This window comes from Vicugna pacos, chromosome 1 (genome assembly GCF_048564905.1).
Source record: "Vicugna pacos chromosome 1, VicPac4, whole genome shotgun sequence".
Classification (NCBI taxonomy): domain Eukaryota; kingdom Metazoa; phylum Chordata; class Mammalia; order Artiodactyla; family Camelidae; genus Vicugna; species Vicugna pacos.
Genome location: NC_132987.1, coordinates 39554171 through 39811286, shown reverse-complemented (window position 1 = coordinate 39811286; position 257116 = coordinate 39554171). Strand labels below are relative to the sequence as shown.

The 257116-nt window shown below is 37.0% G+C and overlaps 1 protein-coding gene, 1 long non-coding RNA gene and 1 other non-coding gene across 14 annotated transcripts; 2 read left to right on the top strand and 1 right to left on the bottom strand.

Annotated features, from left to right (window-relative positions):
* Positions 1-10409: 10409 nt before the first annotated feature.
* Positions 10410-11939, bottom strand: LOC140696205 (uncharacterized). The gene is made up of 3 exons (XR_012072378.1): positions 11885-11939; positions 11624-11802; positions 10410-10453 (listed from the first exon to the last, which is right to left on the bottom strand). It is a non-coding gene; the product is annotated as an uncharacterized lncRNA (long non-coding RNA).
* Positions 11940-14277: 2338 nt separating this feature from the next.
* On the top strand, positions 14278-135469 carry ZBBX (zinc finger B-box domain containing). 12 transcript variants are annotated; one of them, XR_012072338.1, is made up of 22 exons: positions 14278-14344; positions 20746-20862; positions 24773-24886; positions 27266-27356; positions 33514-33562; positions 34484-34593; positions 41848-41943; positions 66674-66832; positions 71301-71466; positions 79314-79434; positions 82910-83019; positions 83374-83474; positions 84606-84685; positions 86337-86476; positions 91384-91691; positions 95094-95247; positions 96003-96119; positions 100960-101214; positions 110366-110504; positions 112270-112519; positions 132133-132262; positions 135101-135469. XR_012072338.1 is itself a non-coding variant. In XM_031679641.2 (20 exons), the coding sequence occupies exons 2-20, from the start codon at positions 20795-20797 to the stop codon at positions 112394-112396; spliced, it is 2505 nt and encodes an 834-aa protein (XP_031535501.2). In that variant the 5' UTR covers positions 16368-16466; positions 20746-20794; the 3' UTR covers positions 112397-112554. The 12 variants fall into 12 exon arrangements, 1 of the variants encoding a protein (XP_031535501.2); XR_012072337.1 differs by lacking the exon at positions 14278-14344 and adding an exon at positions 14399-14483; XR_012072341.1 differs by lacking the exon at positions 14278-14344 and adding an exon at positions 16368-16466 and having other exon boundaries at positions 91387-91691.
* TRNAV-AAC (transfer RNA valine (anticodon AAC)) lies at positions 18759-18830 on the top strand. Its single transcript has one exon. It is a non-coding gene; the product is annotated as a tRNA-Val (tRNA).
* Positions 135470-257116: the final 121647 nt, after the last annotated feature.

The following is a 257116-nucleotide window of genomic DNA, read 5'->3' as shown; positions in this document are numbered from 1 at the left end:
TAATATTGCTTGCTGCTTTTTCATGGACACAATCTTGTCTTCCCAACTTTTTGTTGACTGAAATGCCAATAATAGAATATAGTACCCTTTGAAATGTTAAAGGGGATTGTCTCAGTGAGACTTAACATTATATAGACATTTAGGAAAACGTAGCTTAGGAAAAGTTTCCTGGTTTTTTTTTTTCCCCTGATCATATCAATATCCTTGCATTTATTACAGAATGCAGATTCTCAGGCCTCTTGGACATTCTGATTCAATAGATCTGATGTAGGGCCAGGAAACTGGAGTTTTTAACAAATACCCCAAGAGAGTCTTATGATCAAGAAACACACCTGTAAGGTGTCTCTCACTCTAATATTCTGTAATTCTGCAGTAGTTACCTGGACCACAAGGAACATATCTTTACTGGCCATATTGGAGCTAACATTGTACTGAGAACAGAAAGGGTGTTCAGTATGGATTTAACTGCTCATTGATGCATTCTGATGGAGCCCCAGCTTTCACTTGATATGGACATTTCACAGCCAGTGGTATTTTGGACAGTGACTTGGAAATGAGACTGTATCATTAGAAACAAGGTTATTGTGATTTTCAAAACATTTCACAGTTTACAAAGTATTTTTATTATGTGTTCTCTTAAGAACTTCATCAAAACCTGATAAAGTTATCAAAGCAAAAACTATTATTGATATTTTACAAATGTGAAACTCATGGATGTGAAGAACTGGCTCTTTTTTTTTTACTTAGCTACTAGGTATGGAATTAAGATTAAAATTCAGATTTCTGTATTCTTTGCTTTATGATCTTTTCACGGTGCAAGGATTTTTTTTTTAACACTAGCAATCCTGCCTGTATTTATTGTACATCCAGCAAAAGAAAATTCATGACTTTATTCCTGCATGAAAAGACCAGTATTGTGGGTGAAACCAGCTAGAACCAAACTTGATAACTACATATACAAAATGTGAGAACAAAAGTGGAATATTCAAGAACATCATCTTCTCCTCAGAAAGAATTTTAGCAGTTCCTAATGAGCCAAAGACAATCTAGAATAATCTCTCAATCCCCATATCTCATCATTTTCCCACCACAGTCTTGGCCTTCATTCTCCTAAATGGCATAGTAACTGGTGCATTTTTGAGAGGGCTGGGAAATGAACTGTAGGGAGTAAGAAAATTCTAGGTCTTCCTTCACAGGATGAATGAATTGGAATAATTGGAATAAGAGGGGAAATTGAGCCAGAGGCTAGTTTAATATACCCCTATTTCCTCCCATGGCTCAAGACTGAGGACTAACTGATGGCGAGGTCCCCACCTTCTCTGTCCTTCCCTCAGGGTGATGCCTTCACATATGATCCTTGGACCGTTGCAGGTGCTTGTAAAATTCTTGAGGACCACCTCATAGCAACTAAGTCAGAATTTCCAGGATTGGGTCCTTCGTATTTATGTACAGACCTTTTCTGAGGACTTAGTTCCCCAAGAATACGTCAGACTTTTGGCAACTGTCTGAAGCACCTGTTAGAATGGATGGATGTTAATGAAGACTTGCTTACTTGGGGCGTGCAGCGTTTTGTCGCAAGACCTGGAATGTCAGGTGTTTACTTCTCTTTTTGCTGGCAGAAAAAAACATGAGTCTGAGAGGTGAAAAGATAGAGCAGCATTTTTGTTTTCTACCAAACATTATTTCTTATTTAATCTCATTAATCTGCATATTTTTTGGAAAACAAGCAACTATATCCTTTGACAGGATTATTAAATTCTAAATTGCATGTCATTTGCATTTGCCACAATCCGACAAGAGAATAATGCCTAAACCAATAATACCTGAACAATTGCCAGAGGGAATAAAATACTTTTTAAGTCTTCAGATAGCAAATACTGCTTAGCCATAGCTACACAGAGACTGGAGAAAAACTTACAAAGTTGAGGAGCAGTTTGAAATGTTAAGTTATAGTACAACTCCACCCGATGGATTTCTGTTGAATTTCACTTGAGCTGAGAAACACTATTTATATTAGATGCCAAATGAATTTGTATTTGATCACAATTATGTGAAAATTAAATGATTAGTGACATGGACAGAGAAAGAAAGGGCATGGAGAAAATACATCCAGATATATACAGCTTTTGGTAAGTGTGAAGAATTTGGAGTGAATATATTTTCTATTTTTAAAATATTTTCTACATTTTCAGTTGTCTATGCCTGTGTATCTATATGTGAACTTAATAATGAAAACGGTCAGTAAAATTAATTAAAAGAAGCATTTTCAAAGTGCTGATGGGCTGTTTTGGGGGACCTGCCGTCTACACGATAAACAGGTTATACTACTTAGCTCTTATATCATGTTTTTAATTGGTAGTGACTTGCAACCCAATAGTTCAATAAAAACAGAAGTGAGATAATTGCATTTTACTTCCACCTTTTCCATTAATTCGGTGTGCTCTTATAGGCACATAATTTAATATCTCTACTTTGGTTTCCTCTTCAGTGAAATGAGGACAACCACATTAGCTTTTTTTTTTTTTTTTAACTTTAGCATCAAGAATTAATTGAGGCAATGACTAGAAAGAATTGCAAGCATATGAAGAAAATGTTCATTAATATTCTGCAAGATGGTATCTTTTGGAGCAGTTTAGAAATACTAGCAACCTAATACTTTTTGAAAACTAAACCTAAATAAATAATGCTAAAAAATAAGCAAGATTTTGATACAATCAATAGAAATGAGTAATATAATTGGCAGTAGAGACTTGTTTAGTTGAGCATAAGAAATAATTGGATATACTTCACTAATCAATTAAGGTAAGACTTAAGCTGCTAAAAATAAATTAAAATATAATGGTTTAAATAAGATAGAAGTTAATTTTTCCTTTTCTGTAAGAGTCTGTTAGGAAATGGGTATCCGGACTGGAGACTCATTCATAGTAGTTTACTGTGTTACCAGGTTGAAAAGGGGTAAAAGGACTTTTGTTTTGTTTTGTTTTAGACTAGCTAGCACTCTGCTAGGTATAGTTATATTTAGCTTGGCTCTGAAAGCAGTTTGTGAAATCACTGCATCATCAGATAGAAACTATATCTTACACTTACTCCCTAGCAAATCTTATCTTATCCAATGCTTTAAATTTCATCCATATGTTGATGATTCCCAAATGTATAGTTCCAGCTTTGATCACTGCTAGAAATATACCAGAGTGTCATGGTGAACAGTCTTCTTCTTCATCCACTTGAATGTCAAATCAGGTAATGGCACCAATATCCATCCAAAATCTAGAAGCCAGACTAGATTTTTCCACTTCACATGAAGACAATACTTGGCATTTCTGTCTTGACTTTCTTCCATTTGTAATAGAAACCCTGAGTTTTAGATAGGTACCTGGTTTCCCAGCTACAGACTATCCAGCTTCCCTTGCAGTCAGGTGTGGTCACATGACCAAGCCCTGGTTAATGGGATGTAGACTGAAGTCATACAAGAAATTTCCAGGTTGTGTCCACAAAAGAAGCAGTGGTGAATGGAACCCTCATACTTGCATGTAAATGTATATAGCAACTGTGTTTGTGAGAGACAAAAACTACACACAATCAAAAGTCCATTAAAAAGTGAATGTATAAACAAATTGTGGTTTATCTGGTCAATGAAATAATTCTCAGTAACAAAAGGGAACAAACCGCTGATACACACATCAATATGGAAAAATTTCAAAAATATGCTGAGTGAAAGAAGCGTCACATAGAAGAGTACAAACTGCATGTTTACATTTATAATTAATTCAAGAATAAGAAAAATTATTCTATAGTGGGAGAAAGCAGATCAGTGGTTGGGGGTATTAACTGCAAAAAGGCAAGTAGGAACTTTTACGGGATGATACATATTTTCTTTATCTCAATTTTAGTGGTTGTTACGTATATACATTTGTCAAAACTCATTGGCTGTAAACTTAAAATGTGTCTAATTTATTGTATGTACATTATATATATCTCAATAAAGTTGTGTTAAAGAGATGACATTATTTACAGTACAGACCAAATGGTAACAGTTAAAAATCAATCATGTTGATGACAAGCACTGCACAGAAATAGAAATACAAACAGCTACTAGAAAATGTTTAAACTCACTACGAAGTAAATGCGAATTTAAGATATGATTTTCACGTATCAATTATTAAAAAAGCAAACAAAGAGAACATTCCAGTTTCTGGTCTGGCAAGAAGCTTAGAAGTCACCATTCAGTCCTAACAACAAGTAAAAAGCTGAGCTGAAAAATCAACAATGCTTCTTAATCCTCAAGAGAAGTGAGGTCACAGGGAAACCACTGTCCCCAAATTATAGAGACCTATAGACAAATGCAGAGAGTCAGAACTTTCTGGAACAGAAACTTCCTGGTTAACAAGTGCCACGGTTGGGAAACCTGAACCATAACTGAAGAATTGCTGGAAGGGCAGTGTAGACAACTCAGAAAGCTAGAAACTCCAGGGCGACCGAGTCATTGGACCACACTTACTTGTGAGTTTTGCCTCCTGAAATTCTATCAGCTTCTTACAGTGAATACTGGAGGGAAATCCCCCATGCTTTTGGAAAAGGAAGTGAAAAAGTTTTTTTTTTTTAAATTTTTTAAACTATACCTGAGCTCTCTGTTCTTCTTAAGAAGATCTACCCTTAGGAAAAATTATTTAATCAGAATCTAACCTTCCAGGGGTTTATCAGAGCCTAACTGACCTGGGGGAAGAGAGATACCCAACTCCAGCTGGCTTCAGTCTCTCTGTCCCACCTGGAGGGGAGGTGGAACAACTGAGAGGCATATGTGAAGTTCACAGTCCAGAGGAAGGGCTCACTAAAGGACTGAGACCCAGTCATGGTACCTGAGTACTTCCCCTGCTCCCACACCTTGCACCACATTACTAAAGACCTACTTACAGCAGTTCCTTTTACCCAGTACATCATTTCCAGCTATCAAGGAAAACATTACTAGACATACTAAAAGGCAAAAAATCATAGTTCAAAGGGATAAAGCAAGCATCAGAATATGGCAGGGGTGTTGGAATTATCAGGTTGGGGATTTAAAACATGATTAATATGCTAAGGGATTTAATGGATAAAGTAGACATCATGCAAAAACAGGCAATAAGTAGAGGGAAAGACATTCTAAGAAAGAACCAAGAAAATGCTAGAAATCAAAACACTGTGACAGAAATGAAGGATACCTTTGGTGAGCTTATTGGCTGACTGAGGAAGAAATCTCTGAGAAAGAAGATATCTCAATAAGAACCTCCAAAACTGAAAAACAAATGGATGAAAGCCTGAAAAAAAAACCAGAACAGAATATCCTAGTGCTCTGGGACAACTACAGAAGGTGTAACATATGTGTGCTGGGAATACCAAAGGAGAAGAAAGAGAGAACAGAAGAGAGGAAATATTTGAAACAATAATGTCTGAGAATTTGCCCAAATAAATGTCAGACACCAAACTACAGATCTAGGAAGTTCAGAGAAGACTAAATGGAACAAATGCCAAAAACTATACCTAGGCATATCATTCTCAAATTGTAGAAAAATCAAAGATAAAAAAAACTTAAAGGAAGCCAGAGAGAGAAGCACCTTACATAGAGATGAGCAAAGATTGATTTCTGCTTAGAAACCATGTAAGCTGGAAGAGAGTGGAGCGAAATATTTCGTGTTGAGAAAAAAAAAAATCCCACAAAACTGGAATTCTGTACCTTCAAGAGTTAATGTAGAATTATCCCTCAGGAGGAAGGAGAAATTAAGAATATTTCAGACAAACAAAATTTGAGTTTCTAAAGTAGACTTGCCTTTAAAGAAATGCTTAAAAAAATTCTTTAGAGAGAAGGAAAACAATATAGGTCACAAACAGATCTACACAAAGAAAGGAAAGAGCGCTGGAGAAGGAATAAGTGAAGATAAAAGAAAAACTTTTATGTTTCTTATTCTCAATTGATCTAACATATTTTTCGATTGAAAAATCAATTGTTCAAAATGGTAATAGTAACGATGTATTCAATTTTGTATATGTAGGTACGTATATTATATATATGAAGTGATGTAATGGAGGTGAGGGAGGAATTAGGATTATTTTGTTATTATAAGGTACTCACACTGTCTGTGAAGCTATGTTATTTGAAAGTGGACTTGGATTAGTTGTAAACATGTATTATAAGCACGAGGACAATCACTCAAAAACATTTTTAAGAAGGTTAACCAACATACTAAGAGAAGAGGGAAAATGAAATATAAAGTGCTCAGTTAGAACCACAAAGAGCAGAAAAAAGAGTGGAAGACAAAAATAAGAACAGAACAGGAGCAACAAGAAGAAAAAAGTAATAAATGTTATAGATATTAACTATCAATTATTACTTTGAATACCAATGGTCTAAATATACTAATTAAAAGACAGAATGTCAGAGTGGATCAAAAATCAAAATCCAACTATATGTTGTTTAAAAGGAAGCCACTTTAAAGTAAAGACACATAGATTAAAAGTAAAAGGGTACAGAAATATTAGCCATGATAACACTCATCAAAGGAAAGCAGAAGTAGTTATAAATTCAGACAGCAGATTTCAGAGCAAGGAAAGTTATCAGGAATAAAGAGGGGCATTGCCTTATAATAAAGGATCCGCTCTCCAGGAAGATATAACAATTCTTAATACTTATATACCTAACAATTTGTCTTTAAGGAAATAATGTCTCAAATATCTTTCAATTTATCTACCGTTTCCTCAAAATGTGGTGAAAGTGTTATCGATAAAAGGCTTTCAGTTAAAAAAATATTTATATGCCTAACAACAGAGTAAAATATGTGAGGCAAAAACTGGCAGAACTTCAAGCAGAAGTATATAAACCCACCATTATAGCTGGAGACTTCAATATTCCTCCCTCAGAAATGGACCAGTCCAGCAGGTAGGAAATCAGTAAAGATGGAGTTGAACTCATCAACACCATCAGTCAGCTGGATATAAAGGGCATCTATAGACTGCTTTATCCAAGCCTCCCCAATTCCTTCCATGAGGCCAGTATTCCCCTAACAACACTAGAAAAAGACGTTGCAAGAAAAGAAAACCACAGACCCAAATTCCTCATGAACATAGATGCAAATCCTGTCTTCAGATCTGCAAATACTGGGGGTCATCCTTTCTTCCTCCACCTCTCATCTAATCAACTCCAAGTCTACTGATGACTTTTTCAGTATGAACATTGGATCCTTTCACTTGCCTTTAAGCGTGCTGTCTTGGCCGAGGGCACTAGTATCTGCTGGACTGTAGCAATGGCTTCTTAATTAGTTTCCCCTTTGCTAGAGTTGTATGACTTTCACTTCTTTTCTCCCTCTTCCTCACTCCTCCTAAGTCTCTTTCAAGTTTCAGTAATGCTGGACCATTTTTAGATCCTCTAAACTTACCGTATACTAACTCAATGTTAGGGAGTTTGCATGTGCTTCTTTTCTACCTGGGACACTCCCTAATTCCACCCACACCCCCAAACCATTCTGGGGCTCCTACTCCACATCTGGGCCAAATTAGATAGTGCATCACTTATGCTAAGAAGACTTTCTTGAGCCTTGGCTGTTGGGTTAGTGTCCTCCCTCTGTGCTTCTAGAATATTATGTTCTCACACACTGTTAGCAGTTAATATTCTCAGTTTCTTGTTCGTATCTCCCATCTAGACAATTTTCTTTTTCCTGCAAGGACAGAAGACACATTTGTCTTGCTCATCATTGTAGCCATTATTTATCCAAGTATCTGGGACATAATAGATTCTCAATAAGTATTTGGTGTATGTCTACACTTTCACGAAAGCTAGCTACCAGCTAGCTACATTAGTGCGTATGGTTTTCTGAATTAATGTGAAGATGGATACGGAGGTCATATTAAGTCACGGTGGGCATAAGAATGTTAAATTCAGTTTATTTTATGGTGGAGAGAGTTGTGGCAGCTCTTTTGGAATGTTTTGGGAGCAAGTTTTGCAAAAGATAAGGCTGCTATAAAATGTTTCACAAAATCTGATGAGAAATCTGCCCCTGGGGATCAGAGCTGTAGAATAAAGTTGATGAAAGAAAATTACTGTTAGACGTCTCATGTCAAACAAACCTTGTAACTCTTGTTTTGTGCCTTCCAGCTTGAGTGCATAAGAGAAAAATGCAAATTTCCCCAATGAAGTACAGCTAGCAGTGCATAAATCTCAACAAGACAGTAGGATACACTTATTAAAGCTTGGCAAGGATCAAAATGAATGTCTTTTTCTCTGAAATACCAGCTTTTTTCTTTTTAAGATTAGCTTTTCCCTAAATGTACATCAATTACAAATAATTGTCTGTTAGCAAAACCAGCTCAGCTAAATGTAAAGCAAATAAACTACGAAATTAAACTGATTGAAAAATAAACAAGAGATTTTACCTTTATTTTGGATGGAATGGCTTCAGAAGAATGTCAGATGACCTTACTATCTTTGTATATGTAGGAATATTAACTCAAAATTATGAGAGACATAGATGAATGTTCCACCATTGTTTAAAAGAATTCTTTGGGAGTCTAACTTTGGGCTTGCCTTATAAAGGAAGTTACTTTATGCTACAATTCTTCTGATAGTCATCATAGGCAAGATTCTTTTTTCTTCACAACTGAAATCAAGACATGCTGGTTTAAGTACCAAAAGGGAGTTTGTTTTAAGGATACAAGGGTGTATCATGCAACCCAAGGGCTAGGATGGAGCTAGTTTTCAGAAAAGGGAAAGCTTTATCTGTATAATTTCCTCCCTTTAAAAATTTCTTTTGTCCTTTCTTTTTTTTTTTGGTCCTTTCTGTAGTCCACAGGGCAGAATACTACTAATCCAAGAATCACTCAGTCTCAAATCTACCTTCTCACATGGAAGAATCTTGTTGTATTTATGGACTCCTGTCCAATAAATCATTACAAAGGTGGGCTAGGTTGTGCAGGAAAACATGGCTGCCAAGGCTCACGGATTGTTGCCAGGCAAAGGGAGGGGGAATAAGGAACTTACTGGTGCCCACTGTATTTGCTTATCAATCTCTGGATAAGCAAATACTACCCTTATATTAAATTAGAAGATGTAGAAAAAAATGAAAGAAGATGTTATGTTCAAATAAAATGTCTTTCTAAAGAGCTCACCACCTGAGTTCTTATCTTCACCTACTTTGGATCTGTTTAGGAAGTTGTGTGTTGGTATATTGGTATTATCAACAGATGTTTCAGGGACCAATGCCAATTCTTTTTTTAAAATCAGTGGGTGTAGTGCATGCTTCTCAGCAGTAAATATATGAATGGCACTGAGAATAACTGAAGGTCACATTAATAAATTCATTCAGGTTACGCTCATTTGTGAAGACCTTGCAATAAATACTGCTGACTAAAAAAGGCCAAGTATGACTTTCATATCCATCTATTTTAAGAATGTTGGATGAATGTCTCTCTCAAAACCATCCTCTCCCAAGTTTTCTGAAGGCTCCTGGGATATTTTCAACTCTTTCTTTGGCTTTGGTTACTCTCTGTATGCTGATGACACCCTAATATGTATGGCCAGTCCCCATCTCTTTCCCAACAACTAGATCTATATTTTATTTTTTTATGACTTCTGATTGCTATCTCAAAATTAAAACTTCAAAACGGAACTCATTTCTATGCCATCTCTTTGGTCCCTACTCTGTGAACTGTTCCCTATTCTTCGACATCCACATTTCTTCAGTCTTCAGATCCTGTTGGAGTTTATGCAGTCCCCTTGAATCTATTTCCTGTGGCCTGTGCCCTCTGCAGTGATTTATTCCAGACTCATCATTTCTATCTAATACAATTGTATTTTAAATGTGTCTCTTTGTCTCCATTTTCTCCTTTGGCTCTATTTTCACGTTATCATCAGAATTGCCTTTGAAAGATGCTCTTTTAAGCATACTGAGATGATTATTTCCTGTTTTAAAAACACTTTTGCAGTTTCCATTGTAAACAGTGTAATGTCCAAGGTGCTTTTAAATTTGACCCCAGCATGGCTTTTTATCCTGCCTCCCTGCTACATATGCTATGTTTGAACCACCCAGAACTTCTGGCCATGCACACACATGTCTTGCTCTAACACTTGGTAAATACAGTACTTGCTACATTACACATTAATTATTTGTAAACTCTCACTTCCCTCAGTAGACAGTGGGTTCCTCAAGGGCAGAGATACAGTCTTTGTTCCTCTTTGTATCTGTCTTAGAGCAGTTTCTGCAATAGAGCAGGTGTTGAATAAGTGCTGATTAAAAATGCTATGCTCATCCAAAAGTGTATACATTTATTTTTCAACTGGAAGAGGACTGCACACTGCAGGGAGCAGGAATTTATCATATGCCCTGATAATTTTCCTCCATTTGTGAAACATCAGTAATAATTGCCTTGTGTTATGGAAATTTATTTATGAAGGATTCTGTGTCATGGGTGACAGCCACAAATTACAATGCTGAAAAAATTATAAAAGGACAATGACATCTCCTAAATACGTGTTTCTTCTTTTTCCTACTTTAAATTTACCCTTCAGATATATTTAAATATATTTATATTGTACTAATTTGGGGTTTTGAGAGGTTTTTTTTTTTTTGGTAATTTCATGTCACCTCTAAAGCTCAGCTCTCCTTGACAATTTGAAAAATTCCATACATATGTAATAGGATGTTACAGTCAGTGTCCAGCAGGGCGTGAAGAAAGTAGATGCCCCATTTCAAAGTAAGGATCAATTTCAGGACTTGTAAAAAGGAGATGGTGGAAAACTTGTTTTACAATCTTGAACTCACCACCAACTTCTGCCTATAAAAGAGTTTGAGGAGCCAAACGTGGAGTGGAGAGTTTCTGAAAGAGCACTTTTGGAAAGTTGCTGGTATGCAATCTCCCTCAGTACTTGCTATGAAAATGTAACTCCAGTAATTAAGAACATGATGACCTATAGAATATACATGTTCTACAGTTTTATTTTTTTTAATTCATTAAGGAAGGACCCACCAGAATGGTAAGCTGGTTCAAAAATCTATATGCAAATGATATGAAAATTATAGATTAAAAAAAACCTACCAATTAACATCACAGAGTCAGGGCCTTATGAATAATAAATGATAACCACATAGAGGTACGTTTTCCTAGAGAATAAGATAAACTTTGAGTGGGCTCATCAAGTGGGCATTGAAATGACATGTAGTTATTCCCTTGAATTATTTTCAGGGTTTTAACAGTATCTGTTTACAGCCTGGGAAGACATACATCACTGGGGCCCTGTTGTTGGGGACATAGTGGGCTGGTTTTTTACTCCATCCAAAGAGTCAGCAGTGCAATTGTTAGGCTGGCTGGTTTCTGGTGTTTGAGCCAAAGGGAGGTGACCATACTGGTTACCCTGCATTCCCACAGCATGGTCGGGTGAAGTATGAGAGAACATACAAGAATGTGGGTCATTTAAATTTCTGTCCAGGAGGACCATGGAGACACTGCAGAGAGAAGTGAGAATGATCCCTTGATGGCTAGGAGCTCAATGAGCAAAGGTCTGAGGAGAATGTGTCATCTGTATCTGCAGGAATGCAGGTAACAGGTCCCCAATGGATGGGGTGCGGTGGTCTCTGGAGAATGGACTGCTTTAAATCCCTACCTGGGAGGCTCGTATCAGTCAAGTTAGGACTTTTCTGCTTTGATCCTTATCCTTTCCTGTGATATTAACACTGACAGTCAGTAAGACGGAAACGTGAATGGATGATGAGGAATAGAAACGCAAGCTTTTCTTAACAGTCCCTTGACTTCAGCCTTCCCCGAATTCAGGAGAACCAAGCCCTGCAAAAGACAAAAGCCTTAAGCGTCTTGACAGTTATGTGGGACTGGACATTTTTACTACTCATCTAAGCACTTTTATTACCCGTGAGTGACTAGAAAGTCCGGAGGCCAGGCACAGTCTTCCTCCAGGCAGTGCCTACCAAGTACAAAGTGAGGTTACTTAACGAGTTGGGCTTGCTTAATGGAAGCCTGTGTGTGGGTGTGGGTGTATAAGAGAGAATGTGTTTTTTTAAGCATGACCTTAAAATGACCTTAGGAGGTCTGTGCTCTCAATTTCTTCATGGGTGATTTTTATCTCTTTAAATTGAATATTTCTGGTTCAGAAAACTTGTGTTCAGAGCTTGTCTTCAGCCTGGCGCGATGAGGTATGTATCTGCCAAAATCCTTAGGAATACTGTGCTCCTGACATAGATGTGATAAACTCCTTGCAGAATTGTTGGTGTGTCAGTTAAATGCGCTCTACTTCAGCAGGGAGGATATTCCATTTCTTGAAGTGTTATTGTTTTCACATGTTTCATTTCATTTCATCACTAATCATTGTTTTGAAAGACAAGCACTTCATATTTTTCACTTTACTGTGTAACCTTGCTTGGGCTTCTGTTTTTGGCTCTGTGTTGTTTTGTATCAGTGTGCATAAGCTAAGATATTGTCCTAAATATAAGTTTGATAATGTCCTTTTAGGGCTTCTGAAAAGTTCCAGAATAACTTACATAATATTTTTTATGAGTTTAACTTTCTATTGTACCAGTAAATGCATTGTTGATGTAAAAAAAGTGCTCTACAGGAGTGATCAGAGATTTTATGCAAAATGCTCGACTGGGTCAGAACTGAAGCTTGTTTACTGTCCCCTCTGTCTGGATTGTCTCCTGCCCTGACTGCCCCATGTCTTCCTCTATCCTTGCATTCAGAGCCTTCTAACCTAAATTTGAACTCTTAATTATTTTCTATTTCTTGATTCTGCTTATTCTTCAAAGTCCCTGACCTATATTTATATGTTTGTTTATTGTCTTTCTTCCCCCATTAAAATATACATTTGACACCAGGAGGGGCTATATTTTCTTCATGCAGTATTTTCAGAACCTGAAACAGTGGGCTATCAATAAATATTTGCTGAATAAATGAATGAATGAATGGATGAAGGGATGCATGCTGGAAATACTGTTCCTGGTAATTCAAAGAGGACAGCTGTCTGGGAAACACAGTCCTACACAAGAAACTTCTAGTAGTATTATAAAACCATTTGAGACTTGTCATTGCATTAGATTTAAAGGAAGGGCTTGTGAACTTACACCATGAACACTAAGATAACCATCATCGCCACAATACCACCACCATTTTTCAACCATTTAGCACCTACTATGGGCCTGGCTAAGTGCTAAAGACTTAACATACATTGTTCCAAATACTCCTCCACGTATGGACTAAATGTATTGTTATCTTATTTAACCAATTCATTTGAGTCTTACAACTAGCTCAAGGTCACACACCAGGTGAGTTGTGGCAGGACCAGGACTCAAACTCAGATCTGCCTTCATTTCAAAGCCTAGTCATAGCCACAGGACTATCATTGTCTTTTCTTATCTATACTGTTTATAATCTTATACAGCTGAATCTGCAAAGGGAAAACATTCGATGTGTTCTTAAATGAGTATTGGCAGGCATGTTAATGCGGAAAGCAGCAGTGCGAGTTAGTATCTTAATTATAATAGTTTAGTCCAGTAACAAGAGAGATGCAGTGTGGATAAGCATATTACTTTTTTTGACTGACTGCAGAACCAACCAGACATCCTACTTGCAGCATATGTACAATGAGATTAAAAACTACAGCTTATTTATGAAGGCCCAAATAAGTTCACTACAGGTGACTCTTTGGAAGAGAAAAGCTTGAGAAGTATGAGTTGATTTCTCTCTCTCTCTCTCTCTCTCTCTCTCTCTCTCAGCTCTTACACTCACACACCCCCATGGGTCATATACTTGGCATAAAGGAAAGAGAGTTCTAAGCTTGTTAACGACTTGGATTCTAGTTCTGACTTTGCCTATTGTGACCTCTGATAAGCGATTGAATAGCACATACATGGGAGTTCTGAACTGCTCAGGTTAATTCTTCTTGGCTCTGCCATTTGCTCACTTTGTAATTTTGGGGTGTCATTCAAACTTTCAGTGCCTTAATTTTCTTAGATATAAATTAAGCTGTTATGAGGATGAATTAAATACTACAAATAAAACTCCTAGAATAGTGCTTGGAATATGGTAGGGGCTCAGGAAGGGTTAGACAAGTGTTACCCTCTCCAGCACAAAGCTACCAGCACCTGCCGTTTCCCAGCCCTTTCCCCTCCTCCTCCCCCCTCCCTCTCCCTCTCCCCCTCCCTCTCCCCCATCTCTGCAGGTCTCCCTTGCTCCCTCTGCGGGCCGACAGCCGCAGTACCAGGCCTTCCGGTTGCTATGGGTACGGAGGTAACGCGGTAACCAAGGAGACCAGGGCGGAAGCTCTGGGCAGCTCGCGGCGGCCGGCGACAGTGACGCAGACGGCTAGGGGCTCCAGGTGGGTCGGCTGGTTGTGGTGGCGGCGGGCGGCGGGCCCCGCAGTCGGCGTAGCTTCCAAAGCACCCGGTCCGGGTGGTGCCGGGCGCGGGGCAGGACAGCGAGGGAGGAAGCTGGGCTCTGGGTCGCCGGACCCCCAGGTGTGTGCTGAGCCCCTGCTGTGTGCCGGACACAGTGCCAGGCCCGCCGGTTGCAGGCGGCGGCCTTGACTTCCGGAGTTGGAAGCCTTCTCCTTAAACAAAAGACTTCCCAGACCGCGATGCTAATGGAAACATGGACGAGGGCGTACCTGAGTGAAACAGGGCCTTCGTCACACCCTTACACCCCTTCTACAACCCGACCTTTTCGAATGAAGTCTTTTGAGTCTTACTTGAAATACTTAGTTCCCTGGCAAACCAGTATCACACCCCCTTTGTAGCCGCCTTTCTGCCTGGGCGGCCCCACGCACCCACTTCGTTCCAGAAGTCCTCTCCTCCCAAGGGGAAGTCACGGTAAGGGGTGAGGGTGCCAGTTTCGGAAATCTGAAGCTGTGGAATTTTTTTCTTCCCCTAGTCATCATTAGAGGAGCTCAGACTTATAAGTTCAGTTATGTATTTTTTTTTTTTTAGCCTGGCTTTTTAAATGCACAATTAACAAGACTCATTTAAAAAAAAGTCATGAAGTTACAGAGGATTAAAAGTATGCAAACTGTATGCTTATGGAAAATGAGAAAAAAAAAAACCCCAAAAAACCTCCACTTCCCTCTAGCACCTTATAGGCTACTGGAGGTCTGCCCTGACCTCCTGTAATATCGCCAGTTGTATCACAAATTATTTGAAAGAATCTCAGTTCTTTATTTCCTTCAAAACACTTAATACTTCCCACAATTAATTTACTTGCTTTTAAATTTTTTCCTACTTCCTTCACCAGAGTGTAAGTTGAGTGAGGGTTGGTACTAAACCTGTGTTCACTTTCTTCCTCAGTGCTTAGCCTGATACTTGGCACGTGGAAAAGTAAAACAAAAATATTTGTTGAAATGGGAAAGAGGGTGTGTTTGTTTTAATTATTTCCCCAGTTGGGTTGATAATACAGTAAATTCAAAGCAGTAGAAAAAATTAAATACTAAAACTTAGCACATTATTATTGACAGTACACTATGTGGCGGCACGCTAACTGGACTGCCCTCAAATATTTGGGATACTTGAGGAAACAACACCTATATAAGCAAAGCAGCAAAAATAACACAAGGTAGCATGTAACAGCAAATGAGTGTGATACATGTGATGTCCTTATGGGTGGAGGAGCTCACTTCTGATGGAAGAAGCCTTCATGATACAGGTGGCCTTCGAACTCGGCACTGAATAGAATAAAACTTGGTGAGCAGAGAAGTGGAAAATAAAGCGTACAGCTTAGAGAGATTCGAATGCGTAATGGAGGATCTTAAGTACCAAGCAGAGAAGCTGGGTATTTTTTTTCCCTATGTGTATGGGGAATTATTTAGAGATGAAAATTTGTGACCTTATATTATGTGGCAGCAATTTGACACCCAAAGGGTTTCAATGGGGTTTAAATAAGTTGCTGTAAAACTTAGAAAATAATTGAGGTTAAACAGTTCTTTCTCTAAATTTCCTTTTTATCACAGGTTAAGAGAATTGAAAAGGGGAAGAATCTGAATGTTATGGATTAATCATTTTAAGTATGTAGAACAATTTGGATTTCAAATCCTTAAGATGGTCTAACAGGACTGAGAATAAAATTGTAATTTCTGGCTTTGCCATCAATCTTGGATGGATGCCTTAATTTTCCCCATGCCTAAGATATTCATAAGAGAGCACCTATGGTAACAGATTGTATGACAATGGATGGGATAAATAAAATATAAAAATGTTAAAGAGCTTAGGTTTCTAAAAGGTATGACTCATAAATTTAAGACTTGCATTATTATTTGTAATCGTAAGAAATTTGTAACTGATACAGAATTAATAATAATTGTGTATTACTGTTGTGCCTTTCAAACTTTTTTTAAGCTATAGAAGGATTTCTTCGCATTAAGTCTGTCCCAGAGGCTCATCATGTAAGAGAGATGAAATCAGAGCAGCTGGGTGTAAAGCAGAGCCTTGATGCTCCCCAGTCCACTTCTCAAGGTAGTTTCTAAGGCTTCCTCCTTCCCTGACCCCTGAGCTCTCTGGGGCCCCTTAGGAACCCACAGCTTGACTTGTCATAGATCAGAGATCTTTTGTTCAATGTTCTGCAAATTAGGGGAGGATCCTTACCATTTTCTACTGGATAAACAAACTGAAGCTCAGAGACTCCTCTCATACAATGGTCTTCTGAATTTAAACCCAGTATCTTTTAATATTATTTATCGTTTTTAGTTGGAAAGTATTTTAAAAGGATATCTTGCCCTTTGATATTTAAAGGCAAACTTTTCAGTTCTCAAGGGAACCTACACGTATTAAGTAAAAACAAAAACAAAAAACAAAAAACAGATGGCTTGGATACCATTTAGTGCCCTGATGCTGTGTTTAATTATTGAGTATCTTGGTTGCTTGAAAGATTGATTGCAGCCTGAAAGTCAATACCTGATTTACTTTCAGGGCCTATGGGAGGAGAAAATGGCATATATTTATTCGATATTATTTTAGTAGACTATTCAGGCACGAGGTATTATTCTAGGGATCATGTGTTTTCAGTCCTTTACTTAGATTTCAAAAAACAAACAAATAAATATATATATAAATACATATGTAATATAAATATATATATAAGGATTATATCAGATAGAAAAATATCAAGAGTAAAATTCTTTTAAGAGTTTAAAATTATTATTTTTAATTAAATTCATTTTCATTTAACATTTCTTATTTGGGTCTCTGATTTTTAAGTAGTATGGTAAGCATTTTAATCCATCCAAAAGAGCTTGCTTATTAGACCCCTTTAAAGTGTGTACTACAGTAAGGAAAAATCCTTATTTATTGGCTTTTAAGCTTTCGGGTCTAAGATGATCTAGGTCATTAGGAGAATCAACTAGCCTTAGATAAGTTTACAATTACATGAAAACAGTGGTTTCCCAAATATGCCATTTTGCCAATGGTGTGATAATAAGTTCTCTGAGCCTAGGGCAACGCTTGAATATTCTGAGTTTCTAGATTTATAGATCATTTTCAATTCCTTGTCTCCATATGTGGTAGCAGGCCTTGATGCTTGGGTTGCTTTCCCAAAATGGGAACTTATGTGGAAGGATCATTCAAACCATGATGGACAGTTTGGGTCGTATTGTGTGTATATGTCTGGGGAGGATCAAGTTTGGGAACAAAAAATGATGCAATCTAAAAAATCAGGTAACTAGAACATTTTCCAAATAACTGCTGAATTTTTGATATTTAATTATAAGAAAAAAAATTACTTGACCGAGGAACACATGGAATTATGAGGTTTGTGTAATAGTTTATCTGTATTTCCCTGGTTCCATTAGGTGACTAAAGTTTTGTGCTTTACTTTTCTTCCTGCTGACATTGTTATATCCTTGCTGTCTCAAGAAAGGTGACTAATTCTCTATTGGTTTTAAGAAAGGAAACAAGGAAACAGGCAGAACAGCATGACTCACAATTATAATCTTCCTTCTTTTCTTCGTACAAGAAAATTGGCTTATGCGTGAGTTGATAAAACATTCAATTGAGAAGAAGCCTTACTAACTGCATTCAGTGAAGTGAAATGCCCCCTGATTAAGGCCATTTACTGGTTAGATCACGTTATCAGCAGAGCTATAAATCTGAATCATCTCATCCTAGTGAAATTTACAGATTTTTTTTTCATTTCAGTCTTTGTGTATCAGTTCAGCTTTATGCTTCTGTACATGCACATGTACAGTTGTATATCTCAATGCCTAAATCAAATTAAGGCAATTGAAATTATTTTGATTAATCAGACATATTAACTTTGGAGATTCTTTTGTTTTCTTTTTTAAATGATAATAGTAATAATAACATTTTGGAATTTTTCATGAAAAACCTGTTGACAGTAGATGAGGGTCCAGCAGTTAGATTTCCTGATTAAGATCAAAAGGGATATCGAGTTTATATTACTATAGGTGCTGGAGGTTTTAAAAAGGTACTTTTGCAGCCTCTGTTTGATAAAAATGAGACAGATTCTTTCTAGAAAGGAGGGGTAGAAGCAAACCCAATCTTAGTTTTTCATTCCTGTAATCTCTTTAGTTCTTTTTGACACTGACTGTAGCTTTGAGAGACAGGACTTGGTGGTTGAGAAGAGTCTGAGTTAGCTATCTCTCCTGAGTACTTCCTTCTGTCAGAATGTATTGTTGATGTTTGTATGGTTTTCCTTTTGATTGTGGGTTCTCTGAGGGGAGATGCCGCGTCTTATTTACCATTTGACTTCAGTATCTATAATAGGGGTCTCAAAAGAGCAGCTGTTGGAGGGGAGATGTAGCTCAGTGGTAGGGTGCATGCTTAACATGCATGAGGTCCTGGGTTCGATCCCCAGTACCTCTATTAAATAAATAATAAAAATAAACCTCCCCAAAAGAGCAGCTGTATAACTGCTTGTTGATTGAAGGCACAAATATACTTAGTCCTATGATACAACCATTACATTGCTTACAATATAACATTATTTTGTGTAATTCCATTTTAGGATTCTCTTCAGAGAATAAATTCCTTGAGAATTTCCTCCAAGATAGTAAAATATCTACGCTTTCAGGCTAGATTTGTTTTTTGGAGGTAGAGTAATTTGAAACTAGATGTGAGTGAACAGACTAGTTGCTCCTGCTGGACAATAGCACTTTTAGTTTTGAATGAAACACAACAGAGTAGATTTGTGTGTTTGTTGGCTATCTGATGGACTCGCAGACAGTTTCAAAAGAGGCATTCCAAAAATGTTTTGATCTGTGGTTGCATTACTGAAATTATAAAATAATCTCCCAGAGATTGGATTGATTTGATTGTATCCACTTTAATGTCACGACAGACTTACATTTGTTTACTTCTATTCTGATGCCTTCTTTCCTTAAGTCTTTAAGCAAAGCTTCTAGACTTATTTCCTGTTCTTCCCTCTGAAATTTTCAGTGACTCTCATTAGCTATGGAATAAATTCCAAATTCTTTAACGTGGCATTTAAAGTCACCTATTATTGGGTCTCAACCTACATTTCCAGATTTATACCTACTGTTTTCCTTCTACTCAAGAGCTACTCTCTCCCACAGGGCGGAGAAGTTCATCCAATCCATATCTTCATATATCAGCCCCCCTTCTCCTTAAAGCCCCACTTCAAATGCTAGCCAGCTTGAACGCTCTTTTTTCTCTCCCTTCTTCTATTTATAAATTTTATAACCCTTATAATTCCTACCTTGTTTTATGGCTTTTATATATTTAGATCTTACATGCCCTATTTGATTCCACACTATTCCAGCCCAGAAAACAAATCTCCTTTAGCCTTGACTCCTTCATGTCTTGCAGTACAGTGTTGTGCATATAGCAGAGCCTAAATAAATATGTATGGGGTTACGAGGGCATAGGAGCACATGTATAGAAGGCCAGTATCAAATGGTTTGGGCATTTAAGACTGTGGACTCTATGATATTGCCTCATGTTTCTTTATGAGTGTTTGCAGTTTGGGAATTTTTCTTCGTGTAAAAATCTAATACTTGTACATGTGATTCAGTAATTCAGCATTACAGAGTAAATTATTATGGAACTATGAGTAATTGGGATACTTGGGAAATAGGGTGTTCTGAATAATTTAATTTTCTGATTAACTTGGAGTTAGGCAAAAAACTTTTTTGTTTCATTTCTTGTTGAAAAATTATTTCTAAATATGCTAATTTCTAATCTTAGGCAAAGAGCATCATTAAAATTTTCTCTGATAAATGAGGATATTAAGATGCCTCTGGGTAATTATTACATACTTTAATTCTCATTTTACATTACCGTATATGAAAAAACAGATTTTGAGTTTGGATTATATCTCTTTGTTTTTTTTCTTACTATATTTAGCCTTGGATATTATTTTTGGATGGGAACAAATACCTAATACACATTTTTATAATCTTAACCATAGAAAGAACCAAAATGTGTGCTCTATTTGTCTCAATGAATTCATTCTTCACTTTCAGTTGAATGTTTCCACAGTCTCTTGCTATATAATTATTGGTAAAATTTTAATTCCATCAGATATGTTATAGTTGTATTAAGTATATACATGTACATGTAAGTTGTATATTAGCATATAAATATTTGTATAACTTACTGAGCATATACAGTAATTTTTTGTTGCTTAACCTTTGATTTGGCCTTTTTCCCTCATAATGACTTCTGGTTTTAAAATTTTCCTAAGTTATACGTAGTTTCAAATTTGTAACTTAACTACTTTACCTCTGACATAATTCTTTTGTCTTTGTTATTTTTTCAGAAGTTTTCACAAGTCACAGTAATTTTTAGACAATACTAGGACAGTAATCATGAACACCAAAGATTTTGTGGTTCTTCCATGGGGGAAACCTGGAAATTCTGTAAAACTAAAATATAAGTAAGTACATGAATGTTTATTACTTAAAAGAAATAATTCCTAAAGTTTCTGAATATTATAAAATTTATTTTCCACATAAGGCTGTTTAGAATTGATATCAAATTTTGTGAATTCTCATTTCCATTTTCTTCAAATTGCTGTATTTTATGAGAGTAGGTTTGAAATGTTATAAATCTATCATAGTTTAAAAATGAGGACTAAAAATATTTATGCCACACGAATTGACGTGAATTGGGCTTATCAACCATTGAAGCGATATAACAGAAAGTTACAAATATTTTTGTAGTACTTATTCAAAATAAAAAAGCATCCCCCTGAAGAAACTGAAAGAAACGAAATTTAGGGAGATTATTTAGACTGAGAGATCTTTAAACAGGGAATAGAAATCACTAAGTACCCTTGCACTTTGCATAGTTAAAGGATGCTATGTGGAATTCGCCTTTCCCAGGAAGGATGTCTTCTGTTCTAGATTACCGAGGAGATGCATTTGGCCTGAGTCAAGCAATGCTGGGTATCCCGGGAATTTCATGACGTGGTAGGGATACAAGAGGCTCAATATACTGTTTCCCCTTGAGATCATCCAGAGTCACTGGAGAGTCCTAAGGCCTTTCTCTCAAATATTATTCAGCGCCAGCCAGCATGGGTTGGGGGTAGACTGTTGATTTTTAATTTTAGCTTCAGAGTTCCCTGACCCAGATCAATAGTGCTGTGGTTATTTGGTGTCTTCAGAGCTTTCCTAATTCTCCCTTCACGTTTAAGATATCGTGTGTAAAAGCACTGGGTCGACTGGAAAATGTTACATGGCATTATCATAATCAGGTTTACTAGTTTTTGGTGGGGAAGGGAGCTATCCAATTGCTAGTATTACCAATTTTCCTTTTCTGTGCAAAAAGAGAAGGGCGCCATGCATTATTTGATTTTGATGATCTGTTTTAAGTCTGTGTGTATATACTATAAACATTCATCCAACAAACGTTTAACGTTTATTAAGTATACATACACCATGCTAAGGAACGAGGGATACAAAAGCAGGAAGTCGCAGTCTTTGCCCTCAGGGTGGCTTGTGGAGAATGTGAATGAGTAAAATTACATTTACAAAATAGTGTGAAACACGGTGTGATTTTAAAGTACAGGCAGCCCTGAGAGCACGGCCCAAAGTGCTGGCGCAGGGGTGAGGAGGTCTTCAAGCTTTGCCCGAAAGATGAAGTTAGTTGAGTAGTTACCAGGTGACACTTGTGCAAAGGCACACGAGACACATCATTTGGGGACTTCCAGACATACCTAGTTGGCTAAGATTTATGGAATGAAATTGGAGAGGACGGCAAGGTTGTATAGATTGCCAGTTGCCTCGTATGCTGCACTAAGGAGTTTGGGATTTACCTTGGAGATGAGGTCTGTTCCCTGGCCTGCGTGTCTCCATGATCCACCCATGATCCACACGCACAGAAACTAGGAGGGGGACACCCACTCTATGGTAATTGCTCTGGAGTTTCCTTTCTTGCCCTTTCCTTGTTCCAAGTCTTGTTTATTTGACATTGTTGTAACAATTGTCTTAACATTGTCTGACATTTTGGTGTTCTCCAACTCCTCTCTATCTCTTTCCCCCAGGCTGTTTCAATGGGTTGTTTCTGGCTCTTGGATTTGTAGTGTTGACATGGGCTCTGTATCTAAGGCTGTCTCCAGGTGGACTCTTTTGTCTTATTCCAGACCCAAGGAATGGCACCATCAACTTGACCACATGGTCTGTAGGTCAGTTCTTTTTTTTTCAGGCTCGCCCCTTACCCCTACCACAATGGGGACTTCTAAAACAGTAAACATTTTCTAAGTAAACAAGTAACATGAGCACATTTGTGCTTTTGAACTCTTCACTTGGAGGCCACGTGGAAAGTGTCTCGTGGGCCGTTGAGACATTGAGTAGGGAGACCAGCTCGGGGGCTAATCACGCGCTATGTCCCCAGCCCACCTCAGAGCGAACTAGTTTAGGAAATGGCATCACTGTCCTCCTGGAGGCTCCTGGGATTATATCAGGTTCCTTCCCTGTCCCTTCCCTGGTCAGTCTCGAAGTCCAGATAATTCTGTTTCCTTTTATTTCTCAAATGTTCCCTGTTTTCTCTCAGACCAGCAGAGTCTCTCTGTCACTAGAATGATGGGAACAGTCCCCTACCTGGCCGCCTTGCTCTCAGCCTTGAACCCTCTCATTAATAGGCCATCATACAGCCAGGTGGATCTTTCTAAACTGCAAGCTTGATCAGTTCCCAATTCTCTTAAAACTTTTTAAAGATTCTCATTGCTCATGGAATACAAATCCCAATTTCTCATCATGGCCTGCATGGCCCTTTGTGATCTGGCCACTGTCCACCAGAGCAGTTCCATTTCTTGCCACCTTTCCTGTCCTGCACTTAATGCCTGGGCATGTGAGCCTCTAGTTCCTTGATCCACATGTAGCTCTTTCCTACCTGTGCCCACACTTTTCTTTCTTCCTGGAACACTTCTCTCACAACCTCCCTTCGACTGGCTAAGTCCTTTCATCTCTTAGGACTCAGCTTAGTCTTCACCTTCTCCGGGGGCTGTTCCTGCAGCCCGAGGGCTGAGTATGTGCCCTTTCTGTGTGCTCAGGTATCTCTCTGTACGTCTCAATGCGAACATCATTATATTATATTTCAGTTACCTTCATGCTCGTCTGTGTTGCTTCCCATAACGGAAACTCCACCGGGTCTCACTGCAGTGCTTGTTAGTAGTAGGGGCTGAATTACTCCTCGTGGAGCAGATATAATGAAAATAATGCCTCTCTCTCTCAGTATCTTCACCAGCCTCTCTGAACCCTCTGGACAGCTTTTGCCTCTTATCACTTTCCACTTATTTCCCTGGATTGTGTCCACTTGGGGATGCATCTTTTGCCCCCTTGCTCTTTGATGACTACTCACCACCTATATGAATTATTTCCCTTTCTCATCTTTGTTATTCTTAATTTTGGTTCTTTCCTGTAGCATGCATGGGTGCCCACACTGCTTGATTATAGTAAAACACTAATGTAATAATGCAGGAAGAGATTTAAACTCCTGATAGATAATGAAAGCTAGAGAACTAGGTTGGCTCACTTCTATGAAAGAGTCAGTGACTAATGCTGACAAGGGACAATTGTAAAATGAAGAAAATGGCTTGTGTCAAAAGCTCGATGAGCTTCAGATATCATTACAAAATCTCTCTTGCACAAGAAGGGGGCTCTGCTCTGTCCTCAAAACGTGTTCTTGTTGCTTTCCTTCTGAGGAAACAGTACTTGGTGCTTGGCCCACTTCCCATTTAATCCCTCTGATGCTCCTGGACCAAAACCCTTAATAGGGGCTTTCTTCCTAGTAGCCCCAAGCAGGCTCAGCTCTCTCTCTCTCTCTTTTTTCCCTCTGTGTTTTACATACATGACCTAAAGGCAGAAATTTATTGAAGGTTTCCAAGATGATTAGCAAAAATGTGTGTTCTGCCCATTAAAAAAAAAGTTATTGTAAACACTATTCCTCAAAACACTATGCCTCAAACTACTTAAATCCTTTAAAGACAGTATGAAAATCAGAAAATATTTTTACTTTATTTTCTCTGTGTGTGTTATGGATATTCGTACATATATAACATCATAGCTCATGTGTAAAGTCAATTATGATGAAACCATTAGCAATGTAATAGGAAAAACAGATTTGAAGAGATACCTGGCTTCAGAAGAATGTTAATGGAAGGCGCATGCTAACTTTAGAAACCATATTTCAAAGAATACAAAGGAAGTAGTTAAAATACTTTATCATGTATTTATTATTCACAGTTTTAATTAAGGACAAACAATCATATAAGATTATGTTTCCTTTTTAAAATTTGTTTGTTTGTTTACCCCCAAGTGATCATTCTGCATTTAAATCTTGTTCAGAAATGCTCGGGAACTGAGGATGGAGAAAGTACAGTTAGAGTTGGAGAACCAAGAAATGGAGAAGAAACTGCAAGAGTTCCAGGCAGCAAGGAGCAAAGAAAAGGAAGAAAGAAAGTGGGTAACATTTTTAGAGAATTTTAGAAGAAGAAACTGAATTATGCCAAGAACCATTTTATATATTATTGTCATTCCAAAGACGATCTGTCCTGAATGAATCATTTCTGGCTTTTCCTGATGAACAAACAATATTACATTTCCCTTACTTTTTCTATTTGTGTCCCTTTCCTGTGAACCTTATTTGGTCTTACTCTTTGTTATTTCTCTTATGTTACTCTTCTGAACTATAGCCTGGAATGTTTAGGACAGCAATGCAGAATTTGCCCTTTGCTCCCACACCCTGGCCATCATCAGGAGATTGTGTTTATGCTCAGGGCATTTTTATTTATTAAAAGATTTTTTGGTGGGTAGGGGTTTACATGCACATAGATAAGAAACATTCAGACCCTCAGGTATGTTTGAAATATTTTTAGCAAACATGCTTTAGCTGAAATTTTATTAATGAGAACTCTGTAATACTATCTTTGCATATCTGTATTAATTTTACTGAGAATTTCTCTCTGTTGTAATAATAATAAATAAATATGAGAAAGGTCAAGTAGAACTGATAGTTATATAACAGAAATTGTCTCTTTTTACTCTAGGCTGACTCCCAGCCCAGTCTGTAGAACCACTTTTAACAATTAAAATGTTTCTCCCCACACATGTCTTATCTTCGTACAAGCCTATATATATATGTGTGTATGAATGTGTGTATGTGTGTGTGTGTGTGTGTGTGTGTATCTGACATGTCTTTTACATTTTTATAAGAGAGGTCATCTATAAAAATGTGTGAATTGATTCATACCCTACTTTTCTTAGTGCCCTTGCTGTGTCAGCTACCATTGATCTCATTTTTTTTAATGGCTACATCTTGTTTCTTTGTGTGGATACTTATTTTTCAGATCTTTATTAAGTTTTCAGTGTTTTGTGGCTATCTATGCTGCCATGAATATTCTTCTACATCTATTTCTGCTCACATATGTAAGAGTGGCGGTGGGATACATTCCTGCCTGTGTCATTTTAGGTCCAAGTACGTGGCAGTTTACATTTTTGTAGACATTGGAGAAACTGTCTTTCACATAGACGTCGAAAGTGTATAACTTTCTCTTACAGAGGACGAGTGCATGTTTTGTGTGCTTTTGGTGGTACTAAATATTACCAGACTCTCTGTGTATCAATTTTGCTTCTGTTTGCTGCTCAAAATGATGATCATCAAATAACTATGAAGCACCGTCTGAACTATTAAAGAAAATGCAAGTGTTCATTACAGTTTCAGTAGTGTTTATCTTCAGAGACTAACTCTCTGAAAAAATATTCATGACACATACGCACATCCCCTCTAATCACCAGAGCATTGGTTTGTTCAAGGCATCTCAATGTTGTACACCATCCCAGGTAACCAAGTCTATTGTGTATCTTGCTGCTTTTCTCCTAAGGATCCAATGGTCAGTTCCCCACCCCACCCCCTTTTGTTATTCTTTTTCCTCTTCCTCTTTTTTTAAACCTTCACTGCTGTGGACTTAGTTTGGGCTTCTTAGTAGATCCTGAATATATCTGTGAATCAGAGTTTCTGAAATCAGCCCCCAAGTGTAAGTTTTCATTAGCTGAGGAACCTTGTTTAGATGTCTTCAAAAAGGTGCTAAAGCTTGACTGGGTTTTCAGAATAGTTAAATGCTTTTCTAAGGTCATGTAGATAGTTAAATGTCATAGCTAGAATGAGAACCTGCCCCTCACTGGTCAGAAAGATATGAGTCTGGTGTTCCAATCTTGGCTTTATTAGTTATTATCTCTGTGACCTTTGGCAATTTTTTCTTTCATTATTTTTTCAAATGGGAATTGGACACCCTGCTCTGTTGACTTCAAACAATTTTGTGAGGCTCAAATAAAATTGCTTTGAAAACTGTGAAACGAAACAGTTTGCCTTCTTCGCAATCTCTGTTACCTTTCACTGTGGGAGCTAATTTGAAGTCTTAAGAAGGAATTCATCATTTCGTAGATCTGCTGAATATTTTGGGGTATTGTTTTGCTTCCTTTTTCTCTTTACATTTGCGAATGATTTGCTTATAAGACTGCTCAACAATCTGTAAAATCTATAAATCAGGAAAGCTGTCTTAAGTCATTATAAATGTCTAAAAAATGAAATTCTTCATCTATATTTTGGACATTTCACTTTTATTTATTTCTTCTCAAAAGTTCCAAACACAGTAGAGCTATATTTTAGAATTACTGAGGATATTGTGACATTATTGATATTTCATTTTCATTTTGTGGTGGTCTGTTACATGTTAACAACTGGATTTCCATTTCCTGAAACACAGAAAATATATTTATCTTCATTAAAGGGAGAAATGTATTTAGTAATTACATTTTGTCTTTTGTTTATATATATTGAAGGTCAAGTGGATATCATTGGAAATCTGGACATGTGGGCAAATTGGGTAATCAGTCATACATGATGTCACAAAATAAAGGAAATTTTATTAAGGTAAGAAAATACCATTTGATTCTCAGGCAATTTGCTAAGAAGATCTAAATTACTTTTTCAGATCTTTCTTTCCCTTCCATGCTTAAGAAACTACTATTCTTGTTTTAACAACTTTGTATTATTATTGGATTTCAATTAAATTTCACGGGTTAATATGTAACTTTCATTATTCAGATATATTTTTGTTTTTCCTGTGCAAGTTGATTTTTTTAAATTTACCTTGAGTTGAATTTTTCTAAACTGAATTTTTCCATTCAACTCCGTTCTGGTTTTAAGTATGTCAAATAGAACTATGTAGTTCTATATGAGGTGAAAACGAAGTTATCTGATATAACAAAGGACAGACTTTTTTTAATGCCTTATTATTTCACATTTGTTTAATGTGTTTGTGTTCTGCTTGAATAATAATTATTCATAAACTCTTGATTACATGTGTGAAGATACCCAAGGAAAAACACTTTAAAATTTCCCAGCTATAGAATTACTTTACCTTTACTATCTATTGTAAAATATAACATTCCATTATATTTAAGGTCAAAACCAGATGAGTGTCTTTATGTAAAGAAAACTGTTTTCTTTCTGGATTCTTTAGTATGAGATCCGTGGCTTTGTAAGTTTTAACTTACATAGCTTTTTCTTTTTTATATACCTATCATTAAACTTTCATTGGGCCAGTTAGCATCTACAAACATCTTACTCAGCACTTCTAACTTTTTTGGCTTCGGAAAGGCATTTTATTCTTTAGTGTGATTCTCCTACTGAGATAGTTTCTTTACTTTTGGATTAGAAGTTTTATAATCCATTTTCTAGTTTTCATTATCTTTCTGAGACAGTGTTCTATGCTTTAGATGTTGTAAATATCATATTTTAAAAGTGCTCTTTGTGATTATTGATTTATTTATTCAGTGGTATTTATTAACTGCTTTCTTTGCCTTTTAGTGAATTATCCTTGTTCTAAAGGAGATCCTTACCTAATGTGAAAGATGATGCATATATGAACATATTTATAGGAAAAGTCACTGTAATTTTTGCCATTTAGTGTATGAATCATTTGTGCTTGGGAGATTGTAATTTAGTTCTACAAATATTTGAAAGTCTACTATATATATATTTGTAAGGAAGAAGTGATGAATAAATAAGTCATAATGCCAGTTCCCATAAACCTCATAATTGAGTAGCAAGGTGAATGCGTAGGGGGCTGGGGGCTCCAGAAGGTGGCAGTAGAAAGTAAGATTGGGCAGGAGAAGGGGAGGCCTGAATACCAGACTCAGGAGTCTTGAATTTTTCATTGGGTGAGTGGAACTCCCTGACAGCTTTGGAGCATGAGGGTAGCAAGATCCAGGTAATGATGTGCGATGGTTGATCTTGTTAATGTCCAGTTCATTTACAGTTTATAGGTAGAGTATAGAGCAAATGCTATTCAAACTGTTTGGATCATGTACCACATCAATAAAGGATATATTTTAAGAATGATCTTTCTACCCATGAACTTTGTATACATACTGATTTACTAATATATCATGTACATTGTAAAACAAAATACGGAAATTAATCAAGGATGATATAAACATGAATAAATGTTTCATTTCTTCTCTTTGATCTTTTCCCGAGTCCCCTCAGGCATGCATACATGCTACTTTGGAGGCCACTGGTACAGAGGCAGAGAGACTATTTAGAAGACTATTAAAAGAATCTAGAGGTCAGATGAGAAGAGTCTGAATTAGAATGTAGCAAACGAAATATAAAGGAAATAAGGAACCAAAACACAGTGAGAAGGGAAAAGAGGAAGTTAAATATATAACTGATATTCCAGGATGAATTGTCTAGGAGATAGAATAAATAAAAGAGCTGGGAAAAAAGTTCAGGGGTATAGATTTAGAGCTGGCTAGTTGGTTTCCTCCTTTTCTCCCTCTGTTCCTCCCTCCCTCTCTTTCTTTCCCCAGCTTTACTGAGGTATAATTGGCAAATAAATGTGTAAGATATTTAAAGTGTACAACATGATGATTTGTTATCCATACACATCGTGAGTGGATTTCCACCATCAAGTTAAATAACACATCCGTATTTACCTTTTATAAAAAAAAATTAGAACATTTAAGTTCTCCTCTTAAGCAAATTTCAAAGATTTAGGGTTTCGTTTGAATTCACATGAGTTAGTTGAGGCTGAGTGAGTAAATGTTCTCCCTAAGATTTTATACAAAGGAGAGAAAAAGTGTAGGGGATAAAGGGCAGGTATGATGGATAGAGCTCAGAAAATATGGAGGCGAAGAGAACTTTAATGCTGACTCACTCTCTGTTTTATGCCAGTCAACAGTGTGTGTGTCCTGTTTTGTCTCATTAAGTGCTTGTATCTCTCCTAAGGGGCAGTTGTTATTTTTCCAGTTCCACAGGTGAAGTAATTTAACATCCAAAAAGTTAAATAACTTGCTCTTGTCAAGGGTCAGGGCCAAGATTTGGAATGCAGGCTTTCAGGCTAGTTCTAAGATAATTTGCCAGCTCTCCATAAATGGGAGCCTGAGAAGAGAAAGAACTGGAGAAGTGGAGTGAAGGTAATGTAATTTCATGGAAGAAAGAAGTAAAATATAATGTTTTTAGAGAAAAAGTGGAAGACTCAACCTTGACTGATATGTTGTATAGTGGAAAAAAATTGACTATAGTTTTATACCAGTGTCTCTCAACAGGGGGCAATTTTGTCCCCCAGGAGACATCTGGCAGTGTCTGGACACATTCTTAGTTATCACCACTGAGAGGGATGTTTTTGCTAATGGTGTGTGGTGGCTACAAGCCAGGGGTGCTGCTGTACATCCCACAGTGCACTGGGCAGCTCCCACAACAATTATTTGGCCTAGAATGTCAATGGTACCACAGTCAAGAGCCCTGTGCTAGTCTGTATGGATTAAAATCCTGCTTCATTTGATTAGCTTTGTGATTTTAGGCAAGTGACATAACCTTTCTTGGGCTTCTGTTACCATATTTGTAAACAGGCATACCAATATTTGCTGACTACCTCCTGGAGTTTTGAACAATGTGAGATAATCTGTGTGCAACCAATTGTAACATTAACAGACAATCACATTAAAATGTTTATTTACAGAGAATGAGAATTTTTAAAAACACTAAATTTGATTTGATGGTTGGGTCGTTATAAGATGTAAAAATGTATGTACAGATGTAAAAATAAATTTCAAGTGGTTGAAAAAGAAAGGCAGCTGGCAATGAGTAAAGACTGAAGTTTCAATGAGCATGAGAACAAAGGATGCCTCTTAAGGGTTTAAGAGGATCAAGGAAATATTTTATTGCATTGTTTTTTAGAATCAAAGGAAGATATGGGCCAGTTTGTAGCTGAGGGGTAGACTCACTACTGGAGGAAAGATGGAAGGTTCAGATGAGAGAGGTGCTGGTTGCTAGGGGTGTAGTCTTTGAGGAGGTGGCTCCTTGAGGAGAACTTGGCCAAGGGAAGGAAGGCACATTTTCTCTGAGACAAGAAAGATGGGAGAGAAACCAGGGGGCAGTAAAGGTACAGTTTTAGAGGCTGCTTTTGACAGGCGGAGAGGCAGGAAGCTGTGGGAAACTCTTAATGGACGACCTCAACATTCTTAGTAAATTTGAAGGCAAGATAATCTGTTCAGATTAAGGAAGGGAAATAGGTGGATTTGAGTTTTTAGCAGTGAATGAGTAAGTGGGTTGCTAAAGAGCCACAGGAGCCCACTGGGCTTGTTCAGCATGGGTCTGTAGGGGACGCAGTGGGCATTGTTTCATCACAATGGTAGGTGGATATGGGAGGTCCAAGAGGAAGGAGATAAGGTGATTGTGGTTAGCACTGAAAAACTCTTGAGTTGGGGCTTTTGAAGGTGTGGCCATTCAGATTACTGCTTACATTCAAGGTTTGGTCATAACGGTCAGGTGGTCGAAGAGGCACTTGGATGTTCACAGTAGTCAGCGTGTTGGAGAGTTTTCAGCATCAGTATGTCGTGTGAACACGGACAGTGACATCTCCACGATCAAAACCCAGAAACATGATGGAGAGAAACACTGAGCAGACTGCTAAGGTTCACGTGGAAGAGGATCCTGGGTATTGATAAAGGCAGTGAGTGGATGGTGAGGACCTTCAGTGGAGACCACTTTGCCGACTGATGAGAGAGGAGCAATATTCTGGAAGCAGCACCGAGGAGCAAACAGGGAGGCCGTTTCCCTTCTCTCCCAGTGAGTGAAAGGCGGTAAGAGTAGAACTCGTTCCTCTGGAGAGTTCTGTGGAGAAGGTTGTCTGGGAGGAAATGTGGGTCCACTTAATGTGAGCTTTTGGAAGAGAGATCTTTAGGAAAGGTTTCAGGCGTGTGATAGTTGAATGACTGGTTAATAAGGGCTTCAGAGAAGGGCAGGGCAACCTGGACAGAAGGACTAGTAAGTAGAAAATGGCAAAGGTTAGGTAGCTGATTGGACTGAGAAGGAGACTATTAGAAAAGGTGGGTTGTGAAGGAGTGTGGGCCCAGTGCAGCACACTAGGGCATTAGTGGGAGGTTGGAGGCATCTGTGAATGCCAGGGAGGCTGATGAAAACGGCACGGTCTGACCCCAATGGTCCGGATGATTTGTCTGTGTGGTAGAACCACTAAGCTGCTCTGGCCCCTGATGGCACCTTTTGGCATCTCCTGGTGGAGGCATAAGTGGGTTAATAAGGTATAGGCTTCAGTATATTGAGTTCCTTATGTTTTATATATACATGCATATGAACATCCATATATCTATATCTATATGTGTATATACATAGGTATGTGTGTGTTTGTTGTGTGTATCCCTGGTCCAGACCTACTCTACCCTCATCTCTTCCCCAACAGATAAAAATCGGACTTAGTAGGAAATTGTATTTGCCTAAAAATAGCAGCTAGCAGTCTTCATTGAAATATTTTTATGCAGTTTGATTCATCTGAAGTAAATATGGCTATATTCATAGAACAGAAAAATCTTATTCACAGTAACAAGAACAAACTATAAAATTTCCCTAATAATGGGTTTAGTTTGCTTTGATGTCTCCATCCTGCCCAGGTAGCCTGTAACCACATGGATCATGTTGCAATTCAGATGTATCATTAAGGTAATAATGTTGGATAATTTGGTTATGAAAAATGAGATTAAATTATCTGTAACTTGTATAACACTGCCAGTTTAAAAATAAAAGTGTGATCCACATAAACATTGATTATTTCAATCCTATTTGCCTGTCTGCTGTGTTTGGTACACAGCATCTGAACAGCTCTTTAAAGAATGTGAACAAACAAATGCCCCTTTGAAGGAAAACCACTAGACTCACTGAGAATAATTAGGCCTAAATTTCCAAAGATAACTGCAGTTGGTACAGCCATAGACATAGAGGCAGCCATTGTTCTCATTGTCTCCTGTACAAATTGGGCAATTGAGCATGCAAATTGAAAACGAGGCATGCATTGACAGTGTGTGTGTGTGTGAATGTGCACAATGCACCATGAACGTCTGTGTACTTCAGATGTTTTAACAAGACCAAGACATCTATGTGCAGTTGGGGAATCGGTTTCATTGCTTAAGATCCAAGGATTTTAAGTGATTATTTATTTGAAATATCTAGCCGTGATTCTTACTTGCTCAATTTTTTGTCTACAACTTGGGAAAGTCAGGGATCACAATATATTTGAAGGTTATGTCTATGATGCTTAAACATGTCGTTCTCTAAGTTGATAATGATAATGATACTAGCTTCTGCAGTTATGCAAGTGGAATAGCCCAGACAGAATTCAGCTTAGATTCAGTCCACACAAATAGTAGACTTCGTATGTTTCAGAAAGATTAGCGATAGGAAAGGCTTACTAAGCCTTTATAGTGTTTGAATGTCAGTGCTTTCATCATTTCATGATGATGTGTAATTTTTGTTTAAAAATAATTTGACGTTTTAAAAAATCTGGCATATGTATATTTCCAAAATTTATTTTCCTTTTATGAATTTTCTCTTGATTTAATTAAACATCCTATATATGCATTATTGATGACCTCCCATTATGTTACTCTTTCAAAATGTTTGTTTTGTTCAAGATACACCAAAATGGTATGGCTTCCTGATATTTTTGTGAGTAACTTAACTTCATTTGAATTTGTGTACCTGACAAATAGTATCTATTTTATTAATACAGTTTTCTGCCGGGAAAGTGAAATTAAAATTACTGAAGGAGCAGCTTCAAGGTAAACAGTTTATCACTGTATTATTAGATGCTGCAGATATAATTTATTTTCTTTTACATTTGAATTACATAGAAAATTAAAGTATTAGAATTGTTTATGCAATATAAATATTCTAAACTCCAAAATGGTGACTCTTTATCTTTGATATTCAAAATATATTTTATCTATATATTTTGGGTTGGGTGCTTATTTTATGTCAAAAAATCAGCTTAAGGTATGATTATAATAATACATTTTTGAAAAGTGAGGACTTTCATAGCGTTGTCCTTAAACTTTTATATAATCTTTTGTAAAACTTTTTTATAATCTTTTAACCAGGAAGATAATTTTAACAGTATAAAATTGTAAGTTGAAGTTTTATTCTGGGAAATTTAGAGAATATTGAAAATTGCTTTATATTTTAATAAATTATTTGAAAATAGCAAAAAAACCAAAAATAAATTTTGAATTTAGAATAATTCTAAAATAAATAAGATTTTTAAAATAGAAAGGAAACACATTTAATTTGAATAGTGAAGATAATTTGATAGAACAAGTTCTAGAAATATATGTCACATTTATTATAGAAGTTGTTCTGCGTGGGCTTCAGTTTCATCCAGAGATGGGACCAAATGTCATAGGAATGCTATCAAAAGCATAGTTTTTAACATTCTGTAGTTTTACATGTCCAGTTCAATTGGGTTTACAGCTAAATGGATGTGGGTGGCTATGTGTGGCCCTGCAGTCAGAGCGGGCGGGAGGGAGACTGTGGGCTCCTCAGCCCACTGGGGAGATTAGACTTGGCTCATGGCATTCTTACTGGGCAACTAATATTTAAATACTGTTTTGAGAATTTAGAAATGTGCATAATTTCATTACTTTATCAAGCAGAAAACTGAACATTGTTTTTTAATGTGATTGGTTTGACTTTTTTCCTTTCAGAGCCAGTGAAACAACCATTTAATTATAAAATGGAAAATTCTTCTGAAAGTGAAAAACCCAAGATAAAAGGGAAGGTTTGCGGGCAGTGTGAGAACAAAGCCGCTCTGCTGGTACGTACGCTGTGATAAGATATGGAACAGAACTTTCATGTGGTCTCACACACCTCTCGCTGCATAGCCGGCTTCAGTACCTTGTCCTCTTCCTTCCTGCCGTTCCTAAGGGGGAGGTGTGCGTGCTGCCAGGAGAGGCCCCATAATACAGGAAACCCCATCCTCTTGTTCCTGTGTGAGGACATCACCTCACTCTTGTCCTCTCTCCCTTGGATCACGCCTGTCATCGCACAAACACACTGCAGTATTTCCCAGACCAAAACTACAGCAGAAGTTGTCTTTGGTCCCCACATCTCCCTCTGTACCCCTTTTGGCAGCACTTCTAAAGAGCTTTCTACACTCGCTGTCATCGTGTTCTCTACTCCTGTTCCCTCTTTTTCAAATTGAAGTACCCTTTATTACTGTGAAATGGACCCATCTTATGTGTATACACCCCCATTAAGGTAATAGAGCACCTCAGAAGATTCCCTTGGGCCTTTTCCAATTAACCTCCATTACAAAGCTAACTGCTGTTCTGATTTTTAGCAGCATACCTTTAGTGGTGCTAAACCTAGTCCTGAACTTTATATAAATGCAATGATGTGGTATATTTATATATTGTATGTGCGTGTGAGGCTTCTTTTGTGCCACATGGAGAGTCTTCCGTGTTGTTTCATTTATCAGTAGTTTACTCACTTCTATTACTGAGTAGTGTTCCATTGTATAGCTATACCAAGATTTGTTTATTCCTTGACACGTTGAAAGACGTTTGAGTCATTTCTGTTTTTTACTATTATGTTTAAGGCTGCTGTGGACATTTATGTGCAAGTCTCTTTTTTTTTTTCTCAAATGACATTTATTCTTTTTTCTTTGAAAGTTATGAAGTAAGGTTTTTAAAAAAGCTGAAAAATAATGCTCTCCAACAGCTCTCCAACTTTTCATTCGTGCTAATTTCCTGAACTTTTAAAAAGTTTTGTGGTAGAATACATTGTAATTTTAACATTGCCATCATAGCCATCTCAGGAGCACAGTTCAGTGGCATTAAGTACATTCACATCGCTGTGCTGCCGCCACCACCATCCATCCCCAGAACTCTTCCCACCCACAGAACTGAAACTCTGTACTCGTTAAACAATAACCCCCCTCTCCCTCAGCCCCTGGCCACCACCATTCTATTTCCTGTCTCTATGAATTTGACTGTGCCAGGTCCCTCTTGTAAGTGGGACCAGACAGTATTTATCCTTTTGTCACTGGCTTGTTTCACATAGCATGTCTTCAAGGTTCTTCCATGCTGTAGCATGTATCCGAATTTCCTTCCTTTATAAGGCTGAATGATATTTCATTGTATGTGTATTCCACATTTTGTCTATCTGCTCATCCACTGATGGACACTTAGGTTATTTCCACCCTTTGGCTATTGTGAATGATGCTGCTGTGTACGTGGTTGTACAAATATCTGTCCAAGTTCTTACTTCAAATTGTTTTGAGTGTATATCCAGAGGTGGAATTGCTAAATTCTTGTTCTCTCTGGAACCTTGTCCATCCTAGTGGATCTCCACTACTGTCTGGCAACTGCTGCCATCAATGTCACCAGTGACTTTCATGTTTTTAAATACAGTGGCCAGTTTACAGTTCTTACCTTAACACGTCAGTAATATTTGGCCCAGAAGCAATCCCTCTCCTCTTCCAGGACTCTCTACCTGGCTTCCTCTGGAACACCACTCTTTCTTGGTTTCATCCTAATTTGCTAGCTGTCCCTTCTCGGTTTTCTTTGTTGGTTTTCCGACCCCTTAATGTTGGAGTGTCTCAGGACTTAGTCCTTAGGCCTCTCCTCTGGTCTGTTTGTACTTACCCTCCAGGAAGTTTTATCTACACTCTTGGCTCTAAAGACCATGTCGACTTTGACGGTGCCCAAATTTACATCTCTAATTCATACCTCCCCCCGACTCTAACTCATACCTCTCCCCTTGAACTTTCAACTCAAGCGCCTAATCAACACGTCTCCTTGGATGTCTAACGAAAATCACTAATTTAACGTGTTCAGAATTCAGCTCTTAATATCTCCCCAACAAATTTTCTCCCTCCAAGGTCTCCTCATGTCAGTATCCTGACTGCCCTTTATAAAATAGCAACAGCTGAACTGTACTCTCTAGTTTCATGAAGCTGCATCATTCATCTATGTATCCTTTTTTACCTTTCAGTGTGTGTGTATATATATGTATGTTTATTTATTTTCCACTTTCACACGATGTAAACTTCATGAGTAGGGATTTAGTTTTGTTCACTGTCCTGTGCCCACCACCTGGAATGATGCCTGCAATTTAATAAGTACTCAAAAATTTGTTGAATGAGTCATTTCTTTAAAATTTTTTCTATAATTGAAAAGCATTGTTAACATTGAAACTAACTGAAAGGAACATATCCAATATCTTGCAATTAAAATATTGCACACCCTTAGGAAGCAGTTCCCCCTCAAAGAATTGAATGATTATAAGTAATACTTATGGATTACTATCACTAATATTTATTATAATTTCAGAGAATTTAGCTATAATCACTTCTGATTTAAGATTGTATTACTAGCTTTATTTCATGACAGTTTTAACTGGGCTCTAAGAGTTAGAACACTAAGTCTAACAAAGCACTAATAATATTAAATGTAAAACCCTGGCTCTGATATAATGTTCTTACTATTACATCATACTATTTTTTTTCTTACTTGATGTAATAGTGGACAATAATTTAAGGAATTTTAGCAAATTGTACCTATCCAGAAATGTTTAGAAAATATAAACAAAATACAAACAAATTCATGAAGCTGGAAGTATGATAGCTGAAAGGAACTTATTGGTAGAATTGAATTGCTGAAGACTACCGTTCGTGATCTGAAAAAGTATTTGCATAAGAGCTCATAGTTAGTATTTCTTGTGAATCCTGTTCAATGTTGAGTGCTGTTTAAAGGCCATGGAATTTGAACAATATGGCATGTGTAGATAAGACTTGACCTGGAAATAGAGGATCTATTTTTCCAGAGAAGGAAAAGCAAGCAAAGGACATCTCAGACAGGATAAATAGCATGTGCCTTGGCTGGAAAGCAGATGAGAGTGATGAAGTGTGTGCAGTGATTACAAAACTGACTTGCCTGAAAACTGTTATAAATAGAAGCCAGGATTGAGGCCCTAACTGTTCTTAGGAATTTCACTAAGATTTTAAGAAAGGGTGTTCTTCAGTTTGAAATGAAAATAACATTCCATGATACTTGTCAAAGCACAAAAAGTAAGTTACTTAAAAATTCAAGCTTGGCGGATGTAATGAGGTTGACTGTGCCATGTGGTGTTGAACTCTGAGATTACCTTGTGTTCTTAGCTTCCATCACTCTGGATGATCGTGCCGACTGGATCATCAGAGTCAACCTTCCTATATCTTATGGTAGGGCTTTCATGAGGGAAAACTGTGTGTGGGAGGTAGGGATTGAGAACTTGCATTTTGGGTTTTTGAATGTCAACTTTACCTGGTTTACCAACTTTACCTTTAGCTATGTGACCTTCAGCAAATGACCTAATTCCTTTGTAGTTCTGTGTTCTCATTTGTAAAATGGGATAACACGGATAACAGTAGTGTAAACCTCAAGGTTATTGCAGATAATTGTTAATGCATATGGAGTATTTAGCATTGTCCCCAGCATGTGGAGAGGAGACAGTAAGTTGTATGCCTTTTTTAAATTGAAGTATAGTTGATTTACAATGTTGTGTTAGGTTCAGATATATAGCACAGTGATTCAGTTACACATACATACATATATATATTCTTTTTCAGATTCTTTTCCATCATAGGTTATTACAAGATATTGAATATAGTTCCCCAATTGTTTGGTTTTTGATGGCATACAATTTTCTTTTGTCCTGCTGCATTCACATATATTGATAAAACCCTTAATTTCTAGATTTCTTCTTTTTAAAAGAAATTCCAGTAGCTTTAGGCTGTTTCTGCATGGCAAAAATGAAATGGATATTTCAAAATTATATATTAATTTGGCAAATGTGGATAATTTAATTAAACTCAAATGGATTCTGAAGGCTTAGCATAACTGATCTAGCCTTGATTAAATTAAAAAAGATATTTGCTAAAACTGCACTTGGATATTCCATCATCGAAGAAGCATCTGCTGTAAACTGGTGTGTCCTTATCTACGTTTTTGGTATGTTCCTGCCAGACATACAAACTGCCTAAAAAGATTTTCCAGTTGGCGGTCATTTTAACCCAATTTAAATCCAAATATGCTTGTATAACAAAATATATAAGCTTACTCTGCAACTCCAGCTTTGATCTTCCAGTACAACATCTGTTTGGCTACTTGGATGAAAAGTCTGTTGTTAGAAAATACTTGACTTAGAATTATATGCTGAAGCTGACTCTCAGTCCTCTCTATTTATGAGAAATTCATTAGAATGTTAGCAGATATATTGCAGAGTACATTTTGAAATCTACACTAATACGACAATACTACCATATGTGTATGTGAACTTATAGCTTTAATTAAGCACTTAAAAATTATGGATGTAAATAACGTTTTATCATCATTTCTTTTTTAAAATTTTTGCCATCTTTTTTTTGGGTGGGTAATTAGGTTTATTTATTTATTTATTCTTAGAGGAGGCAGTGGGGTTTGAACCCAGAACCTCATACATACCAGACATGTGCTTTATCACTTGAGCTACATCCTCCCCCCATTATCATCATTTCTTTAAGAGACTATAGCTCTTGAAACAAGAGTTGAAAGGGTAGGAGTAGTTCCCATAGTAGGGATAGTATTTATTTTTCTTCTACTTAAATAAAAAATCCAGTTCTGTGTAGCTAATCACATTTGAAAAATACATTTCGATTTTGATAAATACCAGACCATACAATCATTTAACATATTGGATCTTATTTTATTGAAGACTTTATCAAGAGTTTTTCAATAAATGATTAGTCCTGAAATTAATGGCCACTGATTAATTATTAGTAATGTAGGTCATGGGTAAGAGCTTGAACTTTGAGCCAGACTCTGGGGTTGAAATCCTGGCTCCATTAGCTGTGTAGCTGGACAGATTCTCCGTCATTATGTTCTTTTATTGGCTCATCTTCGCAATGGAGATACAATGACGATGCTAACCTTGTAGGGCTGTTCAAAGGATTAAATGAGATGACACATTTGAAGCCCTTAGAAGTGAGTGAGTGCTCACTAAATGTTGTGGGTATGGTTGTTATTTGGTTCTACCCTTCCCTTTTAGTTTTATTTTAGTTATATAAAATTTCTTACTCTTTCAATCTTTTTCTTAGTATTGCCCTAAACCTTTTTTATTTAATAAACATAGCTACATTATTGTAGGTAACTACATCATTATATGGAGATTTGCAATACCGTTTAAAAAAATTAATGGACTCCTATTGGGTTTTTTTTTTTTTAGTGCCGTTTGTTTTTTTCTGAGCATTAGCTTTTTTTGTATATATATTTTTATTGAAGTATAGTCAGTTTACAATGTGTCAATTTCTGGTGTGCAGTATAATGCTTCAGTCATGCATGAACATACATATATTCATTTTCATGTTTTGTTTCACCATAATTTACTACAAGATATTGAATATAGTTCCCTGTGCTATACAGTATGAACTTGTTGTTTATGTATTTTATATATAGTAGTATCTGCAAATCTCAAACTCCCAATTTATCCCTTTCCACCTCCTTCCCACGCCCCTGCCCCCTGGGGTAACCATAATTTTGTTTTCTAATGTCTGTGAGTCTGTTTCTGTTTTGTAAATAAGTTCGTCTTTTTTTTTTTCAGATTCCCCATATAAGTGGTATACGGTATTTTTCTTTCTCTTTGTAGCTCATTTCACTTAGAATAACAATCTCCAGGTCCATCCATGTTGCTTCAAATGGCATTATTTCATTATTTTTTATGGCTTATTGAGTTTTTAATGAGTTTAGTCTGCTTTTTTTCATCCTGTACATTCTAATGCCTTGTTACTCTGTGTGAGGTCTGCACCCAGCAGCCACATGAACATTACCTGGGAGCTTGTTAGAATGAAGGGTCTCAGGTCCCATTCCAGAGTTACCAAACCAGAGTCTACCCTGTAACAAAGGCCCAGGAGTTTCATATGCACTGTACAGTTTGAGAAGTTTCACTCAATTACCCATTTCAGTAGGCGGAAGTCTGGTCTACCTCTCCCCAGTCTGCTCCAGCTGCTGCATGCTTATTATTCCCTGATACCAGCAGAGAGGAAGGAGGAGGGCAAAAGGTGATGGGCACTCTGAGGGGAGAGCTCACACAGGGAACGCGAGCTCCTTGGTACAGACTTTCTGACATCCTCTCTCCAAGCCCTCATGCTCTTATTTGTGCTACTGGTTGTTCTCAAGCTAAGCCAAACTCAAGAAAATGAGGGCTATTAGCCATTTGCACTATTTTTGTCATACTGTGGAGGGTGTTGGAGTAGCTGTACAGCTGCACAGTAATAGTTACACTTGCAGTAAAAATTCCATTTTTCTTTTCTTACTTTCACTCTTGCACAGGTATATCACAGGTACATGTATATCACATTTTTCAACTTCTCCACAAATTAAAAAAATTACATTTTAACACCACAAAGAATTTGCAAGATAAATATAAACTTGTCCATACTCATTTTGCCAGTCATAAACACTGCTGACATGCTGATGCAGTTCCATCTAATTTTTTTCTTATACTCTTTTTCCTTTGAGGAGTCTTCTAAGAATGCTTTTAAAACCACCTTTTGAGACTCTCCAGTGAAGTGGCATTCAAAGAAGTCTGTGGGGATTTTTGGAGACATAGTGTATGCATCTTTTCAAACTAACTGTGCCATGTAAATCCATACAGAAAGATAAAAAAAACTTGTAAAAATGAAGTAGTTTTGACCCAGAGATACCGCTGTTTAGTTTTTATCCATTCAAGAAGTTTGATTTGAGGTGGCTGGTTTCTTAAATAATTTATTCAGAAATTATACATACATACATGCAGCTAGCATATATATCTAATAGCTACTTGCAGCTGTTGTATTTATTTTGGTATGAGAGTAATTAGAGTTTACAAGTTAATTTTGGTCAGTTATCCCTTAACTGGGACAAATGGTTGTCCCATTTCCTTGAATTTCTCAATTATGATGACATCTAGGTGTGTAATTGGATAAATAAAGTGAGAGCAATGAGTTTTTTATGCGAATATTTTCTCAAAGTTATATGTCATAAGACAGTATGATTTTTCAATATCTTTTAAGGTATGCCTTGAATGTGGAGAGGATTATTGTTCGGGATGCTTTGCTAAAATTCACCAGAAGGGGGCACTGAAACTTCATAGAACAACTCTTTTGCAGGTATGACTTTAAAATGCTTTACTTGTAGAGTATTTGTAAAATGTTTCAACACAAAGACATTTCAAACATGTTTAATTGTCTAGAATTTGGGATGGTTTACATTAATTTCTAAAATTCTGTTACTTACAGTGTTTACATATAACTTAACATTATTTTACTGAACTAATCGGGATATTATTTTGCTGTTTAAACTGTCTTAATACAGTTCCTGAAACACTTAGCTTGATTAGAGTTTTTACATTATGCATTCTATCTGCGAACCTGACATTTAACAATTAGACAATATTTTCATCTATTGTGGTTTCAAATGAACACATGATTTGTTTAAAGTGTTATTTCTATCTAGTTTATAAATAGAAGTCTCATGTTTTCTTCCCATGTTTATTTGAAAAAGTTAGTCTTTTACTTGTCCTCCCCAATTATCATTTAAATAAGCTCATCTCTTGGGTTTCTATTTTTCCTCCTACATATCAAAAGCTTTTATTTGTCCTCATATAGTCATTGTTTTTTGAAATGCCTAAACTCAAATCCTGTCAGATGGCTCTAAAATTCTAATTCTTAAGCAATAAATATAGCTAAATATAGATAGGACATTATATCTGTTACATTTAATGATGCATTGATTTGTCATAGATTTCATTCATTATACAGACTTTTACTCAGCAAATATTTATTGAATACCTTTTAAAAAGCAAGATCAGTACTAGGCAGTGACCTTACACAGATAAGTAACACTAGGATCCTGCTCTTAAGGACCCAGACATAAAAGTGACAGCTGAGGACCTTGTGTAATGGGCTAAAGATCTTAATATTATCTTGCAGGTTTTATCATTATCTGTATTTAGAAAGATCACTGATAGATTTCAATCTTTACATGTTGCTTCAACGTATATGAACATTGGTGGCTCTCAGATACCGATGACCCCATTCACGATAACCACGAAACATAAAACTGACCTTTCTCATATCAATATTTACCAAAGTCAGTTACTTTTGAGTGGCTACTCAAAGTTTTGAGTCTCCCAACATAAATGATGGAGGGGAAACAAACGAAAAAACGCAGTCACCTGCCTCAGGAAGTATCACACCATGAAAATGAATGTATTTAAAAGTGAGTATAATTGTTAATATATAAATAGTATAGAATTTAAAAGCACTCCACTTTAAGGGTAAGGAGTGTAATTACCCCATGAGTTCTCATTAGGATTTTCTATTCAGTGATTTATTTAGCACGTTTTCTGAGTTATCGCTCAGTGAATTTAGGCACTGTGCTAGCTGGTATGGAAGATACAGAGAAGAATGAGACACAGCTCCTTCCCTCAACTTCAGAATTTGACCTTCAAGATTTATCCTAATCTGAATCTCTTTTCTCTCTCCCTTTCTTCCTCTCTCTCTTCCTGTCTTCTGTCCCTTTCCGACTCTCTTTCTCTCTCTCTCTCTCATACACACACACATTCAATTTCAAAAGACAGTCAGACTTTGCTGTAACATGGTTTATTGCTATCCAGAGGCAGGTATGGTATGGGTCAAATCATGCTTACTAGAAACAACACGACATAGCTTACATATTCTAGACATTGAACGTTTTTCTATTGCATGTTAATGTCATTAAAAATGCATATATTCTCTATCTTAACATAGAAGAACGTGATCTTTGTAAATTAGATTCTTATAAAATTCTAAATGTGGAGTTGTTAGGGAGGTGAAAGGATTAATATTTACTGAGTAGAAACTTCATCTCATCCCAGCATCACGTTTTCTAGTTTTGGTCACAGGGGAGGAAAGTTTGGTAAGCCAGAAATAGTAGAGTGGTATTTAAGTTCCTAGTGAATTTCAAATTGTGGAAAATGCATTTATTTCTAAAAGTTAGCATAAATGAATTTCATAATGTGTATACAAATCAAAGAGCATAGCAAATAGCAATGAATCTTGAGAGGTTTCTTCCAAACACAAGGGTTCTTTTATGTATATATTTTAAAGTTAAATAACGATAAATAACTACGTATCTTCTGTATTCACGTTACTCCTCTGGACTGCCTTCTAGTTTGTGGAGACCGAAGTTGCTACTTGGTGCTATCCTGAGGATGGTCCTGGGTCACTCACTGTCTGACAGGGAAATCGAATTGTGAGGCTGACCCTCAGAAAGGAGCAAACAGAGATCATTGTACTGGGAAAGAAACATGCATTGTTGTTACCCTCTTTTTATATAATATGATTTTATGTATTCAGATTGCTAAGTAATGAAATATTTTGAAGAAGGTATCTTTTCTTCAGATAATTCAAGTAAATTTGACCATTTATTTATGCAGCAAAAATTTTTAATTAAAAAAATTTTTTTAAAGGATACCAGAAATGTATAAGCTACTCCTTCCCATTTTAGTAAAGTGTACAGTGAATGGAGTCTCACTAATGTAATGTGCTGGTGACTCCTGCTCCTTATGTTGAGCGTGGCTATTGCAACGGTTCATAAGAGGCCTTGAGTAGCTGATGTGATTTGCATAGCTACACATTCCCCCTAAGAGATTTGCTTTTCAGGTTAGCACTTTATTTTGCTCCTCTGTCATGGCCTTACCCATTCTTTGCCATCACTTCTTGACTTTAATCGATTGTCCCATTCACTCTCTGCCGTCTTCTTACTATTTCTCTCTTTCTGCTTAGCCTTCGTTGACTGGCCATAGTATTTTTTATTTTTCTACCATTTTGGTAACTATCAAAGTCATTAGTTTTTTTTTTTTGTTTTTGTTTTTCTTTGTATAACTGTAATATATAATATTGTACATCAATTACATCTCAACTAAAAAAAAACACATTGTGGAAGTCATGAGTTTTTTTAACTGCTGAATTGATACCTTAATCTGAGAAGTTAAAGCAGACATCTTATATTTAAATATTAAACATTACTGTATAAAAAGCAAGCACTCTAGGCTAATCACTGCTGTACTTTATATTATTTAACCTATGCTAGGGTTTCCAGTTATTTTAAAGCACAGTCTAATTTGAGTATGGCAAACCCTTTCAGCCCCCAGTCTACAGACCAGTGAGTTTTTACAAAGTTCACGCTCAGTAGGGACCGTTATCCTGGCATATCTTGTTTCACTTAAAGGATAAATCCCTGAAAAACTGAAGGCAAATTGTGACCAATTCCATGTTGACTAACATAGTTTTAAAGGGTCTTTCTTTTGATTTATGATTGATTTATTATTGGGAATGATTCCAGCACAGTTTTTTTTTTATTTTAACCTTCTCAAACCTCTGTTAAATAGTTAATTATCTGCAAAACAATGTGTAAATGCATGAGGGGAATTATTAAGGATGAAAATTCTACTACATTTAGAACGATTTTCAACACTAAGGGTTGAAACAAAAGATTTTTTTCACTGGGTAAGCCTCACATTGATGAAAAATAAGGTCTTAATATAGTAGGCATTCCTATTTCCTTTTAACGTCAAAAGATCAAACAGAAGAGACAAGGTTAATCAGAGATAATGGAAAATAGGGGGAGAAACAAACAGAAGACATTCTGTTGTGAAGTATGACATGCACAAAGGGAGGCAGGATTAAGTAAATCATTAATAGATTCTGGTAGGTATATTTCCTTAATTGGAATGGAGATTTTCTTAACTGGAAAAGAGACCTTGGGAAAGGGGGGTGGTGGTTAGTAATGAGAGAAGAGATAATTGAGGTAGAATTTCCATGTTTTTTAGTATGAGGCATTTATATACAGCTTCTTTACTTTTTTATCTACAAAGTAAGGTATGCCTATATAAATATGGATTATAAGTGGAAATATTTGTCTGCTTGCTTACAGGAAAATAATTACCAGGCAGAACCTCAGTTATCACCAGAATACTATTTATGCTTTCTGACTTTATGGTAGATTTTGTTTGCTTTCATTTGACAATGACCAATATCAGCTTTTAGGCTCACACTTTTGTTATTCTGTTAATGTTCAGTGTACTACAGTATTTTTAGGCCATAGCTAGCCATTCTGGATAATATCATGGTTACTTTCGTGGTTGCTTGTAATGTACACATTTTAAATGCTATGTATAAACATACAGACACTATGTTGTGCCTCCCAGATCCTCCTCTTTAGAACTGAGACATCCATTTCCCTAGCTGCCTGGCGTGTTGCCTGCAGATGGATCATAGTTGAATCTGTCCCCAGGAACTGCCCTTGTTCAAGGAGAACTGCCACCTCCAAGCCTACACTCCACCCCTGGAGACAGCCCATACTCTGGTCCAATACCTGGTCTATGTTAGGGTATGAATTCCTGGCAACCGCTGTCTCAACTGGGGACAACTGTGATGGCCATCACAGCTCCTCCCTTGGGATTGGCAGCTGCTTCAAATTCATCTGCTTCCCTCACTGGCCTACAAGGTGTTCCTCTCAGAGCACTCCCCAGAAAAAGCCAAGCAGGCGAATCTCAGAATTTGTTTCCTGGCAAACCTGACCTGTGACAACATGTAATTCAGAGTGAAATGATCGATCATTGTTGGCCTAATTTTAGAGTGTACTGCAATTTTTCAAGGTCAATATATAGCAGATCTTTCTTCACTTTCCAGATTCTTAACCTGTTGAGAAACAGATATTAGAGTCAGAAGGTAGAAATAAAAAAATCAGTTGTATTATTGATACAGTCAGAATTGGTGACTGTCACATGTATGTTCAGACAAATTCAGCTTCCTGATACTTCCTGAAATTGAACATTTTTGTCCCCTGCACCCCCAAATTGTAGATATTTCCCTTTGGCAGGGCAGGACCTACCCAGAAAAACTCCTTACTGGATATCTCGGTTGGAATGCGTCCCTCTCTGGGCAGCCCTCAGAGAGAGAACCCTGAAGGAGCAGAGATGAGCATGCTCAGTTTCTTCTCCCAAAGGTTCACAGATAAGATAGAAATACAAGGATGGGAAGTAAATGTTCCCCTAAAAAGGAATTATGATAAATTCACATGATTTTAGAGTCCAGGTGATGGTCCAGCATCCTAAAAAAATGCATGAATTCACTATTTATAAATACTAATATTATATATATGACAAGACAAAATATTTTAAAAAATTTATAAACAGTCTAATATCAATGTGTTTTCCCTCTGTTTCTTATATATGCACAATGATACGGATGAGTATTTCTTGCACTGCAAGCCTGTGTTCATAGTCATTCAGTAGGATTATCACTTTGCACTTCCTCTGTCAAACAATATTGTTATTGACTGTCCACTCTTTTATATCTTCTGTTAAGTCTCAAATCCTGTGAGGAGAGAAGCTGTTTCTGTCTTGCCCATCACTGTACTCTTGGTGCTGGACATCATACCTGACATGCAAAAATCACATTTTGAATGAATGAGAACATAAATGAATCCCTAATGATAATGATCAAGCTCCTGAAATAATTTCAAAATACATTTTAAGTAGCAAAGTTTATTTTTCTTTGAATTTTGAAAACCAAATGTTGGATAATTTAAAAAAGTATGGTGTGTTAATATGTCATGTTGGTGAAGGATTAACAAAAGCCTTTCCTCTTGTGTCTTAGCATTTGACCTTTAGTTAACTTTCTAGCTCTTTCCCTGGGAAACAGATAAAAGTCCTAATGTCAACTATGTTCCTAGACAACACACTTATGGTAAATGTGGCTCCTGATTGGTAAATTACATCTAAACAGGGGGACTATAAATACCTGGGGTAAACCTCAGCTCCCTAAGTGCTGTGAGCTTTGTAACTGGCACATGTACTGGGGGACTCTGGAAACCTGCAGATGGGGACTGACTCTGAAGGGATGTAAGGCTTCTAAACCAGGTATATCCTTCATCTGTCTGAGCCGTACTTCTGCGTGAACTGCTGCAAGACTCCCACCAGAGAACAACAACTGATGCTGTCCCATTAGCAAACTGTTGCTCCTGTCCTTATCCTTCTGAGCAGACTGTTGCCAAGAGTGGTTTGATGACAGCCTGGTGTGTCTGAAAGTTTAGTTTACCCCGGCAGACTCCTTGGAGGGCATTACAGTGAAGTCTTTGATTAACCAAAATTTTAAAAAACAGAATGGTGGGATACCCAGAAGATAGATGAAGAACACTTGTATAGGTATTGACAAGAATTTTTTAAAAACGCGTTTATTAAGTTATAACTCACATACTCTATAGTTCATCCACTTAAGTTATGCAGGTCATGGATTTTAGTATATTCACAGATATATGCAACTATTACCACAGTTAATTTTAGAATATCACTTGGAAAGAAACCTCGTACCATTTTGTTACGACTCCCATCCCCCTCTTCTGTCCTCCCCCTAGTCCCCTGGCAACCAATAATCTACTTTCTGTGTCTATAGATTAGTTTATTCTAGACATTTAATGCAAATTGAGTCACACAATATGTGGTCTTTTACGACTAGCTGCTTTTACTTAGTATAATGTTTTCAAAGTTCGTCCATGTGTTGGCATGTATCAGTGCTTCATTTATTTATGGCCAAATATCATTCCATTGTATGGATATACCATATGTTGTTTATTCATTCATTGTTTGATGGGCATTTGGCTCTTTCTACCTTTTGGCTACTATAAATAATGCTGCTGTGAACATTAAGGTACAGGTTTTGTGTTGGCATATATGTTTTGATTTCTCTTTGCTATATCTCTAGTAATGGAATTGCTGAGTCATACGGGAACTCTAATTTCTAATTGAGGAACTGCCAAACTGTTTCTCCAAAGCAGTTGCTCTATTTCACACTCCTATCAATGGAGTCTGAGACTTCTGATTTCTCTGTGACTTAGCCAACACTTACTATCTCACTTTGTGATTCTTGTACCCTCATGGGCATGAAGTGGCATCTCGCTGTGATTTTGATTTGCATTTTCCTGATTACTAATTATGCTAGACATCTTTTCATGTGCTTAATGGCCATTTTATATATTTCTTGGAGGAATGTTGATAAGGATTTTTGAGGAGACAGTTTCAAATTATGGGTCACATTTTAAATATGGGACATTTTAATAGCCTTCACCAGTGAAACTACATCTGTGATGATATTTTTAGATACCAGAACTAAGAAAAGCTAGGGAAAGCAAAAAGACTACATCTGAAAGGGGCATGGAAAAGAGAGAGTAGGGCTTCTATTACCACCAGTGAAGGGTTGGAAGAACATTAGTGGTTTAGAAGGTATATTACAGAATCAAGTGACAAGGTAACAGATACACTGGAGAAAGGCAGATCCAGTGCAAAGGTTTAATGCAGAGGTGGCCCGAATCCATCTGACAGGGAAAGAAGGATGTGTCTGTTAAGGAAATCTTTAAGATAAAACTAATATATGCAAGCTCAGAAACTTGCAGAGATGTCGTGAGGATCAGATTAAATGACAACAAATATAAAAGTATTCTGCTTACAGCAGGTACTCCATACGTTAGGTTTTATTAGTCAAGATATAATATTTGTAGAAATTCAACACAGTTCCTACACCATCTAAATTTAGAACGTTGAAACCAAAGTATGTTAATGATGATGAGTCTAAAGAATTAATGAAATGGTTACTTTTGGTTTTAGTGATGTTTCTAAAAATGTTATAGTAATATATATTTTGGAAGGCTTTTGTGAAAATAGAGTGAGGTAAAAGTTTAGAGAAATACAGACTTCCTCCTTATCCAAATGGAGAATAATAGAATCTCAATATTAGAGGGGAACATAAAGATTGGTCTAAAAACCTGTGACTTGTTTCTAGCCGGTAGAACACGACAAAGGTGAAGGGATTTTGCAGATGTAATTAAGGTTCCAAATCAGCTGATTTCGAGTTATCCCAAGAGAGCTGATTTGGGGTGGGCCTGGCCCAATCAGATGACAGCTCTTAAGAGGGAACCTGAGACCCTCCCTGAGGCCAGAGAGATCCTCTTACTGGCCTTGCAGAAGTAACCTGTCCTGTAGTGAGAGGACCAGGGAGAAGACCACATGGCAAGAAAGTGTGGGCAGCCACTAGGAGCTGAAAGCAGCCCTGGGGCTGGCAGCCAGCAAGAAAACTGGAACCTCAGTCCTTTAGCTTCAGGAACTGAATTCTGCCAGCAACCTTGTGAGCTTGGAAGAAAACACTTAATTCAGGAAGAAATGCAGCCTAGCCAGCACTTTGACTGCAGCCTTCTGAGACCCTGAGCAGAGCATCCAGTTAAGCTGGACCTAGACTCTGACCCATGGAGACCATGAGATAATAAATGTGTATTGTTTGAAAAAAAAGATCATTAGTCTAACCACATGGCTGAACCTTTAATCAATCACACTGATGCTGGTTATTTGAGGAGTCTTTATAATTCGCAGGTGCTACTTATGTTATAGATTTTTTGTGGAGTCTAATAAATTTTACAGTAGTTTTTTGGTTTGTGTTTTTTATTATATTTTAGGTTCCTTGGTCTTTATGGGATAAAAATTGTCTGACTGTGATGTAACAGCATTACTATATATAAAAAACAAATATGCCAGGTTATTGATTGTTATTTATTAGTGAGTTTATTCTGTTATGCCTAAAAATCTGTTTTTCAAAGCATCACATATAAAATCACTTGTTCCTCATGTAACTCAAGTATGAATAATTGCTGAAAGCAGCTAACTCATCTGGATGCATTATACATGTAATATTAGTTGAAAACAATAGTAAGTACTTGCTAAAATAATTAATATAGTGTATAATTATATGGCATCAAAACTAGAAATAGAAAGCAGACTGCAGGTGTGAATTTCCTATGTGGTTTTCTTGCTGCTATTCTGGCACACTTTTAAGATTGCTCTCTGAATAGAATTTTTAATGTAATGAAATTTGAAAGGCACAATTATTTAGACCGAGATCACATTTTGTTATTTTTCTTAATACCAAGTGATTTAAAGTTTTTTGACAGTATCTTACCTTCTGTGCTGTTACATTTATATGCTATATTATCTTATTTTTAGTTTAACTGCATTAGGTATGTTTATTTCATTATTCTCACATGTCACTTTATGATAGTACTACATATTGAGTCCAGATTAGTTTTATTTGACACTTACTGTCTATTGAATAGTAAACTGAATTTCTAATCAGGGGCATGTGTCCAGGTCCTTGTTTATTTTTATTATCTCTTTCTGTGTCAAGGAGGAATAATAATACATAAATCTTTGATTAATAAAAACCCGTGGCTTCCATTAGGCCTTTAGAGGAAAGGTAAATCTAAGCGTCCTTTAAGTTCTACTTGAAGTTATACTGAAGTAGTGCTGGAATAAGCAATAAACTTCAATCAAGAATTTCACACTTCCAGGATTTGCTTGCAATAAGTAGGTTTTTTTGGTATATATTTTTATCCTACTCATGCAGATTTCATATCTGTTTTTAGAAACATGATGAGAACTGGATTTAAAACATGATTCTGTTGTGAGCGCCCCTGTTGCAGTTTTCTTTCACCCTGTAAATATTTAGTTTTCTCCTGTTTCTTCATGTATTTGTATGGGGACTTATACTCAAATTCTGTTCTTCATTCTGGTGTCTGCTATACAGAAATTCCTGCCCTTTGTTTCTCTACCTTTCAGCTGGCCTGAAGGTTAACTTTTTTCTTTCTTCTGTTTGATCCTCCTGGTGATAAAAGCTTTGGTTAAGTCATTTATGGATATCGTTTATTTCAGCTTTCATAGAAAACTCAGAGTTGACCCTATGGTAAAGCCTTCTTAAGAGAACAAATTTGTACTAAGACTATCTGTCCGGATGGATTCATCAGAAAAGTAAAATAACAATTTGCTCTGAGAGTAGACAGTATCTTTTAATAGTGTGAAAAAATTGAGAGATGAAGCTTCTCTTTTTCATTCTTACTTAATGGGTTAGGATGTTCAAAATTATGTACTTTTATAAATAAATCCTTTTTACTTTGCAAAGATATTTTTACTAGGTGGAAATTTAACGGGCTCATTGCACCTTGTCACAGATACGTGATAATTTGCGAAATGTATCTGCTTGGTGTCGTGTTAGTATTCTTTCTTTTCTGTGTCGCTCCACACGAGATTCAAATGACTTGTTATTGTCAGCTTTAGATAACAGGATCCTTGTACTATCATCGTGCACCGTGTTTAATGCAACTATAAATAGAAATATGCTAGCAAAATCATCTGTGGAGGCTTCTTCGGATAAATAAATCTAGAGCGAATATTTTGATGATTTTTAATAAAAAGTTTACTTTACTATAAATTAAAGCATAATTTTTCAGTGTACATGTGTTACTGTCATAACACAGTGTATGATTTTTGAAAAACTTCCCATTCTGGACAATCCCATACTTAACTAACAGGGCTTCAGGAAAAATTAGGGTTAGACGAAGGCCACTCAGATCCTATGGCATCTTGTAATCAGAGCCCTAACAAGAGCAGTTACCCATCCTTACAAAACTGCTAACACATGTACCTTGAGGACCTGGGCTTCCTTCTCTGTGATGTAGGTCCTGGAAGCAATTCGCTTTTAATGAGATCACTTTTGTCAAAATGAAAACTCTGAATCAAACTGTTGCTTCTTTTATTAATCCACTGTTTTAAATCAGAGAAAGCTTCTTTATAACTTCTTTACCTGCGTTCACATTTTTTCCAGGTAGCTTAACTTAGTGAAATGCATGGTTGTTAAGGCTGTTAAAATAGTCTTATTTGCACTGTGGGGAGGCTTTTTTTTTTTTTTAATAGATTTTCAGCTTTTTTCCTAAGGTTTTCATATATTACTAAGATTTTGGCTTTAATGTGAGATAGTTTGCCCTCGATTGCCTCAAAACAGTAATGTGCTGGAAAAGAAAAACTTAAGAATCAATAAAACTCCACAGTTATACTGACATCATTCCTCTGTTTACCAATTGCGTATGAGGTAATTCACGTCAAAGAAATCAGAACAAACTGTACTTGGGAAAATATTCTCAATATGGAAGTGTTTTCTCAAAAACCACGCCAAAAAACCCTATGTATATATGTATATATTCATTTTCAAAAAGTTCCGTTAGGGCATAATTTGACCTTCCTGAAATGAGTTTTATAATTAAGTGCTATATGAGCCCAGCAGAGTTCAACAATCAGTTCTGTGTATAAGTAACAATTTTTTCTGTGTATATGTACATCCTTACCTCAGTTGTCTCTTTGCCAAGCAAAAACAAATGAAATAACAGAACTCTTCTTCAGAAATTAGAATTTTCACTTTTTAATACAAGGCTGTGGGTTGCCATAAATCTCTTCTAAAATTTTGCAACTGGAAAATCAATGAAAATTAGCACCATGAAAAGAGACGTTCAGCATTTCCCCCCACCAAACTTAGGAAGTAACAGAGGTCTAAGTTATGTGTGAACTTCTTTGAGCTGGAACTTCTGGCATAAAGAGGCATGGCTATATCAACATGATCATTAATATGTATTGCTGGATACCGGGGTTTGGGGTGATGATGGCAGTTAGAGTTTTGAAGCACTGACACTACCATAAAGTGTATCATTTTTCTAACTAAACTAAAACTTTTACTCTTGGACCTTAACTTCTATAAGATGCCATCCGTTCCAAAATGCTATAAAATATCAACCCTCTTTATTTTGATTAATGATACATTGTCAGAGTGATGAATTCTTCCAGAGTGTAATTTGAAAGATAATATCATTCTAGGGAGAAAAAAAAAGTTCAGGTGAGAATTTAGAACAGTAACCAGATGAAGTCCTACCATCGTGCAGTGAAGTGAAGGATGTGGGGAATCTAGAAATGCTGGCAGTAAATCACGGTCTTTGGCTTTAGTTTAAGCTTCTATCCTGCAGTGAGATATATGATTTACTCTGTGCCCTGAAGGCTGTTTTGGTTTGATTTTTTAAACATTTTCAGCATGTGGAGAAGTTGTACAGGTAATTTTATTCAATTTCAGTCCCCTCCGCCTCCTGTTACTACCCATTTGTGCTCCTATATGTCAATTTTCATGTTTAGAAGATATTTGAGTTTTGAAATTTGAAAATATCTTAATAGATTCCATATCATGTTATGATACTGTTAACTATTATTCGTAGTTATCTATTTTAAATGTTTTATAAAAACAAAACCTTTACATTCTTGTTCATTGGCTACTTATTTCTTAAAGTGACAGTTGTTTTATTATTTAGTTCATATATTTTGTGTTGCAGATCTAGATGTGTCCTTCTAAGCAGAGACAAAAAGCTGCAGGGATATATGCCAAAGTGTTGATGGTGGTCACCCCTGTAAAGGGTACAATTCATAAATTGCAAGGAGCCTCTATTTCTTACTTTTTAGTGTGGTGGCATTATGATTTATTTTTACTAGGTTTCTGTAAGTTTTAAAAATGTTGTTAATGTTGTTAATTTAAGGCTAGGTCTATGTTACTGTTCCTCAGTGGGTATCTCTTGAGTGTGAGAAGGACCTTTTATTCTTGAGCTGTACCATTCATCCCATTTTGGAATATTCGTTAAGCCTGGTTATCACCCATTAAATGTCAATAATGCTGTCCAGTGATTGTGAAGACCCAAAACACTTCCCCTATTTTCAAATCTCCTTGCCCTAGATGGGAAGCACTGATCTTTGTATAAGTTGGGTTTCTTTACACTAGCTTGAGCAAAAAGAATTTTTTCTTGTTTTTGAAGACCATGCAGATGTCTCATTGTATGGCAGTAGGGCTGTTGTAGCTGAGTCTTGGTAAGAACCCAGGAACAGAAATTAGAAATTATTGAGAGCCCAGGAAGACTCCTTATTCTACTTTTATTATTTTTTTCTATGTATCTACTTTATTTTTTTTTCTTGTAATTGGCAAATTTTGAAGATACATAACAGAGGATCAGTGACAGACCAAATGTTGCTTTCTTGATTCCAAATTAAATCCTCGTGAGCTCACTTGTCCTATGACCTGTGGCCCAGAGGGTAGAGGTATATTGAGAAATTATGTCTTCCATGGTGGGGCTGGTGAGGATGAGCTCTGTTCTGGGTCAGGGAGAAATTACGTTGGAAGGGGACATTACTAGAAACTGAACATTCCCCCTAATACAAGTCTCTGCTGCAGTCAGCCAAGTGATGCAGGAAGCTACTTGCCTACTGACTTATTTTTCAGTCCAAATTTCTTTTATTGAGGTTTCATTTACATACTCTGAAATTCACATTGTAACTGTACAATTCAATTAAATTTACAAACCTGTGCAATAGTCACCACAACTGAGTTTTAGAACCAAAAATTTCCTGGTGCTTTTTTGCAGTCAACCCTTGCTCCCACTTCTAGCCCTGGGCAACCACTGGTCTGTTTTCTGTTGCTATAGATTTCTTTTCTAGAAATTTCATAAAAATGGAATCATTCATATGCAGTCTTTTGTGTCCGAGTTCTTTTCACTTAAGGTTTCTGAGGTCCTTCCAGTGTTTCATGTTCTTTTCCTTTTTAATGCTGAATAATATTCTGTTGTATGAATATGTCATATTTTGTTTATCTAGTCATCAATTGATGGACATAATGATTGTTTAGACTTTTGGCTGTTAGAATAATGATACTATGAATGTTCATGTACAGGTGTTTTTTTGCAGGCTTATAATTTTATTGCTCTCCTGTACATATCTTGTAGTGGAATTGTTGAGTCCCAAGTTTTGTTAACTATTCAAGAAACTATTCAAGACACTTCCAAAGTGTCTGTATCATTTTACGTTTCTCACCAGCAACATAAGAGGGTTTCATCTTCTCCACATTTTTGCCCAAGCTTGGTACTGTCATTCCTTTGCATTAGAGCTGTTTTGCTATGTGTGTAATGCTATGTCAGTGTGGTTCCAATTTGCATTTCTCTAGTTGAATGATGTTGCACACCTTTTCATTTGCTTGTTAACCTTTTATATATTTTTGGTGAAATATTTATTCATATCTTTTGACCATTTTAAAACTGGGTTATTTGTCTTTGTGTTATTGATGTTTAAGAGTTCTTTATGTATGCTGGATGTGTCTTTTTATCAGATATATGATTTGCAGATATTTTGAAAAAAGACTTTTTAGTGCAAATTTTAATGTTCAAATTCTAGGTCTTTTCCATTTGCATATACGTTTTAGAATAAGATGATCAATTTTAGGATAAGATTGTCAATGACTACCGAAAACCTCCTAAACAAACACAAAACTTGATGGGATTTTGATAAAGAATGCATCACATTCTCAGAACAATTTTGTTCTGACAAAGCCTTGATGTATCACTTTTTTCTTCTATGGATCATGTTTTAATTGTCATCTTTAAAAATTTGCCTGATCCAAAGTCCTAAAGATTTCCCCTATATTTTCTTTTAGAAAATGTATAGTTTTAGCCCTTGAATTTAGGTCTGTGATACATTTTATTTTGTATATGGTGTGAGGTATGTGTTTGTAAGTTCATATTTATGCAGGTGGCCATCTAATTGTCCCAGCGCTATTTGTTAAAACCATTATTTCCCACTGAATTGCTTTGACATCTTTGTTAAAAATCATTTGAACATAAGGTCTTATTCCCGGTCTCCACATTCCATTCTTTTGCTCTATGTACCTAGCTTTATGCCAGTACTACATTGTCTTGATTACTGTAGCTTTGTAAGAAATTTTGAGATCAGTTGGTATAGGTTCTCTAATTTTGTTCTTCTGTTAAAAATTATTTTGGCTATTTTAGTTCCTCTACATTCCATATACATTAAATTTTTTTTTAATTGTGGTAAAATATACATAACATAAATTCTACCATCTGAGTCATTGTTAAGTGTGTGGTTGGTATGTTCACATTATTGTACAGTCTATCTCCAGAACTTTTTTATCTTGCAAAACTGAAGCTTCATACCATTGAACAACAGTGTACTTTGTTTCTGTGAATCTGAGTACTGTAGGTACCTAATGTAAGTGTGGCCATACAGCATTTGTCTTTTGGTAACTGGCTTATTCCATTTAGCATACTTTTCTCAGGGTTAATCTATGTTGTAGCATGTCAGTTTCCTTCTTTTTTAAGGTTAAAGAATATTTCACTGTATGCATATACCACATTTTGTTTATCCAGTCATCCACTGATGGACATTTGCATTGTTTCTACCTCTTGGCCATTGTGAAAAATGCTGCTATGAACATGGGTATGAAAATATCTCTTTGAGACCCTGCTTTCAATTATTTTGGGTATACACCCAGAAATGGAACTACTGGATTATTTTTTTTCAGATGTAAAATCAGCTTGTTATTCATCCTGATGCACACTTATGTGTGATGAGTCCTTTTTCTCTTGTTCTTTTCATGTTTTTCTGCTTGTCTTTGGCTTTTTGTAGATTGATTATGATATGTCTTGGTATGGATCTCCTTATGTTTATCTTCCTTGGGGCTTGTTGAGCTTCTTGGACATTTGAAGTAATAGTTTTCATCAAATATGAGAAGTTTGGGGCCATTATTTCTTCATATTTCTATGCCCATTTCTTTCCCTCTGATACTTCCACTAAATGTATATTGGATGCTGATGCCATCCCATAAGTCTCTAAGGCTTTGTTCATATTTTAAAAAACTTTTACATTTTGCTTTTCAAATTAGATGATTTATCTTGGTCTGCCTTCAAGTTCTTGGAATCTTCTTTCCTTCATTTCAAATCTATTATTAGCTTATATATGTCATACTCAAGAATTTCTATTTGTTTTGTGTGTGTGTGTGATTTTCATTTTTTAATCAGCTCTTATATAGCCCTCATTTTCAGGATCATCCCTTTAGGTGTTTGGGTGGTCCACTACTCATCCCCACTGGGGCCAAAACCTCAGTCTGTCAGAGCTGCAGTTTTTCCTCATTCATTTATAACCAAATTTTCTACTTCATTGATAATGCCAGTGCAACTTCAAGATTTTGCTCTCCACTGGGAATCAAACATACTCCCTGTTCAACAAGGCCAGTCACTTTAGTAATATTGACAAACTTGGGAAGGGACATTTAAGAAAGGAGCAGCCCTATGCAAGGAAGCCATACTCTCTTGTTGTTCTTCACTAATTTCAGAGTAGTTCTTCTTGAATAAATGTTTCTTGTTTGCTTTTGGTTGATTTCCAGAGCCCTGACATAGTTTTTATCAGTTTATTATTTGACATTGTTTTATGGCAATAGAGTTTTTTACTGACCTCTTCATTGTACCACAGTCAGAAGTCCATTGAATTTGGTAGGAATTCTGTTTTCCAGATATTTAGACTATTTCTCTTATTTGCATAGAAATAGTATACTATTGTGATCTAGATAAAATGATAGCAATCATTTGAATGCACTATTTTCTGTCATCACTCTGCTAGGTGTTTTTCATAAAGGATATGTATTCTTCACAATAGCCCTGCAAGGTAGAGATTATCTTTATTTTACAGGTACAAACATTTAGCCTTAGAGAAAGGTCAATTATTTGCCCTTTTGTGCTATTATTAATAGTGCCATTGATTTTGCCTGTGTTGACATTGACTCAAATAGCTTGGGTATAAAGAAGGGATGTTCAAATGGAAATTTTACTCATTTTTATCTCAGTTAAATAAATTAAATTCAGCTGACATTTCTTAAGTACTTGATCAGCATTAAACAATGTTCTAGCTGCAAAATGTGAAGGATGGGGCTGCAGGGAGGATAATTGAAAGAAGATGATATTATATGTATATGTAGATATAGAAAGTTTACTTGGTATACAGGGCAGAATAAGATGTGGTCCCCTCTCTCAAGGAATCAAGGAATTCATCATCACAAGAGAGAAGACAGATACATTCAAACAACTGTAATACAACTGACTGATAAGTGTTCTGACACAGTGGTTCTCAAACCTTAATATGCATTCAGATTATATCTAAAACTGCAAATTTTGATTCAGTGAGTCTGAGTGGGACCTAAGATTTTGTATTTTTAGCACATTTTCAGATGATAGTGATACTGCTGATATGTGGATCATACATGAAGAGCAAAATTCTAGCATCGATATAAGTTGGAAGTCATACAAGCACACAGAAAAATATCTATATCTCTATCTGTGTATATCTATATCTATATCTATATCTATATCTATCTATCTATCTATCTATCTATATCTGCTGTGGTTAGATGAGGAAGAAAACTTCCTCTCAGAAGGATTAAACAATTTGCTCTTGGGGTGATGTCAGCATCGTGGTAGGACCAGATGCTCCCTTTGTCTCTCTCCCTCAGTCTACAACTAGTAAAACATCCATAACAAACATCCATAACAAACATCTGTAACAAAGCTTCCCCTACCCAACACACCAGGATGCCAGAGAGTTCCACACATCTATACATCTGAAGGTGAATGGACTGGGACACAAAGAGAAGGTGGAACTGATGGAACAGTGGAGGTGGTGCCCATGACCCCAGCCCTCTGGCCATAGTGGGTGAGCCCACAGCCCTGGAGAACCCAGTAGCAGTCAGGGAGGCAGAGCACATAACTCCAGACACCCAACTGCAGTGGCACCCATGGCCACAGGAAACCAGACAGCAGTGGTGGCAAGGACCCACAGTCCTGGTCCTTCCAGCCATGATGAGTGCCTGTGATTCTGGCCCCTGAACCCATGGCAGTGGCACCCTTGAATGTGACAACCCCAGATGCAGCAATGTGCTCATGACTCCTGCTACCCTGGCGCCCCTAGTGGCGATGCTAGTGATAGCAGTGACACTGGCAGCAGCAAGGCAGCAGCAAAACCGGAGTTACAAACACGGACAACTTAGGTGCTGAGGACACCCATTCTCAAATATAGCCAGAGGCAGTTCAGGTATGAGAAACCAGAAGCTTGTGCTATAGTACCACCTACTGAAAAACAAAAGAAAGGCCTTGAATAACGAGGCCTTTAATTATTAGAATCTAAATTTAAAAACAACTTTGTATAAATAAGAAAGTTGTTTATTACTTCAAATGCACTGACAAAGGAGCAGCTCATCAAACATCATGAAAAACCATGATAACACAGTATCACAAAAAGAAACTGACAATTATCTAGAAATCAGACTTAAAGTTATTGAATAATGCAATCTAACGGATAGAGAATTCAAAATAGTTGTCGTGAGGAAACTCAGTGAGTTTCAAGGAAATTCAGAAAAGGAGTTCAATGAACTCAAGAATAAAATTAATGAACAGATGAAGTATTTTAACAAAACTAAAACTCTGAAAACAGAACAAACAAATTCTAGAGCCAAAGAACTCAATGAGATGAAGAATGCATTAGAAAGCACTGGAGGTAGAGACCATATAGGAAATAGAATCAGTGAGCTCAAAGATATAAATAAAGAAATATTTCAGGTAGAAGAGGAGAGAGAACTAAGTTTTTTTTTTAAAGGAAGAAATTCTATGAGTACTGTCCGACTCCATTACGAAGGACAGCATAAGGATAATGGGTATCTCAGCAGGAGAAGAGAGGGAGAAGGGAGCACAGAGTTTATTTTAAGAAAAAATAGCTGAAAACTTCCCAAATCTGGAGAATGATCTGGAGATACAAGTCCATGAAGCAAAGAGAACACCTAATTACCTCAGTCCAAAAGACCTTTTCCAAGGCACATTGTATTAGAATCATCAAGAGTCAATGATAAAGAATTTTTAAGGCTACCAGGGGAAAAGATGATGATAACCTGCATCAGAATATCAGCATATTTCTCAGCAGATATAGGCCAGGACAGAGTAGAATAACATACTCAAAATATTGAAAGAAAAATACTGTCAGCCAAGAATACTTTTTCCAGAAAAGTTACTTTTCACATATGAAGGAGAAATAAAAGCTTTCCCAGACAAACAAAGCTGAGGAAATTCATCACCATTAGACCTGCCTTACAAAAAATGTTAAAGGAATTCTACCTGAAATGAGAAGGCAAAGGTATACAAAACTTTGAGTAAAATAATAATCAGGATCAGAAAATTGCAACTGGCACTTATTATAGCATAGAGATTAAAGGGGAAAAAGCAGTAAAAATAACTGTAGAAGCTTCAGTTTGGTTACAAACTCACAGCATAAAAATGGATATTTTGAGACAACAAAAACATAAAGGGGAAGAGGAAAAGAATGGAATCTGAATAGGCAAATGAAGATAATATGCTATTAGCAGAGAAAGGACAATTTTATCTGAGACTTTTATATAAACTTCATGGTAACCACAACAATAAATCTAGAGCAGAGTCATAAAACATAAAACAAGAGGAAACCGTGAAAAACACCATAGAAAACTACCAAAGTAAAATGGCAGACAGAAACACAAGGAAAAAGAAACAGTGGAGATGTAGAGCAACCAGAAAACAAAAGATAAAACGTCTGTACTAAGTCCTCATCTCTCAGTAATGGCCCTAATGTAAATGGATTGAATTCACCAATCAAAAGAGACAGAGTGGCTAGATGGATTAAAAGACAAGGACAAATTATTTGCTGTCTCCAGGAGACTTATCTCAGTGCTAAAAACAAACACAGGCTTAAAATGAAGGGATGGAAGATGATACTCCAAGCAAATGGCAGCCAAAAGAAAGTGATTGTAAGCAAACACATACAAGGACAAAATCAACTTCAAGCCAAAAAAAGGTAACAAGAGACCAATATGGACATTATATAAATGATAAAGGGGACAATTCATTAAGAAGATACATTTACTAATATATGTACACCTAACGTAGAAGCACCAAAATATATAAAACAATTATTAACAGACCCAAAGGGAGAAATTGACAACAATTCAATACTAGTTACAAGAAGGAAACTTTAACACCCTGCTTACATCAATGGAAAGTCAACCAGATAGAAAGTCAAGAAAACAGCAACCTTAAATGAAACATTAGACCAGACAGATTGGATGGATTTGTACAGAACATTTCATCCAAATGCAGCAGAGTGCACATTCTTCTCAAATGCACATGGAGCTTTCTCAGGGATAGATCATATGTTTGGGCACAAAACAAATCTGAATACATTTAAGAAGACTGAAATCATATCAAGCATCTTTTCTGATGACAGTAGTATGAAACTAGAAATCAACTACAAGAAGAAAACTGGAAAAATCACAAATGGATGGAGAGTAAACAACTTGCTACTGAACAACTATTAGGTCAGTGAAGAAATCAAAGGAGAAAGTTTTAAAAACCTGAAGACAAATAAAAATGAAAGTATGACCTACCAAAATCTATAGGATGCAGCAAGAGTGGTCCTGTAAGACACGTTTGCAGCACTACAAGCCTACCTGAAGAAACAAAACAATTCTCAAATAAACGTTCTAGCCTTACACCTAAAGGAACTAGGAAAAATAAAGAACAAATGAAGCCCGAAATCAGTAAAAATTAGGAAATAATAAAAATCAGGATGAAAATAGAGACTTTAGGCAATAGGAAAGGTCAATGAAACTTGGAGCTTGCTCTTTGAAAAGATAAAAACTTGACACATGTTTATCTAGATTCACTAAGAAAAAAGAGAAGGCTCAGATGAATAAAATCAGAAACAAAAGACTAGAAATTACAATGGATAGTACAGAAATGCAAAGGATTATGAGAAAATAGTATGAACAGCTATCCTCCAACAATAGGACAACCTAGAAGAAATGGACAAATTCTTAGAATCAAACAACCTTCCAAGACTGAATCATGAAGAAATTGAAAATTTGAATAGACCAATCCCTAGTAAGAATATTGGAACAGTAATCAAAAACCTTCCAAAAATCAGAAGTCCAGGCCTGGACAGCTTCACAAGTGAATTCTACCAAACATTCAAAGAAGATTTTATACCTGTCCTCAAACTCTTCCAAAAAATTGAAGAGGAGTGAATACTTATTTTACAATGCCAACACTACCTTGGTACCAAAAACCAGACAAGGGCAACACAAAAAAGTAAAATTACAGGCCAATATCTCTGATGAACATAGATGCAGAAATCCTTGACAAAGTATTAACAAACCAAATACAATGATACATTAAAAGGGTCATACACAATGATCAAGTGGGATTTATTCCATGGATGCAAAAATGATTCAACACTGACAAATCAATCAACATGATGTATTACATTAACAAAAGAAGGATAAAAATCAAATAATCATCTCAATAGATGCAGAAAAAGCATTTGATAATATTCTACATCATTTGTGATAAAAACTCTCAATAAAATGTGTATACAAGTAATATACTTGAACATAATAAAGGCCATATGTGACAGACTCACAGCTAACATCATGCTCAATGATGGAAACCTGAAAGCTTATCCCTCTAAGATGAGGCACAAGATAAGGATGCCCCCTCATACTACTCTTACTTAAGGTAGTATTGAAAGTCCTAGTCGGAGCAATTAGATAAGAAAAAGAAATAAAAGACACCTAAAGTGGAAAGGAAGAAGTAAAAATGTCACTATTTGTGGATAGTTTTATTTATAGAAAACCCTAAAGACTTCACTGAAAGACTATCAGAAATAATAAATGAATACTGTAAATCTGCAAGCAATATTGAAAAAAAGGTTGTGTTTCTGTACACTAACAACAAACCAAAAGAGAGAAATTAAGGAAACAATTCTTTTACCCTTGCAACAAAAAGAGTGAAATAACTAGGGATAAATTTAACCAAGGAGGTAAAAGACCTATGCATTGAAAAACTAGTAAGATATTTTTGAAAAAAACTGAAGAAGACACACAAAAACTGGAAAGATATTCCATACTCATTGGAAGAATTAAAGTTGTTAAAAATAACATATGTGTGATGTATTTTTCACATAGCTAGGGACTTCTAAGTATTATAAAAACCATTTATATAGTACTTTGATGAATTTCTAATATTAATGATTCTGTTAAACCTTACACCTCTTAGGAGATAGATAGCTTGAGTTTGTTCTGTAATTCTACTCTTACAGAATATTTTATTTTTTTTTATTTATTTATTTTTTTACATTTTTATTGATTCATAATCATTTTACAGTGTTGTGTCAAATTCCAGTGTTCAGTACAATTTTTCAGTCATACATGGACATATACACACTCATTGTCACATTTTTTTCTCTGTGATTTATCATAACATTTTGTGTATATTTCCCTGTGCTATACAGTGTAATCTTGTTTAACTTACAGAATATTTTAAACTTTGTTGTTCAAAAGTTTTGTTTTTTCAAAGTTCATGTTGCCATCTAACTCACCTCTCCCCTGTAATATGTAAATGAGATAAGTGAAAGGAGAATCTCTGTTCCTCCCTTTAATTTTCTTGTGTTTGATCCAACATGAAAATAAATAAGCACAATGAATTAAGAACAAAACTCAGCAGTCTGATCTCTGTACAAGCAATTGTATGTATAATTAGCACTGTTGTATGTTATATATAAAAGAGAGTCAGTCCTAAGAGTTCTCATAAGGAGAAATGTTTTTTCTATTTCTTTCCTCATATCTATATGAGATGATGGATGTTCGTTAAACTTATTGTGGTAATCATTTCATGATGTATGTAGTTTTCTTTTTCTTTTAAATGGAAGGGACATTTAGAGAGAAATTAATAATTTTAAGTTTCAAAAAATCAAAAGTAAGACCCATTTTCTATGTTAACGTAATTCAGTAGGGAAGGAGATTAGCCTGGAAAAGGAAGACCTTGATTCTAACTCAAGCGCCAACATTTTGTATCCACTTGGCTTTGACCAAAGCTTTATGAACTTGGATGTTCTTGGCTAAATAGTGGAGCTCATAATATCTGTTCTCTGTCCTTGCATGATTGTTTTAAGAATGAGAAAAATAGAGTATACATATATACTCTTAGAACCAAGAACAGTAATATTTAAATGTAAGATGTGGTGGGAAAGAAAATTCACATGTATTGGCATTTTACTTATATTGAGTTAACAGAATTTTAAGACATTTAGGTATAGGATTTCAATTTATAAGTCATATCATGGTATTTATCTTATTTTTTAGCAGTAAATTTAACTTGAGAATAAAATCATTTTTATTGACCATTTCAGTCTTTTAATATGCTACCTAAAAATGTTACAAAAATTGAAACATTGATAGCAAGATTCATATTAGGACAGGAATACTCTTTGTTTTGTGTTATTTGAATATATATATTTGAATGATAACCCCCTTTGATAATTTTATATAAAATTAATATTTTTTGATATTTAAAAAATACAAAGTATAAACTAGAAACTTTAACCACTTTTGAAATCTACAGTACTTCATTCTAGGTAATTTAAACTCAGGCTTAGATTGGATTACTAAGACTAAAAAAATTTTGTTAAAATGCATTTTTCTGGGAAAAAATGAAGCATTACCATTGGCCTAATTTCCTTTTCATTTTCTTGATAAATCAGCTTTATTCAGGTTTAATTTGTGAACAATGAAATGCACCCATTTTTCCTGCATCAGACCTCTGGAGTTTGGCTCAAGCTCAGATGGGATCCAGAATCCTACAGACCTTGGGCAAACCAGGGCTACTGCTGATAGGAGATCCCTCAGAAAACAGGGCCTTCCTGAGATTTGCCTGCTCTTTTCCAGCCACTTGAAGGCACTTAATAAGGTTTTAAAAATCTTTTTTCCACTTAATTTTATTTCTGCCATTCTTTCTCTCCCTGCCCCAGCACCTTCTTATCTGCAACTTAGACCTTCATTTCAAGTCTTTACCAGCTCCTCAGTGCGCATACAACAGGGGGGAGACGAGGAGTGGTGATAACTCCTGCCTGGTTTGCTTCTTTCACGTCAGGCCTCCATGATTAAGCTTTTTTCTGTTTTTTTAAACAAAGAAGATGGAAACAGCTGTTTCGAAACATTTAAAAACTGCATCCACCCTCGACAAACAAAACAGATTTCCAAGGCGTTTTTTTATGCCAAGTAAAAAGGTCTTTTGAAATCAGAAAAGAGAAGTTAGTTTTACTCAATTTCCCAGCACCATATTTTTACGTTATTTTGCCATGTGCTATTTGCCAGGCACTGTGGTAGCCATCAAAGATTTAAGACATGATTGTTTCCTTCTGTGAGATTTCATGGTATGGTGGGGTAGATGGACATCAAAAGATGATGTAAAATCAATATTGTGTGGGCTGATAGCGATCCCCTTGGGGTAAGAAGAGGGTACAGAGGTTGGGCACCTCGCTCAGTTTGGGGAGGAGCGCAGGAAAAGGTGGGAGTAATTTGCGGTCAATCCAGAAGGCGAGGTCAGTCGCCAGGCAAAGGTCACAGAGGAGGGAGGACCTTCCTGGTAAGTGAAGCTCACGAGCAAAGGCATGACAATAGGGAACCGCAGGCAGGGGCACTTCCTGACGTGCACTTTTGAATAGTTAATACTTTGTAAAGATGCTTTATCACCAAGAAAATACTCATTACTGCTTATTCAGGCTCCCACTAGATTAGCTATATTTAGTTCTTTATCCATGATGTGCACAAAATAGCACATCTATCTATTTGGGGTCGATATAGTGGAAAGGCTATGAGTCATTAGAATTATACACACCTGGGGTCACTTCCCAGCTCTGCCACCCACTCACCATATGACCAAGGACAAGTTATTTAAACCCTCACAGCTTTGGTTTCTGTATCCCTAAAACAGAGATAAAAATATGCTTTAGAGTTGACTTGAGGATTAAATGCCATGTTTTTAAGATACTTAGGATAGTCTGAACTCAAACTAGCCCCTCAGTAGATGGTAGCTTTCACTATTCTATTGTTTGATTTAAACAGCAATTTGTAGTTTTAAATATTAAATAAAGTGCGTTGAATTTTACCAGTCATAGGATAACGCAAATATGTTTTGATGTATCTAAATTGCTTAGGCTGACAATATAAGGCTTTTTATTCCTGGGTTTTTTTTCTGTAATAGGCAAAGTCTCAAATATTATCCAATGTATTGGATGTTGCCCATCGGTTTATAAAGGAAGTTAATCCAGATGAACCCAAAGGAGAGACTCGTTCTACAAAAGAGATTAGTAAAAGTAAGAATAAACCCAAATCTCCTCTTCTGCAGTGGAGCAGCTCTGAGGTAAGCTGAGGAAAATATGGGAGACATTTTCTGTCATACATGAGCATGGAGACTGTCATTCATGTACTTAACTAGAGCTGCAGAGTTTTGAAGATTATTTAATCACTTTGTTGTTTAATAGGATTTTTAAAATTAATCTAACACTGTAAAAATCCTTTTAAAGAGATTGCTTTGATTTCACTGGTTACTGGTTTTTTGATGAATGATCCTTTGACCATATTGCTTTTCAGGCATTTTCACCACATCAGGGAATGAATATTTGGGAGAAACGGAAAAAAAAAAAAACAACACAATGAAATATAATAACTTTATATTGATCAGGTTCTCCGTGAGGCTAAAAATATAAAACTTTGCCAAGTGTTTTAGGTGGCAGGTGATTCAATTATCTAAAATCAGATTTATACCACAATGTGGTGGTCGGTCAGCTTGGTTACTGATCCTGCGGCGTGCCAGATAAGCTTTCATCAGCTCACGTCTGTATTTTAATTGTTGATTAAATTGTGTTGATTCTTTAGCAAGAAACAAAATTCCTCAAATTTTGATCCTTGTAATAGTCCTTATTCTTTTAGATGCTGCTCACCTTTCCGTGGTCTTTCAGAAATCGTAGCTTGGCCAGAGTTACAGGGCTTGTTGCTTTGTGACAGAGTCAAACTTGAAATTCAGTCTGTTGAGTTTGAAACCCATGCTCGTGGGATGTACAAGAAGGTGTGCTCTGTGTCAGCAGGACCGCTTTACAGCAGAGGAACTGTGCTTGAGCTGTCCAGGGGGGTTAGCCTGCTGGCATGAATTTTGCTGGTAGACCTGCCAACGATGCTTGTGAAGAATCAACTGGGTGAATTACAGCCTTATTGTTAGACTAATACCGTACTAAGGACCAGCTATGTGCCAGATACCATCTTACATATTTCATGTGTATTTTCTCTTTTTTAGCCTTTTGAAAATTACTTCTTTTTTTTCAGAGGAGAAGATAGTGGCAGAGTGCAGTTTGTTCAGATTGCCCAAGGTGTCATTGCTAGTGGGGCTTAGATTTGAACACAGACCATGTGACTCCAAATTACCTGCTTTTAATCACTCCCCAGATGCGGTGGTTTTAAGGGTTTCTCCTTCATACTTGCCAATTTATCTAATTTATCTTAGCAGCAGAAATAGTGATAAATCAGCAGCTAACATTTATTAAACACCTTATGCTAGGCATTGTGCTTTGTCCTTTAATTGCTTTATCTTATCCAGTAATCACAGCAACCATACAAGTTCTGCATTATCAATACCTCATTTAACAGGTGAGGAAGGCAGAGGGGAGTTAAGTAATTGGCTGCACTGGAAAGCTCTAGAGTGCGCTCCTTTGCCTGTGCTTTCAATCCCGACAATAAACGCTGCCTCTTGTCCCCATTGGTAACTGTGTATGCTGTACAGACCCTCCAGTTCTTGTCTTAACTTAAAAACCGTTAATTCAGCGGTTTCATCCAGGAGAGGACGTTAGAATCAGCTGGAGAAACATTAGAGATGCACACATAACTGGGTGGGTCCCAATGTGTGTGGCTTTAACAACGGCTCAGTTCCGGTGAGCATTCCTGGCTGGGCGTCACTGCTGCCCACGCTGAGGAGTGCCCCCAACTGTGCACAGTGCACACGCTGAAGAGAGACCCTCTCAGCTGCCTGGGAGTCGTCTATGCTGAAGGGCAGTGGTTCTCCAACTGCAATAGGCATGCATTTGTTAAAAATCTGTATTCCTGCTCTGCCATTCAAATTTTGATTTTTTTACATCTAGGTTAGGGCCAAAGAATCTGATTTTTAATTGAATCACCAAGCAATTAGAGTGCCCAGAAGAGTCAAAAATGATGCTAAAGCCTGATATTTGTCTCAGGACTTTTCTTATGGATTCAAGACAATGGATATCCTTGGAAAGGGCTGCAGTTCACAGAAGAGCTTCCACTTTAGAGACTGAAACCTGGTTTTGAAATACCAACTCTGGTTTTCTTACCGTTTTGTAACATCAGGCAATTTACTTAGCCTTTCAGTCCTCTGTTTCCTCCTCTGGAAAGTGTGGGTATTAAAACATACCTTGCAGGGTTATCATGTGGCCTAGAGGGTTAATGGATATACAACATTGGATTCCATGTGCTCTTCAAATTTCCTAGGCCTTGTAGAATCAGACAGGATCATGTGGGGCTCTGAGTGGAAGTGACATATGACAGTTCTGGGCTGAAACATTTAAGAGCCAATGTACAGTTCTCTGGCGTTTTCCTATCCAATCACCACTGTGTGGAAGCCAAGTATCCTAAAGGCATAGCTGTAAAATGCAAACAACTTATATCTTTGATTCATTGCTTGGAAGGGAGCTGCCCTGAAGAGCTGCTGAAATCACCAGAATACTTAACCCATTTTGTATGAAGCACTGAGTTTTCAGTTCTTCTTCATTAGTACAGCATACACACACACACACACTCACATATTTGCTTACTGAATATCTGTAAGTACCTTTTCACATGCTTCTGAGACTCAGTATTTCCAAACTAAATGCATTACCCTTTTTCCAAAAGCTATAGATGTTACTGTTGGTGGCAGCCTCCCCTCTAGCTTCCCAGGCCAGCAAGAACAGACACTTTCTGTGGTCCTTCCCCTGCCTCTAACTATAGTATAAAGGATTATTTTGAAAAGTATTATTTCATATTTATGTATAAGTATATACATACGATAAAGTCCTGAAATTCCTAGGTGAAGAGGATCATGCATTTGTAATGTGGACAGATATTGACAAATGGATGCAAATTTTAATTGGTTTCCTTACATCCGAATTCACTATTCCCTAATTTCTTTCTTAGAGTCCCACACTTCTGTATGGGACTCTAAAGTAGCTTTACGTTTCCAGTATGTTTATGTGTAATATCCTCTGGATAGCAGGCAAGATCCTTTATGATCTGCCCTTGTCTTTCCACTCTTTATTTTTTCTAATATCCTAATTTTTGCTATAGTGACATGAACTATGTACAGTTCCATGCCTCTGTGCTCCACATCTTAACACATGTTCCCTTCCCTCTCTCTAAAATGTTCCTCCTGCTTTTTGCCCATAGGATTCTTGTTTATCTAAGTTAAATATCTGCTTCTTACATCTGTTTCTATTGTGGACTCACTGTATTTCTGTGGTCAAGGGCTAGCATAGTCTCTGCCGGTCCCCGGATGCTTTCTGTTTATATTGAAATGTGTGACCTTCTCTCAATTGTTCTCTAACAATCTGCCTGTTTAGTTTGCAATTAAAGGCTGAACATCGACTCTTGTGTTTAGAAGATACACAATGGAGATTTAGCAGTTCGATCAGTGTAGGTAGCCACATTTGATAATTCAGCATTGGTGTGGAACTTATTTTGCTTTAGTTTCCTGATTTGGCTATTTTCTCTGATTCACTGAATAACTAACTGCCACATCCTACCTTTATTTTATTCTGTGTGTTCACAGTGTATCTATATTTTGTACTGAATTTATCCTTTCCCCCATCATTACACTGAGAAGCATGCAATATTTCATATGCATTAATTAGTTTGTCATTCATTCACTTGACTTTTAATGAGCACCTGCTTTGTGCCAGGCACTGCTCTTGGCACTGAGGGCACACAAAATTCCTGATCTCATTACATTTTAATGGGGAGAGACAGGCAATAAATAAACATATAGAGTAAATTCACATGGAGATAAGTTGTTGGGAGAAAAATAAAGCAGATAAGGGTTTGGAAAGTGGGGGATGCTGGGGCTGTATTCTTAGGGTCACCAGTAAGGTATAATCAATCACCTACTCTCTGAGTAGGTGACATTTGAGCCGAGACCTAATGAAATGAGTGGAATGGCTGTGTGAAGAAGATACGGCAAAGTATCATTCCAGGCAGCGGGTATAGTTAATGCAAGGTCCTCGAGTAGCATGTGCTCGGCAGGTTCCCAGAACTACCAGACTATAAGTTTGGCTGGAGCAGGTGGATGAAGGGGGGAATTGAAGGAAGTGAAGTAAAAGACAGGGGAATACAAGGCTGTGTACGGCCTTGCAAGTCCTTGAAGGAACTGAGGGTTTCACAGAGAATCTTTGGAGGGTTTTGAGCAGAGGAGTGACATGATCAGATTTACATTTTAAGAAACTGCTCTTTCTGCTGTGGGGCGGCTTCAGGGAGCACAAGGTTAGAGAAATAGGAGGATTAGATACAAGGCTATCACTGCTTTCCAGGGAAAAGACTGAGGGAATAACATAATGATAAATCTTCAGTCCTCCAGGCTCTAGTTTTAATAATTTCTGAAGAGACCATTTAGAACTGCCTGTAGAGTTTTAAAGAAATCAGTAAAGCACATAAATAGAACTTAAAAACATTCTATTCTAAGTAAAAAAAAATGATGTGTGGTTCACACTGCTCAATAATGAATGCTATTTGTGTTTTAAGATACAGGAAATCTAGCGAAGTACACTTAGATACATTTGTGATTGGTTTAGGTAGATGTTTCAACAACAAAAAAAGAACAATATACAAACCCAAGAGATTGGCTCTTGCGTGAGGAGCTCTCCGATGAGGAAACTTCTGCCCAATCCTTTCAGGAAGCTTTAAATCAACGGAGAACCGGACATCAGGATGACGATGAGAAGCATGAAGCAAAACCAGGTACAGCTTTTTTTTTTTTTTTAAATAATGCTTTAAAATAAAGCTGCATTTTTTTCTCCATTCTCTATATTCTGTGAGTATAAGTGCAGTGTTCAAAAACTATTAACATTGTGATAGCAGTTTGATATAACTCTTCAAAAGAGTAGTCACTATCTGACCATTGGTTAGTGGTTAAATAATCATGGAACCCTACATTGGGCATTGGGGATATTTTGCCTTTGTTTCCTATGTAAATTCAGGCAGTCAGATGAAGGGAGAAATGCTTTCATCTTCTCCTTTCCTAGCAGAAAATTTTTGCTAGAACAACTATTCCTTCACTGAACTATAATTACAACACATAAAACAGGAGGATCTATGAGAGGGAAGTAAAAATATATTAATACGTCTTGAGAAATCTATTTCAAGGACTGCTGTGAAGCTCAGGGGAATAATTATTTGTCTTTTGTTTCTCTTTCTTTTTGAAGAAATATTTCTTTTTATTTTTCCTTGATGATTTTCACACCTGTGCTTTAGACATTGAAGATCCAGATGACTGAAGTGTACAGTATCTTTGCCTTAAGTTTCCCAGTATCTTTTGAGGAAAATCATACTTTCAAAAGTATTCAATTTATTAATTTTATTACTCAGGATCTTGTTGAGATTTCCAGTTGCTTTTCATTTAAAATAAAACTTTAGTTAAAAATAAAATGTTAGATAATAAATTTAAATCATATAACTTAGTTGACAACATCTAATTTTATGATTTTTATTTCATTTTTTTCCAACGAAGGAACTCTCCTGATTATTCCTCTTTTGTAACATAGTATAATTTTAAATGTCAAGATATCACACACCTTCTTCCCAATTAGAATTTGATTCTTTTACTAAATAATGTTCTCTTTCAAATATTTTTCCTACATTTGTTCATGATACATCAATTTTGTTAGTATTTTCAAGACTTATTTGCATACCCTTTTTAGTATGTATCTCAATTTAATTATCATTGACTGTGTTATTTTATGTGCTCTTTTGTTTGTGCTATCATATTTTGATGTATTACTTTACTTTTCTACTCTGAAAAAGACTAAGTCTTCTATAGAAATGCCCTTTTGATTGTTCACTTTGAAGACACAGTACTTAAAAATAACAGAAGAAATGATGTGTTGTAGCTTTCCCCCATAGGCTAAAGATGATTGTGGCTGGAGATGCTTAAATGGAATTAACTGCCTGATTCCACAGAAATTCATGGCACTGTGGAATGGTAGAGGCCAGATGTTGGCATGTAGTGATCAAAGTCATAGTAAAAAAAAAATACCAAAATAAGGGGCAGGGAAGACAAGTAATCAGGATGTTTCTGTTCACAGAAACCTGTGATATTAACTGGAGTACGTAAGAATGAAGAAGTTGTACAATCTCCTGTTTTTCCTATCTGAGCAGAAAATTTCTACCTAATGGACAGAGACTCAACCTGAGCCACCATACAGGGGATGCAGAGTTTTAATAAAGATCCCAGCACTAAGCCAGTTCACAGATCTGGAGCCTTTTAGTAGAGATAAAGATCAAATTCTTTTGCAGGATTTTGTAGTTTGGCTACAAGAGTACACTATGAATCGTCCTCTAAGCCTTAACTGCAGAACTGGTTATTTACCAGGATAAACATGCAATGAGGAAAGGCAATACCCAGACGTTCATAGGGGTTATTAGATTCTGGGTCTGAACCTACACTTATCCCTGAAGACCCGAAGTACCACCATAGTCTGCCAGTCAGTCTTAGGGATTTATGGAGATGAAGAAATAGATAGAGTCTTGTCTTTACTCTGTCTCATAGTGCATTGAAACTGTGGGACTGTGGTTTTTCCTCAGTCCTGAATATATATTGGGAATGGATATACTTAGTAACAGGCAGAATCCCTATGTTGGTAGTCTGACCTGTGGCATGAAGGTCGTTATGGTAGTAAATAAATAGAAGACCCTAGAACTGTCTCTCTCCCTTGCCAGCGTCCACGCTAAAATACCATCCCTGAAGCAATACCACATTTCTGGAGATTTTAGAAATTAATGCCAACATCAGAGACTTGAAAGATGCAGGAATGTTGCTTATTATTATATCTCCATTTAACTGACCTATTTGGTGTAAAAGCCAGTGATCTTGGAGAATGACCTCAAGTTAGAGTAAACGATCAGATGATGACGATACAGATCACAGTCGCCTTTCTGGATGTAGGGTCTTTGCTGGAGAAAACTAACATGTTCTCTGTGGCAGGGAGAGGGAGACAGCTATTGGTCTAGCACAGGGGGTGATTTTTCTGTAGAGTGACAGTAAATATTTTAGGCTTTGAGGGCAATTGAAAAGTGCTCAACTTTGCCATTGTATCATGAAAGCACTCGTAGATAAAATTCAAACAAATGAGTGTGGCCGTTTTCCCATTTAACCTTGTTTGTGGACATAAATTTGAATTTTATATCATTGTCACATGTCACAATATGTTATCCTTCTTTTGATTTTTTTCAACCATTAAAATATGTAGAAACCACTCTTAACTTGAAGGCCACATAAAAACAATTAGTGTGCCAGATTTGGCCCAAGGGCTATAGTTTGCTGCTCCTTGATAGAGCAAATGTATTCTTTTCTATTTCTATCAGTAAGTATAATCAGAAATAGTTTGATATCATATGACAGAGATAATAGTATACTTTGCAGCCTCACTCCAGACCTACATTAACTCTCCAGCTTTCTAGCATTATGAAGCCCCAAAGGACCTTGATTGTTTTGATAGTGCACAGAAGATAATGCTTGCCCATTGGATTGGTGGCATAATGCTAAGTGGATTTGGTGAACAGGGAGTATCTGTTACGTAATTATTATATTGGACCCCTTCCATCATGGATAGGACAGTAATTTGTCTTCATGGGAAAAGCTCCGTATTTCAGAAGAGGATCTGCGTTCCCTGCCTGTAGTGTGTCTGCCAGCAGAAGCTTTATTTATCAGAATGGTACCGCACACAACATTGTCTAAGAGTAAGACACTCATTTTATTATGAAAGAGGTATAAGAATAGGCTAACACCTGTGTAAACCACTCGTTGTGCCGTGTGCAGCCCTACCCAGCTGGCTTGATAGTTTTGTGGAATGGCCTGCTGAAGGTTCAGTTCAGTATGAGTTCGAGCTGAGAAATGTCTTATGGGTTTGGGGTGCTTTTCCTACAGGGTTCTCTATATTGCATGAAATTCCAGCAGAACTTCCATTAAACAGGAAGCTGAGACTACCCACTGCCATTTTGGGGCTCATCAGCACTGAATGAATAGTCAGTCAGGGTCACTGTACTGACCATGTTGTTTGAGGACGATTACTGGAGAACAATTGGATTGTTATCACACAATAAAGATAAGATGGACTTCATCTGCCAGCCATTCAGTGGTGTACTTACCAATATTTCTGTGTCCAGTAATAATGTTCATTGAAGAAAAGGTGGCAACCCAACTTTGGTGGGAATCCAAAAGAGGACTTCTATTGTCTTGAATCCTTTGAGATTTGAGTCACCCCACTAGGTCAAAGGTGTTGGCAGACAGTAAGGTGAGCATAGAATGGGGGGTGGGGGAGACGGAAGCTAGGGTAATCAAATCAATGTAGGCTTCAAAACCGGCTACAAAATGGAGACCCACAGCAGCTACGTTTTATGTTGAGTAATTGGTTTTCTCCTCTCTTTTTCCTGTTACCTAATATAAAGTGTACTACTGGCATCTAACATTTCAATTTAGGTTTCAGTTGGGCGTATCACCAAGTTGAGGTCTCCCTATGATACAGAGTGGCTGTAGAACTTTGTGTATCCTTATGCTTCAGATATGAGTTTGTTTTTTTGTTTTGTTTGTTTTCAGAGAAAGAGACAGGCAGGCGGACAGACAGACAGACAGAGACAAATGGAGGCTTGGATGCAAACTGAGTAGACTGTCTGTCCAGGTCCATCCTCTTCCATTTCTGCCCTACTCTGTGCCCCTAGGGACTGATCTCTAGAGACTGCGTCAGCTGAGCTCCCTTGTTCTCTGACTTCTGTTTGGGTTTGGCCAACTGTAGACACTAACAGAACATTGAAGGGTGAGAAGAAAGAGGCAGAGGTGTTAACTCTCTCTCTTTCCTTCTGGATGTGCTGAGATTTGGAGTGTGTATTAGCACCACTCAGGTGACCTTTCAACCACAGCCATTGCTTTCAGTGACTACTTACACCAGTTCTCTTCCTTTGTCTTCTCAGGCCTAAGGTTGGTAACAGCTTCCCACTATTTTTAGTCTCTGAGTGTTTCAGCATCACTTGTTCCCTTAACCCTGCGACATGATTATAAGTTTTCCCTTCATTTGACCATCTTCAAATTACCCCTTTGAGTTTTCTCTTTCCTGTCAGGACCCTGACTGATGCAGATGATCAAAAGAAGGATTTCTAAGAAGCCAAGATTTGAGTTGAGGTTTAGAAAATGATTCGGAGAGTGAAGACAAATTAACTTGCGCAAAGGCTTCATGATGGAGAGAGCATATTGTGTTAATGAACTGAAGATAGATGTGTGTGCCTGGACCTTAGAGAGCGAGGGGCAGGATTGTAGCATGACAGGCTAGAGAGGAATCACATTTAGTGACCTGGAAAGACAAGCCTGCAAAGAAGACAAAGACTGACATAGATACAGGAGGAGTGTTATAAAGTGTATTATCATAAAACCCCATGGAGGATAGTGTTTTTAAATACAGAAATGAGTCAACAATGTTGTTGCCATGCAGAAATATTATGATGAGAACTTTTGTTGGTATAATATGTGATTTTTTTTGCCCCAGAGTATCATAAATATGATTGGTTTTGTGTATGTATATTATATGTATATGTTTGTAAATATTTTCCTTTCCCTAAGATATTAAGTAGATACAGAAGAACAGTTGTAAAATTTATATAGCTTATGGAGAAAAACAAAACAATAAGTGCCTGTTCTCTCCCTCTTCCCTTCCCTAGAAGAGATTATTACTAGCCTGGATTTGTGTTTTTCATTCCTTTGATTTCCTTGCAGCTTACTGCGTATGTGCATGTCTCAACAGTGTGTAGTTAAGTTTGCATGTATTTGCATAATATGTAAGTAGAAAGCTAGTGTATGTATTCTTTCACAACTTTTTAATTTATTCAATACTATTTACTGAGATTTACCCTTAAAGTTGTGCATGGTTGTATTTTACTCATTTTCACTGCTGAACTGTCTTCTGTTATATGAATATACCACTGTTTACCTGTTTAAATATTGATGGTTGTTGGGTTGATTCCCATTTTGGGGAAGAAAGAGGGATAAGTAATTACTCTCCCTCTCCTTGATGTGCTGAGATTTTGCAGTGACTACATTCTCTACTTACATTACAAAGCAACACTCAGATGACCTTTTATCCACAGGCATTGCTTTCAATGACTTTTCGTAGTTTTTCCTCTCAAGCCTAGGGTTGGTAACAGCTTCCCATTATTTTGTGTTTCTGACTGCTTCAACATTACTTGTTCCCTTAACCCTACCAGGAAACCCCACCATTGCTCTTAAGAATATTCTTACACAGATCTCCTGGCGCACATGTGCATCCATTTCTAGGTGTCTATTCCTGGGAGTAGAAGAGTGGGTCACAGGTGGTACATGTCTTCAGCTATACAGACACAGCTGAGTTATTTACCAAAGTATTTGTGTCTGTTCTTGCTCCCACCTGCAGTGTTTCAGAGGTTTGGCTGCTTTCCATTATCACCAACACTTAAATTGTCAGATTTAAATTTTTACTGGTCTGATAGAGGTAAAATTGTGTGTTTAATTTGCGTGTCTCATTACGAATGACTGAGTACATTTTCTGTGTTTCTTGGCCATTTAACTTAATAACATTGAATAACTTTGAATTTTCAAGTTTTCTAATTATTTCTGTTACCGATTTCTAACTTGACTTTATTTTAGTGTACTCTAAAGTCTGCCTTCCTTCGGCGTGAAAGGCAAGTACTTACACTGGTGTAGAAGGTTCAATGTAACTTGAAGTTCCTGGCAGGGAGAGAAATAGCTCAATGATGGTGTGCATGCTTAGCATGCACGAGGTCCTGGGTTTAATCCCCAGTGCCTCCATCGAAAATAAATAAATAAAATTTTAAAAATACCTCTTCTTCTGAAGTTCCTACCTCTGTGATCTCATCTTCTGCTACTCTCCCCTTGGCTTGTTCCGTTTCAGCCACACCAGCTTCCTGGCTGTTCCTCAGACATCTCAGGCAAATTTTTACCTAAGGACTTTTGCACTGTCTATTAAGGAAAATACCCACAACCCCATCAATCTGAATGATGGGGCATCTCACAGAAATTCTCAGTAGTTTCATTGGTGTATACATCTATCAAAATCCATCAAATTGTACATTTGAAATATGTGTAGTTTACTGTACAGGAACCATACCACAATAAAGGTGTTTAAAAAATTCTCACACACACCCAAAAGAACGTGTAGCCAGGGAGCCATTACACAAGGGAGAAAAACCAAAACCTAAGAGATACAGATCATGTGTCATTTTCCAGGGAGACATGCCTCATAAATCAGTGTGTTCTAGATTTGTCTTCTATAAGCACTTTGAAGCAAAGGTTATCCTGCTAAATACGTTACATAGCTAAAGACCCTTTTTCTAGAAAATATCATTCATCAGTTTGCCAGGGAAGTCTAGTTGTTAACAGATTCACAGGCAAGTTAATGCAAGCCACCTGCCATCTTTATTTCCAGGAGTGGTGCCACTGGTGATGGGGGAAGAGTGGCCCGCAGGCCAGCCGCTTCATCTCCTCCCTCCTGCTCATCCTTTTAGGTGTGGGGGTTATCACTCAAACCAAGTGGCTCTTCTCAAAGACCTAGGCAGAAAAAAAGCGAGTCCCCATTTTCTTCTTCCTTTCCTCCTAAGAAGTGTTTCATTTTCTTGTGAAAAGGGGGCCTCACAGTGGAGGGCTCTCCTTTCCCCTAGGACTTGCTCTTGGCCTTAACACCTGCTCTTTCAGGTAATGCATTCCGGCAGTGTTTCTCAGAACATCCTCCAGCTGCTTTCTTCAGCACTGCTCTACACTTCAGGGGAAACAGGCGTCGGGTGACTTACATTCTTTTGGTTTATTTCTATTGCTGGCATGTGGCTGCTCCTGAAAGCTGTTCATTAAAGCCCACAGTACGAACTCGGGATTATTCTCTAGCCTTAGTCTATAAAAATACTTTTTTCCCCTCTTTACTACTTCCCTATTTTCTCCAACACTTTTCTTCCTGTGATGATCAGTTTGGAGAGAGGGGTCATATCTAGGAGGTTGGAGGGACTAGTAATTCTGGATTTATACCGCTTTCTTTCCCAGAAGTCTCCATCAGTTTAAAATATCTCTGAGTAGTGATTTTAATTTAGTAGTACTTCAGAAACATCTTAAGCATCTGGAAGTAAATTGCCATGTAGATATAAATTCATGAGAACAGTTGTCTCCTCCAGGTGCCATTCTGAGTTATTTATTTTCTGTTTCCCATAATGTGTAAATATTATTGTCAGTGGCTATAGTACATACCTTTATGTGTGTGTGTTTATAGAATATATAATGAATCTATTTGTATTTATCATTTAAAGTGATTAGTCCCTTTAAAAACCTTGTGAATCATAAGATTTTTTTCATTTCAAAGGATTATTGAAAGGAACTGTCTATACAGTCATATAATAAATCACCAATATTTAACACTTTTGCATCATTTAAGCCTAGAACTATTGATTATATAGATAAAAATCAAGGCACATTTGCCTCAAAAAAATGATGAGTTCTATATCTTGAGAGATGTGGTAATTTATAGACTAGGTTACATTAATTATGATAATGTTTATTTTTATAGACTCGTTGGGAGAATGTGAAGTACAAACTAATCTGAAAATTTGGACAGAACCACTTACAATTGAATTTAAAGAAGACAGCCTATCCTATATGGAAAAATTATGGCTTAAAAAACACAGAAGGTATGTTCAGAATTTTTCCATTATTAGTAAGATATGTAAAAGCTATGAATGTTCCTTGCTTGTGTGACATGCTTTTTGGTAGCAATTTTATAAATGTGCTTCACATTTGCCTAAATAATTTTAAAGCAATATTAAATCCCTTCTGTTCTAATAAGAACTTTAATTCTGTTTATGAATATAATGCATTTTTATACATGTGCTTTTTTTCTGAATGTCATGTATATGAAATCACATAATGTGTAGCCCTTCATGTCCTTAATTTGGCAAAATGTATTAAGATTCATTTATCTTCTTTAGTAAATCAGAGCCCTTTCCTTTTTATTGTAGAGCAGTATTTCGTCATCGTGATGTTAAACAACGTCCTGCTGGTTTCTAGTTTTTGACAATTATGACTAAGCCTGTTACAAACATTGGCATTTAGGTTTTTGTTTGAATGTAAGTTTTTAATTCCTTGGGTAAATACTTGGACCAGGATGGCTGGGTTGTGTGGTATTTATGTGTTTATCTTGACGAGAAACTGGCAAACTGTTTTCCACTGTGACTGCACAGTTTTGCATTTCTTCCTGCAACGTGTGAGAGTTCTAGCTGCTCTCCATCTTTGCCAGTACCTGGTGTTTTCAGGTTTTTTTTTTTTTTTCTTTTGGCAGTGACATTAATAGATGGGTAGTTGTATCTCATGGTGGTTTATGTGGCAGAACTTTAAGTTCATTCATACACTATCCTGGGTATTCCCATGTAACTACTATCCAAGTTGTCTGTATCTCTTTCAAAGTATGATGCCCATAACAGTCTTCCAGGTGTGAAACTTAGTAGTGTATATCGGTAGTTGCCTCTTTCTAGCTTAGGAATTGGTACATAAAGTAACCCGAAGGTCACTTGTCTTTTTTAGTGGCTGCCTTTCAAGGCCTTTCATATGGAGTTTCTTATACAATAAAAGAAGCACCATTTTGTTATTCAGTGACCACCATCATTTGTGCTTAGACATATCCAAGAAGCTTTAAATGTGGGTACATGAATATTGAGCTCGCTGAATACTGAATGCTGGCAAATTTCCTTAGCAAGGAAGACTGGTTAGTGAATGTATTCACCAGGGTCGTATTTCCACAGCTACTTTTTAATGGTAATCATTTTTTAAGTTAATGCTTTATTTCTTAATTACAGATGCTACTGTAGAGCAATTCATTTGCAATTCACAAATTTGTGATGGCTTTCTGATCCTGTGCTTCAGAAAAGTTTCCTATATTGATAACCTTAATCATAGTTTAGATTTCACTTGTGCCTATAATTGTCGTTTATGAAAAGCTCAACAGGCTTATAAATACATGTTCTATCGCATGTTGTTTTTGTATTTCTTTTCCGATTTGGATAGTAACTTTTTTGTATCTTACCTGCCAATACATAAGTGTTGATAGATTTTGATAGTGATCTTAATATGAGGTTGTGCCTTTAAAAAGATCTTCCTTGGTGATTCTGATGCTAGCAGCCTAATACCGATTCACAGAATAAATTTACCACTCATTGCAAGAATTACTTGGTCAGTCTGGTTTTCCCCAACGAATTGATCAGTGGTCAATAAATACTTGTTTAAATTTTAAAAGAGGAAACTCTGGTGAGGTGATCCTATTCTAAAATGTATTTCATTCTTTATTTATGTGGCATGATCTTTTAACAAAACAGTGGTGCCAGGGTCCCAATATCGAGAATGTAGATTTAGTTTGTTGACTAACTAGTTATTCATAGGCAAATCACTTAAATTCTCTTGATTCATGCAAAATATTCAGTTTGGAATAAATAATCTGTAGGCTCCCTTCAACTCTAATACTCTAGTATCTAGACTCTATATGTCTTTGGTTCAGGGCTTTCCTCCTAAAATTAGAAAAGTCTTCACTTAATGAAGAAGGAATATCTGGATATTAGTACATTTCTGTGTACTTGTGATTGAATTTTTTGAATGTGTACATCATAAATTTATTTAAGAAACATTTTTTGAATACCTGTGATGTGCAAGGTAAATTCTAGGCTCTTAGATATGGCTATGTTCACGACAGATACATTTAATGCTTACTTTTTTTTTTTTTATGATTTCTGGTGTATAGTGTAACGTTTCAGTCATACATATATTCATTTTCATATTCTTTTTCATTATGTATTACCACAAGATATTGAATATAGTTCCTTGTGCTATACAGAAGAAACTTGTTTATCATTTTATATATAGTAGTTAGTATCTGGAAATCTTACGCTCCTAATTTATCCCTTCTGATTGAATTTTTAGTACACGTCAAACTGGAAAGAGGTTTCTGGTGGCCCGATGCCAGTTTGTCTTTGGCCTTTACTCTTTAATATTTTCCATCACTTGATTAAATTGTGGATGCAAGATGACATGCTATTCAAAGCTGAATAATATATAAATATTTTGGAGTGTTCTGATATATACACTGCATATATTGGGAAAATGCACACAGTTATAGTTTGCCAGAAGATTATTAAATTTTTAGGGCCTTTGCTAGTTGGGAGAGAGGTGATATAGGGTAATGATTAAGAATATGGGCTTGGGGAGGCAAACTGCTTGGGTTCAAATTCTCTTTGCTGTATTTACTACTTGAATAACTTTGAACAAATTGGTTTACTTCTTTGTGCTTCAGTTTTTCTCACCAATTTAAGATAACACTAGTGCCTGTTTAATACTCCTATTAAGATTCAGTACCCAAATCGGTTAGAACAGAGCCTGGTACATTTTAAGTTTTATATTGACGTCGCTGCTAATATTGTTAAGAAGGCCCTGACTGATGTGGGGACTTCATGAGCATGCATAATCTTGAAGGGCTGTGCAGCTACTTACATTCTTAGTTCAAAAGTGACCCTCTTCCCCATAATTTGAGATATCCTCTGGAACCAAATGCTCATGACCTCTAAGAATTCCTGTACTTCATTGCCTTGTATGTGAGATGGTCCACATCAGACCTCATTGTTAGTTAGGTCATAGATGCTACAGCCAGAATACCTCATGTTCATTTCATGGGAGACTATTTTGTTGCCATACTGGCTTAGTGGAGGTTTAGAAAAATGTCTTCAATTCTCTTAGAATTCTTCAGCATAATGCCAAGACAGTGAGATACAGCAAACATTTGTAAATTAGCTTTTTAAACAGTGAGATATGTTTCACAGACTCCATGTATATTTTGCAAGAGCATTAAATTCTGTCATAACTTTGATTTTTATCCTAAACTTTGAAACAGTAGGATATAAGTGAAGTTAAAAATCTTGTGTGATATTAATTTGACTTACAAAATGCTTTTAGTAGGTTAAGATGCTGTTATACAATTGTACTTTTCTTCTGTGAATTAGAGGCACAGCTACGGTTTCATCGTTAATTTTGTAGACACACTCTTCTATGAAATAAATCAAGATCTTGTCTGGGGAAGTTTTAGGTAATGCACTTTAGGCTTTTAATTGCTTCTTTCTTGTTTTGTAGAACTCCACAGGAGCAACTTCAAAACATGCTACCGGATACATTCAAACCTCAGGATAAAACCACGAGTGAGGCACAGTGTTCTCAGAATGAAAATGATGAAGATAGTGATGGTTAGTTCAGCCTTGATTAGATATTTTCAAATTCACTGAGCATCAATCAGTAGCTGCTCTTGGTTTTCTTGACTGTATCATTCTCAACTGCACTGTGCACACTTCATTTCCAGATTAGAATCATGCACACTCTTCTCCCCACCCTCTAGGTTTACTTAGCCTCAGTTTAAATAGTTTCATTTAAAAATAGAACTTTAAGTAAATGTGTATTTTACCTAAGCTGGGAAAATTAAAATTGACAGTATTTATACCTTTGGAGAATATTCTTCTTCTATGGTTGCCTGTATTATTAGAAGATGAATTATCAGGTAAAGAATATTCTTTGATGAGATGACTTTTAATCTTATTTTCTAGTTGAGGAGCTCAAAATACAACCCTCCGCTCTTTTTCTGCCAGTAGAAGAATTGAACAGAGAGAGACCTGAACCATCTCTAAAAATAGTCGAACTGGATGATGTAAGTGCATAATGACCACTCATATTACTTAACAAACAGGAAATTCATAATATGCAGTTACAAGTACATATTATTTTCAACAAGATTTCTTTCATAATACCACATAATTTAATAGTTTAAATTTACAAGTGTTTGAATTTAAACATGCCGAAAGGAATAAAGCAGACTATAGTTTTAATGTAGACAGTAAATTTGTGAGCTGAATTGATATTGTGTCATAATATGGGAGATGAGAAGACATTTCACTCTTTTAACTTGTAGAAATGTGGTTTAGCATTTGTTTCATTTAGTTCTGTATGTTGTCAGGCATTTTAACAAAGATTAGTCTCATTATATGGTATCTTTTTAATATAATTTGTATACATTGAGTTTGTTGAATGTCATTTCACATTATTTTAAAGGAAAAACAGTATTAAGATGTAAGGGATTTAGTACAGTAATAACTTGAATATAAACCTCTAGCAGACACCAAGTAGAATCAGCTGGAGCTAGAGCCAGTCAGAGCTAGAGCTTCAGGCTGAAGAGTTAAGTTGTGTCAAATTCAGTCCATTTCTGACTTTCTGGTCCTCTAGTAGCTGGATGCTCCACCACCACATTGTGCTTCCTGTGGTTATCACAGAGAAAGACTAGAATGGAGGAAGTACCTTTTTATGTACTACTTTCTTCTTTTGATTAATAGCTTCTGCTCTGTGTGTATGTGTATATGTGTGTGTGTATGCTTAGCAACATTTTTGTTTCTCCTCTGTATAAATTTAAGATTGAACAAATAAATACATACACAATGCATATATATATGTATGTGTATATATTTATGTGTGCTCTTCATTAAATTGTGGGTGCAAGGAGTAAGTTTATGGCATGCCGGCCAAAGAATTAAAAACACCTTAGTCACTAATCTACTTGGCACTTAGTCATTGCATGATAAAACATAAGCTGCAAGTTTTGGTTCTGGGTGTGATAGTAGTGATAAAGTGAACTGACGCCGCCAGATGTCGAATGTTCTGTGGCACATAGTCAGAGAGCTCATGACATTCCTTGTAAGAAGAAAATGTCTAGTACATACATGTTAACTGGTTAGTGTATAATAAATGTATTGAACATACTAATATTATACAACATGCATTTAATAAGACTTATGAAGAGGAATTTGAAGAATCAGGAAACGCCGTGCCTTATAAAGTTGAGTTAGCAGATGCAGACAGTCAACAAAGGTAAGATCTTTCGATGCTTGTTAAAAACTCACAAAAAATCAACTATCTCATGAGAAATTCATGACATAAAAAACAAGTGACTTTAATGTTAGACTATATTTTACTCAAGATGTGTTTAAATTTGGGTACAATATTGCTAATATGGATCAACAATCAATAATTACAAAATTACCTATAATGGTATGTTTATGCTCTACCTAGTATCTGGATTATTTAATAGATGCTTCTGAATTTAGGAATTGTTATTATTTGAAATGGCTGACCAAGGCTGATATATTTCATATGAACTTTCTCATTTTCTCCAAAGATAATTTTTGAATTTTCCTTACTTCAGTTTGTTATGAGCCCTAAATAAAAACAGGTATATTAACGATTAGGTTGAGAGACAAAAAGAGCTCCTAAACTACAGATTACTTCCCAGGTAGATTTTACTGTGTGATAAATCAAATAAACGAATTATAATGGTTCACGTTGTAACTTTTTTTTTAGAATTTTGTTATTTCCAAATGAATATTAATATATAGCTGTATCTGTTAGTCACGTTAAAAATTACTCCAAGTCCTCTTTGCTGTTGAAGCTTTAGCTGGGATTTCAGGTGTCGTGACTGCAAAGTATTAAGTTGGGCAAAGAGCAGAATGACGTTCCTCTTAAGTAGCCCCTACACCGATTCTTTGTTTATATGTTCAGATCAACTTAGGCCCCTGTCAGCATTGTGGAACAGCAGTGGGCCTAAGTGATGCCCTTGGACCTGAAAAGCCCCACGTTTGGACATAGATCCAGATATCTAGCAGCTAATGTGCTTTTGGCAGGAGACAACCTTCTGGTCAGTAGATAAGAAGTTTATATGCACTACTGTTTCCCTAAGGAAATGGATGGTATTTCTACTCTCCAATTTGGTCCTTTTATATACCCTATCACAAGTCATTGCTTTGACTTCCATGTTCGACAAGGCAGAGAAAATTTCTGATTACAGTTTGGCAGTAGTTTTGCATCTTGGATTGAAGGTGTCCATAGAGCTGCTTCTTTTTTAAGAAGAGTCATAAAAGATCATAAATGACACCAGAGGACCTTTTTGGTTAAGCTTAATCCATGAGTTTTTATGGTGGTACCATGTACAGCTTACCTAAATATCAAGTATTATTAAATATATTATTCAGGTCTCAGAAAATGTTATTCAGTTGTAACTATGCTTACCTATATTAATCTTCATTAAAATTGAAACATAAATACCACATATGGCTTTTGAACTTATATACTTCTTGATAAACAAATAAAAATTTTATTTAAGCAATAAAACCTTGATTTCATCAGCTTGATAAGATTGAAAGCTAACTCTCCACTTTTAGAAGAAAGAACATAAGAAACCAAACTTATTTCAAAATATTTTAAAAAAGAAATGTCAGATTGAAAATTCGTAGTTAAATTAGGTTTGTCCCCAGTGCCTATTTCTTTTAAATTCATAATACTATTTAGTTACTTGTAGTTTAGAGTGTGTCCACGGTACATTAAAACAACATTAAACATTAAACATTAAAACAAATGAATAACCTTATTTTCTTAAGGTTTTGCTATATTTATTTTAATAAGCTGGATTTTTAAAATATATAATTTCTTTCAACTGTATTCTTTTGCTTGTACCTAAACATGAAAGTTGCACATTTCATGATTATCAGAATACTTTTCTGTATGAAAATGACATCCATCAACATCATGTTTTCACCAAGGGAAAAAGAGACCTCTTACATCTTCATCTGAGCAACAACTCTTCTTATTGTAAAGATAATTCAAAAGGTAACCTTTTTTTGTTGCTTAATATTATTGACAATGAATGTTAGTAACTTAATAAAACCTATTGGTATTACAGTATATTAAAGCTCTGCCTATTTTGGGTTCATTTTAAACCCAGAAAATTTAGTACTCAGAAGAAAATCAGTTGAAAATACATAATTTTCTATCAAATGCTATTTTTAATCAATGGGTAATAGTATTTGTATTTAGAGGTAAAAGCAGACAATATAAGATTCTAAAAGTTATGGACTGAGCCAGCTTTTAAAAGATTACTGGGCTTTTAGTGATAAGATTCTGATTGGCACCCTTTTGCCCTTCCTTGCGTTAAATCTTTTCCTAAAATATTTAAATTTGATGTAAAGTTTCACATGAGTGATAAAACCAAACCAAAAACAAATCATCTACGTTGCTATCACCGGCAGTTCCCTTGGGATCTGTAGATTAGAATGTTTTGTGTGCTAATGTCTGGTTTCAGTTTCCAGATGGTGAGATCATCGTTTAAAGACAGTCATAGCAAAGTTTCCTGGCCTTGGAGTCAGACTTTGTTTCCATTTCTGCCTTAATCACTGTGTGACCTTGAACATGTCACTTCCTTCCTTAGACCTCATTTCCCTAAACTGAAATAGAGCAACTAGATTATTTTCACTGCTTTTAAAATATATTTTATCTACTTAGGATTTTCAGAAAAGCCAATAAATATATCTTATGTGAGGAATTTAAGGGATACTAGAGATCCTTATTTGAAGTCACTAGCTGTAAAACTGATGATTACCTTTTGAATGGGTAGCAGATGGTAGAGAACAGTGATCTGTGCTAATCCTGCTGGTTTGAACATCTTCACCTACTAAGCCTCCAAATCATACAAGCATGAACTATAGCCACATGGGACTTTAGGATTTTTAGGGCTCCAGATCTAGTCCAGAAGATATTTTTTGACATACCTGGAGCCTGATGTTCAGTTGCCTTTGGGAAAATACTGAACACAAATGCCCATTAAGTGTTACTTTGAAGATAATTTATTTAAATAGATCTTGTTTTTTAGAGCAGTTTCAAAATTGATCAGGAAGTACCAGAGTTCCCATATGCCCTCAGCCTCTACCAACTAACAGCTTCTCCCACTGTTAGCATCCCAAATCAGAACATTACATTTGTTACAATCAGTGAATATGTCTTGACACATCATTGTCACTCAGAGTCCATAGTTTACATTAGGTTTCATTCTTGGTGATGTACATTCTATAGGTTTGGACAAATATGTAATGACTTTTATCTACCATTATAGTATAATACAATAGTGTTACTGCCCTAAAAATCCTTTGTGCTCTGCCTTTTGACACAACCCCCCAGAAACCACTGACCTTTTTACTGTCTCCAGTTTTGCCTTTTCCAGAAGGTAATATAGCTGAAATCATACAATGTGTAGTATTTTCTGATTGGCTTATTTTACTCAGTAATATCCACTTAAAGGTACCTCCTTATATTTTAATGGCTTGATAACTCACTTCCTTTTGGTGCTGAATAATGTTCCATTGTCTGGATGTATCACAATTTATTTATAAATTTACTTATTGAAGGACATCTTGGTTGCTTTCAAGTATTGGCAATCATGAATAAAGCTGCTATAAAAATCCACGTGTGAGATTTTGTTTGGTCATACGTTGCTCAATCATTTGGGTAAATATCAAGGAGCACAATTGTTGGATCATGTGGTAAGAATACATTTAATTTTGTGAGAAACCAGCAAACTTTCTTCCAAATTGACTCTGCCGTTTTTCATTCCCACCAGCAATGAATGAGTGTTCCTGTTCTTCAGATCTTTGCCAGCATTTGGTATTGTCAGTGTTTTGGATTTTTGCCATTATAATAATTGTATAGCGGTATCCCATTGTTTTAATTTGAAATTCTCTAATGAAATATGATGCTGAGTACCTTTTCATATGCATATTTTCCATATATATATTTTCTTTTATGAGGTGTCTGTTAAAGTCTTTGGCCCATTTTTTAATTGAGTTGTCCATTTTCTTACTGTTGAAATTTTAGAATTCTTTTATATATTTTGGATAACAGTACTTTATGTATGTATTTTACAAATATTTTCTCCAAGTATGTGGCTCATCATCTCATTCTCTTAGCAGTATCTTTCACAGAACAGAATATTTTAATTTTAATGAAGTCCAGCTTATCAATTATTTCTTTCATGGATCCTGCCTTTTGTGTTGTGTCTTAAAATGTCATTACCGTAATCAAGATCATTTGGATTTTCTCCTATGTTCTAGGAGTTTCATAGTTTTGCATTTTACATTTAAGTTTATCATTCATTTTAAGTTAATTTTTGTGAGGAGTATAAGGTCTGTGTCCAGATTTATTTTGGGGCGTGTGAATTCCACTTGTTCCAACACCATTTGTTGAAGACTGTCTTTTCTCCATTGTACCAACTTTACTCTTTTGTCAAAAATCAGTTGAATATATTTATGTGGGTCTATTATGGATTCTTCATTCTGTTCCACTGATCTATTTTTATACTTTTGCTAATACCACATTGTCTTGATTACAATAGGTGTATGGTAATTCTCAAAGTTGTATAGTGTCGGTTCTCTGACTTTGTCCTTTTCCTTCAATATTGTGTTGCTTCTCTATATAAACTTTAAAGTCAGTTTGTCAATATGTACAAAATAATTTGCTGGGATTTTGCCTGGGATTGCATTGAATCAGTAGACCAAATTGGGGAAGAACTGACATCTTGACAATATTGAGTCTTCTTATCTGTGAATGTGAACTATCTCTTAGTTCTTTGATTTCTTTTATCAGAGATTTTATAGTTTTCCTCATATAGATCTTATACATACTTTGTTAGATTTATACCTAACTAGTTCATTTTTTGTGGTTAATGTAAATGATATTGTTATTAATTTTAAATTCCACTTATTCTTGTTGGTGTATAGGAAAGCAGTTGACTTTTGTATGTTGAGATTGTATCCTGCAACCTTTCAATAATCACTTATCAATTCCATCGTGTAATTTGTAATTTGTAAAATCTGCTGTATTTCTTCCTTGCCAATCTGTATACCTTTTATTTCCTTTTTCTTGTCTGATTTCATTAGCTAGGACTTCCAAATGCTGAAAAAGAGTGGTAAGGGTTGACATCTTTGTCTGGTTCCTGATCTTAGAGGTAAAATTTCTTATCATTAAGTGTGAATGTTAACTGTAATTTTCTGTAGGTACTCTATCAAGTTGAGGAAGTTCCACTTTATTTCTGGTCTACTAAGAGTTTTTAACATGAATGTGTGTTGGATTTTATTGACTGATTTTTCTGCATCTATTGATATGATCCTGTGATTTTTCTTATTTAGCCTGTTGCTGTGACAGATTAGAATAATTGACGTTTTAATGTTGAACCAAGACATCTAATTTTTATTACTTAACAGGGCTTCCAGTGAATAGACTAAATTAAATTATATCTGTACTCTCTGCATCACATTTTAAACCTTATTAAAAGGCTGTGTTGTCACCTTTTCAGCAGCAATAAATTCTGATAATGGAATTTTACCATCTTGCAAAAATATTGTAGAGGTTAGTTGTAGACATTTACATATAGGAAATAGCATCTCTTTCTACAAAAAAGTCAGATTCAGATCATTTCTATTCAATTTAGGAGGAAAGTACAGCATTATCATAAAAATTTCATTTAATTGAATAGCTTTTATAAAGTTTTTCTATAAAAGTATTTCTCTGACGTACAACTTACTGCAGTTCTCATAGTATTTGTACAGTTTAAGAGGTGATATTGGAAGTTCTAAGCACTGTGTGTAATGGCTGAGTTATATAAACATCTGACTGCAGCAGGTCAGTCCTCTGAGCAATGAGGCAGAGCTTCTGTCACTGGAGACTATTTCAGTTATAGCCTCTGTGATTTTACAGTCTGTTGAGATAAGACGTATAAATTGGAAAGAGAATAGAGAATAAGGGATAATCAGGTAAAGCTGTATTCAGTCTGTATAAATATGTGTATGAGTGTACGTGTATATATGTGTGTATGTGTATATATATAATATACATGCATGAAAGCAATGTGGTGCCAAAATGTTTAAAGAGTTTTCATTCTTAAGAAAATCTAGACCAATGTTTCATAACTCTATAGTTACACATTACACATTATTAATCACTTGGAGAACTTGACAGAAGGGGGAAAATAACAAAAACACATAAAAACCAGTGCTTAGTCCCACTCTCAGTGTCTGGTTTAATTGGTTTGGGGTTGGGCCCATACACTGACAATTGTAAAGAGTACCTTCAGATGATTCCATTGTGCAGCCAGGTTGAAAACCAATGATCTAGGCGAAGTGATATATTTAAAACAGACATAATGCGATGAGTGACTGATATAATCTTGCTCTTTTTGTAGTTTTCCAGAGGCAGGTGTCCCAGCTTAAACATTTTCTGTGCGCCTAACTGCTGCTGTTTTTTCATCTGGCAGATTTCCCTCTGCCCTCTCCTCATCACTAGTCATGCTAAGCGAAAGAGGAAAAATGTGGAAATAAGATTCCCTATGCAGTATTTCTCACAAGTTGCTGATACAAAACTTGAGTGGGAGAGGGGGTAGGAAAGTGGGAAGTGAACCACAGACTGGAATGAAAATTTGCATCAGTTTCAAGTTTGCATTACAAAACAAAATCTTGCCTCCTTCCATTAGTCTAAATCATTTAAGTTTGAATGTATAAGTAAATTAGGATTACCATTTATGAACATAAGCAGAGAAGTATTTTAACCCTGAGAACTCAGTAAAGAAACGTTGATTTAAAAATAGTGTTTATTGATAAAGGTTTATACTGCAGAACTTCTGGTTTGTGAACAGTTTAATCAATCTATTTGTTTAACTTTATTTAACTGTTGTAAATGCGTGTTTTCAACAGCAGGAACTTCAGGTACAGATTCTGATGACATTGTGGATCCTGATGCTTACTCTCTTGCTGTTGAAAAATTAGAAGAAAACAGCTTTATGGAGAGAAATTTCAAAGAGAAAAGCACAGATATAGAAAGTTATCAAAAGTATGATGATTCCTGTATATCACATGAGAGCAAGGATCCTTTGCCAAGTACAGATTTAGAAAAACCCTCCATTAAGGAGAAATTATCTCAAGAGGACAAGGAATCCTTGGAATTAAGCGACCTGCAAGAGAGGCCAAACTATGAACATTCTGAAACTACAGAGTCACCACTGGTAAATATCTATTATGTTTATTGTATTAACATTTTTATAATAAACATCATAAGAAAATTTCATATTGACACAACATATTCTTAAATGTTACTTCCTACTGAAGTTAAAATGTGGGACCTTATAGTTAGAGTGACTCAATGGGAAAGAATGTTAATGATTTACAGAGTAAATTCTAATATGGCAAATGCCATTGTAACAAATGGTTTTCTATGACAAATCCTTTAAGGCCCACTTCATGCACATAGTAAAAGTGCTATTACTTTTCTAAATAAAATTCATTATTATAAATAATTTAGTATAATAAATCCTTTCCAGCTTTTTGCTCTATAGTTACTGGTTAAAATGAAACAAATGCAGTTCTATGGATAAAACCAGTTTTTGAGGTTTAGTATAAGGTTTAAAAGGTAATTCTTCAGGAATTTGGTTAGTAACGAAATGAGGATATAGTTTTTGTTTCTTCTTAGAGAAAACAAGATAGAGTAGCTCATTATTGCATTCTTGCCAAATTCAAAAACTATTTGAATCTCTGTTCTGTCATAAAAATATTAAGTAATTGTGATTCTTAATAATAAGTTATTTTAGAAATTGGACAAATAAAATGTTAAATTCTTTGGAAACTGGGCAAGTCAAACATTTTAACAAGACTTTAAATTCATTTGCAAAGAATCTCCACGGCGCCTAAACTGCAGGTGGGATGAAAAAAGTAGGAGAATGAACATTGAGCTGCTGCTACGTCTGCTTAGGGGATTAGATTTCTATACCCACTTCGTGACAGGTCTTGTTCCTTCTCAAAGTGGGAAATTGGAATTGAGACCTCTGCAAAACCTTAGGTCCCTAAAAGTCTGCTCAGTCACTGAAGGAACAAGTAGACATCCTCACAGGTGCAACAACATGAAAGGAAGCTGATTTCTGCAGGGGATCTGGCCTAAGCCAACAAACACCTTCTCTGAAAAATGGAAATCGCAAGCTTCCATCTAGCATCAGTTTAGAGTGATATACATTTCTTGCTTGGACTCTCCAAGCCAATAAAATTAAGACAAATGTTAATCCCTATCTACTGGTACCCTGATGTATCTGGCAAAAGTAAATCCCAATCTTTTGTAGAAAGACATTCCCACAATTTAGCAAATAATTGATTCCCCAAAATAATGCCCCACTGCAGCTGAGCATCCCCCTTCCCCTGATGAAGAAAACAATGGATCATAGAATGAATTTCTGAAAACAGAACAAACAAACAAACAAACAAGAACTCTGACTTCCCAGTTTCCACAGGACATCATGCAGAGGGCTGGGTGACACTCTCACATGCTTTGTGCTGTGTTATAGGAGAGGACACCTGAGCATGTGGACCCAGTCCTTCTATACCAGGTGTCAGCCTGCCTGACCTCTGCCATGATTGGGTTTTCTGTAACCTAATAAAAGATATCTGGCAAAAACTCATAGATAAATAATCTGTGGTAATTCATATAATGGAAAGCAATGTAGCAATTAAAAGTAATGAAATAGAACTACTTTTATTAACACGGGTACATCCCCCAAATGTGATGTTAAAATGTAATATAAAAGAATGCATAGAGTATATGTCTGACAGCAATTTTGGAAACATTTAAGATAATTTAAAGTTTTCATGGATACACTCAGATAAAATAATTGTCAAAAACCTGCATTGGAGTAGTGTATGTCAACTTCAATGCAATACTACAACTAGTTCTATTCCTCATATAGATATCTGAAGCAGTTCTTTAAAATTACTGATATTGTGTGGTAATTATATTATGCATTGCACATGTCTACATATTTAAAGTATTTCATAATTAAAATGGGAATGTTAAAAAAAACTACTAATCATTTTGATCCCTTATACTATTGTTTAAAAAAAAAAAGGTAAATGATTATATCATAGAACACAGTGCTTTACACTTAGTGTTAAAATCTACTTTCTTTTCATCCCTAATTACTGGACATGAACTTCTGCTGTTCTCCTGCCCTAGTAGAGGCCATTCTCTGAGCAAAAACTACTTAGAAGTCTATTGTTCTCCAGTAGAAAATTCAAGAGCGGACAGGCAGTAGAGGCATTTTTTAGCAGTGGTATTACCTGACTTCCAAATGGAGTATAGGTTCATTTTCTACTTCAGTTTCCAGAAACTGAGTCCTTCCTAAAGCTGGAGCCCCCGATTGAACTGAGCGCTAAGTTGTAGAGCAGCAGCAATGAGGTAGGGTTACGTGCTGGGAAGCACATGAACTAGTCAGGGGCTCTTGGCTTTGGTTCTGAAACTACCAAGTTTAACTTTGTGAGTTTAGGGAAAAAACAAACAAACAAATTCACTCTCATTGTTCTTCTCTGTCAACCTACGCTTTAAAACACCCTTCCATTTTTTCAATTGTCTGATCCAAATATGATCCCCACTGAAGCTGAAGGTGTCCTGTGAATTGACAGTCAGTGTCTGAGAGAGCCAGTGACGGTGTCCTGAGTAGAGTGGACTTGGACTTGTCTTTGAAGGAAGTGCTTTCTTGGGCACTTGCTTGGTTTTGTAATACTTATCATTTACATGATTTATAAATTTGAACAGAATTATAACAATTTTCTTTGAGTTGATTTCCCTCTTAAAACAGGCTTCATCTGGGCATTAATTAGCTCCATTAGGGAGCAGCTAAATCCTGAGAGCCACCCTGATTATATTTGAAGCCCATTAGAGTTCTCACTGCTGAATCTCCAATCTATTTCTGACTAGACTCATGTATTTTTTAATCCCATTTATATTCTTCCCTAAGATGAAAACAGATCAAAATGTGAATTCATAGGGCGGTGGAATAAGCTGAGACTTCAAATGAGCCATATCTATATTCAAAATTTAGATCTGCTAGTTTCTAGCTATATATAAGCTTCACTTGGCTCACTCTTAACTCAGTTTCCTACTTGTTTATTTTCTTTACGATGAGTAGTTTGTTAACATGAGTTTTCTCTATGAGCACCATCAGATCAGATTTGTTTCCATCGTACTGATTTTCCATCTCTGAATTGATTTTATGGATAGACAAAAACACTAGTTCAGAAACACAGCATATGAGAGACACTCCATTTTCCAGAGTAATTTATGTGCAAAGACATGGAGGGAAGAAAATAAGAAAGGAGAAAGAAAACTTTCATTTGCTTCAAGAATTTCTGTCCTCCTTAGATTTGATGTCAAATTTCAGATAACTACTATAATTGTGGTTTACATATTTTTCAGAACTTACTCTATATAAATGTTGTGTTATTGTTTATGTCTCCACAACTGGAGTCTAAACTTGATGTGGGCTGAATCCATGCCAAGAACATAGTAGGTGCTCAATGAATGAATGTGCTGCTTTGTATTGATGAGATAAAATAAATTCAATTTTGTTGAATATTTTGTTTTCTAGTTGTTACAAGAAATAGCCCTCAGAAATAAGCCTATAACTGAGCAATATCAAGGACTTGAAAAATTCTTTGTTTTTGATAGAAGTGAAAGACTCAACTTACCTCCTTCTCAAAGCTTAGAATGCAGCTACTCCAGTACTAGGATTTCTGTTGCAGGTAAATTCAGACATGAAATCCGATGGCCTGTAGACCAAGCTAACAATTTTCTGACCCCTTTTTTTAAACAGTCTGTCAACATCTTAGGAAATACTGGGCAATTCTGTTCAACAAATAAAATCATTCTCTTCTAGTCGAAATTGTTAACCCTGTGTGAGTTGACATATGTTTATATTTAAAGCTACTAACAGAAAACATGGCTATAATGAGACTGAGAGATTATTCCTAGATTTTAAAAGTGTGGTCCTTAATAAATTAATAAAAATTTAATCTTCAAATCACTTAATCAGCACATTTATATGCTAATCCTTAAATACCATCTTGAAAGAGAATCTTAAAATCTTAGGAACTGTGAGATTTCTGAGACTAGCCATAATTTCTTTTTAAAGCCAGGTCTTGGCAGCCCCTATATTCTTAGATTTCCTATGTATTCAAATGTATTTATCCACATTCAAACCATTATATTTTGTTATATTGCTATATACTTTTAAAAATGTTTGTTTCTATTGAAGCTTGTGTGTGTGTGCAGTATCTTTGCAATTTAGAATTTTTTCCCTTTTTTTAAGTTATGAGATTTTGCATAATTATGAGATTTTTGTATGAGATTCTCGCTTTCCTAATATATACCTCACCGTTATAAATGTTTTTTATTTTAACTAAATATTATCCAGTAAGACAATATATATAATAAAGCAACAATATGGATTTCTTCTCTTTTTAAACTTTATATTATTTTGCTATTTTTTCCATCTCAGGAGACAGAGAATGGATCCCAGACTATAGCATAAGTGCACATGCTGACGATGAAGTTGCCTTGGGTGTTCCGAGGAGTGCCTGGAACCTGGCGCCAAGTGGAGCACAGCAGAGGATGGGTAAGATTGGCTATTAGGCTGCAGTGGCATATTGTGGGCTCCCCTTGTCTATTAGTTTGTCTCTCAGCAGTTTACTAGGCACCTGACAATTATTTTTTGCTGTTACATAATTTAAACTTACTCATTTAAACTGTCCGGGACTTTTCTTCCAAAAGCAAAAAACAAGAGTAGTCATTATTCTTCTCAAAAACATGAATTACAGTCTGAGTTATTTTCTCTAACAATGTGTTAGAGAACAATATTTTTAAAATGTAGCTCAGGATATGGCATATATTTTAAACAATCCTTATAAAGTCATACTCAGTTTCATTACACCTTCAGGAAACAGTGTGTTTACACCAGGCTTGGCATGCTCCTCTACCTGATTTGTATTCTGCTAGAATACAGCCATATGATTGCTACTTGCTGCTATGGTTAAGACACACCTGCTCTAAACCTAACGCTTAGTGTGTTGACCCTGGGATCTTGATTTCAGTTCGTTAACTCTATTCTTTAACCAGAATAATTGCAGGATTTTCTATAGGATAGCTTGTTTGACTGTTGAATGTTCATTGCAATATTATCCTAGTGAGTGTGTGCAGAAAACTGTGACATCGTTAATATCAGTAGTATTGTCAGATCATTATTGTTATCCTAAAATACCTGCTCAAGTAGGCTTGCTTTGTGCTGAATCCCATACGAAGTTGCAGTAGGTGACTGATGAATTAAGGCAATTCAACACAAATGTGTTGAGTACGTTGACCCCATGCTGGGCCCTGGGCCATACGTCATGTCCTCTGATCTTCAGGAACTCACTGTTTAGGAGAAACTCTTGACAAAGGGGACTATTTGCCTTTGTCTGAAAGCCATCTTCAAGCCAGAAATTTAATTACATATGATTTGTCCAAATATGTAAGGTTTACATGTCTCTCTTGCCCTAAATCCTATGATTAAAACTACTTTGCTAGCTTCTATTAGATTCTGTGTATATGCATTTATGTTGAGAATCTGTCAGATGTAAAACTTTGTTTTTTTTTTTTAGTAGAAAATGCATTCATTTATGATGAATGTTTTTTGGCTCTGTAATTAGATACTTAGTCTCACATCAAAGTCTAGGACAGCTTTAAAAATTCTGGTTGCTTTTCTTCTGAGGCAGTTAGAGGAACTGTTTTAAGTCACTGTGTATTGACAAAAAATTCACATGCATGCTATGAGAAATTTGTTACCAAAACAAATCTTTATAGGTAAGTAGTCAAATGCCTACAAGTATCGATTTGGAGTGATCAGTTAAAATCAATACTTTATTATAAAAAAAAAAACTATAAAAAACATTTGAAGGAGCACCTACTAGAGGCCAGGGACTGGTGATATAAAATAAGCCATCTTCCCTGAAGCCCGGGAACTTAAGAGTCTAGTTCAGAGGCTTCTGGAATGTCTGTGTGAGTATAATCAACTGGGAAGCCTGTTGCAATGTGGATTTCTCAGCCTCACTCTTAGAGATTCTGACTCATTAAGGCTGAGATAAGGTCCAGGAATTTGCATTTATTTTATCAACAATTCCACATTATGCTCGTGTAGATAGTTCAAAAATCATCCTTTGAGAAAACTGCTGTATAGACATGTAGATACATAAATTACACCATATGTAATACAAATCTTACGAAAGGACTGTGAGTAACAAACTGGAACCTGATAGATAATAATAGTACACATGATCAGTTGTAACACAGGGAGTTGCATGTGCAGTCTTTTAGGAATGGAGATGATAAAATAATTGCTTTGCCGTTGAAACGTGTAGATATTCAAGCTGTTAAAGACTAGGTGACATTTCAACCAGATCTTAAAGAATTATTAAGACCAATCGGAGGTGGAGGAAGATGATTTTCTGGACAGAGGTAGTAGCCCGAAATAAAAATTAAATTTTCCTGGTTATGCCACAAGTTAATAGAAATCTTATATTCTGAACTAATGCCAGGATGTATTTCTATAAGATTTTTAAGTTTGTGAGTGGAAAACATGATAGCTATGAAATACATGTGCGTTTAGCAGCAAGTCTGTTGATTCTCCCCTCGCTGCAAAATCTACTGCTCCTCCACCCCAATTTCTTGTCTCTGTAATCTGAGAAAATTATAGATTAACACTGATAACAATTACACTGTAAATATAAGAAAAGGAATTTCCTTGGTATTAGCTCAAGAATACGTGCTCTGATTACTTGTAAGGCCAGCCAAATATTGGGGATATAGCGTAAAAGAGTGCTTTGGGTTATATTAATGGGCATAAGAATGCAGATAAAGATATAAAAAATATGAGTCACTCACTGAGTAGTCTTTAATGCAATAATTGTTATTACTGTTCTAAATAAAATGTTAGAATTGTATGAAACACAAGCAGAGCAACACGTTTCTTGCGTAGAGTTTCAGTGACATTTCTGATCAAAGGACTCAATGTTTTTTCCCTGAATAAAGATTGCAGAACAGTTTTCTCTTTTGGCAATCTTCCTCCACTGTGTAAATTACTGAGAATTTATACATTAACAAATGTGTTTTCTAAGAGTTCGGAAGCATATGTGGAAATTTTATTTACATTGCCTGCGATGGCGTAAGTTACTCCAAAAGGAGTTTCTTCAGTTTATAATCTACAAACTGAAATTTAAAAAAAAAATTATGGAATGATCCCTTTAGTCGTGGCATTTTTTATTAGTGCCCATCTTAACTATGTCTCAAATCTTAACCCTAGCAATACTGTAAATAAGCTTATACTGGGACACGTTAAGAGGAAATGACTTACTCACATAAATGAACAAAATAAGTAAAACCAAGGACCAAATTGAAGCCTCTCTTTCTGTATTTTAAGGACTTAAATTATAGTTTGAGTATATTTCCAGTAGGAAAGATGGTCTGTCACTCTGCTGTGTGCTAGTCATAAGTCTGACCCACCCCCAGTGTACTTTTTTTCTCAGTCGGGATCAATTAGTACTGAGGCAACCAGCTGTTGTTACAAGAGTTCAGCCAGCGTTTGTACTCCCCTGAATTTTCTGAAGGGCATCTACATTGTATTAAATGTTTCTCACCTCGTATTTACCTGTGTTGGCAGAGATCCAGTTCTTCCTAATAACATGTTTCATTTGTTTGTTTTATTTTAACGAGTTCTAAATTCCTTTAAATTTTATTTGCCTGAGACATAACGTAATACAGGTAGAAGGGTGTGGTTTTCTCCATAGGTTTAGGAGTTTCTATTTAGACAGCTGCACTGCTGTCACACTCACTGCCCTGTACTGTTATGCTGCTACTGCCTCACTGTTGAGAGTGGCAGGTATAAATAAAATATTGATTCCTTACATATTACAGGTTAAAGAGGAAACTATTTCCAAATTCTAGTCATTAAAATAAGTCTTAGGGATATTTACAGTAATTAAAAAAAAAACAGGCACATCTTTGTCAGTTGTTTTTCTTTAGAACTGTCTCTGACTGCACATAGATGCAAAAAGGTCAGAATCTTATTTTAATTTATTCACAATTTCATTCCAACAAAAATTGTTTTCAAAATTGATTTCTGAAATGTTCATTAAACTTGGTGCCCTTTGGGACTTACCTTAGTCAGTTTTAATTGCTTAAATAATTACATATTGCATTAAGATTCTTCTTAGGGTACTAGCTACCTTCAAAGTAGGTCTTTTAAGTTTTAAAAAAAAGACAAACTCAGTAATCATTAACTGTCTAATACATAACAAATGCCTATAGTCACCCGTCTGAATTTTATATTTTCCTTTGAGTCAATAGAATGGGCATAATATTAGATGGCATGTTTTCAGTCAAATCATGATTTTTTTGATAATGACAATAGCACTTCTTTAAAGAATTCAGTATTTTACACAAAGCCAATTTATATTGCAGGAATTCAAGATTATCTTATAAACTATATTTAATATATATATATATTTATCTAAATCAGGACAGTGATTCAGTATATTAAAGCTATACTTGCACGATGAATTTCTAAATTTGTACCTTGAATATTCCTTTGGCCTTTAATCTTGTGAGTGATACCAAATTACATAATATGTATAGTTATGTTCTGTTAGTGTAAGATTTGAGGGGATTTTTTTTCCTACTATGAAAGAAACACACATATAGAAGAAATCAACTAAATCAACCTTTGAAATAGGTCAAGACAAAGTGGTGACTGCCCTAGTGGAACAGAGTAATAACCTGACTTAGGTCTGTGCTTCTGAAACTTTTCCACTGAAGTGCCCTATAAAGCAGCTGAGAGTGAACTCATATTTAAGAAAATTAGAGATACGCTCTCAACTTCTTTAAAACTTGTGTTTTTTAAAAAAGATTTTTCATACTGGTCTATTTTGTCTCCATATCTGTTTTAACAGAAGAATGTTACATGCCATCAAATAAAATCGGTTCCCTAGGAAGTGGTACCGTATTTATCCTATGGGTTATTTTCTCTCACAAGGCACAGTGTGGTATTATCCTAGAATTTCAGAAACATGGCACAATGATTGGCTATGAAGTAGGTGATAAGATTGGGGTGTTGAATTGTTCTGAAGTTGACTGGGTTTACAGATGTGCTTTAGTTAATATTTAATTTAGCTTGCCCTTTTCTGAATGTAGAAAAAACTAGGGAAGATTAACCCAGAAGTTTTTCTTTATGACATAGAGAAAGTAATTTGGGATTAAGAAATTGGGATAAACTGGAATGGATAATAATCTAAAATGCATTTCCTCATAAACTCTGTTGCATGAATTTAACTGTTCTAAGTTGAGGGGGCTGGCATTTGGTATCTTTAAGCACTCATTCAGACTTTCAAGAGCCATTTATTAATTTTTTTTGTGTTTTTTAATTTTAGGCCAGATATCACAGAGACCTTCAACAGCAAATGTCCCACTTTCCAACTCTGTGAAAAGAAGTTCCAGCTGCCTTTCCTCTTATCCCCGGTCAAGAAGTGCAGCTGCTCCATCGCTATCCAGAGCTGTTTCTGAAATTTCAGAAATTGAGCATATTGATGATACTGACCACAATGAGCCTTTCTTAGACGACGTTGCTGATCAACAAACCTTAGACAGTTTGGAAAAGGAATTAAATGTGCTGAGAAATCTTTCAGGTAATGATATTTTTTTCCATTGTAGACAATATTGACTCTGCTTTCCACCTGATTCTTTATATCACAGTCCAAGAAAGCTTTTCCCTTTTCCTCTTTTAACCATCGGCTTTTGTATGTTTTCTTGACTATGCTCCCAATGCCACCCTGAAAATGTTATAAAATGTGTGGATGCCTAACCACACCAGAGATAGTCCCCTTAGCTCAATAACACACAGTTAAGTTGTGGCTCAAGGACCTTCACGTGGACAGAAAAAATTTTTTTTCCTCCTTTCTACAGACTCACTGAGTTGCTAATCTCTGTAGCTTTGTGAAAGATGATACCCAACACACTTGTCAGAGAATCGAGCTGTTAGGTCTTTTGAAGCAGTGTTTCTCAAGTTTCAATGAGTATACAGATACCCCCAGAGGTTAAAATGCAGGTTGTAATTCAGTATGCCGAGGTGGGCCCCAGGTTCTGCATGTCTACTAAGACTTCTCAGTGTTGAGCCTTTTATTTTGATTCATTTCTGGAAGTTTTGATTGTGCCAGTCTTGAGAACGTCTGTGTTTCATCTTTAAACTGTTGGCAAGCTAGCTTAAAGATTAATTTAGTGGCTCACATTTTTTTCCCCCTCTGCACTTAGACATTTCTCTACCATCTTCTGTCCCTGCATATGATGCTACTTAGTCCTTTGGTGCAGTTTTTCCATTTAACTTTTCTTTGGTTGAATTTAATTGTCAAATAGTAACCCCCACCCCCACCCCGCCCCCCAGCTAGATCTCATGGTAGCTCTATTACTTGAGTCCTGTCATGTTTGAGAATGCTGGCTACCTTTGTATTTGAATGGCAAATTGACTGCAGGTAATTTCTTTGGGTCATTTTTCTCTTAAACCCTGTACACACTGATTTATAGTCTCCTGGGTCTGAATTCTGTTCTGAAGTAATCTGAGGTCTCTTTGATTTTTCACTTTATCCTTTTTCTTGCATATGACAGGCTTCTTTCCTGACTGGATGTCTGAAGAATTTTTTTCTTAATCTTTGAAATTCAGTAACGGATTGTGCTTCAATGTCAGTAATTCAGCATTTCTCAAAGCACATAAATCCCTCTTTATTATCAGAGAAATTTTCTGCTGTTGTATTTTTGGATTGCTTTTCTGTTCGATTTGTTGGATCTTCTTTGTGCAGTAGATTAACTAACATTTTCTTCAACTGCTTTAGCCAGTTTTTATTTTCCTTTGCATTACTGGGATTATCTTGTTTGTCTTCTATGCCGGAATTTCAGTTTTCGGTTGGTTATAGTTCATTCTTTATTGATCGACTTAATAAATTAGCTCTTTACAGGTATTGCTTTGACCTTTTTGGGTAATTGCTACTCTGATGCCGTTTCAGACTTACAGAAAATTTTCAAGACTGCAAGAATAGTACAAGGAACTCCCATATACACTTTACCCAGTTCACTACCTGTTTATCTTTTGTCCCATTTGCATATACGTACACACACACACAGACACAAATGCAGCTCTTTTTTCTGAACCACGTGAGAGGAAGTTATAAACATCATGACCTTCTACTAAAAAAAATACTTCAGTGCGTATTTCCCACAAATAACATTCTCTTATATAACCACAGTACAATGATCAAAATCAGCAAATTTAACATGAATACATTGTAATTCCCTAATCCACAGTGCATATCTAATTTTTTAAAATTGTCTCAATGATGTTAATTATAGCCTAGTTTTTTTTGGTGGTGTTTTCTGGTACAAGATCCAATTCAGGAACAGATGGCCATTTAATTGTTTTTTTCCTTTTTGAAGTCTGACATGTTGTTGTTTGATCTCTGAGATTAGTTTTATTCTTTTTAAAAATGTCATTTTCATTATTTCTTTTGTAGCCAGAGGACTTATGGGGGAATTTTCCTGTGATCTTGACCTGCTGTCTAGCAGATTGGTCCTTCATTTACTCATTCTCTGTGTGCTGTGGATACTTGGGCTCCAGTTGTTCGCATATAACTAGCTGCTGTCATTTATTTGTATCTTACTCGCTCACATGTGTTGTGGGTGGCTCTGCTCATATCCTCTGTCTCTTCTGATACAGCGAGACTGCGTTCTCCCTGAAATGCTCTGCACCCGTGCTGAGATGCACCCCCCTCTGTCTGTGGGTCGGCTCCTGCACTCTTCTGTATCCTCTGGCTCAAAGGCACAGGGAGGACGGATGAAGGACTGGGGAGCTCAGCCTTCTCTGTGGGAGGATCTGGGTTCTCTTGTCTTTTTCTGGATTTTATTAACGCCAAACTTCATCGGACCTGATTTCAAGTGTGTTCTGTCCCTGGGGGGTGTCCTTGGGTTTGCAATTTTTTTGCCTCTGCTACAATCTTATAGTAGATATTTAAGGCTTAAAAATATTTTAAATGATTTCTCTTTCCCCTTCACCCACTTTTCTCCAAATTGGTGTGGTATTGGTGAGACTTGTCAGCACTTTAGATGATTCTCCTTTTCGTATTACGAGTTTGTATGCATATTGGGCGGGGACGATGGGGGTGGAGGGTGGGGAGTGGACAGCAGTAGCCCCCAGCTACACCTCCATGAGTCTTATGTTTATCCCTTTGGTTGTCCCTTGTCAAAGTTTATTATTTGAACTTGTACCCCTTTCTTTGGTTTCTTTTATGATTTTATTTTATTTCTATTTTCCTTCTTTTTCAATTCATTTCGTTAGGAGTTGGGGAAGGAGAGACTGTGATCCATCTTTACCTATCACTCATCATTCATTCATCTTGCTCTGCATTAGTAAAAGTCAAATGTAAATATCCTTGGAGGTCATTCTCACATTAAAAGCCAGTGCTACCATGAATGACTGAAAAATTGTGCTGAACACTGGAATTTGACACAACATTGTAAAATGATTATAAATCAATAAAAAATGTTAAAAAAAAAAGCCAGTGCTAAAATGAAGCATGTCAGGTCTGAACTGGATCAAAAGGATAATTATACAATTTTTAATCAGGAGATTTTTTTTATTTTGATAAATTGATGAGTTCCATTATTTACAAATAAAATAACAGTACAAACAATAGTCTTTTTTTGCTTCTAACCTCTCAGCTTTTCCATTTCCTTTATTGGATTTATTCTTACATGCTTCTCTTTTTCCCTGTGTTGCTTATTTCTTCACCCACCAACACCAGTATTTTCACTAGAATACATAGCTTTCCACATACACAAGCAAGCACACACCATGTCACCTGTGAGCCGCCAGGGCTTTTCCAATGGTCCAGGAGCAGAATGCAGTTACATACACACGCCCGATCCAGGAATGGCTCTTTCTGTTTGGGAAGCTTGGCTTTGGATGAGTGCACAGCTTCGGAGACACTCACCTGGAGCTGAGGAAGGAAAAGGACCGCACGTCAGCTGAATCGTCCCACAGTCAGTGAGGTGACAGGTGCTGTGGCGCAATCAGGCCCTGTTCTAGAGAATTCACTGATTCTGCACAGGCCTTTGTGTTCTGTTCAGTGTCAGTGGGCAGAAAAATTCCACCCACATGTCACTACTCACTGTGCATTCTAGCAAAACCCTTCAGAAGGTCTGGTCTCACACAGACACAGCTACACAATTGGACTCCTATACAAATGTAAATGGGTTTATATCCCTGTGAAAGCTGCCTTTCTGTGAGCAGCAAACCTTCTGACTTGTGTTCTGCAAGCTCTAGGATACACCCACTTCCTCTAAGTTCCAGGAAAACAGCCACCTTGCCAAGGAGCCTGGAGGAGAAAAGACATAAAGTAACTGCATTGAGTGAAGTTTTTCTCCTTTGATTGCAATTGCTGAAGCTGACATTAGCCGTTTCAGAAGTAGGCAGGGCTGTCCGGAGTCAGGGACGTTGCGTATGCAGGCTGCAGACACAGCTTCCCGCTGAATCAAGAGACAAGCAAAGCAGGGTGGTTAAGAGCCAGGTTCTGGGGCCGGGGGTCTGGCTTTGAAACTTGGAACCACCAATTCCTAGCTTTGTGACACTGGGCAAATTATTTTCTTTTTCCCTTTTTTAAGTTGAAGTAGTCAGTTTACAATGTTGTGTTAATTTCTGGTGTCCAGCAAGTACAGTGATTCAGTTATACATACATACATTCTTTTTCATGTTGTTTTTCATTATAGGCTATTACAAGGTATTGAACATAGTTCCCTGTGCTATTCAGTGGGACCTTGCTATTTATCTATTTTATGTTTATTAGTATCTGCAAATCCCAAACTTCCAATTTATCCCTTTAGCCCCTGCTCCCCACCCTACCTCGTTCTCACTGGTAACCACAAGTTTTTTTTTTTTACTATGTCTGTGAGTCTGGTCTTGTTTTATAAAAAAGTTGTCTTATTTTTTTAGATTTCATATATAAATGATATCATATGGTATTTTTTTTTTCTCTCTGGCTTACTTCACTTAGTATGACAGTCTCCAGGTCTGCACATGTTGCTGCAAATAGCATATTGTATTCTTTTTTATGGCCAAGTAGTGTTCCATGGTGTGTGTACAAATACATACATATATATATATATATATATATATACATACACACACACATACACACATGCCATATCTTTATCCAGTCATCTATTGATGGACATTTAGGTTGTTTCCATGTCTTGGCTATTGTAAACAGTGCTGCTATGAACATTGGGGTGCATGTGTCTTTTCAAATTAGAATTTCCTCCAGACATATGCCCAGGAGTGGGATTGCTGGATCATGTGGTAAGTCTGTTTTTAGTTTTTTAAGGAATCTGCATACTGTTCCCCATAGTGGCTGCACCAAACTGCATTCCCACCAACAGTGTAGGAGGGTTCCCTTTTCTCCACACCCTCTCCAGCATTTATCAGCTGGGGACTCTTGAATGAGGCCATTGTGACCTATGTGAGGTAATACCTCATTGTAGATTTGATTTGTATTTCTCCAATAGTTAGTAATATTGAGAAATCACTTTCTAATGCATCAGTTCGCATGTATGAAAGATGAAGATATTGATAGACCCTATCATAAAATTGTTCAATGATTTATTTCAAGTACATATTAAATATTATATTTATAAAAAATTACTTCTTTCAATGATTTATTTCAAGTACATATTAAATATTATATTTATAAAAAATTACTTCTTTCTCTCTCCACACACATGCGCACACACACATGCATTTTGACAGTTAAGTGCCTAGCACATAGTCCTGAAAAAACTAAATTATATAAGAAACCAGTGGGTGGTGCTTTTGACATACAGTAAGGTAAGGTGCCCTTGGTAAGTCCAATTTTTAGTCAAAGACAATTAAAAGTTGTTTCCATTCTAAAACTATGTTTTCTTCTGGGCCACTTTGAAGATTACAGTTAGCTATAGTTTATGCCATATTATTATCCTCTCCACAAATATTTTTGTAAGTAACACTATAGTCACTTCCTTAATGAGCTCACAATATCAGTATAATTTACTTATCAAGGCATTTGGTCAGTTTTGGGATATTGTTATAGCCTAGATCATTAGGAAATATAGAATGTATGAATAATGAGAAAGTATTAGCAGTAATACACTGTAAAGCATTCACATTTTCAATAGTTAAAAATGATTCATTTATTTCAAACTCATTCTGATTTGTGGTTTAGAGTCTTTGTGGTCCTTAAATTCCCATGTTAAATTCCCAATCCTGTGTTTGTGTGAGTCTATGGGTAGTTAATTGAGCCAAGGAATTAAAGAGAGGAAAATACTTTTTCTTAAACAAGATGGAATAAAATGTACCTGATAATAGCAGGTGTAGCCAGATGCTGTCTGTGAAACAAAATAGTGAGACAGTGGCTTTCGAAGTAACCAGAGCCTCTGCTCGTATAGGTTGACCATCAAGTAAGATACTAATCTATAAAAGAGCTAATAAGGCTTTATAGATAGATAATTAACTAGATAACCCTTGTGAAGACAGTCAGGTTAAGATAGGCTAGAATGACCATCTTTTTGCTGTAGGGAACCTTTGAATTTCAGAAAAGGACTGAGTGCCACATACGAGTGAAAATCAACATGGTAAAAATTCTGATTAAGGAATAGGAAACTGCTCAATGAGTACTAATAATCACTGTGTGTTCTCATATGTAACGTTGCTCCATTTGACCTTCATAGCTACTCTGTGGGTAGATGGGGCAGGTGCTACTTTTAATCTCCCCGTGTTGGATACAGTAACTGAAACCCTGGGTGAGGCAGTAATTGCCCAGGGTCTCCCCTGGGGGCCCAGAAGCGCCCAGGCACAAACCCAGGCAAGTCTGCCTCACATTCCTTTGTTTTATCACCAGACCATAGTGCCACTTAAATCATTTGAAACCCTTACTTCAAATCACTGTTGTGATCACTTGAGAGGAAAAGGGTGTGGGCAGTGTGAAAGCAAAGGGGGGAAGGTATGGCGGATAAACAAGACAAGACAGTGGAGGAGGGGAAGAGGCTGACGGGCTGGATGGGGGCTCACAGGTTACAGGACGAGTGTCCTGGTTGTCACGCCTCCCGAGCACTGGGATGTCATCTGTGGCTGTATCTAGTCCTTTAGAAATGTTCTCATTTCTGTTGGCAGTGGGTTCCTTATTGGGAAATAGCCTGTCTGCTTTGTTTCCGTTCTTTGAAGTTTTTAACCTGTTTCTTTGGTCTTTCCTTTTTTCTTTATTCCTTTTATTCATATAAGTGTTTATTTCCCAGTAGAATAAAGTCTTCTGTAAGAGTTTTCAATGACTTAAGTTTTAGAAATACACCCTAGAACTTTATATTTAGTCAATGTTCCCTCTTCGCCCTTCTTTATTCTTGCATTGAAGAGATTCTTCGATGATCAGAGAACATACTCTTACTCTAGGGACAGAAAAGATTTAACTTCAATCCATTTCTCCACAATCTGCTGACTCGACAGTTCTAAAGTAAAATCTCCGTTGTAAACAGCAGTGCACTCTTCCCTGGTCCTGTATGAGAACAATCAGAAGACGTAGGTTTTGTACAGCTGACCTCTTAGGCTTAACACTAACCTGCGGTAGAGTTTTTGTAAGCAGTTTTATTTTTCTGTGATGTCAAATTTACCCCTCTTAACGTCACAATTACATATTCTGAAATGTAATTTTGGAAATGAATAATTAAACAAAAATAGTCCCCTCCTATTTCATTTGCACAATCGGTATTATCTCTGTGCTTGTACAGTTAGGACTCGAATGCCTCTGCTGGTGGGATTCTTTAGATCTAAGCCTCACCACTGGGTTTCAGTGCTGCAGGTCTACCAGTTCTAAATCCTGAATTGACTGCTCTCCCATGGGTAACATTCCTTATCGTTAGGGCGTATCAAGGGACCTTGCACAGCTGTCGTCTTTCATCTTGTGGGAAAATAGGACAGAAGATAATAACTGAATGCTAAAGAATTAGATCTGGAACATAGTTATTTATGATATTGGTGAGCTAAAGGAACCTAGACTGAGTTCCATTTCCTCTGCTATGTGGTTGTGTGACTTTGGACAAGTTACCAGTCCCTGTGGGCCCTCAATTTCCTAATCTCCAACAGGTAGGGATGGGACAAAAGAATTAGGCAAGGAGTCTTTTGTTTTTCTTCAAATTAATCTTATATAGAGTTCCCAGGCATAAACAAGACCAAGGAACGCTGTCCTGATGGCTTTGGGGTGGTGGGAGCAGAAGCCTCATCCCTCAGCCTGCTGAATTTCTCCATGTATCTTAATGTAGAACTCACTTCTAGTCCTAAGTATATTGAAGTCTGTCTATCTTGCAGCAGGAATAATCTAAGTTATTTTCTGTAAGGGAATCTCTGCTTGCTCCAAAATTTCTAGCTAATACTAACCACCAAAAACAATTATCTTCAATTAAGTGTACAATACATATAGTTTGGTGTTTGGCTCTTCTGATCTTAGCATCTTCATAAGAGTGAAGGGAAGACTAGCGCCCAGTAATTTCAGCAGTTTTAAAAGTCACCAGAGCATAACCTCATCTACGTGAGATGGCACTTACAACTTTATCAATGACAAAAAGAAGGCATTGTGCCCTGTCTAGCATAGTAATCCTGTTTACTTCTGTACCTTTTGGTAGTTCACATAAAGAAGTGTTTGTTTATACATTTGCTTATTTAACTTACACCATTTGTCCTCACCCAGGCTGAATCAACGGGTCCGCTTCATGAAAAGGAAAAAGATTTAAGGCTTCTCCCCTTTCACACACACATGGTCATTATCTACACAAACTAAGCAAGGAATTTAAAAAGAAAGGGCAGCTTTGCTAAGACTTACCTTTGCCTCAGGCTATGTGGGGGCAAACCGTTTATTCTTCAAAGTCAAAAAGATATAATAAAGTGTTTAACATTCAGAAAAGTTATTGTAGCTTTAAAGAGGAGCACTTGATTTTCTTTGGAATTCCGCGGATTTTCAGGGCATTTGACACCTAAGTATAATGTATACATAAAATCAGTATGGCTAGGCAAAACAGGCCTGATTGAGGGAGACAGATGTTGTCTATACTATACTTCACAAATGCTGAAAAATATCACTTTTATGTGAAGTCTAAAAAAGTCCAAATAATAGAAATAGAGAAAAGTGGTGGTTACTAGGAGTTGTGGGGAGGGGGGACGGGGAGAGATGGGGAGATGTTAGTCAAAGGGTACAAATGTCCAGTTACAAGATGAATATGTTCTGGGATCTAAGATATAGCACACGGTGATTATAGTTAGTGATCCTCTGTTATATACTTGAAAGTTGCCAGGAGAAAAGATCTTAAATGTTCTCACCACAAAAAAGAAATGGTAGTTATGTGGCATGATGTAGGCGTTAACTAAGACTGTGGTGGTAGTCATTTTACAATCAATAAATGTTTTTAATCAACACATTGAACACCATAAACTTACACAAAGTTGTGTGCCAATTATACCTCGATAAAGCTGAAAAAAATTGGGGAATTTGCTAAAAAAAAAAATGTGATTAAAGTGATTTGATACCCATGCCCTAATTTGTAATCAAATTTGCCTCACATTCTGCCCACCCCAGAGACACTAGAAAATTGAGACAATTGAAAATCTGTGCTGACCATCCCTGTACTGCTTGCAGTTTACTCTGGGTAAACGTTCAGCACCCCATGCTGTGCATTTGTTTCTTGAACTTATGCGTTGACAATGTGTGAAATAAAATATTTCAGATCCTTCAGAGAAACTTTACAGCCTGACCTCAGAAGAGTTACTGGCTTTCAACAACCATTCGCTGAATATAAGTCAGAGTACCCCAGATTTCCTTAAGACCTCGTGTGCAAGGGGCCCCTGGGGAGTTGGGGAACAGAGGTAGGTTAAATCTGCAGCTTATATGTAAAGATAGCGCATAGTAAAATTTTTGACAAGCCTCAACTTGTTATCTTTACTACATAAAGAAAGACTGTCCTCGTGTGTGTATTTCCTGTGGCCATTCTTTGCAAAATGTTTAGGTCCTTTGCTGACCTCTTACGAGGATTTAGTGAAAAGCTTATGACGATGTTACATTAATGTGAAGAGATAATTCTCTTCTGCATAATGTGTGTCAGAAAAATGAAAAGACATTTGAAATTTAATAATCCTTTGGCATTTCTTCTTACATTGGAAAACAATTGTTTAACTTTCATTCATTAACTTACTAACTTTCAATACTTTGCATTAATAGACTCTTCCTCAACATGAATAAAGTTTTTAGAATAGAATATTGAGAAGTTTCCTTCTTGATATTAAGTTGAGATTGTTAATAATAGTGTATTTTAATTTGTATAATTTCATTTTTTCTTTACATGAGATAAGAACATTTAGAGATGGTGATCAGTTTATAAGGAACATGGGGTATACTAATAATTGCTTCAGAAAAGCAGTCTATCGTGTTGGTCTATTATTGACATACTGGAATTCCTTGAAAAAGAAGAAGGGATCCTTAAAAAAACTAAAATAAATGTAAAACAAAAGTCCCTTGAATTGTAAATTCCTTTGATTGGCTTAACTATAATATTGAAGTAACAGGGAATTGAGTCCATTACTCTGTCTTTCTGAAGGAGGAAATCATTTAGCTGTGGTCCTAGGATCTTTGCATTTCTAACACTACTTACATTTTTTTAAAAAGGGATCAATATAAAGTTGCTATTTTTCCCTAAAAAGTCATTAAGAACAAAGTAAACCAACCACATACTCTCACTGTCATTTCATGAAAGAAAGAATATTTAGTACTAAAGATAGATGGGGAACATACTAATAGAATGAAGAATGGTTCTTCAAAATTAAAAATTTCATGAAATAGTTATTACTTTGTCCTTTTCTCTTCGCTTCTTAAACCAGTGAAAACTTTTAAAGTCACAGTTAGATCTGAACTGGTCCACAGACAAGAGTTTAGGAAATGCTGATCTAGCCTGTGTTGGGCGTATGATCCCAAGAAGAGTTATATCCATCACAGAGTGAAGTATTTTGTATTATTTAGTAGCATACACGAGCTGAAATTCTAGATGACTAGGCCTGAAATATCTGAACTATGCAGCCTCCTCTGTCTGTTCCCCGATACCACCTCTTTCCCCAGACCTCACACAGCTATGCACTAGAGCTTCCACGAGTCCCTCTCCACCACAGCATGCCACAAAATAAAATAATTAACTGCTGTCACTAATTTTGATTTTGGCATATCTCGACTCGCTATCCACATAGTCCTAATTTACCGTACACAAAAGAGCTGATTTACCTGGCAGTCTATTCACTGAGATCCTGTGAAGCAGCCAGTGTGATGATAAATGTTCTTAATGATGACCCTGAGGCTCTGCAAGTCTCTGAAGTACCTTCTGAACCTTCAGTGAAGGACACAACCAGAGACCGTAACATCTTTCTTCCTTGCTTTCACTGTGGTTTTTTTGCGGGGAAGAGGGAGAATGGTGAGAATGCTCATTAACAGGAGGCTTGCTATGTTGGGCACGCTGAAAATTATGGTCGCAGTCTGAGACAGCGCCTGCACATCTGCCTGCCTCCAGTGACTTCAGTGGTGTAGTACTGATGAAGAGTTGAAACCATGTTCTGTATATTGCATATTGATCTTTTAATATATTTCCAGCTCTTCTGAAAAAGATACCGAAATTCAGTCCTCACTGACACTTTCTGAAAGCAGCATGGATGAGGAGGAAGAAGACTTTCTTGAGGAGCAACATGTCCTTAGACTACCATGGTCTAGGAGTACCTAATGATCATTCATTCATTGCTTTTTGCATTTTGTACCCAGAGTAAAGCAAATAACTGGAAAAAGTAATCAAATGATTACCTGTCCAGGTGCCGGAGATTTTGATTATTGTCTCTGATACTTCAAGGTATGCAGACTAATAAAAGTTAGTGAAATTATAAATTTAAGGACTTATTCTTCCAAATGATATATTGTATGTCTAACACTAATCTACATTGTAGATCATATTAGTAAAATTTGGTGAAATTTGAAAAATCAGTTATGTCTCTAGAAACTTATCATAAGATTGTATATTTTTAAAATTTATTAATTTTTGTTGAAGTATAATTGATGTACAGTATTATATATTAGTGCATGATTATCTTTAAAGTCATATTTTGTTGTTAAATTATATTTTAATTAATTATGTCATCAATGTACATTTGATGGTCACGTCATACTTGGCAATATCATTAATTGAGCCTGGATTCCAGTTTTTACTTTGGTGATTACAGTTTTGGGGTTTTTTTTCCCTGTTAGTGTTTTTGACATTTATAGAAGTCTGGTAGCATTAAAAATTGCTGCTAGAAGAGAAAAGGAGGACCTAAAATAAAATGGATATAATCCTTACCATTCTCTGTTCTAGAGGAACACAGAAAAGATTCTCCCTAAGCATCTTATTTTGGGAAGGTCAGTGTGGTGTAATTTTATGTGTCACCTTGGCCGGGTTAAGGTACCCAGATATTTGGTCACATTTTATTTTAAATGTTTCTATGAAGGTATTTGTATATTTTATATGAGATTAATATTTAAATCAATAGACTTTGAGTAAAGAAGATTACTATCTATAGTGTGGGTGGGTCTCCATACAATCATTTGAAAGAAGAGAAAAAAGACTCAAGTCATCTAAGGGGAAGGGAATTCTGCCTTCTGACTGCCTTCAGGTCAAGCTGCACCACTGACTGCTCCCTGGGGCTTCAGCCTGCCAGCCTGGCCTGTGAAATTTGAATTTGCTAGCCATCACAATTAGTTCTGTTGCTCCGGAAAACCCTGACTGATACAAATACAGTCAGTTTGAAGGACTGTTGTGATAGCGGAAGAAAATAACACATTGGGAAGTGTTTTGCTAGTCTTAGTGGGTAGTGGATCCTGGGGTTTGGTAGGTGTCCAGGGTATTACATAATTTTACAATGCAAGGGCATAACAAAGAGCAGAAGATCACACGGAGCGGGGTAGTTTTATGGATGTCACTTTGCAACATTTTAGGATAGTTTCCCCTTAAGGAGTTTGTTGACTTATCAGAAAAACATCCCTACATGTTGGTTATGTCATCGCCATCACATAGTCATATCTCAGGGTTCAAACTCTTTTTTTTCTGAGATTCTGAGTAGTAACCCCTTATACGTGACTGATGGTTGCTTAGTGTAAATATGTCTTTGATTCTTTTTTTCACGGCATCACTAAATCGTACTGGCATTCACACACATCATCTGCTGACAGGATAGAACATGATTGAGAGAACTGTAGTCATTTCTATGTCTTTTAGCTTAAAAACGCCCTTTATTAAAAGTAACAAAGTGAACAATAAGTAATCAGGAAAGCCAGTCATACTATCAGAATAAAATTTTTCAAAAGAAATAAATACCTTAAAATTAGGAATGTGACTCCTCAGAAATTGTCACTGTCCTCTCAACACCTCTTCTGTCACAGTCCCGCAGACAGACAATAGTGAGTCACCCTTGAATCTGTCACACTGGAGTCAAAAGCCCTTCCGGCATCTTACTCTGAGGCTGCTGGCTTGATGAATTTTATTATCTATATTAAAGCGGAATTTCCTCTTCATCTGGGAAGATAGGAAAAGATGTTCTTTTTCTTTCTAGCGTGTCTGCTCAGGTTTAAGGTCTCCTGCCTCTCCCTACACTCCTTTGCTCTAAGACGTCTTCCTTTTCCCTTTTGATGAAAAAAAAAATTGTTCCTCTGGGTGCAGTTTTTGAAACTGCAATGTTTTTTCTCAGACAACATGGCAGGAGGTGTTGTCCTGTTCTCATTAGGAAAATAGGGCCACTACTATTCTTTCTGCATGTTCAGTCATAGCTTGAGTCTTTTATGAACTAGCTCAGGAAGAGATTTTATAAGATGCCATTATCTTTTACAATATAAGAATTTTTAGATAAAAATTAAGCTGATAGTTAGTGGTCATCCGTGCATTTCTGGCCAGAATTTGAAATAAGGAATATACTGCTGACTTGGTCCTTTGACTTCCAATATAGCACTGAAATTAAACACGAGGGTCCTCTGGGGGCAGAACAGACCCCCATCTGCCTTTATTTGCTTCCCATAACCACACGTTTAGAAAATTTCCTTAATTCCTTTGCCATTAGTCTAATGAGGAAATAAAAACTAAATAAGATTAGAGCCTTTGCCTGAAGCAGTTTCAATGTGTTCTCTCATTTTGGAGATTGAGCTTAAAATCGGTGTTAAAGGCACGTACCTCATTCTGACTGTGGAATTGAGAGAGTTACAGACATTCTAGAAGAAACGCAACCATATTCCTAATTCTAGAGTTGGTACTGTGTGCCTGTAGCAACTATCGGACAAATGAACACGTGATTTTTGCATGCATGTTGGGATTTAGCAGTTTATATGCGAACTTGCCTACCGGTATACAGCCAGAGGAAATTCTGTAATTTTACAGCTCTAGACATAGCACATGATGGAAACAAACTGACATTAAATTAAATTGTATTTGATAGTTTTGTTATGCTGTTTGATATTTGTTAAAGTCATTCACATCTGGTGCACTCTGAGTGTGTCTCACGACCTTTAATTAAATCTTAAGACCATTTAATTCTGTGTTTGTTTTTAATTCTGTGTTTTATATGTGAGGTGCATAAAATTTTTTTCTTGAACAAATGAATGTTACACAATGGCTCCATCTGTTTAATAAGGCACCAGGAAAGATGGAAAGATACCAAGCAATGCTTATCTTGATTTTGGCCACATGCCACTTCTCATCTCCAGGTCCTCAAAATGTACCTTCTCAAGAGACTTTCTCTAACTTCTGTCTAAATCAATTCCCTTTCTTCCTTTACTTTTATTTTTTCTACTTTTTTCCTTCATAGCACTTCTAATTATTAATTTATTTGTGTGTTTTTTGAGTGCATGTCTCTCAACTAGACGATACAGTTCAACCGCGTGAATTGTATCTGTTTTGTACACCTCTATGCTTAACCCCTACCGTATGCCTAGATCAGACTAGGTGACCACTAGTAATGAGTGAATGAATGTGCAGCTATCTAAATCCCTAACTTTTTTCCAAGGGGAGACAGTGTGATAATATATGGAGTGGGAGGAAACACAGGTTTGCACTCAGTGTTACCCTCTGTGAGCTGGCCGGGCACCTCCCTGTCAAAATGTCCCAGGACTTCAGCAGCTTAACAGAGGCAGCCACTCTGGCCCTCATCCAAGACTGCTGCCCACAGCCCAGAAGAAGCAGTAATCCTTCCAGAAGTATTTATTTTGTAACTGATCTAAGTCTCTTTCCAGAGAGCTTATCAGGTTACACTATCTACTGGATGGCAGATCACTTATTTGAATGTGTTTCTTCAACATGAAATGGAGAAAAAATATACTGACTTGACTTAGCTCAAAAGATAGCGTGAGTATGAAATGCAGTAATGAATGTAAAAACCCCTTGGGACTGGAAAAGCCTCTGCCATGCTTATTATCATCATTTGTCATGAGTTTATGCTACAATCATTGAATATGCAAATTAATGGATGGATTAATTAGTGAATTTAGGATCAAACTGACATAAATGATCCATAAATATCACTCAGTATCACAAGTGAAGAATGCTTTCAGTGAGTTGGACAATTAGATTGAATATTGTATAAAGCTGGCATGTATGTTGAAAGCTAAATATCTAAATTTATTTTATTAAAAATCTTTCTGAAATATTATTCCTTATGTTTATAGATTCCTTCTATCATGTGTAAATTTAGAATTTTTAAATATTAAAATTGCACTGGTACTTTATTCCAGTGGAGTAAGTGCATCATACTTCCAGAAAGGAGAAATTTTTAAAACATACTATTTATACCTCCCCAAATCTGTTTTTATAGAGTGTTTTGTTTCATCATAATTTTCATCCCTGGTTATTTATTACTAGCCACATTTGCATGAAAACAATCTTTATTTCCTCAGAGTTCATCTGCGCCTGTAGTTTATCCCCCACCTAAAGTCATAACTCTTTGTTAGTGACACCCTGATTGTTTGCTGGGTAAATGATTATGATGTTGCAAACAGGATTATGGCTTTAGCTGGGGAATAACCAGCAGGCATAGATGAACTCAAAGGAAATAAAGATCCTCCTCTTTTAATGCAAATGTCTTCCATAGTTAAGGAAAAGGAGAGAATATTCTTAACGTTCTCCATGAGGTGACAGTTACATTTAAACTGAAAAGAATTGATTGATGGGATTATCTTTTTTTCCCTTTTCAGATACACATACTATACAATAACATTTGTGGAAACACAGTCGTGAAAGGGCTTTCTATATGTCCTTATTTCTGCCAGAAGGAAGCAAGCAGTATGTGAATTGCTTTCTATCCAGAAAACAAATACACATTATTCTACAAACAAATGCTTAGAAAGAGTTCTAAGGGGAAATGTACTTCATCCCTGTTTTACAATTAACTAAACTTTATACATTCAATGTAAATTAAGAGTGAAAGAGATGGTTTAGGGTAAGTTTTGATTTAATTTCACAATAGTTAGGTAATTGCCATATTTTTATAGGATAATATTTTGTTGCTTATTCAAATGATGGGAGAGTTCTTAAACAGCTTCTGTACTTACAAAATGACAGCTGCAAGTAGAGGCAGGAGATAAACAGATGCACATTTTATTTTTCAAAAGTAATCACCACATTTACTTTCTCCTCTGACCTCCTATGCCATAGCCCTGGGGGAATATCCTCTAAGTGAGACCACTGAATCAGTTAGGATTTGTTTTCATTTGATATTACAGGAAACATCAAACAACAGTGGAATAACATGGCGTTTCTTTCCCTGGTATGTAAAGTCTTGGATTTGTCGATCAAGAGCTAATATGGCAGATACATCTCACTATCTTGTTTCCATCCTCAAGGTCACCTTGACATACGAGATGGTTGTAGATCTTTGGCCATCACAGTCTGAGTTTGAAGCATCGAGGGGGAGGGGAATGTGGAGAGCAAGACAGGCACCTGCTAGCTGAGGCAGCTTCCTTTAAACCAGTCCTTCCGACATCTCACACGACACTTCTGCTTAAATCTTTTTGGCCAGAACTTAGCCACATCTAGATGCAAGGGAGTTTGGAAATGTAGTTGCTTTAGTGGTCACATTGCTGCTCAGAGTAAAACTGGGGTTGTGTCACTAGGGAAGATGGGGAGCGTGCATACTGAGGCAACTGGCATCTCTGTTACAGCTGCTAATGTTATTCCCATCACTGATCCACAGCTGTTTGCTTTCAGAATATATGAATTTTGAAGTTAATGTGGTTTGAAATATTTGGTGGAAACTAACCTTTTGAGATTTAAGTAAGTCAAATTTAAGAGACACTGCTATACTTAAATCATTCAGTTTCTTATATAAACCATACCTCTTTTTCAGTCTGAAAGACATACTTGAGTTACACAGGGACATCACCATTATTCAGCTTCAAGCTTTCACCTTAGGACTTCTTGAAACACATTCCACATCTCTTTAAAGTTCAGCCTTTGGACTGATGCCCAAATCCAATCTGCTTTGGCAAAGACTTTCAGTGCACTCTGTTAAAAATTTCGTGATGTGAAATATTTGTCTTGACTGTCCCACTATTAGGATATTTTGAAACCTGTGATGTTGGAACTTTTCACAGGACTACACAGAGAACAGATATAACATAATTTCTTCTTATAGGAATGTTGGTGAGCATAGTAGAGCCCGAGATTACAGCTGGTGTCAGAGCTGACGCCTCATGTTTACGTTCCCGTAGAGCAGTGCTTAAATCTTTCGTAGTCCACATGTTAAAAATGAGGGGGCTCTTGGGGTTTCTTAATCTGGTAGGTGAGTGTGAGGAAAAATTGAGTTGCCCAACAAAAAGCATCTGTACTTGGATATATTTTATATATAGAGGTCCTTTGTAAGATTAAAGAAAGAATTCTGTGACAGAAGTTAAAAATCCGTAGCCTAGAGTCCTGGATCTCTGGGCCCCGTCTCGGGCTGGAATTCAGCGATTTATGTTGTCATAGAATGTTAAATGTTAAGACATGTGATTTAAATATATATATAACTGGATTTACATATCTTTGGTGTAAGACCAGACTCCAGAGAGCCATGGAGAGAAGAGTTTCTCCTCCTCCTCAATTCACTGAGAGCTAACCAGAAAGTACCCACCTTCAGTCAGCCACTTACTCTGCTAACTGACTTCTAGTTAGCATGTTTTCCTTCGTGCACAGAAACCCACTCAAAATACAGAAAGTAAAATGGGTTTATTTTAGTGAGAAGTGGAATTGTGTGGCAATCCGAGAGCAGGGCCTACAGAAGAGTTGTCCTCACAGGCACTGAGGGTTCCTGGGCCCGAGACTGCTCTCCCTCAGCTTGGCCTGGTCCCTGGTTCGGGGGAGCACACTAGCTCGGTCTCCCCTGTTGCCTGACTTCTTGTGCTCGCTCGTACTTTCTGCCTATGCCCAAGGACTTAATTTATTACTGTCCATCCAGGCCTCTCTCTCCGCCTCATAGCCTCCTTCTCAGCCCTACTCAGACAGCTAACGGTTTCCGTCTCTTGAACTGCTGTTTCAATTCTAAATCCAGAGAGAGAAGCTCGACTGGTCCTCTTCATACTTTCAAACCAGGCAACATGGTCGCCTAAGGAGGGCCCAGGGCTGGATCAGGCTCCGACAGCGTTGCCAGGCCATGGTGAGGGGGTGGAGAGCGGGAAGGACAATTGGTTATGAAACATGGTCCCTGCATCACAGCAGGCCCAGGGATATGATTTAAGGCAGTTTTTAAAAAGTGAAGTGGGTCTGGTATGCCAGTCTGCCCTGAAAGACCCTAAAGGAGGGAAGTCAATGTCGAAGAAGAAGTTTGTAGGGCAGAGTTGTAAAAATGTTGGGGGTGGACGTGACAAGAGGGACAGTAAAGGAGAGGGTCTGAAGGGCTGGTGGCATGTCAGGGTCACCTGATGTATGGGAACAGTGCAGGCGGCACCTTGTGCGTCAAGCAGCATCAGCCAACAGTGCAGGTGCTCGTGCCAGACCTCCTCAAGGCCATCCTCCCACATGTGACTGGAGTGTAAATATTACTGTAGCCTCAAAGAGCCCTTGCTGGAAATGAGTAACCTGGAGCTTCATTCTCATTTTGTTCTCTAATATCCTCATCACAGACACGTTTTTCATTTCCAGGACTGATCTACTTGACAACTATGAAGGGAAATTTCATGCCAAATTCCCCTTGGGGCAGAATATTCTCTGGAGGTCCCAGCAGACTTTCAAAAGCAATATTACAAATGTGGCAGGTGCCTTCTTTGGCTTGTCTGGCGTCCAGGGCCAGATGATTCTGACAGGAGCTCAAGCCTGTCTCACACAGATTTCCCCTTTATTGGTTTTTGAAATGGCTCCATTTTCTTCTTTATAGAGGAGGAACGAAATCTCCACCAGATGCTTGTGATTAAAGTAAGGGATAATGATGATGGAACTTTTACTGAGGATATGTCTGCTCCTGCTACCAGATAAATAGCAAGGTGAAGACGAGCCATTTATCTGCAGATAAACATTGCACTGGGGTAAATGGTTTATTTTCCAAGTTTGAAACAATTATGCTTTGACAGCATCACTCTCCTCTCAAGATTTTAGGTTTATTATAACATCATTAAAAACACATTTAACTGGTATTAGTGAAACACAGTTCATTGCACTGTTATGTAAAAGACAATTTTGACATAAAGCTGGCTAAAAAGTCTCAATTTAATTTGTCATATTTCTAAAAATATTTCCTGTCTTTTCATGAATTAAAATATCTGATTCACTGAGGCTTCTCTGAATAGATAAAATTTTATTTTATTTTTCTATAAACAAGGATGATAGACTGCTATCATACCAGATGGTCAGTTTTTTACTGTATGGTATTTTCTGTTCTAGAAATAGAAATTCTTCAGTTTTTAAGTCAGATTTGGAGAAATTATTCTACTTGATGCTGCAGCACCAGTCAGCGCAACTGCTGCCTCACAAAAAGTACTTTTGCATTTTCTTCATGGAATCCCAACTGTGCGAAGTTTAAATCCAGTTGCAGCATCTAACTTTTTTGGAATGAATATCCTTTTCAATACCCACCACAGGTCTGGTGGGTGACTTGTTAATAAAGGAGATAGAATTCCCGTCTCTTGCTCAATCCAAAAAGTTCCTCTTAGAGAAGAGACGACCTACTGTTATGACTTCCACTGAAAAATAGATTTCTTTGAACCCATATCCTCATTAGCCATTCCCCTCACAGTCATTTTTGCTCCCTCCATAGTAAAATTTCTCAGATGTCTGTACACACTTCCATTTCCTCACCTCCTGTGTTCTCTTTGACCCATGAAATTAGGCTCTTGTTCTCACCACTTGATCATAATGTTCTTGTCAATAACAACCTCCATATTTCTCAGAGCTCACCTTAGCCTCTCAGCAGAATTTGATGTGGTTGACTACTCCATCTGCTTTGAAACTGTTCTTCACATGTCCTTGGGGACACCACACTCTCATGAGCATTTTTTTTTTAATCTTATTGACTGTTCCATCACAATCTTACCTGAAATTCCTTCTCCTTTTTCCAGCTTCTGAATATCGATGTGCTCAGGGAATAATCTTGTGACTCATATACACTCTGAGTGATCCTATCCAACCTAAAATACATAATTTTGTCTTAAAAATCATCCCTTAATTCCAGATTAGGATACTGGTAGACCCAAAACAGAACTGTGACTTTTTCTTTGCAAACTGGCTCCTTCTTTGATCTTCTGCATTTTTCTTTCAGTGACAGTGTTATTCAGCTAATTGCTTGGGCCGAAGACACTAGGGGTCACCTTTAAATCTTCCTTTTCCTCTCAGGCGAATATCTATTCTGTAATAAGTTCTGTTACTCTGTAAGTAACCGTCTTGAAATACACCCTGAAAATTGCGTCATTGAACTGCCTCCCCCACTCCCACCTAACCCAAGACACTCCTTTCGCACTTGACCCAACATCCCTACTTCACAGAACAGCCAGAATCATCTTTCAAAAATGAAGATCAGATCACATGCCTCCACAGGCGTGTAATGGCCTCACATTACATTTAGTTTACAGAACTAAAGCCAGAGTTTCCCAGGGTCCACCAAGGCTTCGTACTGCCAGGCCCCTGCCTCGCTCTGGGGCCTCACTGCTGCCCTTCTTCCTCGAGCTCAACTGCTCTCAGAACATTGCTCTGTTTGCTGTTGTCTGGACTCAAGAAGCTTCTAGCGTTAGGACCATTATCCTCACTCGCCCTTCTGTTAACACTCTCTGCCTAGATCTTTGCAAAGCTCCCCCTCTCCAGGTTCAGATCTCACCTCAAATATCTCTCAGAGAAGCTGCACTCGTCTCTGGATACAAAGGAGCCCTGTACCTCATCACTCTTATATACTAACCTTGTATATTAATATCCCCTTGTGTGTTAATTTTTTTCTCAGTATTACCGCAGAAAGCATTTGCTCATCTTTTCCCCACTGTCCTCAGAATTTAAACTCCCTGAAAGTATAGGCTGTTTCATTTGTAATAAACACATCACCAATGTGTGTCTGGCACAGAGAACATTAATTAGTGAATATCATAATTCATTAGTGGATATAGGTTGAATGAAAGACTTTTTTATTTGCAAAGATCTGTAGAGAGGGCAGTGGATACGAGAAACTTTCTATAGCTGTTTCCTAACATATACTGGGCATCGTGGTGTGTTGTAAGCATTTTCATCACCTCACAACAACTGCACATGGTAAGTACTACTATTAGTCCCCATTTTGCATATGAGGAAATGGAGTCCTGGAATGATTAAACAGTGTGCCCACGGTCAGGGGCTGGTAGGTGAGGATACTGGATTATAAATATAGACCTTCTGGTTCCAGAGTCTACACTTGCCAACATGGACAATACTGCCTTTCTACTTCTTTCAACTTTAGTGAACTTTTAAAAACTAGTTTATTATTGATTTACAGAACAGATCTGAACTTCAAGTGCTGGGATTGGATTTAAGGTTCTCTTAGTGAAATACCTGAATATAGCTTTCTTACATGTAAATCATAGTTTAATTCTTAAAAATGCATTTCCTTAAAATTAAAAAAAAAAATCTCCTACAGTGCCTTGAACTTAATAGATACTCGGTAGATCTTGGTTAAATAAAATACCAATAGAAAAATTTAGATATGTGGTAATATTTATACTCAGCATTACAGCGGTCTTTTTTCTCCCAAAGGTGTACCATGTGGCTTTGCTGGTGGAGAAGGGGTGACTAGTGGGGAGGTAAAGCTAGTGAGTGGCCTTTTTGTCCTTGGCTGCAGGCTGAGGTAGCACTTGGATCCTCAGGGTTCCTCGTGAGCCTGCCCACAAGACAATTCTGGGAGGCTGCTCATTTAGGTCAATAGTCAGTATTATCCACTTAGTAAACATTTTTGACAATCCATTTTGTACTAGGCCCTGAAGTAAGCTGTGGGGCATAAATGAATAAAATATGTATCTTGCCTCAAGAAATTTATGGTCTGATAGGGAGGATAGATACATGAATAATGGCCCTAATGAAAGCAGACTGACCCCACCTCTGTGAGATTTGCATTAAACAGCTTCACAATTGAAGTGATCTTCAATTTGGGTCTTGAGAATGATTTAGATTTTGTCATCTCAACCAAGATAGTTGGGTGGAGATTGAAAAGCATTCTTGGCAAAAACTTATATGACAGAAATAGCCCACATATAGAGCAACAGTTGACTTTTGGGGTTCCTCATTAATATGTTCATTTATTATCATTAGTTCAGTATTCAAGCAATTTATAGCTTGACGATGGAGATTCTGAATTTCCTCGTGCCAAAGTTATCTTAAGGTTTGACATCAGGGGTCAGAATATTCTTCCAAGCTCTAGGGATCTGACATTCTGTCTTAAAGGGGCAGGAAACAATGGAAACTGTTTTTCAAGTCATACATTAAGTAGTGACGACAGGATGGAGAAAAAGCAAAGGGGACTCCACTGACAACGTGGGGACAAGCTGAAGTCGGCCATACATGGTAGAAGCCTGTCATTCAGCAGAACTGCCATGCGCTGATGTGCCTTCTCGAATTCCTGGAAAAACAGACATCACCAGGGAACTTGAGCAAAATGAGTGATGGGGTCATGCGCTGTCTTCCATTTTTTATTTTGTGGAGGATGGGAAACATCTGCACTCTTGGTTGAGATATTTATCTCCCGCAATGCCATGTGCAGCTTAGATTCAGACGAAAATACTTTATGTCAATATGCTTCCAACTCTGCCGCATGGAGCACTGGTGGTTCCAGGAAGACCTCTCAGGGTGGGAGGCATCAGAGGGCAGGGCACAGCCCAACCTAAATTTTAGTCACAGACACTCTAATACTCTCTTCTCCTCATCATTCTTTGGTAAAAGATTTTTCTCCACCAAAGATGTCTCATCTAAGATACTTAAACAGCATTGTTCTGATTCTAAGTGTGCTGTAATGGGAAAGGAGCCCTTCTGATGACAGCTCTCCTCGTTGAGTGGAGCGGCACTGTACACACGCTTAGTGCAGCATCACGCACACATCCGTAAGATGGGCTGACGGCAGCCTGTTTTGGCAAAACTCAGCTTGCCTCAGAAGCTGAGCCATTGTTCTGGTGATGCCATTTTATTTTATCAACTTAAGTAGCACTTTAGTTCTCCTGAAAGGAGTTTAAGCGATAGCCTCTTAATGTGTGAAGTGACTCTACAACTTATTTCTACTCACTCATAGCTGTAAAGAAGCTGAACAAATAAAAAAGATTTTTAAATTCTTTTTCATTTAAGAGATACTCAATATCAGAGGACTTTTTTTCTACTTTTGCAGTGTTTGAAAATGTTTTTTGGGGTGGACCTGAATCGCCTGGGACCTAGGCAGAAGACAGATTCCCTTGGTGGCTCAGGCCCTGGGGCTCAGAGAAGGTGTAGTTATCCATCTATAGGCAAGGAGAGTGGTCCAGTCTTCCAGCAGACACGCTGGAAATAAAGGGGAGGAGCAATTAGTCCTTGCTGCCCCACCTGGTATTCAGGACAGTAAATGGAGTCAGATCAAGGCAGAACCACAGCAAAAGATCAAGGGTGTCGAATAAATCCTCAAAACAGGGCTCTGGAACTATGGGATGCATGGAGGCTTGATCAGAGAACTAGGCTGAAGTTCATTTCTTAGCTTGAAGCCTCTGGAATATGGGGGAAGGGGTCCCTGAAGAAGCTTCAGGGAGTTTATGAATCTCATGGAATTGTAAACTTACATGATTTTGTACTGCAGAAAGAGTCTATGGTTTTCTTCAGAGACTTCAAGGTGTCTACACATGAAAAAGTTTCAGGAATTCTGAATGGGATGCAAGGGTAGGTTGGACTAAGTAAGGTCAAGGTGGACTTGATGTTGAGATATCTGAATAACAAAGTGCTTCCCAAGGAAAGACTTGAAGGGATCCACAATGTATGCAGGGGTCAGCCTACCAAAAGGGTTAGCTGGCCCTGCTTTGAGAGGAGGTAGAGGAAATTAGGCAAAGTTTAACTCTGTCTTTCCTGAAGCATTCTCTCTCTAGCCAGAGTTAGGGAAATTAACAAAATGTACCACTCCCAGCTCATCAGGGAAGATCTGCACGCTTCCTTTCCAGTGAGCAGTGTCTACAGTAGCACAGGACCTATTCTCTCCTACATCCATTGAGTGCTTACTTAGCACCTACAATGTATTCGACCCTGTGTAGGCAAACAGTGGGTTCTAACTCTCATGAAACTTATGTTCTAGTAGAGTAGTCCAACTACGAAGATGATAACAAGTAATTATAGATTGTGGTTAGAGATATGAAAGACATAAAAAGCATTTTGAGATTGTATTAGTGAGGAGAGACTGAATTATGCAGCAATAGCAAACATTCTTCTAAAATTAGTAGATTAATACAACTCATATCATATACCCATTGCTGGTTCACTGAGGCATCACTGTCATCTGAAGAGTAGGCTGCAGAAATCTCTCCCATCTGGGTCATTATCAGTTACTTTGGCTCAGGGAAAGAGAACGAAGCCTTCGAACACTCCCTCTTTAAACTTCTGACATGTGTCACTTCGATTCATATTTCCTTGGTTAAAGAAAGATAAAGAATAATGGGTAGGGTGCACTTTAGATAAAGTAGTCAAGAAAGTCCTTTATGGAGAGCTGATATTTGAGATCTGAAGGATAAGAAAAAGCTAGCTATGTGTATAAGAATGAAATGAAGAAGGGAAGAAAGTTCTAGTCAGAACAGCATATGTGGACAAAGTGAACTGAGAGTTTTCTACAGATGTATGGAAGATTGGTGTTGCCAGAAAACAACAGAAAGTGGAAGAGAGTGGTTGAGAATGAGGCTGAAGATGTAGGCTGGTATTTGCCTTTCGTTTTAAGCGCAGTAGGAAACCATTGGAAGGTTTTAAGGAGTCAAGCAACGTGATTGAATTTAGAGTTCAAGCTCACTCTTGCTTCTCTGAGGGGAATTTATTATCATGGGCGAGGCTGTAAGTGGAGGGGAGCAGCTTAGAGCCATGTATCTAAATTAGTCCAGGAAAAAAGTGCTGGTGAGCTTTCCTGGATGTAGCCTAAAATATAGTTGAGGTACTTAATTTAAGACTTTATGGCTTTTGCTTAAATCCAAGACAGGTTCCAACCATTTCTCTAGGTAATCACTTCCAAACCCCCAGCCCGGATTCCCAGTTCTCGCACACAGCTACCTTTAATTCTACTTTTTAGGACACTGAGCAGCTTACAGAGGAGATCTACCTGGAATTAACTCATGATTTGCGAGTTAATTGCCAATAAATAAAAAGTACCAGGAGCGAGGGAGCTCTTTCCAGGGACTCTGCGGCGGATGGACTAAGATAATCCCACAGCCTCTGTTCTTTCTTTTACTTTAAACGACACCTCGGCCCTTATGATAGTCTATCATTCATTCAGTCATTTCTCTACTATGTTCTAAACGCCTAGGATATTTGAGGCATGATTTTGGACACATAGTCAAAGAAAATACTTTCCTTTCCTCAAGGAAAGAGAGAGAGAGAGAGAGACAAGGAAAGACATAATGACAAATATTTCAAGATTAGATTTATTGTTCTCAATGGATTTTCTCATAATTTGACAAGAGATTAGTTGGTAAATGCTGGCTCCTCCACATGGTCTTTACCAGTAAGTGGAACAGCAGGTCCAGCCTTCCTTGGGCACATGGGTCTCAGGAGATGAGCTTTCTCACAACACTACAAATCAGTTTCTTTTTGCTTCCTAATCATGAAGGCGGCATCATGCCTTTACTTGATAATACCCAGGAGTTCAGAAAGATGCTATGATGGCATTTTACTAACCCACAAGGAAAAAATAGCGTTTATGTTGAGACTACAAAAGTCATATAATTGAATATATTAGTGATGTGTCCAGATTTGGGGCTGGTCATGTTGGTGTTGCAGGATGGCATTTCCACATGAAAAAATCAGAAAGGTTTTGAAAATCTAGCTCTTTCATCATTATCATCATCATCGTTATTGTTGTTGTTATTATTTATTGTTATCGAGCAAGGCTGAACCCTTCTAGTGGGCTTTCCACCACATTCCCTGGCAGGGTCCCCATGTGTGGCTGTGCAGTTTGCACCAGATCTAGGAGGTAAGCATAGGTTAAACTCTGTTTGACAAGACCCATGATCTCATGAGAGATCTATAGTCATTTATATCTTTTTATAACTGAAAGGTGTCCTGTGGGCATTTGAGACTCTGTTCATCTGAATTCAGATGACAAGCATGCCTAGTGTTAGCAATAAAGCACCAAAATCCCCAGTGTGTTTTCTGGCTCCTCAAATCCTCAGAAGAGGATCCTAGATGATAGGGGTACCACTGTGGCACAGAGCGTGACTACTCGAGTAGGTTTCAAGACTGAACAGAGTGCCTGATGCCTTGATGAAACTGGTTTTGACAGAGGCAATAGTTTGAGTAGGAAGATGAGTGGTGAAGAAAGATGAAGGAAATTCTGAGCCACCCTGGTAATAGGCTCAGTCTTGGTGACCAGTGGGATGATTATGGTCCAAGCCAGATTACTCTCCCACTGATTCATCACACGGTGAAGATTTATTCTAAGTTTTTCAGCAGAAGGCCCAGCAGGAAGGGGTTTCAGGCTCTATTAGAGCTGGAGGCAGGGAATATGTTGGATCTATCTTACTGCCTTTACCTTCTTTTATTCCATACGTGATATGGGAGCAGTTATTCCTACCATTTGGAGGATGATGAAAATAAGAGACACTGCTTGCATGGTGTTTTGCAATATGCAGCAAGCATTAAAAAAATTTAAGAGGTGGTAATAGCAATGCAGAGGGAAGGAAGCAGGAGTGACAGCTTCAGTAATCACATCATGGAACTCAGTTTTCAGCTGGGACCCTCTTTCCCTCTGCTCTCCAGTTAAACTTGGTTTAAATCTCAATCTTTCATCTTTAGGAGAGCCTACACTTTCTCCAGTTTCTTGGATTCTGCTGCCTCATCCTTCTCTTTGTGTCTATTCCATTCCATTTCAACATATGTTTCAGTGCCGCTTGCTCAGTTGCAATTGCAGAAGAACCGCATTGCTTTCCACAGAGTCCTTTTGCATCCATACGTATCGGGAAGGCTACCATTTTGCAGGAGATTTTGGGAGGCAGGAAGGGGGATGTAAGTTTTGTGGAGGATATTATAACTCTGGTGGTGGAGAGAAGGGAACGTTAGGCTAGGCTGGCAATAGCATGGATGTCATGGATAAGAGAAAGTAGTGGAAGGTGACTCTCAAGTTTTACGTCAAACTGGGAGGTGGCGCTGTAACATTTACAGGAATGTTATAACAAGCTTGAAAAAGAGCATTTCATATAATTATATATTTAATCTATGCCATAATATTTCACAAATAAATATTTTTCAGGGTTAAAAGTACCTACTCCCACATTTAATTATGATTTTTAACTTTTATTATTATAAACTATGAAATTAGATTAATTTGAGGTCACACTGTTTTCTTCTGTGGTTTGATATTCAGAAATGATGTCCATCATATCTGCAGAACAATAAGACCTTTAGTATGCCAGTTTATCAAAAGTACATTGAATTAAACAAATATAAATCAGTTAACTTATGAACAATCTGAAAATAATATAGTAAATGTCTTTAATTGATTTGCGTTGAAATGTGATGGCTGGTTAATTCAGAGGTTTATTGGGAAACCAGCCTAGCCCTGATGTGGAGATAATGGACTGCTAATTGCCATGCATTTGAGCCCGTTAATATCTTGTTTCCCACCTGCTATGTTCCCTCCTGTTGGCATGTCTTCCAAGCAGATCAACCTGAGTGGCTGGATAAGGTTAAAGTGCTTAAAGCAGTAAAATCTCCAGCCATTTCACGCTCATCTACTGCTAAATTTTTTTTTTAGTACTTCAAAAAAGAAACATTGGAACAATTAGCTATCATAGAGAAATCATTCTCTTTTAATGCCACAAAGTTTATGTGGAGCCATTAGTAATAAGGACGTACAAGTTGATCATGAGGCTAGCTAAGAACACATTTAGTAAGAGTCTAACAGAAGAATTCCCAAGGGCTATAAATATTTGAACTCGGACCAAGAAAAACCTAAAATAATGATTTAAAGGCAGACATTTTGCCTGAATGCTCAAGTTGACCAATGGGTTATAAGGAGTGTTTGTTCATTAATCAAACTTCTGACAGAGGAGAAAGAGTGTTAATAGAAAGTTAAGAGCTAGAATTGAACTGAAAGATCAATTTAACCCAAACCAATGATTTTATAAGGGAAACTTGAAGACCAGAAAGGTTAAGTGACTTGCCCAAAGTCATAGAGCTAGTTAGAACCAGAGCTAAAACTAAATTTCAGCTCAGGATTCTCATATAAAATCTCTTCTGGAATGCATGGCTTACAATTTTCTAGCATTATCTCTCCCAGGAAAATTCCATTTGGCTTTTTAATGTCTTTATTGAACACAACTTTTTATTAAGGACCTACTGTGTTCCTAGCATTTTGCTGGGCATTTACAATTAGGAACTAATAAGCACTTGGCTTCAGGAGGCTTACGTACAAGTGGGGGTGGGGGGCAGTATAGAGTAGTGGTGAGCACAAGTAGAATGCCAGATAGGGGCGTGGAGTGAGGAGCCTGCTGGAAGGCCATGTTGAGGGTGCAGAGGGAGTCTAATCATGAGTAGATGACTGTTGGGTCAAGAAGGGGAGGAAGCAGGACCTATTGCTGGACGACAAGCACTTTTGTGAAAGATTTCAAAAGGTGTCCCCCATGGGAAGTTGCAACCCATGGGGCACATGGCTTGGATAATGAATGGAGGACTGAAATTCAGCCCCAATTACTCTCTGTGCCTAAATTCTTATGCCAGGCACCATCTCCACAACATAAGCAGAAGGATGTTCCAAGCTGAGGGACCATATGAGGAAAAACTCTCTGACCTTGCATCTGTGAGGTCAGCGATGTAATTATTTAAAGAGAGGTGGACCAACTCCTGCACACTTCTCCCACTCTTTCTCTTCCTAACTCTAACAACCCAGTCTGTCTTGATGCCAGAGAGTGATACCTTATATTGCTTACAATACACTTTAATTTACATAAATTTTTATTTTATTCTGGGCTATAATAGTGTGTTTATTACAGGTTTTGAATCCTGGCTCCACCCATTACTTATTAGCTATGTGAACAAGGACAAGTTATTTCTCCTGTCCTGTAAGAGGCAGACAGAGTGTGTGGTAGGAACCTTGTGCCATTCTTGTGAGGGCTAAAAGACTAAAAACATCTAGAGTGCTCCTCAAAGTGCTTGGCATGTAGTAAGCTGTGTATAAATGTTAGCTACTATCGTCACATTTGAATGATACAACAACTCTATAAAGTCAGCATGATTATCCCATTTAACGTATGACCCATATACCACTTGTGATCGCAAAACCACTTAAGATCTTTATAAGACTGATCACGGGTTGTGGAAACCCAACGCCATTCATAAAGTTTTTGACAGTCTTCATGGCTGGTGTTCTCATGGTTGCCTTAGCTTCTTCACTCTACTCCTGAGAAGGACTTGCCCTTTTTCCTTGGCTCACCCCTTCTCCATCCACATCCTGCACCATTTACCATCAACTATCAATATAGTGTAGCTTTACTACCCTTCAGTGTAATAGAACTTCTACTGAAATTTGGAGATTTTGATGAGGGATCAAATTGCACCCTACACAGCTGACAACTTAAAATTGTATATTAACTGTTTCTCCTGCTTCCTTACAGAAATTTCTAACGCTTGTGACATCTTATACTGTGCCCCCAGACTCTTGCCATCTTACTGTCCTGTCATCTCTCTTTCTCTCCTTCTATTTCCTCCCTGATTATTCTTTCTCCTCTCACTGTCCCTTCAATAGTCAGAAGCAAATGTGTCTCATTTTCTCATGTGAAGCAACAACCAAAGCTTCCTCTTTTTTTGGTGGGGGTGGGGGTCTTGGCTCCTGTCTGCAGGATCTTATCTTCCATCCCAAATATTTTATCACAGACCTTTTCTAAACAAAGGCAATTCTCTCCCTGGACTTAGACCAGCTGTTAAAAAAAAATTGATCTTCCTTCTGCAGCAGTGCATGAGGAAACCAAAGCACAGAGAACTTGGGCAGATTGATGAAAGTTACCCATATGATATTCAGCAGAACAAGGACTTGAACTGAACTGCTTTGACTCAAATCCAGTACATTTTCTGCTGTCTTCTCACTTAAGGAGTAATTATGAGATACTTGAGTGTCTTGTCTTTTGACGTATTTATTGAGTATGTGTTCAATTGAAGGCCCTATGCTGGGGATTAAAAGTTTCAAAAATGAGTAAGATTTGGTCTATGCTCTCAAAGTACTTAAAAATTTACTGTGGGCAACCGAGTTCTTTACAGGGTTACAAAGAAAATGGCCTTGCATTAACTAGAGCAGTTTTGCTTTTGCCAATATTACATCTTGGGCTACTAAGACTTTTGCTGAAGAAATAGTTTATAGCTTTAAAAAAGGAAAGGAAATAAAAGAAAAAGAAAGGTAACATCGCTATAGATTCATTGTGTAGAAGTCCTTTGGTTCACCAGTATCTTCCTTAAGCAGATGCCCTGATATTTTATGACTAATAATTTTGATTCCTTTTTCTTTAGATAAACATGCATTGTTTTAAAATTTAGAAGAATATAAGGATGAAAATAAAATTAACCTCATTTACCCTAGTCTTTTACTTCTTCTAACTTTTTGTCATATTTCCTTTTCATTTTTGTCATAACATATATATACATATAGTCAGAGAAAAATCTGCCTGCATAGATTGGTGTTATGGACGAAATGATGCCCCCTCAAAATTTATATGATAAAGTCCCAAAACTCAGTATCTCAGTATATGACCTTATTTGGAGTTAAAGTCTTTCAAGAAGTGATTAAGTTAAAATGATGCTGTTAGGATGGGGTCCTAATTCAATGTGACTGGTGTCCTTATGAGCAGAGGAATAGATACCAGGAGCCAGCACGCATGGAAGAAAGGCCGTGTGAGGAGGTAGCCATCTGCAAGCCCAGGAGAGAGGCCCCAGGAGGAAGGAAACCTGTGGACGTCTTGATCTTGGACTTCAGGAAAAGTGAGAAAATTAATTTCTGTTGTCTGAGCCACCCAGTCTTGGGGATTTTGTCATGGCAGCCCTCACACACTAATTCAATTAGTATCATGTTTTTTTCACAATTAATATTAGATCATGAGCATTTTGCCGTGTCAATAAAAATTCTTGATGAGATAATGTGCCACTATAGGGAAACATCATAATTTAATTAACTATTCCCTGTTGCTAGAGATTCAGCTTTTGTTCCTGTTTGCTAAGGAACTTTCAAAGTCCCGAGTTAATGAAACCATGCGTCCCTTAAGATGATCTGAATAGGAAGTTACTGGGTTGATTTTCTGGGGTATAATAACAATGGCAGTTTATTTCAGCTCAGAATGATAAAATAGGCATCACACTTTCCACCACAAACAATGCTGCTTGATTGCAGCAGCACCTAGTTATTACTAAAGCATTTAAAGACTTGTCACATGAACCTCTATTTTCGGAGTTTTAATGGCTATTAAGACTTGATTTGAAATGAAACTCTGCAGAATCAATTTTCAGATTTTCTTTTTCAAACCCTTCATTCTGAACTTTCATTGTGACTTGGTTTGAATTTCATTAGAACGATACAGGGGATTACCAGCAGAAGCTTCCTAGTTTCAGATTTTATCTTTGAATTCTTTAATCAAACAGCTTTGCTTTAAAATAGAATTTCATAGGCCGTTACTTGATATATTGATTAGTTCAGCTTACGAAGTTATTTCAAAACAAAACCACAGAGATATTTCATCCTAATAATAGTTGCGTATCTCTGATAGCTGCTTCTCAGCTATTCAACCCTCATCCCAATAATTCTGCTCACGAATCTGAGCCAGCGGGAACAATTGCCCATTCTCTGTCTGGTACGGTATTTCATAAGAATCAACTTTTCCTGAAGCAATTTGGAGCATCAGAGTGGGGCGGGAAGACCACTGGATTGCTAGTCAGTGTTGTGAGTCAGGTTCAAGTCCTGCTTCTTACCCTTGAAGCTGTGTGACCTAGGTTGTCTCCTGGGACATTCTTAAGCCTCACACTGGTGCCTGTTTGGTAAAGGTACTAACAGTAGCCCCCGTCCCTCCCCACCCCCACAGCTGTTAGGGACCAACTGCAACAGAGTAAGCACAGGTGCTTCACAAACGGCAAATGCTGCTTATGTTTATGACCTGGTGCGCAGATGAGAACTACACTGACCTTTCAGAGAGACAATACCTGCTTGGTGCTTGGTGCTTAAAATGGGAGACCTTCCTAAAATAAAGAGAACAAGAAATCTCCCAGTTAAAGACCTTGAGCATTTTCCATATTGTCAGGGAACAGCTCCCTAAAAGTTCACCTTCTTTTGTGTAGAATTGCATATTTTATTGTCTTGATAAGCTTTACATTTTTTAAAACCTTATTTGAAATGCAGAGACACAACAAGAAACAGTCTGCATTTCCTGGAGTTTGACTCACACTGTTATTTTTAGTTATTTAGATGGTTATTTTTAGATACTTTTTTTGGTGGTTTGCATGAAAAATTAGCCATTTCCTTTATTTTAGTGCAATTTTTGCCTCATTTGCTCCTGACTCATTTATATTCGTAAACTTAAAAAATAACCAGTTAGTATAGTTTTGTTTATGTTGGAGCTGAGAACATCCAGTCTTCCTTTTATGTTACTAACTGGAATCAGTAGTGGGGCACTTACAAATTAGTTTGAAATGGGAATTATTCTTTGACTTTTTAACTGTTTAATGGGGAACAAGTAACATTTTTACTCATGAGAAGACTTTTTTAGTATTTGTGAAAGGGAGGAAAGAAGAGACATGTATTAATGAAAAATCTTGGCTATAAAATTCTCAGACCACTGAGTAGATCTAAAAATAACTTGTGCTATGGAAATACAAAATAGTTTTGCTCATTCAATCTACTTTAACCAAACCCAACCCTAGCCTACCACATTGACCTTGGAATTTTATGTGAAGATATGTGATTGAGCTATTGTACATTAGGGTCTATACTGACTGCAATTCCTAGGGAGCTTTTTTAAAAAATGGAACCATCCTGGACCTACTGAATTAACATCCTTTGGGATGAACTACAGACAGATTACAGGGAATTCTGACAGACGTTAAGTTTTAGGAATCAGTGAATTAGGTGACTCATCCTTACACAGGCTAGTGATGCCTTCCTTGGGTCAAGTTATTCTCTGCACCTAGAACACTCTCTCCCATTCTGTTTCACATTTCCTTCCTTTCCATCTTCTAAGGCCCAATGCCAAAGCTACCTTTCCGTGAAATCTGACTTGAACCTTCCAGGATGGTGGGTGGGGTAGCAATTAGTTCAAGTCCCTTCCACTTTGCTTATACTTCTTATACATGCTCTGTCTCACAGCAGTTACATAGGACAGGTCTTTGTCATCACCAGAACTAACTTGTAGATTCTCTCAGGGCAGAGACCATGTCTTACTTCTCTTCCTCTGACTGAGTGCCCATACTCATTTTTTTGCATATATTCTTATATGTTGGGAATAACTCCATAAATATTTATTAAGAGGAATACATCAAGACTTCAGACTTCAAGAGAAAATGGGGCAAAAGTAGAAGAAGGTTACTTATGCAATTATTTAGATAAAGTGGGTTAAAATTCAAGCAAAACTGAGTCTTTTCAAAAGGTCTGTGAAATGAAGCGATGCTGAAGAGACTGAACACCCTTTAGGAGTAAGTTTTCCAGATAAAAATACAGAACATCCAATTAAATTTTAATTTTAAGTAAACAACTTTTAATGTAAGTATGCCCCCTGTAATATTTTGGGGGTAATATTCAGTGTTTATTTGAAATTCAAGTTTAACTGGGTATACTAGGTTGACTTGTGTCTCCCCAGAACTCATGCCACCTGGAACATGTGAATGTGATCTGGACGTAATCAAGTTAAGATGAGGTCACAATGGATGATGGTGGGCCTGAAATCCAATCACTGGTGTCTCTGTAAGGAGAAAGACCAACACACAGACACAGAGGAAGAAGGCCATGTGAATATGAAGGCAGAGATGAGAGTGACATGTCTACAAGCTAAGAAACACCAAGGATTACTGACAACCACTAGAAGCCAGAGGATTCAAGGAAGGATCCTTCCCTAGATCCTGCAAAGGGGGCACAGCCCTGCTGATACTGTGATTATAAACTTTTAGTCTCCTAACTGTGAGACAATAAACTTCTGTTGTTAGAAACCACCCAGTTTGTGGCACTTTGTCATGGCAGCTGAGAAAATGAATACACTGGGTGTCCCATATTTTTATTTGCCAAATCTGGCAACTCTATGAGGGATCTCTTCAGCCTCTTAAGAACATTCATATGGTCATATTACCAGGCAGCTCATGACAGCAGGGTGTGTTGTGATTAAAGCTATATATTCATAAAACAGGTTATTTAATAGACCATGGTTCATATGTGTCTACATGTGATTCCCAGGGTTAAAGGGCACAACAATGAAATCAGTGCCCCAGTCTTATCCTCTTTGCCTACCTAGGAGGTCACCTGCACACAGTTCCCACTCAGCCTGATGAGCTCCTGAGTCTTTCTGCCAGAGAGTATTCTCTGGATGCTGTAGCTCGTCTACTTGGTGTCATAGGCAAGATGAACCAGGAAGTTCATGCCCTTGAAGTGACCTTCAATCAACAAAGGATGAAAATTGGTGAGTAAAACTGCCAACTTCATCAATTCTCAGTGGTACAATCATGAGGTGTGTTCCACAGTCTCTTAGATGGTTCCCAATGGGTTTGGGAACCATTTGCCCACAGAGGTAACCTGTTCCTCAGCTTACTCTTCACTGGCTTCCCCTGTTTCCCTGTCAACTTCCCCACTCTCTTACATGCTTCCTGAAATCACATACCAAACAATTTGTGTCTAAAACTTTGTTTTGTTTTGTTTTTATTTCTCTGTTTTTAGAAAACCCCAAACAAAAACAAAGTGAATGCACACTTAAAAGCTTTATGTTTTAAAATAAATACTGTTAAATTGCTTTCCAGAAAGATTAATTTTGCCTGCATTCTTACTAAATGGCCTTTCTTTCTTTTTTGTAAACCAAATTAAAGACTTGCCCAAATGTCTGAGTCCTGCTGACAAAGATAGCCCTTGGCTGCCTGACAGGTGGAGAGCACTTTTGAAGGTACTTTCTGTCATTAAGTCCAGCAGCTGAAGTTTTAATGACTCACTCAAAATGTCCAACTCAAAAGCTGGTTATACTTTCGCCCAGTGGTTTTTAAAGCTTTGTGTTTTTCCATTTAGATCTGATACATATTTTTATCTCTATCACTTGGTTGGAAACCTGACACACTTTAAAATGGGATCATTTAGACAAGACCCTATCCATTTAATCTCTCAATTTCTGAAACACAACTTCACTATTTTATGGCTTTCATTTTTTTTAAACTTTCCTCTTTTGAAGTAGTTACAGAATCTGTGCTAACAAAGTTTTAATTGACCTTTAAAAAGAGATATGCTACCTTCGAATATGATAGGTAAAAGTACTGTTGATTTGCTTGTACATTAAGTATGTTTCAAGAATATTGTAAATATTTTTGTGCATTATTATATTAGATACCCATGTGTCTGTCACAATAAAATAGAAAAAGAAAAGGAGTCCTTTTTAGGGTTAATAAAACCTTAATACGAACTCTACCCGCATTCACAGATGCATGTAAAAAAATACAGCAGAGTAAAAGGGGAAAGCATGGGAATGAATGTGAGACATCATTTCTGTGGTGCTAAATATAGTACTACCAGGACCTTCCTCTTCAAGTAACTAAGATGCCTGTAGAAAGATTATTATGTTTTCCTTCCCTCCTGATTCTCAAATAATATGAGAGAAAAATCAATGTCAGTCTTCTAGAAGAGATCCTTCAAATGGCCCTATTTTTTTTATCAAGCAATGAATCCTGGGAATAATTCCTTCAAAGTTGATTAATGAGATTTTTCTAAAATGGCCCATAAGTACCCTGGTACTTATGTGGTACTTACAGATCGGGCTCAAAACGTGTGTCATAGACAGACGTTTATGTTGGTCCAGCTCCAGCAGTCCTAGAAATTGAGAAAAGGCTAACTCTTGTAAAAATGACAATGGCAAGGAAGAGGAACGTCTAGATTATCTGTGTGTTTGTGTGTGTGCGCAAGTGTGCACACTTATATATATCTCATAAAGCCAGCTCAGTCTGGATAAAGATGAATGAGGCAAATATTGAGATATCATTTGATTAGTAATTCAGTGGAACTAATTAGGGTAATTGAACAAAGAATGACATGCTGAGAGATGGAGACATGTACCTTGCCTTTGTAGACTGCTTTAGATAAATGAGTCTTGATGGTGATAGCTCAGGTAAGATTTATATTAAAAATATCTCTATTTTAATTGTGGTTATTAGAAATAATGATGCATATAAAGCCATAAAATATTTATAAGACTCAAGAAGTTTTTTTTTTTTTTTAAGAAATCAGATTTGTGTTTACCAGAGTTGAGAGTCGGGAGTGGAGGAATTGGATGGAGGTGTTCAAAAGGTAGAAACTTCCAGTTGTAAAATAAATATGTGTAATGTACAACACAATGATTGTCATTAACACTGCTGTATGATATATTTGAAAGGTGCTAAGAGAGTAGATCCTAAAAGTTCTCATCACAAGGAAGAAAATATTTCTTTTCTTTTTTTGTATCTATGTAAGATGTTGGAATGTTAACTAAAGTTATTGTGGTAATCACTTTATGATATATGTAAGTCAAGTCATTATGCTGTATAAAAATTGTAAAAGTAAAAATATAGAGAAAGATAAATTTGAAAAGAAGATGGAAAACAAACTTTACTTAGGATGATGGTTCAAGATCAAGAGTATGAAATTAATCATGATTAAATCTATTTCCCTACACATATATTAAAAAATTAACCATTTCATAGCTATGGCTGAGATAAACTTGAAAATAGAAGCTCATATTAAACCAAAAACTCTAGTGATATTACTTGACTCCCTTGTTTAACATGTGATAGTCAAAGAAAATAGTAGCATAAAAAAAAAAATCTGTGAAAGGGTCCAAGATGGCAGCAAAGGAAGACCCAGTACCCACCTCCTCCCATGGACACACTGAATCTACACCTACACATAGAGCAGTTTTTCCTGAGGGCTGATTGAACAGCTTCTCAACATAGAAGGGCCACACAGAAGTGGGTAGGAGAGATGGAGACAAGGTATCTACAGAAAACCCATTCCTGATGCAGTGACCTGCAATAGGAGGAGTATCACTGAGGTGCCCAAGTGCAGGCTTGCCTGCTTTGGGACATAGTGGAAAAAATAGCACTTTAACGTGCATCTACAGTATGTGGAAAAGACATCCGGTTACTAACCTTAAACCATGTGTCAAATTGGGTGGAGAGCTGTTGGGACTCTCCAAGGTCGGAGGCACCAGGCAAGTGCCATTGTTTGTGCACCCCTAGTGCTGACCCCATCCTGTGCCCACCCCAGCTCCAGCCATCCTGCCAAACTAGCCTAGGGGTAGCACGCCTTGGCCTCCCTCCAGCTTCATCCACTATAGCCCAGTCGTCCCAACAACGTGACCCCAGTGAGGCACACCCTGAGACTTGCTTGCAGCCCACGCCCCCTCCAGCACTAGCTGTCCTGCCAAAGCCACTCAGTGCGCAGTCTACACAGGGATGCTCCCATGTCAGGTCACTCCTCCAAGACTGGGAGAGGTAGCTGTTCCACCTAATTCATATAAACTAAATAGAAACTCAAACAAATTGAAGAGGCAAAGGAATATGTTCCAAACAAAAGAACAAAACAAAAACTCAGAAAAAAATCCAAATGGAACAGAGATACATAATTTACCTAATAAAGAGTTCAAGGCAATGGCCATAAAGAGGTTCACCAGACTTGGGAGAAGAATGGATGAACTCAGGGAGTATTTCAACAGAGTTAGAAACTGTATGAAAGAGCCAATCAGAGCTGAAGATTGCAATATTTACGTGACTGAGATGGTGGAGAAGAATGTATAGCAGCCATAGTAACTTTAACAACAATGGGGTGAGAAAACAGTGAAGAATGGTTTTACTGATTTCAGACATACCACAAGTGTTGCAGTGAGCATGTATCATTTTTTACTGATTACGTATTCTGTGGAATCCCAAAATGAATTAATCTAGAGAGAGTGAAGCTCCTGAACTTCAGCGTTAAGTGAAGTCTTGGGTTTATGTGACGCCAGATGGTGTAAACTCCTGTGACAGCTCTTGATTAGTTTGTATTGGATTCTTTGGAATGTAGAGATAGCCTGAAGCTTTCTGTAGGCCATTATAAACATCAGAATTGATGCATTTAAAGGGTGCCATTGTGGCTTCAATTTTTAACAGTGTATATGGTGATTTTGTTCTCTAAGAAATTCCCAAATATTATTGTCAGAGCAGATGGTATGACTTTGCAATATATGAATTACTACATTTGCCAGGAAGAAAATTTGTTTTATTAAATTTCAGTCTGATTAAGACTGATACTGATTAAATATCTACTTTCAACAGAGCCACATGACTTAAATTTCTGTGTAAAATATTATTTGGAAAAGGATTAGTTTGGAATGTGTTTTGTTTCCAGGCTGTTAAGAATATCCATGATTCTTTTGAGGATTCTTTATATTATTTTATTTTAGATAAGAAGGGTCTCAGTTCATAATTACTCAAAAACAGATTGACTAACACCAATTTCTTATAGCCAGCGTCCATGTCAGTTTGAATGATAAACCTAAAAGCTAATAATGACTTTGCATTCAATGTATTTATCAACTTTATTCTTAATAGAGTTCTTTTCTCATTAGGAAAATACTCCTGTGTTAGACAGGAGAAATAGATACTAGGAGGAAAAGGAGTTGTCAAATTGTCCTTTTGCATAGGGAAATAAATTCTGATTTAATACATCCCAAGATTATTCAATTCCAAGCAAAATTCAAAGACAAATGTACAAAAGAGGAAAACCACTCACCTAAGAGCCACTGACTTTATATAACAACTACTATCTGGGACTTTAATGGTACATTTAGGGGATTTGGTACTGGGTATCCTTGTATGGTGGGTTAAAAATGGCTGCCAATTATGTGTTACTGATTCTGTTGACAGGTTGTCTAGACATCCCCTTAGAACATGGCAAAAGTGGTACTGTGTAAGTTTTAGGTAGACTTTATGAAGACTGGACATTTCTGCTTTCTTCATCTTAGAATGCCATGCTCGGGATATTCCTTAGACTCTGAACACTGCACCGAGAACTGAGAACACATGGGGAGCCTGTGTGAAGGAGTCTGGTTGATAGGACAGGTGGGCTGCTAGTTGATGCCCATGGGATGAGCAATGGTCCAGTCTAACTGAGCCTTCCCAGGGCGAGAGCCCAGCCCATGTTGCCTGGCACAGAAGAATCACTCAGTTGAGCACAGGAAACCCATAGAAAACCCAAAGAAATGTAAAAGATGAAACAGTTATTGTTTTAAGCCATTAGAAAAGAAATCAAAGCAAATTATAAATTAAAAGAAACTGATAAAAACACAACTGCCACAAAGCCAGTGAAGTGACATAATTATTAACATCTCTAAAATATATATTTTACACTATCTGTCCTATACCATGATTGCCTCTCCATCTGACAAGGCTTTTTTAAAAAAAAATATTGTTTTCAATATTGGGAAGAGAAGGAAATTTACTATAGCTTGCTTAATCAAAATGTGTTTATTATCATTTTCACATCTCCCTATTGGTAATCCCACTTTTGTTAACTTCTGTATTTGGTTGCTCTGGGGTTTCTCATCCAGGCGAACCCTCAGGGAAATACAGGCCTTCACGCGTCCTTGGAATGACCTCTGATTCTCCAGCTGGTCCAGCTCAGCCCCTTTATTGCTGGTAACTAAATTGACACCATCACCTCCCCATCTTGGGTTACTCTTTAGGGAAGAAGCTTCCATGGAACAAACAGCATCTAATTCACATTCTGTTCCTTGGAGTCAAAGATACAATTTGGTTACTCAGAGAGATCTTCAGTGGCAGGTTGCTGCTGGATCTTAAGGAAAGGCCACGTGGACTGGGCTTGGATGGCCAGTTTCACCAATCCAAAATCACCTTTTCTCTCTTGGGGAGACAAGATCACAAGATACTTTCCAAATATTCCTGAGATGGAGGAAGATGTAGGAGTGATGGAGAGGGAAAAGCTACCCTACAGCAGCAAAGCCCATGCAGGGGTCCTAATTTGTGAATTTTCTCTGTCTTCTGCAATGAATCACACCCACTGCCTGAATTAGTATGTGTTTTCCTGTCAGCAAAGGCAGCTTGTTTCTCTTTATTCTTCAGAGACTGGATGTGACAAACTCTGGTAATGCTTTCCCTAAACCCTTACTTCTAGGAGGGAGGCTTCTAGATCTCTGGAATGGGTTTTCTATTTTAGTAACCTAGTTGAAATTAAAACAGGTCAGCAGGGCTCTTCAAGGCTCCTGTCCTTCAGGGTCTGTCACATTGGAGGCCACTGTGGACAGGACAATGCTGGGAGCTGTCTAATGCCTCATGCTGCCTAGTCTGCTTTCAAACCAAGCAATGCCTGCAGGAAGAGACGCACAGACCCCGATTCCTGTAACTGACATAGAAACCCCCAGCAGACTGTTTGCACCGGGATGTTCTAAGGTTACTTCAAAGACTGTCCAGCTCACTGGCGTCCTCCTTTCAGCAGACGCCTACCCCAAATCTTTTTGGTGTGAATTTCAACGAATGGCCCTGCTTCAAAGAAGTGATAACAACTGACACATTGATAATCTCACAACTGCACAAAACCTCTAGCAATGAAACCATGTAACTTATTTTCAGTTTTTTAAATAAACTATATATATTTTATCTCATTTCATCTTCAGAATTTTGTGAAGAGATTGTTATTACCATCAATTTATTGATGATGAAGCCGTGGTTTCACTTGGTCAAAGTTGTTTAAATTGCAAATGATGTAGCTATAATCGAAAGAAAAATTTTTATGGTTCCAAAGACAATGATATTTTTCCTGTATTACCTGGACTTTATGCACATGATCTCCAGAACTTTGTACGTGAAATGGCAATATATATGATCAAGAATATTTATCGTACCCTTGTTTGTGTTTAAAGAGTAGACTAAAACACTAAATGTGTGTCAAATAAAGTACAAATTAAAGTAGATATAATGTTATCAAAATGTAAAATGCGTCTATATGGACCTGAACAGATATTTATGGAAAAAGGAAATTATAGATTACTATGTAAAATAGAATATATCTATTAAATGTCTATTTATGTCTGCTACAATGACAGACACATGTGATTATACATTTGTCTAAACTCATAGCACGTACAAGAGTGAACTCTAACGTAAACCATGGACTTTGGAGTACAAGGGAACTCTCTATACCTTCTGCTCAATTTTTGTGTGAACCTAAAGCTTTTCTAAAATATAAAGTCTTTTTTTAAAAGTGTTTTTTAATATTTATATAGCATATATATTTATGTATGTTTGTGTAAAATGGACAATACTCTGGACAGATGTGCACCTCACTATTTATAGTTGTTATACTGGGGTGTAGAATTCAGGGGGATTTGGTAGGTATGTGTGTGTGGTTGGCATTCACTCAATAGTCTACTTCAAAATTGTGAGGCATGGCTGATTTTTATTTTTTAAAATGTATGATTTTTGAAACCTTTGGAGGGTATGACACATTCCTCCTGGGCTTGTTGACATCCTTCAGTTTGGAAGACATGAATCTCCACATGAACTGGGTGAGCATAAGGAAGAGTCTCTAGATGTCAATGTGGAGAGAGAAATTTTCACAAGTGGCTGCTTTGTGTTCAGATCACAGGAATATGTTTTCTTCTCTAAAACCTGAGGCCTTTATAAGACTTTCAGTCTTCTGGAATAATGTAATCTAAGCATGTAGGGGACAGGGACTTTGCCCTGCCAAAGATTTTGGCAACTTAAATGGATTCACAACATGATACTTGCATATCAGGTGATATCCTAGACCAAACTTAAAATTCTAAAAGTCATTCTAGATCACTTCCAATCTCCCAAGTTGTAATTTTTCAAGTTTACTCCATTCTTCAACACTTCTCTCAATCCAAAAATGTAACAATCACCTTCAGAAGATTTAGGAAGTGAAGTATAAAAATCACTTTTGTCCAGCAAATTCTCATTTTGTCCTTTAAAATTTCAGGGTTCCTCAACAACCTCCTTTGTGGCTTTTTGCCAAAAATCAGTGGCCCTGAACTTTTACGACTGATCTCAAAAAGCACACACATTACCTTTCCCACCAACACCTTATTTAAATTGGACAGACTCGAACCTGGTCTGGGCTGAGAATCAGACTTGTTTATGCAGCTGTTCTAACTCAAACATCTGGGCTGTACATGAGCAAAGGAAAGCCATCCTGGAGATAAAAAGGTCAAAGTCATCAGGTCTTCAGAGTCAGTCTGCTGGAAGGAAGAGGAAATAGTTTGTAGTTTTAATATCTCTTATCATAAATATTAGATGTGTGTCTGACTCTCAGTATCATAATAATAAACACTTAAAATTACCTTGTGGATATTTTTTCTCGTGCTGATCACATTTATAACATTTACTCATCCCCTGAGATTTAGTTCAGGTGTTACAGTCCACCGGAGATGGTCAGTACCCCTCTCAAAGCCTTACAAATGATTTCCTTATGCATGATTCCCTTGTAGGACTTTTACATTGCTCTGCACTATCTATCTACATGTCTTCCCCATTCATTGTGAAATATTTTAAAAATGCATATTTTATAATATTTACCTGTTTATTTCAGATCTTACCAGATGGATTGGAAGCATTAGAAACTCAATACATGCTCTGATAAATGAATCTGTGACTGAATGAATAAACTAATAAATCTTCCCCAGTAACCCCCTACTTTCTTGGGTCAAAAATTCTTTGGTCTCTTCCCAAATATTTTTCCTCCAGATAATTGCTTTTATGGTAGTTCTGCAGATCCCACAGAGTTTAACCACACTGTCTTTAATCTCAGTCATATTTTTTCTCTATTATTATTTTCATTATTATTTTTATAATTCTATATTGTCTTCTTCTTTGTCTTTGAGATAAAGTTTAGAAAGTATGTGATTCTGGAGATCCCTGAGATTCTCTAGTGCTGGATTTCTATTTTGAGACATTCTACTAGTCATTATAACAATGAAATATATTGTCAATATTAATTGGTTTCTTTGGTAAGTTCCTGTTCTGTGATTCAATGCAGGAAATGGAAATCATAAATCAGTTGCAAATTTTCATAAATATTGATGAAGGAAATACCGGACAGTTTTACGCTGAACTCCAACGTTCATTTGTATCCCTTGCCACCTTGGATAGTAATATCCTTAAGTATGTATTTTCCACTATTAGTCTGCAGCAGACTTGGTATTTATTGGGCTCATTTCAATTTATTATTCAAATGCAAATTGGAGCTGCCGAATTTTGCATGACTTATAGCTAATGTTCCAAATAACGTTTGCTTTCATTTTGCTAAGCTGCGGCACAAGGGGATTTAGTGTGACAATGGAACATAAAGCTCCATCACTCATAGTAACAAGAGAGATGTTGTTTGATTCTGGCTGCTCTGAAAACCTTCAATGTCTGTCACCAATTACTGTTTTCCAACTTACCAGGATTATTCCAGCTCTGCTCTGATGCACGCACCATTCTTCTGCATTTAGCAGAATTGGCTCTGAGAACTCCAGATGGGCAACCGACATCCCAGGACCGTTCTTCTGGGGGTGGAGTGGGAGATTTTTTTGTGTAGTACTGTTCTCATATGGAACCACCAATCTGTGATCTTACTGTTCCTTGTCAGAGATAGATTTCTATTTCTGCTCCTTTGCCAGAAATGTACTTGTTACATTTGCCATCTCAGTCGGCACACAAGAATGCCTCCTATGAATAAGAATGGTCTCATATACAGTATAATGATAAAAGAGGGTAAGTTAAAAAACAAAACAAAGCAAAATTGAGCAGTCTGGGTCTAGTAGTAAACCTCCCCCACTTCAGTACTTTTTCCTCACTGCAAAATAAACAATCAAAACCCCAAAAGCCAAATACGTTGAGAGATGTCACTTTTTGCAGAACAGAAATGTACTATTCCAGCTAGAGATATTTCATCCTCACCTTAAAAGTGAAAATATATTTTAAAGTTGAAAAGGTAAAAATTTAAAAGGGGGGAAATATGGCACCCTAATTCCTGTAACAAAAAGAAAGCTCAAATCAGCAAAATATGACAAGCTGGAGAAAGTTCTGTGACTATGGCAACTTAGTCAGTGTGACTTTACTCTTCTGTCTGTATCAGCAGTATATTTGAAGGGGCCCCTTCCTTTTGATTCTTCAACTCCAAATTATCTGCTTCATTTTGTCGATATTGTTGGCTGAGAAACCCCATTGCATATATTGCACTGTTAAAATGAAAAATTTATCAAGGTCAATAATTTATATTAAATCTGTGCTTCTCTTTGTAATTGTTCCTCTGAAGCAAAGGAAAGCAGCAATATAGTTGTAGCCACATAATGGAAGTATTATGGGATTCAAGGCAAAGGGACTCAAGAGAGAATAAAGACCACATAACTTTCAATGCTAGGGATCATCTCAGAAAGAGTTCTCCCAGACCTGCCTGTTAAAATGATTAGCCCTTGTTTATAATTGCTTTTCCCTTGAGTCTTTCCTTTCTCCCTTTCTCCCTTCCTCCCTTCCTCCCTTCCTCTCTTCCTCCCTTCCTCCCTTCCTTCCTTCCTTTCCTCCAACAAATATTTTTGAGCATCTGGTATATGGCAGCCACTATGCAAGTTACTGATGAACAACACATGGCCTCTGGCTTCATTTTACATAGTAGAGTTTCCCAATATAATTTGGCATAAATCCAGGAGGGAACATTTAGGGAAAGACTGCTGACTCATGGCAAAATTGCTGTGCTAACTTATTTTAAATATACATGAACAGAGGACATGGACAGACTATGCCTCAAGTGGATAAAAACTTGAAGCAAACTTTTGACATAATATAATCAGTAATACACAAGAGAAATGAAAATTAAAGCTAAATATCCCATTTCACACATATGAAGTTAAAAGGGCTATTATCAAATCTATGCTATATAAAAATGCTATAAAATATATAATAATGTCATATATGCATAAAACATTTACATACAAGGATGAATATGAGAGATTATAAAATTATTCCAATTTCCATTGTGGGTGTGAAAATAAGTAAAAATCTTCTAATGAAAAATGGGCAATAATTATGAAGAAAAAATAAGGGCTCATTGATATATTTCCCTGCATTGAAATTTACCCCAAGGGGAAAAATTCAGAAAAAAAATTGGTTATGTGAATCAAGATGTTCAATAGATTTTTGTTTATAATACAAAATAGATTTAATGTAGCCCAAACATCTATTATTGATGAAAGGTTAAGTCAGTTATGCCTAACTGGATGGAATAATGTACAGATGGAAGATGATGTTTATGAATATGATGGAAGATGAAAATGCTGATTTCTATGTGGGAAAAACAATGTGTTGAATTCAGTTATGGAATTATGGTATACATAAACAATACATGGAAAAATGAAAAGTGACATTCTGGATGGCAGGATTGTGGATGATTTTAAAGAATGCTATAATTGAAGTTTTAATGTTTTAATAGTGTATGTAATGGGACCATTTTTTATGATCACAATCAATACAGAGTATTCAGGGGTCAAACTAATGTGGCTTCTTTTCTTTGGTCCATTATCTTTTCTTAAAATAAAGTTTATGTATGACAGAATCTACCCTTTTATTGTACAGTTCTGAAAGCTAAAAAAATTATACAGGCATGTAGCCACAACCACAATCAAGACAGGAAGCAAAATATAGAAAAAGTTCTGTTCCACCATCCAAATTCTACCACGTCTGTAATCAATCACTACTCCCATGCCCAGCTTTGGATTTCATTCCCCCATAGTTTTACTTCTGAAAGGATGTTATATAGGTGGAATTATACAATAAGCAGCTTTTTTGACTCTGGCTTATTTCACTCGGCACAATGCATTTGTGATTTTAAAATGCTATCGTGTGTATCAGTAATCCTTTCCATCTTAATGATTGCTGATAGGTTTCCCATTGTATAAATGTACCACCATTATGTTATCCACTCCCCAGAGGAAGGGCATTTATGTTGGATCCAGTTTGGAATGGTTACAAGTAAAATTGCTATATAAACATTTATGTATAGGTTTTCTTTTTCTTTTTCTTTTTTTGTACTTTAATTATTTTAATTGAGATATTATTAAGAAATAATTTGTAAGAAATAATACAGAGGTCTTGAGTTTTCTCTAATGGTAACATTTAGCAAAACAGTAGTATAATAGCACAACCAGTATATTGACAATGACTTGGGGTCCTATTCTAAACTTTTAATAGGCAGTTACCCTGCTATATTTAAATTTTATATTTATATTTATATTACTTATATACTATATTTATATTATATATATATACTATATTTATATTACTTATAGCATGTAAGTCCTGGCCTATCGTGGGCAGTTTCTAAGACAGGGTAATTTGTAGAGATTTGCCATGTTGTTTTCATCTGCTTTACTTATTGCCACTGGGGTTCCCACCAGTTCCTGCTCATGCTTCTTCCGGAGGCAGAGGGCTTTCTCCAGGCTGGGTCACTGGATGTTTGGGTATGGGCAAGAGGGATCTCAGGCGCATGGGGATTATGAAGCCTCCTGGACCTGGCTGCTTGATGTAACTGGCACCCTCATGGCTCTTCTGCCCACCCGTTCGAAATGTATAGATTTTTGTGTGAAAATACATTGGGTAAATACCAAGGAAAAAAATTTCCAGGTCATATGGTAAGTGTACATTTAATTTTATAATAAACTACCAAAATATTTTCCAAAGTGATGTACCATTATTGCATTTCTACCAAAAAGATCTGAGATTTCCAGCGGTTTTGCGGCCTCAGCAGTGCTCTGTTTTGGTCTTAGGATAGCCATTATAATACTAGGGCGGTGGTGTCTCGGTCTGGTTTCAATTTGCATTTTCCTACTACTAATGATAGTGAGCATCATTTAAAGTGCTTCCTTCACATCCTTGTATCTTCTTTGGTGAAATTTCTATTCAAATCTTTTGCTCATTTTGCTTCTCATTATTGACTTTTAAGAGCAGTTAACATCTTCTAGATATAAGCCCTTTAACAGCTTTCATCAGTGGTTTGCAAATATTTTCTCTAGTTTTTGGCTTGTTTTGGCTCTTTTTATTGTTTCACCTAGTCTTTTGAAAAACAGATATTTTAAAGTTTGATGAAGTCCAATTTACCAGTCTGTTCTTTAATGGGTCATTTCTATGACCAATTTTTATTTAATTTTTATATAAGGTAAAATGCACAAATGAAGGTTCTTTACTGTTTTGCCTATGAATACGCAATTTTTCCAGCACCATTTGTTGAAAAACTATTTTTCTCCATTGAATTTCCTGCATGTTTTTTGATAACTAATTGAACATATATGTAAATCTTCTCTACTTCTGACTCTCTATTCAGTTCCACTGGTCCATAGGTTTATCATTTTTCCAATATAAAACCATCCTGACTGCTAGTAGATGTCTAGAAATCAGTTATTGTAAAACTCAAACTTTGTTGTTTTTTTTTTTAAATTGTTTTGGCTAATTTAGTTCATTTGTTTTTTAAAATCATCTTGTGAATTTTTACAAAAAAAACATCTTGTCAATTTCTACCAAAAAAAAAAAAAAGCCTGCTGAGACAACTAACGGTGTGGTCCAAGGACACAGCCCCAGGGACAGAGGATTACTTTTTCTGTTTCCTTTCCCCAGCTGCAGTGGTTCTTCAATAGTACTCTAGAAGTGACAGGCCTTTGCTGCCCTAACCCCAGATGTCTAGGTCTTTTCCATAGGAGTGACAGATTAGAAGAATCCAGGATGGACTTTGTGCTTTTTCGACAGCACTGCTGTTTTCTTCTCTGATGCCCTTGCCATGAAGGAGTTTTCTCAGTTCTCATCGTTCCTTCCCAGCCTTTCTTGTGAGCATCATTTGAAGTCTTTGAAGAATCTTTTGAGTTGATGCAAATTCACCTTGTGTCCATGGCCCCCAGGGATTCTGTATTCTCATTTCTGCCCACACTCGAGTTAACAATTTTACCTAAATTCTTCTTACAGTCTTCTCTGGCAACAGGTAGATTGTCCCCTGGTTAGAAAAAGTGTTCGTTTACTTGTTTTTCTTGAAGGCAACTTTTATCCTTAGATTTTAAGTTAGCTGTTTGCTCTGAGACCTCAGCTTTTTGATGGGTTCAGGAAAGTTGTGGATTTACTGATTATCTGGCATTTTTGCTTATTTTTATATAACATTGGAAATAATGCTCTTTTCAGATTTCTGCATCTTAAGCAGAAGTCACAAGTCTCTCTGGTTTGTTCTAGAATACGGCAAAGTGTTTGAGTAGAATCTCAACTTTCACCTGAATGTGATTTTTGGATTAACCTGTCTATCCAAACTGATTTGAATTATGGATAAAATCATAGCCACAGACAATTTATCCATAGCTTACTAACGGAAAGAATGAGTCATATCTTTGGTTGCTTTGATCATATTTGCATAAACATAAGGTCAAAGTAAAACTAAACAATAGACAGTGTTAGAGGATGCTACTACTGACGATTACAGGGTGAGAAAGTACTAATTACTTAATCTCCCACCTGTTAACATTTTGCCTATGGTAGCTCTACTTGTTACATAACTGCTTTCAGGTAAGGGCTATGGTCTACCTTCCACAGATGAGCAAACTCAGTCTAAGGCAGATTAAGTTACATCCTCAGGTAACAGAGGCAGTAAGAGGCAGAATCATAATTTGACTATAAGTTTATCTCTAAAACAAGTCTTTTTTTCCCCTTCTCTTTAACATTCTTGTAATCTCAGATTTCCTTGTATGATCATAGACTCATTGACACTTGGAAGGGCCAGTGGATTTTAATTTCTTTGGCTAGATTTAACAAAAAACAAAACAAACAAACAAAAAAAGCAATTACAAATGAAGCAAAGTTGCCATTTTGTCTTTCCTAACCTAAGGATTCTAAAGCGGGGAGGTAATGGTTAGAGATCTGAAATGATCAGCTTTTACCTTAATGCTTACCTTAATTTTTTGTTCATAATAAAGCTCTGTTTTTCAGCATGTTATTTACCTCTGGCAGCACTTGGCCTATTTTCCACAATGGAATTGGTTTAAATCCTAAACTTCCAATCTGTTGAAAAGTGATAGAAGATTTAATGTCGATTCAGTGATTTTACCAGTTTAAATATTAGTATATAAATATGCTTTTAGTGAATACTCAGAGTGAGGTTGCTATGAAGCTAATAAATATTAGCTGTAAGTTTTCTTACAAGCTCCTTCCTTGGCCTAATTTTGCATTTGTAATATTATACTTTTTAGAGCCACCCCCCTACCACCACAATTGTATAAATTTTAGGTTCTACAAAACTGATTCCTTCATCCCTGGCAATAATTTTTAATCTTTCAAAGTTTTAGATATCTGCTACAGTTTGGCTGAGAAAAGTTTAAGATATAGTTTTATTTTACTTCTGCTTATTATAAAATCCCACAGGAGTCGAACTGCTCTTTAATTAAAAGGAGATAGTATTCCAACAGGCTATCATTTGCAACAACAAAGCACTTCCAAAAAATGACTTTTGGCGAATAAATGCAAGGGTATTTTTTAGATAATTACCTATCTTTGTTTAGTATTGAAAGCTTTGTGTTGCAAAAATTAAGTAAAACATCAAGGTATGTTGCTTTAGAGATAATATAGGAAATTGGGTCAAGAAAAATCATCTGAATATAGAGGAATAAAAAACATAAATGAGCATCTTTTTAAGATTCTGGGTAAATGTGAATGCAATATTTTTAGGTTTCATCTTTCCTGAAGGCTTTCCTTTATGACTAATAATTTTCATAAAATATGCTGTACAATTGATCAAAACCTAATATAAAGGCAACTGTTGTACATTACTTCAGGTAATTTTCAAGAAGTGCATTTGTGACAATTTAAAAGACAGTTATGATGTACAAGACTTCAATATACAACCTTGTTTGCAAGTGCAATTCATTTTTGAATACAAATTAAAATTCTAACTGCATTAGATAAGGATCACCAAGTTAAATTTCATATGCTGAATGAAACATGTCTGTTTTGAAAGTCAAAATCACTTTATCACTATGCATTTTGAATAATGAGTCTTCTCTACCTGAAAGATATTTGGTTCTATAATTTTAACAATGTTGAAAATATTTAGATGATTTTTTTGTGATTCATTAAGCAACCATAGTATTCCAGATATTTGTATGTATAAATCATCATACTAGTCATTATACTCTTGGCCTTCAGGATGAAAAAGCCAAAAAAAAAAAAAAAAGAAATAGAGAGTTCATAATGCAAAAACATCCTGAATCAAAAAATACATTGTTATCCTCATTATTTACTGCCAGTAGGTCTACTTGTGGTAGATAATGAGAATAATCACCCTCAAAGGAAGACGTTAGGGGATTATTATTCTAGTTTGGGGTTTTACCCAAACATTTATCACTTTATTTAGAATTGGTTTTATTTAAAAATTCAATAAACAAGATTATCTTATGCATTTTTAAGTGACATTGTAGGTGATAATGACTGATGGGTTATTGATGATGACTATAAGATGGCAATTTAAGGAACTATATTAATGCATTTCCTTGATAGAGGAGTGTGAATGAGTGTGTGTGTGTGTGAGATGTGTTTCAGTGACTTAGATATGAGTCTTTGTCTTGCTGACTCTTTCAAGAGTTGAGGGTTTCCGTTTTTAAGAAAAAAGTACTCAGATTTGTGAATTACCTCCCTTAATTAAGTGACTACATTACAACAAGAAAGTTAGTTTAACATACTTAACTTCAATTTTCATAGGTGTTTAATATTGAAGTTATATAAACTTCCATGTTCTCTAGTTGATTTCAAAATATGGATATTCAATGAAAAAACAAATGAATTATTTGCTAGCTTTGTCTCCTCTATCTCTGAAATTGTAGACAGCAACTCTCTTGTTAGCTCACCCAGCTCAGCTATCAAAAGTATCTGGCTAAATAAGCTAATTTCCAGAATTTTCAGTATCTGGATCCTGGATTTATTGAAAGCTCTCTCTGAAATGTAAGATGTACTTTTAGTGAACTTACTGCATTCAAAATCATAGCTCCACAATGATTTTTTTTTTAAATGGTGATACATATATTTTCCTGAAGTCATGTATTCTCTATTTGGAGAATTTTTTTCTAGTTATTTTGATGGTGTTTCTTTTTGAATTAGAGTTTTATGGTGTCGTATCTTATATTTAGGTCTTTAAACCATTTTGAGTTTAGTTTTGTATATGGTGTGAGGAAGTGTTCTAATTTCATTGATTAACATGTAGCTGTCCAGCTTTCCCAACACCACTTGCTGAAGACTGTCTTTTCACCAGTATATATTCTTGCCTCTTTTGTCATAGATTAATTGACCATAGTTTTGTGGGTTTATTTCTGGGCTCTCTATTCTGTTTCATGGATCTATACGTCTGTTTTTGTGCCACTACCACTCTGTTTAGATTACTATAGCTTCATAGTATTGTGTGAAGTCTGGAAGGGTTATACCTCTAGCTTTGCTCTTTTTCCTCAGGCTTGCTTTGGCAATTCTGGGCCTTCTGTGGTTCCATATAAATTTTAGGATTATTTCTTCTAGTTTTGTGAAAAAAGTCATGCATATTTTGACAGAGATCACACTGTATCTGTAGATTGGCTTAAGAAGATATGGTATGTATATACAATAAAATGTTGCTCAGCCATAGGAAAGAAAATGAAATAGTGCCATTTGTAGCAACATGGGTGGACCTAGAGAATATACTAAGTGAAGTAAGTCAGACAGAGAGAAACAAATGTTATATGACATCACTTATATGTGGAATCTAAAAAAATATTATAAATGAAATCTATATACAAAACAGAAACAGACTCATAGCTGTAGAAAACAAACCTATGGTTAGCGAAGGGGAAAGGGCAATGGGGAGGGATAGGTTAGGAGTATGGGATTAACAGATACAAAATACTAATACTATCCATGAAGTAGATAAGCAATAAAGATTTACTGTATAGCACAGGGAAATATATTCAATATCTTGTAATAACCAATAGTGGAAATAATCTGAAAAAATATACATACAACTGAAAAAAAGGTATTAAAGGGTATTAATCCTTTAAAAAAAACCAAGTCCATTGTCATTGGCTAGCTGTGATTACTGTTAATATTGGAGAGATAGACATGTTCATTTTTAGCAGAAAGCTGGTCAAATGTCAGAAAGTATGTACTAGAAAATGAATGACAATTTACAGCTGATAGATATGGCAAATACCAGTAGAGAATATAAAAAGATATAAACAGAGCATTTAGATTAAAAAAGTGGTGATAGTGCAGCATAAATCTGGTACTTAGATTTAAAATTAATAAGCAAATAATGAAGAAACTCTTCAGTAGTCTTGGGAGTTGGGTAAAATGAAAGAGTGAGACAATATAATGGCCTGTGCTTAGTGCTTAGTAAATAAACTAGATGTAGAGGTTTTATAAATAGGTCCTTCCAGCTGCCTTTCCATTGTTATTAAGGCTGAAACCCTGTGAAGCATCTCTGCAGGTTTAGTAATAGTTGATAATGTAAAACTCAGTGGGCTGGTCATTAGTGCATGTAAAATGGACCAATTCTATAAAGACCTGTATAAATTACTATGGCATAATCACTATCTAGCTCCTAAATCCATCTTCTCAGAGATGAGAATTGGACATGATGATGAGTTTCACATAGTGAGGAGGCTTAGTAGATAACAGAGACAGAAAATAATTGGCTGAGCACATGGAGAAATAACAGAATCTCGGAAAATGATAATGAATTTTAAAGATGAGAATCTAAAATAATAATTAAAAATGTCCCTATGAGAATGAGCCTTATATCTCAAGGTGTAATAATAGTACATTTGGATTGGTTTATCAAAAAACTTATAGGGGAAGACTTTAGTAATTTTCTGATTTCCTGATATTTGTTAACTGTGTGTGTGCATAACTGTTTTTTTTCTCTCCCTTGAATGTGACATCACTACTATTACAAGTGGCTTAGTAAATAAGTTACAATATTTTATTCTCTGACTGCATATAACCTTCTGTTTTTTTCGCTAAGTAGATAACCTGTTTTCAAGTTTTGGATTTTGGTTCTTAAAAAAATAAATTGTACTCTACTTCTCTAACAGTGCTAGATGGTTGCTTCTCCTAGGTGGATTAGTGGATTTGTGAAAGTACTTAGACAGGCTAGAATCTTGGAGTTGGGATAAATTTTAGAGGTTTTCAGTTCATATGGTGGCCATCATGTGGCCACTTTCTCCTGCATGACTGACATGTGAACAGGTGAGGTTCTGCTTGACAATATTTAGCAATTGAATGTAGAAAATTGACCCCTCCCCCTCTTCTTCTTGGCCTTCAGTATTTCCATAAAAGCATATGATTCTTGGGGTCATTTTGCGACTATGAGTGGAAAATGCAAAATAATGAGACATCTGGCTGAAGTAGCCCGTCCTGAAAATGTCTACCATGGGCTACCTTGAAACACTACTCATATGATAGACTCTTCTCTTGTTCTTATAAATATTCTCAGTGTTAAAAATTTTAATATCACATGGATTAATTCTATATCCTCATTGTATTAGTCAGAGTTCAATAGAGAAACAGACCAGTAAGATATATATGTAGAGATACATAGATTTATTATGAGAGATTGGCTCACACAATATGGAGGCTGAGAGGTCCTACCTTCTGCCCTCTGCAAACTGGAGGTCCAGGAGAGCTGGTGTTGGAGTTCTAGTCCAAATTGGAGGGCCTGAGAACCAAGGAGGCCATTGGTGAATGTCCCATTCCGGGCCCAATGGCCTGAGAACCAGGAACACTGACATCTGAAAGCAGGAGAAGACAGATGTTCCAGCTTAAGCAGAGAGCAAATTTGCCCTTTCTCTGCCTTTTCTCCCCCATTCGGACCCTAGGCTGAAGCCCAGTTGCATTGATGAGTAGAATCTTTTCTACTCTAACAATTCAAGTGCTGAGTTCTTTTGGAAACACCATCACAGACATGTCCAGAAATAACATTTTACCACCTATCTGGCCACTCCTTAGCCCAGTCAAATTGACTTTTAAAATTAACTGTCACACTGATTGTTCTACTTTAGGGTCACACTAGTTGTTATGTGCCTTATGAAATGTGGCACCCCAAATTGAAGACTCTACCTTGGGTAGGTTGACCTGTGTTGCTTGGGAGACTCCTTCTATTTTTGCCAGTGCTTTGTAAAGTGACATTAGCATTCTAGCTAACTCCAATAAGCTGTTTACTCTGATGTGGTTGGGAAGTAACAAATAAACAAACATAAAGAGTAACACATCAGGCCTCCATTTTGCAATCCACTGTAAGGCCAGATGTTTGCCATCTTGGATTTGGCTTAAAATAAATGCACAATATTTTAACAATTCTGTCTGAAATCAGTCAAATACGTAACTCAAATAAAGGTAAAGCAATTACAAAAGAAAGGGTCCTTTGATTCCCATGGCTTAAAAATGCGTCCTTCTCAAGAAGTAACTATTTATGGCGAGTTTTTTCAGACCTTTTTCAAATGGCTTGTTTTAAGGATTATATTACATGGTATGTATTTTTTGAAACTTGCTATTTTTACTTTCAATGTATATTGACAAATGTTCTATACTGATGATTGCCACTTACAGAACTAGTCATATTTTTAATTGCTGCTGGTATTCCATACATAAGAATGTTTTAAAGTGCATCCAACCACTTCGTTATTGATAGAAATTTCAATGTTTTCTAATTTTTGTTGTCACAGTGAAACATTGAACAATGCTATCCATTTGCTTTGTGTACCTAGATGTTTATTTTTGTAAGAGATAAATTTAAAAAATAATTGAGTCAAAGAATTTGTGCTCTTAATCTTTGGATATTGTGTCAGTCATAGTTCAGTCAGGAAAACATAGCTACTATAAGTATTATGGAAATAAGGAGTTTGTTATAGTGATTACAGCTTATACAAATGTGGGCTGAAATTTTATTTTATAGCCAGTCAAGATTTGTCCTTCAGGAAAATGAATTTTGTTAGCAGTGTGTAGGATTAATTTGATGGAGAATATTTATAGGAATAATTAAGGGTGCTTGAAAAACAGAGCTAGGACCTGATATGTTAAATTTGGCAAAATTATGAAGATACATATATATCACAATGGCTAGCTGTGGCTAAAACATTGATCTTGAACAATGAATTATGTAAAAATATATTAGGTGGATTAATCATAATCAAAAGCACAAAACCTGGAATGCAGTGGGTATAAACCTGGTAGTAAAAAGTGTTCGTTTGGATGGAGCATTGATCATTTGGATAGAAACAATAGAATATAAAGCTGAAGGTGAGCGCATATCATGAAGGTTGAGGTAGAAGGCTGGGTCTGTTTTCAGGCCTGAGAAAGAAGGCTGGAGAAGGGTTGCGGTAATGGAAAGGATAAGACTGGAGCCAATTTGAGATTGCAGGGGTCTAACATACAGAGTTTAGCACGCGAAAGGAGTTAAAGTATGAAGAGCCACATTTTACTGTGCACCTATTGTCGCAAATTTGCCTTAGCCAACAGTGGTAAGACCAAAAGAGAGCATCTTAAAACATCACAGGCCATTGCCTTCTGTTTACAAGTCTGCAGGCATTATTAAAGTAGTTGAGCAGAAACCAAATGAGAAATAAGGGTTAAGAACTTTATCTGTTGTCCAGACATCTGTACCCTCAGCAAGCTGTCAAAAGAAAGGCTGCCTTAGAAGCCAAAGTCACCCAGGGGGCTAATCAGCTTAAACACATGACAAAAGTCATAGACAATTCCAAAGTGCCAAGGACGGTAACTAACAGTGCCGCCTGCCAAGGCGCCGCACATCGCTGCCAAAAGGAAAAGAACGGTTCACTCTGTCGAGCGCTTGGAGTTCTTTAACTTTGAAAAAAAAATTTTTTTTTTTGCCTTTTTCAATTATGCTTGGAGAAGACAGCAGTCGAGAGGAACTTACGAACACTCCATCTGGCGAGAAAGCCAAGTTCACAGAGTTTGGCTGGTTTGGGTGCCAAGAAAAGGTGGTTAAAACGTGAGTCAGTGGGTGTCTGGGAATTGAATGCTGCTTCGCAAATGTTTTCCCAGCCCCAGCTCCCTTTTTTTGTTTGCCTTCCTCTCTGTTGCCCGCAGTGTGAGGAATGAATGATTGCGCACAACTCATTTAAGGATCACTCTTCTTTCCGACTTCTGATCTCTCTGATGTTCATGTAAGAAACTCATAAAGGCCTTGTGTGGCTGAATTTCCTTATTCTCTTCCTCCGTCAGGTTTAATGTGCAACCTGGAAAGAGCAAGCGTGAACTAAAGTGTGTGTGAGTCATTTCTGCGGCGCTATTGTTCCCTTGTCTTCTTGTCAGTCTGTTCACTCGTGTCACTGGTTCAATTTTGCTTCATTTCCTACACTTCTCAACTGACAGGAACAATGAAGTCGTGACACTATAATCTCGATTTTTCTGAACATGACATTGCATGTTGGTAACTTTATTAGTCGCTGTATTTGCAGCACCTCATAGTCAAGCTATCTGGGTGGTTCTTCTTCTTTGTTCTTCTGTGAACTCTCAGTTTGTCCACTTAAAATTTTTAAAATGTGGTCTTGAGAGGTCTTTGTGTCCTTTTTTATTTAAAATTACCTTGAGTTTAGTCTTTGCTTATTTTTACACAGGTTTTGAATCATATTTCCAACTTACAGTTCAAGTTTGCTAACAGGATATAGACAAGAATGGTTTTATAATGTGCATTGTGGTCTTATGAACACCGTTCACTCATTCATTCTCTTTTATTTATTTAACAAATATTTGTCTCGTGCATAGTATGTACCATTCACCATTCTAGACACTCGGGATTCAACAGTGAACAAAATAGACCAAAAATAGACCCTTCTCTTGGGGAGCTTAGTTCTCATGGAGAGAGATGGACAGTGAGTGAAATACGATACATCAGATGGTCGTTAAGTTCTGTGGAAGGGGTGCAGTGAGTGCCAAGAAAAGTCAGAGAGGGAGTGTGATTTTAAACACGTGGTCAGAGAAGGTCTCATTTAGAAAATTATATTTGTGTGAAAACCTCAAGGGGCTGAAGGATCAAGCCCTGTGATCACAAGCTAGGAGCACCTCAGTGTGAGGGAACAGCCAATTCAGAGGCCCGGAGAAGGGGAGTGTGTTCAGGGCACAAGGGGGAGGTGAGGGGTAGCTATGTGGAGTGACAGAGGGAGAGGCAGAGGACGAGATCAGACAGAGGAGGCGTGGAGCGGACTGGGTAGGGCTTCGTAGGACGCTGTGGGGGCTGTGGCTTTTATCTGAGGGAGAAGACATTGGAGCTATTTGAGCCAGAGGTGTGACACGATCAAAGTTACCTTCCAAAGGATCACTTTGGCTACTGAGTTGATACTAGCTATAGATTTGCAGTGATGGAAGCAGGAAGAGCAATTAGGAAGGTGGCTGACTTCTTGTTCTAACATGTGACTGCCTCTGAGTCTGGCTCTAATATTTTTGGAAGTTTCATAAAATTCGAATGTATATTTTACTCAAAAGAAAGTCTAGCAGAGCAACTTAGAACTTGAAATCAGAAAGCCGGTGATGGAATCATAATTCCATACAAAAGCTGTGTTTTTGACCTTGGGCAAGTTATCTAACTTCTCTCAGTCTGAATTCCTCTGGCAATGATTCCTTTTTATATTATGGAGATTAAATGAGATAATACACATAAAGTTCTTTGCATGGTGCCCGCAAATAATAAGTGCACATTAAATGTTGGCTATTATTATTGCTTGTTACTTTTATTTTATTTTCACATCATCATTTGTGAAAGAATATTATATAGGGATTGTGAGCACAATATTACATCTTTGTTAATTATTGAAGAAGAAATCATGGGCCCCCATTTCAGTCATTATGTAAATAGTACACTCTTCCCTTAAAGGATATTGAAGGACACTCAGGGATCTCCGTGGCTGGAAGTTTCAAGAGCAGGGTAGACTCTTCAACTGTCAGTTGGTTGCCATATATCATTCTCCAAGCTCTGATGCTGCTTGAAAACAGACGAAGACATCAGATTAGCCCTACAAAGCTGTGCACCTTCTGGCCAAGAGTGATACTAACCTGAACTGAGTGCTTCTGTATGTCAGCTTCACTCATCCAGCTCTCTGCTCTTGGCCACAGAGGGGGTACATAGGTAAAAACTTGCTCAGGCAGGAATCATTTCTGTATACATGAACATGGCTTAAACATTTGACTGTGTAAGAGCCCTTCCAGCTTGATAACATTTGGGAGAAATAAGGTTTAGATTCAAATGCTATGATTTTTAAGCAAGATGAAGGAGGGGATATGAGCCCATTCAAATAATTCAGACAGAAATTTAAATGTCTGGAACTATCAACAAATTTAGGCAACTTATACTGTCCTCCCAATGTGTGGATTTAAAGAAGGGACAGAGCCAATGGATCCCTTGGAGAAGGAGGGAGAAGCTCCTGGTGTTTAGATTCATTGCCCACCACCAGCCCAAAGTGCTCACACTCAAAAGTGTGCTTCTAGAGAGACCCGAGACTTAATGCTTGTGAAAATTATTTTCTTGGGATCTTATGAGCATTTTGGGTTGACAGCAGTAATTTATCCATTTGGAGAGGTTGGTTTGATACTAGAGAGTTAAGACGCTAAAATAAGACCTAGAAGAAAAGCTGGGAACTATTTGCCTTTTTATGGGGCTTGCTTAGGTCAGAGGCTCTGTGGGTGAAAGATTAGAGCATAAAAACTTATGTCTTGGATTATTCTGTAATCATAATCTCAGATATTCTGCCACATTGTTTGAGACTATGTGGTTTAAGTTTGGAAAATGCAGTCATATTAGGTAGAAGTGCTGATTCAATTAAGATGCCAGGTCAGAAGGAAAGGGTGCATATGGTTGGAGGTGGTGTTTGGGTCCGTAGGTGGCAGTGGTGACAATATAGAATAGGGTAAAGAATATTGGATTTGGTGTTAACCACATTGGGCTCAGGTTCTGCCCAGCCACTTCCCAGCAGTCTAAGCTTGGGCAATTTCCTTCCTTTTTCTAAGTTGTAGACAGAAAGTGGGGAAAATGAAAGTACTTCATATTTTCAGGTGGGATTATAAGATAGCACATTTTACACACTTAGAACAATGCCTGGCGTGTGGTTGGTGCTGCTGGGGTTATCACCATCATCACCATCATCAGGGAACAGGGATTCATAATCACTACCGGGGCAATGGGATTTTACTGGGAGATTTGTCTGAGAAGAAAGGAAATCTGAACACTTTAACAACATGACATCCACAAAATATTTGGGCATTTCAATTGGAACTTTTCAGCACCAAAATTCATTCTGAGTTTTGTTAGTTTCTTAACTAGCTTTCATTTTCTATGTGGATTGACCTATTAATCTGTATTGTTATTTTTAAGTTTAGTAAAAGGTGCATTCTGTTGTTTGAACTTGATACAGAATGGGCAAAACATCTGAGTGGTAGTATTCCTCATACTGTATTGCTTACTCCACATGTAACCATTTCAGTAGGAACTTGGTACAGTCACCAGCCAATGATCTTTTATCTTCTCTACTTTCAGCAACATCAGAAACATAATCCAGTGTAATGACTGCCATGATCTGCATATGGTTTTTAAAGTATTTCTATGTCTATTAGCAAACTGCTGTGTAAGTTTTACTCTCTCATAACACTACTTTGAGTTACATAGCTGTACTTACACCCTTTTTACAGATGTTGAACGAGCCTCAGGGGTTGAAAGCTCTGCTCAGATCACAGTGTCAGGAAGTGGCAGACCTGGGTCTTCAACTTAGACCCTCTTCCACAAAGTCCTGCACGTTCTTCTCACTTTTCATTGGAAGATTATGTAGTGCAGTCTTTCAAACAGGAGATATACTTACCAAAGAAAGCCATGCTGCTGAATATTAAAACTGCTAAATTGGATGTGTGGTGTGACAGATGCTCTACAATGGTGGCTATAATGACTGCAGTCTTCAGTCAATAGTGTAGTTTTAACAGTAGCAGGGCTGCCATAATCCATGTTTAAAAATAGAATTAGTAAAACAATATCTATATATAAAGAAGGCTTGTGGTACACTGCTTACAAAGGAGAATTCTTGGACTTTATTGCTCTACCGGACTCTATCTTGCTGTGAGACCTTTGGCTCCAGACTTGATTGACTTGTACCTCAGTCAATCCAGATGGAAAAATGGGGAAAAAGCCAGAACTCACGGAAAACCAGATGCTGCATGTGAGCTGTGATTTCCTAAGTAAATGAATTACAAAACATTGTTGAAAAGAGTATGCTTTTGAAATATCTTGGCAAGACTCAGTCTTGTCCCATGCTCAAAAAACTATATTTAGATTAAAAAAATATATATATATATGAGAGAGAGGTTATAAATTCTATGTGGCAATAATCTGAGCGTGATGGCAATTATAACTCAGAAAAGAAGTGACTTTGCTGTTGTTGAGCTCCTTTGTGAGACAGGTGTTTAACATTTGCTTTTTTGGGAGGCAGGTAAATTTGTGCTGCTAGAAACTACCTTTGTGGAGGTATTTAGCCTCTGCTAACATATATAGAGACAAAAAATAATTAAGGCATTTAACATGAATTATGTGCTATTTATCATCGAGAAATGTATTTCTTAGCAAGGAAAATGAAGGAGCAAATCAAACTAGGAAAAAGGAAACCTATTATCTTCAACAATAGAACTTTAGGAGAATTTGGCACGCACAGATCCCACAGATGATACGGACAAGCACAATTCCAGTGTAGAAAAGTCTGTCATTAACACATGACACTAAAATCTAGCTGCTTTTATCTTTCTCCTGTCTACACTGGGAACACTGGAATATAGTAAGTGGAATTAGAGAAAAATTGTCGAACGCAATGGAAATTCAAACCACTTAAGTTCCAGGCCTAGAGTCGTGCTGACAGTGAAGTCCCAGAGTGGACAAAAATAGAGCTACCACCTACAGTTTGAGTTACATGACACCAACCAGAGATTCTGTGAGGGAAAAAGCAGGAGAGAATTTTGTCTTCAGGGCGGCTGCCTCTGTGGGCTGAGAGTTCCTGTGTAAGCTGGTGTGGCAATGGGAGGCTGGCGATGGCTCAGGAATATTTCAAGAATTCCAAGTGGGAGGGTACATCTCAAGTGGTAGAGCGTATGCTCAGCATGCACGAGGCCCTGGGTTCAATCTCCAGGACTTCCTCTAAAAAATAATAAATAAGTGACCTAATTACCCCCCCAAAATTAAAAGATCAAAGAAAAAAGGAGTTCCAGAGAGATCCTAATACACGAGTTTAGAGTAACATGCTATAGAAATTCCTAAATCACCAAAACATAGTTTTTGATGTCTGTTCTCGTTTCATGGGAAGAACCATTCTAGTTCAAATCACAGTTGTTCTCTGTGCATCTGCTCTGTCCTTCATCCAGGGTATACTCCACATGCAGACAAGTTCAACTGAAAATACGAATCTAATGTGTCATCCCCCTGCTTCCCACAGGGTAACTCAAACCCTGTTATCGCAGCTTCCAAAGCCCCGTCTGGTTCCTACCTTCCTCTCCACTCTCATCCGTGTCCAGACTGTCCCTGCCGCTTCCTCTTCCCTTTCCAACGTCTCTGACTCCTGCATCCATCTTCCATAATTCCCCTTTGCTTTCTCTCCTCCGCTGGAAATACCTCATTCTCTGCTCTTGCACAACGCAAGATGAAGGCTTCTCCCGGCCTCCTTAAGAAGGTCAATCTCTTTCCCCAAATCTCTCATTTTAACACTTGGAAATACTTGTCATCAATGTCAGTTGAAATTCATTTGCATGATTATTTAATTTAAGCAATATCTCTAAGCCTCCTCTGGATCCTAAACTCTATGAGAACCATGTCTTTACTGCCTACTCAGTGTCACTCAGAAATACTGGTTGAACAATGAATGAACAAATGAATGAAGAAATAGAACCATATATAATACAGTATATTTGAATGAAAGGCAAATGCAGTCACAGAGCAGTAATTATACAGGTGATTCAATCAACATATGATTTGGGAAGGACCTCTTTAAGAATAATTATATTTTCCAGTTGATGTATAGTTAATTAGCTGGCACAAAAAAGGAAGCTGAATTGTTTGCTTATCAGCTAAAATCTATAGGCAGTGTCAGAGCACTGCTTTAGAAAAAATCCTTTCTCCCTTCAAATGCCCATTTTCATCTTCTTTCCAGACTATGTCATACAGCAGAAATAGAAAATGCTTCATGTTTGGTGCTCTGTCTTGTGGGAGCTGTATTGCTGATGATATCTGAAACACACATGACAATTCAGACACCAACTATGCAAGACATATAAGTGCCTTCCCTCAATGGGAGATCTAGTTTGTTGTGTATATATATATCCCTCCATTCTTAGGTCAAGTGAAATGTGACTGAGACCAGATGGCACTGATTTCCTTCCCATTCCTTGCCTTACATTACAAAGCAAAAATGTCCCAGTGGTAACCAGAGTCCCGATCTCCTTGGAGAGAGAGAACTTATTTGGAAGAACCGTTTACTTTGGCTTGTGTCTCCTAAACCCTTGTGGCCAGCCTAGTCTGAAACACGCATGGATGCTTCCATTTACTGAATAATTACTTGGTCCTGCATAATGATTTTTTCCCTGTCTTTTGAAAAGGAGTATATTTCTTGAGAAGGCTCCTGGGATCCTGACAACCATAATGAAATTCAATTTTATTTTTCAGAGGATGTATTTCCTTTCTTTTCCTAGAACTTCCCTCTTCCGTGGTCTTTATAGCAGAATACAATGGCCAGCTGCCCTGTCCCAAGGAGTCTTCCTCATCAGTAAGCCTGTCCTCGTGGCCCTCTTTTATACCTGACATGCACATAGGTGGGTCCTAAACAACTCCCTAGGTCTCACACAGACAGGCTCCTGCTCTGTTAAATTCCAAGTGTGTATCTCACGATGACTGATGGTGGAGGGAGTGGGGTGGTCGTAAAACCACTGAATCGACCACCAGAAAACCTGGGTTCCAATTCTGGCTGTGGGAAGTTCACCAGATACAGGACCTATTACAGTTCCTGACTGTAAAAAGTGAGAAAAGTAAATTATCATTAACTAACATAAGGATCACTTAACTTGTCTGTCAAATTACCAACTGTACTTCAGTGACTAAAATGCCGTAAGCCTTGCCAATAAATCTAAGAGCCTGTGGGTGTCAGTGAGTGGTGCTGGATGCTGGCAGCTGGAGGGCTGTAGCTGACTCTCAAGTGGCAAACAGGGAGGAACGTCCTTCACTCAGTTCGAGGTGATTTTGAAAATCAGCAAAATGAACGAGAGAAAATTATTTTGCTCACAGACAAATTAAATTAGGTGACATAATTTAACTTGGGGTCCAGCTAAGTATTAGAACAGGAGAGCTATTAAAAAAAATTACGTACTGTATACAGATGGCCACCAGTTGTTTACAACCTGCACGTCTTCCATCACTCGACCTTTTCTGTAGCCGTAGTAACCGGGGATGTGTATCCCTCACGAGGCAGCCTCTTCACCTTGGGTGTGCCAGCCTCCCTGGTCTGCTTTAAATTCCTCAAAAGCACATAGCTCCTTTAATGTGTTTCCACATGCTAATCTCCCATGCCAGGAAAATCTCCCTCTAACTCACAGTCATTCTCCCTACCTAATTAAATCCTACTTCCCTTTCAATTCTCAGCAAAAATGCCACTTTCCCTAGAAGGTCTTTTCAAATGACCTCAGACAAAATCAGGTCCTCTCACTCTGGGCTATGGCTCCTTACAGTTTTCCTTCATAGTAATTACCTTTACTTTAAAGTGTACACCCAATGATCACTTAATACAGTCTACTTTCCACTCCTCTGTGCAAGACAGAAAGCCCCATCCAGGAGGGGCCCCTGCGTGTCCCTCACCTGGTCTTCTATCCATGGATGCCTTACACACAGGGCCTGGTGGATAACCGGCGCCGAAGAAGTTTTTGCTGGATAATTGTATGCATGATAATATCAGAATATTTTAATATTCTGCTGTTTTGTATAGCTGCACACTGTTACGTAGCACTCATATATTTTAATCCTCAAACTGAGGAATAACTAAGTGAATTCAGAGGCCATAACCATTTCACAAACCAGACCATTTCAGCAGTGGCTTTTAGTACAATGTGTGCAGGTGGTAACTTGCATTGGCTGGTATGTCTTTCAAAGCTCTTATGTTTTGAATACCTATGAAATATCAGTAAAATGGATGTTTTGGATCACAGCTGAGGCTCTGATATTTGGAAGGATTTGCTGACTTTGAGAGAGCAGGCCTCCAACCAGAGAGATGCAAGAGGGGGCAGTTCAGAGAGGGGAGCTCCAGGCACCGAGCCCACCGCCCCTGAGGAAGCAAAATCTAAGTATGAAGCAAGGACACAGGATCAGTCACACACTAGAAATGAAATGGGAAGTTCAAGTGTCAGAATAACTGTTGGACCAGGGTGCCAGAGGAGGGAGAAGTGAGCAAATACGGGATCTAAATATAGTCAATGGGGAAAAGGCAGGCACGAGCCTTTTGAAAAGTCTGGAAAGTTTGGAAATCTAAAATTATGATTTTGTTTGCTTCCTTGGGTCATATCTGCTGGATTTTCCTAGGTCTTGACCTGCCACACACTTGTGGCTTTGAGGAGTCCAGTTGTGTCCGAAAGTCCATTTTCTGAGTTATGTGTGATAGCCATTGGAAAAAAAGAGGTTGAGTCATATAGGTAATTCCTAATTTCTTCATGATTTTCCAGCTCCTATCTCATCGATATAAACCTGACATAGAATCTCAGGTTGGATTTATTATCTAGTGATCTTTGAAAAGAAGTGATACAAAGTCATTGCAAACAGGTTTGAACTTTTATAATGAACAGTGAAGTAGATCGAGTGTCATAGATTCAGAATCTGAGTCACTTTTGTGAAGTTAACGTTCCTTTTAAAAAACTTTTAAACTCGCAAAATGCGTACTATAATACAACATTCCCCTCGTGAATCCATCTCCAGCTTCAAAATGTATTAGAGTTTCATCATTTGTGCTTCATTTAGTGTTTTCATTAGCGTTTTCTTTGGGATGCACTGGGATCTTTGCTGTGACCAGGGTTAAGCATGAGCGGAGCCGCCGTGTGAAGGGGGATTTCTTCCTCTGTTGTAAAGAAGGCTCCGGAGAGTTGGACTGGAATGAGCACAGTGCCTCTTAGATGAAGGCAGTATTAAGGGATTTTCTTCAATAGAAAGAGCCTCTGACATTTTGAGTCACGTACTTCTGAAATGTGTGATGCCAGGGGCAGAAAAGCAGAGGTGTTGCTTTTGGTGAAGCAATATCCTCCCTCGTAAACACCAATTCCGTGCATGTAAAATAATAAAACAGTATGAATCATACCTGTTTCTAAGCATTAAATCTGTTCCTGCAAAGTGAAACACAAACTCCAAAGTCTGAAAGTAATGCCTCTTTTTGTGGAGGAAATGTGTTTGTCCTAGCTATCATCCATCTGTTTATCTATGTCTAGCTATCTTTAAGGCAAAATCTGTACGGAGCCCTCTAGGACATCAGCATTCCAGGGATAATTCCCATGTTTTGGAATATCTCATTCCAACTTTCTTTCGTACCTCCCTTTGCCAATGAACACAAGCACAGTACTAGCAGATGTTTTATAAGGGTCAGTTTAATTTAATTCGACTTCTTGAATGAACGTCTATTCCTTTCTTAATGGACTCCCCCCACACTTGCCAGCCTCCGCACTACCACATAAATCACTCCCATGGCGCGCAGTTACATACCCTTCCGTACAAACCAACATGATGATGATGGTGATGATGATGATGGTGACAATGATGACAAGGACACCAATATCATAATCCCCTTTCCCTTTGATCTGTTTTGTAAGGGAAATACTGTCAATGAAAAAGTATTTATGATACAGACTCTTTGAATGTTTCCTTTCCACTAAGACAAAAGACTTTGCTGTACTGCTTTGCATAGTTTCACTACCACTTAGAAGTTACGCTGAGACCTGTCACTGTGAGACATGTGGAAGCCCTACAGGAAAGGGAGCTGTTTCAATAGGTTCCACTCAAAGTGACATTTTTCTCTTGAACATCCCTGTTGCGGTAGTGACCCTGACAAAAAAAGGAAGATTATTTCCATTCCTGTTCTTTTTAATGAGGTGCAGGTGGAATAACTTATGGACATGAGCACAAAGGAATTAAGATCTTTTTCCTCTCAGATCAATCCCTGCAGTCAGAGGAGATAGATATTTGGTGAATTAGAAATAAAAGAAGGTCTCATTTACAATTTATTTCACACAAAGATCAGTATTCACATTGTCCCTGTCCTCTACCCGCCTCTAAGCACAAAGGCGTACTTGTTCAAATTATTTTAAAGAGGCTAGGAAGATTTTTTTGCAAAGTATAGTAATCTGTTGTAATGGATTATAAGATGTATCATGAGACATTTTGAAAGAAGTTGTGAACACAAGTGATTATTTATACTTGACTGCAAATGCTGATCTTCTAAAAATTCAAGTATTCACCGATCCTCAAGAAGGAAATAATTACTTCTATTTGGAATTAACATGACTAACTTTGCTTGAAAAACTGCCATTAGCTAGACTTCTCACGAAGCATACACTATAAGCTTCTATAAATTAGACCCTCTGAGATTTTAGGGAACTTATAAAAAAGATTTTGTGTTGGAAACACTAAACTTATTTCTTAAAGCTAGGAGTTTTAATGTACCTTACGTCAGAATATTAAAAAAAGAAAAAGAAAGCAAGAAAGCTCTTTCAATTTTTCTTTATTCCTTTCTGTAGATGTCACTGTAGCATAGCAAAAAGAAAGAAGGCTTTTCTTCTGAAAATATATGACTTCTACATGCAAATAAAAGAAAGTGGTGATTTGATTTATTACGCCAGGGTTGTCATATCAACAATAAGGTTTCCAAGCAACTAGCAGAATAAATTATTTTATAGATTTATTTGCTTAGCCTCATAAAATGGACCAAATGAAAGATACTTTCTTGCACCCATGATTATGTGGTAATTAAAAAATGTCATTACACAGAAATTATGCATTAAATTCACATTATTAAGAAGAGTTCAAAATGAATCATGTGAATGGAATCAATGCCAAGAGACTTAATGAAGGTTTGCTGCTTACAAGGAAGCACTGTTGTTTTATGTTAATGTATTTTCGATAATTGGCTTCCAGAGTCCATACCATGATCTGCAGAAAGTTGTTCCAAATTTACTCTTCAAAGGTGCTAATGTATGCAGCCTTCACCACTACTGTGCCCTTTACACACTCTTCAGAATGACCTCCTCACAGAACCCTGGTGCTCGTTCTACTAGAAATAGTGCCTTCGAATCCTCTACACATGCAAACGGCATGTGCCAGTTCTTACAAAAGACTTCCCCACAGTTACTTGAACATATTAGAAAATGAAGCTTTGCCCTCAGGACGTTAGAAACTTGTTAGACATTCACAATCCATATTCTCATCATCCTTGCGGAGTTTAAACACTTTCATTGCTGTTTTTGAACAGCTTAGGAATGTACAGGGGAAAAGCCTGTCCTGCATGTAACAGAGCTGGTCTTCCTGCAGCCTCTTTTCTTCTATTAAAACTTTCTCCAGAATTTCTGATTTGCTCAAATTGCTGATGTTATGAAAAAACAAACAAACAAACAACCCCGCCCCCCCCCCCATACGAAACTTCTCAGCTTAGGCAAGGGAAGCAAAAACCTACCATGCGGGCCCCAGGATAAGGTATTTTGTATCTAGCTACCACAGACACATCAGTTGGTGCAGAAAATTCTTAGTGCTTATAGAAAGCTTCCCTTTCCCTTTGCTTTGCCAAGAGTGGGCTTCCTCTCATTTTGTTTGGATTCCTCTGGAAATACTATTTCTTTCAAAAATCCATAGGCAGTATGTAGTCGAAGAACCAGGGGGAAAAAAACTTACACTGAAAAATTTCTAAGCAAACTACAGCATTCAACTGGATTGTATTATTTGAAACATTTGAGGAAAATACAGTTATACTTTTCTGAGCAATGTGTGATGGGGCATTTTCTCTGACCAATTCAGAAGCATCCGCTCCATTATTACCAACATCTTTTATACCCTGATAGACATTTCAGAGAGTCAGCTAGTGGAAGGAAAATATTTCTCCCTTCAAATGACACTGTTCTAATGCTATTAAGCTTGCAGCAGTGTTGCCAAGCTGTGCTGCTTCTGCACCTGAGTCCAGCTTTAGACAATGAGTGTTTTCTTCTTTTTTGTTTCATTTTATTCAAGTCACCATTGCCTCAGAAGAAAGGAAAGTCAATTTTGAGGTTCATGGCAGTGCTACACACACGCAGGCCTTACAATAAACATCCCCCTGCACCGCACTTGTTTTCTCGTTACCTGTCGATGCTCTACTTCATTGCTTCTCTATCTTATTTTCAGTAGCATGCTCTTAGGCAAATGTTCCTTATTATCTTTCTGGAGGAGTCAATCCATTTTCATCTTCTCCTGTCACAGAAAACAAATGGGCAAATTTTCAAAGAATCTTACTCAGGCTAGTCTTTTTTTTTCCCTTTTCCTTTTTCTATGAAATTTTTGTTTGTAAAACCATGTGTTTGATTTCTTAATTGAACTCACAAGTGGCCACGTGTGCTTTCCTAGAAACAGACAATCTGGGGTTATAATTATCTCTGTGAAATAGATAGGTGATTTAAAAATGCAGGGGGATCATTTCCTTTTTTTTTTCCCCCAGCATGATTTCCTTTAGGTCTGGAGGAGGAAAAAACATCTTGAATGCTTGTCAAAATTGAACATACGTAACAATCACCTGGGGATCTTGTTACATGTTATGTTCTGGTTCTGAAAGTCTCCGGAGGACGGGGGGCCAGAAAGTCCCTGTTTCTAATCAGCTTCTGCGTGATGCCCATGATGCTGACTTGCAGATGCACATGGTGTATCTGGGTCCTGGACCATTCCTAACTTGCAGGTGAAGAAGCTGAAGTCTAACAGCTAGACAGATGTACCAAATGTCTTCTTCCAGTTTGTTACTTAATCGTCTTAGAATTTCAGTCTGCCAAAGCAAGGAAAGAGCTGCATTTTCCTGTACAGGTTACATGAAAAGAAGGCTGGATGTCAACTTTCCTGGGCTTAGAACCAGTTTCTTTTCCCCTTCTCTGTGTAAGCGGTTTAAGATCTCCTCACCATGAGTGTTTCCATGTTTCTTCACCAATAAAATTGACATAAATGAAAATCAAAATATAGTATCTTCAAAACTTAAAGCAATCATTTTCTTTTAATCTGAGAGACAGGGGCTTGGGGAAAATAAGCAAATTATCTTCAAGTAATAACAAGTCACTTAATAGCAAAGGTGTTAATACCTTTAACACCAAGAATTCATAGTTATGTTTTAATGTAAGCTTTTTAAAAAAAATGAGCTTTCCAATAGTAAAAATAAGTGCAATTAAACAGATGGAATAAGACATGGATGGTGCAGCAATTAATTTTCTTTGATGATTCATTTTGCTATCAGGGAAAATCCAGTAATTTAAAAGCATGAATGTTGTTCTCTGTGTCAATTAAAGGAAACCCTGTCCTTTTGTGGAAAAAAAAAAGTTCTTAACTGAAGAGAGTCTGCTTTTGACACCTTCTCCCATCTCCAATATTTTCAGCTATGGAGAGGCAAATGTCTCCTTCCTCTCATGTTATTCAATATGCATCCTCTCCAGAATGTTCTGGTTGGTCAATGGGGATAACTTTTTCAGTTGAAGTAGAAATCCCCATTCTGGCTATGATCTGTAGGGTATATTAGGACTTTGCACCCAGGGAACTTTGGTAGTTGGCATATGTTCCATCATTAACACACAATCTTGGTTCTAAAAATGAAAAAATAGTAAGTTATTACAATTTCCATTGTGAATAATTTGTCATAGTGAATAAAAATTCATGTACGTGGGTCATGTGGGATCATAAGCAATAATGGAAGAAAAAGTGGACTTTGGTGAGTGGAAACCAAGATACGCAGACAACTACTAGGAATGAGGTGCGGTTCAAAGGTGAGTTAGTAGCCTTGCAGCATCGCTAGAGCAGGCTGTCCAGGTAGGAACAATTTACCAGAGAAAAGGGAAACCTCAAAATAGGGCCTCTTCAGCCCCCACAGATCATTTTGAACCGTCCTTATTTAGCAATTACAAACAAATGGCTTTCCTAAGTTGGAGTGGGAGTCTTGAGCATCAAATAGACCAGAAAATGTCCCTTAACTGTATAAAAATTGTGTGTATCAGTGTGGTTTACCTTGGAGAAGTCTGTAATTTTCAATGATCCTTAAAGGGGCTCATAATTACAAAATATTAAGGCCTGGTGCCTTTTAGTAAAATGCATTAACTCACAAGGGTTGGTGAAGAAACTCTCCTTGGCCCCAGATATGTTTTAACTCAGTGTTCTAGATAATTCTTCTGTGCAAAGAATTGCAGACAGATGTATCTTCTTTTACAGAGAAGAGTTTTATTCATGTCTGGGGCCTTGGGCCTTTTCTATTTAACTTAAGCCAGATCAGTTCTTAAGAAACTTTATTTTAAAATGTTTTCTATGGAAATTGTGAGTGTGAATTTTAGAAATGTGGAAAGAATTATTAATCTTTCCAAGTTCTATGAATATGAGACATTTTACATGTTGTCCCTGTAAATTTAATGCAGCCAAGAAGTAGAGTTTTTATTTATGAAGTAGAAACATAGACAAATTAAAACAGAAAGTAAAATAGAGTTTTGAATATAGTCTTTTCTGTCTGATTATAATTTATTAGCCTGATTTAGTTGAATAATTGAACAGCAAGGAAATACAGCTCTTTTTCAATGTTAATATCTCTTTTTCCTGAGAATCTGCTTTGTGGTTTGTGTTTCTTATTGCCTGGTTCAACCCAGTGCAGTCCATTTATTCATTTATTTGTTCGACAAATATCTCTTGAAAGCAAACTAGAAGCTTAACATTGTTTTAAACTCTTAGCGGATAGGGAAAGTAACATTCCAATAAGCAAAATACACTGCTTCACCCCTGAAGTAGCTTTCAGTTGACTTATGGGGAACACCCTATGTTAAATAACCACATGTGGCAGAAAGTGTCTGATTGTCATTTTGATGCTACAGAAAGAAAGTGTAGTGGGATTCACAGCAGTTCTGGAGGCCTGCAAAACGGCTGCCTGACTTAGTGAGGAGATATGCTAGTGTTTGGAGAGTGTACAACATCGATCACCATGTGAAGTGTGTGTTCTTTATTTCTCTGTTGTTGGCTGATTATGTTCTTCTCATAAATGACCAAACTTTCATATTTCTGTTTCTGAATCTGCTAAAGGGGCACCAAGGGAGGGCATCCTTCTTCCTGATGTTAGGAGTGATGATTGTGTAACAGATCCGCCACGGAGATGGCCCCCAGAAGGCTGCCATCTTCACAGGATGAACTGGAATTAACCACACAAGACTTTTGTATTTCAATTTTCTCATCCACGAAGTGAAGATATCATTTATAATTGATATACATGCACACATACACACTAATTTCTAGTTTAACTTCATAATAAAATGTATATTACTAGAATGTCATTTCAGTTATGATCAATGGATCCTTTTATGTTTTTTGTTTATTTATTCATTGGTTAAACCCATAACTAACTTTTGAGTCCCCACGTTACTGGGCACTGGCGATACAGGTGATCAAGTCAGGCATATCTCTGCTCTCACAGACTCAGCTTTTAGTCAGAAAAAATTTGGTAAGAATAATTGCTGTGGAGGAGGAAAAACAGAATACTAGGCTAGAGAGTTGGGAATGGGGATAGAGTTGGGAGACTGGTTTAAACAGTTTTTCAAGAGATGTCCCTGAGATTGTGTGACCCTAAAACAGGGGATGTTCCCTGTATTTTCACAGGGAGATCTCTGAACGGATAGGTGGGCACAGACCTTCAAGCTTTAAGGTGCTGTAAACTGGCTGATGAGCCGCTTAAAATAGCAGATTCCTGAGCCTCTTCCTGGGGAGGCTCCAGATCTCTGGGGATGAGGCCTAAAACTCTGCATTAAAAAATAACATCAATGATTCTTATGCGAGTAGTTCATGGGCTGTAGTTTGATAAAACACTGGCTTCAGATGGTCACAGATCTTGCCATTCCCAGTGGTTTTTCGTCCTGCCATCCTACAGGCCAGTGACCTTCCCAGTAATTGAGGCAGGATATTGCAGAGCTGATTAGTGGCCTTGCAAACATTTTTGTTTCCAATTTGAGCAATTCATGAAATACAAAATTCCTTTCAATTCCATTTTCATTTGTTTTTGAGTTTCCTTTACCTATTTCTGCCTGCTCTGAATGCCAAAATCTTGAATTTTTAGGTGAAAAGCATTTGGTTCTGCTATCTACCAGTGGTAACATGTCAAGGACTTGGGGACTATACCGAACTAAAGAATTATTTGAGCATGACCGAACCCATGGTGACATGCATTTTTCAAAAGCAAGTACATATAACTTGAAAAATCTAAATAAAATACATAAAGATGGTACTCAGCAAGTTTCTATTCTATTAAAGAACTGTTGCATATACTCTAGTCTTGGCTAAGAGATTAGTGATGTCACTAATTTACACATAGAATTTTTTTTCATTTCACCCCCACCATTTTCCTCTAGCATTCTACTACTATTTCCTCCACAGAAGCTAAGATTTGCTAAGAAGAGTTATTTCCACAAAGCTGAGAGTATGTATCTTTGTCAGATGAATGGAGATCTTTTATTGGGAACTGTTGTGGGCATCATTTAAGGTCCCAGGAATTGAAACCTAAAGAATTATATATCTTCTTAAAAGCTTCCTGTTTCCTTCTACAGGTCAAGAAGCTCTTTCTCTCTCCAAACCAGTGTATCTGGGTGGGATTGCTCCTTCCTTCCTCTAAACTACCTCTTTCTTTCTCACTCCTCGGTAGAAACCGAGACATTTACAGATTCCAAGGAAAGTGAAATTGGTTTGTTTACAAATAGGGAGTAGGAAAGAGATGAAGATATTTAGCAAAGATCATAAAAGTTTGAAACAACAGAAGAAAGTGGAAGGGAAAATGTAGTGAAGCCAGAGGACACTCAGCCTGATAGAGAATCATGGTTCTTAGGAATAAAAGCGTGCACAGTTTACCACCTGTAAATTTGAGCAACCGTCATTGTATAGATAGAGGATTAAAAAAAAAAAACTTGCATTAGAGAAATCTGTTTATCCTGATGTAATATCTAAATACTGAAAAATAAACTAAGGGAAGAAAAAAGTTATAAATGGCTTGGCTTTTATATTAATTCAGACTGGGATAAGATACTATCAGAAAAAAATAATAGATAAAGAAAACCTGCCCATCTGGCCTTAGACATCCTTTTGTGCACTGGTCAAACGATGTCAATATGAAATAGATTTATTCTTTCTGAAAAATGCCAATGCACATTATGTTAATTATCTTTATCTTTGATTTGATGTTGAAATCTCAGCTTTCTGTAGGCTCACGTTACAGTTGTTATGTGCCGTGTTTGCCTACTAACACAACAGTGTTGTTGGTGCATTTTGTTCCATTGCAGATCTTCAAGACACTCAGGAGGACACCACTGTGTCTTCTCGTAATATCAGAAGTTTTCCTTTTGTTGATTTTGGACAGAAAGAAACAGACAAGGCTCAGGAAAGTCACATATTGAGATCTTTGCGTAGAATAATGGAAAGACACGGTATCTACTAGATTACTCAAATTTGATGGATAACAATACTTCTAAGGGATTGAGAAATATCTAACATTTACATTTAAAAACTGACCTTGCATTATGTACTAAATTTGTGCTGGATTTGTTTTTGGCTGAACAAAATTTATGAAAAGCAGTGATTCAAGGAACTTGATTTTTCTATTTCTTGAAAGGAACAGAAAAATGGATAGTTATACATGATTACTTTATCTCTGTTCATCCCACCAAGGCATTAAATACTAGTCATCTCAGAGTCACTCATCAGAAATAGAAGTATATTCTTGGAAAAATCGAACTAGCTATCGATCCTAGTATTTTACTGCACATTAATACATTTAGTGTTTGCATTTAATGCTTTTCCTAAAGGGAGGGAATAAAATAAGATAATTACTAACAGCTTCCAGGAAAGACATGAAGTAGTATTGGTGATAAAGATAGAGCATTAGTTTAATAGATTATCCGCCTGGGTGGGATCCATACAGTGGTACCTCTCTGTTCTCAGAGACAACAATGAATGAGACATAATGCTACTCACAATGTGACAAAACATCACAAAATGACAAAAGTGAAGACACTGTTAGAACATTCCTGCTATGTTTGGTCAGATAGAAGACCAAATCATATATTTCAAAAGTGGATCCCTATTGAATGGACAAGTATGGCCATAGGGTCAAGTCTATGTTGATAATTTCTGTAAAAACAAGTCTTTATTTTTGTGGCAGTAAGAATTGAACATCTTTATTTGAAAGTTTCCTCAGGACAAATAGGGGTTTTTTTGTTGCTCTAGGAATTCTCTGTAGGTTAGAACATCACACCAAATTCTGCTATAGAGCAGAGCGTGGGAGCCCATGATTGAGTTAACAAATTGTAACAGACCTCAACCGCTTATCTCCTTAAAGAAGATGTGCTTAATAATAGCCTTGCTTGCATAGTTGAGGTTTTAGCAAGGACCCAGGCCCACAGCTATAAACGCTGGGCGTGCCTGCTGTTAGTCTTCTATCCCCAAAACAGCCTTGGGCTGGAATGGTAAACAACTTACAAAAAGCTGCAGACTCCGAGGTGAGAAGGCTGGTTAGCCAATGATGGGTAAGATCCCCTGAGTGGGGCGACCTAAGACAGGCACAGCCGCCTGGGTCCAAGTTGTGCAGCAGCTGATTCTCATCCGTTCCGCCCTGATAAGCTGAAAGGCTCAACAGGAACATGATTCACCAAAAAGGGTCTTCTAACCTCGAGCCAAACACCAACAATAAACAAAGCCTTTGTACTCACTGTGATCCCACCCTGTCCTTCCCTAAATTCCTGCATTCCTCCTTTGACTGTACTCAATAAATATGGGAGATTTGAGAGGCCTGTGGAGTTGGCTCCGGACTCCCTCTCGCTCTCTTGACTTTTCCACATAGCCTTGAGTAATTCATTCCATCTCGGTGGGACTTCTGCTGGCCAGAACCCACAACTGGTGACAAACCCACAGCAGTGTTTCTGATTTGCCATTTAACACTTCCGGGGTTCAGGAGTTTTTTTCTCTACTTTAAAATGAGAAGGTTAAAACATCATGATCTCTAAAGTCCTTTACTGCCTCAAAGTGCTATAAAACTCCGTGAATATCAACTGAAAGTGCTAAATGTGTTTGTGTGCGTTTTCTGGTTAGAATGGTGATTTTTAGAAATATTAGCAAGTAGAATTTTTAAAACAATACTTTAAAAATGCATGTATTCCCTGTATGACCTTATTGAAAGATGCATAAAAATAAATGTTAGGAGAAATTACAGTCTTTCAAAGAAGGCCATTTCCTAAGTGGAAAGTGTTTTCTATGAATTTTTACATAATTGTGATGTTTATTGTAAGTTATTCTAAAAGCCATTGTATGATCTTGACTTATTCAAAAGTCTGATTTAAAATTTTGGTTCAATGCACAGTGTCATGGCTGTTTGAAATGGAAGTGTCCCTAGCAAATAATTTGCTATAGCAAAGGTTCTGAGAGGAATTAACGCCTTGATATTTCCAGTAAGTGACCAAGGCTTAAGAGACTGCCCATGGTCACTTAATAAATGAAGGTGAGGAAACAGCTGCCTGAAATGATATTCATTCTGTCACCCAGACTGTCTCTCATAATGAATAATTTATTCTCATTGAGAGGCAAGAGTAGATAGCTTGTATAAATGTTGAGAAAAGGGATTGAAGAGTCCAACAATAACATTCTCAATCCAATTATTTAAGTGACATATATCGGATAAGAGCAGTGGTAGCTACGGATTGAAGAAGAGTGTAACTATAAATGACAATGTTATCTTCTGCCACTGAATACACAGTCTTAGAAGATATGGTCCTGGTAAACAAATCAATCCTCCACAACATATACACAAATATGACACAGACATAAGTTAGCGAGATACAAAGACTTTTTAAAGTTAATAGAATTGATACGTGTTTGCATTATGGAATTTAATGTTTTGGCTTATGTATACCCCTCCAAAACCATCACCACAGTAAAGGGTAAGAAAGGCCGTAAACACACTGATCATCGACAAAAGTTTCCTCTTGCTCTTTTGCTCCTTTGTAATCCCTTCCTCCTTCCCTGTCTCCCCCTTGGGCAACTGCTGGTCTGCTCTTTGTCATTAAAAATTAATTTGCACTTTCTAGAATATCATATAAGTGGAAAAATAGAGTATGTACTCTTTTTTGCTTTTTAAAAAATTAGCATAATTATATGAGATTCATCTCTGTTGTAGTATGACTTGATAGTTCATTACTTTTTATTACTAAACAGTTGTCCATTGTATGGATGCACCACAGTTTGTTTATCCATTAACCCGTTAATGGACATTTGGGTTGTTTCCAGTTTGGGGTTTTTACTAATAAAGCTTCTATGAGCATTTTTGTGTGTAAGTCTTTGTATGGACATATGATTTCATTTCTCTTGGGTAAAGAAATACCTCAGAGAGAAGTGGCTGGGTCATGAAGTAGGTGTATGTTTAATTTTATAAGAAAGTGCCAAACTGTTTTCCAAAGTGGTCGTGTCCATTTATATTCTCAGAAGCAGCGTATGAGAGTTTCAGTTGTTGCACATACTTGCCAGTGTTTTTAATGTTAGTCTTTTTAAAATAAACATGTAGTGACACACAGAATAGGTACGTAGTGATATCTCACTATACTTTAAATTTGCCTTTCCCTCAGACTAATGATTTGAGACTTTTTAAAAATGTGCTTATTTGTTATCAGCATGTCTTATTTGATAGTATGTCTAAATTTTTGGTCTTTTTTTTTTTTTTGGATGAGTTGTCTTTTTTTAGGATTGAGTTCTTAAATTTCTTTATATAATCTAGAAACAAATCATTTTCAGATATAGGTCTTGAAAATATTATTTCCCTCTCTGGGAGAAATAAGAATCTCTTAATAGTATCTTTCGAAGAGCAGAAGTTTTAAACGTTGTTATAGTACTCTTCAACAATTATTTTCTTTTGCAGATTGTGTTTGTGGTGTCTAATCCCAGTTAATAAGGATTTTATCTTATATTTTCTTTTCGAAGTTTTATGGTTTTATTTTTTATTTAAAACTATGGTCAACTTTGAGTTAACTTTTTATGTGGTGTGATCTAATCCTTTGGCATACGCAGATACAATTATTACAGGACCACTTGTTGAAAAAAAATCTCTCCTTTCTTCACTGAATTGCTTTTCTTTGTTGGTCAGAAATTGGTTTTCTCTATTTGTTTGGGTCTATTTCTAAACACTCTATTCTTTTCCTTTGATTTGTTGGATGCCAAACATCTATCTTTATGCCAATACAGCATTTCTTGATTTCTTGATTGAGATTATCATAAAGGTATAGTTAATTTGGAAAGAACAGACTTTCACTTTGATTATATTAATGTAATCAATATTGACATTGACATGGAACTATACCCTGTGCACAGGTATAGCTCTCCATTTACTTGGGTTTTTAATTTCTCTCAGTACTTTTTAGTTTTCAGTCTGCAGATCTTTAACATATTTTATCAGGTTTACCCATAAATACTTCACATTTTGGTGTTATTTTTAATGGTATTTTTGCTTTTAACTTTAATTTCCAACTGTTCATTGTTAGTATATAGAAATGCAAGTAACTTTTGTATATTGACCTTGTATTTCGAAACAAGAAGCTCAATGAACCCTGTTACATAAGTATTACTAAACTCACTTCTTAGTTTGAGTAATTTTCTGGGTAGTTTTTATCAATTTTTCTACATACACAATCATGTTGTCTATGAATAAAGACATTTAAAATTCTGTCTTTATATGTAAATTGTGTCTTTGATTTTTATTTTTCACCCTTTTATACCGGTTAGGCCCCCTAGTACAATGTTGATCTGAAGTGATGACAGCAGACGTCTTTACTGAGTTCCTCACCTTCGGGGGGTGGTTTTCAGTCTTTCATTACTCAGTCTGAGGTCAGCAGTAGGTTGGTCATGGATGCCCTCCATTAGCCTGAGGAAGGTTCCTTCTATTGCTTGCTTTCTGAGGATTTTGTAACAGGAATGGGTGTTGGATTTTAAGAACTTTTTCTAGTGGTAGCTTTAGAATTTACAGTATACATCTGTAACTTGTCACAGTCCCCCTCAGAGTGATATACCATTCCTAGTGTAAGAACTGTATTTTATTTCCCAGGGCTGTTGTAACAGTACCATAAACCGTGTGACTTTAAACAATGGAAGTTTCTTCTTGCACGGTTCAAGAGGCTAAAAATCCCAAATCAAGGTGTCAGCGGGGTCATGTTCCCTGTGAGACTCTGGGTAGAATCTTTCCTCGCCAGTTCTTGGCTTCTGGCGGTGGCTGGCAGGGCTTGGTGTTCCTTGCTTGTTGCTATCTCACTCCAACTTCTGCCTCTGTTGTCACATGGCATTTTCTCCGTGTGTCTCTGTGGCTCTTCTCCTCTTCTTGGGAAGACAGCAGTCATATTGGGTTATGAGCCCACTTATCCTATTCCAGTATGATCTCATCTCATCTAATTAAATCTGTGACAGTCTTATTCCCAAATATAGTCATATGTGGGGGGTGCTATCCAACCCAATGCAAGAACCTTTCAATAGTGTACTTCCATTTCTCCCTTACAGAAATTAGTGCTACTGTTTATGTACATTTACTTTAAAAAAAGTATATATATATATTTTTATTGAAGTATAGTCAGTTTACATTGTGTCAATTTCTGGTGTACAGCACAGTACTTCAGTCATGTAGGAACATACATATATTTGTTTTAATATTCTTTTTAACCATAAGTTACTACAAGATACTGAATATACTTCCCTGTGCTATACAGTATAAATTTGTTCTTTATCTATTTTATACATAGAAGTTAGTATCTGCAAATCTTGAACTCCCAGTTTATCCCTTCCCACTCCTTCCCTCCCTGGTAACCATAAGTTTGTTTTTATATATGTTATAATCCAAATGCACTATATTATTATTTTTGTTTAAATAATTATTTTTATTTCAAATAATATTTTAACTGATATAAGTTTATGCATTAGTTTCCTAGGACTTCCATAATAAAAACAAACAAACAAACAACAAAAAACACCAGTCATTGGATTTAGGGCCCACAGTAGATCCAGGATAATCTTATCTTGAGATCCTTAACAGAAATACTACATCTGTAAAGACTCTACTTTCAATAAAGTCATATTCACAAGTATCAGGGGTTAGGACTTAAATATATTTGGGGGGAGCCACTATTAACTCACTGCAATTCACGTACCATGAAATTCACCATTTTAAAGTGCATAATTCAGTAATTTTTAATAAAATCATAAAGTCATGCAACCATCAACATTAGCTAATTCAGAACATTTTCATCATCCCCAAAAGAAACCCCGTATCCATTAGCAGTCATTCTTTATTCCCCCAACCTCCAGTCCCTGGCAACCACTAGTCTACTTTCCATCTGTATGGATTGGCCTATTCTGGACATTTCATATAGATATAATCACATGGCAGGTGGACTGTTGTGTCTTGCTTCTTCTAATTAATATTTTCAAGATTCACCCATGTTATAGTCTGAATCGGCATTTTATTCCTTTTTATGTCTGAACAATAGTCCACTGTATGGATAGACTACATTTTGTTTATCTATTCATTAGCCGACTGAAATTTGGGTTTCCACTTTTTGGTTACAATAGGAACTTTTGTATATAAGTTTTGTGTGGATATATGCTTTCAATTCTCCTGAGTATTGATTTTTTTTTAAAGAATTTTAAACGATAAGAAAAAACATGTTTTTATATTTTATATCTTAATAAAAGTACATTTACTCATATATTTACCATTTCCACTGTTTATAATTCCTTTGTGTGGATCCATATTTCTTCTTGTATCATTTTCCTTTTGCAAAAGGGACTTTCTTTGACATTTCTTACAGTGTAGTTGAAGATGAATTCTTTCAGCTTTTGTTTGTTTGACTGTCTTTATTTTGCCCTCTTTTCTGAAAAATTTTTTTTGTCAGTTACATAATTCTAAGTTGAAAGTTTTTTTTCCTTTTGGTATGTTAAAGATGTTGCTTCACTATCTTTTTGCTTGCACTGTGTCTGATAGGAATTATGCTGTCATTTTTAGCTTTGTTCCTTACATATGCATGCTTCATTTTTATGACTGCTGTTAGGATATTTTCTTTATCATTGGCTTTGAACAATTTCAGTGTTATATGTCTTGTTGTATTTTTATTCATTATTTTCTGCTTGAGGATCACTGAACTTCTTGCAGTTGTGGGTTTATATTTCTTACCAAATTTGGAAAAAACGTTAGTCTTTATTTCTTTACATGACTTTACCCCTGTATTCCTGCCTCCTTTGGCTGCTCATTACACATATATTATGAGGTTTAAGGTTGTCTCACAGACCATTGATGCTTTTTTGTTTCTTTTACCAAGTCTTTTTCTCTGTGTTTCATTTTGGGTAGTCTCTGTTGCTATACCATCAAGTTCACTAATATTTTCTTCTCTAATGTCTAAGTGTCCTCACTCTCATCCTATCCAATGTATTTTTCACCTCACACATTGTATTTTATATCTATTGAAGTTCAATTTAGGTCTTTTCTATGTCTTCCATGTCTCTGCTCAGTTGCTTGAACATAATGAATACAGTAATGACTATTTTAATGCCATTTTCTTCTAATTCTAACTTCTGAGTCAATTCTGAATGGTTTCAATGGGTTGATTTTTTTTCTCCATTATGTGTTGCATTACTGCTTTTTTGTGTACCTGGTAATCTTTAATTGGATACCAGACTTTTTGTGTTTTACCTTGTTGACTCCTAGATATTATCATAGTCCTACAAATTTTAAGATTCATTCTGGGATGTAGTTAAGTTACTTGAGAAAAGTTTGATTCTGTTAGATTTTACTTTGAAGACTTGTCAGGCAGGACCAGAACAGCCCTTTATGGGGATAATTTATTGTAGGAAGGAGTGTTCTCTGATGCTGAGACAAGCCAATGACTTATGAAACTTTCCATTCTGACTGGCTGCAGCGGGCACTGTTCCTGGCCCTCTGTGAGTACCAGGTACTGTGAACTCTGGTCTTTGCAGCTGGCTCTTTTCCTGGCCTTGAGTTGTCTCCCCACAAACAAGCACCATCTATACTCTGTTGAACACTCACCAGGGTCCTCTGCATACTGAGGCTCTGTTTCTCTGTAGCTTTCTTCTCTCCCGTTCTCTGGATGAAAACTCCAGCCACCTTGGTTCCCTCACACTGTCAGCTTTGTCCCTTCATCTCAAGACGTCTGCTGTATCTCTTCTTCCTGGAAGCTCTTTGGAGTCAGAAGCTAGAACGGTTGTAGGGCTCACAGAACTGACTCTGTCTTTCAGGGATGAGTGAACCTCATTGTCTGATGTACAGTGCCTTGGAAATTGCTGTTTTGCATAGTTTATTTCCTTTTGTTTGTTTCAGGGGTGTAAACGAAAAATACTGCGAACCATACCAGTAAACAAAGAATGCTGAAGCCATCAATTCATCAGCGGCTGCCGCCACTCTCCCGTGAAGACAAGCCTGCAGCCCAGCCTCTGCAGCCACTCACAATGGTGCACCCTGAGGGGACTCAGAATAAGAAAGGACAGGATACTGGCCCTAGATGGCTAGGTGCTTGTCAAAGGAATGAATTCAATGAGCCCAAATGCTTGCCTCCTCCCACACAGAGAAAAGCACTAAATTCTTTGACTTGAGATGCCTGGTTTTCTTTAGTTAACAAGTAAACTTTTAATGTTCCAACTACCTGGTCTTTGCTGTAAAGCTCCTATATATCCTAGCTCCTCCCCTACATCTTTGGAGCAGTCCCTCAGAGCGGTCTGAGAGGCTGTCATGCCGGGCTGAGTCTTCAGAATTGTCCATTAAATGAAACATAACTCTCAACTTTTAGGTTGTGCATTATTTCAGTTGAAGAGGGAGGGGTAAATAAAATCCCTGTTGCTATATTTTCACCAGAGGCAGAAGTCAAAGGCTTGAGTTTTTAAAAAATTAACTTCATTGTTAAAATATAATACACATTCAGAACAATGTAAAATGCTTTAAGTGTATAGCTTAATAAGTTATCATATAATCACAAACACATAATCCTACTCAGATGAAAATAAAGAACATTATCAACATCTGACAACTCTCCTTCTTGCTCTCCCTCAACAGAGCAAAACAAAACAAAATACAAAGGCTTAATACCATAGCTGTATATAAAGGACATCTTTATGTGTATATTCCTTTGTGTCTGCTTCTTCCCTCAGCATTATGGTTGCGATATTCATCCACATAGTTGCCTATAGCCATTCATGTATTTTCACTATTTTTTTGTATTTCTTTATATGAAAATGCTACAATTTATTTTTCAGTTGAAGTACATTTGGGTTTCCAGGTTTTCACTTTTACAAATAATGACACTATGAACATTTTGGTGTGTGATTTTAGTTGCACACACACATGATTTTGCATATTTAATTTGAAACGAAAGCACTAGCCTCCACAGCAGGCGTACGTTAGCCTTTAGCCAGCGTTACGCGTTTTATCCAGTGGTTTTAGGAATTCACTTTCCTCCTCTCTGACTCACGAGCATTGTATGACGGTTCCAGTTCCTCCAACCCTTGAGTACTATTGTCAATTTAAAACTTCAGTCATTTGGTAACATGTGATGGTGTATAGCTGTGAGTTTCATCTGCATATCTCCGAAGGGCAGTGATGTCAATCACATTTCTGCATGCTCTTAGGCCACTTGAACACCTTCTTTTGTGAAATGCCTGTTCAAGTCTCTCACTCATTTGTGGGATCAGGCCACTCAACTAGGCTGCTCTCTTGCTCTCAGCACATCCCCTGCTCTCCCGTCCCTGCCTCACCCACACCCTACTCACCTGACTGACCTTCCTGTTAATCACAGAGCCTGATCAGTATTTGCCTACATACATGCCCCTGATCCATCTAGCGCCAGTTCTCATCTTTACATCAGAACTATCCCTGCTATGATAGTGTATCAAAGGGGCTTGCCCCTCTGCTGGTTTCCCTGGTAATGGATGAGCCAACCTGACATCAGTTCCCTCCGTACTGGTAACCTCCCCCACCCCCGTAGTGAACCGCCTCCATGTCAGCCCCACTGTCTGCATTGCAAGGTGCTGCTCCAGGACCTTGTTTCAGACGTGTAAGATCGCCCTGTCGATTAACCATTGATGTGTCTGTCACTGACTCTGGGCTCTTTTGTCTTGAAGCTGGGCAAGTACAGGGCTTGCAAGCCTTCAGAGTGCAGCCCAACACCATTTTGCTGGATTACCTGCTTTTTCAAATTGACTTGTAGGACTTTTTTTTTTCCCTTTCCTTCAATATATCTACTCTATACAAACCCTTTGTTACTTATATGTTTGCAGATGTTTTCTCCACTCTGTGGTTTGCATTTTCTCTTTCTTAATAGTGTTTTTAGATGAACAGATGTTCTGACAATGCAATCCAATTTTTTCTATTATGGTTAGTGATAATGAAGAACTTCTTACCTAAGTTCATGAAAATATTCTTTTATGCTATCTTCTGGAAAATTTAATGTCTTATACATTACATTTAGAGTGATAGTCCATCTGGAATTAATTTTGAGCATGTTTGAAAGTAGGGTTCAATTTTATTCTTTTCTTTTACATGTGGATATACAATTGACCCATACTATCTTCTGAAAATTTCATTTTTTTGTCATTTCTTTTTCAATCAAGTATTGTCTTTGTCATTAATCAACTATCTATATATGTGTGTCGATTTCTGGACCTTCTTTCTTGTTTCACTGGTCTATTTATCTATTTTGCAACAATGCCACACATGTTACTTTAGCTATATAATAAATCTTGATATCTGGTGGATTAAGTCCTCTGTTTCTTCTTAATGTTAGTGGCTTACAGCCAAGTCATTATTTTTCACAAAAACATCTAATAGATTGCATAGCCCTTGTTGAAGATAAGCTATAACATTTAAACACATGTTGAAAATGTCTTTGTTTCTCCTTAAAATATTTTTCTAAACTTTTGCAGGTTAATCTTTGTTTTCTTTCTCATCAAGAATATATCAATAAAATCTTTGAGCATTAAAGAGTGAAGAATCATCTATTTTTGTACCATGTTGCTCATGGCATATTATAAGTAATTAATCTTCTTCTCAACATTTTTAGCTTTAGCAATTGCTATTAGCATAATTTCTTATTAGAATATTCATAAGAAATAACTATTTATTCAAGTACCTTTTGTGGGTTTAAAAATCCATTATTTCAAAGCTAAATGGGCTCAAAATTCTTAATCTTTGGCAGTAGTTATGTATTAGGAAGATAATTAAATCTTTCAGATGACTTTGCCAATTAGTATAGAAGTAAAAATAATAGTGATCGCTACACCCTCGCACAACAAGGATGCACATGGATTTATAAGTTCACATCACTATGTGGAAGTTGCTTAGAGACAAGATTTGGTCTTAGTCTCTGACACATTCCACTGCACTTGTAAGAAGTACTAGCTATGGGGAAAAGGAGTGCCACGTATCTGGGAAAAATAAACAGAGGTGTTGCCCAGGCATCATACATCCTTAAAACTCTGCCTGCTAGTCTCTGTTCACTGTCTCATGGGTGAGTAACTTAGAGAAACAGGAGAAACTGAATGAAGACATATCTGGTAAGTTCCAAAACAGAGGTGCCTAAAGACAAGAAAACCTGGAATGTACGTTAAATAATGAATCATGAATATTATCTGGAAAGGAAAGATTTTCAGTGTGTCCCTTTACAAACACAAAGATGGAGCCACCTTTTAAGACATATTCCCAAGCTATAAATTGCTTATGGTGGCTTTCTTATTCCTTCAAAGTTGTGTGTGTGCGTTTGTTCACTTTAAGTTGGTTCAGTCTGCAGTGTGATCTACCTACGTCTCCAGGTGGCCCTGGCTCCATCATTTACCGGGGAGAGTCCTGCCAGATTCCCAAATATGCAGATTGCTGCTAACCATTTTTCTAAATCTTTCAATCAAATGATTTACATCATACTCAACATTTCATGAATAAAAAGGAACTAGATAGGAATTTAACTATATATAGGAAGATCTATAATTATATATAAAACACTTGGGGCTACAAAGAGTTATTGTTTTAAAGAGTCAAGGAGAATGTGATCTCAGAAACTTAATTTATGATCATTGAATGTCTTCTTATACCTAGAAAATAGGGATATTTTAATCTTGTATACACAGGGTTTTAAGTGACTATCTAACAAGGATAATTTTTCCTTTTTCCTTTTCCTTTGTTCTACTTTGTAAATCATCTTCTCAATAAATCCATATGTAACATATTTAAAATGATGCATTTAATTTATGTAATATAGAATAAATTTAATTAACCACAGTGAACTCAGCATTAATTTTTAACCATGTAATCTTAAAATAGCCAAGCAGATGTTCATTTTCAGCTTTTTTATGAATAAATAAATTTTATATTTATCATTTTTGAAAAGGCTGATGATCAGATTTACCTTAAGAAATCATATCAATAGTTTTAAGGCTGTTTTAGGTTTGGAAAATAACTGATGGGATAATATGAGTACACAAAATCTTATTAAGGAATAGCTTATGTACTTCCAGACTTTTTAATATTACAGAATAGTATGATTTTAATTAAAAACTGATTTATACAATGCATAATCACACTTAAAAATTTGCACAGGAAAATACAGGGAACATACAGGCATTGAAAGGGAAAAAGAGTATCATTTACTCTCACTATAATTTCATCAGAAAAATATTTTAATACCCAAAATGCTAGACAGAAATAATTTCAACTTATAGTTCTTTAATCCAGGTTTTATAAATCTCATAAAATTATATAAAGTTATCCATTTTTTTCTTCTTTTGCCACATATTGGTAAAAACTTTGTTCTAGACCAGCACACATCTGTAAAATAATCTGGGAGTTATTGCTATAGGGAAAATCTTTGCATTTGGTGGCAGAACAGGTACAAAACTCTTCCCATTTTTGGTAATAGAGGACTCTCTGCTAAGCCAGTGATGTGGTCAAAATGCTTGGGTGTTCTCAGCTCAGTGAATTATAATGGATTTGTTCAATGTTAGTCCCATGTTATGTGATATTAATAAAGAATCAGATATGGATTCTGCTCACAAGGAATGTTAAAATGTGTTGTGAGTCTGTAGTGGAGTCTCACACATATGTCCTTGGCACTACTATTTCTGTGCTTTGCAGACCCAACTTCCAGTTGAAACCACTGAAGCCCACCCTATTTGCAGGGCCAACAGGACATGCCAAGTGGTACATGTCTTCAGCCTAATCTCCCCCAACCAGGAGCATTTCGTAGGTAAACACTCAGACTTCTTTGCCCAGTGATGGAGTCCTCTGAGGTGTGAACTTCACACTCTTTTCTGGGTCCTCCAAAGAACACACACCAGTTTTTTGTAGTAGTAACTTGCTTATTAACACGTCTTTTATTTTCTTGATTTCTTCCCCCTGTCTCAGCACTGCTATCCAGTACTACTGTTTTCTGGAATTTCCTCTCTAAGAGACTACTTGAATTTTTGTTTCAGAGTCTGGTTCTGGGGGAACTTGAATAAATCAGTTGTCACAAATTATGCTGTAAATGTGAAACAAAACAAGGTGAACAATAAAACAACCCACTTAAATGGTGCTTAGTTTGATTAACATTAGAATGGCAAACAATGATGGACCTCAGGAGACCTGGGATTGTGCTCAGGCATTGTCATTTAATAGCTGTGTGACTCTGGGCAAGTCAGTGATTTTTTTCTCTAATCTTCCCCCCAACCCCCGTCTTTATTCCTTTTTAATTTTTAATTTTTTTTTCTGTGTTAAGACCACAACATGGATTTACCCACTTAAGAAATTTGTACATATCCAATACAGTATTGTTAACTCTAGGAACAATGTTGTACAACGGATCTCTAGAGTTTATTCCTCTCGCATAACTGAAACTGTATCTTTTGAACAGTGAGTCCTCATTTCCCCTTCTCCTCAGCCCTTGGTAGTTGCCATTCTACTCTCCTTTACTGTGAGTTTTACTATTTTAGATGCCTCATGTAAGTGGAATCACGCAGTATCTGCTCTTCTGTATCCGACTTATTTCATGTAGCATAATATCCTATGGGTTCATCCATGTCGTTGTATATAGCAGGTTTTCTTTCTTTTTTTAAGGCTGAATGATATTCCATTGTACATATATACCACATTTTCTTTATCCATTCATCCTTTGATGGGCACTTAGGGTGTTTCCATGCCTTGGCTATTGTGGATAATGCTGCTATGAACATGAGAGTGCATATATCTATCTCTTTGAGATACTGAAGGAGGATTAATAAAAAGGCCACACTTAGGCTAACAGATTTCTTATTCTTATGCTTGCCCTTAAAACGGTCAAGCGACCTGACCCAGTTGCTACTCACAGCTCCAGGCCCACTGTTTAAACTAAACCTATTGATCTACTGTTCCTACTTTATTCCAGAAATCAAAAGCTATAATCATGCTTGGTCTCTGAGTCAATCTCCAGGGAGAAGGTCACAGGAATGTAACCTTACAAAATAGCCTGAATTACCAAGAAGACCACACCTTGAGTGCTTATGAGGTGAAGAAATCTACCCACTGGTCTTTATAGAATTGGTTGCCTGGAGGCATCATGACGCCATTCTAAGTCTCCTGATGAGAAAAAGATTCTGTTGATTGTTATGGATGCTTCATTGTATCAGCTATGGCTATATAACCACCCCACCAGATCCCCAAGATGAGCTCACAGTTTCAGAGGCACTAGCCTGCTGTGAGACCCCTTTGCCCCGCAAAGCAATAAAATTGCCTCTTTTCTTCTAAGCTCCAAGACCTTGTCTCTGGGTTATTTGGCTCATCAGGGATGGAGGCCAATCTTTCAGCAACAATATTTACTTCAGATCCTTTGGATATATATCCAGAAGTGAGCTTGCTGGATCATACAGTAATTCTTTTTTTTTAAATTTTTTGAGAAAACTTTGTACTATTTGGCATAGCTGCTGCATCATTTTCCATCCTCATTAAAAGTGTGAACGAAAAATACTGCAAACCATACCAGTAAACAAAAGAATGCTGAAGCCATCAAGCCATCAGTGGCTGCCGCCACCCCTCAGTGAAGACAGGCCTGCAGCCCACCCTCTGCAGCCACTCACAGTGGAGCACCCTGAGGGGACTCAGAATAAGAAAGGACAGGACACTGGCCCTAGATAGCTAGGGGCTTGTCAAAGGAATGAATTCAATGAGCCCAAATGCTTGCTTCCTCCCATGCATAGAAAAGCTCTAAATTCTTTAACTTGAGATGCCTAGTTTTCTTTAGATAACAAGTAATCTTTTATTGTTCCAACTACCTACCTGGTCTTTGTTGTAAAGCTCCTACATATCCTAGCTCCTCCCCTACCTCTTCGGAGCAGTCCCTTAGAGCCATCTCGAGTCCTCCCACCAAATAAAACAAAACTCTCAACTTTCAGGCTGCACATTTATTTCAGTTGACAATGGTGTACAAGTGTTCTAATTTCTTCATGTCTTCACCAATATTTGCTGTCTTTTTTTCCCTTCAATTGTACATAATAAGCAGTCTTTCTGTGACACTGTGGTTTATTATGTATGTGTGTACATATATAATATATGCATATATAATATATATATATATATATATATATATATATGTATGTATGTATGTTTGGTTTTTGTCCCTGTTTCTGGTGCAGAGCTCCTAAAAGCCTTGAAACTTCCTTTGTGAGAGCAATAAGGTGTCTTTTGCTATGTTAATGAGTTAACTAGGAAAGCACCTAAGGGCAGGAGCTGGTTGCCAGGGAACCAACCTTGAATAGAGGGTTGGAACTTTCAGTGTCATCCCCTGATTTCAGTAGATGGGGGAAGAAGGGCTGGAGGTTGAATCAATCACCAGTGGCCAATGGCTTAATCAATCATGCCCATGTATAATGAGGTCTCTATAGAAACCCAAAAGGAGGGGTCTGGAGATCTTCCAAACCAGAGTGCTTCTATGGGCCACTGTGCCAGGCCCCCAGTTCCCGGGGTACGGAAGTGCCTTTGTTCAAGACCTGACCATTTGTGTCTCTATATCTGGCTGTTGATTTGTATCCTTTGTCTAGTGACTAAACTGGTTTCCTGAGTTCTGTGAACCTCTCTAGCAAATTAATCAAACCAAGGATAGGGTCGTTGGAACCTTTTACATATAGCTGCAAAAGTGACAATCTAGACTTGTAATTGGTTGCTGAAGTAGCGGGGGGAGCAGTCTTGAAGAATCGAGCCCTCCTCTGAGGTATCTGATGCTATATCTGGGTACATGGTGTCAGAATTGAGTTGACTTCTAGGATACCCTGCTGATGATGGAGAGAACTGCTTGCTGGAATTGGTGACCACTGTCTACGGAAATAAATGCGCAGCCTAAAAGTTAAGAGTTATGTTTTATTTGGCGGGAGGACTCGAGCCAGGATGACAGCCTCTCAGATGGCTCTGAGGGACTGCTCCAAAGAGGTGGGGAAGGAACTAGGATATATAGGAGCTTTACAACAAAGACCAGGTAGATAGTTGGAACAATAAAAGATTGCTTGTTATCTAAAGAAAACCAGGCATCTCAAGTTAAAGAATTTAGTGCTTTTCTGTGTATGGGAGGAAGCAAACATTTGGGCTCACTGAATTCATTCCTTTGACAAGCACCTAGCTACCTAGGGCCAGTATCCTGTCCTTGCTTATTCTGAGTCCGCTCAGAGGGCACCACTGGTTGAGTGGCTGCAGAGGCTGGGCTGCAGGCCTGTCCTCACTAGGGGGTAGCAGCAGCCCCTGGTGACTTGGGTTCAGCATTCTTTGTTTACTGATATGGTTGCAGTATTTTCGCTCACACCACACACACTGGAATTGGTGACCAGAATCTTACTTCCATAAACTTAAGTAATTCACCAATATAAGCTACTAATATTAACCAAATCACTTTAGACTTATTCTATAACAAGGTAGTCATTAAAAATACTATGAAATAAAGTATGTTTAAGAAATATCAAATGGTATAAAAGTCTATGAATTAAAATGATCTCACTCCCCACTTTCCCACTCACAATTCCTTTTCCCCAGCACCCAGAAGCAACCACTAAGGATTTCTGAATTTGTTTTTTCTAGTGATTATCACTAATTTGACAAAACCTACACCTAGACTGAGCAACTGTAATCATATCTATTGACTCCTCATGATGAAGTATAAGAAATTTGGTATCTTTATGTTATACTCTGTACTCCTCTTTATTACATATTTTTTAATAATTTTATTTTTCATTTTAGTTTTTCTGTGGTTGTTTACCTGAATGTTCTTAAATCTATGTTTCTCTTTTTTTTTCTCTGAGAATATGGGAGACTAATGTCCTAGAGGATCATCTTTAAATCTATGCTTCTTTTTTTTTTTTGCTTTAATTTGATTTTTTAATTTGAGTGTGATTTTTTTAACATTTTTTATTGATTTATGATCATTTTACAATGTTGTGTCAAATTCCAGTGTTCAGCACAATTTTTCAGTCATTCATGGACATATACACACTCATTGTCACATTTTTTTCTCTGTGATTTATCATAACATTTTGTGTATATTTCCCTGTGCTATACAGTGTAATCTTGTTTATCTATTCTACAATTTTGAAATCCCAGTCTATCCCTTCCCACCCTCTATCCCCCTGGTATTCACAAGTCTGTATTCTCTGTCCATGAGTCTATTTCTGTCCTGTATTTATGCTTTGTTTTTGTTTGTTTGTTTGTTTTTGTTTTTGTTTTTTAGATTCCACATATGAGCGATCTCATATGGTATTTTTCTTTCTCTTTCTGGCTTACTTCACTTAGAATGACATTCTCTAGGAGCATCCATGTTGCTGCAAATGGCATTTGTTGTCGGTTTTTATGGCTGAGTAGTATTCCATTGTATAAATATACCACCTCTTCTTTATCCAGTCACCTGTTGATGGACATTTAGGCTGTTTCCATGTCTTGGCTATTGTAAATAGTGCTGCTATGAACATTGGGGTGCAGGTGTCATCCTGAAGTAGATTTCCTTCTGGATACAAGCCCAGGAGTGGGATTCCTGGGTCATATGGTAAGTCTATGCTTCTTGACTCATTAAATTTAGACGGTATTTATTGACTCCTGAAACAAAGAAATTAGCAAAACTACCTTTCTTTCTTCCTCTTCTGCTTCCCATTCTGGCTTTTGTTATATTATTATTTTTACACGGTCAAAGTTAAAGACGATGCATTCTGTTCTGTGACTCTAATTATCCAACCTTTTGTCAATAGGTAAATTCTAAAAGCAAAAAACCCAATACATCATTTGCAATTTATGATTATATAAATATTATAACACTCCAGTAGAAAAATTAGACAACACATAAGAAAATAAATTCTTGTGCTCTTAGTTCTTTTTCTTCAAAATAATATTTTAAGCATTGTTCTAATAGAAAAAAAAATCCAAAGAAACAAAACTTTCTACATTTTCTTCAATGTCATATTGCAACTGATTCTTATGTTTTATGTCATATCTATTCCTGGATTCCTTGTTCTTATTCTGGAGCATCTCTTTGAACAATTTATTGTTATAGGGCATTTTAGGATTATTTGGCATGCTTGAAAATGCCCTTATGTATGCTTAAGAATTTCCCTGGTACTGAATTCTAGTGATAAAGATGATTTTATGTATCATTTTGAATGTTATTAATGGGGCATCCAATAAAGTCAGTTAATTACCTTAAAAAATCTTTTTCTATACTTGGAATACGAAATTTTATCAGACTATTTCCTGGTATAATCTTCTTTTTGTTTCCCTCATTTATTCTGCTTGGCACTAGTAATACAGGAAAACTGGGACACAAGAGGATGACCACGTCCCAGGTCTTGGTTTAGTCTCTGGGGCACGCTCTGCCAAGTGAGGGTCCTTGGCATCATGCAGTAAAGAATTCAAAAGTGAGCCATGGTAGAGTGAAGGCAGATTTATTCAGAGAGATACATACTCCACAGAAAGAGTGCAGACTGTCTCAGAAGGCCAGAGTCCATGAGGCATGGGAGTGTTTAGTTTAAAGTAAATGTAGATACACACTCCATTTACAGAATGTGGGCTGTCTCAGAAGGCAAGAGGGAGCAACTACAAGGTATATGGTTGATAGTTTTTAATGAGCTTGGTAACTTCATATGCTAACAAGTGGGCAGATTATTCCAACTACTTTGGGGAAGGGGCTGGGATTCCCAGGAACTGGGCCACCACCCACCTTTGGTGGTTAGTCTTGAAACTGTCATAGCACTTGTGGGAGTGCCATTTAGCATGCTAATGTATTACAGCGAGTGTATAATGAAGCTTAAGGTCTCCTGGGAGTTGAATCTTCTGCCATCTTGGTACTAGTTGCTGTGTCATTCTTTTGATGGGTGTGCCTGCCTCCTTCTCTCCTGTCTCCCTAACTGGGCTTAATCAATCTGAACACTTTTTTTTTTTTGCTCTAAATATTTTTCTTAAATTATTCAACTAACATTTATTAAATATTTACTTATTTCTCATTATAGATTACATTTTTGCTGGGGCTAGAGATAAAAGATAAGGTAAAGGGATGTCTGGGAAAACATCCCTGGACATTGATACCAAGTAGGGGTTTAAGGTATATTTACCAAATTTTTAAAATAGGTAGAAAAGAATTATTTTCTGAGGCAGGGAGGTGGAAGAGAAGGAGAAAGTAATTTTTTTTAAATAATTTTCTTCTTTTACATGATATCCTTTTAAAATTTTTATGCTTTTGTGAATAGAATATTATCTCTAATATCTTTAAGACCATTAAACTAAAATTCATGAAAATCTCCTTTTGCTCCCTAAATTAGCACCATTTCCTTCAGTGTCGTGAATTGCGTTGTTAGTTCATCTTGGTCTTTCATTAACATGATACAGATTTTCTTCAAATGTCCAGTGATCTTTTTTTTTTTTTGCTTTGTTATATTACTGATTATGATGAACTGATTTGATTGTTATGTGTGAGATTTTTCTGTGCAGTGTGATAATTTGTTTCTCTATTGGGCCTTTCCATTCAATGTGAGGGGGACTGTGGGCTTGTGTGAGTAAATGGAATGTTTCAACAGGCAGATTTTCTGAACGGTACAGGGAGGGAGAGCAGACTGGTAGCTGCTGTTCTTTGTCAAGTGTAAAAGTAGCTGGAATCCTTTGGTTTTGTTTACTCCTAGACACTTCATCTGTTTCTGCATCATTTTTTTTAAACTGCTATGATTTCAGATATGAAAAGAACTTCAGTTTAATCTCCTTATTTTACATGTCAGGAAACAGTGCTAGAGAGATGAATGACTTGCATAGACTGAGAATCCACGGTGGCAAAGGTGAGCCTAAAGACAAAGAACTCCTGATTATAAATTCTAATGTTTCCAGTAATCTCAAGACATCAACTCCATTTGGGAAGCATGTGTTCTCATTCATACATAACCTTCTAGGGAAGCTTGACAACTGTTGCTCTGATGGCATTAGGTGTTATTCAAAGCTATCTAAGGAATGAAACTCTCTGTACAAGATGGGGAGATGCTAAGATATGTTTGACCAGGGACCTAAGAAGCTAATGTCAGTCTTATTCTAGACCAGTTTTTTAAATCAGTCTGAGAAGTCCCAGACAAAACATATAGATGGAGTGTAAGTGACTGTTCAAAAATAAACTATTTAGTAAGGGCAATAATGTTCAGAAAGCTACTGTATGTTGGCATGCTCAAAGCCTGAAAAAAATTGGGGCGTGAGAGCTCAGAGAAGAAACAACATCTGATGTAAACACTAAGTAGACGGAAGAGGGATTTTATACTCATTTGTTAAATGCGTTTTCAACCTGACGCCGAGTCATACCCCAGGCAGCCTTATGTAATCTTCACCTCAAAGAACTTCAAAAAGAACAATCTAATGAACTGTCCACTGCTCATCCGGGCTTCTTACCCACAGGTGAGACTAATTTGCTGTTTGGCATGCTGAAGTTAAAAAGAGCTTTGGGAATAAGAAAACTTCTGTTCGCTTTTGAAAATAAAACTAATTCAGGGGAGTTCTGCAAGTTGTAAAATGATATTCTTGGTAGATATTGTGAAAGACGTCCCCAATACCACAAGAGAATAAAATCTACTATTCTTCAAAAAAAACTGAATTCAGTTCTCAAGTCAATTCTTGAGCTATGGTGAACTAAAAGTAAGGAAGTTAATTAAATTAAAATTAACTTTTAACATGTCTTTATAGTTAAATATGGTTCCAGTGTAGCTGCTGCTAATGAGATTTGTAGAGACAAATCAGAGGCTTTTGGTGGGCCACCTAGGGCCCAGAAACTGTCTCCCAAATTAACAGGATAAAAAAAAAGGAAACTTTTATTTAAGTGTTCTAGACAGTATCACTATCTGAATGACTTATGCAACAGAAACAGCCTAAAGAGATTGATTTATAGAGTCTCAAATTATTAGTTTGTAACGAGAGAGTCATTTTGCAAGGTTACCAATACGTGGCGTTTGCTGAGGAAGTTTCCCTTCTGTTGAGGCAGTGTACTCAGGACCCCATAAGCCCATGAGTTTATTTTATTTTATTTTATTTTTTAACATTTTTTATTGATTTATAATCATTTTACAATGTTGTGTCAAATTCCAGTGTTCAGCACAATTTTTCAGTCATTCATGGACATATACACACTCAAGGTCACATTTTTTTCTCTTTCATTTATCATAACATTTTGTGTATATTTCCCTGTGCTATACAGTGTAATCTTGTTTATCTATTCTACAATTTTGAAATCCCAGTCTATCCCTTCCCACCCTCTACCCCCCTGGTAACCACAAGTCTGTATTCTCTGTCCATGAGTCTATTTCTGTCCTGTATTTATGCTTTGTTTTTGTTTGTTTGTTTTTGTTTTTGTTTTTTAGATTCCACATATGAGCGATCTCATATGGTATTTTTCTTTCTCTTTCTGGCTTACTTCACTTAGAATGACATTCTCCAGGAGCATGCATGTTGCTGCAAATGGCATTATGTTGTCAGTTTTTATGGCTGAGTAGTATTCCGTTGTATAAATATACCACATCTTCTTCATCCAGTCACCTGTTGATGGACATTTAGGCTGTTTCCATGTTTTGGCTATTGTAAATAGTGCTGCTATGAACATTGGGGTGCAGGTGTCATCCTGAAGTAGATTTCCTTCTGGATACAAGCCCAGGAGTGGGATTCCTGGGTCATATGGTAAGTCTATTCCTAGTCTTTTGAGGAATCTCCACACTGTTTTCCACAGTGGCTCCACCAAACTGCATTCCCACCAGCAGTGTAGGAGGGTTCCCCTTTCTCCACAGCCTCTCCAGCATTTGTCATTTGTGGATTTTTGAATGACGGCCATTCTGACTGGTGTGAGGTGATACCTCATTGAAGTTTTGATTTGCATTTCTCTGATAATTAGTGATACTGAACAATTTTTCATGTGCTTTTTGATCATTTGTATGTCTTCCTTGGAGAATTGCTTGTTTAGGTCTTCTGCCCATTTTTGGATTGAGTTGTTTATTTTTTTCTTACTGAGTCGTATGAGCTGCTTATATATTTTGGAGATCAAGCCTTTGTCGGTTTCACTTGCAAAAATTTTCTCCCATTCCGTAGATTTTCTTCTTGTTTTACTTCTGGTTTCCTTTGCTCTGCAGAAGCTTGTTAGTTTCATTAGGTCCCATTTGTTTATTCTTGCTTTTATTTCTTCTAGGAGAAAATTTTTGAAATGTATGTCAGATAATGTTTTGCCTATGTTTTCCTCTAGGAGGTTTATTGTATCTTGTCTTATGTTTAAGTCTTTAATCCATTTTGAGTTGATTTTTGTTTATGGTGTAAGGGAGTGTTCTAGCTTCACTGTTTTACATGCTGCTGTCCAGTTTTCCCAACACCATTTGCTGAAGAGACTGTCTTTATTCCATTGTATATTCTTGCCTCCTTTGTCGAAGATGAGTTGACCAAAAGTTTGTGGGTTCATTTCTGGGCTCTCTATTCTGTTCCATTGGTCTATATGTCTGTTTTGGTACCAATACCATGCTGTCTTGATGACTGTAGCTCTATAGTATTGTCTGAAGTCTGGGAGAGTTATTCCTCCAGCCTCTTTCTTTCTCTTCAGTAATGCTTTAGCAATTCTAGGTCTTTGATGGTTCCATATAAATTTTATTATGATTTGTTCTAGTTCTGTGAAATATGTCCTGGGTAATTGGATAGGGATTGCATTAAATCTGTAGATTGCCTTGGGCAGTGTGACCATTTTAACAATATTGATTCTTCCAATCCAGGAGCATGGAATATCTTTCCATTTTTTAAAGTCTTCTTTAATTTCCTTCATCAATGGTTTATAGTTTTCTGTGTATAATTCTTTCACCTCCTTGGTTAGATTTATTCCCAGATATTTTATTACTTTGGGTGCTATTTTAAAGGGGATTCTTTCTTTACTTTCTTTTTCTGTTGATTTATCGTTAGTGTAAAGAAATGCAACTGATTTTTGAACGTTAATTTTGTAACCTGCTACCTTGCTGAATTCTTCAATCAGCTCTAGTAGCTTTTTTGTGGACCTTTTAGGGTTTTCTATATATAGTAACATGTCGTCAGCGTATAATGACACTTTTACCTCTTCTTTTCCAATTTGGATTTCTTTTCTTTCTTTCTCTTGCCTGATTGCTGTGGCTAGGACTTCCAGGACTATATTGAATAGGAGTGGTGATAGTGGGCATCCTTGTCGTGTCCCAGATTTTAGTGGGAAGCTTTTGAGTTTTTCACCGTTGAGAACTATGCTGGGTATAGGTTTGTCATATATAGCTTTTATTATGTTGAGATATGTTCCCTCTATACCCACTTTGGCAAGAGTTTTTATCATAAATGGGTGTTGAATTTTATCAAATGCTTTTTCTGCATCGATTGAGATGATCATGTGGTTTTTGTCCTTTCTCTTGTTGATGTGATGTATTACATTGATTGATTTGCGTATGTTGAACCAGCCTTGCGTCCCTGGGATGAACCCCACTTGGTCATGATGTATAATCTTTTTTATGTGTTGTTGGATTCTATTTGCTAAAATTTTGGTGAGGATTTTGGTGTCTATGTTCATCAGTGATATTGGCCTATAATTCTCTTTTTTTGTAGTGTCTTTGCCTGGTTTTGGTATCAGGGTGATGGTGGCTTCATAGAATGAGTTTGGGAGTGTTCCCTCCTTTTCAATCGTCTGGAAGAGTTTGAGAAGGACTGGTATGAGTTCTTCTTTGTATGTTTGGTAGAATTCCCCGGTGAAGCCGTCCGGTCCTGGACTTTTATTTGTAGGGAGGTTTTTAATTGCTATTTCTATTTCCTTTCTAGTGATCGGATTGTTCAAGTGTTCAGTTTCTTCTTGATTCAGTTTTGGCGGACAGTATGTTTCTAGCAACTTGTCCATCTCCTCTAGGTTATCCAGTTTGGTTCCATATAGTTTTTCATAATATTCTCGTATGATATTCTGTATTTCTATTTTGTTTGTTGTAAAGCCCATGAGTTTAGATGGACAAAAAGCAAATTAAGATTTTTCTAAAAGAGATGTTTCTATTAAACTACAGTAGCTGAAAAAAATCATTCTCTATGCTAGAAATATTTATCATTAATAATGAATACTGATTCGTTAGAATCAATTCCCTTTTTCACATGAAGCAAGTTTCACATGTAGGAGCTTCTTAAGTGTTTACTGATTGCACTGAAGTTAGGAAGAGAAATGAAAAACATCAAATCTTTTCTTCCCTTTTTATTTTGTTGGTTTCTGGCTTCTTTGACTGTGATTACCCAATTGTTTCAGACTGCTGTGATATGCCTGAGCAGAGTGAAACTTTACTTTCTTCAATTACATGCCCGTCACTGTTTCCTTGTTATTGTTTTGCTTCTAGACTATGGAGGCCATCTGATCCCAGAAGCAGCATGTTGAGCTTGCAGTCGGAGTGCTTGGATTCAAATCCCCCTCGTATTTCTTGCTAATTGCCTAGGCCTTGTTTTTCCTCAACTGCAAAACAGAGATAAGATAAAGCGGTCTTTGGTGAAATAGGAAAACATATGTAAAGACAACGGGTATTACCCAGGCACATAATGTGCACTTGGTAAAGCACTGATTGAATCTGAGTTCGTGCAGATCACTTCTGCAGGATGTGGGAAACATCCTGTTTTATCTTTAGTGTATTTAGGAAAGCTTTTCTCCATGGCAGATCTACTATCTCAAGTGCCACACACGTTCATACCATCTCAGTTCCTTAGACGGTGTTACCTGTGTGGATGTCTAAGTTCACCCAAGTCTACATTGAGTCGTTTTTTCTTCAGTTTTGCAGGGCGAAGTTTTCCAGTTCTGTCCTTAAATCATAGGTATGTCTTCTTTTGGACTTTATAGTGTGTACTAGGCATGGTGTATAATGGTTGAGAGTCAATTCTGCTCATGTCTCCCCAAGTCTCCATTCAGTAACTTCATGTTAATAGCCTGAAATCAGCCATGCTGGGCATATTCACACTATGGAAATTAGCAAATGCTACAGATCCATACGCAGGCTGATGGAAGGTCTGCCATCTTGTACCTGCACCATGGTACCTTAATCATGGCAGAGAAAGAGCAGCTGGGAGGGGTGTATCACTCTTCCATGCATTGGCTTCCACTCACAGCCATTGTCCAGAATTAAGTAAATGGCTAAGCTTTAGTGTGAGAGAGCAAGGGAATAACGAGGAACACATGGTATGTTTCATGAGCACCATAGTTCATGCCATGGATAGTGGTTAAATGTTAAATTTAATAATCTTAATTCTTAGTTATAGATTCTGCTGCTTTTGAGAAAACTGTTTTGCTAATAATCAGTAATGATTATCCCGATGCAGTTCAATTACCTGCACTCCGTTCCATAGCTACGTCTTAGGTGAAGATGGCCCGTCGTACACCCTCAACTGATGACACAGGTCCACTGGGACGATGTGAGAAAGCACTTATTCCAAGGGAAGAAGGAGTAAGTCTACACATTCGGCCAAATAAAGAAATCTGTGATCCCATAGGAGGGGTCTTTAGAGGAAAACAGGGGGTGTGTTCCTTAGATGTGACTGTCATCTCAGGCTTACCTGCACTCATATTTATGATTTGCAGAAAGGAGAAGGAAGAATAAATAAAAACTAATAAAAGACGCTTAAATCCACACCATGTAAGCTATTGAGGCACAGGCTGTGATGCTTTGGATTCCTGCTAAGGGAGTAAAAGGCAGAATAGGAGAGAAGACTTTTACCCGCTTTGCCATATACCTCTGCAGTAATGCTTAACCTTTGGTGAGAGTAATAACTCCAGTATCCAGAATGATATACATGCAGGTGTATTTAGACATGCATTCAACATATGAATTCCGGCAGTTTCACATTGTCCTGTGGGCTATGCCCCTGCTAGTGTTCTAATGGAGCCAGTCATGCTAACACAGGGGCACTGGTGCCTGGCAGAGGTGACAGTCTACGTGGAAGTAACTGTAAGTAGGACAAGTAGAACTTGCCTGAAGAGAGACGTGTGGGGGTGAGAACAGTACCCAGTGGAATTAGCCATTAGCTGACAGGAAATAGCATTCCTGTGGCCCAAGACAGAGTGGCACCTTCTTAGAACTGCAGAGACATTTGAAGTCTCTACTGGAGGCAGAGCTTTCAGTAGTGAGGTCATGGAAGAAATAGTAGACCCTATGTTGTTGTGAGCTCGCAACTGTTTCACAAAGAATGAAATTTGAATAGGAAACTCTAAAAAGATCTGCTGTACCAACCTTATAAAAGTAAATAAATTCATACATGTAAAAAGCTTATATAAATACCTGATGCATAGTAAATACTACATACATGTTAGATTCTGTATTATTATTATTGTCATTGTTATATTTCCAGTACCATAATTATCTTATTTTTATGTTCTTTAAAATTAAGTTTAGCGTTCTGTTTCTAAGTAAAATAAAGGCAAAATGAATAGGCTTTGGGGTTTAGGGCACTGTGGATGGGCGTGAATGACCACTAGTAGTTAGTAGAGAGAAATTACTAGGAAATTAGTAGAGAGACATGATACTGAAGTCATTTCTCTGCATGGAGGTGTAAAGTAGAAATTAGAGTATAAATTTTACATCTGTTCTTTAAACCTAACTTTACACAGCATTTATATGAGAATTAGCTTTCTATAAAAATTTAAGCTATAATTAAGTTATTCATCTGAGGAGAATTTAGAAAATACAGACCTTCTGCTTCCCTGCAACGACAAGGTGAGAGATAGTACAGGGCACGCTCACTATTAGGCTCTGAGCATGGAAGGACACAGGGGAGCTTATTTCAATCATCCTGAATATGTAATGCTATTAAATACAGTGCACACTTTCTCCACAAATGTTACAAGTACAGAGAATTTCAAAAGCAGTTGCACTTCAGTAAGGCATTCCTGCTTCCTTGGAATATATTTCTAATGCTGAGTCAGTAATGGTGTAGCATAATGCAATTGCCTTTTAATGCACTTTGCATTGTCAAAGGTGATGTGACCATAAAAACAAAACGAAATATGATCAAGGTCTTTTTTTGTGTGTGGTACTAAGCATGTTACTTCATGCCTGAAAGATAAAACTGGCCTGACTAGGCATTCTTATCCATTACAGAGTGCCATGGTTTTTAAACTTAAAAAAAAAGAAACTTTCCAAGAGAACAAATTGAAAACAGGAAATTAGATCAGAAATGTAAACTCAAGGAAATTGAAAAATTAGGAAAAACTTGAAAATGTAATAAAAATGAAAAGTTAGACAGCGAAAGAACAGAAATCAGGTAACATTATCCTGACATCTTATGTTAATTTGCCAGATTTATTCACGTTATGCATTTATAAATTCAGAGTAAAGATGAAATGGGTAAGGAAGAGGGGTAATTCTCTGTATTTTCTTCCCCCTCTTGTCCCTAGGGATAATGTGAACTTTGTCATATACTATATTAAACTAGGAACTAAAGTGCAAGAATAATGCAAAATAATTGTTCATTCATATTTCAATTTGATATTAAATAAAATCACTAATGCCTTGACTTTTATTGAGTATTTTTATACCGTTTTATTTTAAGGTGTTATTTAATTGCACATCCAAACGCCTAATCCTGGAACAGCTTATCTATCGGAATTGTTTTACTTGGAGAGGAGGAGGGAGGGATGAGATCTTTCATGTGTGATCCAAGATATTTTGCTTGTTGTAGCTGGTTTTTTTTTGAAAATGACTTAGTCCTTTATTTTAATCTGTACACACATAGATGACTAGATTATAGCCAGCTGCTAGTAAAAGAGTCTGTGGAGGGAGTCTTCCACTGTCTGCTGAGTGCAGCTGCTCCGGGTAATTGAAGGGAGTTGTGACGCTCTCATCCTGACCCTTTAGAATCAGTGAACCAACATAAATGCCAATGTGTTACTTCCACTGGGAAAGGAAGGAATAACTGTGAGATCTGCCGTTACACATGCAGGGAGCAGACAGGCACACAGGAGGCTGGGGTGGCTGATCTCGCCGACTTCTGGTTAATCTTCTCTCATAGGGCTGGGAGGGCAACACTCAGGCTTTTCTCCTGAGAAATGCTGGCCCAATTCAGACTGGCATCAACTATTTCGGGAAGCCCTGATGATTTCCCTGGGGAGGAGATGTAGAGGAAATTGAGAAGGAGGTGAGCTGTCTTTGGTGGCCACAGCCTTTCTACTTCATATGCCTTCACCTGCTAATTTGCAGACCCCCTCTTTAGGAGTTCAGAACCCTTGTTTCCTCCTTCTTTCTCTTCCCTTCTTCCTCTAACCATCCAGAAAATGTGGCTGGTTTTACAGGAGCAATGTGCAAAGGAGGAGGAAGGGCGTGACTCTATCTGGAAGTTCAGTCTTTCCAAGAAGATAGTGGTTAGCTGGAAATTTGCTGGTTAAACTACTGGGGGGAGTGGTGTAGGTAGGAAATGACAGGTCAAGAAAGCAGCCTGTGCAAAGGCACAAAGACACACAGTTTGCTGTGGCTGGATCACAAGTGAGGCGCATAGAAATGCTAAAAGATGAGGCTCCATCTGACTTCGTCCCCCTGCTGCAGCAGGCAGAATAGGCCTATCAGTGCAGCACTTTGATGTATAGACATTCCAAAGGTTAAGTTCTAATTTTTTTAAAAGATAGTGCCACAGATTAAAAACAACAATAATAAAAATCTCATGTTAGACCTAGATGTACATGGGGCCAGGAGTGGGGAATTCTAACCAGAATCCTAGAGCCGGGTAACACTCAGGGGGCGACTGGGGGAAGAGGAGAAGACAGAAGCGGAGAACATCCCGGCTTTGAGCCTCTCTCCACCCGGCTGCCATCCTCTCTCCTTCTTCAGAACCGTCCAGTGCTGCTGTGTCTACCGCCTGGAATGGTCTTTCCCTCATTCTTCTCTGCTCTTACTCACAACTCTGTTCACTAAGGAGACACTTACCCTAAAATCTTGGTCAGAGTTAGGATCCCGTGTTAGGATGCTAAAGGCCTGAACCATGCAAGTGGGATAAAGAGCTGATACGTTTTAAGTTCATTTAGGAGGTAGAGTGGACAGGATGGTGGCTAATTTCACGTAAGAAATCAAAGGCAAAGGCTGACTAAATAATTTGTGGGGCCCAGTGCGAATGAAAACACAGGGCTTGTTGCTTACAGATTATGAAGAAATTCAGCTGTGACATCGGAGCACTTGACCGACCAAATGCAAGGCCCTTTCATGCACGGGGCCTGGTGCGCCTGCCCAGACCGCGCGTGCTGGCGGTTAGGTAGCCCTGATGAAGGGGTGGGGAGGAGACGAGGATCATTCTCAGCGTGAGTGGTAAGATGGTGGCAGGTACCTCTGGTGGGGAAAACTGATCGAAAGAGAGGAGCAGAGTTAGGTAAATGTTGGAACTGTTAAAATTCAATTATTTGTGAAACTTTGATCAGGTAGTGTCCAGCGAGCAACTGAATATCTGCCTGTGAAAAACCTTGTTATTTTCATCATTACCTACCTGTTCCTTCTAAGGTCCCACATCCATAATCCTAGTAACTTTTATATTTTAGGATGGAACAAAATTTAAAACCAAAAGAATAACTGAATCTGCTTAAAACTAACAAAGAGGAGGCTTTTGTCTCCACCCAGATCACAGGATGTCTTGCGCTAAACACCAGGAAAGCACGGATCCAGTTGACTATTTTAGTGCGCTGAAGACAGTGACTGATTTCCCAAGCTGAATCCTGGAGACTTGAAAGCGATTAGAATCTTCCAAAGGTATCTTATTTATTGACCTTCCCACCTCAGGGATTTCTGTTTATTTTCACTTTAAACTGCTTTTGCAAGCCATTTATTTCCGTAACAGTCTTAATGATGTTTATTTCTGAAATTACATGAAAGCCAACTATGAGTGCTACAATATAAAACTCTCCTATGCAGCCCAGCTCCCTGATTTCTGACATGGGTCTCTGTGGGAAAAAAGTGACTGGTTTTGAGCGATTGTGTTAGGTCTATTGAAAGATGACACGGCTGATGGTGCTGCCGGGCGTTCTCCCATGACTCATAGACAGAGTTGCTTAGTAACTGACTCAAAATAACATCGGTGAGGCACATCAAACCAGAGAGGCATGGGCTGCTGTGACTCAGGACAAAGGTGCCCCAGTCAGCAGCTAACTTTTCTTCTCACTCACGATTTTAATTTGGAAATTTTGTGGCCTTTGGTCAGTGATCCATAGAGTGAATAAGAACTTCTGGGTCTATAACATCAAATCTAGTGGCTTCCTCTTTTTTCGTTACTGACTGTGGTGTAGGCTTTGAAAGTTTGATCCAATCGTGAAAGATGTGGGGGTCAGCTCAAACTACACAGAGTAATAAACCGGCTCAGCCCTCAGAGGAGAACGTGAGTTTATTACATTTTTCCAGAGTTCGTAATCCATTTGGGTTCCTTGTTATTTAATTTTTTTAAATTGCAGAAATTAAAACATACTCATGCTTCACAATTAAATTAAATTTAGTTAAAAAGTCCTTTTGTTATGTGCTCTTCTAAAGAGTGCATGTGTATGTTTTAATACAATTGATTTTAATTATGATATGTTCAGTCATTTTTACCATGTATAATTAAATAAAGGCTTCAATGTCAACTAAGAAAACAAACATGCAAACAAACAAAAAATCCAAAGTGCTTCTATGTATGGATGGATGTATGCAAGAAAGTGTGTGTATGTATGTTTACATATACATCCACAGTGTTGAACTCAGTAGAGACATAAAATAAGATGAAGATGGAGAAAAGTTCATTGTATTTGCAAGTTAGGTCAGCACTGGTGATCTTTGTCTGAACAGGCTTTGAGAAGGACTAAGAGATAGAAGCTACGTACTGCTAAAAAAAAATAGGTTTTTATTGTGAGTGTTATTCTTAGAAGAGGCTGAAAAAGGAAAGAAGTAACTCATCCTTATTTTAAAATTTGAGCATATCATGTCAACTCTGATCGCAGTGTTTTAAAATTCTGCACACTCTTTCTGCCTCCCCGAGCTCCCTTGCTGCTGCTTACTGCACTCCTTTGCATTAGTAGCTGCCTTTACATTTAGACTCCAAGGAGTGTCCCTTTCTGCTGCAGCGCGTACAGTACAGGGCAACTGACTATTCATTTCCCCTTCACAGAGAAATGTGCGTGTGTGTTGGGGAGACCTCCTTCATCCATGCTGTCTTTCACACAGTCATTTAGAGATGATTCTCTGCATTTCTGTTTGTAGGTATGCTTGGCCTAAGGTATGTGAGTGGTGGTAATTCTTCCTAAATCCTAATTGCATTTTGTTCAATGGGGAATAAAAATAAAAATTAAAAATAATAATAAATACCAATATATCATATTTGTTTATACATTTTCAGACAATATTTCAGCACAGAAGTTAAATTAAAAATAAACTTAAGCTTTAATCCATTTCTGTAATTTAAGTGTAACATCAGCTACTGAAGAAAATCTCTTGTAGAGAGCAAGAGTGGGATACGTGATATTAATGGGACTGACCAAAGGACAAGGATATTTGACTTTCTCAAGGGTCTCTGAAAGTTCAAGTTCTCATTCTACATTCATAGAAATCCTGAGAAAAGAAGAAATCTGGAAATCCATGTTGTTATCAGTCTACTTCCTAAAGTCAGCACAACTAGACTTGAACAAGTGATTTCTCCAGTTTTCACTTTTATTTCCTTAACGTCTGTGTTGGAAGTCACGATCAAGCTGTGGAGGCCTTCAGGAGGATCTTCTTTAGCTTCGTCCCCATTTCATGTTTAGAATTTGGCTCTCAATGTCAAGCTAGAAACAATTTCAAATCACAGTAACTACTAAGATAAAAAAGTTCTGTAAGAGGTAGTGGCCACTGGGATGCACTACCAAGAAGCCCCTTTGGCACCTAGATACTCATTCTTCCAGCTGCCGTTAGTATTGACAGCTGATGACTCAAAGCTAAATCCTTTACCAGGAATTACCTCACTGGAAGGAAGCTGCTTCACCCAGGTCATGTTTCTCCCCAGGGGCAGCCAGTAGTCAATGACTTGCCCATGTGGGGACACAAAAACTTAGCCCTCACCTTCATTATGGAAAGGAAAACTCTGAAGGCAGTAATTCCAGCTGCAAAACTACTGTAGGACTGGCCAAAGCTCTAAAGCAACAGCTTCACAGTGACCTCTCCCTCCCTCTGCCTAATTCATCCTTCACAGGAATGTTTCCCCATCCTTGGTAGCTCCTGCACAAAAGTCTTAGCGTCACAAAGGATGTTTCATATGACCTATATCAGAGGGATAATATTCACATTTATTGAGTCAACTTTTTTTTTTTTACAATATTCATTTTTTAGAAAGATAAGCCAATCAAGAGTGACATTTCCTGCAAGCAGTGGGCCCTGTGGGCATGGGCAGAGCCCAGAAGATAATGTGCAGCATATAAGATACCTATACTTTAGACAGAGAGCGCCCAATACTTGTAAATAATTTTAAAGAGGAAGTAGGATAATATGATTTTAGAAAAATTATACTGGGCATTAGAGGAAGAAGAAATTAGGGACATACAGAGGTCCCAACCAGTTCAGAGGCTGCTTTGGCCCAGGTGAGAAATGATGGGGGTTGAAGACAGGTGATGCAGTGGTGGCTGAGCCACGCACCAGAGCCCTACAGAAGAGAGAACCGCTGGACTTACTTGTGCCTGGATGTTACTGGTGAAAGAGAGAGAGGAACCAGAGAGAAAGTGGAGATTTCCAAATCTTTTGGCTGTCTGAGTGAGTGATTATGTTCTTTACCCAACTGGGATGACTAGAGGGGAAAGAGGAAAGGTATCTTTCCCTACAGAGGAAAGATAAATCAGTTTTAAATCAGCTGAATTTCAACAAAAGATATTTAGACTGGAGGGATGTTGGAAGAGAGAGGACAGACTACTTTGACTACTATGTTAGAAGTATCAAGGTTTTTGCTTGCTTTCTTTTGATAAAACATAAGTAGTGTTACTCAAACTTGATATAATAAGATGTATTTTCTCTTTCTTTGTCCCATTCTCTGTGGTTTCCAAATTTGCTCAAACCAGACAACTTAGATGGGAACTTCATTTGAGCACATGTGTCAATTTTCTACAGCATAAAGATTCTGGACTAAGACAGGTCCACAGAAAAGCATTGGGAAACCTGATTATCTGGTTGCTGATAGTCACATTCAATAGCATAGTTAATTTCAGTTCCGAATGGAAACTGAAGCAGCAAGAAAGTCAGGCAAGAAGAGAAAAGGCATTTGGGGATATTGACTGCATTGCCTCAAAGAAAACATCATTCAAGCATGGTTTATATTCTCTTTAGTTTACCAAGGGAAGCACTGAACAAGATTCTCTTTCTCACTTTGTTATACACACACACACACACACATACACACACATACATACTGCTTTATATATTATAATATGTATTGTATTACACAGTATATACAATAAATGTATTTTTATGCATTTCCTGACCTCACATCTATCTAATTGACAAATATGGGCAAAGTATCATTCCTCCTTTACTTTATAATTTGGCATATGAACACAGAATGAATTACAGGGAAAACATTTTTGGGCACATACCACACCTTAATGGTTTATACAAGGAAGAAGGTTAAGGAAGATGGATGACTATGAGCAGAGATGTGTGCATCTTCCCTAAGAGTGCTATTCTCAACTTCTGAACCTCAGAGGGACTTTCCTCCTCAATTCATAAAAGCAAGTCCTGCATACCGTGATAATGAATTGAGTCAATTACTTTGGTATTTCTAAAAAAAAACTGTCAGCATGTGAATGCATCTCTTCATTGGGGTAGAAAGTTGTGGAACCAGGAACATCTTCTCTTAACCACCTTTCATGCTAGAAAACATACCAATAATCGAATCAGCTTGTTTTGGATGAGATAACTAGCAGATCAATATTAATTTATGCAAAAGCAATAGCTGCAGCCAAAAGAATCAATTTTGCCATATTAGAAACATTTCTGCAAAAGGGCCTAGACCAGATCATCCAGAAGTTATATATTTTGATCACCTCTGCTTTAGATTTTCTGACATCTGTGGTATGTTGACTGTGCGGTTTTTCTTTTCTTTCTTTTTTTAATACAAACAGACTCTGCAAATGCTGGAAAATAGTAAAAAAGCATGGAGCAACAAGAAAATTATCATTTTTTTCCTATAAGTTATATATTTTGAGTGTAATTATAAAAATATGACCTAAATGACCTTGCTTATGGACCAGTGCTATCTGCTTACCGTGGATTTCAGTTTGTGGCTTAATGTCCACTCGCTGCTGCGTGCTGGAGTTGTATAACATGGCATACTCCTACCTGTGCCTACTCCCCTACTGCCCTTCTGTTCCCAGAAATATTTATTTATTCAGAATTAGAAGTAACTGGAAATAACATCAAAAGAAAAAAACCCCTCTGTTACTTGTAATTATTCATCATCTAAGCCTCTCTAGAATTCATTTTTCTGCAGAAGCATTATAAATCCCCCTGGATTGTATGTCAAAAAAGAAGAAAAATTTCTACCTACAGAGCACTGAAGTATCACTTTATTTTCAGGTGAGGAAACATGAAGTAATTTCATTCAAACTCTTCCAAAAGTTTCATAGATGACTTCTTTCAATTCTGCTCTACTACCAGGGCAAAACTCATATCCATTTCACTAAAAGTCAGAAGGTTTCTTTCTTTCTTTCTTTCTTTCTTTCTTTCTTTCTTTCTTTCTTTCTTTCTTTTTTTGGTGTAAAGTAAAATAAATGTCAAAGTGTAATTAAACATGACTTTTTCGAGAGTGAGTGCTGAGTGCCATCAAAGGATCTTTTTAAAAATTAGATGGAGAATCGTTTCATCTTCTTGAGTCCTGGACCCTCCTGCTAGACATCTAAGCAAAGGCAATGAAGTCAGCTGTTGGACATATGAAGCTTATGACGGGTAAATACAGGGTTGCAAAACCTGGAAAGTACTGTTTTTTTTAAAAAAATACATTTGGGATTTCACATCAGGTTCTAAAATAGACAACTGGTTCTTAAATTCAATCCACGAAAAGGCTAATCAGAGACTTAACTTCCTCCTAGGAGGCAGCAATGAGTAGAAGAGAGTTCTAGATAGGAACACTAGATTCCTGACTTTATAGCTGAGTAAGACTGCACATTGAAAAAAATTATTTATGTCATTCATTTTATATGAAGATGGAAATGATTCTGCCTACCTCGCATGGTAGGCTGTACAGGGGAGTAACATAGGGAAAGTTCCTGGCCTATGATACATTCTGCATAAATATTCGTTCCTTCTTGCATTTTAAAATCACATCTGTTATTTGGAGAAATTTATTGCTAAGTATGCATTTTTGTTTGTTAGTTCTTTTAACCCTCTTTTTGAGCTAACACAGAGGATTGTATTTTTGAATCTGATTCACATGAACCAAAATGACTGCCTGTTATTAATCTTAAAGGCAATTGGGAGGCTCAGATAAAGTAGGGAGAAGTCTGTGACATGGAGGGCAGCTTCCTAGGTCCTTTTCTCCCTGCATCAGACATGTGTTCTCTGGCCGGAGTAGACATGGCCTCCAAGTGAGAGATTAACAGGAGAATTTTGATGTTCTCTATTAGATCCCATGGCTTATGTGATACATAGAGTCAAGCTTCATAAATCTGTAGATTCTGTGTTTATTAACTATAAGCAATCCTAAACCATGGGGCACCTTATAAAGAATATCCCATGGATGAAGATCCTCCTTTTGCCAAATATTATTATTCTGTTTACCTAGAAGTCCAGAAAATTGTTGGCAAGGACAGAGTAGATGTCTTGCCTTTATTTATTCCCACATGAGTATGCCACTGGCGATGGGAGTGAATAGATTATAGCTGCTTTAAGTCCTTTTTCCCCAGATCTCCTCCCTGTTTAATAAAAGGTTAACAGAACAACTGGCACATGGACATGTCAGTTTCCTCCTCTTCTCACTGCACCCACATGTAAACTTCAGATAAGCTGATCCTTGTGAAATAATGGAAAAAGTATTGGATAAGCATTCAGGACCAGGAATCCTTGTGCTTATTCTGACCTCGTGCATCCTACTAAAAAGCTTTGAAGTTTTTTAAGGATTACATGAAAAAGATAGTGTAATCTAAGTATTTCTGAGCCATTTCTTTATCTGTTACATTGGGGTTATGCTTTTTCTGGGTATTCAAAAGGTTCTGAGCAGTTATATAGAGAAACATACGAAAAATAATAGGAGATGTAGGAGAATTATATATTGTGCATGTACTAGCTTACTGTTCAATATTCAGAGAGATGTATACTAATTAACGTTTACTTTTTCCACAATGAAAAACGCATTGCGTTTTTTGGTGTATGAACCATGCTTGACGTATTTAAACAGCTAGAAGAACATATACATACACCACCTTTCACTCTTTCTCTGTATAATTCTCTATATGTATATAAATATGAGTATACTGTCATTGCAAATTTGCAACTTGCTTTTTCCTCCAATATTTCACCAGTGTGTCAATATAAATTGATCTACATCATACTTGTAAATTCTCAGGTAGTTCAAATTTATATTCATATCTAAATTTAAGTATGAACAAAACGTCTATACTAAATCTTTGGAGTTTTTAGTCCTACTAATTGTACACATGATGATAATTTGTAGTACAAACTGCATTTTTACTACAGCAATGGTAGGATTCCTTATCTACCATAACATCAATAGCAAAATTATTGTAATGCTATATCCATAATACACTTTTATATATGACAATAATAGCTAGTAATGACTGAGAATAGACTATATTGTATGCCAGACAACATGCTAAGAGCTTTATACACATTGTCAAGTTTAATCTTCATAATAATCCTGTAAAATAGGTACTATCAATGTCTGCCGTTTACAATGAGGAAGAATGAGACTCAGAAGGGTTTAATATTTTACTCAAGGTCAAACAGCAGGTAAAAGACTTGACTGATTCCAAAGCCCAAGCTTAAATACTATGTTAAATATCAAGAAAATCAAGGTTCCTCCAAACTATATTGTGATGGGAAGTTAAGTTTTGATTCCTCCCTTCACCAAAGTTCCAAATATACTCAAATGGGTGCTTAGAGCCTCTGGTTCCTTTTGTTACAAAAGACTTCAGCTTCACCCCTTAATCATCTTTCTTTGTAAATTAACTGAACTTGGGATAGAGGGAGAGAATGGCTCTCACCAGAAAGCGAGACATATTTTCATTTGATTTCCAGCAGTGCTGCCGCTGCTCACAGCTCAACCAAACAAACTGCCAATATTTTCAGTTTACTCACAGCTTTATATGGGGCAGCAAGGCCATTGTTACTCTGGGGACCCTTTGACTCAGCAGCCAAAGCCACACTGCTTTCCAGCTGGGGCTCTGGATCTTTGTCACCTTTGGCTGTCCTGGGTTTGATTGGCATAGTATTTTTTGTTTGTTTGTTTGTTTGTTTGTTTGTTTGTTTTTTAAAGAAGTCCATCTTAAAATCTGAGGCATTTTCTGTCCTAGAATTTAAGAACATCTCTTAAATTACTGCCTAGTTTTTACATAAGGGCAAGCTAAGATTTCCTGGGTGGTGAGACTGATAACAAAATGGTATCTGGATTTCTTCAAGTCAGTTTCTCATTCTCAAGTGGCTCATCTTCATCTGCAGTTAAACTCAATCCGGAGCAGTAAGAGCTTGGATAGTATTCAATGCCTCATCTAGGTTTAATGTGGGGATTTTTCTTAGGGAACTCTGAAGGTTATTTAAACTAGCCAATATCTACTGCAAAAGTCTTGGAGAACTTTGGCTGTCTTCTTCAAGTGGCTTGAAAGTTACCATGATAGACCTCAGGAGGGACTGAATCCTAAAGTCACTGGTTACTGGAACCTGGAGCTATGAGTGTGGAGTAAGCAGGGCTGCCCGACAGGACCTGATTCCTCAGGGGATGAGACCTGAGCCACCCCAGCCCGCCCCCCAAGTCCTGCTGGGGCTATCAGGGGCCTCACTCCTCTTCTTCCCTCAGGTCCCCTTAGCACTCATTTTCAAGCTTTTTTCTTTTCTTTCTTTTTCTTTCTTTTCAAGAACAACTGGTGGTGCTTTGATTATATTGAACCTTCCCATCATTTCAGGGATGGATACATATCTTGGGTATGAAATTATCTTTTCTGTCTACAGGGTTTCTTCCAGTTTAAGCCATTTATAAACGTTCAGAGTAACTTATCCTTTACCTTGGGTCTCAAACAATAAAATCTCATGTAGATAGACTAGCTGACGGCACTTTGTGGGATCTCTCTGTAGGGGACACACATTCACACATTTTCACTGGTGGAAGGATAAACGTGAATGCAAAAGAGCATTTTTGTGATGAATTGTAGAATAACTTCCATTCATCCCTGCCAGGCTCCATTTCCCGTTTCTTCATCCCACTCTCCACTCCGGAAGGCAGAGCTACATGGTTACATGGAGGGAAGAGAGTGCTGTCGGGGTGCTGACACCCTGGTTTCTGTTGGGTTGCTATGGCTCCCAGGCTCCCATGCTCTGGCCACCATGCGCAGCAGAAGGTCAAAGCTGCTGGGGACCAAACCTCTTCACACAGGTGTCCTTGCACCTGGGATTTGGAAACTCTCCCCTCATATCCAGGAGAAATACTTGTACCTGATTTTTACTCCACTCTCCTTTGTGTTTTCTTATACCTTGCCACATTTTGGTAAATGGTTCCTTTATCAAATTATTTCAAATTACCCAACTTTAGAGCGTCATCTGTTCCCCGTTAGGACCCTGAAGATATATCCATTGTGCTATGTTGCCTCCTTGGCTCTTTTAGTTCCCTCAGCAGCCTGATGAAACAGGCTATTATAACACTTTAAGGGTAAGGATACTGAGGTTATAAGAGGTTGGTACATTTCTTTCCAGCTTTTTATGAATTGTTCTTTAAACACGTTGAAATCACATAGTTTGCACAAATTGCATCCTGCTTTTTTTTCTCTTGTCATTTTCTCTTTGCTTGTGTCATGAAGTTTTCTTCATAAATATAATTTTAAGGACTACATGACAATCTATTTTGTGGGTGTGACATGATTTACTAAACTCATTCTCTTACGCTGAATACTTGGATCATTTTATGATTTTCACTACTCTGAATAAAACTGTGATAAAAATTTTTGAGGGTAGCACTATCTAATCTGATTTGCTCATTCAGATACACACATACAGATATATATACAATATATATAAATATACACATACATATATAATATGTAAAAATATATACATATATAAGCTATATATATATATACATATAATTCAATATGAAATACTCTGTATCTCTTTCTATGTATGTATATATATGTATTATGTAGTCAGCTCCAAGAGTAATTTATTCTAGGAGTGAACTCAGTGCCTAGACCCAGAATAACAAATAACATATGTATACATAATACATTATACATAAACGTATTTATATCTATATGTTTTTAATGTAGAGTGTATATGTGTGTGTGTGTGTGTATGTATATGTGTATATATATATATATGTTTTGTTGTACAGAGAGTTTCTCATTCTAGTTTTTTTGGTCCAATTTTTTTCTCTGTAAATCTTGCTAAAGATACAGGGAAAATTGTACTGTTTCCAAGCAATGAGTTCAGTTCTAGAATAAACTATTCTTAGAGCTGACTTTATTTATTTATCTTGAGCAGGCTAGAAACAGTGGGAATGTCTTATACTAGAGCAGGATTGTACAGCTTATAAAGCAAATCTTATACATCCAGCCAAATTTCCCTGTATACTAGACTGGATGTGCAGAGAAGAAACAAAAACCACAAAGCATAAGATTTGCCACAATGTCAATCTGGTCACTGACATATTGCCACTGAGTCTGGAAATTCTGACAACTCCAGAGTGATTCTGATGAACACCAGCATCCCATGAATTTTATTTTTCAAGATTGAGAAGGAGTCAAAGAGTCTAAGCTTGGGATCTGTACACACAGACCCTGCCCTGCTGTTTACCTGCTGTACAAAAGGTTTGATTTCTCCCAACTCTTGATTTTTCATCTGCAAATCGAGCTAAAAATACTTTCTTGACATGGTTGTTGTTAAAATGAAATATGAATTCATATTTGAAAATTATTTGATGCAATGTTAGAAGTAATGGGCTGAAGAAATACTGGATATAGCAAGGGTCTCTGTCCTTGGATTATTTTACTAGTTATTTAGTCCTTTTCATTAGTCATTATATAATCTAGCAGAAAGGGAAGACTATGTTCTGGCTGCACTGCATACTCAGCACTAAAGCAACTGTCATACAGAATATTCTCTGTGCTTATTCTTTGTGATCCTAGATGCTACTGCTTAGCTTTGACTCTGCCCTTGGCGGGAGTAGGCTGTTGTCTCTTGCTCAGTCTTGAAATTCCACAGTTACAGTTACTTCTTTGTAGTAAAATTGCTCTTACTTGTAAGAAAAACATGGCATGGGATCTTATAACACAGGATACTTGCCTTGGAAAGGATCTGAAGAAACATCCACTCCTGGTGTCATGAATTCAAATTTCTAGGGAGGCAGGAGGAAGAATGATGCATGTAGAGTCCTGTGAGCCTCTTACCTTCACTTTTCTCATGTGTGATAAAGACAAGTATAGACTTTTTTTTCCTATGCAGAAAACAACAATAGGAGAGTGTTAATGAAAACAGAACTTTAGTTTCTGTAACTAGGAAAAGTTAGCGAGTGGTGGAAATTTGGGCACATCAGAGACACATGGTTTTTACTAGGTCCCTGGAAACAGGCCCCAAGGAAGAGAATGACGTGTAGGCTTACGGGGGTGTGCTCTTAAGAGATGCATTTGTAAGAAAGTGAGGAAGGCAGGGTTGGCGACGATCTCATCTGCTTTTGTGGAGAGCTTTAGAGCTGGGCTGGCTCTTCAGAGCTGACCTCAACTGATAGGAAGTCAGATAGCTCCTTGCACCCAGGAAGAGCAGTTCTCAGTGTGGGACACAGCTATGAGCGGTCAGCAGCTGACATTCCCAATAGAGACTGAATGCAGGGTGAAGAGGTATGGTGGTTATGCCAGCTCTGAAGAGGCATCTGAGCAGTGTATCATATATTTCTTCTATGCTGTGACCTAATTCCAGCTGATTGTTGTCACATGGAGAAAGGAAGACAAAAGTACCATATCTGCCAATGTTTCAAGAAAAATTCGTATTATTGAGTTAAATTGATCTATTTTAAATCTTTGTCAAATATAAAAACACTGCAAGTTAAAACACCCTGGTGATCTCATGGCTTCCAGTTTGCTAATTCATATTTCGTTCAATTGCCGCATTTTACAGGTGAGAACACAGAGTCTTTGAGAAGGAAATAAAGGCTCACAGTCACAGAATTAAGCCAATGGCTTTGATTTCCTAGTCGCCGATGCAGAGATTCTTGCTCCTTCCTCTAAATCAAACCAATGGATATCAATGAAAATGTGCTTTTTCTTAAACTAACAGGACTCATCAGGTCTTCATAGGCACATTACAGATAATATCTTGCTCATTAAAATTTATTTGCAGACAGCCCCAAGGGAAACACTTGGTACTAACCACTTCCTCAGGGAAGACACTGCAAAAAACCTAACAGCACATTGCTGACCTCCTAATTAGCAGATGAGGACAGGTCTGTGAGTCTCTGGGGATCCACAGAAGTTTACAGTTTAGTTGGCAAAGTCATTGTAAAGTATATTCTATAGGGAGAGTTCACATAGAATAGCTTTTTTTTTAAAAAAAAAACGCTTTTCTACTTAATGTTCACTAGCTGCCATCAAAGTTAGAAAACTTTTTTTAAAACTGATCTTTTAATTCCTTAAATAGACACTTGTTCAACATGCTCATTTTCATGAGAATGAAAGATAAGTCAAAGTTTCAGGGAGTTTATAGAAGACCTTGGCAGACCAAGGCCAAGAGACTTGGTCAATCTTCCTTACCCTGGGAATCCCCACTTCCACCCTCTGCACACGGCAAAGCTCCAGGGAAAAGAAACAGTCATGAGATGATGAATACAAATGGGGAAGAACAGTTATAATGAGCTACACTATGGGCAGCATTTTATTCCGTGTGTTCACTTATTTTGCGTCTTTGCCTCCGCATCTGTCTCTTCCTCTCACCTATTAATATTCTCATGTGTCTTCACTTCTAATAAAAAAAACAACTCTTGAAGTCCATTTCTCATTTATACTCTTGATTTTTTCCTCCATTTTGATGTTGCTAAACTTCTTGAAATAATGGTATAACTCACTGTTTCTCAAAATTTAAAGTGATTGGGATCATCAGGGAATCTTGCTAAAATGCATTATTTCCTGATTAAATATGTCTGGTGGGGCCTGAACTGTCACATTTCTAGCAGGCTCCCAGTTGATGATGCTACAGCTGGCTCATAGTACACTCTGAGCAGGAAATCAAATTCTGTCTTGCAAAACTCTTACCACTTGCAATGGACTGAATGTTTTTTGCACCCCCTCACCTCCTTAATTTGTTGAAGCTCCAATCGCCAAGGTGATAGTACTTGGAGACAGAACCTTTGGGAGATAAGTGGGGTTATCTCCCATGGGTCATGAGGGCCCTCGTAATGGGATTCGTGCCCTCATAAAAAGAGGAAGAGATGCTGAGATCTCCCTCTCCCCCACCTGATCATACAGTAAGAAGGTGGCCATCTGCAATCTAGGAGGGAGCTCTTATTAGGCACTGAATCTGCTGGCACCTTGATCTTGGACTTCCCAGCCTCCAGAACTGTGAGAAATAAATGTCTGTTGTTTAAGCCACCCAGTCTGTGGTGTTTTGTTATAGCAGCCAGAACTAAGGCCACTTTACTAAATTACTGTCTCATCTTTCTTACTTTCTGTTTGTTCCCCAGTTCCTTGCATCAAGCCTCCATGCCATTAGTCTGCTGAACATACCAATGATCTTTGAGAGACCGACTTCTCATAATCCTCTTCATAAGTACGTGCTCACTCAGCTCGGACAGTCATTAGCATCCTCTCTTCCTTAAAGCTCTTTTCTCCTGTGCCTTCTGTGCCTCAGCATCATTCCAGTTCCTTCCTTCTTTTTTGGAATCCTTCAAAGTCTCTCTCTCCTTCCTTCTCCTGACCCAGTGAAAGCAACTCCAAAGCTCTGTCACTCACCTTCTCTTCTTTGCTCACCGAACTCCTTTGTTTTCTCAAGTATCCCTAATTATTCTCTATTCTGAATATTCCAAATTCTGTATCTCTAATAATGACTTGTTCTTTAAATATTACTCCCTATGTATTCATTGTGCCTGGGAACTCTCTGCTGGGAATACTGATGATTCCTCTAACAGAATAAAGCCTCAAATAGTCTCATCTTCAGATATTCAATGAACACAACCCTCATACGCCAATGTCTAGACCTTTTGTCATAATTGGTCTGGGCTTGGGATAAATGGTACCTATATTTAAAATAATCTTTTAATTTTGGAACAACTTTAGGCTCATAGAATTATTGCAAAGTTAGTACAAAGAATTTTTTAATGCACCACACCCAATTTTCTCTCTTATTAACTCTTATGTTAATATAGTACATTTGTGACAATTAATGGACGAATATTAATACATTATTATTAACTACTATATTCAGAATTCCTCAGTTTTTCCCTAATATTCTCTTTCTATCTGAGGATTCTATCCAGGATGCCACATTACGTTTATTATCATGTCTCCTTGAGCTCATCTTAGCTGTCACAGTTTCTCAAGTGTCCTTTGTTTTTGATTATCTTGCTAGTTTTAAGGATTATCAGCCAGGAATTTTGTACAATATCCTTCAACTGGGAATCTTCTAATATTTTTCTCACAGTTACACTACAGTACATGTTTTTGGGAGGGAGACCACAAAGGTGAGGTGCCACCTCATCACATCATATCAAGGTTGCATTCTGTCCGTACGACTACTGATAATAACCTTAATCACTAGGCTAGACACATTTGCCAGTTTCTCTGCTGTAAAGTTGCTTTTTCTCCCCCCTCCCTTTCCATACTGTACTTTTTGGAAGAAAGTCACCATGCAAACCCACACTTAGAATAAGGAGTTACGTTCTTTCTCTAAGGACAGAGTATTTACATACATTGTTTGTAATATTTTTTGCCATGGGAGACTTAAAGTGCTTTTGCTGGGAATTGGGAGTAAGTTTCATCTACGCTTGACTTTCATTAGAGGCATATCAACATTGAAAAATTATTATTTATCTCATATTATTAAAGTTCTGCTAGGACAGCAGAAGTGAAAATTAAGGACTTTGATATCCTGCTTTGGCTGTGACATGGATTACCTAAAAGCAATAAGATTTTTTCACAACTGTGGAAAGAAATTGAGATAAGGATAATTACTGTTGGTACTGACTTTAAATGCATATGAAATTGCTTAATTTTAAGCAGTAATACTTCGGGTGTTCAGATAAAAGAAAGGACCAATTAAGTAATAATCTGCATAATTTTCTTTAAATTTCTATCTAGGATTTGAGCCTCTCTCTACCTGGCTGCCATGTTGAACATGTAGTTTCTGGTGGAATAAATACATATGGATGATAGCCTATTGTGACAATCACACTTCCTGCTTTAAAAAGGACTGTCTAACAAAACATGTGACTCTCCTGCTTGACTCAGACTGACTTTTTTATGGACGACATCATTTAGATTATACCAAAGTGTTATGCAGATCTTTTCGGGGAAGACTCAGAGAAACTATTTTATATTTAAAATATAGGCACAGCATTTATAAAAAATAGTTTGTGTGGTAGGTGTGGGTCAGTGCAGAGGGTGTAGGTACAGAAAACTTGGACTCAGCTGGGTTAGTTTCTCTGCAAGATGGCACATCGCAAGCCCCCCACCGATCTTGTCTTTGAAACGTTCTAATTTTAAGGGAGAATGGTGATTTCATCACCACAACAAAACAGAATTATAACATCTGTTTCACAATGTAGCTCATATCTTTTTTGACAGTTTTAACACATTTTTGAATATAACATTTTTTTCTCATTCTGATGCCACACTTGTGGCTAAGATCACTAGATATAGAACTCACATACTTTAATGTTTTCTTTCCTTCCTTCCTTCCTTTTCACTTTTCTTCTTTCTTAATTAAAAGAATAGGATGAAGTCCAAGAAAACAAGAATCTTACTCTTATGATGACCTGGATATGGTTAAAGTTCATTTCAATTTAGGTTATTATACTTGCTCTCTTCAACATATAATTGCTTTTTATAAAATATTCCAATGGCTCCTCGTGTTCTTTCCCATAATTATTTGCAATGAGGTATAAAACATGTATAAAAGAGTTTACAGAACAAAAATGCTGTTACAAGGCAAACACCCTCGTAACCAACATCTGTTCAAAAACTAAAACTGTGTCTGCATGTCAGAGGTCTCCCTCGTGCAACCTCACCGTCTCTCCTCCCAACTACCACCCATAAAGGTAATTGCTATTTTGACTTTCACAGTTATTATTTCATTCATTGCATTCCTAAATACTATGATTTAGTTTTGCCTGTTTGAAAATTCAACAAATGGAATAATATAGAATGGATTCTCTTGTGACTATTTTCTCAGTCCACACTGTGGGCTTCATCCATGTTGTTGCACATTTCTGTGGTTCATTTATTTTCAATACTGCACAGGAGTGCATTCTCTCACTCTCAGAATTTGTTTATCCACTATACCCCAGATGTACGTTAGGGTTGGTTTCTAGTCTTGAGTCTAGTATAAATAATACTGCTATGCAGATCCTTTTATATGTGTCTTTGTACATATGCATTAGGTTGGGTATTTAACAATAGTAGATTTGAGGTCATTGGGTTGCATTTATACGCCTGGAGTGGATAATCCCCAACTTCTCCAAAGCTGTTACAGCAGTTTGCCTTCCCATCAGCATGTGTGAAAGTTCTTATTGTTGCACTTTCTTGTCAATGTTTTTCTTTCGACCTTTAAATGTTGGCCGAATTAGGTGTCATATGGCAATTCACTGTGCTTTTACTTTTCCCATAGGCAAACTGAATAATTTTCTTTGTGATATGGCTATTCTAGTCTCTTGCCCAGGGCATTTCTACCTTTGGCAGGCCTTCTGCATTTTTTTCAGTTGGTTTAATCCTAAAATCTAGTCATAAGAAGCTGCCTAGTTTTTTACCTGTCAGCTTCAATGCCCCCAGGGAAAAATGGGGCTCTAACTCTCTGGCTCAATTCCTTGGTACTCAGTACTCTCATGCCTTTAATCTAACTTAAAACATTTTTTTTTTGTTTTCTTTATTGGACATCTTTTCTAATCGCCCTTGGAATATTGGTCTCAATTATATAGTTGGCTACAAGAAGTAACCAAAACTCCACATTCCTTATTTTCTACAAGATAATTCAACAAATACTTTTGAGGTACTTACTATGCATTTAGGATAATGTCAAGCACCAGAGAGTAATATGCATATACTTCTTAATAGTGCCAACAAAGAGTTACTGAGTAATGCAGGTAAAATGCAAGAATGGTGCTTGCAAGGTATGAAGCCTTGTTTTTTCAAATGAAATTGAGTGATAAAGGATCAAGTACATTTTGATTTTAAAATATGACCTGTGATGGTAATGAAATGTAGTCATGGCCAGTGTTTTAGAGCAGGTGAATAGAGTCCCTTAGGCATGGTTGCATCAAGGATAATAAGAAAGTATGTACAGGGCAATATGATTTCAAATTAAGGAGATAAACATTAGTGCTACAGTATCATGCAATTATGAGAGCTCTTCGAGGTGGTAAATAAAATTTTTATAGTTGGCACTGAAAGAAAGCAAGGCCTCTAGTGCAACTGGCACTGAAAGAAAAAACCTCTAGACCAGAAGACAGTGGAGCACACTAAAGAAAATGACAAAAAAAGCAAGGAAGAAAAGAAGGAAGGAAGGAGGGAAAGAAAGAATGTCTACCTTGGCGCAAATAAAAATTTTCCTTAGCCACAAGGAGCTACACATTTCTATCAGTTTTTTATAACTAATATTAGAGCTGCACTGTATTGCAAAAAATATTGTTTATAATTATGCAGTTAGCTAAACAGAGTTACAGAGAACTTTCATTCCATAATACCAATCTCAGCTAAAATTGTATTGCTTATAAAGATGAACAATCAGGTTAAAAACAGATTACAGTAGCATTATATATGGTTAACTAGACCAGGTAGAGTTTCCTAATGAATCCGTTATGTATTCTGGAATATTCTGATGGTGAAATTGGTAAAAATACCTTTCCAAGATGCTGTCTTAGACAAGTCTTATTTCTGTCCTGAAGTGCCACAGGGAATTTAGATTCAATACACTGGGAAATAGGAAACCAGTGAAAGACTTTAAGTGAGTGACATAGACACATTTTTCTTTAGAAATAAAATGATTTTATAGTAGTTGAAAAAATTGAAGCCTGGAGACAATATTAGGAGTAAGAAATAAGGAAAACACCAGAAATGCAGAGGAGTGGATAATTTTGTAAGATACAAAATCTTAGTTCTTCAGCCTGGTAATAAAGACCCTTCCACTCACTCTAAGCTAGCCTTTTCCCATGCACTATTTTTCATTCACTCATTCACTCATTTATTCAACAGACAACATTTTTTAAGTGCCAGATACTGAGAATATGAAAGGAAAAGAAAACCAAAACAAAAACAGGCAATCTTCCTTCCATTATAATGTTTACATTCCAACTGGGAAGAAAGGGCCAAAGAATTTAATAAATAATAAAGATATTATACCAACATGTTAGAACTTAGGAAGAAAATAAATAGCAGGGAAGGGGATTAGGGAGTGCGAGGAGAGTAGAACTTCAGACAGCTGGTGAGGAAGGTCTCTCCGACAAGAGTGGAGATCTTCCCAGGAGACTTTTGTGCAGATATCTAACTCAGGTGTGGGGGAGATATGTGGGTATCTGGGAAATTGTGTTATAAGCAAAAAAAAAAAAAAAAAAGCAAGTCCAAAGACCCTGAGGTGGTAATGGTATTAGCCTGGTTGAGGAACAGTAGTGAGTTCACTGTGGCTGAGATGAAGTGGGCAGGGGACTCTTAGTTGATTAAGTCACAAAAATGACAGAGAAACCAGAAAATTCAAAGCCTTATAGTCCTTTGTAAGAATTTTGCCTTTTATTCCGAGGTAAATAGAAAAAATGGATTTCCTAAAGCAGAGGAATAGTATGATCTGGCTTAAATTTTGGAATACTCATTCCGGATATTAGTTAATAGAGCAGTGAAGTCAGGGGGGCAGGGATACCACTTAAGAAATATTTGAGTAATTCAAGAAAAAAATGTTTTCTCAGATTGGAATGGTAGTAATGGAGAAACACAGTTTTGTAGTGTAAATAATATGGGTTGAACGTGGAGTTCAATACCTTGAATGTGGAGTTTGAAAGAAAAAGAAGAATCAAAAATAACTGCACTGTTTTCGGCCTGAGTAACCAGAAGGATGTGATTGGCATTTATTGACACAGGAGACCCTGGAGGAGAAGAAGGTCTCCATAAAAAGAAAAAAAAAAATCAGGAATCTTGTTTTGGATCTACTGACACTGAGATACTATCAGCCTTTCATGTAAAAGTGTCAACTCTATTGGATATTTGATTCTAGAGTTTGGAGTAGTATTAAAACCTGTGAGACTGGATGAAGTCACCAGGGAGGTAAGCATAGAGAGACAAGATAATACGTATGTGGACAAATCACTGGGCAAGTAGATGAGGATCAATCCGAAAAGATACTGAGATGGATTAGACAATGAGAGAGGAGAAAATGGGATGATGGAAACTGAGACCATGAAAGCATTCACTTTGTTCTTAATGACAAAGTATAGGGTATGGTAGTGGCAGTGAGAAGCTAAGAACAAAGGAAAGATCCAGTTTATCAGAGAAGAAGAAATCAGTGAGCTGAGAACCCACCATCTTGGAATTATAATGTATATAAATATTAGAATCACTAATAATTATAAGAATGATGTCAAATAAAGCAGCTGTGATATTGGAGCTAAACATCCTCATAGATGGAACCCAAGGTGTCTGTAGGTGATTGCACCCAGAAGAGGTTGTAGTAATATGATGAAAAGACACTAGATTGAAAGCTTGTTTTTATATTTTTCTTAATCCTAGAAGGTTTGGAAGCAGCAATGAGGAGTAAAGATGATTTTTGTCCCATCTCTAAGCTTGATGGTGTGAGTGAGGGGAGAAAATCGGGAAACATCTGGGAGGGTTTCTAGGCAACAATATATTCTGGGAGACCCAGTTAGGTTACAGCAAGGATGTGAAGGGAACATCCAGAGAAGCTGATAAGGATGTGAGAGGTTTGTCTGTGACTTCCAGGGAGCGCCGTGGAAAGTTCAGGAAGTGGGGAGTAGGGGCAATGGGGTTGGAAAAGAGGGTAGTCAGAACTTTGTTGGGGTAAGAGTCTGAGTAGTGAAAACTTCATAGGCTGACATAAATGGTGACAGAAACACTTCACCATCTCCCAATATTCTGAAATAGCTTCCACTGGAAATACATTTTGCCATTTTTCACTTAGACATGTACCATCTGTGTGTCACCTTCTCCACATAGTATTTTTTGACTCCAATTTATATAGCTATCTCCTTTCTTCTTTTTTTGTAGAACATACACACTTAACCCCACTCATTTGGTGATGACACTTATTCACTCATTCAAAAGCCTTACTAAGCTTTTTACTATGTGTCAAGCTCCGTGTAAGGAAGTTGTGAACAAAAAGTCATAATCCCTGCAGCCGATGTGACTCTGTTTATATATTCTGTTTGTATATTCTCTCCATTTATATTGTATATTCTCAAATGGCAAAGGTCATATTTATCATTTTGCTGTATCCCACCTAGTCCCTGTATGATACAGTCCTATAAAACCACTAAGTATTTCATAACTCTATCCTGAAAAGATTGGATGAAAAGTTTTTTGCTCTCTCTTGAAATGGATATGTAGCTAACATAATACGCTTAGATAAAGAATATGACCATATGTTTCGATAGATATGTCTTTGATAATTTGCAAATCAGCCTTTGATCATCTGTCAGCATTCTCAAAGTATTTTACTGCTAACAAGGGAAAGCGTTTTATACACTATGCATTTTATTAATTTTTAAATGGTTATTACCATCTTGAATAAAAGGCCTATGGAAAATGATAATAGTAGAGACACTGGAATGAATTAAAAAGCTCTTGATTCAGAAAAAGTATTCAGTAAGATAAAAAACTGAGGCAGGAAAAAATGACAGATTAGAAGAGATACACTGTTAAGAAACAATAACATGTTACTGAAAAGATTATTTGATTGTTTATATCAGTGTTTACTAATTTCCTCTTAAACAATTCACCGGGGGAACCCATCCTTTAGAGAAAGCCTGAATAGGGATTTTTGAAAAATTTAAGATCTTTAAGTTTGATGAGACCTCAAATTCTATTTTCTCAACCCCAAAGATGAGAAAAAAGGAAACTGGGCAAAGCCACACTCTAATAAATATAAAGTCAACCAAATGTCATTTAACACTATTGGTCAAGTCTATTGATATTATTTTGATTTTAAGCAGAAGCATTGAGACAAATAATGAGTGGGATGTGTTCAGAATTTATGATTGCCTTAACTTTTCCTTCCAGATTGACTTAAGCACAGACCTGTATCATAAAATAATGACAACAGAAGAGGATCTTCTGTCAGCAAAAGAAGAGGAGGGTAGAAAATGGCAAATGGAGATGGTGAATCTCAGCCGGGTTGTAAATCCCATCTCAGTTTTTAAGTATATTTGTTATTTCCTTGATAGGATGCTGGGGAATAGATTCCAGGGAATAGCTCGGGAGCATCACCCAAATCTCAGATCTGAAGTTTTGGGGTAGAATCACTATTTGGGAGCCATCGAAGTGAACTAACTTATCATCTCCTTGACAAATACTATAAAGACAGAACCAGCAATGTGCAGACAGAAGATAAATAGGATCAGATTCCTGGATGAGGAAATTCAATTCCTAGTGAACTGAAGAGAGTAGAGATGACCTTGACTGTCCTTTCTGGAGCATGTGGCATGTGATTACTCTCCAGTGATCCACAAAAAAGTGGTAACAGCACAGCATTAGTATTAGTAACTTGAATTTTTTCATGTGCTTGAAATATAAAGTGCTTTGATATAAATGATTGTATTTGAGTACCATATTTTTCCCGTGATGTAGGGAGGAATGCATTTTCAAAGAAGGAAACATACTCAACTGTGGAAAGGCTGTTCAAGGTCATTCAGCTACTCAAGGGCAAAGCTGGTATTTGAACCAAAGTGGCCTTCATCCCCTGCTTCTCTGGTCCTTACCACCCTGATCAAGGCCTGACTCAGGCTGCTGGTCTGTTTTCAGACTTCATAAAATACAGAACTTAGTTGATCATAATCATGCCCTCTCAAATTCAGTAAATGATTTAAAAAAATCAATCTCAAACACATATACATAAATTAATGATTTGTAACTTGTGATCCTGTTTCTTGACATTTATAAAAAAAACCTGATATAGCCTATGCATATTCCATGCATTTGTTTTACAGCCATAAACAACTGAATGACCACATCAGGCAGGCGTAACTGAATGTGATAATATGAATAATGTATCCAAGACAGCATCTTTTAAGTAGAAAATAACAGGTCCCACACACTTATTTCCATAAGTCATGTAAAATATTATATGATAAATAAGTTTCACATTTTTTAAAAGATGACATTCTCAATTATATTCACTGACTGCTGACTCTCTTTGAATGTTACCTCATAGGATATTGTAGGGTTGGAAATGGTGAAGCACTTTGAAAAGGGTAAGTTGGGCCTATAAATGGCAAGTACTGCAATTAAAATTAATATTTATCCTCAAACTCATTTGATGTCCTTCAGAAATGATGAGATTGGTGGCCAATCTGAATCCGTGTGTATGGTCTATTGATCTTAATGTTGAAAATAATGATTTCCTCTTAATTATTTAAACCCACAACAGGCAACTTACCAGTGCACAGGCAGTGGTATTAGCAATCTGAGTGACTTTGTGACCCATGGTTTGTGTGTGAAATAAGCAACTTAGGTAGTTATAAAAAAGTTTACTGAAAAGCCTCCCGAAGCAACTGGTATGTAAGCCTGTAAAATGTTAGAAGAGTTCAGGGAACCAAAGTTGGTATTTTTATGGAATGTTTAAAGCTAGACATAAATATTTTAGTGAACTGAGCTGCTCAGTCATCTGGAGTTTACGACTTGGTTCAAAACCATTTATCTAGTCAGAAGCTAGTGCTAAACTATAGTTTAATATTTCTGTTATACAATTTTTGCAACTGATTCTTAGTTTGAAGAGTTCTGTATGGCTTAAGCAGTTAAAGAATGTGAAAATTACTGGCAGTGATTAGTAAAACCAGTAAAAACCAAGAAAGCCAATATAAACATGTGCATTTTACTGAAGAATAATCATTTACCTTTTAGCAATCTCAGAATTGTATGCCTTGAAGCATTTTTTTCCCATGACCAAAATAAGGACCTTTGCTGAAACCTCATGAAACAAAGAAAGGAGGTAATAAATATTAATAGAGCTGTTTACATGGTTCTGTAGCTGAATTTATGCTTGCAATAATACAGGTACACTCTCCAAATCGCTAGCAAGGGGAAGAAATGGGCTTTATTAATGTCTACAATTTCAAAGTGCTGCTCCAGATTTTACTCAGGAAATTACTGCTTAAAATCAGTGGAATGTAGAAGACTGTTTTCCCTTAGTTTCTGTCCTACACCTCATTTCTATTATTCTTTCATTTTGAAATTTTCAAGGTTAAGCAACTAGCTCCTTCATGGCATTATACAATACAAATGAAATTGCATTAAAAAGGAAAGTCTGAACTAAGATATTGGATATTGCAAAGGTATCAATGCAATTACTGTGTTACCATAACAATGAAGAATTCTGTAAAATGAAGTTACCTTTTTCATGTCCTAGAAGAAAGTTAAATATACTTTTTATTAGAATGAGCCTTCTTGAGGACAAGAACACTGCTGTATCCCAAAGGCCCCAGGTGATGTCTGGAATAAAGTAGGCACTTAAGAAAAACTTGTGAATGAATTATGAATAATTATAACAAATCGACTACAGCCTAAGTCTACACCATGCAGAAGTATAAGACTGTGATATTTGCTTTACATTTTCACCAAGACACTAAGCCAGCACAACAAACTCAATATCTCTAAAACTGAACTTCTGATTTTCTTCCACAATAGCTTCGTTACTGTTTATTCCCTATTCCGATGACTATTACAGTGTATTTCCTGACACTCTGGGTAAAGTCTCAATCATATATTACTCCATATCATTATTTTAGCCCCTTTAAAGAAGAATGTCTCACCTGTCTATTCTGCCTGTGCAATATTTTTCATTTGACCACATAGTTTCCACGCCTATTGCCACTGTCCTGACTTGTGTATTTCAGATATTTTGTCCTAACAAGTGTAAGAGTCTCTTATTCGGTCTCTTCGCTTTCAACTTTTATTCTTTTAAAATCACCCTGAGATTATAGAAGTTGAAAGTTATATTAGTTTGTGCTAGGTTGTGCTGAATGTACAGAGACAAAGAAACAAATAAGAGCATACAAATAAAGATAGAAGTTTTTCTTACTTGCACATATAAGGAGTCCAGAGGTAGGGTGCAGAACATCATGATTGTGAAGAACTAGATGCATTCTCTGTTGCTGCTCTGCCATCCTTGGTGAGCCACCTCGTGAGCCAAGATGGCTGCTTGAGCAACACCAAACGTGATTATAGTCAAGACACCAGCAAGTGAGAAGAAAAAGATGAGTGCATCCTTTGGAAGATTATTTCCAATAAATCATACATAGCATTTCTAATTAACATCATTGGCCAGAAGATAGGTTTGTGGCCATATCTTACTCCACAGAAAGTTAAGGAATGTAGCATACCTGGAGAAAATGGCTGCTATAAGAAGGTGCAACCTCTGCAAAATCAAATGTTTTCCAAAAATTATCATCTTTAACCCTCACAACAAACCCTTTAAAGTTGATGTTAATATTCTCATTTTTAGATGATGAAACAAATATCCTTGGAGCAGTTAAATAACTCCATAACTTCACTAATCTCAGCCCACATTTGATGCTTTCTGCTACTTTATGCCTCCTCTTGCACACATGCTGTTTCTTCTGGCAAGAACTAGCTCTTGAGCTTTTTAGATGCTCAACAAAAGGTTGATGAATGGATGAATCATTGGTCAAGTGTGAGAGGGAATTTTAATAGTATCTGAGAATCTCATAGTTCCAGCCTAGCATCAGGAAATAACTAATTTTCAGAAAGAATATTAATCTCTTCAGTCACTCATCATTATCATAAAAGTAACACATTTAATATCCCAAATTTCTTAGTTATCAAGTCAGAAAACAAAAATTTAGGATACAGGAGGATGACAAGGAAGAAAGGATTGGTAGTATAAAATTTGTAATTTTCCAAAAAAGGGTTATGTATTAAACCTTTTTTCTTGATCAGTTTTGGTCAACTTTAATCTTTGATCAACTGCACATTTTGAGCTATTAAGAATGGGGAAATATTGCTAGATGTGAAGAGGACCAACGTATGCCAAACTGAAGAAAGATTAACTGAGCAAGCATCACTGAAAAAATCTCATGGTTGCTATAATAGTCAACTGGAGTAATAAAAATATTAGTCTTCCTATTTGATCACTATAGTGTTGTTGAAAACTTGGGAGAAAGGATATTCAGTTGTAGCAAAAATCATACAAATAAACTAAATTTAGTTGAGTATTTTTCAGTTTCCTTAGCTGTCCACCTCCTGCCAAAACATATGTCAGCCTACGTTTTTTGGTGTTAATTTCTAGACGTCACTAGTTCAAAAGCCTTTTTACCTAAAATTTCTTATTCCCTGGTCCATGCTTTAGATGCTCCTGAAATACCCTCTGCTCTTCCAAAAGGGGACAGTTTTGTCTTTTTCACTAATTAACTACTCACTTTCCTTGTCCAGAAGGAGTGATGCTCTACAGCCATATTTTTTCATAGGACATAGATAATTGGTAACACTTAAGGACACAGGTAATTAAATGGCATGGTTGAATACCCAAGTTGCTTAATTTACCAGAAATCATTAATGTATAGCACTGCTTTAATTGGTTATATTTCAAAGTTATGAAATTGTGGCATTTAGAGTAATTGTTCCTGGGTTTTGTGATTATTCATCCCCCTGTGTATTTGACTTTATATTTAATTGGCAGCAGAATAGTTTGTTCTTTGTAATCAGATAACCAACTTACATTTGTGTACTTAATTAACTTATAAACTCATTTTATGAATTTATTCAACAAATATTTATTGGTAAGGGAAGAGTTCTAACTTCTGCAAGACACCATTTTAGACAGATTTAGAAAATGAAGCAGTTTCCTGTCTGCAGCTGGAATGTTGGAGAAAGACATACAAATAATTAAATATGTACAACATGGTAAGTAAACTTAAAGGGAGTTTGACAAACTGCCATGGGAACACAGAGAAATAATGAACACTTCCTGATAGCTTCTAAACCAGTTTTATCAAACAGATAAAACTGGATTTGGTGTTGAGGATGAGTAAATGTTTATCAGATGGAGGATTTGGTTATAACATTCTATTCAGAGATGCTTGAAGGTGAGCCTATGATGCATTAGATACTTAGGAGAGAGGTCCACATGGCCAGAACACAGGTCATGTGACAGAATAAACTTTAGATTCTAAAATGACTCATCTTTTATCACACTTTGTGAGCCATAGCAGCCATCAGAATAACCAAGTGCTTAAGCACCACAAATGCTGCCAATCAACGCTGTTTCTGGAAAATGCCCTGATCCATTTGCTTTCCAGTGGTCCTGCAATTGTTCTTCCACAGCCATTATTGTGCTGAACTGATATCCTGGCTGATTCTCCTACTACTGTCACAACTTATGCCCAATTCTGCCCCTGCCTTCCAAGTCCCTGATCCCAGATTTGAAATTACCACCCCCCCACCTTATTAATTGAGCTCTTTTGAGCAACTACAGAAAATCTAGCCTCTAAGTTATCAGAGAAAGCCCCTAAAATTAGATTAATTCTTTCCACTTTACAATCTTTTGTAGCAGAACATGAATATATGACTTGAAATGAATTTGCCTGAGGTAGTCAGTATTAAAATCAAAATTACTTTCTCAAATTGACTCAAATAAGTGTCACCAAATAGGACACTCCTTTTGATCTCAAGTGTGTTCCTTGGATTTTCAGACTTCTATTCTTACAATCTCCTACTGGTACATGTCTTGCTTTCTTCAAATTTGTTATATATATTTACTGTCAAATAAGCAAACCTTTTAATCAACATTTCTCTTTATTCTTTTATCCCTTTTTAGCTATGTGATATCCCTTACTAAGCACTATCATAGCCCTTTTGTCTGTTCTTCTAATGGTATCTTTCTTGGGAGGTAGAGTGACATGATTTGGAACCAGCTAGAACTAAACTTCCCTACCACTTAACTTGCTTAGCGATTTTGTGGAAATCATTTAAATCAGTGATCCTCTATTTCCTCACCTGTGAAGTGGAGATAGTGATCCTACTTTGCAGCACTTTTGTGAAGATTTACTAAATATAAAACTCTCAGCCCAGTGTCGGCCATCAGTAGACATAAAGTAGTGTAGCTCCTCTTTTTGAAATTATGATTATTACCTAATGCCTCCTTAAAAAACAATTCACTAGTGTCTTGTTATTTTCTGTTACTAATCTCCTTACAGCCTCAATTTAACTAAAATCTAGCCTCTCCATTACATCAGTCAGGTTTCTGACAGGAAAATAAAAATCACACTGGACATTTCAACAAAGGACTTTGATAGAAGGAACTATAGGAACATAGGTATGGAGAGCGGAAAGAATAAAAAGGGAATGTTGGGTAATGGTAGCAGGAAGCAACTGTTACCCTCAGAGAACAGACTGGGATTGCTCAGGACCTGGAATCTTGGGGAGGACCCGAGAATTCAGCCCCCTGAGGAAGGGTGCCACCCTTGCTGCTGCTGCCGTGGCAGAGGACAGGCAATGAGGCTGGATCTGAGAGTTTAAAAGCAGTCGGAAGATGCAGTTAAGTGCTGATATTGCCTTCTCACTTCCCTCTAGGGCCCTTGGCTGGAGGAACCTGACAAAAAGCCAGCAGTCCAAAGAAAATAGAGTTGGCTGAGTTCTATCACCAGCTTCACAAAGCACAGTGTAGATGGCTGGATTTAGAGCTGGAAGATAATAGATTAATGGCCAATGTCTGGCTACTGAGCAGCCATAATTACCCCTCTATAGATATTTGAACTTTAGTATAACGGGAATTACAACACTAAGCTCTTGCCCAACAAGATGTAACTATCCTGTGGCAAATGAAGATACTATTACTCTCCCTCTAAAGGGAGGTACAAAGTCCCAAAGATCATGGATCTCCATGGGATTTAGTAAGAGATAATTTAGTAAAGATATTAAGGTGGTTCCCAACTCACCATAACCCCATATGCAGCCTATATAATAAAAGATGAAAAGTTCATAATCCAGAGCATATTTTTCTGAAGGATATTTTCAGGAGCAGATGGTGCTCTGGGAAATGGGATAAGATTCTTTTCCTGTACCCAGACCCAAGTGAGAGGGAGTTCAGACAGAAAACGCTTTCTTCTAAATTCCAATTCAGATCCACTTCTTACTACTGTCATTGCAGGACTAGTGGGGTTTTTTGGGAAGATCTAAGCCTGTGTACCTGTAGTTTGAGTTCCTGTGTCCGAGTCCCACATGCTGGCTGCAACAGTTTTGTAATGGCAGCCAGAAAAGAGAAGGAAGCAGTGGAGGAATCCCACACTTTACTCCCACAGGTGGCTGTGGCAAGGATTGTGAAGTTTCCGAAGGTCTGAGTGAATGTTATGGAGAGTCCTCAGAATTGAGCTTCCTTGAAGGACTCAACCAACTAACCAACCAAACAAACAAATAAATGGTAAGGAAGAAAAAGAGATCTGTGTCAATAGTTCACAGGCAACAAATGAAATCAATTTTTCAGTGATTAGGAAATAAATGTTGAGACTCTATTTCAGGCAATTTGGCACGAGAAATAATCTGGAAAACTCAAATCAAACAAAAATATTCTCTCTTCAAAATACATAGAAAGCCTGGGGAAAATATCCCTAGTGTCCTTTAAACACAGAGCTGAATTTATCAGGAAGTAAAAGGAATCTGGAAACCCAAAAGGTATAAATTAAAACCCAAGTTGCAGCTCCAAGGAGGGTGTGTCCTGATTCCAGGAACCTTAAGATAGATGGAGTTAAAACTTAAGAAGTTGAATCCCCAGATGTGATCATTGACTGGATATCAGGAGTGAGGGAGTTTAAGGATTAAGGGATGATGAAATAGGGAGTAACATTTACAGTTTAAGAAAGCAGAGGGAGATGCTTTGGGAGGCAGGGATATAACAAATTTCAGTCCTACATAGAACCTGATGTCTTTGTGGGACATTTTGGTTTGATGTTTGGGAGCATCAGGACTGAAGATCAGAATTTGTGAGTCACCAGTAGACACAAAGGTGCTGAGGAATTCGTGTGGACTAGATGAGGTCTCTACGGAAGAATGAGATATATAGAAGATCAGGGATGAAAGTAACATGGAGAAACACCACTGTCGGCTAGGTAGTGAAAGGGGCTCACTGGGGTGTTTACAGATGGGTTTCTAAGGATGTAAGAAGAAAGAACATAAGGAGGAGATGATTGCCTTGGACTCCAAGAGAAGAGTGCTTTCCAAGGATGAAAGGCTCATCAGTGAAGCCAAAGGCTGCCTGGAGATCAGACAAAGACTGAAAACAAACACAGACGTAGCAACAAGGAGGATGTGAGTGTATTTAATTGAGAGTGGTTTTGCAGATAAGCAGTAGAAGGAGGATTCAAATCTAGATCTCACGCCCCTTTCAGACTTCTACTTACCTGTCACAGAGCCCTTATCAGTTTTTTTATTTTACAGATTAGAAAACCGGGAATCAAATATATTTAATCAATTTCCTAAAGGAGAGGCCAGTTAGCTATGACTGAGACTTCCTGTGGGTTTTTATGCCTGAAAGCTAAGAATAGTGTTTACATGTGTAAATGGTCATGTTTAAATATTATATAAGAACCTACATGATATCTTCTATTTTCCTTTTCCATCATCAAAGTCTAAAATATTTACTACTGACCCTTCACAGAAAATGTCTGCTGACCTCTGGTCGGCCTGAAAGTAAGTAACAAAGATAGGATAGAGGTCTTCTGACTGTCCATTCCATTTCCCAAAACTAAGCAGAACAATACAACAAACCAACAATTCTTCTCTAACAATTAGACAAAATAACCTCTGTGAATAAGATGCATATTGCTGCAAAGCATTATTAAGTATCACAGTAAGAAAAATGTGAATACATTCTGATAATAGAATTTTAAAAACTTTTAAAAATAATCTTCTGGATTGGTCTTCAATGATTTTTGTATAGTTTGAGAATCAATAACATGCTTTAAATCAAATAAATTATCTAGATGATGACATGTTTCTGGCTTAAACATCTCAACTGATTCACATATGTAGGCTAGGGAAAGAAAGATTTTGATGTAATTTTGATAATTAATATGCAAAATAGTTTTTATCTTCAGGGATAGTAAAAGGAAAGTAAGTGGTTTTGATTTCATGTCATTTATGAAGTGCTTTAGGATTTACATGAAATTTTAAAATGTATCTGATGACTCCTCCAGTTCCTTCACTTGTAATATGGGTAAATTTTAAGTAAATATCAAAAGTAGTCAAAATTATTCACCCTGGGAAATATTTAATATGCTGGATAATTAATGAATAATGAACTCCATTTCTTCCCTTCTCTTACACAGTAAAAAGAGTTGTGGAAGGGGAACAGTCTGTCCCAGGAGGATAAACATTAGTTTTAACTCCTCTTTTAGAAGCTGCATATCTATAAACAAGCTCTTTATCTACATTGACTCTGTGTCATCGATTGCAAAATAGGGAAACTTGAGGAGGCAGCAGGAAGAGCTGGCCAATGAAGCATTGATCCACTCCATTGTAAGTTTACTGTCAGTGTCAAATGAAATAATGCAAGTGAAATCATTTTTAGAAGTATATGCCACAACAGCTGGTCAACTTTATCTAAGAAAGATAAGATAATTGGTTCAATTAAAATGATATATTTTAAAAACAATAAAAAATTTGCCACAATAAATGTAAAATTAGAAGATTTGATAGAAAGTTTTCAGAAAAAGTAAAAAATATTTCCTTTTATAGGTAGGTTATAAAAACAATATTTACAAAGGATTAAATTGTTCTCTCGTGCTTTTCAAGCAAAACATAATTGTGATTTCCTGAATAAAATGAAATTCAAACTATGAAAATAAGGCAAAACCTAAACTTAATTCTGTTAAATAGTAAATGACAATAATAATGATGTTTTTATTTAGCATGAAAATTATCTGAAATTTTGGGTCAGTACAATGACAAGGAGTATAGGTGAATGGCACAATATATTAGCATATAAATGTTCAAATAATACATTTGAAAAAGCAGACTTATAGTGTGCACAAAAACAGAATAAAAAGAAGAAAGTGAAGAAAATGGGTAGCTTAGTTAAACACTCATCAGTGTTATTATAAAAATAAATGTCTGTCTAAGCATACTTCTTTTTAACTTATATTTAATTTAGATAGCCTTTCAATTTGAATATTATATTTTAAAGAAATACAATATACTGTTCACATACTTGGAAGAAAATCAAAGAAATTTAGGGAAGACAGTTAGTAGTTCTAGGATTATCATTATTAGGGACTACACCCAAAGACAGAAAACCATTCTTCATTTTTTAATCATGTGGTAACAAAGATATAGACTTACAGATGTCACTTGATATAGATTATCAGAGAATGGTGAGACAATGTGGATAAAAGAGGATGGTCAGTGGTTAGGGAGACACATCACCCAAGGAAAGTAACAAGTGAAGAGAAGGAGAAATGACTGAAATATGGTTTTACTGATGTGACTTACCTAAATCAAAAGAGAAAACAGAGATTTTTTAAAAATTAGATAAGTATGCAAATTAAGTTTGTGTATTTGAGAACTTTTGGGTTACAATGAGCCCATTATTTCTTTCATTCACTACTTTGCCATTTTAGTGTAAATAAATCAAGTTTTGCAATACTTTGCTTGTGGTATCACCACAAATTAATTCTTAGGTGAGATTAAGGAACTCCGATTCCTCAGAGGTATCAGAGAAGGCTAGGACACTTGGGATGGGGAAGGGTTAAAAAGAGAGTCAGAAATTATTGACCAATCTTTTATGTACCATCTTTGAAATTGCATTAATTTTAATTTTGCATTTCAATGATACCAAGTACTAACACAAAATCTTATACACCCAGGACGACAAATAGCTCCCCAATTTCATGTGTCTAACTTCACTAAATGAAGGGCTTGTGTTAAGGAATATCGGACTTTAACTCTTAGCCATAGATTTATGTTGAGCAATTTTCTTTATAAGTCAGCACCATTGTGTTTGGAAAGGATTATCTCACAGTTGTGGCTTATCTAGATCAATAAGTAAATGATCACAAATCCATATTTCAATTTTCATTCTGTCTGAAAATTTCTTCAGCATTTACAAGTTCTATGGATTTCCACTTGAGGAGAAATAGACATAGCCTTGTCACCCTATACATCAGCTAGCCAGAAACTCTTTTTTGATACCTAACATAATGGGGCAACATGGCCAAAAACCTCATGATTTTTCAATGTCTCTAATGGTTTCAGAAGAAACTTGATTCAATGATTTACCTTGGAATGAAAGTCTTATAAAATATTTACCAAGAAAATGAGGCTATGCCTCAGTTCCTCTCTGTCAAATTATTTTCAGCATAGACTCTCCTTTTCTCTCTTTATGATAATAACTTTTCTGATCAGTTTAAAGATACAGTTTTGTGTAGCAATGAACTTCATATTATGATTTCTTTTCCACACAAAACTCAGAAAGATGATTTGTGTAGGCCCTGCTTCTGATAAAGTTGAATCCTTTCTGAATAGTGGAGATATTTGTTTCAGGAATGTTGTCAGTCTTTGCTACCAAAGCATGAAGTAGGGAAAAAATGAAGTATAATCTTTCTCTATCAAAGCAGAAAAGCCAAATGTTGTCAAGGAAGCTTTATCTTCAGAGTCCTGGGATGTTTTCCAGTCAAATTTTGACTACTAAAATAAACAAAAAAAATCATAATATTGCAGAGATAGACGATCTTTGAAATTTCGTAAAGGAGCTCTTAAAATAGGGAGGCTTTTGTGATGTCTGCAGCACACAATGCACTAAACTAGATTGAGAGAAATAAGTAGTTCCAATTTATTGCCTGCTGTAGGAAAATGACAGAGTTGCCAATTTCCTTGATAATTTGCTTCAATGCTGTAAAAGAAACTCCAGGGTTATTTAAGTGGATGGCATTATACAGCAACATAGCTGCATATTTTTTCCTCTGCTCCAAGCTGCAAATGAGTTCAACCTTTCTGGGGGTACATAACTTAACACTGGCTGCTATTTATTTTCTTTAATAATAGAATAATCAATGTAATAGGACACTGTAATGAGGATGATTTTGTTTTTGGACAAATCAAAGCATAAAGTTCAAGACTGTGTAATGTTAATCTTATTGCACAAAGTTTCACAATATCTGATGCATAGATGTAAAGTGGTTCTTCATTTTCTTATTTTTGTATTCATGCTTCACTGGCAAGGAGCTTCACGTACGGGAAGCAGTTATAAAAACAAGGAAAATGGAAACAGAAGGAACAAAGAAAGTGTAAAATGTTTGATTACTTGAAGGAAATAGGTTAACTGTTATATTAAATGCAAATGGTCGGAAATTCTGTGTCGAAAGTCAGAGATGATTAGATTGGGTTGAAAAATAAAACCCAGCTATATATTGCATATAAGAAATATACATAGGCAAAATTTAAAAAAAAAAACATTGAAAAGAAGCAAAAACGTTGAAAAGTGCCTGTACCCTTTTAGGTTTTTTGACTAAAGAAATGTTAATAATACACAAGTTTTGTCCTACTTTTTTCTTCTTCTGTAGTTTTAGTTATTCTTATTGTTGTACATATGATGTTTTCTAACTAAATCTAGGCACAATGTAAGAGTATATCTAAAAACTAATTTCTAATTAAAGGAAAAAAATATTTTTATAAAAACTTTCGAATAATATCTAGGAGACTCATCAAGTTCTATGATACTTTCTGACATTTTAAATTAGCTTTTTATGTATATTTTTCATAGTATATTTTTTATAGTAGGTGTTAGATACCTATTAAATAAATGGAGAATAGTAGAATCTTCAAAGATAATTTTAGAATAATGTAAATGTATTGAGGCATCCACTATGATCAATCTAATTGCATATTTTGAATTTAATATAATAGCACTTTAAAATGTAAACTTTTATTTCAAGTTTATCATTCAGCAAAACTGAACTGATTTTTGAATTTAATATAAGGCATAGCTTACTGTGGTGACTCATAACAGAGATTCTGTTCTAACTAATTCTGCATATTAATTTCAGCTGATAATTTATTTCTTTAAACTAATAGAAAACAATGCATATTCAAGAGTCAACTTTTTTCTTTCTACAAATATATTAGGAAATTTTAAAATAAATATTAAGAAATGTTATCTTATTAAAATAAAACATAATTTATTTGGAAAAATAATAAAACAAATGGAGGAAAAAGAAAGCTATGCTCAGATCCTCAATGTATTGTTCTTATGAGATAATTTCAGCAAGTATTCTGTACTATGGGATTGCAACAGAGGTCAATACCAGCATGTGGACTTGAATTTCCAATATTTAGTTTGAGAATTCCAGCATCCTGTGATTCAAAATACCAATTACTTGAAACTTGAGAAAACAAGTTTCTTTCTGGAAAAGGATGCCAATCAAGTGTCCAAGAGGAATATCCAAAGGAAAAGCGAGCTTTGAGAGATCTAGACATGTGAAACTATAAAATCTATTTGCTGCTCTAGTATTTTACTTATAATGAAGTATGAACAGGAGTAAAATTGTTGAATCCTTGCTGAAATGATAGACAGAATTACTAATGCACAAAAGTAAATTCCTGAGACTATAGGGAGAAAAATTAACAACTGAGGAACAATTGATTCAGTGATTCTTTAGAGAGGTGGCCTACATTGCTTTCCCCCATCTGGAGCCTCCATTTCCCATAGGCAACATAATCCCACTGAATCTGTGAGTGTTGCATGATAAAGAAGAAGTGAGTTGAAGATTTGGCTGGGAAATGTTAAAGTTATTAATGAGTCAAGTCTTCTTATCTTTACATTTTTCCTTCTGTCCATTTTTGCTTTAAATTTCCTAATAACCTGTTTACCTGGAAGAGTGACTTCGGTTGTTTAAAACTGTATAGTCAGGTATTTTCATGTCTAAATTGTTTTTTTAATCATTTCACTCCATTTTTACATCTATCATATTACATTGTTATTTGTTGCTAAATACTTGTATATAACCACTATTTTTCTTTCTTTTTTTTTTTACCTTTTTTAATTGAGTTATAGTCATTTTACAATGTTGTGTCAATTTCCAGTGTAGAGCACAATTTTTCAGTTATACGTGAGCATACATATATTCATGTCACATTTTTTTTTTTTGCTGTGTAACCAATGTTTTTCTTAAGTTTCGATTTCCCCTGTTTTCTTTGGTTCCTGTATAAATCCAATGTTGCACAAGACCTGGCTCAAATTCAAATTCCTGACACTCTCCTTGATGACCTTAATCTGAAGTGATAATTTCCTTCTATAATTTCTTAGAGCGATATTCGTCCATTCATTTCAAATGATGTCTTCCCTACAGTTTTTCTGAATGATTATTTAAATATTTTGTTTTTCAACCCTTACCATATTCCATGTGATCTATACCCCAGTGATACCCAGAGCCTTGCCTTGGTTTGGTAAATGCTCTGTGTGTCTTACCCAGTTTCATTTATCATTCTTTTGAGCACATTTCTCAGTGAATTTAACAATGATAATGTTTACCTATCTACTTCATTGGATATTTACTTTGAAAATATTATAGGTGCCTACTATTTAAAAGTGGCATTATTCCACTTTATAGATCTCTAAGCTACAACTTCAGTGAAGAAAAAAAATTGATATGGTAGTATTTATTTCCCTATTAAGAATAAACAATATTTGTCTACTTTTCTAGAGGATATAATATTCTTTGTACCATGAAAATAGCCACATCTCATTTTTTTTTATATGAAGAAAACTTCTGGATGTTTGAGTCAGTAAGAGAAAGGTTAACATTAATTAAATTGTGGGTAAGTTATTTGTCCAAAAGCAATTATGAATATTGGAGTATCCTGAAAGTATTTTTGATATGTAGTAGAATTAAACTCCCTGTAGGGATTATAGAAGTACCTATAAAATAAGAGGTCAATTGAAATGAGGAAATTGAAGATGGTATGTTATTTTCCATATATTTTGAGTAAAAATTTTAAAAAGGAAACATCGTAGCATTCAAACATTAAAAAAAAAAAACCTTTAAAACTCTGCATTTGATCTTTAAAACAAATGCTTACTGGTAAAATAGGTTGTACCTGGGGCTATATCCCATCAAATCAAACTTCTAGAATGAAAAGTTAGGGGGGAAAGTGGCAAGAGTATTTAAATTTGTTGATACAGTAAAGAAAATAAAAAACAATCAGATGTTTAAAAATCTGCACCAAAGTTGTACATATTCACAACTTTCATGGGTATGGAAATAAAACTATGTTCCTTAAACTATCCGTCTAGAAGATAACTCTTCCTACTTATGTATGGTGTGCAGGATCCTATGACTTTACCTGCATAGCTACTGACCTAGTCTCTTGCCTGCAGAGTTGATCAAGAGACATTGCAGAGATAACTAGGACTCTGTGACTTTAATGGATAAATGCTAAACAATTCTACGCTCTTAATCAAGATAGGATGAAAAGAGAAGAAAATTTCACATGAAAGATAATAAATTCTGTTTTGAATATGTAAAATCTGCTACTCATATTAATGTGTCCAACCTGCAGTTAGTTGAAGTTATATATCTGAAATTTGATGAATAGTACAAGTCTGCATATAATCTACTATTCTTGTTGATGTGTAAATAGCATTTTTGTTTATTTTATATTTGGTAGAAGTGGAGAAAAAGAATGTTTACATCAAAATAATGGTTTCCCTCTTCCATGAAAGAAATCATTCCAATATTCATAGATAGTCTAGTTTTGATCAATATGGTCTTATATCAGTCTGAAAGTTAATCTTTTCCCAGTATGTAGTGTTAAATATTTTAATGATGACCAGAGATCGTTGAGATATTTATGGATTATATAATTTAAGTTATTTTGTTTTTATATTTAACTTATCAGAATACAAACAACCAGATTTAGATAGAAGACAGTAGTCTTCTACAAGGGCCATGCATAAATTATTTTCAAGGATTATTTGTGAAGCCATTCAAAGCAATTAAGAGTTTGCCCAAGAGTTGTATGTGTGCAAATATGGGTTACATAAACTGCCCTTAATTAGAACTCATTTTTGGATTTTCTTTAGTTTCTCTGTTGATTATCTGTAGATATTAGTGAAGGCATTATTAATGGAGAGTATATCAAGATATTATTCAAGAAGTATGTAAATTTTCATTAATTAGGCTTGATACAAATATAAAAACAATAACACCCAAATGTGGATGTACTATTTTTTTCCCTAGGATTAGAATTTCTGAGTCATATGACAACTGGCAACTCTACATTTAACATTTTGAGGAGTACCTAAACTTTTTCAAAATGGCTGAGCCATTTTATAATCAAACCAGCAAAGTAGGAGGGTTTCAATTTTCCACATCTTTATTGTCTGCCTTTTTGATTTTAGCCATCCTAATGGATGTGAAGTGGTGTCTTATCATGGTTTTTCCCCTAGTAATACAAGATGTCAAACATCTTTTCATATGCTTATTGGCCTTTTCTATATCTTCCTTGAAAAAACATCTATTAAAATTCTTTGTCTATTGGCCATCTTCTCATTGTATCTTGACATGGTGAAAACAGGATGAGAGAGCTTTCCAGTGTCCCTTTTATGAGGGCACTAATGTTATTGATGAGGACCCACCCTCATGATCTAATGCTTTCCAAAGCCCCTTCCATGGAGGTGAGAATTTCAACATAATGTATTTTGGGTGGGACACAAACATTCAGTCCGTTGAACTAATTTTTCAACTTACTCATTGAATATCTTGAACGTTGGAATTATTCTACATGGGAGATCTGTCTATTCTCACCTATTTGTTCAATCATTTATATCAGTATGGACTTTTGAATATTTTACATTTGGGTTGTAATCCAATACAACTTTATTGTACGGTTTAAATTCTTCCATATTTGACCATCGGGAACTATTTTAGCTGAGTCCTGTATTCCTTTGATGTAACTCCATCATTGTGGGAGTCTTTCAAGCACTTCTTTACTTTCTGGCATTACAAGATGCTTCTGCTTATCTTTTGTATTTTCTGCCTAGTCTTAGAATCAGCCATTTCTCTAAGGAAACCTGTTTCCTATTATTGAAAAGATATTAGAAAACAAAGATCTAGGCACTAGAAGGGCTCATTGTTCCTGGGTTATAATTGCTTCTAGTCCCTCTCAGCTGACAGAGCAAAGAAATATATGTCTATACTGACCTAACATTTATAAATATTTCTATCTTTATATTAAGGCAAACATGATTTCATATTGATCTCTTCAACTCTAATCTATTACATTTTAGATCATTATAGCCTCCACATGTTGCTTATCTATAAAGTCCCACTCTAGCAATGAGAAACTATCCATTTACTTAATTTAATTCTAGCATGAAGATGGAGTGATATCTGAGTTGTTAACCAGTAACCCCATGGGAGCCGATTTTATTAACTAGAGTATAATGCTTATATATATATTTCTTTAGTCTTTAGTCTTTCAGACTGTTCATTTCCTTAGTTAATTATGTTAATGCATTATTCCTGTTCAGTAAAATTGCTTTATACATTTTAATGCTGTTGTTAGATTGTTTTTTTTTTCAGTTTTTGTATTTGATCCTTGGATTCCCCTAATCTCTGAAATAATTTTAAAAATTTGTATGCATTTAGATTCACTCTTCATGCCATAAAATTATATGGGTTCACGCAAATGCATAGTGTTTTATATTCACCATTACAGTGTCGTGTTTATCCAGTCATCTATTGAAGGATATCTTGGTTGCTTCTAGCTGGGGGCAATTATGAATGAAACTGATATGAACTTTCACATTTAGATTTTGGTGCAGACATCAGTTTTCAAACCCCGTTAAGTAAATATTTAATAGTGTGATTCCTTGATTGTATAATAAGATTATGTTTAGTTTTACAAGATGCCAAGTATCTTCCAAGGTGGCTGCACCATTTTGCATTCCCAACAGCAGTGAGTGAGAGCTCCTGTTGCTGTGCTTACCCAGCAGCAACTGTTATTGTTGAGTATTTTGGGTTTTTTTTTTTTTGGTGTTTTTAGCCATTTCAATGTTCAACATGCATACTTTTGTTTTCTTTTATTGTATTTTTGCCCTAAGTAGGACTAGATAGACTGAGTAAAGAAAGTCTGTCCTCGTCAGGGTGGGTGGGCATCATCCGATTTGTTGAGGGCTTAAATAGGACAAGCCAGTGAGGGAAGGACAAATTCTCACTCTTCTTGAACTGGGATGTTCATATTCTTCTGCCTTCAGATATTGGACATCAAAGCTCCTGGCTCTCAGGCCGTTGGACTCCAGGGCCACAACCCCATGAAACATTGGGTTCAGTTCTTCCATCTCAGACTGACTTATACCTCCAGCTTTTCTGGTCCTCCAACGAGCAGGTGGCACAACTTGGCATAGCTCAACCTCCGTAATCACTGCGAGCCAATTCCCATGATCGATCTATCTATCTGGCTATCTAATCTTCCGTTGGTTCTGTTTTTCTGTAGAACCCTGACAAATACACAAAGTGCTTGTAGTCAGAAGAATAATACCTGCCAATTCTTCTGTCTAGTAGATACATAACTAGGGAATTCATCTCTGGAAACATCTGGAAAGGTTTTCTTAGAGAATGGAGATAAACACCTAAGTGGTATATATCCCTATCTATCTATCTATCTATCTATCTATCTATCTATCTATCTATCTACTTAGTTAACTATAAACACTTATACCAGTAGAACTCTGATGACAAACACAGATTATTATTGTTCTACTCCCCATCAATGCCTCTTTGGGTGATAGTGATAGGGACTGTGACCTCATGCTCATAAATGCACACAAGAGTCATGAGTGTAGATATTTGGTGGAGGGAGATTAATTATGCATGGGCATGTTTGGAATTATTTCCTGGTGAACGCTAAGTTGAGATACAAGCTCAGAGAAAAGCCCATATTTCTCTACTTGGCAATTCCTTTAACAGCTGATGTAAATACCTCTGATCTGAGGTCTTCCCTTATTCAGTCTGGGAGATGGGCCAGTGTAGTCCACATCCACAGAAGGGAAATTAAGAGACTTGATTCAGCAAAGCCCTATTTTGGTTCTGTTTCTGAAAAAAAAGTATACGTACACATTTCAAATGACTGCAGCCAAAGGACTTGCTGACTCCTTTCTGGTCAGGCTTCACAGCAAACCAATCGCCCAGGACGTGACACCCATGGCACCTCCAGTGCAATAGATGAAGACTGGGACAGGAGCAATTTTTATTGACCTCTCTAAGGCATTTGCTTTAGGAGGCCATAAATTTCCCCTACACAGCTTCAGAAATCTGAGGCCTTATAGTGACTGCATAAAGTGGTTTTCATTAACTTGAGGAATTGTACAGGAAAGAAAGCCCTGTGAGCATAGATTCAAGGGAATTACAAATGGGGCGCCTGAGGGCGTATTTTATTTTCTCTGCTTGACGATTATCTTACAGTCTAATATGTTTTCTCCCTTGTGCACATGTATGCTGATGATATAGTGTGATTTTCCGGAACAACACTGATGCCCTGGGGTAGCCCCAGAAGCCTGCAGTCCAACTTACTGAGCTGTTTTTCCTCCAGAAAGTTGATTCAAATGAAACTTGATGCCAAAATCTTAGTCTTCTGTTTCACTTCAAGTTTCATAAATTTAGCATCTCATTAATGATTAACAACTAGGTAGCATTTCAGAACAGGCTGAGTAAGCTTCATTTCTGGATTGTGACTTTAGCCTTGCTTTGGATTTTTAAAAAGCACACTCATGTCTTTTCTGTGCCTGTAAAAATGTCTGGATGGGAAAGGGTCCTGTTAGTTCAATGTGATCTCTTTAGCTGCTACTTCTTCTTCTTTTTTTTTTTTCTTTTTTAGGGTAGAGAAGGAATTGGCTCCATGCCAACCTAGATATTTCTTGGGCAATTGCTGTCCCAGTGCACCTGGCTTGACAGGTGTCTAAGTGTCTCTTAGAGTCTCTTAGGAGCTTGCATTATCCAGCAGCTGTGAAAACTGATAAAGCCATTGTGAAGTAAAAAATCTAGGATGCTCACAGGCGGAACGCCTTCTAAGTTCAACGGCTGGCATGAGCGTGCTGGTGCGTCCTCCCAAGCCAGAAGGGGAGGAATGAGAAATGTACTCATACCAAAATGTGCACTTGCAAATTTTGTCTCTGATCATTACTTTAATTATCATAATGTACAAATGGCACAATCTGGTACTGAAAAGAGCAACTGAGATTGCCATTTTTCATAGAAGGAAGGTACAATGTAGAAACTCAGAAACATGGGATGATGGGTGGAGTGGTTCCATTTTAAAGAGTATCACTTTTTTTTCAAATAGGAAAGTTGAGGCTCAAAACACTTATATATCTACCCGAAGTCATAGAACTGATTTTAAGTAATTTAATTAATTTAGTATCAGAGAGATGGAATTATAGTATTTGGAATACAAGATATCTAGTAGGAGAGATATCTAATAAATATACAAGATAGGATATGAAATGAGACAAAATTAAACTTTTTTTTGAAAAAAACAATGCTTAGTCAATTGTTAATTTTTTTGTTCTCATTTGTATACTGAGTTAATTGTTAGCATAAAACAGGCCATCTTCATCATACTGATTTAAATGTTGTACCATAAACAAGTGTGGAACATTTCGATTCATTATTGAAACTCAGAATTGCCTGCTGATTTCTGTCAAATGTATCAAGTCCTGCTCAAAACTAAGGCTAAAATGAATGGTAACAGAGATACTGTGTGTGTGTGTATGTATGTATGTATGTGTGCGACAATGCAATTGTTTAATCTACTAAAAATCAAAATTTTGAGTCCAGAAGTTTAGACATAAAAGTTTTTCTCTAAAACTTAAACTAATGAAAGAGAGCAGTTTTTTTTTTTTTTGTAAGTTTGCTATTTCAGTCATTATCTCTTATTTCTATTCCAGGTCAAATTCCCATGACTGGTAAACTCACTTCCACCAAGATAATCAATAATACATAAAATGTTCCTTTGTTATAAAGTATTTTCATCAGGGAAAAAAGAAAGCGTGACTTCTGAAATTTCAGAAATCTGAATTGCTTGTTGACAGTATCTTCTGCATCCAAGGCCAGCCCCACTTAAAAAACAAGGGACAAAATGGCAAGTATAAGAAGGAAGAATACTTGAGCGAGGTGCATTTTTGTTCCTCTTTGATTAGCCACCCTTTGGTCTTTTGCCTTCTCTCTCCTTTTCCTAGCCCATGATCTTGACTCTCCTAATTTTCAGCCCCCTTTCCTTCCTGTCCAACTATAATTCTGGCTGTTTCTCAAATACTTCTTGTACTTTGCTCTCTCTATGAATTGGCTGAAAATATTCCATTTGTCAGGAGTTCCTTCTTACTCATGGGCTCCTATGGAAATCTTTTCCATCTCTTAAGAGCCAGCATTTCTGTTTGAAGGTTTTCACAATTGTGCTGCACAGAAAAGTATTCTCCATCATTTAAATCTTCATATTTATTTACCTGCATCAATTAAAAAGCAGTTATATTGTCTGGAAACATAATTTTCCTATGCCTTATCGCCTCTACTGAATTGTGATTGTACTGAAGAATGGAGATGGGGCTGTATGTTTTTAACTCCTGCAAAACACAGCTTCACACATAGTAGCCACTCAACCTCCATTAAAAAGTACATGACAGTGATTCAACACGAAGATGTTATCCACATTCAGACGCTGAAGACAGTAGTATTTCCTGACTTTGAATGTTGAAACCCTATGTAGAAGGCCCATCAATTTCTATACTGTCACATTGCTATGGAGATATAGATTTGATCTTTCATTACCATATTTGTAAAAAAATAAATGTAACAAGCAAATGTTATTTTCCATAATGGCAAACAAAAAACAAATGTCATTGTCAGGGTATGATTTAATAGAAGATATCTCTAGCTAAAATTGCTGCTTTATATTATGAATGTCAATTTGAAGGAAACTTGTTGTTAATGTCAGCTAAAATATACGACAGTGTCTAGAAAATCATAATGCTGAGCAATTAAACTCTTAGATGAGTCTAACTTTATGTTTATAGTTTCCATCTATATTTTTGTTGTTACTAAATTAAGAAGCAGTGCAAAGGCTATATTCAACCTTGAAGTGAATAGGATTTCTAGAAGATTTTGGCAGCTTCAATTTGTCTTCTGAAATTTCAGTGACAGCTAAGAGTTTTGATTTTGATGGGTGACATGTTCTTGTAACTTCTTTTGAAATGGATCCAAAATGTTTTTTAGTGATCTTGGCATTTGCTGAAACTTCATATGTGTGTGTGTGTGTGTGTGTGTGTGTGTGTGTGTATGTGTTTAATTCTTCCCAGAGACTATATTGGCTAGCTTATATTCTTGGACAGTGTTTGTTTCTTATAAGACATCACACATTCAAATGGGGATTTAGGGATTGAGTCTGTATAAATTTCCATAAAAAAGTTTAATTAGTTCCCCAAACAACTGAGCCACTGTTGTCTTAAATATATTCACAGGTTGCTCTACTCAAAAAATCACGAACAACTATATCCTACACTGTGTTGTATACACTATGAGTTCTGAATACAAAATATTTGACAGAGGGACTAGAAAAATGAAAATTATACCTAATAGTCATTCTTACAGTGATCCTACAAAGTAGTTACTATGAATCCACAGCTCCAAAGTGATTAAGTTCTATGAGAATGTAGGCTTGTTGGACTCTTAAAACATGCTAAAGAGGAAAACGTATTTCTGAATAGATGCTTGTCTTGCAACTTTCTATCTAATGACAGTTTGAGTTTGTTCTTTAGAATGTGCTGGACACACCTGGTTTGGGATTCTAGAACTCGGGATAGGTAAGTGTATGGTGTGGTTTTATATGTAAAGCTGGACTCTTGGATCAACACAGTCGGGGGAGAAGTTGTGTGGAAGAGGGTTAAATGTAAAGGTTGAGAGCTGGGATTGTTATTCTTAAGGGTGTAAGATTCTATTCATAGAAGTCCTTTACGCTAATGAATTACCTACCTAGGTGTTACGAAGTGTTCACCCTGCATGATAGTTTTTTTATGCATCATATGTTATTTCTCCATATTCCTCACCAAGACTCTTAACCAGTCAGTATCTTATTATTGATATTTTATTGAGCCTGTTATTTAGAACATGGTTAAACTGCATATTTTCACAACTTTTTTCTCATTAAAAAACTGGTTTAACGATCCATGAAAGCCATGAAAACATATAAAGAAAAATGATATTCCATCATATAGCTGACCTGTCACGTGGGTTGAATTGCGTCCCTCTAAAATTTGTATGTTGAATTTTTAACCCCCGGTACCTCAGAATGTGACCTAATTTGGGGATAGTGTCTTTACTGAAGTAAACAAGGTAAAATGAGCTCATTAGCGTGGGCTCCAATCCAGCATGACCAGTGTCCTTATAAAAAAGGGAAATTTAGAGACAGACACACATATAGAGAGAATGCCATGTGAACATAATGACAGCCACCTACAAACCAAGGAGAGAGGCCCTGAACAGACCCTTCCCTCACAGCCCTCAGAAGAAACTGACCTAGCGAACATCTTGATTTCACACTCCTCACCTCCCGAACTGGGAGACAATACATTTACATTTTTAAGCCACTCACTATGTGGTATTTCTTATGGTAGCTTAGTAAACGATATACATACTATTAATAAATCTTCATGTATTTCCCTTCAGTTTATTTATATACACACCCCACAAATACGGATGCATTCATATAATTTTGTACATGACTACCTTTGTTAACATTGTACATTAAGTATTTTCCTGTCATTTAAATAGCATTTCATTGTGTGACTTTCATAAAGAGTCTATGGTAGGGTCAAGTCTAGAACTAGCTCTGGGCTGGAAATAAACTCTGCCTAAGAAAGCTTTTCTGGGGCCCACCCTCACTTTGTACCAATAACCTCACTACCATGTCCACCCCGTCCCAATACCCTTAAGTGGACTGGAAAGACCCACACCTTTTAGGTGTATCCAGCCTCCAGGCTGGTTTCATGGGTGTCCAACCCATGCAGTTGCTCAGGGCCTCACTCTTTCTAAGGCTCCTTCTGGAACACTATGCTTGGTTTAGTGCTCTGCTAGCTCTGTCTTAACAATGTCTGAACAAAGAGCCCTGCATTTTCACTTTGCATGGGGAAACACAAGTCACTCAGCTAATCCTGCCCAGTTCCCCAGCCCAGTATTAGAGCACTCACCATGCTCCACCTCCTGTGGGCTTTGCAAATTCCACCTTGCTACTCCTTGTTATTATTGGCTTCTCTGAGCCCTCTAGGGTTTCCTTCTTCAGTAAATGCTTCAGACATTCCTGGACTGGATGACTTATTTTGGATAATTTTTTTCTGTGACACTATTGGCATCTTCCTTAGCGACTTATTCTAGTTTTTAGACTCTAATTCTATAAAATGCTGTCAAAGATAAGAATTTTATTTTTAACCTAGCTGTCATCATAGGAGAGGAGACATGGACATAATGCTTGGTTAATAAAATTTAAAGAAGTAGGCAATTGCTTATCCTCACTCCCAGGACACTGAGAATGGTTGAACTTTGAGGTTTTGAAAACAGGAGGAGAAAGAGGATTGTCCATTGGATGTGCAGGTTGTGACTGCTAGAATGTTTCCAGCTACAAGTGCTAGAAAATCCAACTGAGTGGCATATTTACCCACTTTTTATTACTCACAAAAATTAGGCCATTTATAATCTTACATGATGAGAAAACCAGAGGTAAGCAGTATCCATGATTGGTTAACTGAGCAGTTCAAGAATGTCATCAGTGCCCCTGCTGCGGGCACTGTCTGTACACCGACTCTGATTCGCTCAGCATGTCAGTGAGCTTCCCCCAGCAGTTATGTGACTGCTAAAGCACTTCCTGGCATCATACACAGACTTGATGAATTATATTTGGGAAGGTTTTCCTCTTATACATTTCATTTTTAAATCATAAACTCCTTTCCAAAGTCTCACAGAAATTCCCTCAGTGTCCACTGCCCGGAACTGGGTCACATGCCCGAGACTCAACTACTCACAATTAAGGTAAATGAAGTCATCACAATTGACACGGGCCAATCAAATTCTCATCTTGGGTCCTGGGAGTTGGGGGTCCTTCAACTCTACTAAGATCATGGATACCTGATAACAAGAGAGGATTTGGGTCTGCTAAGGAGAGAATTGGGAATAGCTGTTGATCAGGTAATAATTATACCTATATCTGTATCTCCATCTCCAGTGAGGTGCTTCCCCCGACACTAAAATGAATACACTGTTTTAGAGTTGGCATGGTGGATTAGAGCACACAGCCTTGTGATCATGTAGTGAAGAAACAGCTGGCAGTGTGTGGGATGCCCACACATTTCTGGATGTGAGTCCTGTCCTGAGGCACTACTAAACCACTGGGTAATGGTTGCTGAATGACCGCTTATCCAAAGGAACAAATAATATGTGAATCTTCCTGGGGACAGAACCAGCTAAAATTGGTTGGAGTCATGCAATATGCATGGAGCTTGGTGAAGAGAGGAAGTTGGTCCTAAGCTCAGGCAGAGTGTAATTGGCTCAGGACAAAGGAATGGATGGGACTGGATCACAGTAAAGGATCTGGATAATATCCCAAACTCAGCTGATGCTTTTTTTCATTCTTAGCCAGTGTACATTATTTGACAGATACTTCCTTTGTTGCCGCAAGGTAGTAGGTCCCATAGGTGGTATAACAAGATGATTCTACAATACAAATAAAATAAAAATAGCAAAGGGAAAAAAATGGGGATGATGAGAGCAGGGAAAACTTTTGGTGCCAGGAATTTCATTTTCTCAGCATGCATTTTAATGCAAGCACTGGGATGCATTATGACCTCCTAGCGATAGAGAGCTGGGATGTCCATGCTGGCTGACAAAATGTGAGAACTACAAGATACTTTAATTAAAGTCAGAAGCAAAATTCACAGTCAGGAATTTATGAAAATCGGGATGCCAAGAAACCTCTCTATTTCTCTCTTTCTACTGGGCTCTCTTTTTCAGAACTGCAGGGTACCAAGAGAAAGTGTTAGTAAAAGAGAAAAATGTCTAATTGTAATACATTCATGACATACTAAGATGAATAAATTCCTGCAGTAGGTGATGAATACTTTATAGGGGAGTATTCCTAGTCAGTAGTCAGTGAAATAGGTTAAAATATTAAGCCTGTGAGCCAAGTGTCTCGAAAATGCCCCGTTCCTTTTGTGGATCAAATAACTGCAATGCAGAGGGGCCTCCTTTCAGTGTTAGTGGAAGGCAGCAGACTTCTAAGGCGGTTCTAGCTCCTGTACTATATTTTTGGATCAACTAGCTAATCAAGCAAGCTTCATTAAGCTTCCTTGAAATGAAGGACATTATAGCACAGGGAATAGAATTGTCTACACCTTGGCATAAAGGTTTCCAAGATGGGAGAGTGGACAATGAAGAGCGGGAAGGAAACGGTAGCATTCATCTCTGAAGCAAGCGTTTTCTAAGATCCTCACTAAGACTTAATGATAAATCACCCACCTCACCCAACCGTCTCCACTGATGAGTCTCTGAAAGATGATATGCCTATGGTATCGATGTTACTCAATATTATTACATGTATCAGGGATTATTGTCAATCCTGGTTTTGGGGTGAACTGCTGCCAGCTGATTCTTTATTGCCAATATCAGATATACCATATGTAAGCAGTTATTTTTAGTTTTCTGTTCTGTTCCATTCTTTTCCTTTTGTACCATCTTTCTATGAGTGCAAGGATCATGTCCTAATCCTGTATTTAGGAGTTTCTTTGTACACACCTCTTATTTCAGAAAGGATTTAAGAGACTAAAGTAATACACTTACATATTCCAAACTTCATGCCTTCCCTCTTATGACTTAGGTTTGCGATTTTTAAAAAATGTAGAATATATCCCATCAATGACTAGAAATTTTCCAGACCCATTTTCATTTTCTTTTTGGATTATACACCTTCCAATTCTTGAGTTTGGAGTTTTTCATAGAAGTGACAGATTATTAATGTTTACAAAGGATCAGTCAAAATTCAAAGGGGTCATAGGTCATAGCTGCCCACACATTTTAAGGAAGAGTCTTCCTGAAATTAGGAGAAGAGATCTGGAGACTTAAAAAATAAGAGTGTACATCTTCCACAGGGTGGGGAAGCCAAGAAGGGCTGCAGTGGTGGGAATTCTCTGTACACGCTTCTGCTGACACTCTTACCACACCACACTGCAACTGTCTGTTTCTATAGCTGCCTTTTTGGGGAGTCTGGGAGCTGAGGGAGAGAGTCCTTATGATATTAATTTTATTTTAAGAAGTCCAAATCACAGAATCACAGTGCCTGTCTTAGAGGGGTTGTTTAAAAAAGTCGTATTGAATAAATGAAGACAAGAAGAGAGACCATTGGTTTTTTTGGTCCCTGGGAGGAGAGGCATCTCCTTCAGTGTAGATTCACAGCCTGAAGCTTTAGGCTGAGCTGACAATAGAACAGTCTTGGCCTAGAGTGTTTCCCACCGCAATGAGCAGAGGCTCACGGGGGTGCTGGGACCTCCTTATCATACTCCGTAAGCCAGAGCAAGAACAGCTGGGAAGTTACCCCACTGACTTCTGTCCAAAGAAGATGCTCAATTGGGAGTGAAACTGAGACTGGGTTCTCCTTCGTCACTTGCCGTCTGGGGACTCAGTGCATTGTAACAACTGTCACAGACAGCAGCTCTTTTGTTGAACTCTGGTCTGAATGCTCTGATAGCATTTACGTTGCCACCCAAAGTTACAGTCTCACACTGTTCTCATAACGAAAATCCCTCAGGTAAAGGGCCTAATTAAATATACATGGGTTTTCCTTTTGCCAAAGGACAGCCAAATACCACTTCCTTCACATTTGCTTACAGACAAGAGTGTTTCAGGTTCAAAAAGAAATAAATTTTGTTCCAAAATAAAATATGGCACCTATGAAATCATATAAGATGTAATTTAAGGAAAACCAGCTCAGTATTATAACAGGATTTTCTTATCAAACTCCCTCCAGATGCTGCAGCTGTCACTTAGGCTATGCCAGCGCCTGGTGTGATGCCAGTTTGATGCAAGTTGGTTCCACTTGTCACCCTTTCAATTTCCCAACCGGCCTCAATTTTAAAGGGCCTATTAGCATTATCATAGCAATCTTAAAGACTTGTCTTGGCTTGACTTTAAGCCTGTTTTGTTTCGGAGTCACAAGGTATAATGAAATACCACTGAGATAAAAAGGATTTTATTGTCTATGTATGACATCAAATGCTCTAATCTCTGACCAAAGAAATTGAAGGTTTTTCAAAAGGTTGTTCTATGAGACACACTGCAGTGTAGCATCAAAGAGCATGAGAGGTGCTTTAGAACACACAGGTTTAAATAGCAGGTGGGGCGTGCTTTCCCATACACATTTAGGAGAACCCATGCCAGTCGCATGAACAGAAATAGTTTTAACGGAAGACTAAAAGAGTACGGAACCATGTGACAAAGCAGCAAAATCCAAACCCAGAAATGCACTCTAAATTAAATTATTGAACGGTAAAATGACTTGCTCTGTCAATTATTAATGGCAAATGTCAAGGCTGCCTAAAATACAGATGTTTACTCCAGCATCTTCAGATGCTGTTTGTTTAGATATTGTGTTGCGGCCTTAAAATGAGTCTTCAACTTGAATTCTGTGATAGAGATTTTGCTTTTAGATGAATGAAAATCTCAGACTGTTAGTTGCTAATCACTTGTTACTTGACACTTTCAGTCATCACTAAGGAATCTATGTATGATTTGAATACAGAGACTGCCAAGGTGTTCAGTCCTTTGACACATGCCACTTTTCTCTTGTCTGTTATCTTAGCCACTCAGAGCTTTACTATGTTCATCCACAAAATGGGAACAATGATACCTCCTTCACTGAGTTGCTATGAAGGCACATAATAGGTAAATTCCATAGCAACTGGACTCTCTCAAACACAAACACACATGCGCACACATATGTACGCACATACACACACACGCACAGACATACAGATACCTTTTATGGAAATCTGCAAGAGGAAAACTTAACTGCAACTGGAAGCGTGGGTTTAGCTAATTGTGAGTTGATCTAAATTTATTTAAAAATTATTAGGATCTTGAGTTGCATTATGTAGAAACAGCAAACCGTCACCTTGGTGGAAGAAATAGATGTGGGCTGTGTGTTTTTCCTTATTTCCTAAATTTCCTTCCTTGTGAAATTTCAGAGCTGAGGTAACTTCAGATCTATTTGTCACCAACTCTGCACTGAAACAAAATAGATCCTCAGAGTCCTGAATCCGTCGCTGTCTGCTGCTGTCATGAGGTCCCAGATCAGTGAGCAGCACTACATCTCAAAGGGGTGGAGCAAGGCAGAGGGAAACGGGTTGAAAGAATTTTTTTTTTATATTAAAGAGTTAGTGAGGACTCATTCATTTATTTTTGTACAATTGAGTTATGTGTTCATATCTGTGTTTTAAAACAATCATTCCCTTAGCTGTACCACAGAAGCACTGAAGTAAGGGGAAATCAGTACAAAAAAGTACAAAAAGCAGTTAGGATACTATTTTGTTGACGTGTGCGTCTCACACTCTATGTAGAAAATTAGTAGATGGTTGTGGTTAAAGGCTTTGTTCCCAAAACCTGTATCTGAATTCTGGTTCTACCATGACTAGCTGTGAGGACCTGGGTAAATTATTTAATTTCTCTGTAATTGTGACTCAGTTTCTTTTTGTATTAAACATTAGTAGCTATCATAGGATTGTTATAGTGACTAAGTGAATCCATAGAAATTTATTGGAATTGTTTCTGGTGTATTGTATGCACTCTATTATTATAAATCACATAAGAGCGTACACTAGAAACTTCAGATAATTGACCAGTCTGTCTCTTGTCTTGGTGAAGAAGTAGGCAGTTTATGTCTTAAATTGGTGGGATGCGAATCAGAATTACTTGAGCTTCTTAACACATTGTACTTATCTCTTTTCTGTTTGCAGTTTGAGATCTGTGTAGAAATCATATGACATTATAGACTAATAAACCTTCAGATTCTGCACTAGGGCAACCCTGATGAGCTGAGTTCATTGGAAATGTAAAGGGAAAGTCACTTAACCCCTCCATGCCTCCATTTGACAATGCTGATCCCCCAGAGCTGTTCGGAGTCATAACTGGGATGCTGTAAGCGAAAGTGCCTAAGAATAAGAAGTGCTGACTTCACTTTAGTGGAATTTGAAGTTGATCTTTATTGCAAAGGAAGAGAAGGCAAGATGCTTAGGTTAAAACTTTATACCAAATTTGAAACAAACTCACTTTTCAAATATAATAATTCCAAACCAGTGCTCTATCTGGACCAGCTATGTTTGGTTTGCTTCAGGGCTCACGGGTCCTTCTCTCCCACTGGCTGTGACTTCCCCTACGTGAGCAGTCCTGGAGCTGGATAATGGTCCGTGTCGGGCTTGACTCTCCCTCTAACCAGCAGTGAGAACTCGGGCATCTGTCTCAGTTTCCTTAGTTAGAAGGCAGTATTGCCTTCCTGATCACATTTTGCAGGTTACTGTGAGGACAGAACGTCACTTTGTAAAGCTCACCACCAGAGGCCTCAGTGACAGTTAAAGGGTCTTCCTGTCTCACAGGAAGAGGGCTGCTTGGTTCAGGCGCAAATAGGGACTTGGTACCAGACCTCAGTGGAGCTTCTTGACCCTCATCTTTCCCAGGTCTGTGGCTTTAGGCAAATCAGTTCATCTCTTCAGTCTCACCTAGACCACCTGGAAAATGGTAATAGCAGTAACTGCCTTGTGAGGAGGATCTGGTGGAAGCCCCCATTCAAGTGTCAAATTATGAAAGTGCTGACTTGGATGACTGATTTCTCTGCCACGCCTAATTTCTAATGCTTTCTTTTAAACAGGTTCTCCACACTCACAGATGCTGATGGCCCGAACAGATAACTCTCTTTAGGATGTTGGTGAGTTAGAGGGTGTGTTCATAGCCTTAGAATCTGTGCACCATGAGCCCCATGAGGGTAGGTGTCCACAGACATGAATGGGTTGAGTGTGACAATGTTTCTCGTTATTTTGATAAGTTTGTTTATATCTAAATTTTATTTATTTATTTTTAACCATTTTTAACAGTAGTTCATATAAAGAAAAACTGGTCTCCCCAGCCCAGTTTCCATAGATAACCATTTGCAACTCTTAAAGTTATTACTCCTTTATTCACATGATTAGTCTTTAAAATACTTATG

Bases quoted from the DNA above. Each gene is read 5' to 3' on its own strand.
- ZBBX (XM_031679641.2), top strand. From the start codon at position 20,795: ATGAACACCAAAGATTTTGTGGTTCTTCCATGGGGGAAACCTGGAAAT. The intron at 24,887-27,265 runs GTGGGTAACATT...TATATATTGAAG, and splicing joins AAAGAAAAGGAAGAAAGAAA to GTCAAGTGGATATCATTGGA. The intron at 96,120-100,959 runs GTAAGATTGGCT...TTTTAATTTTAG, and splicing joins TGGAGCACAGCAGAGGATGG to GCCAGATATCACAGAGACCT.